Source organism: Lissotriton helveticus, chromosome 10 (assembly GCF_964261635.1).
Source record: "Lissotriton helveticus chromosome 10, aLisHel1.1, whole genome shotgun sequence".
Classification (NCBI taxonomy): domain Eukaryota; kingdom Metazoa; phylum Chordata; class Amphibia; order Caudata; family Salamandridae; genus Lissotriton; species Lissotriton helveticus.
This window is the reverse complement of record NC_136071.1, coordinates 1201884947-1202173304: the sequence shown is the minus strand read 5'-3', so window position 1 is coordinate 1202173304 and position 288358 is coordinate 1201884947. Positions and strand designations below refer to the sequence as shown.

The 288358-nt window shown below is 50.1% G+C and overlaps 1 protein-coding gene and 1 long non-coding RNA gene across 3 annotated transcripts; both read right to left on the bottom strand.

Moving 5' to 3' along the window:
• Positions 1 to 70701: 70701 nt before the first annotated feature.
• Positions 70702 to 77579, bottom strand: LOC144784945 (uncharacterized). The gene is made up of 2 exons (XR_013601722.1): positions 76194 to 77579; positions 70702 to 75878 (listed from the first exon to the last, which is right to left on the bottom strand). It is a non-coding gene; the product is annotated as an uncharacterized LOC144784945 (long non-coding RNA).
• A 693-nt stretch (positions 77580 to 78272) lies between these two features.
• On the bottom strand, positions 78273 to 201481 carry TMLHE (trimethyllysine hydroxylase, epsilon). Of its 2 annotated transcripts, XM_078664062.1 has the most exons (9): positions 201256 to 201392; positions 168307 to 168407; positions 136779 to 136965; positions 127946 to 128122; positions 117945 to 118224; positions 108511 to 108630; positions 101900 to 102136; positions 101297 to 101435; positions 78273 to 80154 (listed from the first exon to the last, which is right to left on the bottom strand). In XM_078664062.1, the coding sequence occupies exons 3-9, from the start codon at positions 136957 to 136959 to the stop codon at positions 80023 to 80025; spliced, it is 1266 nt and encodes a 421-aa protein (XP_078520188.1). In that variant the 5' UTR covers positions 136960 to 136965; positions 168307 to 168407; positions 201256 to 201392; the 3' UTR covers positions 78273 to 80022. The 2 variants fall into 2 exon arrangements, with proteins under 2 accessions (XP_078520188.1, XP_078520189.1); XM_078664063.1 differs by lacking the exon at positions 168307 to 168407 and having other exon boundaries at positions 201256 to 201481.
• Positions 201482 to 288358: the final 86877 nt, after the last annotated feature.

The following is a 288358-nucleotide window of genomic DNA, read 5'->3' as shown; positions in this document are numbered from 1 at the left end:
ACAAGGACATTGTGAAGTATGAGAACGACATCCCCGGCACCCCCCCAGTTCCGGCCCCTTCCAACACATGACAACAGTAGAGGCCCTTTCCCCTCCTATGATTGGGAGGGGGCTATCACGCAGCTGAGTGTTCTGCCGATTCCTTTGGAATGTGTGCGCCTGATCGAATCTCAGGGGTTGGGGAGGCCGTGATCAATGGTGGCTCCTTTCAGGAAAAGCGAGCACATACAGTAGTGGGCAATAAACTGTATCCTCGGGCTAAAGGATGACCAGCGGTTCGTACAGGCAGTCGGACTCAGAGGAAGGGGTCATCAAAGGAGGGGTATTCATGGACGGGAAGGAGGTGTTGGTCAGGCGCGGGGTGTGATTCCTTGAGACAGAGTCATGGGAGGGGAGGGTTCATGACTTGTGCATGTGAGTGCGGGGGCATCCAGGGTGCGCGGGGAAGGCTTGCAAGGTTCAGGGAAGTGTGCTGACGGGCGATCGTGAACAGGGAGACCGTGGTATCTAAAATGGCTGTCGTGCATGCTCATACGTGAGTCTGCAAGATGGCGTAGATGATGTTTAGTACATAAACTAAAATTCCACAGCCCTCCCTTTAACATGTCTCGCCAGCTTGTCAGTTCGGATCAATCCCCATGAGACCACGCACCTCTATCTCGTATAGGGGACTCATGTGCTCAGTTTTAAAGTTCAAAGTCTTTGGGCACATACAGTTGGAAATGAGTGTACATAAAGGTGGTAAACATTGAATACCTAAGCAGCACCCACACAGTATCATGATTGGTATTAATAAAAACGTGAACAATCTCCATCCCCAGTTCTTCAAAGTGTCCCAGAACCAGCCTCCAAGCGACCATCCTTCCTGCTCCTGGTGAACCTCCGAGGACAGTCTGTGGAGGTGTTCGATTGCTTTGTAGACTGAAGGTGAGTTATCTGGCACGTAGGTGCAACAGCTGGAGCCGATGATGCGGCATGCACCTCCACGGTCGGCCAGAACCACATCTAGAACAAGGCGGTTTTGAAGAGCCACCAGGCGGACTGCCTGAAGCTCAGCCGTGTTGTTAGCAAGGATGCCAGCGGTGATGTTAATGGTTGTTTCTACTGCCTGAGTCAGGTGTCGGATAGCGCGGCTATTTGCCATTGGTCCCCACAGAGGAACAAGTCCCTTTGCTGCATCCAGGAACTGTGCTCCGGTGGAGTCGGCTTGTTCAACATCTCCAGCGCGCTTTTGCCGGTGGTGGTAGGCTGAAGCCACATACGTGGGAGGAAGAATGAAGGCGATGTAGCACGTATCCCTCCAGCCTTTTGGGAGCCAAGTGTAAGCTTTGGTGCCACAAACAAAGTACATATTCGGGGAAGCAACAAATGAGGGGGGGTCAGCTGAGACCAATGTTTTGGTGATGCGACAAGAACTGTGACCCACCAGCTGTGTTCCTTGTCCTTTGAGGCATACGAGTCCTGTGACATTGATGACAGACAGGGCCACGGTCAGGGTGGCAGCCGTTTGTTTCCGCAGGTGGGAGAAGGTGGGTCTGGCTGGATTGTGGAGCACTTGCATTTCGACCCTTTCTTTGGCAGGGATGTTCGTAAGGAAGGTTGAACCTGAAATTGCAGGACAAAAGGGAGCAGACGTCTTTCTTGTTTTGTTCAGCCAGAACCCATAGTAGAAGTGTGACACGGTTTGACCAGAAGCGGCGTTGTCCTTGTGGCTTTCCTGCATGAGGATCAACCAGGCAAGGCAGGAGCCGTGAACTGAGAAAGGAGAAGGGATGAAGGGGATGGAGTGTCCGGTAGCATGTGGGAGCAACCCACAGATCCAGCAGTTCGTGGCATTTGCAGCAAGGTTGTGCTGGTGCAACAGTTGTACGAAGGAATTGTTCCAGAACTCCTTACGCCTTTCTCGGAGCTGAGGTGAAAGGGTGATCAGGTGGTGCTCTTTCACGGTGGTTGGCTGGACAGTGGTTGGCAACATCTGGTGAGCGGGTGTGCTTTCCTCCAAGATCCAGAAGGAAGTCATGAGGAGGAGGCAAAAGAGGAAGACAATGAAGAAAGCGATTGTCTTTGATTTGTGCAAATTATCAGTCTTTGGGTTCCTGTAGCGGGTATTTCCTGTTGCTTCCGACGTCTTCTTATCTGGCGCTTCCATCATCTTCTTATCTGGCGCTTCCATCATCTTCATCTTCAAGGTGCTCGGTAGTGGGCAGAACCAAAGACTTTGTTTAGCTTCTCTCCGGGTAACCCTTGGTTGCTTTGGGTCACCGTTCTGAGATTTTTAACTTAGTCAGTGGCCTACTTAGCCGAAGCTCCCTCCTTTCGACGCAGGAAATACCCTTCTCGAGATGGCACAGTGGGATCAGAGTGTTTTGCAAGTTCAAGTGCCTCGGTATCAGGATAGCAGTTCAGTGATGGTCGGTCTTTGTTCAGGAGCTCTTCTTGGGTGCTGACGTTGTCTGTCGTGGCCAGGGTCGAGGAAACCTTCTTGCAGTGGTGGGCGTGCAGCCAGTTCTTCTTCCCCTCCACTCGAAGAGCTGTCCGAGTGGTGATCAGTACTTGCCAGGGGCCCGCCCACCGGGGTTCCAAACTCTTCGCTCGTTGAAAGTTCCGGACTAGGACGTAGTCACCCGGTTGGATATCGTGACCGGGACCCCTGGAAGCATCGGGGATGGCCTGCTGCACCTGTTGATGAATGACAGACAACGTTTTAGTTAATTTGAATAAATAATCTGACAGCAGGACGTCGGGGACGTCGTGAATGGAGGTCGGTTTGGGGGCAGTCCAGAGGTACATAGGTCGCCCAAACACAACTTCGTAGGGGGTCAAGTGGTGCTTAGTGGGAGTGGAGCGCATCGATAGTAATGCCAGTGGAAGGGCATCTGGCCACTTAAGTCCTGTGGTGGCCACTATTTTTGACAGTTTCAGTTTCAGTGTAGCGTTGTGTCGTTCAACCAGGCCAGCAGATTGGGGGTGGAAGACTGCGTGGAACCTCTGTTTTACCCCCAACCCCTTCAGGATTAGTTGGATAACTTCAGCTATGAAGTGGGGGCCATTGTCGCTCCATAAAATTCGACAAAGGCCGTAGCGAGGGAAAAACTCTTTCAGTAGTACTTTGGCAGTAGTCATGGCAGTGTTATCACGGGTCGGATAGGCTTCCACCCATTTGCTGAAGGCACATACAATGACCAATACGTACTTCAAGCCTTGGCACCTCTCCAGTTGGATGTAATCCATCTGGAGGACCTCAAAGGGGTGGTCGGGGATCCCAAACCCTCCCCGGGGTACCACAGTTCCTTTCCCGGGGTTGTGTTGTAGGCAGATAAGGCACTGCTGGACTAGGCGTTTGGCTGAGTCGGGGATCTTGTTGTTGTGCCAGACTTTGGAAATGAGTTCAATCATAGGGGCAGAGCCTATGTGTGCAGGGGAGTGTGCCATTGTCAGTATGGGGATCAAATATGCATCAGGCAGCAACCATTTGTTCGTGTCTTTTGTCCGCCAGCAGCCTTCATCGTCCCTTAGACCCACCCGCGCCCACTCAGTCAATTCGTGTGGTGTGCTGGCCGATTGGATGTCCCTGATCGTTTCCCTAGCGTCGGTCCATTTTTCTGCTTGTGACCTGGTCACGTACATGCGTGTCGTTGTCCTATTCTCAGCTGTGGTTCGGGCAGTGATGTCGGCTAGTGCATTTCCCTGTCCAACTAAATCTGTCACCTTCTTGTGTGCCTGGCATTTGATCACTGCTAATTGTTTGGGGAGAAGAACTGCTTCAATCAGGGCGGAGACTAAATCTCCGTGAAGGATGGGCGTACCGTGGGACGTCAGGAATCCCCTTTCCCTCCACAGGAGCCCAAAATGATGAACCACCCCGAAGGCGTACTGGCTGTCCGTGTAAATGTTTGCCGTGGTTCCTGCTGCTATGATACATGCTCATGTGAGGGCAATTAGTTCTGCTGCCTGTGCAGATCGTTGTGCGATGCGAGCTGTTTCAACTACTGTTCGAGCTGTCATCACCGCATAGGCAGCAGAAGTGGTGCCGTCTGGGAGTTTGATACAAGAGCCATCTACCCATAGTTCTCCATCAGGATCTGTAAAAGCAATGTCTCGGAGGTCAATTCTACTCCTAGTCTGTTCGTCCGTGAGGGTCACACAGTCGTGTATAGGGGGCACATCGGGGTCATTTTCGGGCAAGGGTAACAGTGTAGCAGGATTCAATGTCGTGCATCTCTTCAGGGTGATGTGGGGTGCAAGTAGAGTCAATTCGTACCCTGTCAGTCGTGCACTAGTCAGGTGTTGAGTCTTGGTCTGGTTCAAAAGGGTGTCAACTGCATGGGGCACTAATACCGTGAGAGAGTTCGAAAGCACAATTCCCTCACTCTGGTGGATAGAGACAGCAGCAGCGGCTACTGCTCGAAGGCAGGCAGGTAGAGCTCTGGCGACTGGATCAAGAGTGGCAGAGAAGTAGGCACAAGGGCGTTGTTTGGAGCCGATGGGCTGAGTTAGAACAGACAATGCGCATCCCTCCCTTTCGTGAGTGAAGAGGGAGAAGGGCTTGGAGTAATCTGGTGTTCCTAGAACGGGTGCCGAGCAAAGGGCATCCCGCAACTCCTTAAAGGACGCTTGGCATTCGGGGGTCCAAGGGAGTGGGAAAGGGACATCTTTGGCCAACAGGGAAAGTAGGGGTTTTATGATGAGACTGAAATTTGGTAACCATTGTCGGCAGAAAGAAGTAAGGCCCACTAATGAACGGACTTGCTTCTTTGTTTTTGGAATGGGGGTGTCTAGGATGGTTTGGATTCGGTCGGGCGTAAGTTTCCTCCCTTCTTTGGACAGGAGATGGCCTAGGTATGTTACTTGGGGCTGGCAGAACTGCAGTTTCTTTTTGGAGACTGTGTGGCCATTCTCCGCAAGAAAGTGCAAGAGTTGGATAGTGGCTGTGATTGCAAGTGGAGTGGTGTCGGCCGCCAAAAGGATATCATCGACATATTGGATCAACGCCACTCCATCTGGTAGCTGGAAGGCGTCCAGCTGTCTTTTGAGGGCCTGGCTGTAAATGCTGGGACTTTCAGTGTAGCCCTGGGGAGCTCTACAAAATCGGTATGAACGGTTTTTTAAAGTGAAGCCGAAGAGATAACGGCTGTCTGGATGGATGGGGATAGAGAAAAATGCATTTTTAAGATCAATAACGGTGAAGGTGGTGGCAGTGGACGGGATGAGAGTCAGAATGGTGGCGATGTCTGAGACTACGGGGTACTGTGGCACCACCACTCTGTTGACTTCTCGCAGGTCGATGATGAAGCGGTACGCTTTTTCATCTCCCTCACCTTGCTTCTTAACAATGGGTAGGATAGGGCTATTGCAGACATTACTAACCACTTCCTCTACCACTCCTGCATCTACCAAGGACTGAATAATCGCTACCAATGCCTTCTCGCCTTCGGGCGATATCCGGTACTGTGGGAGTTTCGGGAGTATTGCATCAGGTCGAACAGTTATGTGTACAGGATCGATCATCATTCGTCCTACATCCGAGTCGTTTCTGGCCCATAGGTACAGGGGTAGGGTATCGAGCAAGGATAGGTCAGCATCTGCTATGGTGTACATATGTCGTGAGGGGTAGGGTCTGGACATGCTCGGGTTGTCGTACAGGATGACTCGGACTCCATCCGGGGAACACCTAATAGTAGCGCGGAAATGTTTCAGTAAATCAATACCCATAATGGCGTCAGGGGAGTTGGAGGAGAGCAGAAACGTGGTGTCAGTGGGATTGTTTCCTAGGTCAAAGGAGATAGGTACAGACAGGGGATTAGTGGAGGGCGTTCCATCGAAACCTATCGAGGTAATGTGTGAGCCAGACAAGGGTGCCCTTGGAATCAGTCGTTTTGATAATATACTACGTGTCGCTCCAGTGTCTACCAAAAATGGAGACTTTGTACCCAGGACCTTAGCAGTGACGTAAGGACCTTGCTGGTCAACACAGAGCTCGACTGGATCCCTACCTTGCCCCTGGCAGTCCTATGCAGAGTCGTGAGCATTGTTGCAGTCGGACTGTTGGCACTGATTCTGTCGGGGGCGGTCAAATGTGTTTGGTCTGCCAGGTCGGTCATTGGTGGTGTCGTGGGTCTGCCCTCGTCCCTGCCCTCCAGTTTTTGGGCCAGTTGTCATGTCCCTTGTCTCTTTATTTTTAATCATCTCCCGAAGGGCCAGGCATTGAGACTTCCAATGTCCAAATTCTTTGCAAAATGCACACTGGTTCTCATCGAGGTCGGTTCGTGGAGCGCCAGGTGTGGGGTTGCGGTCTCTAGGGGGCGAATTCCTAGGGGCATTCGACTGGTAGTTTCCCCTATACCGTTCCCTTCCTGTAGTCACTTCACGTAATTGAGCAATCATCACTCGTTCCTTTAAGTCCTTTTTCTTTTTCTCATTCGCCCTCTCGTTCTCGTTCTTTTGGTGTTCATAATACTGAGCCATCTGAAGGATAGCTGCAGGTTTGGAGGCTCCCCAACTACTCTCACTCGTCTGTAACTTTTGGGAGACCTCTTGCGATAGCCCCTTTACGTAGTTTTGCACGAATAGGTGTTGTCCGGTTGCGGTGGTCATGTCTTAGCCACTGTAGTCGGAAAAAACCGTCTCAAATCGGGAGAAGTATTCTGATACGTCCTCCTGAGGTTTCTGGCGGCAAGCCGTGACTACCGACCAGTCTACCTTCTTTTCTGGGATCAACGTCTTTAGCTTCTGCACTATTTTGTCGGGGAGTTCCAGTATGTCTTTTACAGGTTTCTTTCCGGGCTCTCGCTGCCCATCTAGTTCAGTGAGTTGTTTCCAGGTGTGTCCGAACAGATCTGTGTGGTCGGCTTTCCGGATTTGCTTCCACACATCAGCCGGCAGACACAACCCGAAAAACAAATCAATGTCCGATAGAGTCATTATGTTTGAGCCCAAGGCTGTGCCTAGTTCGGTATAAAATGCTGTAGGGTTCTTTCTTAAATCGGGCAGGGTTTGCCTAAAAGTTAAAATATCTTGTCGATCCCATGGTTGGTAAACCCAGTTGTACACAACCCTCCCCTTTGCATCTGCGTGGTTGATATCATCGTTTGCTCCCTGACCTCTTGGGGGAACCCAGTAGGGGGCGGCTTCTCTGATAGGCATCATAGTGTTGGCTGCTTCTAATGAGGGCTCAATCGTCTCAGGAACTGTGATCTTGACCTCTGGTTTCTGTTCCGCGAGGTGGCGGAAAACCTCAAGCGTTTGCATGAAGAGGTCCGTCACATCGCTCTCAGTCCCATCTCCAACATCGACCCTTCTATATAGAGTCGTCAGTTTTGCAGGACCCTTATTCTGGTACCTATCCTCATATGCGTTCAGGGTGTGGTAGCTGAACCGTAAAATGAAATGCCGTCTGTGACTACCGGCATGTGAATTATGCATATTCATCGTATATTCTTCGCTCTCCTTCCGTTCTACCAGGGTCTTTGCTATCTGGTCGATTCCATCCCGCTCATTTTTGCTCAACCTATTTGGTCTGGCTGTTAGCTGTTTGCCAGTCTCGAGTTCATCTGGTGTTGTTACCAATGCAGCTGGTGCGAAGGCCGTAAGAGCCGGGGCACTAGCGCTATGGTCACCCACGCCTGCACTTTGAACTGGTGAGTGCTGTGTTAGAGGTTGGCGGGGAGCATATGGAGGAGGCATGTAGATAATTGGAGGACCGAGCAGTAGCTCGTCATTTGCCCGCTGTTTGGAGGGCATCTCCGGGTAGAGGGTAGGGGTGGTCCTGACAGGGCATTGGCCTGCCAGTCCTGATTCTTGTGTTTGTTTAACTTCCTCTCTTCTTCTTATTTCTTCATCTAGTTCTTTTGCGGCCAGATGGGCTGCTTTTCGTAATTCTTTCACTATTTTTGCTTCTTCTCTTTTCCTTCGCTGTTCTGCTTCTTTGCGCCACATGCCAATACTATCGAGCATAGTGGGCGTTGCCTTATTTATTTTTACAGCTGCTTCTAGTGTTTTTATTTTATTTTCATCAAAAGAACCTATCAGTGGCCACTGACTTTCAGGATCCTTTTTTGTATATTTATGCCATAACTTACTATAAGCTATAGCCACTAGTCCTTGCTTAGTAAACATGTCCTTATTAGGGGTGCCCTCCAGTGGAGCTGGATGGTTCATCTCTAATAAGCGGTCCGGTTTGACCCAACTACTAACCAATGGGGAGAAGATAGGCATGACGGGTTACAATGGGGGGCAAAAGCCTGCACTACCTATCTTTTCACTACTTGCAAAAACTGGACAGAATATTCTATTCTACGCTGTTTGCAAACAGAGAATACCTCCAAAATGAACCAATTCCCAAACAGTCAATGTTCAGGCAAACAATCAATCAATGAGGAACGAAATAGGCACGACGTGTTAAAGGTTTGCGTTACCTACCCTTCACTATCTGCAAAGGGAGAGAGAATATTCCTATTCTTCCCCGTTTGCAGGCAGAGAAGATCCTTAAGAGAACCAACTTCGAACAATTCAATGCTCGATTCAAACAATCAATCAATGGGGAGAAAAATAGGTACGGCAGATTACAATGGGGGACAAAAGTCCGCGTTACCTATCCTTCACTATCTGCAAAGACTAAACAGAGTATGGCGACTCCGTGCTTGTTTGCAAATAGAGAATCTCTCAGAAACAGTCAATAAGTAATACTAGTATTTTCAAACAATCAATCAATCAATTTCGCAATTTGTCGTGTGTCACGACCTTACCCGGACCGCATGGACAGTTTCTCGTCTTCCGCTTCCAGCGCCCGATCGTCCTCTACTCTCTGTTGCTATCGCGGCACTCCTGGTGGTTCCCAGTCAGGACCGTAGATCACTCGGGAGAGGTCTGCTCGGAATCAGTGAAGTTCAGATGATCGGCTGTCAGACGAGGGTCTATCGGACAGGAGCTCTCCCGATCGTTGCAGTCGTTCACTCTGTCGTCGGGACCTCTCCCACTGGATCCACGTGTCGCTGATGGGCCCCGCGTTTGGGACGCCAATTGATAAAGATCAATTCAAAAGTGGTCAGGCGATTTCAGTAGATGTTTCCTAAGTTAAATTTGCCCGGCGTAAAACGCCTCTAATACCATTCGAAGTTATTCAATAAAGAGGCAGGCGCTGGAGACAGGAAGACAGGAAACAAGTTTTATTCCGACGGAGTAGAACACATCAGATCAGACAACAAGGTATCGTCTCGAGGTGCTCCCTCAGCCTCTTTGAGACCTGGCCTTTTATATCCTGGTTTAAGACATGTGAACGTTCTTTATTACAACAAGGACATTGTGAAGTATGAGAACGACATCCCCGGCACCCCCCCAGTTCCGGCCCCTTCCAACACATGACAACAGTAGAGGCCCTTTCCCCTCCTATGATTGGGAGGGGGCTATCACGCAGCTGAGTGTTCTGCCGATTCCTTTGGAATGTGTGCGCCTGATCGAATCTCAGGGGGTGGGGAGGTCGTGATCAATGGTGGCTCCTTTCAGGAAAAGCGAGCACATACAGTAGTGGGCAATAAACTGTATCCTCGGGCTAAAGGATGACCAGCGGTTCGTACAGGCAGTCGGACTCAGAGGAAGGGGTCATCAAAGGAGGGGTATTCATGGACGGGAAGGAGGTGTTGGTCAGGCGCAGGGTGTGATTCCTTGAGACAGAGTCATGGGAGGGGAGGGTTCATGACTTGTGCATGTGAGTGCGGGGGCAGCCAGGGTGCGCGGGGAAGGCTTGCAAGGTTCAGGGAAGTGTGCTGACGGGCGATCGTGAACAGGGAGACCGTGGTATCTAAAATGGCTGTCGTGCATGCTCATACGTGAGTCTGCAAGATGGCGTAGATGATGTTTAGTACACAAACTAAAATTCCACAATACCATTCGTCTCGAGAAAGTGGGACAGAGTGGCATGAACGTGCTTCTCAACCACCTTTGCGAGCGCTGGCAGGAGGGAAATAGGTCTATACTTGGCGTGAGAGTCCGGATTCAGGTTAGGTTTCTTAAGAAGTGGCAGAATAAGGGCCTGTTTCCAAGGTTGGGGAACCTCACCAGTACTGAGGGAGAGATTGAGTATTGGGTTGATGAGATGGTTGAGGCTAGGAGCTATTGGCACAAGGAATTTAGCCGGACAGGGGTCTAAAGGGGAACCCGATTTCAATTTGGAAAGGAGGCCCAAGGAAGCCTGTAAGGCCAACAATGGAAAGTTCAAGAGGGTGGGTCCAGCAAAGTTTGAGCAAGAAGGGGGAGGTTGCCAATTAGAGATAGTAGGCGAGCCCGCCTTTCCGAAGGAGGCCTGGATGGTCCGAATCTTGCTGGCAAAGAAGTCCGCAAGTTCGGTGATCCAGGACTCTGAGTGCATGGTACTGGGAGTACACCATGGGGGGGAGATGAAGTCCTTAACTATCCTGAAGATTTCTTTACAGGAACTGGAGGGCTCTTCAATCCTGCATGCCAGATAAGACTTTTTGCCAGCTGTGATGTCGCGATGGTAGTCTCTGACCATGGCCCTATAGGTTTCCTTCGAGTTGGCGTCGTAGTGCTTCCGCCACTCCCTTTCGGCTTTTTTACATTGCCGTCACTTCTCGGCTAAGGCCGGCGAGAACCAAGGGGCGGAACCCTTAACTGAGACTGTCCTGTGGGGTCGGGGGGGGGCTAAGACAGCTAACCGTTGAGTCAGCCAGAGCTGTAAGAGCTCGATGTCTGATTCCAGGGTGCCCGTTAGCGGGCATGGGTGGGTGTCAAGAGCCTGCATTAGCATGGCAGGGGAAACCCGGTGGAAGGCTCTGGAGGGGCGTGCTTCACGCCACTGTCCACTGTGGATGCCCTTCTCAGTACAGGGGATCTCAAAGTCCGCTAAGAAGTGGTCAGTCCACAGAACAGGAGCCAGAGAGTCCAGGACTACAGGGACAGTAGAAAATACCTGATCCAACGTGTGACCCTTGCAATGGGTGGAAGACCGAAGATAGGGGATAAGCCCCAAGGAAGAGGTAATATCTTTGAGCTTTATGATGTCAGGGTCAGTCGCACTGTCCATATGGATGTTAAAGTCGCCTAGGAGCAGACAGTGTTTAGACCTGAGGCATAGTGTGGAAATAGCCGAATAGAGCTCTTCAAAGAACGTACCCAAGGGGCCCGGAGGCCTATAAACCAAAAGACCCATACAAGATTGATGGGATGAAAAGGAAAGGGAAAAGGCAAGAACCTCACAGCCGTAAATGTTGTCCGAGGGAAGAATGGAACATGTGATGCGCCTATCAACGACCAAGGCGACACCACCCCCTTTCCCGCCGGCTCTGTCCTTTCGGAAGATAACATGGCTCTGGGGAATGGCAGTGGCAATATCTGGTCCTGCACCCTCCCCCAGCCATGTTTCAGTTAGGAACAGACAGTCAGCCTTGGAGTCCATCAGGAGGTTGTGAACATCAACCACATGTTTTCCCAGGGACCTGGTGTTGAGCAGCAAGCATCTTCTGCTGGTAAGGGGGGGACTAAGAGAAGAGACAAGTCCCTCCCCAGGTAGCCAGCCACAGGCCGGACATCTATTTAGGGAACACCCTGTGACAAATGTTATGGGTGCTCCTCAGGGAGAGCAAAGCATCCCTTGTATAGACTGTCATCCTAGCTCACCTGCCCAGCCCGGCCCGTGTCCGGCCGCCTCCAACACGCTGACGGGCGCAGACGGGCTTTCCTTTGGCGCTCCTTCGGCGCCTCCGCAGCGCGATTCCGCTGCGCGGAGAGAGGGCACCTAGTTTTAAGGCGTCGCGGGCGTCGCTAATCTGCACCACTAGACTGCCGCCTCGCGAGCCAACCTACCCCCAAGATGGCCGCCACAGAACAGCGCGCCCGCAGGTCCCCGAATACCCTTCAGCACCTCGATGTACCGGCTGAATGGGTAGGGAGACTGCGGGTCGAGCAGCGCGACACACACAGAGGTGAGTAGGAGTAAGGAGAGACTAAAGTGCAGAGAGGCCTAAGGTCACCCGGCTTTCCGCCTCAGGTGCCTGCAATGAAGATAAAGTGCAAAGTGCCGAGGATATAGCAGCAGAGGAAAGAGCTAGGAATCAGCTCCTAAAATAATTTATCAGCAGCAACAATTAAAAACAATGCATCAAGTTATTTTTAAAATCAATATTTCAGGATTTCGCTCGTAATCAGCGCAATGTTCAGCACTCTCCCCCACCCGGCATCCGCCACGAGTGATATTAGGGAAGTGAAGATCCATATCTTAGCTCTCTTCGGGGTTCTGCCTTTCTTCTTCACAGCCGTAAACATGCTATCTAGGAGGACCTTGGGCTCTTCACAAAAACTACTGGAACACAATCACTCCCTTAATTCTCTCAAACAAGTACAACCTGATCCACTGACCGGCTGAAGATGCTGATGCCAGTACATCCTACAAAACTAGAAAGCACCGTGAGGAGAGACAATAGAGCCAGAAGACCAGTGCGGCTGCAGTGTGGGACCTGCCGGGATATTACTGGGAGATCCAGCTGTGAGGAGGAACAGGCACTGCTTAGCGAAACCTCACCCGGCTCACCTACAAGGCTAACCATCCATTATTGAAACACCTAAGGCTGGTGTACAGATGCGACTCGCCATTTCATGTCCGGGCAACCACAACAGGAGAGAGGCAAATGGTGGACATCATTGGCTTTATGGTTTCAGGACCTAAAGATATGTGAATGTTAAAATGCCCTCTATCTTCACATGTTGCTGAGCATGTATGACAACTAACCCTAACAGGCATGTTTCTCAGGCAATATTTACAGGTATGTTTAAGAAAGTTACAATGTCCCTGAAGTCAAGAGATCAAAAAAACCGTGGTGATAGTCACCTGGGATTTAAAACTCACTGCGTTTCGTTAGAATATTAGACACAACCACCCAGTTTAAGGATAAATATGTAAATCACAATAATTCAGGAATATACATCCAAGACTGAAACACAGCATGCAGATGTGTCAATTTCTCAAATACAATTTTCGTAACAAGTTAAAGCAATACAACAAAATAAACTTAAGAATTTGAGCATAAATGTATTACACTATTATGAGATTAAAAGAAATTTTTGTACATTTGATAAATACATCATATTTACCAAAATATTACACAATACACAAAATTATTCCACAATACTTTAAAAATGTTTATGAGAACACAGGTATCACACACTCTTTTCCTTGTATGACATGAGAAACACCATCAGTATTCCAGCAGGTGTGATCCCCCTTTGTTCGCGATTCCTGAAATTCTAATTCTCTTTTCTTTCCCTCCCTATATATAGCTTTTTCCCTTCTCCTTTTTCCTCCTTTTATCCTCTTCTGTAATATATATTACAGATGTATATTATCTGTCACATACTGATTTATATTTACTATATTGTTTTGTATCCTATGAAATTGCCTATCTTTAATCTCCAATAAAAAAAAGAAAACATAAATAGAAAAGCCTTCAGACTGTGCTAAAGTAAGCGCAGCGCTCCTTTACACACTTTCCAAAGTTTGCTTCCTGTGTAACCAGGATACGCTGCCTCGTAAGCAGCTTCACCACCCCCTGCTGAATTAATTTGAGTGTTTCCACCGGACAGAATCCGCTGTGCCCTGTGCTTGTGTGCATGAAGCCTCTAGTAGTCCTTAGAAGACTCCTCACAAGTATGACGTAATCTGGTGGGTGTGACTGGGTGTGGTTAATAAAGTTTGTGACACAGTGCGTTCAGTTAATGGCTGCTTGCTGAAGAATAGAGACATGCAAATTAGAACTCCATGTGTGCTTTTCAATCAATCAATCAATTAATCAGGGGCTGATAAAGCGCACTACTCACCCATGAGGGTCTCAAGGCGCGTGGGGGGGGGATCTGTTACATGCTCGTTACCTGCACCCGGGGAGGACACTACAGCAGCCATCTTCTTCATGTGCACACACACCTTCACAACTTTGCACACAATACACGCCCACGAGAGACCCAACAGGACAATTCCTTCTTCGTCACTAGACCCAGTGGGCACTTACAGATTAAGGAATACTAGTTATGGTAGTCAAAGCGTTACAATCACTGTTGGATGCCTTCCTCTTCACTCACCGAGGCGCCCCTGACTATCTCATTTCTAGTGAGCTCCTGCACAACACCCCTCCTTGGCACACCCCTCTCACTCCCTTTAGGGTGGTTCCCACTTAGTTTTCCCCAGTTCATTTTCCAGTCCTTCAGTTTCCTCATTTCATTTTTAAAGAACAAAGTTTGTTAAAGCAAGGGATGTTTTTAAAGTAAACAAGTAGTCTCTGTGCTGCCACTCACCCATCAATGGCTTTGTTGATGTTCTGATCTATAGTATATCCTGGCCTCTAGTATATCATATCCTGGCCTCTATGGCCACTAGTATATCCAGGCCACTAATATAATATGGCGTCTATGGCCTCCAGTATAGCCTGGCCTTTTTTCCCTCTAGTATATCCTGACCTCTAGTATATCATATACTGGCCTCTATGGCCACTAGTATATCCTGGCCTCTAGTATATCCTGGCCTTTAGTATATCCTGGTCTCTAGTATATCCCAGCCTCTATGGCCTCTAGTATATCCTGGCCTCTATGGCCTTTAGTATATCCCGATCTCTAGTATATCCTGGCCTCTAGTATATCCTAACCTCTAGTATATCCCGACCTCTAGTATATCCTGGCCTCTAGTATATCCTAACCTCTAGTATATCCCGACCTCTAGTATATCCTGGCCTCTAGTATATCCTGGCCTCTATGACCTCTAGAATATCTTGGCCTCTAGTATATCCTAACCTCTAGTATATCCCGACCTCTAGTATATCCTGACCTCTAGTATATCCTGGCCTCTAGTATATCCTAACCTCTCGTATATCCCGACCTCTAGTATATCCTGGCCTCTAGTATATCCTGGCCTCTATGACCTCTAGAATATCCTGGTCTCTAGTATATCCTAGCCTCTAGTATATCCCGGCCTCTAGTATATCCCGGCCTCTAGTATATCCCGGCCTCTAGTATATCCTGGCCTCTAGTATATCCCAGCCTCTAGTATATCCCGGCCTCTAGTATATCCCGGCCTCTAGTATATCCCAGCCTCTAGTATATCCCGGCCTCTAGTATATCCCGGCCTCTAGTATATCCTGGCCTCTAGTATATCCTGGCCTCTAGTATATCCCGACCTCTAGCATATCCTGGTCTCTAGTATATCCTGGCCTCTAGTATATCCTAACCTCTAGTATATCCCGACCTCTAGCATATCCTGGTCTCTAGTATATCCTGGCCTCTAGTATATCCTGGCCTCTAGTATATCCTGGCCTCTAGTATATCCTGGCCTCTAGTATATCCTGGCCTCTAGTATATCCTGGCCTGTAGCATATCCTGGCCTCTAGCATATCCTGGCCTCTAGTATATCCTGGCCTCTTTGGCCTCTAGTATATCCTGGCCTCTAGCATATCCTGGCCTCTAGTATATCCTGGCCTCTAGCATATCCTGGCCTCGAGTATATCCTGGCCTCTAGTATATCCTGGCCTCTAGCATATCCTGGCCTCTAGCATATCCTGGCCTCTAGTATATCCTGGCCTCTAGCATATCCTGGCCTCTAGTATATCCTGGCCTCTAGCATATCCTGGCCTCTAGCATATCCTGGCCTCTAGCATATCCTGGCCTCTAGTATATCCCGGCCTCTAGCATATCATGGCCTCTAGTATATCCTGGCCTCTAGCATATCATGGCCTCTAGTATATCCTGGCCTCTAGCATGTCCTGGCCTCTAGTATATCCTGGCCTCTAGTATATCCTGGTCTCTAGCATATCCTGGCCTCTAGTATATCCTGGTCTCTAGTATATCCTGGCCTCTAGTATATCCCAGCCTCTAGTATATCCTGGTCTCTAGTATATCCCAGCCTCTAGTATATCCTGGCCTCTAGTATATCCTAGCCTCTAGTATATCCTGGCCTCTAGTATATCCTGGCCTCTAGTATATCCTGTCCTCTAGTATATCTCGACCTCTAGTATATCCTGGCCTCTAGTATATCCTGGTCTCTAGTATATCTCGACCTCTAGTATATCCTGGCCTCTTGTATATCCTGGTCTCTAGTATATCTCGACCTCTAGTATATCCTGGCCTCTAGTATATCCCGACCTCTAGTATATCCTGACCTCTAGTATATCCTAGCCTCTATGACCTCTAGCATATCCTGGCCTCTAGTATATCCTGGCCTCTAGTAAATCCTAGCCTCTATGGCCTCTAGTATATCCTGGCCTCTAGCATATCCTGGCCTCTAGTATATCCTGGTCTCTAGTATATCCCAGCATCTAGTATATCCTGACCTCTAGTATATCCTGACCTCTAGTATATCCTGGTCTCTAGTATATCTCGACCTCTAGTATATCCTGGCCTCTAGTATATCCTGGTCTCTAGTATATCCCGACCTCTAGTATATCCTGACCTCTAGTATATCCTAGCCTCTATGACCTCTAGCATATCCTGGCCTCTAGTATATCCTGGCCTCTAGTATATCCCGGCCTCTAGTATATCCTGGTCTCTAGTATATCCTGGCCTCTAGTATATCCCGGCCTCTAGTATATCCTGGTCTCTAGTATATCCCGACCTCTAGTATATCCTGACCTCTAGTATATCCTAGCCTCTATGACCTCTAGCATATCCTGGCCTCTAGTATATCCTGGCCTCTAGTATATCCTGGCCTCTTTGGCCTCTAGTATATCCTGGCCTCTAGCATATCCTGGCCTCTAGTATATCCTGGCCTCTTTGGCCTCTAGTATATCCTGGCCTCTAGCATATCCTGGCCTCTAGTATATCCTGGCCTCTTTGGCCTCTAGTATATCCTAGCCTCTAGCATATCCTGGCCTCTAGTATATCCTGACCTCTAGTATATCCTGGCCTCTTTGGCCTCTAGTATATCCTGGCCTCTAGCATATCCTGGCCTCTAGCATATCATGGCCTCTAGTATATCCTGGCCTCTAGTATATCCTGGCCTCTAGTATATCATGGCCTCTAGCATATCCTGGCCTCTAGTATATCCTGGTCTCTAGCATATCATGGCCTCTAGTATATCCTGGCCTCTAGCATATCATGGCCTCTAGTATATCCTGGCCTCTAGCATATCCTGGCCTCTAGTATATCCTGGTCTCGAGCATATCCTGGCCTCTAGTATATCCTGGCCTCTAGTATATCCCAGCCTCTATGGCCTCTAGTATATCCTGGCCTCTAGCACATCCTGACCACTAGTATATCCTAGCCTCTATGACCTTTAGTATATCCCGGTATCTAGTATATCCTGGCCTCTAGCATATCCTGGCCTCTAGTATATCGTGGCATCTAATATATCCCAGCCTCTAGTATATGCCGGCCTCTAGTATATCCTGGCCTCTAGTATATCCTGGCATCTAGTATATCCTGACCTCTAGTAAATCCTAGCCTCTATGACCTCTAGTATATCCCGGTATCTAGTATATCCTGTCCTCTAGTATATCCTGGTCTCTGGCATATCCTGGCCTCTAGTATATCCTGGCCTCTAGTATATCCCAGCCTCTATGGCCTCTAGTATATCCTGGCCTCTAGCACATCCTGACCTCTAGTATATCCTGGCCTCTATGGCCTCTAGTATATCCTGGCCTCAAGTATATCCCGGCCTCTAGTATATCGCGGCCTCTAGTATATCCCGGCCTCTAGTATATCCCGGCCTCTAGTATATTCCAGCCTCTAGTATATCTTGGCCTCTAGTATATCTTGGCCTCTAGTATATCCTGTCATCTAGTATATCCCACCCTCTATGGCCTCTAGTATATCATGGCCTCTATGACCTCTAGTATATCATGGCCTCTAGTATATCCTCTATCTCAGCCTCTATGGCCTCTAGTATAGGGAAGACATGGCTTGGCAGTTCGGGCTGGACTGTTCCCATGAGGCACAGGGTCAGACTGATTTGCATATGGCCATGTCTGAACAGGGGTGGCAGAGTGGGCTAAAGAACGGTGATGGATTAAACCCAGATCTTTTGACTGGGTGTGTTTGATTGATTCAGATGCTCCGTCCATCACCACCCCCTTTTGTACCGCTTTTGGCCGCTATAAGTGTGGCAGGGTATGCTCAGACGTGAGTCCCTTGCTCACTTTGCCACTGGATTCAAGCAAGCCGGGCAGAAGACGGCTGGAATGCCAGAAACCGGTCCTCGGAAGCTTGTTTCCAGTCCAGGGAAGACATGGCTTGGCAGTTCGGGCTGGACTGTTCCCATGAGGCACAGGGTCAGACTGATTTGCATATAGCCATGTCTGAACTGGGGTGGCAGAGTGGGCTAAAGAACGGTGATGGATCAAACCCAGATCTTTTGACTGGGTGTGAGTGTTTGATTGGTTTAGATGCTCCGTCCATCACCATCCCCATCACCACCCCCTTTTGTACCGCTTTGGCCGCCATAAGTGTGGCAGGATATGCTCAGACGTGAGTCCCTTGCTCACTTTGCCACTGGATTCAAGCAAGCCGGGCTGAAGACGGCTGGAATGCCAGAAACCGGTCCTCCCGGTCCAGGGAAGGCATGGCTTGGCAGTTCGGGCTGGACTGTTCCCATGAGGCACAGGGTCAGACTGATTTGCATATGGCCATGTCTGAACTGGGGTGGCAGAGTGAGCTAAAGAACGGTGATGGATTAAACCCAGATCTTTTGACTGGGTGTGAGTGTTTGATTGATTCAGAAGCTCTGTCCATCACCACCCCCTTTTGTACCGCTTTTGGCCGCTATAAGTGTGGCAGGGTATGCTCAGACGTGAGTCCCTTGCTCACTTAGCCACTGGATTCAAGCAAGCCGGGCAGAAGACGGCTGGAATGCCAGAAACCGGTCCTCGGAAGCTTGATTCCGGTCCAGGGAAGACATGGCTTGGCAGTTCGGGCTGGACTGTTCCCATGAGGCACAGGGTCAGACTGATTTGCATATAGCCAGGTCTGAACTGGGGTGGCAGAGTGGGCTAAAGAACGGTGATGGATTAAACCCAGATCTTTTGACTGGGTGTGAGTGTTTGATTGATTCAGATGCTCCGTCCATCACAACCCCCTTTTGTACCACTTTTGGCCGCTATACGTGTGGCAGGGTATGCTCAGACGTGAGTCCCTTGCTCACTTTGCCACTGGATTCAAGCAAGCTGGGCTGAAGACGGCTGGCATGCCAGAAACCGGTCCTCGGACGCTTGATTCCGGTCCAGGGAAAACATGGCTTGGCAGTTCGGGCTGGACTGTTCCCATGAGGCACAGGGTCAGACTGATTTGCATATAGCCATGTCTGAACTGGGGTGGCAGAGTGGGCTAAAGAACGGTGATGGATTAAACCCAGATCTTTGGGCTGGGTGTGAGTGTTTGATTGATTCAGATGCTCCGTCCATCACCACCCCCTTTTGTACCGCTTTTGGCCGCTATAAGTGTGGCAGGGTATGCTCAGAAGTGAGTCCCTTGCTCACTTTGCCACTGGATTCAAGCAAGCCGGGCAGAAGACAGCTGGAATGCCAATAATCGGTCCACGGAAGCTTGATTCCGGTCCAGGGAAGACATGGCTTGGCAGTTCGGGCTGGACTGTTCCCATGAGGCACAGGGTCAGACTGATTTGCATATAGCCAGGTCTGAACTGGGGTGGCAGAGTGGGCTAAAGAACGGTGATGGATTAAACCCAGATCTTTTGACTGGGTGTGAGTGTTTGATTGATTCAGATGCTCCGTCCATCACAAACCCCTTTTGTACCGCTTTTGGCCGCTATAAGTGTGGCAGGGTATGCTCAGACGTGAGTCCCTTGCTCACTTTGCCACTGGATTCAAGCAAGCTGGGCTGAAGACGGCTGGAATGCCAGAAACCGGTCCTCGGAAGCTTGATTCCGGTCCAGGGAAGACATGGCTTGGCAGTTCGGGCTGGACTGTTCCCATGAGGCACAGGGTCAAACTGATTTGCATATAGCCAGGTCTGAACTGGGGTGGCAGAGTGGGCTAAAGAACGGTGATGGATTAAACCCAGATCTTTTGACTGGGTGTGAGTTTTTGATTGATTCAGATGCTTCGTCCATCACCACCCCCTTTTGTACTGCTTTTGGCCGCTGTAAGTGTGGCAGGGTATGCTCAGACGTGAGACCCTTGCTCACTTTGCCACTGGATTCAAGCAAGCCGGGCTGAAGACGGCTGGAATGCCAGAAACCGGTCCTCGGAAGCTTGATTCCGGTCCAGGGAAGACATGGCTTGGCAGTTCGGGCTGGACTGTTCCCATGAGGCCCAGGGTCAGACTGATTTGCATATAGCCATGTTAGAATTGGGGTGGCAGAGTGGGCTAAAGAACGGTGATGGATTAAACTCAGATCTTCTGACTGGGTGTGAGTGTTTGATTGATTCAGATGCTCCGTCCATCACCACCCCCTTTTGTACCGCTTTTGACCGCTATAAGTGTGGCAGGGTATGTTCAGGCGTGAGTCCCTTGCTCACTTTGCCACTGGATTCAAGCAAGCCGGGCTGAAGGCGGCTGGAATGCCAGAAACCGGTCCTCGGAAGCTTGATTCCGGTCCAGGGAAGACATGGCTTGGCAGTTCGGGCTGGACTGTTCCCATGAGGCACAGGGTCAGACTGATTTGCATATAGCCATGTCTGATCTGGGGTGGCAGAGTGGGCTAAAGAACGGTGATGGATTAAACCCAGATCTTTTGACTGGGTGTGAGTGTTTGATTGATTCAGATGCTCCGTCCATCACCATCCCCTTTTGTACCGCTTTTGGCAGCTATAAGTGTGGCAGGGTATGCTCAGACGTGAGTCCCTTGCTCACTTTGCCACTGGATTCAAGCAAGCCGGGCTGAAGACGGCTGGAATGCCAGAAACCGGTCCTCGGAAGCTTGATTCCGGTCCAGGGAAGACATGGCTTGGCAGTTCGGGTTGGAGTTCAAGTTCAAGTTCGGGTATTTGTATAGCGCACTGCTCACCCAGAGGGTCTCAAGGCGCTTGGGTAAGGGGTTCATTATTTGTCGAATAGCCAGGTTTTCAGTTCTTTTCTGAAGGAGATGTGGTTCTGAGTAAGGCGGAGGTGAGTGGGGAGTGAGTTCCAGGTCTTGGCAGCAAGGAAGGAGAAGGATCTGCCACCCATGGTGGATTTTCGGATGCGCGGGACAGCGGCGAGGGGTTGATTGGACGATCTTAGTTGGCGGGTGGGATTGTGGAAGGACAGTCGAGTGTTGAGGCATTCGGGTTCTAGATTGTAGAGGGCCTTGTGTGCGTGGGTGAGAAGGCGGAATGTAATTCTTTTGTTGACGGGGAGCCAGTGGAGGTCTTTTAGGTGTCCGGTGATGTGATCTTGGCGGGGGATGTCTAATATGAGTCTCGCTGATGCGTTTTAGATGCGTTGTAGTTTTTTTCTGTAATTTTGCTGTGATTCCAGCATATAGTGTGTTACCATAGTCCAGTCGACTTGTGACCAGCGCGTGGGTGACAGTCTTTCTTGTCTCGAGGGGGATCCAATGGAAGATCTTTTTGAGAATGCGAAGTACGTTGAAGCAGGAGGATGAGACTGTGTTGACTTGTCTGGACATCGAGAGAGAGGAGTCTAGGATGAATCCAAGGTTACGTGCATGGTCTGTGGGTGTGGGTGCTGTGCCCAGAGCGGAAGGCCACCAAGAGTCGTCCCAGGCAGAGGGGGAGGATCCCAGGATGAGCACCTCCATTTTGTCTGAGTTGAGTTTTAGGCGGCTGTGTTCCATCCAATCGCTACTTCTTTCATGCCTTCGTGAAGATTGGTTTTGGAGATGTTAGGGTCCTTGGTGAGGGAAAGGATCAACTGGGTGTCGTCGGCGTAAGAGATGATGTTAAGGTTGTGTCGACGCGCGATGGAGGCGAGTGGACTCATGTAAACGTTGAAGAGGGTGGGACTGAGTGAAGAACCTTGTGGTACGCCACAGATGACTTCAGTGGCTTCAGAGTTGAATGGGGGAAGTCGGACTCTTTGAGTTCTCCCAGCAAGGAATGAGGTGATCCAGCCCAAGGCTTTTCCTTGTATTCCGATGTTGCTGAGGCGTTGTATAAGGGTGCTGTGGCAGACTGTGTCAAAAGCGGCGGAGAGGTCGAGTAAAATGAGGGCCACTGTTTCACCGTTGTCCAGTAGTGTTCGGATGTCGTCAGTCGCTGCAATGAGGGCGGTTTCAGTGCTGTGTTTGGCTCGAAACCCGGATTGAGATGGATCGAGGGAGTTGTTGGATTCAAGGAAGGCGGCGAGCTGGTTGTTGACAGCTTTCTCGATGACTGGAATGGGAGGAGGGATATGGGTCGGTAGTTTTTAAGTTCAGAGGGGTCTGCTGTGGGTTTCTTCAGAAGGGCGCTGAGTTCGGTGTATTTCCAGTTTTCTGGAAAGGTGGCAGAGTTGAACGAGCAGTTGATGACATCACGGAGATGGGGTGCGATGATGGAGTCCGCTTTGTTGAAGATGTGGTGGGGGCAGGGGTCAGTTGGCGAGCCAGAGTGGATGGAGTTCATTAGGCGGATGGTATCTTCAGTGGTGATTGGGTTCCAGGCGGTAAGGTTGTTGGTTGGCGGAGTAGGATCTGAGGTGGGTGGGGAGGGTTGAACGCTGGGGGTATTCTCGAAGCTGTTGTGGATGTCGGCAATTTTTTTGTAGAAGAAGGAGGATAACGCATTGCAGAGGTCTTGGGAGGGAGTGATGTCGTTAGATGCTACGGTGGGGTTGGTGAATTCTTTGACGATGTTGAAAAGTTCCTTGCTGTTGTGAGTGTTGTCGAGACGATCCTTGAATGCTGATTTCTTGGCGGATCGAATTAGTTGGTGGTGTTTGCGGGTGGCTGCCTTGAAGGTGGACATGTTGTCGGTGGTTGGGTTTTTTCTCCATGTTTTCTCCAGGGTGCAGCATAGCTTCTTGGATTTTTTAAGGTCATCATTGAACCAGGGGGCCTTTTTGCTGGCTGATTTGATGTGGTGTTTTTTCAGGGGTGCTAATTCGTCAGCACTGTGGGTGATCCATTGCTTGAGATTGGTGGCTGCTTGGTTTGGGTCCAATGAGAGGGTGGGAGGGTTTTGGTTGAGTGATGTGAGGAGTTGGTCGGAGGTGATTTTGTTCCAGTTTCTCCGAGGAATAGGTTGTGGGCGGTTGTGGGTCAGGGTGGTTTTGTAGCTGAAATGAACACAGCTGTGATCCGTCCAGTGGAGAGCTGTGGTGCGATCGAAGGAGATGTGATTGCTGGAGGTGAAGATAGGGTCGAGCGTGTGTCCGGCTACGTGAGTGGGAGTGTCAACAAGTTGTTTGAGTCCGAGATTGGCCAGGTTGTCCAGAAGGGTGGTGGTGTTGCTGTCGTATTTGTTTTCAAGGTGGTAGTTGAAGTCTCCTAAAAGAATGTAGTTCTCGGAGGCGAGGGCGTGTGGGCTGACGAAGTCGGTGATGTCATCACTGAATTGACTGCGGGTACCTGGAGGTCTGTAGATGAGGGTGCCTCTAAGTGTGGTCCTGGGGTCGGTGTGGATCTGAAAGTGGAGATGTTCAGCGGTTGCAAGATTATCATCAGAGCTGGTCGTGATTTTGATGGTGTTCTTATGGATGATGGCGATGCCTCCTCCTGTTTGATTGGTGCGGTCTTTACGGGTAATCTTGTAAGCGTCCGGTATGGCTATGGCGATGTCGGGTGCTGATGATGTGTTCATCCATGTTTCTGTAAGGAAGGCGATGTCCGGTGACGCAGAGTCGAGTAGGTCCCAGAGTTCCGTTGCGTGTCTGTGGACCGAGCGGGTGTTGAGTAGGATGCACTTCAGGCGGTTAGAGTCGGGGTTGTGTGTGGAGGGAGTGGATTTGGTGAGGGTCCTGAAGCAGTTGTACTTGCAGGAGAGGCAGGTGAATGGGCCATGGGTACGTCCTGGGGTGGCTTCGCAGCATTGTGGTGCGCGTCCGGGGTTGAGGGCGAGGAGAGTTGCGACATCATATGTGACTCTAGTGGGCTGGGTACGGCGGGGGCCAGGGGGTCTGGCGCTGGGCGCGGTCCAGGCGCGGACGGGCGTATACGGGCTTACCTTTGGCGCGCATGGGGCGCGACCGCTGCGCGTGACCGCTGCGCGTGACCGCTGCGCGGAAAGACATCAGTCATATATAGATGAGGGGGAGGGGGGAGGGCGGAGCAGCTGGGAGGCGGGAGGCAGGGTGGATATCCGGGGAGGGAAGGCTAAACAACAAGAAGATACTAAACAAGATGGCAGTCGGCCAAATTCTATGCAGTGTTGGGGCACAGAGAATCAATAACACGCTAAAATACTTGTATTGGGGCACACAGAATCAAAATAGTGAAATGCAAGGCACCACAGACAAAGCTCAGCGTTACAGCGCGCTATTGAGGGCTAGCGCTATGCTGGTATGCTAATTGGTACGATTGGGACTAGCGCTACGCTGCTAATACAAACTGCACAACTACTAAGGTGATGGAGCGCTATGTAAATAAATTATTCTGCAATTCGGGCGCAGCTCAAAGCAGGTCACGATACCGCAGTGAGGTCGGGGAGGCAGCTTGAAGAGGAGCGACCGCTTCTGACGAGTCAGGACGGTCACAGAGGTCTCGTGGAGAGACCGAGCCTGACGAACTGTGGGAGGGCGGAGCAGATGGGAGGCGGGAGGCGGGGTGGATATCCGGGGAGGGTGTGGAAAAGTAAATTTTGCCATGTTCTGTGTCCCTACGCCTCATCCATCATATGTTATGTGTGCATGACCAATATGCATATGTTATTCCCCATGTCTGTTTAATGACGCAATTCCAGTTGTGTCCACCTCTGGTATGCCAGTTTCCAGTCCTCGTGAATACTACGAATATCAGGCCTATGTAAAGTAATGTTGCCACGTTTCTTAGTGTGCACGTTATTTCATTATAAAGTCCCCGTTTCTAGGCCTCAAAAGGGCCCGGACCACAGATTCAGCTCCTGTCTCCTGAAAGCCTCGCTGAGGAGCGATACAGCCCCCACCTGTATCCTCGACCTTTCACTTACTTCCTGCCTCGCAGTGCCCGGTGCAGCTTGGCTCTGCCTCTGAGTCTGCCAAAAGTATGTTATAGTTCCAGTTATCAGTTCAGTCCTCCTCTTCTGCATTCCTAAGCTACTGAACTGCATCAATAGTTTCCGTCATTGTCTAGCCTATTCGGCTCCACGTTAGAGAAATACTGTATTAATGGTCATTTAATATTCTTCATCACGCACTACATGTAGAATAATGCATGGTCCAGTCTTAGAATCAAGTTAGCTTTTCCCCTCATGACTTCTAGTTTATATCAACATGTTCCCTAAACATCAGATACCAGATAGGGTTTAGGTACATGTCGCTCCGACCCTCCAGACTCTAGTCTCTGCTCCTAGCACAGAGTTCGTAGCCCCCAGCTTCTTCTAGTAACACGTCATTGCCAGTTTTTCGCGCACCATTAGGTTAGAGGTCCCGGCTCCTTAGGTAGCCCCCTCCTATGTTTCCGCCCATTCATGACATATTCTGTTACGTTTGCATCACATGTCTATGTATACTCCCAGTTACACCTCTTTTTACTGTTATCTTTCGCGACTGCTACGCGTCACGCCTTCTGCTCCACCCACTGTTACGCCTACTGCAATGTAATGCTATGTGTTTGCGCTATGTATATAAGTCAATGTATTGTTATTAAAAGTTAGCGCGCTCATCCCAGACCAAGCCCCAGCAGCTGCTGGGTCATCCTATGCAGGTTGTCCTGATCCTGTCCTTATGCTGTAATAAACCTGCAGAAACTCCTACTACCTCGAATCTTGACTCTTATTTTATTGAGCTATCTGTTATTCATTCATTCATCCAAAAATAGATCCGGTATTATTTATTTATATACCACATAATGGCGCCCGAACAGGGACTTGCCCTTTCCCCACGCGTCGGTGAAGCCACGCCGACCCCCTGACCCTCTGCAGCCGTGACGGAACCATACCGGCCACGTGCAGATATTTCTGCTTCAAGTATCCCTCAGGTCCACGGAGGAGACGGAGGAGGCGGTCCAGCATCCAAACGAGACGGTGGAGGAACGCGGCGAGTCCCGACCAGAGCCCAAGCCAAGAGTCCAAGGTCCGAGGTATCCGGAGGCCCACCCGTAACTGAAGTCCGAAGTCCGAAGTTCGTCGTCGTAGCAGTCCAGTCCCGTCCGAGGCTTTCCGTTCCGTGCTGCCCGGTGAGTACCATTGCTGGGGTAGTATCTAGACAGGACCAATCTAAATTGACTCCTGGTCCGTGGGTTGGTGGTGCCCAGACTCACAAACGAAGTGTTCACCTAGGTGGATACGGGTCTTGATGCGTCCCTTTGTGGGACCGGTATGTTCCGTACTGTTACAGCAGTGCATCCAGTAACTCTAGTCTGTTCCGTTCTCGAGAAAATCTGTTCTGTTTCTGTTTTCAGTATTTTCAGGTAATATTCTGTTCGAACTGTTATGTTATGATATTGTTTAATGTAATTCCAATGTCGTGGTATGCCTGAATTGTTTTCCCAATTGTTATTGTTCTTCGTGTATTGTATTGTGTTCCGATTCAAGTTTACAATGCCGCTCTTTTCAAGATTACGTCAGTTAAAAACTAGAAAGGGTCTGTTAGAGGAAGCAGTTCCTGTCCCGCCTAGGGACAGTCCAGGTCATTTTATGTATCAGAAACATGGCATAAGCGCCATAATGTATCTAGATTTATGGGTAGAGTATACCAAACAGTTAGAAGAAAAGTATAGATGGCCCGTATCGGGTACATGGGATGCCGAATGTATCATGCGAGTAGAAGAAGCATTATGGAAAAAGAAAGCCAGACAGTCACAGAAAGATGCCATCGAGTTATGGCGGAAAGAAGCGCATAGAAGAACGGAAAAGGAAGTCAGAAAGTCAGAGTTAAGTAGAGAATCCCAGGAACGAGCCCAAGAAAGAGAATTAATCGAGATAGGTGAACAAGTCAAAGCCGAACAGTCAGACAGACAGAGGCATGCCCTAATTAAGGGTATGTATCCTCTCCTTGCCGAAGGTTTGCCAAAAGCGACCCCAGAGGCATCCAGTAATTTCCCGCCACCATTAGTTCCGACCAAGCTACGTCACAAACAGACCGCAGCTGATATTTTTATTTCGTCCTATTTGGACGACACAGTCCCCGAATATGCAAATCCTGTTCGCGCTCCGCCAGTCCCTGTAAATCAGGCACTTCCTGCTCCTCCAGACACCGGGGTGCCCTTAACAGCTCCCCCGGCCCAGTCCGCCATACAAGTCCAGCCCACGTTACAATTACCGACCCTGCCAGGACGAAGAATGTCAGTCGACGATTCCAGTTTAGGGGCCGCGGGAGGAGGTCTTCCTCAAACCCCGCCGCCACACAAGCGTTTATCAGCACTCGAATTACATGCTCAAGCATCACAGCGTACTCCTAAAAGTAATAAGTCTGTCACAGAAATCAGACAAGCCCTTGGCGAATGTGTCTATGATCCAGTCCCAGGCGAGTATAATATGGTTTTATATTCCGTACGTGTAAGGAGAGTGACCGAGTATCTAGTCACCTTACCGAATATGAAAGAAGATCTAGACAGAATATATCGTTTCATCCGTACAGGGGATGATCCAGAAAGTATTGGCGAGATTATGTCTCAAAGGAAAGCCGAGATCCAGCTCATGATATTAAAGTTCCTGATCAATTGTCTAATAAGAGAACAAGATTATCCGTCTAAAGATCCCGCCGAAATGAGAATCCTGACAAGGTGGAGTGATAATATAGCCGAGGGTAAGCACAAGACCGTCGGTGCCATGGAGAGTATGTACAAGAAAATTCGTAAAGAAATAATAAGGTTACACGAACAGCGTAAAGCAGCACAAGTAAGCGAGAAAGAAAGTATCTCTGATCCTGAAGAAGAGGACGAGAATCCCGCCAGAATAGCGTATGTAGGAAAATCTAGATTTCCAGATCGCCATTTACGCCTAGAACACAAGTCTATTTTTCATCATCCAGCACCAGAACAAGGTTCCCTAGAACAAGTATTTCAAGTTACCGATCACATTCTGAAATCACGAGTCGGTTACAGTGAATTAAGTACTATGCATGAACAAGAACTAGCCCGATCAGCAGTCCGATGGATTACTGATTCTACCACTTTTCCAGACGAAATAGTGGCACAAATGTTTCTGAAATTGCCCCCAGCCGAGCAGCGACTGGTGGGTATGTATATGATTCAGCACCTCATTACTCTGTATGAGGGTCAACATTCTGACCCAGGCCCGTTACACGATGTCCTGAACGAGTTACTCCAGTATAGATGGAGAGGTCTAGGTACCGATTTAATTAGTGTAATTCTAGAACAGCGTCACAAATATAGAACGTTTCTGAACCCGCATTTTGTTCATGTCTCACCCCCAGAAAGTAAATCATTCTACATAGACAGACAGAATCCGTTACGAGAAGTCCACCCAGTCCAAGGGGCGGGTGGCGTAATGCAACGAGTGTTTGTATACACTCCGATTTCAAAGATGGAACTTCTTGAAATGAAGAAATTAATTCCCTGTCATGACAAAGATCCAGCAGGGTTTCATAGAGAATTAAAAGACATGCTCCGTATGGGAGAATACACTTACCCAGATATCATTAAAATGTTAAAGGTCCTGTTACCCGCAGGGGTGTATGAAAAGCTAAAGGAAAAAGAATGGGAGGTGGGAGAGAAAAAGATCGATTGGGCAGCTCTAGAAGCTGAAGACAAGGCACGAGTACCAGGTACCGGTCTTGGAGATAAATGTAAAGAATTACCAGAATTACTGATTCAAGTTTTACCCAGATTATTGACAACGAGAAAAGAAGACTGGGATGCAATCTCAGCCTGTAAACAGAAACAAGATGAAGATATTAGTGATTTTTATTCTAGATTTGAGAAATGTTTCAGTATTAACAGTGGTCTCAAGACAAGTAGTGAGTCATACCCTCACCTTTTCGTTACCAAATTAGTCGAGAATTCAAGTCCACAAATTAAAAATCGAGTTTTGAAAGTCGAAAGCACCTGGCAAGCTAATACCCCGTCCCAGATGCTCCAGATGCTCCAGTATCACCAGAATAGAATCAGAGAAGAGCAAGAACACGAGAGAAAACGTATGAAAGACACGAAAATGAAAGTGCTAGTTGCACAATCTGTTCCTCAAGACAGTCAGAAGAGGGGTCCGAATCAAGCCAGTCATCCTGCAGCTCCCGTTAAAGGGAACTGCAATTATTGTAAACAGCCAGGTCATTTTATAAACGAGTGTGCAGTTCTGAAACATAACATAGCTACTGGTAAGACTAAAGAAAGACCACGTCCGCCTAGACAAGAACAAGTTTCACAGACTCCTCAGTCACAGAATGCACCACAGACAGTTACAGCACCGCAGCCTATTGCTGCAACACAGCACGTTACATCGCAGATGTACCAGTATGCACAGTCTGAGTATCCAGAATATCAGCCATATTCATGAAACAGCCTAGAGAGGGAGGTAGGCTTGCCTCTCATCGAGATACCTGTAGATCAAGAAGGTCCCTATGTTCACAGTCAAGTATTAGGGAAAGATAGAAAGTTTTTGATCGATACAGGGGCAAGTAGGACCACAATTAGTCACGCCGAAGTTCCAGGGGCTCCGCTCTCAGGCTCAAGAAATGTTTCCCTTGGATTTTCAGGAAAGCCAATAGTTAACGAGATATCGAAGCCAGTTATTCTAGAAGTAGGTCCATTGTCCCGTACTACTGATCTGTTACTTACTAAGTCATGTCCAGAAAACCTATTCGATACAGAAAAGGGGGTGGTGATGAACAGAGTGTCTGAATTAAGCAGACCACTCTTACCCAGTCCAAAGATCAGGGCTTGATCCATCACCGTTATTTATCTCACTGCCCCATCCCAGCTCAGAACCCGGCTATATGCAAATTAGTCTGTCCCTGGCCCAGTGCATCATGGGAACAGGGCAGACCAAACTACCAAGCCAATTCTTCACCAGAAAGGAGACAAGCTACCGGGGACCGGTTTCTGGCATTTCAGCCTCTTCGGCCCGGCTTGCTTGAATCCTGATGGAGCAGTGAGAAAGGGACTCATGTCTGAGTATACCCTGCCACACCTATAGTGGCCAAAAACGATACAGAAAAGGGGGTGGTGATGAACAGAGTGTCTGAATTAAGCAGACCACTCTTACCCAGTCCAAAGATCAGGGCTTGATCCATCACCGTTATTTATCTCACTGCCCCATCCCAGCTCAGAACCCGGCTATATGCAAATTAGTCTGTCCCTGGCCCAGTGCATCATGGGAACAGGGCAGACCAAACTACCAAGCCAATTCTTCACCAGAAAGGAGACAAGCTACCGGGGACCGGTTTCTGGCATTTCAGCCTCTTCGGCCCGGCTTGCTTGAATCCTGATGGAGCAGTGAGAAAGGGACTCATGTCTGAGTATACCCTGCCACACCTATAGTGGCCAAAAACGATACAGAAAAGGGGGTGGTGATGAACAGAGTGTCTGAATTAAGCAGACCACTCTTACCCAGTCCAAAGATCAGGGCTTGATCCATCACCGTTATTTATCTCACTGCCCCATCCCAGCTCAGAACCCGGCTATATGCAAATTAGTCTGTCCCTGGCCCAGTGCATCATGGGAACAGGGCAGACCAAACTACCAAGCCAATTCTTCACCAGAAAGGAGACAAGCTACCGGGGACCGGTTTCTGGCATTTCAGCCTCTTCGGCCCGGCTTGCTTGAATCCTGATGGAGCAGTGAGAAAGGGACTCATGTCTGAGTATACCCTGCCACACCTATAGTGGCCAAAAACGATACAGAAAAGGGGGTGGTGATGAACAGAGTGTCTGAATTAAGCAGACCACTCTTACCCAGTCCAAAGATCAGGGCTTGATCCATCACCGTTATTTATCTCACTGCCCCATCCCAGCTCAGAACCCGGCTATATGCAAATTAGTCTGTCCCTGGCCCAGTGCATCATGGGAACAGGGCAGACCAAACTACCAAGCCAATTCTTCACCAGAAAGGAGACAAGCTACCGGGGACCGGTTTCTGGCATTTCAGCCTCTTCGGCCCGGCTTGCTTGAATCCTGATGGAGCAGTGAGAAAGGGACTCATGTCTGAGTATACCCTGCCACACCTATAGTGGCCAAAAACGATACAGAAAAGGGGGTGGTGATGAACAGAGTGTCTGAATTAAGCAGACCACTCTTACCCAGTCCAAAGATCAGGGCTTGATCCATCACCGTTATTTATCTCACTGCCCCATCCCAGCTCAGAACCCGGCTATATGCAAATTAGTCTGTCCCTGGCCCAGTGCATCATGGGAACAGGGCAGACCAAACTACCAAGCCAATTCTTCACCAGAAAGGAGACAAGCTACCGGGGACCGGTTTCTGGCATTTCAGCCTCTTCGGCCCGGCTTGCTTGAATCCTGATGGAGCAGTGAGAAAGGGACTCATGTCTGAGTATACCCTGCCACACCTATAGTGGCCAAAAACGATACAGAAAAGGGGGTGGTGATGAACAGAGTGTCTGAATTAAGCAGACCACTCTTACCCAGTCCAAAGATCAGGGCTTGATCCATCACCGTTATTTATCTCACTGCCCCATCCCAGCTCAGAACCCGGCTATATGCAAATTAGTCTGTCCCTGGCCCAGTGCATCATGGGAACAGGGCAGACCAAACTACCAAGCCAATTCTTCACCAGAAAGGAGACAAGCTACCGGGGACCGGTTTCTGGCATTTCAGCCTCTTCGGCCCGGCTTGCTTGAATCCTGATGGAGCAGTGAGAAAGGGACTCATGTCTGAGTATACCCTGCCACACCTATAGTGGCCAAAAACGATACAGAAAAGGGGGTGGTGATGAACAGAGTGTCTGAATTAAGCAGACCACTCTTACCCAGTCCAAAGATCAGGGCTTGATCCATCACCGTTATTTATCTCACTGCCCCATCCCAGCTCAGAACCCGGCTATATGCAAATTAGTCTGTCCCTGGCCCAGTGCATCATGGGAACAGGGCAGACCAAACTACCAAGCCAATTCTTCACCAGAAAGGAGACAAGCTACCGGGGACCGGTTTCTGGCATTTCAGCCTCTTCGGCCCGGCTTGCTTGAATCCTGATGGAGCAGTGAGAAAGGGACTCATGTCTGAGTATACCCTGCCACACCTATAGTGGCCAAAAACGATACAGAAAAGGGGGTGGTGATGAACAGAGTGTCTGAATTAAGCAGACCACTCTTACCCAGTCCAAAGATCAGGGCTTGATCCATCACCGTTATTTATCTCACTGCCCCATCCCAGCTCAGAACCCGGCTATATGCAAATTAGTCTGTCCCTGGCCCAGTGCATCATGGGAACAGGGCAGACCAAACTACCAAGCCAATTCTTCACCAGAAAGGAGACAAGCTACCGGGGACCGGTTTCTGGCATTTCAGCCTCTTCGGCCCGGCTTGCTTGAATCCTGATGGAGCAGTGAGAAAGGGACTCATGTCTGAGTATACCCTGCCACACCTATAGTGGCCAAAAACGATACAGAAAAGGGGGTGGTGATGAACAGAGTGTCTGAATTAAGCAGACCACTCTTACCCAGTCCAAAGATCAGGGCTTGATCCATCACCGTTATTTATCTCACTGCCCCATCCCAGCTCAGAACCCGGCTATATGCAAATTAGTCTGTCCCTGGCCCAGTGCATCATGGGAACAGGGCAGACCAAACTACCAAGCCAATTCTTCACCAGAAAGGAGACAAGCTACCGGGGACCGGTTTCTGGCATTTCAGCCTCTTCGGCCCGGCTTGCTTGAATCCTGATGGAGCAGTGAGAAAGGGACTCATGTCTGAGTATACCCTGCCACACCTATAGTGGCCAAAAACGATACAGAAAAGGGGGTGGTGATGAACAGAGTGTCTGAATTAAGCAGACCACTCTTACCCAGTCCAAAGATCAGGGCTTGATCCATCACCGTTATTTATCTCACTGCCCCATCCCAGCTCAGAACCCGGCTATATGCAAATTAGTCTGTCCCTGGCCCAGTGCATCATGGGAACAGGGCAGACCAAACTACCAAGCCAATTCTTCACCAGAAAGGAGACAAGCTACCGGGGACCGGTTTCTGGCATTTCAGCCTCTTCGGCCCGGCTTGCTTGAATCCTGATGGAGCAGTGAGAAAGGGACTCATGTCTGAGTATACCCTGCCACACCTATAGTGGCCAAAAACGATACAGAAAAGGGGGTGGTGATGAACAGAGTGTCTGAATTAAGCAGACCACTCTTACCCAGTCCAAAGATCAGGGCTTGATCCATCACCGTTATTTATCTCACTGCCCCATCCCAGCTCAGAACCCGGCTATATGCAAATTAGTCTGTCCCTGGCCCAGTGCATCATGGGAACAGGGCAGACCAAACTACCAAGCCAATTCTTCACCAGAAAGGAGACAAGCTACCGGGGACCGGTTTCTGGCATTTCAGCCTCTTCGGCCCGGCTTGCTTGAATCCTGATGGAGCAGTGAGAAAGGGACTCATGTCTGAGTATACCCTGCCACACCTATAGTGGCCAAAAACGATACAGAAAAGGGGGTGGTGATGAACAGAGTGTCTGAATTAAGCAGACCACTCTTACCCAGTCCAAAGATCAGGGCTTGATCCATCACCGTTATTTATCTCACTGCCCCATCCCAGCTCAGAACCCGGCTATATGCAAATTAGTCTGTCCCTGGCCCAGTGCATCATGGGAACAGGGCAGACCAAACTACCAAGCCAATTCTTCACCAGAAAGGAGACAAGCTACCGGGGACCGGTTTCTGGCATTTCAGCCTCTTCGGCCCGGCTTGCTTGAATCCTGATGGAGCAGTGAGAAAGGGACTCATGTCTGAGTATACCCTGCCACACCTATAGTGGCCAAAAACGATACAGAAAAGGGGGTGGTGATGAACAGAGTGTCTGAATTAAGCAGACCACTCTTACCCAGTCCAAAGATCAGGGCTTGATCCATCACCGTTATTTATCTCACTGCCCCATCCCAGCTCAGAACCCGGCTATATGCAAATTAGTCTGTCCCTGGCCCAGTGCATCATGGGAACAGGGCAGACCAAACTACCAAGCCAATTCTTCACCAGAAAGGAGACAAGCTACCGGGGACCGGTTTCTGGCATTTCAGCCTCTTCGGCCCGGCTTGCTTGAATCCTGATGGAGCAGTGAGAAAGGGACTCATGTCTGAGTATACCCTGCCACACCTATAGTGGCCAAAAACGATACAGAAAAGGGGGTGGTGATGAACAGAGTGTCTGAATTAAGCAGACCACTCTTACCCAGTCCAAAGATCAGGGCTTGATCCATCACCGTTATTTAACTCACTGCCCCATCCCAGCTCAGAACCCGGCTATATGCAAATTAGTCTGTCCCTGGCCCAGTGCATCATGGGAACAGGGCAGACCAAACTACCAAGCCAATTCTTCACCAGAAAGGAGACAAGCTACCGGGGACCGGTTTCTGGCATTTCAGCCTCTTCGGCCCGGCTTGCTTGAATCCTGATGGAGCAGTGAGAAAGGGACTCATGTCTGAGTATACCCTGCCACACCTATAGTGGCCAAAAACGATACAGAAAAGGGGGTGGTGATGAACAGAGTGTCTGAATTAAGCAGACCACTCTTACCCAGTCCAAAGATCAGGGCTTGATCCATCACCGTTATTTATCTCACTGCCCCATCCCAGCTCAGAACCCGGCTATATGCAAATTAGTCTGTCCCTGGCCCAGTGCATCATGGGAACAGGGCAGACCAAACTACCAAGCCAATTCTTCACCAGAAAGGAGACAAGCTACCGGGGACCGGTTTCTGGCATTTCAGCCTCTTCGGCCCGGCTTGCTTGAATCCTGATGGAGCAGTGAGAAAGGGACTCATGTCTGAGTATACCCTGCCACACCTATAGTGGCCAAAAACGATACAGAAAAGGGGGTGGTGATGAACAGAGTGTCTGAATTAAGCAGACCACTCTTACCCAGTCCAAAGATCAGGGCTTGATCCATCACCGTTATTTATCTCACTGCCCCATCCCAGCTCAGAACCCGGCTATATGCAAATTAGTCTGTCCCTGGCCCAGTGCATCATGGGAACAGGGCAGACCAAACTACCAAGCCAATTCTTCACCAGAAAGGAGACAAGCTACCGGGGACCGGTTTCTGGCATTTCAGCCTCTTCGGCCCGGCTTGCTTGAATCCTGATGGAGCAGTGAGAAAGGGACTCATGTCTGAGTATACCCTGCCACACCTATAGTGGCCAAAGACGATACAGAAAAGGGGGTGGTGATGAACAGAGTGTCTGAATTAAGCAGACCACTCTTACCCAGTCCAAAGATCAGGGCTTGATCCATCACCGTTATTTATCTCACTGCCCCATCCCAGCTCAGAACCCGGCTATATGCAAATTAGTCTGTCCCTGGCCCAGTGCATCATGGGAACAGGGCAGACCAAACTACCAAGCCAATTCTTCACCAGAAAGGAGACAAGCTACCGGGGACCGGTTTCTGGCATTTCAGCCTCTTCGGCCCGGCTTGCTTGAATCCTGATGGAGCAGTGAGAAAGGGACTCATGTCTGAGTATACCCTGCCACACCTATAGTGGCCAAAAACGATACAGAAAAGGGGGTGGTGATGAACAGAGTGTCTGAATTAAGCAGACCACTCTTACCCAGTCCAAAGATCAGGGCTTGATCCATCACCGTTATTTATCTCACTGCCCCATCCCAGCTCAGAACCCGGCTATATGCAAATTAGTCTGTCCCTGGCCCAGTGCATCATGGGAACAGGGCAGACCAAACTACCAAGCCAATTCTTCACCAGAAAGGAGACAAGCTACCGGGGACCGGTTTCTGGCATTTCAGCCTCTTCGGCCCGGCTTGCTTGAATCCTGATGGAGCAGTGAGAAAGGGACTCATGTCTGAGTATACCCTGCCACACCTATAGTGGCCAAAAACGATACAGAAAAGGGGGTGGTGATGAACAGAGTGTCTGAATTAAGCAGACCACTCTTACCCAGTCCAAAGATCAGGGCTTGATCCATCACCGTTATTTATCTCACTGCCCCATCCCAGCTCAGAACCCGGCTATATGCAAATTAGTCTGAAATGGCAGAAACCGGTCCCCGGAAGCTTGTTTCCTTCCCAGTGTAAGAATTGGCTTTTGTAGTCTGGTCTGCCCTGTTCCCATGATGCACTGGGCCAGGGACAGACTAATTTGCATACAGCCAGGTTCTGAAACTGGGATGGTGCAATGAGCTAAAAAACGGTGTTGGATCTAGCCCTGATCTCTTGACTGGGTGAGAGTACTCTGCTTAATTCAGAGACTCTGTCCAACACCACCCCCTGTTGTAAATAATTTTGTCCACCCTAAGCGTGGAAGGGTATACTCAGATGTGAGTCCCTTGCTCATTGCACCATCAGGATTCAAGCAAGCCGGGCCGAAGACGCCTGAAATGGCAGAAACCGGTCCCCGGAAGCTTGTTTCCTTCCCAGTGTAAGAATTGGCTTTTGTAGTCTGGTCTGCCCTGTTCCCATGATGCACTGGGCCAGGGACAGACTAATTTGCATACAGCCAGGTTCTGAAACTGGGATGGTGCAATGAGCTAAAAAACGGTGTTGGATCTAGCCCTGATCTCTTGACTGGGTGAGAGTACTCTGCTTAATTCAGAGACTCTGTCCAACACCACCCCCTGTTGTAAATAATTTTGTCCACCCTAAGCGTGGAAGGGTATACTCAGATGTGAGTCCCTTGCTCATTGCACCATCAGGATTCAAGCAAGCCGGGCCGAAGACGCCTGAAATGGCAGAAACCGGTCCCCGGAAGCTTGTTTCCTTCCCAGTGTAAGAATTGGCTTTTGTAGTCTGGTCTGCCCTGTTCCCATGATGCACTGGGCCAGGGACAGACTAATTTGCATACAGCCAGGTTCTGAAACTGGGATGGTGCAATGAGCTAAAAAACGGTGTTGGATCTAGCCCTGATCTCTTGACTGGGTGAGAGTACTCTGCTTAATTCAGAGACTCTGTCCAACACCACCCCCTGTTGTAAATAATTTTGTCCACCCTAAGCGTGGAAGGGTATACTCAGATGTGAGTCCCTTGCTCATTGCACCATCAGGATTCAAGCAAGCCGGGCCGAAGACGCCTGAAATGGCAGAAACCGGTCCCCGGAAGCTTGTTTCCTTCCCAGTGTAAGAATTGGCTTTTGTAGTCTGGTCTGCCCTGTTCCCATGATGCACTGGGCCAGGGACAGACTAATTTGCATACAGCCAGGTTCTGAAACTGGGATGGTGCAATGAGCTAAAAAACGGTGTTGGATCTAGCCCTGATCTCTTGACTGGGTGAGAGTACTCTGCTTAATTCAGAGACTCTGTCCAACACCACCCCCTGTTGTAAATAATTTTGTCCACCCTAAGCGTGGAAGGGTATACTCAGATGTGAGTCCCTTGCTCATTGCACCATCAGGATTCAAGCAAGCCGGGCCGAAGACGCCTGAAATGGCAGAAACCGGTCCCCGGAAGCTTGTTTCCTTCCCAGTGTAAGAATTGGCTTTTGTAGTCTGGTCTGCCCTGTTCCCATGATGCACTGGGCCAGGGACAGACTAATTTGCATACAGCCAGGTTCTGAAACTGGGATGGTGCAATGAGCTAAAAAACGGTGTTGGATCTAGCCCTGATCTCTTGACTGGGTGAGAGTACTCTGCTTAATTCAGAGACTCTGTCCAACACCACCCCCTGTTGTAAATAATTTTGTCCACCCTAAGCGTGGAAGGGTATACTCAGATGTGAGTCCCTTGCTCATTGCACCATCAGGATTCAAGCAAGCCGGGCCGAAGACGCCTGAAATGGCAGAAACCGGTCCCCGGAAGCTTGTTTCCTTCCCAGTGTAAGAATTGGCTTTTGTAGTCTGGTCTGCCCTGTTCCCATGATGCACTGGGCCAGGGACAGACTAATTTGCATACAGCCAGGTTCTGAAACTGGGATGGTGCAATGAGCTAAAAAACGGTGTTGGATCTAGCCCTGATCTCTTGACTGGGTGAGAGTACTCTGCTTAATTCAGAGACTCTGTCCAACACCACCCCCTGTTGTAAATAATTTTGTCCACCCTAAGCGTGGAAGGGTATACTCAGATGTGAGTCCCTTGCTCATTGCACCATCAGGATTCAAGCAAGCCGGGCCGAAGACGCCTGAAATGGCAGAAACCGGTCCCCGGAAGCTTGTTTCCTTCCCAGTGTAAGAATTGGCTTTTGTAGTCTGGTCTGCCCTGTTCCCATGATGCACTGGGCCAGGGACAGACTAATTTGCATACAGCCAGGTTCTGAAACTGGGATGGTGCAATGAGCTAAAAAACGGTGTTGGATCTAGCCCTGATCTCTTGACTGGGTGAGAGTACTCTGCTTAATTCAGAGACTCTGTCCAACACCACCCCCTGTTGTAAATAATTTTGTCCACCCTAAGCGTGGAAGGGTATACTCAGATGTGAGTCCCTTGCTCATTGCACCATCAGGATTCAAGCAAGCCGGGCCGAAGACGCCTGAAATGGCAGAAACCGGTCCCCGGAAGCTTGTTTCCTTCCCAGTGTAAGAATTGGCTTTTGTAGTCTGGTCTGCCCTGTTCCCATGATGCACTGGGCCAGGGACAGACTAATTTGCATACAGCCAGGTTCTGAAACTGGGATGGTGCAATGAGCTAAAAAACGGTGTTGGATCTAGCCCTGATCTCTTGACTGGGTGAGAGTACTCTGCTTAATTCAGAGACTCTGTCCAACACCACCCCCTGTTGTAAATAATTTTGTCCACCCTAAGCGTGGAAGGGTATACTCAGATGTGAGTCCCTTGCTCATTGCACCATCAGGATTCAAGCAAGCCGGGCCGAAGACGCCTGAAATGGCAGAAACCGGTCCCCGGAAGCTTGTTTCCTTCCCAGTGTAAGAATTGGCTTTTGTAGTCTGGTCTGCCCTGTTCCCATGATGCACTGGGCCAGGGACAGACTAATTTGCATACAGCCAGGTTCTGAAACTGGGATGGTGCAATGAGCTAAAAAACGGTGTTGGATCTAGCCCTGATCTCTTGACTGGGTGAGAGTACTCTGCTTAATTCAGAGACTCTGTCCAACACCACCCCCTGTTGTAAATAATTTTGTCCACCCTAAGCGTGGAAGGGTATACTCAGATGTGAGTCCCTTGCTCATTGCACCATCAGGATTCAAGCAAGCCGGGCCGAAGACGCCTGAAATGGCAGAAACCGGTCCCCGGAAGCTTGTTTCCTTCCCAGTGTAAGAATTGGCTTTTGTAGTCTGGTCTGCCCTGTTCCCATGATGCACTGGGCCAGGGACAGACTAATTTGCATACAGCCAGGTTCTGAAACTGGGATGGTGCAATGAGCTAAAAAACGGTGTTGGATCTAGCCCTGATCTCTTGACTGGGTGAGAGTACTCTGCTTAATTCAGAGACTCTGTCCAACACCACCCCCTGTTGTAAATAATACAGAAAACCTATTAGGCATTAAGACACTGAAAGAGTTAGGTGCAGTTATTTGCTGTTCCCCAGAGGGAATACGTCTGTTCCTACGTGACTTTAAGGGTCACTATGTATTACGAGATTTTGATTCAAGATTGTCTAATGTTCCGCAGCATCTATGGGCGCAAGGTCCAACTGATGTAGGTTACATGCAAATCACACCCCATCGTGTGACTCTCAAACCAGGTGTAGTGTTACCCCGAATCAGACAGTACAGATTGCCACCTGAGGCTGTAGCAGCCTTATCCAAAATTATTGACGAACTCATGGCTCAAGGAGTAGTTGTAGAAACTGACTCCAATGTATGCAATTCTCCGATTATTCCAGTCATGAAACGTACTGATCCGAATGCACCCCCAGTATATCGATTAGTGATTGATTTACGAGAGCTTAATAAATGTATTATTCCTCAGTACCCAGTTGTCCCAGACATCTCATCCCTGTTAACAGCCATTGATTCCGAAGCCATGTTTTTCACTGTCATAGACCTCAAGAATGCATTTTTTAGTGTTCCGATTCATCCAGACAGCCAGTTTCTTTTCGGATTTTGTTTAAATGGAAGGAGCTATATGTTTACACGCGCTCCTCAAGGTTTCACAGAAAGTCCTAGTATTTACAGTCAAGCACTCAAGAGACAACTAGACAACATTCACATGCCAACTGACACTGCCCTGCTCCAGTATGTCGATGATCTACTGATCACAGCCCGTTCTGAACGTGCCTGCGAGCGAGCATCCCTTACAGTCCTGTATTTTCTAGCCGAGATGGGGCACAAGGTGTCACCTTCGAAGCTTCAATTCTGTGTCCAGCAAGTGGTCTACTTAGGACACTTGCTGTCCAAGAGGGGTAGGCAGTTGACACCAGACCGTATCCAGTTAATAGCGAGTCTTCCCCAGCCCAGAACCCAGAAGGAGGTACGTGCCTTTATCGGCCTTACTTCTTATTGTAGGCAATGGATTCCTCAGTATGCATTTCTAGCCAAGCCACTGATACAGTTAACGACACAGGAGGCAGCCGTATCGACTGTCCTCCCTTGGATATCTGAACATACACTTAGTTTCAACGAGTTAAAGAAAGCCCTATGTCAAGCTCCAGTTCTAGCTACACCGAACTACAGTAAGCCTTTTACACTTTTCGTTACTGAACGCGAAGGTACAGCATTATCTGTTCTCACACAAGATCAAGCAGGACAATACAAGCCCTGTGCTTATTTTTCGAGCACATTAGATCCAGTCGCCCAGGCGTTGCCTGCGTGCCTCAAGTCAGTTGCAGCCACAGCACTAGCTATCAGACAAAGTGATTCCATAGTTTTAGGACATTCCCTGACAGTACAAGTCCCACATTCCGTGGAAGTTCTTTTAAACCGAACACAAACACAGCACTTGACAATTGCACGTTTAACAGGTTATGAATTGACACTGTTCCAGCCACACATAGAAATTAGACGCTGCAACGTCCTGAATCCTGCTACACTGTTACCATCAGTTAGTTCAAATCCTGACCCACATGATTGTGTGGAAGTAGTCAACATTACGACAAAGCCAAGACAAGACCTGACAGACATTCCGTTACCAGATCCCGACCTGACACTTTATGTGGATGGTTCATGTATGAGAACTAGTACAGGAGAACTAGTCGCCGCGTATGCAGTGACTACTGACACCGAAGTTATTGAAACACACCGTATTGATACCCTGTCCGCTCAAGCAGCAGAGCTGGTTGCTCTGACACAAGCCTGTATACACGCCAAGAACCTGAAAGTTAATGTTTACACAGATTCACGTTACGCATTCGGAGTTGTACACGACTTCGGAGTGCTCTGGCAGGAGAGAGGTTTCATGACTTCTCATGGAACCAAGATTCAGCATGGTCTCCTTATTCAAGCTCTGTTAGATGCCATACATTTACCGACATCTATTGCTATCATGAAATGTAAAGCACATACGAAAGTTACTGACATTATTTCCCAAGGTAATGATCTAGCAGATCGCACAGCCAAGCTTACAGCACAGACTCCAGACATTCCAGGTAACATGACACATACTCCAGATCCGATTACATGTATGACAGTTAAGGACCCTACACAAGATATCATAGATATCCAGTTACATGCTACTCCCGATGAAATCAAGAAATGGTCCGAACAAGGAGGGGTCCAGACAGATCAAGGATGGTTAACGAAGGGTAGAGCCACATGGTTTCTCCCCGATTCTATGGTTCAAGTCATTATCAATACCGCACATAGTCCAGCCCATTTAGGAGAAAAAGCTATGTTAGACAGTATCCAGAACATTTGGTTCAACAAGCATTTACGAGCTGCAGCCAAGCAGAAAGTCCGCACCTGTATGATATGTTGTCAGTTTAATCCAGGTAAAAGTGTCCCGGTGGAACAAGGTGGTTTCCAGCCCCCTGACCACCCTTTTGAGGTCCTCCAGATGGATTATATTCAGATGGAGCGATGTCGAGGTTTCAAGTATGTCCTTGTAGTTGTATGCGCTTTGTCCAGGTGGACAGAAGCATATCCAGTCCCAGATTACACAGCCGCGACCACTGCCAAGCAGTTGGTTCGTGAATTCTTCCCTAGATATGGACTCCCTAGAGTCGTATATTCTGATAACGGCCAGCCATTCTCATCTGAACTGATGAAGCACGTTTCCCTTTTGTTAGGGTACCAGTGGAAGTTCCATTGTGTACGCCATCCTGAAGCAGCCGGTCTGGTCGAGAGACATAATCAGACCCTGAAAATCCGTATTGCCAAAGTCTGTAAAGAAAAAGGTGTGGACTGGCTAGTAGCTCTGCCAGTCGCCCTGTTTTATATGCGCATGGTCGCACATTCCAGATCAGGTCTGTCCCCGTATGAGGTCGTATTCGGCCGCCCCCCTAACATGTGGGGTACTCCTAGACCCCGGAGTATTACCGATGTTTCATGTAATATGCTGACAGATTACCTAGCTTCCTTGATGTCTGCCCTCAACTCATGTCGTTCACAGGTTGCTGCCGCATTTCCAGACAATACCGAGGTGGCACCGCACGAGATCGTTCCAGGTTCCTTGGTGATGATCAGAAATTTTGACAGATCAAGTCCGCTGGAACCACGTTGGAAGGAGCCACGTCAGGTCCTCCTCACCACCCGTACAGCCGTCAAGTTGGAAGGCAGAAAAGGATGGATCCACCTGTCTCATGTTAAACTTTTTAAAGGACTGAAATCCGTTTCTAAAAACATTTCCCAGGATTTGAAACATTGCCCGAATATTGCTCTTAAGGACTGTCCCGCACAAGACATTATTACAACCCCTCCCTTGTTAGAGAAAACTCCGCAGCAGGAGTATAAGTTAAAGCTCAGGTCTAGTAAAATAAGTCAGTCAGTTTGATTGTATAAGTCCTCCTCTAGGTGAAACGGTTAGACTGTTTCTGACATGTATAAAATAGACCCTCATAGTGAGAGAGTCAGTCGAAGTTCAATCAGATGTATCATTTTTCTGAGTTTCATATTATTTATCAGCATAATGATTTCCTGCACCAGCTATGCATTCTATCTGTATTTTCCAGTTCCTCATGTAAATATGTCTGCTAATGCTACAGTAGAACACACGTTTAGTGATCTGCCTCCTCACGAATATTCTTACCGCCTCGCTATGCGCAACAACACATTTATCCGTATGTTACATTATTCACACCAGACCAGCAATGCCACTAATTGTTGGGTGTGTGGTCGACTCCCCCCTTTCCAGACACCGAAGGGAGTTCTGCCACTGTTTCCTTATCCATTCTCACATAATGGTTCGTGCGGAGCATGGTCCACGTTAACGTCATCCTCAACAGATATGTCTTTTCTCAACAGTACATGTTTTCCAGACAAGAAAGGTTTCCCCCACAGAACAGGTTTAGATCTAGAAAATGAAGTATATAATTTAGGTAATTATTCGTCGAATTTCATGGTCCTGAATGTTCAGTCTGATACTACTCCAGACTTACCTGCTATTTCAGTACTACCAGTCAAAGGCGAATTATGTGTCCGTAGTTATGGTTCCATACATGTAGGTCATAGTGAATGTACTACTGTTATCCAGTATAGTGACAGTGGGAAATTTGTTTTCAAAGCTTCACGTCATTCCTATTTTATTTGTGGTCAGACCGCATATGTCCGTCTGCCCCTCGATTGGGAGGGAACCTGTTACATTGCCTTCCTACTGCCACCTGTTTTCCTAGCCCCATCTGATTATCACAGAAACACACATCTAGTACACATTAGACATAGAAGGGAGTCCCCAATTGTCGATTATACTGAAACTACTCTAGAACAGTATACAGATTTCAATAAAGGTTTCTTCTTCTTTGTAGGACCTGTCCAGAATAGTAAACTGATCCGTAGGTTAACAAGAACCCTTGAAGCTGTAGTAAATGAGACTGCCTCTGCTCTAGGTAACCTAACCGAAGAACAATCTGCTATGAGATTTGTCGTTTTGCAAAATCGTCTCGTCCTTGACGTCATACTGGCCGATAGGGGCGGGGCCTGTAGAGTCATCGGATCTAGTTGCTGCATTTTCATTCCAAATAACGCGCCGTCTGTTTATTCAGCTATAACCAGACTCCATAAAATTGCCCATCTGTTACACCAAGATCCAGGCACCTGGACATGGTCCGGTTGGTTCTGGAATATAATTTCCGCATGGGGATGGAAAGTCCTGTCCTTTTTAGGTATTGCAGTAGCGATCATATTTAGCTGCTGCCTCTGTATACAATGTGGCCCTGCGATTTGCAGCATGTGCGCTACCTCTTGTATTCCTAGTCCCAAGCCCCGTTCTAAATCCCGTTCCAAGACAATTCGAGACGAGCAAATGGTACTGTATGAAATGATAGACGGTATCATGAAAATTGATGTTTCCTGATGGAAACGTAGTGACAAGGAGGGAATGTGGAAAAGTAAATTTTGCCATGTTCTGTGTCCCTACGCCTCATCCATCATATGTTATGTGTGCATGACCAATATGCATATGTTATTCCCCATGTCTGTTTAATGACGCAATTCCAGTTGTGTCCACCTCTGGTATGCCAGTTTCCAGTCCTCGTGAATACTACGAATATCAGGCCTATGTAAAGTAATGTTGCCACGTTTCTTAGTGTGCACGTTATTTCATTATAAAGTCCCCGTTTCTAGGCCTCAAAAGGGCCCGGACCACAGATTCAGCTCCTGTCTCCTGAAAGCCTCGCTGAGGAGCGATACAGCCCCCACCTGTATCCTCGACCTTTCACTTACTTCCTGCCTCGCAGTGCCCGGTGCAGCTTGGCTCTGCCTCTGAGTCTGCCAAAAGTATGTTATAGTTCCAGTTATCAGTTCAGTCCTCCTCTTCTGCATTCCTAAGCTACTGAACTGCATCAATAGTTTCCGTCATTGTCTAGCCTATTCGGCTCCACGTTAGAGAAATACTGTATTAATGGTCATTTAATATTCTTCATCACGCACTACATGTAGAATAATGCATGGTCCAGTCTTAGAATCAAGTTAGCTTTTCCCCTCATGACTTCTAGTTTATATCAACATGTTCCCTAAACATCAGATACCAGATAGGGTTTAGGTACATGTCGCTCCGACCCTCCAGACTCTGCTCCTAGCACAGAGTTCGTAGCCCCCAGCTTCTTCTAGTAACACGTCATTGCCAGTTTTTCGCGCACCATTAGGTTAGAGGTCCCGGCTCCTTAGGTAGCCCCCTCCTATGTTTCCGCCCATTCATGACATATTCTGTTACGTTTGCATCACATGTCTATGTATACTCCCAGTTACACCTCTTTTTACTGTTATCTTTCGCGACTGCTACGCGTCACGCCTTCTGCTCCACCCACTGTTACGCCTACTGCAATGTAATGCTATGTGTTTGCGCTATGTATATAAGTCAATGTATTGTTATTAAAAGTTAGCGCGCTCATCCCAGACCAAGCCCCAGCAGCTGCTGGGTCATCCTATGCAGGTTGTCCTGATCCTGTCCTTATGCTGTAATAAACCTGCAGAAACTCCTACTACCTCGAATCTTGACTCTTATTTTATTGAGCTATCTGTTATTCATTCATTCATCCAAAAATAGATCCGGTATTATTTATTTATATACCACAAGGGAAGGCTAAACAACAAGAAGATACTAAACAAGATGGCATTCGGCCAAATTCTATGCAGTGTTGGGGCACAGAGAATCAATAACACGCTAAAATACTTGTATTGGGGCACACAGAATCAAAATAGTGAAATGCAAGGCACCACAGACAAAGCTCAGCGTTACAGCGCGCTATTGAGGGCTAGCGCTATGCTGGTATGCTAATTGGTACGATTGGGACTAGCGCTACGCTGCTAATACAAACTGCACAACTACTAAGGTGATGGAGCGCTATGTAAATAAATTATTCTGCAATTCGGGCGCAGCTCAAAGCAGGTCACGATACTGCAGTGAGGTCGGGGAGGCAGCTTGAAGAGGAGCGACCCCTTCTGACGAGTTGGACTGTTCCCATGAGGCACAGGGTCAGACTGATTTGCATATAGCCATGTCTGAACTGGGGTGGCAGAGTGGGCTAAAGAACGGTGATGGATTAAACCCAGATCTTTTGACTGGGTGTGAGTGTTTGATTGATTCAGATGCTCCGTCCATCACCACCCCCTTTTGTACCACTTTTGGCCGCTATAAGTGTGGCAGGGTATGCTCAGACGTGAGTCCCTTGCTCACTTTGCCACTGGATTCAAGCAAGCCGGGCTGAAGACGGCTGGAATGCCAGAAGCCGGTCCTCGGAAGCTTGATTCCGGTCAAGGGAAGACATGGCTTGGCAGTTCGGGCTGGACTGTTCCCATGAGGTACAGGGTCAGACTGATTTGCATATAGCCATGTCTGAACTGGGGTGGCAGAGTGGGCTAAAGAACGGTGATGGATTAAACCCAGATCTTTTGACTGGGTGTGAGTGTTTGATTGATTCAGATGCTCCGTCCATCACCCCCCCCTTTTGTACCGCTTTTGGCCACTATAAGTGTGGCAGGGTATGCTCAGACGTGAGTACCTTGCTCACTTTCCCACTGGATTCAAGCAAGCCGGGCTGAAGATGGCTGGAATGCCAGAAACCGGTCCTCGGAAGCTTGATTCCGGTCCAGGGAAGACATGGCTTGGCAGTTCGGGCTGGACTGTTCCCATGAGGCACTGGGCCAGACTGATTTGCATATAGCCATGTCTGGACTGGGGTGGCAGAGTGGGCTAAAGAACGGTGATGGATTAAACCCAGATCTTTTGACTGGGTGTGAGTGTTTGATTGATTCAGATGCTCCGTCCATCACCACCCCCTTTTGTACCTCTAGTATATCCTGGCCTCTAGTATATCCTGGCCTCTAGTATATCCTGGCATCTAGTATATCTTCACCTCTATGACCTCTAGTATTTCATGATCTCAAGTATATCCTGCCCTCTAGGATATCCCAGCCTCTAGTATATCCTGACCTCTAGTATATCCTGGCCTCTAGGATATGCCGGCCTCTAGTATATCTCAGCCTCTAGTATATCCCTGTCTCTAGTATATCCTGGCCTCTATGACCTCTACTAGATCCTGGTCTCTAGTAAATCATGGCCTCTAGTATATCCTGGCCTCTAGTATATCCTGGCTTCTACGACCTCTAGTATGTCCTGGCCTCTAGTATATCCTGGCCTCTAGTATATCCTGACCTCTATGACCTCTAGTATATCATGGCCTCTAGTATATCCTGGTCTCTAGTATATCCTGGCCTCTAGAATATCCTGGCCTCTAGTATATCCTGACCTCTAGTATATCCTGACCTCGAGTATATCCAGACCGCTAGTATATCCTGGCCTCTATGCCCTCTAGTATATCCTAGCCTCTATGCCCTCTAGTATATCCTAGCCTCAAGTATATCCTGCCCTCTAGCATATCCTGGCCTCTAGCATATCCTGGCCTCTAGTACATACTGACTTCTAGTATATCCTGGCCTCTAGTATATCCTGGTCTAGAGTATATCCTGGCCTCTAGTATATCCCGGCCTCTAGTATATCCTGGTCTAGAGTATATCCTGGCCTCTAGTATATCCCGGCCTCTAGTATATCCTGGCCTCTGGTATATCCCTGTTTCTATGGCCTGTATGAGCTCTAGTATATCCTGGCCTCTAGTATATCCTAGCCTCTAGTATATTCTAGCCTCTATGACCTCTACTATATCCTGGCCTCTAGTATATCCTGACCTCGAGTATATCCTGACCGCTAGTATATCCCAGCCTCTAGTATATCCTGGTCTCTAGTATATCCTGACCTCTAGAATATCCTAGCCTCTATGCCCTCTAGTATATCCTAGCCTCAAGTATATCATTGCCTCTAGCATATCCTGGCCTCTAGTACATACTGACTTCTAGTATATCCTGGCCTCTAGTATATCCTGGTCTAGAGTATATCCTGGCCTCTAGTATATCCCGGCCTCTAGTATATCCTGGCCTCTAGTATATCATGGCCTCTAGTATATCCCGGCCTCTAGTATATCCTGGCCTCTAGTATATCCCGGCCTCTAGTATGTCATGGCCTCTAGTATATCCTGGCCTCTAGTATATCCTGGCCTCTAGTATATCCTGACCTCTAGTATATCCTGGCCTCTAGTATATCCTGGCCTCTAGGATATCCCAGCCTCTAGGATATCCCAGCCTCTAGTATATCCCAGCCTCTAGTATATGCCGGCGTCTAGTATATGCCGGCCTCTAGTATATCTCAGTCTCTAGTATATCTCGGTCTCTAGTATATCTCGGTCTCTAGTATATCCCTGTCTCTAGTATATCCTGGCCTCTATGACCTCTAGTATATCCTGACCTCTAGTATATCCTGGTCTTTAGTATATCCTAGTCTCTATGACCTCTACTATATCCTGGTTTCTAGTATATCCTGGCCTCTAGTATATCCTGGCTTCTAGTATATCCTGACTTCTATGACCTCTAATATATATTTTTACTTAGAGTTTTGGAAGCAGATAGTAAGGTTGGTTTGGTCGACTCCAGGTCCACATCAATCTTGGTGGCAATTTTCAAAAAAGGCGATCGCCATAGTCCCACCTGCTACCGACCCATATCGTTACTAGATTCTCTCGGTAAAATCGCTGGACGAATTCTTTTAGACCGCCTCCAGGATTGGGCAAGCGATAATAGTACAATATCTGACCTCCAATATGGGTTCCGAGAGGGTCTGGGTACAGTGGACAAGGCTCTAAACTTCTCACTCCTTATGGGGAAGTACGTTCTAGCAAAAAGAGCGTTCCTGTATATGGTTTATGTTGATCTGACAGCAGCCTTTGACTGAGTCAGTCACTCAAAATTTTGAGCAATTATACAGGCTATGGGAGTGGATCCTCCGTTGGTGAACTTCTTGAGGGATCTCTACTCGGAGGCAACTGCAAGAGTGAGGCATGGGGCAGGGGGGAACTCACTGAGCCCAACAGGATAGAGACGGCGGTCCGTGGCAGGAAGACCGAGAACGCTCTGCCTCCTTTGGTCTTGAGATTGTATCTAGAGGAGGCTAGCCTCTGTGGAGTGCGGAGCCCGTCCTGGCATGTACTTTTGTCTTTTATATATTTTGGCGCATCTCCATAAAGGGCTTTATGGGCTATGCACAAGCTCCTAAAGTGCACCCGCTGTTCGATAGGCAGCCAGTGCAATTTATGCAGTGAGGGTGTGACCCGGCGCTTTCCTGTGCATGGCCTTCAGTAGCATTCCAGTCCCTCAGTGACACAACGCTTCCTTCTGCATGTCCTTCTATAGCAGTCCAGCCCCTCAGTGACACAGCGCTTCCCTCCGCATGGTCTTCATAGCAGTGCAGACCTTCAGTAACACAGTGCTTCCCTCCAAATGGTCTTTGTAGCAGTCCAGACCTTCAGTGACACAGCGCTTCCCTCCACAGGGTCTTCGTAGCAGTCCAGACCCTCAGTGACACAGCGCTTCCCTCCACATGGTCTTCGTAGCAGTCCAGCCCCTCAGTGACACAGCGCTTCCCTCTACATGGTCTTCGTAGCAGTACAGACCCTAAGTGCACAGCGCTTCCCTCCACATGGTCTTCGTAGCAGTACAGACCCTAAGTGCAGAGCGCTTCCCTCAAAATGGTCTTCGTAGCAGCACAGACCCTCAGTGACACAGCGATTCCCTCCACATGGTCTTCGTAGCAGTACAGACCTTCAGTGACACAGCGATTTCCTCCACATGGTCTTCGTAGCAGTACATACCCTCAGTGACACAGCGCTTCCCTCCTCATGGCTTTCGTAGCAGTCCAGACATTCAGTGACACAGCGCTTCCCTCCACATGGTCTTCATAGCAGTCCAGACCCTCAGTGACACAGAGCTTCCCTCCACATGGTCTTCATAGCAGTCCAGACCCTCAGTGACACAGCGCTTCCCTCCACATGGTCTTCATAGCAGTCCAGATCCTCAGTGACACAGCGATTCCCTCCACATGGTCTTCATAGCAGCGCAGACCCTCAGTGACACGGCCTTTCCCTGTGCAAGGCCTTCAGTAGCAGTCCAGACCCTCAGTGACACAGGCGCTTCCTTCCACATGGTCTTCATAGCAGTCCAGACCCACAAAGGCACAGCGCTTCCCTCCACAGGGTCTTCGTAGCAGTACAGATCCTCAGCGACACAGCGCTTCCCTCCACATGGCTTTCGTAGCAGTCCAGACCTTCACTGACACAGCGCTTCCCTCCACAGGGTCTTCGTAGCAGTCCAGACCTTCAGTGACACAGCGCTTGCCTCCAAATGGTCTTCGTAGCAGTCCAGACCTTCAGTGACACAGCGCTTGCCTCCAAATGGTCTTCGTAGCAGTCCAGACCTTCAGGGACACAGCACTTCCCTCCACAGGGTCTTCGTAGCAGTCCAGACTCTCAGTGACACAGCACTTCCCTCCGCATGGTCTTCAGTAGCAGTCCAGACCCTCACTGACACAGCGCTTCCCTCTACATGGTCTTCAGTAGCAGTCCAGACCCTCCGTGACACAGCGCTTCCCTCTGCCTTGCCTTCTGTGCCAGTACAGACCCTCAGTATCTCGGAGCTTCCCTGGACACGGCCTTCGGTAGCAGTCCAGACCCTCAGTGACACAGCGCTTCCCTCCACATGGCTTTCGTAGCAGTCCAGACCCTCAGTGAGACAGCGCTTCCCTCCAAATGGCTTTTGTAGCAGTCCAGACCCTCAGTGACACAGCGCTTCCCTCCACATGGCTTTTGTAGCAGTCCAGACCCTCATTGACACAGCGCTTCCCTCCACAGGGTCTTCGTAGCAGTCCAGACCCTCACTGACACAGCGCTTCCCTCTACATGGTCTTCAGTAGCAGTCCAGACCCTCAGTGAGACAGCGCTTCCCTCTGCCTTGCCTTCTGTGCCAGTACAGACCCTCAGTATCTCGGAGCTTCCCTGGACACGGCCTTCGGTAGCAGTCCAGACCCTCAGTGACACAGCGCTTCCCTCCACATGGCTTTTGTAGCAGTCCAGACCCTCAGTGAGACAGCGCTTCCCTCCAAATGGCTTTTGTAGCAGTCCAGACCCTCAGTGACACAGCGCTTCCCTCCACATGGCTTTTGTAGCAGTCCAGACCCTCAGTGACACAGCGCTTCCCTCCACATGGTCTTCGTAGCAGTACAGACCCTCAGTGACACAGCGCTTCCCTCCACATGGTCTTCGTAGCAGTACAGACCCTCAGTGACACAGCGCTTCCCTCCACATGGCTTTCGTAGCAGTACAGACCCTCAGTGACACAGCGCTTCCCTCCACATGGCTTTCGTAGCAGTACAGACCCTCATTGACACAGCGCTTCCCTCCGCATGGTCTTCGTAGCAGTCCAGACCCTCCGTGACACAGCGCTTCCCTCTGCCTTGCCTTCTGTGCCAGTACAGACCCTCAGTAACTCGAAGCTTCCCTGGACACGGCCTTCAGTAGCAGTCCAGACCCTCACTGACACAGCGCTTCCCTCCACATGGTCTTCGTAGCAGTACAAACCCTGAGTGACACAGCGCTACCCTCCACATGGTCTTTGTAGCAGTACAGACCCTAAGTGCACAGCGCTACCCTCTACATGGTCTTTGTAGCAGTACAGACCCTAAGTGCACAGCGCTACCCTCCACATGGTCTTCGTAGCAGTACAGACCCTAAGTGACACAGCGCTTCCCTCCACATGGTCTTTGTAGCAGCATAGACCCTCAGTGACACAGCGCTTCCCTTCACATGGTTTTTGTAGCAGTACAGACCCTAAGTGACACAGCGCTTCCCTCCACAGGGTCTTCGTAGCAGTCCAGACCTTCAGTGACACAGCGCTTGCCTCCAAATGGTCTTCGTAGCAGTCCAGACCTTCAGTGACACAGCGCTTGCCTCCAAATGGTCTTCGTAGCAGTCCAGACCTTCAGGGACACAGCACTTCCCTCCACAGGGTCTTCGTAGCAGTCCAGACTCTCAGTGACACAGCACTTCCCTCCGCATGGTCTTCGGTAGCAGTCCAGACCCTCAGTGAGACAGCGCTTCCCTCTGCCTTGCCTTCTGTGCCAGTACAGACCCTCAGTATCTCGGAGCTTCCCTGGACACGGCCTTCGGTAGCAGTCCAGACCCTCATTGACACAGCGCTTCCCTCCACATGGCTTTTGTAGCAGTCCAGACCCTCAGTGAGACAGCGCTTCCCTCCAAATGGCTTTTGTAGCAGTCCAGACCCTCAGTGACACAGCGCTTCCCTCCACATGGCTTTTGTAGCAGTCCAGACCCTCAGTGACACAGCGCTTCCCTCCACATGGTCTTCGTAGCAGTCCAGACCCTCACTGACACAGCGCTTCCCTCCACATGGTCTTCAGTAGCAGTCCAGACCCTCACTGACACAGCGCTTCCCTCCAAATGGCTTTTGTAGCAGTCCAGACCCTCAGTGACACAGCGCTTCCCTCCACATGGCTTTTGTAGCAGTCCAGACCCTCAGTGACACAGCGCTTCCCTCCACATGGTCTTCGTAGCAGTACAGACCCTCAATGACACAGCGCTTCCCTCCACATGGTCTTCGTAGCAGTACAGACCCTCATTGACACAGCGCTTCCCTCCACAGGGTCTTCGTAGCAGTCCAGACTCTCAGTGACACAGCACTTCCCTCCGCATGGTCTTCGTAGCAGTCCAGACCCTCACTGACACAGCGCTTCCCTCCACAGGGTCTTCGTAGCAGTCCAGACCCTCAGTGAGACAGCGCTTCCCTCCACATGGCTTTCGTAGCAGTCCAGACCCTCAGTGACACAGCGCTTCCCTCCACATGGCTTTTGTAGCAGTCCAGACCCTCAGTGACACAGCGCTTCCCTCCACATGGTCTTCGTAGCAGTACAGACCCTCAGTGACACAGCGCTTCCCTCCACATGGCTTTCGTAGCAGTCCAGACCCTCAGTGACACAGCGCTTCCCTCCACATGGCTTTTGTAGCAGTCCAGACCCTCAGTGACACAGCGCTTCCCTCCACATGGTCTTCGTAGCAGTACAGACCCTCAGTGACACAGCGCTTCCCTCCACATGGTCTTCGTAGCAGTACAGACCCTCAGTTACACAGCGCTTCCCTCCACATGGTCTTCGTAGCAGTACAGACCCTAAGTGCAGAGCGCTTCCCTCCAAATGGTCTTCGTAGCAGCACAGACCCTCAGTGACACAGCGCTTCCCTCTACATGGTCTTCGTAGCAGTACAAACCCTGAGTGACACAGCGCTTCCCTTCACATGGTTTTTGTAGCAGTACAGACCCTAAGTGACACAGCGCTTCCCTCCACATGGTCTTTGTAGCAGCATAGACCCTCAGTGACACAACGCTTCCCTCCACATGGCCTTCTGTAGCAGTCCAGACCCTCAGTGACACAGCGCTTCCCTCCACATGGCTTTCGTAGCAGTCCAGACCCTCAGTGACACAGCGCTTCCCTCCACATGGCTTTTGTAGCAGTCCAGACCCTCAGTGACACAGCGCTTCCCTCCACATGGTCTTCGTAGCAGTACAGACCCTCAGTGACACAGCGCTTCCCTCCACATGGTCTTCGTAGCAGTACAGACCCTCAGTTACACAGCGCTTCCCTCCACATGGTCTTCGTAGCAGTACAGACCCTAAGTGCAGAGCGCTTCCCTCCAAATGGTCTTCGTAGCAGCACAGACCCTCAGTGACACAGCGCTTCCCTCCGCATGGCCTTCGGTAGCAGTCCAGACCCTCAGTGACAGAGCGCTTCCCTCCACATGGTCTTCGTAGCAGTACAGACCCTCATTGACACAGCGCTTCCCTCCACATGGTCTTCGTAGCAGTCCAGACATTCAGTGACACAGCGCTTCTCTCCACATGGCTTTCGTAGCAGTAGAGACCCTCAGTGACACAGCGCTTCCCTCTACATGGTCTTCGTAGCAGTACAAACCCTGAGTGACACAGCGCTTCCCTTCACATGGTTTTTGTAGCAGTACAGACCCTAAGTGACACAGCGCTTCCCTCCACATGGTCTTTGTAGCAGCATAGACCCTCATTGACACAGCGCTTCCCTCCACAGGGTCTTCATAGCAGTACAGACCCTCATTGACCACAGCACTTCCCTCCACATGGTCTTCATAGCAGTCCAGACCCTCATTGACACAGCACTTTCCTCCACATGGTCTTCATAGCAGTCCAGACCCTCATTGACACAGCACTTTCCTCCACATGGCTTTTGTAGCAGTACAGACCCTCAGTGACACAGCGCTTCCCTCCACATGGCTTTCGTAGCAGTACAGACCCTCAGTGACACAGCGCTTCCCTCTACATGGTCTTTGTAGCAGTACAGACCCTCAGTGACACAGCACTTCCCTCTAAATGGTCTTCGTAGCAGTACAGACCCTAAGTGCAGAGCGCTTTCCTCCAAATGGTCTTCGTAGCAGCATAGACCCTAAGTGCACAGCGCTACCCTCTACATGGTCTTTGTAGCAGTACAGACCCTAAGTGCACAGCGCTACCCTCCACATGGTCTTCGTAGCAGTACAGACCCTAAGTGCAGAGCGCTTTCCTCCAAATGGTCTTCGTAGCAGCATAGACCCTCAGTGACACAGCGCTTCCCTCCACATGGCTTTTGTAGCAGTACAGACCCTCAGTGACACAGCGCTTCCCTCCACATGGCTTTTGTAGCAGTACAGACCCTCAGTGACACAGCGCTTCCCTCCACATGGCTTTCGTAGCAGTACAGACCCTCAGTGACACAGCGCTTCCCTCTACATGGTCTTTGTAGCAGTACAGACCCTCAGTGAGACAGCGCTTCCCTCTGCCTTGCCTTATGTAGCAGTACAGACCCTCATTGACACAGCGCTTCCCTCCACATGGTCTTCGTAGCAGTACAGACCCTAAGTGCAGAGCGCTTCCCTCCAAATGGTCTTCGTAGCAGCACAGACCCTCAGTGACACAGCGCTTCCCTCCACGTGGTCTTCATAGCAGTACAGACCCTCATTGACACAGCGCTTCCCTCCACAGGGTCTTCATAGCAGTACAGACCCTCATTGACCACAGCACTTCCCTCCACATGGTCTTCATAGCAGTCCAGACCCTCATTGACACAGCACTTTCCTCCACATGGTCTTCATAGCAGTCCAGACCCTCATTGACACAGCACTTTCCTCCACATGGTCTTCATAGCAGTCCAGACCCTCATTGACACAGCACTTTCCTCCACATGGTCTTTATAGCAGTCCAGACCCTCAGTGACACAGCGCTTCCCTCCACATGGCTTTCGTAGCAGTACAGACCCTCAGTGACACAGCGCTTCCCTCTACATGGTCTTTGTAGCAGTACAGACCCTCAGTGACACAGCACTTCCCTCTAAATGGTCTTTGTAGCAGTACAGACCCTAAGTGCACAGCGCTACCCTCCACATGGTCTTCGTAGCAGTACAGACCCTCAGTGACACAGCGCTTACCTCCACTTGGTCTTTATAGCAGTACAGACCCTCATTGACACAGCGCTTCCCCTCATGGCTTTCGTAGCAGTCCAGACATTCAGTGACACAGCGCTTTCCTCCACATGGTCTTCATAGCAGTCCAGACCCTCAGTGACACAGCGATTCCCTCCACATGGTCTTCATAGCAGCGCAGACCCTCAGTGACACGGCGTTTCCCTGTGCAAGGCCTTCAGTAGCAGTCCAGATCCTCAGTGACACAGGCGCTTCCTTCCACATGGTCTTCATAGCAGTCCAGACCCACAAAGGCACAGCGCTTCCCTCCACATGGTCTTCGTAGCAGTACAGATCCTCAGTGACACAGCGCTTCCCTCTGCCTTGCCTTATGTAGCAGTCCAGACCCTCAGTGACAGCGCTTCCCTACACATGGTCTTCATAGCAGTACAGATCCTCAGTGACATAGTGCTTCCCTCTGCCTTGCCTTATGTAGCAGTCCAGCCCCTCAGTGACAGTGCTTCCCTCTACATGGTCTTCGTAGCAGTACAGATCCTCAGTGACACAGCGCTTCCCTCTGCCTTGCCTTATGTAGCAGTCCAGACCCTCAGTGACAGCGCTTCCCTACACATGGTCTTCATAGCAGTACAGATCCTCAGTGACATAGTGCTTCCCTCTGCCTTGCCTTATGTAGCAGTCCAGCCCCTCAGTGACAGTGCTTCCCTCTACATGGTCTTCGTAGCAGTACAGATCCTCAGTGACACAGCGCTTCCCTCTGCCTTGCCTTCTGTAGCAGTCCAGACCCTCAGTAACACAGCGCTTCCCTCCATATGGTCTTCATAGCAGTCCAGACCCATAAAGGCACAGCGCTTCCCTCCACATGGTCTTCGTAGCAGTCCAGACCCTCAGTGACACAGCGCTTCCCTCCACATGGTCTTCGTAGCAGTACAGATCCTCAGTGACACAGCGTTCCCTGTGAAAGGCCTTCAGTAGCAGTCCAGACCCTCGGTGACACAGCGCTTCCTTCCACATGGTCTTCATAGCAGTCCAGACCCATAAAGGCACAGCGCTTCCCTCCACATGGTCTTCGTAGCAGTCCAGACCCTCAGTGACACAGCGCTTCCCTCCACATGGTCTTCGTAGCAGTCCAGACCCTCAGTGACACAGCGCTTCCCTCCACATGGTCTTCGTAGCAGTCCAGACCCTCAGTGACACAGCGCTTCCCTCCACATGGTCTTCGTAGCAGTACAGACCCTCACTGACACAGCGCTTCCCTCCACATGGTCTTGCTAGCAGTACAGATCCTCAATGACACAGCGCTTCCCTCTGCCTCGCCTTCTGTAGCAGTCCAGACCCTCAGTAACACAGCGCTTCCTTCCACATGGTCTTCATAGCAGTCCAGACCAATAAAGGCACAGCGCTTCCCTCCACATGGTCTTCATAGCAGTGCAGACCCTCACTGACACAGCGCTTCCTTCCACATGGTCTGCATAGCAGAACAGACCCTCACTGACACAGCGCTTCCCTCCACAGGGTCTTCGTAGCAGTCCAGACCTTCAGTGACAGCGGTTCCCTCCAAATGGTCTTCGTAGCAGTCCAGACCTTCAGTGACACAGCGCTTCCCTCCACAGGGTCTTCGTAGCAGTCCAGACTCTCAGTGACACAGCACTTCCCTCCGCATGGCCTTCGGTAGCAGTCCAGACCCTCAGTGACACAGCACTTCCCTCCGCATGGCCTTCGGTAGCAGTCCAGACCCTCAATGACACAGCGCTTCCCTCCACATGGTCTTCGTAGCAGTCCAGACCCTCATTGACACAGCGCTTCCCTCCACATGGTCTTCGTAGCAGTCCAGACCCTCCGTGACACAGCGCTTCCCTCTGCCTTGCCTTCTGTGCCAGTACAGACCCTCAGTAACTCGGAGCTTCCCTGTGCACGGCCTTCAGTAGCAGTCCAGACCCTCAGTGAGACAGCGCTTCCCTCCGCATGGCCTTCGGTAGCAGTGCAGAACCTCACTGACACAGCGCTTCCCTCCACATGGTCTTCATAGCAGTCTAGAGACTACGCGACACAGCGCTTTCCTCCACATGGTCTTCGTAGCAGTACAGACCCTCACTGACACAGCGCTTCCCTCCACATGGTCTTCATAGCAGTCTAGAGACTACGTGACACAGCGCTTTCCTCCACATGGTCTTCGTAGCAGTACAGACCCTCACTGACACAGCGCTTTCCTTCACATGGTCTTCATAGCAGTCTAGAGACTACGTGACACAGCGCTTTCCTCCACATGGTCTTCGTAGCAGTACAGACCCTCAATGACACAGCGCTTCCCTCCACATGGCTTTTGTAGCAGTACAGACCCTCAGTGACACAGCGCTTCCCTCCACATGGCTTTTGTAGCAGTACAGACCCTCAGTGACACAGCGCTTCCCTCTACATGGTCTTCGTAGCAGTACAGACCCTAAGTGCACAGCGCTTCCCTCCACAGGGTCTTCGTAGCAGTACAGACCCTAAGTGCAGAGCGCTTCCCTCCACGTGGTCTTCATAGCAGTACAGACCCTCATTGACACAGCGCTTCCCTCCTCATGGCTTTCGTAGCAGTCCAGACATTCAGTGACACAGCGCTTCCCTCCACATGGCTTTCGTAGCAGTAGAGACCATCAGTGACACAGCGCTTACCTCTACATGGTCTTCGTAGCAGTACAAACCCTAAGTGACACAGCGCTTCCCTTCACATGGTTTTTGTAGCAGTACAGACCCTAAGTGACACAGCGCTTCCCTCCACATGGTCTTTGTAGCAGCATAGACCCTCAGTGACACAGCGCTTCCCTCCACATGGCCTTCTGTAGCAGTACAGACCCTCATTGACCACAGCACTTCCCTCCACATGGTCTTCATAGCAGTCCAGACCCTCATTGACACAGCACTTTCCTCCACATGGTTTTCATAGCAGTCCAGACCCTCATTGACACAGCACTTTCCTCCACATGGTCTTTATAGCAGTCCAGCCCCTCAGTGACACAGCGCTTCCCTCCGCATGGTCTTCATAGCAGTGCAGACCTTCAGTAACACAGTGCTTCCCTCCAAATGGTCTTTGTAGCAGTCCAGACCTTCAGTGACACAGCGCTTCCCTCCACAGGGTCTTCGTAGCAGTCCAGACTCTCAGTGACACAGCACTTCCCTCCGCATGGCCTTCGGTAGCAGTCCAGACCCTCAGTGACACAGCGCTTCCCTCCACATGGTCTTCGTAGCAGTCCAGCCCCTCAGTGACACAGCGCTTCCCTCTACATGGTCTTCGTAGCAGTACAGACCCTAAGTGCACAGCGCTTCCCTCCACATGGTCTTCGTAGCAGTACAGACCCTAAGTGCAGAGCGCTTCCCTCAAAATGGTCTTCGTAGCAGCACAGACCCTCAGTGACACAGCGATTCCCTCCACATGGTCTTCGTAGCAGTACAGACCTTCAGTGACACAGCGATTTCCTCCACATGGTCTTCGTAGCAGTACAGACCCTCAGTGACACAGCGCTTCCCTCCACGTGGTCTTCATAGCAGTACATACCCTCAGTGACACAGCGCTTCCCTCCTCATGGCTTTCGTAGCAGTCCAGACATTCAGTGACACAGCGCTTCCCTCCACATGGTCTTCATAGCAGTCCAGACCCTCAGTGACACAGCGCTTCCCTCCACATGGTCTTCATAGCAGTCCAGACCCTCAGTGACACAGCGATTCCCTCCACATGGTCTTCATAGCAGCGCAGACCCTCAGTGACACGGCCTTTCCCTGTGCAAGGCCTTCAGTAGCAGTCCAGACCCTCAGTGACACAGGCGCTTCCTTCCACATGGTCTTCATAGCAGTCCAGACCCACAAAGGCACAGCGCTTCCCTCCACATGGTCTTCGTAGCAGTACAGATCCTCAGTGACACAGGGCTTCCCTCTGCCTTGCCTTATGTAGCAGTCCAGCCCCTCAGTGACAGCGCTTCCCTACACATGGTCTTCATAGCAGTACAGACCCTCATTGACACAGCGCTTCCCTCTACATGGTCTTCCTAGCAGTACAGACCCTCATTGACACAGCGCTTCCCTCCACATGGCTTTCGTAGCAGTCCAGACCTTCACTGACACAGCGCTTCCCTCCACAGGGTCTTCGTAGCAGTCCAGACCTTCAGTGACACAGCGCTTGCCTCCAAATGGTCTTCGTAGCAGTCCAGACCTTCAGGGACACAGCGCTTCCCTCCACAGGGTCTTCGTAGCAGTCCAGACTCTCAGTGACACAGCACTTCCCTCCGCATGGCCTTCGGTAGCAGTCCAGACCCTCAGTGACACAGCGCTTCCCTCCACATGGTCTTCGTAGCAGTCCAGACCCTCACTGACACAGCGCTTCCCTCCACATGGTCTTCGTAGCAGTACAGACCCTCATTGACACAGCGCTTCCCTCCGCATGGTCTTCGTAGCAGTACAGACCCTCATTGACACAGCGCTTCCCTCCACAGGGTCTTCGTAGCAGTCCAGACTCTCAGTGACACAGCACTTCCCTCCGCATGGTCTTCGTAGCAGTCCAGACCCTCAGTGACACAGCGCTTCCCTCCGCATGGTCTTCGTAGCAGTCCAGACCCTCATTGACACAGCGCTTCCCTCCACAGGGTCTTCGTAGCAGTCCAGACTCTCAGTGACACAGCGCTTCCCTCCACAGGGTCTTCATAGCAGCGCAGACCCTCAGTGACACGGCCTTTCCCTGTGCAAGGCCTTCAGTAGCAGTCCAGACCCTCAGTGACACAGGCGCTTCCTTCCACATGGTCTTCATAGCAGTCCAGACCCACAAAGGCACAGCGCTTCCCTCCACAGGGTCTTCGTAGCAGTACAGATCCTCAGTGACACAGGGCTTCCCTCTGCCTTGCCTTATGTAGCAGTCCAGCCCCTCAGTGACAGCGCTTCCCTACACATGGTCTTCATAGCAGTACAGACCCTCATTGACACAGCGCTTCCCTCTACATGGTCTTCCTAGCAGTACAGACCCTCATTGACACAGCGCTTCCCTCCACATGGCTTTCGTAGCAGTCCAGACCTTCACTGACACAGCGCTTCCCTCCACAGGGTCTTCGTAGCAGTCCAGACCTTCAGTGACACAGCGCTTGCCTCCAAATGGTCTTCGTAGCAGTCCAGACCTTCAGGGACACAGCGCTTCCCTCCACAGGGTCTTCGTAGCAGTCCAGACTCTCAGTGACACAGCACTTCCCTCCGCATGGCCTTCGGTAGCAGTCCAGACCCTCAGTGACACAGCGCTTCCCTCCACATGGTCTTCGTAGCAGTCCAGACCCTCACTGACACAGCGCTTCCCTCCACATGGTCTTCGTAGCAGTACAGACCCTCATTGACACAGCGCTTCCCTCCGCATGGTCTTCGTAGCAGTACAGACCCTCATTGACACAGCGCTTCCCTCCACAGGGTCTTCGTAGCAGTCCAGACTCTCAGTGACACAGCACTTCCCTCCGCATGGTCTTCGTAGCAGTCCAGACCCTCAGTGACACAGCGCTTCCCTCCGCATGGTCTTCGTAGCAGTCCAGACTCTCAGTGACACAGCACTTCCCTCCGCATGGTCTTCGTAGCAGTCCAGACCCTCCGTGACACAGCGCTTCCCTCTGCCTTGCCTTCTGTGCCAGTACAGACCCTCAGTAACTCGGAGCTTCCCTGGACACGGCCTTCAGTAGCATTCCAGACCCTCAGTGAGACAGCGCTTCCCTCCACATGGCTTTCGTAGCAGTCCAGACCTTCAGTGACACAGCGCTTCCCTCCACATGGCTTTTGTAGCAGTCCAGACCCTCAGTGACACAGCGCTTCCCTCCACATGGCTTTTGTAGCAGTCCAGACCCTCAGTGAGACAGCGCTTCCCTCCACATGGTCTTCGTAGCAGTACAGACCCTCATTGACACAGCGCTTCCCTCCACAGGGTCTTCGTAGCAGTCCAGACTCTCAGTGACACAGCACTTCCCTCCGCATGGTCTTCGTAGCAGTCCAGACCCTCCGTGACACAGCGCTTCCCTCTGCCTTGCCTTCTGTGCCAGTACAGACCCTCAGTAACTCGGAGCTTCCCTGGACACGGCCTTCAGTAGCAGTCCAGACCCTCAGTGAGACAGCGCTTCCCTCCACATGGCTTTTGTAGCAGTCCAGACCCTCAGTGAGACAGCGCTTCCCTCCGCATGGTCTTCGTAGCAGTACAGACCCTCAGTGACACAGCGCTTCCCTCCACATGGTCTTCGTAGCAGTACAGACCCTAAGTGCAGAGCGCTTCCCTCCAAATGGTCTTCGTAGCAGCACAGACCCTCAGTGACACAGCGCTTCCCTCCACGTGGTCTTCATAGCAGTACAGACCCTCATTGACACAGCGCTTCCCACCTCATGGCTTTCGTAGCAGTCCAGACATTCAGTGACACAGCGCTTCCCTCCACATGGCTTTCGTAGCAGTAGAGACCCTCAGTGACACAGCGCTTCCCTCTACATGGTCTTCGTAGCAGTACAAACCCTGAGTGACACAGCGCTTCCCTTCACATGGTTTTTGTAGCAGTACAGACCCTAAGTGACACAGCGCTTCCCTCCACATGGTCTTTGTAGCAGCATAGACCCTCAGTGACACAGCGCTTCCCTCCACATGGCCTTCTGTAGCAGTACAGACCCTCATTGACACAGCGCTTCCCTCCACAGGGTCTTCATAGCAGTACAGACCCTCATTGACCACAGCACTTCCCTCCACATGGTCTTCATAGCAGTCCAGACCCTCATTGACACAGCACTTTCCTCCACATGGTCTTCATAGCAGTCCAGACCCTCATTGACACAGCACTTTCCTCCACATGGTCTTCATAGCAGTCCAGACCCTCATTGACACAGCACTTTCCTCCACATGGTCTTTATAGCAGTCCAGACCCTCATTGACACAGCGCTTCCCTCCACATGGCTTTTGTAGCAGTACAGACCCTCAGTGACACAGCGCTTCCCTCCACATGGCTTTCGTAGCAGTACAGACCCTCAGTGACACAGCGCTTCCCTCTACATGGTCTTTGTAGCAGTACAGACCCTCAGTGACACAGCACTTCCCTCTAAATGGTCTTTGTAGCAGTACAGACCCTAAGTGCACAGCGCTTCCCTCCACATGGTCTTCGTAGCAGTACAGACCCTCAGTGACACAGCGCTTACCTCCACTTGGTCTTTATAGCAGTACAGACCCTCATTGACACAGCGCTTCCCCTCATGGCTTTCGTAGCAGTCCAGACATTCAGTGACACAGCGCTTTCCTCCACATGGTCTTCATAGCAGTCCAGACCCTCAGTGACACAGCGATTCCCTCCACATGGTCTTCATAGCAGCGCAGACCCTCAGTGACACGGCGTTTCCCTGTGCAAGGCCTTCATTAGCAGTCCAGATCCTCAGTGACACAGGCGCTTCCTTCCACATGGTCTTCATAGCAGTCCAGACCCACAAAGGCATAGCGCTTCCCTCCACATGGTCTTCGTAGCAGTACAGATCCTCAGTGACACAGCGCTTCCCTCTGCCTTGCCTTATGTAGCAGTCCAGACCCTCAGTGACAGCGCTTCCCTACACATGGTCTTCATAGCAGTACAGATCCTCAGTGACATAGTGCTTCCCTCTGCCTTGCCTTATGTAGCAGTCCAGCCCCTCAGTGACAGTGCTTCCCTCTACATGGTCTTCGTAGCAGTACAGATCCTCAGTGACACAGCGCTTCCCTCTGCCTTGCCTTATGTAGCAGTCCAGACCCTCAGTGACAGCGCTTCCCTACACATGGTCTTCATAGCAGTACAGATCCTCAGTGACATAGTGCTTCCCTCTGCCTTGCCTTCTGTAGCAGTCCAGACCCTCAGTAACACAGCGCTTCCCTCCATATGGTCTTCATAGCAGTCCAGACCCATAAAGGCACAGCGCTTCCCTCCACATGGTCTTCGTAGCAGTCCAGACCCTCAGTGACACAGCGCTTCCCTCCACATGGTCTTCGTAGCAGTACAGATCCTCAGTGACACAGCGTTCCCTGTGCAAGGCCTTCAGTAGCAGTCCAGACCCTCGGTGACACAGCGCTTCCTTCCACATGGTCTTCATAGCAGTCCAGACCAATAAAGGCACAGCGCTTCCCTCCACATGGTCTTCATAGCAGTGCAGACCTTCACTGACACAGCGCTTCCCTCCACATGGTCTTCCTAGCAGTCCAGACCCTCACTGACACAGCGCTTCCCTCCACAGGGTCTTCGTAGCAGTCCAGACCTTCAGTGACAGCGGTTCCCTCCAAATGGTCTTCGTAGCAGTCCAGACCTTCAGTGACACAGCGCTTCCCTCCACAGGGTCTTCGTAGCAGTCCAGACTCTCAGTGACACAGCGCTTCCCTCCGCATGGCCTTCGGTAGCAGTCCAGACCCTCCGTGACACAGCGCTTCCCTCTGCCTTGCCTTCTGTGCCAGTACAGACCCTCAGTAACTCGGAGCTTCCCTGTGCACGGCCTTCAGTAGTAGTCCAGACCCTCAGTGAGACAGCGCTTCCTTCTGCATGTCCTACCACAGAAGTCCAGACCCTCAGTGACACAGCGTTTCCCTCCGCATGGCCTTCGGTAGCAGTCCAGACCCTCAGTGATACAGCGCTTCCCTCCACATGGTCTTCGTAGCAGTATAGAACCTCATTGACACAGCGCTTCCCTCCACATGGTCTTCGTAGCAGTGCAGAACCTCACTGACACAGCGCTTCCCTCCACATGGTCTTCATAGCAGTCTAGAGACTACGCGACACAGCGCTTTCCTCCACATGGTCTTCGTAGCAGTACAGACCCTCACTGACACAGCGCTTTCCTTCACATGGTCTTCATAGCAGTCTAGAGACTACGTGACACAGCGCTTTCCTCCACATGGTCTTCGTAGCAGTACAGACCCTCAATGACACAGCGCTTCCCTCCACATGGCTTTTGTAGCAGTACAGACCCTCAGTGACACAGCGCTTCCCTCCACATGGCTTTTGTAGCAGTACAGACCCTCAGTGACACAGCGCTTCCCTCTACATGGTCTTCGTAGCAGTACAGACCCTAAGTGCACAGCGCTTCCCTCCACAGGGTCTTCGTAGCAGTACAGACCCTCATTGACACAGCGCTTCCCTCCTCATGGCTTTCGTAGCAGTCCAGACATTCAGTGACACAGCGCTTACCTCCACATGGCTTTCGTAGCAGTAGAGACCATCAGTGACACAGCGCTTACCTCTACATGGTCTTCGTAGCAGTACAAACCCTAAGTGACACAGCGCTTCCCTTCACATGGTTTTTGTAGCAGTACAGACCCTAAGTGACACAGCGCTTCCCTCCACATGGTCTTTGTAGCAGCATAGACCCTCAGTGACACAGCGCTTCCCTCCACATGGCCTTCTGTAGCAGTACAGACCCTCATTGACCACAGCACTTCCCTCCACATGGTCTTCATAGCAGTCCAGACCCTCATTGACACAGCACTTTCCTCCACATGGTTTTCATAGCAGTCCAGACCCTCATTGACACAGCACTTTCCTCCACATGGTCTTCATAGCAGTTCAGACCCTCATTGACACAGCGCTTCCCTCCACAGGGTCTTCATAGCAGTGCCGACCCCCAATGACACATAGCAGTATAGACGCACAAAGACACAGCGCTTCCCTCCACATGGTCTTCATAGCAGTGCAGACCCTCATTGACACAGCGCTTCCCTCCACATGGTCTTCATAGCAGTGCAGACCCTCATTGACACAGCGCTTCCCTCCACATGGTCTTCATAGCAGTCCAGACCCTCAGTGACACAGCGCTTCCCTCCACATGGCTTTCGTAGCAGTACAGACCCTCAGTGACACAGCGCTTCCCTCCACATGGCTTTCGTAGCAGTACAGACCCTCAGTGACAACGCGCTTCCCTCTACATGGTCTTTGTAGCAGTACAGACCCTAAGTGCACAGCGCTTCCCTCCACATGGTCTTCGTAGCAGTACAGACCCTAAGTGCAGAGCACTTCCCTCCAAATGGTCTTCGTAGCAGCACAGACCCTCAGTGACACAGCGCTTCCCTCCACGTGGTCTTCATAGCAGTACAGACCCTCATTGACACAGCGCTTCCCTCCTCATGGCTTTCGTAGCAGTCCAAACATTCAGTGACACAGCGCTTCCCTCCACATGGTCTTCATAGCAGTCCAGACCCTCAGTGACACAGCAATTCCCTCCACATGGTCTTCATAGCAGCGCAGACCCTCAGTGACACGGCGTTTCCCTGTGCAAGGCCTTCAGTAGCAGTCCAGATCCTCAGTGACACAGGCGCTTCCTTCCACATGGTCTTCATAGCAGTCCAGACCCACAAAGGCACAGCGCTTCCCTCCACATGGTCTTCGTAGCAGTACAGATCCTCAGCGACACAGCGCTTCCCTCTGCCTTGCCTTATGTAGCAGTCCAGACCCTCAGTGACAGCGCTTCCCTACACATGGTCTTCATAGCAGTACAGAGCCTCAGTGACACAGTGCTTCCCTCTGCCTTGCCTTATGTAGCAGTCCAGCCCCTCAGTGACAGTGCTTCCCTCTACATGGTCTTCGTAGCAGTCCAGACCTTCAGTGACACAGCACTTCCCTCTGCCTCGCCTTCTGTAGCAGTCCAGACCCTCAGTAACACAGCGCTTCCCTCCACATAGTCTTCGTAGCAGCACAGACCCTCAGTGACACGGCGTTTCCCTGTGCAAGGCCTTCAGTAGCAGTCCAGACCCTCAGTGACACAGCGCTTCCTTCCACATGGTCTTCATAGCAGTCCAGACCCATAAAGGCACAGCGCTGCCCTCCACATGGTCTTCGTAGCAGTCCAGATCCTCAGTGACACAGCGCTTCCCTCCACATGGTCTTCGTAGCAGTCCAGATCCTCAGTGACACAGTGCTGCCCTCCACATGATCTTCCTAGCAGTCCAGACCCTCATTGACACAGCAATTCCATCCACATGGTCTTCGTAGCAGTCCAGACCCTCAGTGACCGCGCTTTCATCTGGCTTGCCTTCAGTAGCAGTCCAGACCCTCAGTGACACAGCGCTTCCCTCTACATGGTCTTCGTAGCAGTACAGACCCTCACTGACACAGCGCTTCCCACCACATGGTCTTGCTAGCAGTACAGATTCTCAGTGACAGCGCTTCCCTCTGCCTTGCCTTATGTAGCAGTCCAGACCCTCATTGACACAGCGCTTCCCTGCACATGGTCTTCGTAGCAGTCCAGACCCTCACTGACGCAGCGCTTCCCTCCACAGGGTCTTCGTAGCAGTCCAGACCTTCAGTGACACAGCGCTTCCCTCCAAATGGTCTTCGTAGCAGTCCAGACCTTCAGTGACACAGCGCTTCCCTCCTCATGGCTTTCGTAGCAGTCCAGACCTTCAATGACGCAGCGCTTCCCTCCACAGGCTCTTCGTAGCAGTCCAGACCTTCAGTGACACAGCGCTTCCCTCCAAATGGTCTTCGCAGCAGTCCAGACCTTCAGTGACACAGTGCTTCCCTCCACAGGGTCTTCGTAGCAGTCCAGACTCTCAGTGACACAGCACTTCCCTTCGAATGGCCTTCGGTAGCAGTCCAGACCCTCAGTGACAGAGCGCTTCCCTCCACATGGTCTTCGTAGCAGTACAGACCCTCATTGACACAGCGCTTCCCTCCACATGGTCTTCGTAGCAGTCCAGACATTCAGTGACACAGCGCTTCCCTCCACATGGCTTTCGTAGCAGTAGAGACCCTCAGTGACACAGCGCTTCCCTCTACATGGTCTTCGTAGCAGTACAAACCCTGAGTGACACAGCGCTTCCCTTCACATGGTTTTTGTAGCAGTACAGACCCTAAGTGACACAGCGCTTCCCTCCACATGGTCTTTGTAGCAGCATAGACCCTCAGTGACACAGCGCTTCCCTCCACATGGCCTTCTGTAGCAGTACAGACCCTCATTGACCACAGCACTTCCCTCCACATGGTCTTCATAGCAGTCCAGACCCTCATTGACACAGCACTTTCCTCCACATGGTCTTCATAGCAGTCCAGACCCTCATTGACACAGCACTTTCCTCCACATGGTCTTCATAGCAGTTCAGACCCTCATTGACACAGCGCTTCCCTCCACAGGGTCTTCATAGCAGTGCCGACCCCCAATGACACATAGCAGTATAGATCCACAAAGACACAGCGCTTCCCTCCACATGGTCTTCATAGCAGTGCAGACCCTCATTGACACAGTGCTTCCCTCCACATGGTCTTCTTAGCAGTGCAGACCCTCATTGACACAGCGCTTCCCTCCACATGGTCTTCATAGCAGTACAGACCCTCAGTGACACAGCGCTTCCCTCTACCTGGTCTTTGTAGCAGTACAGACACTAAGTGCACAGCGCTTCCCTCCACATGGTCTTCGTAGCAGTACAGACCCTAAGTGCAGAGCACTTCCCTCCAAATGGTCTTCGTAGCAGCACAGACCCTCAGTGACACAGCACTTCCCTCCACGTGGTCTTCATAGCAGTACAGACCCTCATTGACACAGCGCTTCCCTCCTCATGGCTTTCGTAGCAGTCCAGACTTTCAGTGACACAGCGCTTCCCTCCACATGGTCTTCATAGCAGTCCAGACCCTCAGTGACACAGCGATTCCCTCCACATGGTCTTCATAGCAGCGCAGACCCTCAGTGACACGGCGTTTCCCTGTGCAAGGCCTTCAGTAGCAGTCCAGATCCTCAGTGACACAGGCGCTTCCTTCCACATGGTCTTCATAGCAGTCCAGACCCACAAAGGCACAGCGCTTCCCTCCACATGGTCTTCGTAGCAGTACAGATCCTCAGTGACACAGCGCTTCCCTCTGCCTTGCCTTATGTAGCAGTCCAGACCCTCAGTGACAGCGCTTCCCTACACATGGTCTTCATAGCAGTACAGATCCTCAGTGACACAGTGCTTCCCTCTGCCTTGCCTTATGTAGCAGTCCAGCCCCTCAGTGACAGTGCTTCCCTCTACATGGTCTTCGTAGCAGTCCAGACCTTCAGTGACACAGCGCTTCCCTCCACATGATCTTCCTAGCAGTCCAGACCCTCAGTGACCGCGCTTTCATCTGGCTTGCCTTCAGTAGCAGTCCAGACCCTCAGTGACACAGCGCTTCCCTCCACATGGTCTTCATAGCAGTCCAGACCCACAAAGGCACAGCGCTTCCCTCTACATGGTCTTCGTAGCAGTACAGACCCTCACTGACACAGCGCTTCCCACCACATGGTCTTGCTAGCAGTACAGATTCTCAGTGACAGCGCTTCCCTCTGCCTTGCCTTATGTAGCAGTCCAGACCCTCATTGACACAGCGCTTCCCTCCACATGGTCTTCGTAGCAGTCCAGACCCTCACTGACGCAGCGCTTCCCTCCACAGGGTCTTCGTAGCAGTCCAGACCTTCAGTGACACAGCGCTTCCCTCCAAATGGTCTTCGTAGCAGTCCAGACCTTCAGTGACACAGCGCTTCCCTCCTCATGGCTTTCGTAGCAGTCCAGACCTTCAATGACGCAGCGCTTCCCTCCACAGGCTCTTCGTAGCAGTCCAGACCTTCAGTGACACAGCGCTTCCCTCCAAATGGTCTTCGCAGCAGTCCAGACCTTCAGTGACACAGTGCTTCCCTCCACAGGGTCTTCGTAGCAGTCCAGACCCTCACTGACACAGCGCTTCCCTCCACATGGTCTTCGTAGAAGTACAGACCCTCATTGACACAGCTCTTCCCTCCACAGGGTCTTCGTAGCAGTCCAGACTCTCAGTGACACAGCACTTCCCTCCGCATGGCCTTCGGTAGCAGTCCAGACCCTCAGTGACAGAGCGCTTCCCTCCACATGGTCTTCGTAGCAGTACAGACCCTCATTGACACAGCGCTTCCCTCCACATGGTCTTCGTAGCAGTCCAGACCCTCACTGACACAGCGCTTCCCACCACAGGGTCTTCGTAGCAGTCCAGACCTTCAGAGACACAGCGCTTCCCTCCAAATGGTCTTCGTAGCAGTCCAGACCTTCAGTGACCCAGCGCTTCCCTCCACATGGTCTTCGTAGCAGTACAGACCCTCAGTTACACAGCGCTTCCCTCTACATGGTCTTCCTAGCAGTCCAGACCCTCAGTGACACAGCGCTTCCCTCCACATGGTCTTCGTAGCAGTACAGACCCTCACTGACACAGCGCTTCCCTCCACATGGTCTTCGTAGCAGTACAGACCCTCACTGACACAGCGCTTCCCTCCACATGGTCTTCATAGCAGTACAGACCCTCAGTGACACAGCGATTCCCTCCACATGGTCTTCGTAGCAGTACAGACCTTCAGTGACACAGCGATTTCCTCCACATGGTCTTCGTAGCAGTACAGACCCTCACTGACACAGCGCTTCCCTCCACATCGTCTTCGTAGCAGTACAGACCCTCACTGACACAGCGCTTCCCTCCACATGGTCTTCATAGCAGTACAGACCCTCAGTGACACAGCGATTCCCTCTACATGGCCTTCGGTAGCAGTACAGACCCTCAGTGACACAGCGATTTCCTCCACATGGTCTTCGTAGCAGTCCAGCCCCTCAGTGACACAGCGCTTCCCTCCACATGGTCTTCGTAACAGTACAGACCCTCAGTTACACAGCGCTTCCCTCTACATGGTCTTCCTAGCAGTACAGACCCTCAGTGACACAGCGATTCCCTCCACATGGTCTTTGTAGCAGTACAGACCCTCAGTGACACAGCGATTTCCTCCACATGGTCTTCGTAGCAGTACAGACCCTCACTGACACAGCGCTTCCCTCCACATCGTCTTCGTAGCAGTACAGACCCTCACTGACACAGCGTTTCCCTCCACATGGTCTTCATAGCAGTACAGACCCTCAGTGACACAGCGATTCCCTCTACATGGCCTTCGGTAGCAGTACAGACCCTCAGTGACACAGCGATTTCCTCCACATGGTCTTCGTAGCAGTCCAGCCCCTCAGTGACACAGCGCTTCCCTCCGTAAGTCCAGCCAGTATTCCAAAGTATTGATGGCCAAATCGTGCCAGTACATGCGGCCAGCACCTCAAAGCATGGATAGCCAGCCACACCACTGTATGCAGCCCACCACCGCTGCCTTGAATCTTTCTGACTGGATTTTAAAAGAACAAGCTGAGGAACATGGAGGCCATGATGATGTTACCACCATCTTTATTAATTCTGGCAAACGGGGCAGAGTAAACTACTTCATAGCATCTTTTTATGTGATGAAGAAACCCCAAGACACACTGAATAAAATGCAAGCCAAAGAAGTAAATAAAAACAGTATTGCACTACTAGAAAGTAGAAGTTTTATTTCTGATATTTTAAAGAAAAAACATTGATTTTAAAATATGCTGGTGTTTTGTGGCCCGAATCCAGTGTTGTAGCACTAGAAGCACCCACGCTGAAGGTACCAAAGGAGAGCTGCTGTCATTACTAATAGCGGGGGTCTCTGGGCACAGCGGTCACACTCTCAGGGTGCTCGTCACAGACGGATAATGACGTTGAGGCTGAAACATTACAACAAGTACAGGCTTCTCCCCAGAGCAACACTTGTGGTCTTACTTCAACATCACTTCCTTCCTCTGAGCTCATGGGAGTCCCCTCAGCGACAGGAAGCAGAGCGAACACGCCTGTGCCCAGCGTCGAAAGGAGTTAAAACGGCGCCAATCACACCTACGCCAAGGACTCCTCACATAGCACACAGGCCAGGCGCCATACTGCAGCTCCTTCTCCTCTACACCAAGACATGGACCAGTGGGCGAGGATGTAAATGTAAATGTCAAGGTATTTGTAGAGCGCACTGTCACCAAGCGGTTTCCTGGCGTTATTACTCATACCGCTGTGGAACCCTTCCTGGCTTTCCCTGTGAAGTATCCACTCCTGGGCACCCCCAGGGTGAAGCCAGGCATCCAAGCGCTGTTGGGGCCGGTGTGGAGGTTAAGCAAGCTATTGCCCAGAGTTGCAGCGTGGGGCCCATGATTAGAATAGGCACCGAGGCGAGAATTATCAGGACCGGGGAAATTGATCCCAAGACCCGCCGAGGCGGGAATGGAACCCTGGTCCCGGGCCAGACCTCTGCATCAGGGTCTGCCGCTCTAACCATTGAGCCACACTCCTCCACCAGGATGGTGGCACGCCATCAAAAGGAAGGACTAAGAGGCAGCTGCCACTAGGTTAACAATCTCTTACTCCCACATTTCAGTCTCTTCAATGTCCCCCAGTCACATGGGAGATTCTAAACCAGCCAGAAAACCACATGTGGGGAAAACAGTCCCAGGAATAGGAGGCCTGGCAAAATGTGTCCTTCAACATGATTTGGGCAAAGTCAGCGTTTAGTAGGAAGCGAAGGCATTATTGTTGCTGCCTTGGCCCAGCGACTCGAGTCGAAATACCTTACACTAGAGTGATCCGACCAATGGTGTACAGTTATAGAATTCGACAGACGACTCACTGGGCAAAGGAGCCTTTCGACCCGCAAAGGTCTGCGCGAGAATCGGCGCCAGGGAGAAAGAACCTACGAGCCAACCTGAAGAATTCTGCGCAGTCCAAATAAAACCTGCATCCCCTTCCATGGGACTTCAACACACTTCAACTGTGGGCAGCCTCTTTACCTTCAAAGACGATTATGGAAAGAAGGTATGAGGAAAAATGGACTGCTCCATATGAAAATCTGACAGAAGTCTAGGTCAAAAGATTGGCAGTCTCAGGACTTTTTGTACTAGCAGAGCTCATTATCAGATAGAAGATGAGTCAGGGGATACAAATACAGATCAGCTACCCTTCTGGGAGAGGCGGCCACACTGAGACAGATGGCAGGCCAGGTAATTTGTTTAATGTCTCAAGAAGCTGCAGATTCAAAGGGCCTATGAGCCAGCACAAATAATACAACAATTAAATGCTCAAGGGGTCAGGATCGACCGCGTAAATAAGAAAGCAACCCTTTAATATGCTGTTTGAAGGCAGAATATTTAAAGACGTGTTGTAAAGGAAACCACTGGTACCATTCTGAGGGCGTGGGTTCCACCCAGGGACCAGCCTCCTTGAATACCCATTCACTCCTTGTTTTATTTCTTTGGCAGTGGACTGAAGTCATGTCTCTTGGTTCGGGAAACATCCTTTACAACGCAACTTTTACAACGCACTACCATTACGATGCAACTTTTACAACGCAAGTCATTACAACGAATTGCGCTGGAGGGCGCTCTAGGATAGGGAATAGTTTAATTACTATCCAACACCTTCCCTACTATCCACGGGTACTGGAGTTGGAATAGTAAATTAAACTATTCACTATCCAGCGCCCCCCAACGCAAGTCGTTGTAATGACTTGCGTTGTAAAACCTGCGTCGTAATGGCATGCGTTGTAAAAGCATGCGTTGTAATGTCATACATCTCTTGGTTCCTAAATTGGGCAACTAGAATCTCATATCCTGTGCCAAGCATGATAGCCCACCACCAGACCACAGGAGGGTTAACGGATCTCTGGCACGTAAAGAAGAGGTGGAATGCTTCTGTAGAGATAGGGGGGTACTATGGAGGATAAACTGGAACCACAGCTCAGCGGAATAATGCTCCGATTAAGGTTTGGTGTTGTGATGTCTAAAAGATTATTTGACTTTCATTCCCTGAAAGACCAAGATCCGAGAGAGGCAATATCACGTCTTGCAGAGAGACCGCTGCTGAAAGGAAGACATCACCAGCAATTCATCATGGTGGCAGCCCAGGTGAACATCTGGATGACTCAAGCGTGTCACCATTGAATTCATAATGATAGTGTGAACCCTGGGTTCAGACGTAGAGCACTCAAGTAGAGGCAAGACATCCACGGAGTAACAAATCTCAGACCCTTCTGGTGGAGTTCCGGACATGGCATGTGGAAACACACTTCCGTGATACCTACGTAAGAAAGCTAGTTCCCTTTCTGAAGGCAACGATGATATGTTAGGCCCCAGGAGCATCTTTAGCATGGTACAAAAAGAATGGTACAAAAGGTCAGCTCTTGAATGCTTCAGGAAGGAAAGGAAGAGCGACTCTAGTGGAACAATTTCTCTTACATCTACGTATAGAATTTACAGGCTTGCAACAAGCGCTCTAAACACAGTGCATGAGCATGAGAAGGTCATTCCACAGAAAGGTGTGAATCTCACCAATGACAGAACCAAAGGGTTTTGCAAGAGTTGTTTTCAGTATTCAAGGTTAATCAATCAATCAATTAATCAGTACACTTGTAGAGCGCGCTACTCACCCGTGAGGGTCTCAAGGCCATGGCGGTGGGGGGGTGGGCAGGAAGTGCTGCTATTGCTCGAACAGCCAGGTCTTGAGTTGTTTCATGAAGTAGAGATGGTCCTGGTTCAGCCGTAGGTGTGCGGGGAGGGAGTTCTACGTCTTGGCCGCCAGGTAGGAGAATGATCTTCCTCCGGCGGTGATTCTGTGGATCCGTGAGACGGTGGCGAGGGCGAGGCTGGGAGAGCGGAGCTGGCGGGTTGGCATGTAGAACGTGAGGCGGTTGTTGAGGTATTCGGGTCCTATGTCGTGGAGCGCTTTGTGTGCGTGGGTGAGGAGCCTGAACATGATCCTTTTGCTGACGGGGAGCCAGTGCAGGTCTCTCAGGTGGGCTGATATGTGACTGCAGCAGGGGATGTCGAGGATGAGTCGTGCGGATGCGTTCTGTATGCGTTGGAGTCTTTTCTGAAGTTTGATTGTGGTTCCTGTGTATAGAGCATTCCCGTAGTCTAGTCGGCTGGTGACGAGGGCCTGGGTGACCATCTTTCTAGTTCTGGTAGGGATCCACCAGAAGATCTTTCGGAGCATGCGCCGGGTGTTGAAGCATGAAGATGAGATGACGTTCACTTGCTTGGTCATCGTGAGAGAGGAGTCCAGGATGAATCCCAGGTTGCGTGCATGGTCAGTGGGTGTCGGTGTGGTGCCCAGTTCTGTTGGCCACCAGGAGTCGTCCCAGGCGGATGGGGATGGTCCGAGGATGAGAACCTCCGTCTTGTCCGAGTTCAGTTTCAGACGGCTGAGTTTCATTCATTCAGCGACGTTTTTCATTCCTTCCTGGAGGTTGAGTTTGGCGCTGGCTGGGTCTTTGGTGGGGGAGAGTATCAGCTGGGTGTCGTCGGCGTATGAGATGATGTTGATGTTGTGTTGCGTGCGATGGTGGCGAGGGGGCTCATGTAGATATTGAAGAGGCTTGGGCTGAGTGATGAGCCTTGGGGTACGCTGCAGATGATCTCGGTGGCTGCGGAGCGGAAGGGAGGGAGGTGGACTCGTTGGGTTCTGTCGGAGAGGAACGAGGTGATCCAGTCCAGGGCTTTGCTTTGGATCCCGGCGTTGTGGAGGCGGGTTATTAGGGTGTGATGGCAGACTGTATCAAAGGCGGCTGAGAGGTCTAGGAGGATGAGGGTGGTGTTTTCCCCGTTGTCGAGTAGGGTCCTGATGTCGTCGGTGGCTGCGATGAGGGCGGTCTCGGTGCTGTGGTTGGCTCGGAATCCGGACTGGGATGGGTCGAGGGATCCATTGGCCTCGAGGAATGCGGTCAGCTGTTTATTGACAATCTTCTCGATCACTTTCGCCGGGAAGGGAAGAAGAGAGATGGGGAGGAAGTTTTTGAGGTCTTGAGGGTCCGCTGTGGGTTTCTTCAGTAGGGCGTTGATCTCTGCGTGCTTCCAGCTCTCTAGTAAGGTGGCGGACGCGAGGGAGTGGTTTATGATGTTCTGTAGGTGGGGAGCGATGATGGTGTCGGCTTTGTTGAAATGTGGTGAGGGCATGGGTCGGAAGGAGAGCCGGAGTGGATGGTGTTCATAGCTTGGGCGGTGTCTTCGGTGCTGATGGGGGTCCAAGCGCTGAGGGTGGTTGTAGGGGGCGTTGGTTCGGTGGCTGGGGGCGGATTCTGGGCGCCAAAGCTGTTGTGGATAACGGCGATCTTGCGGTGGAAGAACGTGGCGAGGGAGTTGCAGAGGTCTTGCGACGGTGTGATGCCGTTGCTGTTGGCGTTGGGATTGGCGAGCTCTTTTATGATGTTGAAGAGTTCCTTGCTGTTGTGTGTGTTGTTGTCCAGCCGTTCTTTGAACAATGAGTTTTTGGTGGTGCGGATCAGATGGTGGTGTTTGCGGGTGGCGTTCTTGAGGGCTGTCATGTTTTCTGCCGTCTGTTCGTGGCGCCAGGTTTTCTCAAGGGATCTGCAGGATTTTTTTGATTCTTTGAGGTCGTCGGTGAACCATGTTGTTTTCCTGAGACAAGAAGTGGGTCATATCAGTGGGAAGTAAGATCTGTTTCTTTTGCTTAGCTGAACAAATAAAACCTTAAATGATCCTTAGGCCTTTCCCCTCTGGAACTCGAAGATATGCTGGCCTAGTGCTGGAGCTGGGGACTCTCCACCACAGGAGATCACAGAGAGATTCTGAGCGCATCGGACCTCCGCTGAAGAAACCACAGGACAGCACAGAGAGATTCTGAGCGCATCGGACCTCAGCTGAAGAAACCACAGGAGAGCACAGAGAGATTCTGAGTGCACAGGACTTCAGCTGAAGAAGCCACAAGATAAAACAGAGAGAAATCATAAGTGCATGGGACCTCACCTGAAGAAACCACAAGCGGCACAGAGAGATTCTAAGTGCACAATACCTCAGCTGAAGAAACCACAGGACAGCATAGAGAGATTTTGAGCACACAGGATCTCAGCTGAAGAAACCACAGAAGAGCACAGAGAGACCTTGAGCGCACAGGACTTCAGCTGAAGAAAGCACAAGATTAAATAGAGAAAGATCATAAGGTCATGGGACCTCAGCTGAACAAAACCACAAGCGGGTACAGAGATATTCTGAGTGCACAAGACCTCCGCTGAAGAAACCACAGGACAGCACAGAGAGATCTTGAGTGGACAGGACTTCAGCTGAAGAAACCACAAGATAAAATAGAGAAAGATCATAAGTGCATGGGACCTCAGCTGAAGAAACCACGCATGAGCACAGAGAGATCCAAAGTGCATGGGAGCTTAGCAGAAGGACAGCACAGAGAGATTCTGAGTGCAGGGGACCTCCGCTGAAGAAACCACAGGACAGCACAGAGAGATCGTGAGCGCACAGGACTTCAGCTGAAGAAACCACAAGCGGCACAGAGAGATTCTAAGTGCACGAGAGCTCATCTGAAGAATTCACAGGAAAGCAAAGAGAGATTCTGAGTACACTGGACTTCAGCTGAAGAATCCACATGAAAGCACAGAAAGACCTTGAGCGCACAGGACTTCAGCTGAAGAAACCACAAGATAAAACAGAGAAAGATCATAAGTGCATGGGACCTCAGCTGAAGAAACCACTCATGAGCACAGAGAGATTGTGAGTGCAGGAGACTTGGGCTTAAGAAACCACAAGAGAGCACAGAAAGCTCAAGAGTACACAGGGCCTCAGATGAAGAAATCACCGAAGAGCATACAGAGATCCCAAGTGCATACGACCTCAGATGAAGGAACCGCAAGAGAGCACAGAGATCCAGGGGGCATGGTACCTCATCTGGAGAAACTACAAGAGAGCACAGAGAGATGCTGAGTGCAGGGGTCCTGGGCTTAAGAAACCACAAGAGAGCACAGAGAGATTGAGTGCACAAGACCTCGGCTTAAGAAACCACAAGAGAGCACAGAAAGCTCAAGAGTACACGGGACCTCAGATGAAGAAATCACCGAAGAGCATACAGAGATCCCAAGTGCATACGACCTCAGATGAAGGAACCGCAAGAGAGCACAGAGATCCAGGGGGCATGGGACCTCATCTGGAGAAACCACAAGAAAGCACAGAGAGATCCCAAGTGCACACCATCTCAGTTGAAGAAACCACAGGAGAGCACAGAGAGATTCTGAGCGCATAGGACCTCAGCTGAAGAAACCACAAGATGGAACATCGAAATCCTGAGTTCATTGGACCTCAGATGAAACAATCTTCGAAGCTGCAACCTTACCAATGCTTGAAGCAGGAGACCTGCAGCAAATGTATCAAACAACAAGACCATTGTGATGTCCCACGGAAACACAAAACCAAAAATGGGGACAGAAGAGGTACTGTCCAAAGAGGAGCGCTGGGGGTGATACGTCCTCCTCTTGAAACGTTTTAGAAACCCAAAGATCCACCATCAGATAGATCCAGAATCATGTACTCACAGGTCACGTGTGTTTCCTACAGTGGTTGGAAGCACACAGTGTTTGTGTAAATACCCCTCACACACCAAAAGGACCTGTGGTGTCATGCTTCATCATGGGTGTCTTCCCGCCCCGCTGCGGGACGGAGCGTGCTACGACCTACGACTACGTGGGAGCACTGATTTACAGAAAACTATGTGCTGTGTAGGAAGGTGAGTGGAAGGGTCAGGAGAGAGTGAAGTAGTGAATTAAAAAAGTACCTGGCTCTTATGGACTAAAAAACTTTAATATTCCTTTGAGCTGGTACTGTTAAAAAGGTGGGTTGGACGTGTATTGCTTTAGTGGGTAATCCGTCCTGTGTACGTCAACATGTTTCGAAGCACTCAGGCTTCTTCTTCAGGACCAAGCAAGATCCCTTCTGTACTCACTATAAATCGAGCAGATGTCGAAAGAATAGTTCAAAGTAAATAAATGTTTAAAAGTGATATATGTACAAGTAGAGCTACTGCGTGATAGGCATGCCAAATTGTCATGCGCAAGATACAATACCCACTAGGTATTCTACTTAGTAATCTGAAAGAGAAACACAACATTAAAAATGCAAGACATATACTTCATCCAACCCCTCATACAACCCGGTTTTCCATTCACAGAGTGTGACTATAGGCACCCTTCCCACCCATTCTAAGGCTCATGGGGCATTGTCGCCACTGAGAACAAGTAGGTACAAATGTTTCTTTCTTTCTTTCTCAAGGCACAACTAACCATCTATGACTACGATTGATACTTTTAGTGTTCAACGGCCGTCCTCTTTATTCCCTGGTTTACAACTGCTGGATTTCATAACATAGAGTGTGTGTTTTATGTTCAGTGTTGGCGTGTCTTGTATTGTCATTTTTACTTGCAGGACACAGCAACAGTGTTTGCTCAACAGTTATGGCGAAGGAGAATATTTATCACTATATATCACCTTCCTACAGGTCACCGATACAAACGCTGGATGAAGTATATGTCTTGCATTTTTAATGTTGTGTTTCTCTTTCAGATTACTAAGTAGAATACCTCCTGGGTATTGTATTTTGTGCGTTACAATTTGGCATGCCTATCACGTAGAAGCTCTACTTGTACATATATCACTTTTAAACATTTATTTACTTTGAACTATTCTTTCGACATCTGCTCGATTTATAGTGAGCACAGAAGGGATCTTGCTTGGTCCAGCAGAAGAAGCCTGAGCGCTTCGAAACATGTTGACGTACACAGGAGGGTTTATCCATTAAAGCAATACACCTCCAACCCACCTTTTTAACAGTACCAGCTCCAAGGAATATTAAAGTTTTTTAGTCAACAAGAGCCAGGTACTTTTTAATTCACTACTTCACTCACTCCTGACCCTTCCACTCACCTTCCTACACAGCACTTAGTTTTCTGTAAATCAGTGCTCCCACGTAGTCGTAGGTCGTAGCACGCCCGTCCCGCAGCGGGGCAGGAAGACCCCCACGATAAAGCATGACACCACGGGCCCTTTTGGTGTGTGAGGGGTATTAACACAAACACTGTGTGCTTCCAACCACTGTAGGAAACACACGCAACCTGTGAGTACATGATTCTGAATCTATCTGAGGGTGGATCTTTTGGGTTTCTGAAACGTCCCAAGGAAACAACCTGCACGTGCACATACTGAGCTAAAATGACCTCCAACCTGTGCAAAAATTATGTCCAGCTTCCAACAGCAGACAGAAGGTATGTGCGCATGAAAGCCAGAGAACGAATAGGGAGGGGGGTCAGAACAGGCACCAACAGGCCTGAAAGAAGAAGTGCTGAGACACAAGAGTGAGGGGCTCCCAAAATGTGCTTGGGCAAAGCTTTAACATAATCCAAACACCCAGGGCCCCCATTCCCATTAAGAGACAGAAGTAACTAAATGACAGTGAGGTGCCCAGTGGCACGGAGGAGTGCCCCATGACCAGCACCACTCTCAGTATCTGTGATTGGAGCTGATGGAATGGGTCTGCCATTACTTCTTGGAGCCAAGAGTGAACATAAATGCAAGTGGTCACCAGCCAGACCTGGATCGTTGAACTAAAAATCAGGCAAGTGACAAGGAAGTGACGAGGCAATATCAACGTAGGCCACTAAGGCGTTGACTCTGTCCTCTCGGTCATCCTACAGGCAGTGGCTGGGAGTACAGGAAGCTTGCAATGCACTCAGAAGGCACTATAAAAAGCACACAAGTATATAACTAGCAACAACTAATACTGCATTGCATGGCTTGAGTGAGATGACGCACCAGCACAGTACAGGCTGCAGCCACCACAAGCCGCATAATTGGTGCTTTCCGTGTTGGAGCGACCCTACTGCATGAGGCGAGGTTCTCGACACCCACAAGGTGCATCATTCTTGGTCCAAGGAGTGCAAAGGTTTCTCTTTCTTGAAAGACCTTGAAAGCTTCTGAAAATCAAGTTCCATGTGTACTTTTTCCACTAGGCTTTCAGTCCAAGCAGGCGAGCAGCATTCAGTACATCATCCCTGGTGAGATAGCAGCCGCAAAGCTGCCGATAACCGTTGAAAGCCTCTCGGCCATGCAAAACACGCCAGTTGTCCACAAACAATGCCTGGAAGAAAAGGAAATGTATCAGGACCACATCTTCTCATCTTGAAGCCACAGACAATTTATGCTGAGTTACTATTATATTTTTTTAACTATTATTATAGTTTCAATACAACTTTTGATGTCACTTGTTGTGGGGCTGAGACTGTTCTGAACAGCAGTTTTTCCCCACTGACCCAGATCCGTGGAAGGAAGACTGGCAGACTCCTCTGATGTGCACTGCATTTGAATCAGCTCTAAAATGATGCCCGGCTAAGAATGTGTTCATACTTCTAGAGAAGACGCAGACCCAGCCCATCCATGCTACTTATTGCACTGCTTCTGTGCGAGTCCTGAAAGTATTATTAAACAACATGCAGACCCATCCCATCGCTGCCGTTCATTGCACTGCTCTACAAGTCCGAACTGTTGGAACCAGCGCTGTCTGGGTGGCCAAAGGGATGCCTCAGCCAGGCAGCAGCACCTTATGTGGTGCGACATGTTGTCAGCCCCAACCCCAACCTCTCAATCCTAATAACGCAATTTCACATGGCCATAGGGTGTACTCTGAGATGCGACGACATCAGTAATATGTACATACACAGAATTATGACACTTTTAGCAGCACTGCAGGATGAGGCCACGTGGGTAAACCCACTGTTGAGAGGTAAAGTGCTTTTCGCCGAAGAACAACTTATAAACAAGCATTTGCAATGCAATAGGTCTCGCATTATGAAAGTTTGAGCTATTGGTCTTGTAAATGACAATTTTTTTATTTATGTGTTGATTTTGAAAATAGCGAAATTAATAGCTTTGTCATTTTCAATGCCAATAGTTATAACTTTCGCACATGTGACGACTATAGCATTTGTAATGCAACATGTTTTGTATTTACGTGACTTAGATGTATTGATATTACAAATAGCAACGGCTTTTAATTTTTTTAAATAATTAATACTTAAATAAAAGTGATTGTAATTTATATTGGCAATAGCTTAAACTTTTGTAAATAACGTTTGTGAAGATTATGTTCAGTGTATTTTATTGTGATGAAAATCCAAGAACATAAGTGAAATAACATCTTTTTGTGACATTTGTAATAAAGCTTGAAACATTGAGAGAACATAATTGAACCAGTTGTTGTTGAATGGTTGCACAGATTGATGCTGTGGTGGTGGTGCTGCTGAGTTTTCTCTGAATCTGCACCCTGAATCTGCACCCACAATCTGCACCCTGAATCTGCACCCTGAATCTGCACCCTGAATCTGCACTCTGAATCTGCACTCTGAATCTGCACTCTGAATCTGCACTCTGAATCTGCACTCTGAATCTGCACCCACAATCTGCACCCACAATCTGCACTCTGAATCTGCACCCACAATCTGCACCCACAATCTGCACCCACAATCTGCACTCTGAATCTGCACCCACAATCTGCACCCAGAATCTGCACCCAGAATCTGCACCCACAATCTGCACCCACAATCTGCACTCTGAATCTGCACCCACAATCTGCACCCACAATCTGCACCCACAATCTGCACCCACAATCTGCACCCACAATCTGCACCCACAATCTGCACTCTGAATCTGCACCCACAATCTGCACTCTGAATCTGCACCCACAATCTGCACCCACAATCTGCACCCACAATCTGCACCCACAATCTGCACCCACAATCTGCACCCACAATCTGCACTCTGAATCTGCACTCTGAATCTGCACCCACAATCTGCGCTCTGAATCTGCACCCACAATCTGCACCCACAATCTGCACCCACAATCTGCACTCTGAATCTGCACCCACAATCTGCACCCACAATCTGCACCCACAATCTGCACCCACAATCTGCACACACAATCTGCACACACAATCTGCACTCTGAATCTGCACTCTGAATCTGCACCCACAATCTGCGCTCTGAATCTGCACCCACAATCTGCACCCACAATCTGCACCCACAATCTGCACTCTGAATCTGCACCCACAATCTGCACCCACAATCTGCACCCACACTCTGCACCCACACTCTGCACCCACACTCTGCACCCACACTCTGCACCCACACTCTGCACCCACACTCTGCACCCACAATCTGCACTCTGAATCTGCACTCTGAATCTGGACTCTGAATCTGCACTCTGAATCTGCACTCTGAATCTGCACCCACAATCTGCACCCACAATCTGCACCCACAATCTGCACCCACAATCTGCACTCACAATCCTCACTCTGCACACTGCACTCTGAATCTGCACTCTGCACACTGCTCTCTGAATCTGCACTCTGCACTCTACATATGGTATGTTATGCTTACATACGTTCCATATATTATCCATGTATATGCCACATTTAGTTAAGAATATATGTTCTGTTTAGTTACATTACTTTGTTTGTATACCCTTTTATGCTGCTCTAAAGTTATTTCAGTGGGTGAAATGCGGAGCCTGGGTAGCAGGAAGGAGAAGAAAACAGTACAACTTAACAATACTAAATATATTGTAAAAAACACAAAACGCTCGATTTCAAAGTGCTGTTGTTTCAGCTGCTGTATTGTAATTGTTGTTGATAGTTTAAGAATATTCTAATAAACGACTAACGACCAAGTAAAACGGTTAAAAGGAAATGTAAAGAAAAAGAAAAGAAAGGGAAAACAAGGCAGTGCTGGGAGGGGGGCTGCGCAACAACTGAAGTGCTCTGGTTGCACGGCCTGCGGCCGTGTGAAGTGATAAACCTTTGAAGTATGTCACGGCGCCTGAGGGGAGAGCAGAGTTCTGACGGCAAAGTTAGGGGAGGAGAAGTAAAGGCTGTGTTTGCGAGGGGAGGTGCTGGTGTGGGAGGAGCGCTGCTAGGGGAGGAGAAGCCCTGGCCGTGAATGCTCGTGCATGTTCACGTGAACTGCAAGAAAACGCCGGGCTGAAACCCCTTAGCTTGAAGAGGATTTTGCCGACATGAATTCGATCCTATCCATTCCTGCGGAATGGGACAGGCTCGACCTAACCAACACCGCCAACCAGTCTCATGGGGCACGGGTGGTCCACAGACAGTCACCCATGCTTACTTTGCGCCGGTACCACCCTGGTCCATATGGGCACTTTCACACACATACGCACCGACACCCTAATGCGGTTCCGTTAATACCAAATGGGTCAATAGATAATACTCCGCAGTCTCCATGGCTACAAGCCTCCACCACTCTCCAGTTCAGCCCCCGTCCCAGACACCTCCGATGGAAGCTCATCAGCCCCTCCTCCGAACACAAAGCCACTCTTAGCTGAGGTCACACCTCGTCTGGGTCCCTTGAAAGCAGGTGGGGAAAGGCAGTAAGCATAAACAAGAGGCATACGTAAACAAAGGGCGGCTTGGCACTACTCAGGAAGTTTGTCAACAAGTTGCGAAGCAGAAACAGGCTAAGAGCAATCATTTGTTACAAACAGGGGTTCAGCAGGGCCGTCTGGCACCAGCTCAGTTCTGAAAAGCACAGGGGGTCACGCAGTCTCTTGATCGGCTCCCGAAGTTCCTCTGAAGTGTCCCTCCAGCCTAGTCCTCACACTTCTACCTGGCGCCACAAAGTCTTTAATAGGGCTAGATGGGGATAGGGCAGTTGGGCCAGTGAGGGGACAAGCAGTGAATGGGGAACAACACACAGAGGAGCCTCTGGGCATGAGGAGGCCCCCGACGGTCACATGTTCATCCAGGCTGTGCTCCGGCAATCTGGGCACACGGTCTGGAGCACAACGAGATGAGTCGCATCAGACACTTCAGGTTACATGAAGAAGAGTTGCGATTCTGTACCTTTCTGGAATTGAGGCACTATGTCTAGCACACCTTGATGCCGGTTGCACCAGATAATTCCAGACACACACACAGGTGCAGGTTCCACTAAGCCTCACATGGTGGAATACGACTCTGCAATGGATGCATGTCCCACCTCCAAGTGTCACAACCTGTGACTCGGACACTGCGCCCAATCATCAGGAAGTTGGCATGGTACACAAGAGTAATGCAGAACAGTCGACGAAGAGGGCCACCTAGGATCCCACAACCGGTGAATCTGCTCACCACCATCCAGATGTTTAGGCATGATGAGGTCCCTGCAGTACAGGAATCACTTCACCGCAGAAGCGGGAAAAGTCTTGAGTTCTGCACTAGCCACACCGGGCTCCGGGCAGGATTCCGTAGTTCTAAGCTCACACCACGCTGACCAGGTTTCAGCAGGCCATGGGGAAACTTAGAGGGCAACGCTCGCCAGATGTCACTGGTAGAGGGTGTGGGCCACTCATAGGAGATATTTGATATCCCTGAGACCTCCAAGAGAATGGGAGATGCGCCATTCGGTCCTTGAGAGCCCACTTCAGGGCACTATACGTCAGCAGGTTGTCAGCCCAGGTCAGCCACTGTTCAGGGAGGCACGCTGTCCTTTCCATGGGCAGGTACACTCCGTGTGCATGATAGAGTTCGCTGGAAATGTGCACCGTGCAGACCAGGTTCTCCGGTCCTGTGTCCTCACAAGTGGATCTCTCCTCCTGGTGGAGTGGCGCTGGGTATTTATACCCCATTGGGCTGTGGAGTTGGAAGAAGGTTCAAATGGTATTGCTTTGAAACACAGACAAGTCCCCTAAATTTCCGCCCTGTCTGCCATGAGGCGGCAGAATGCAGGCCTCCGTCTTCATGGGGGCTGTGATCTGGCCTCAGGGGCCAGGTGTCACAATCTCTGCCCCTCATGTATTCTGGCAGACCCACAAATGGCAGAGGTCGGCTATCTCAATTGAATGCCCAATGGTTTATGGCTGTCTCTGGGGGAATGCCCAGATGTGCTCCCCCAGCCTTCGGTGTTGAGAGGAGCCAAACACCATGGCACACAGAGAGCTTGATGCCCAGAAATGTCCTCTTTCCCTAAGTGGCATTTTCACACAATCTAATGCCAAGCCCACTGTTACTATTGGAAGGGGTTGGCCTAGAGAATCCATTGAAGGAAAAAAGATCATGAGACTGCACCACTGCAACCCCTTATTGCAGCTTGAGATACTGGCGACCCTTTCCCCAGGCTAACTTACGGGAAGAGCAAGCTGTAGGAATGAATATGCTACTTACCAGTATGCATCTGTTCTTGGCATGTAGGGCTGCTAACATTCATATCTTTTGCATAGATCGCCGCCTAGTGTTGGGTCCGGATGATTGCACATTGTTGTCCTGGAAGAGTCTTCGAAGTATCACGAGATAGGTGGCTCCTCCCCTGGACTACAGTGCGCATGGGCATCGACTCCATCCTCAGATTGTTTTTAGCCATTGTGGCGAAGATGGAGTGTAATAGTGTAAGCGATGGCCATGCCTAAGAGAAAATGCAAGAAAAGTCTACAGCCGCTACAGGCGCCGGGGAGGAGGGCGGGCGATATGAATGTCAGCAGCCCTACATGCCAAGAACAGATGCATACTGGTAAGTAGCATATTCAGTTCGAGGCATGTGGGCTGCTAAATTCATATCTTTTGCATAGAATATATAGCAGTCCCTCCATTAGCGGCGGTTGCCCGTGCCAGCTGCAGAAACCTGAAAAAGTGTCTTGAGAACAGCCTGTCCTACAGCTGCTTGCTGCTTGGAATGCACATCAACACAGTAGTGTTTTGTAAAGGTATGTGGTGTAACCCATGTGGCTGCTCTGCAAATGTCTTCTAAAGGAATGTTCCCCAGGAAAGCCATGGATGCCCCCAATTTGCGTGTGGAGTGCGCCCTTGGGGGTATTGTTAAGGTACGTTTAGCTTTTTGATAACAGATTTGGATGCACTTAACAATCCACCTGACTATTCCTGCTTTTGAAATAGGGTTGCCTTTGTGCTGTGGCGAGAAGGCAACAAAAAGTTGTTGTGTTTTCCTAAAGTGTTGTGTCCTGTCAATATAGTACATCAGTGCCCTCCTAACGTCCAATGTATGGAGCATTCTTTCTGCCACCGTTTGTGGGTTTTGGAAGAATGCGGGCAGGTCAATAGTTTGGTTGAGATGAAACTGTGACACCACCTTCGGAAGGAATTTGGGGTTAGTGCGTAGTACCACCCTATTTGTATGAATTTGTATGAATGGCTCCTGGATTGTGAGCGCTTGCAGCTCACTGACACGTCTCAGTGAAGTGATAACAATAAGGAAAGCCACTTTCCATGTTAGGAACTGGAGTTCACACGAGTGCAGTGGCTCAAAAGGTGGGCCCATCAGCCTGGTGAGGACCACATTGAGGTTCCACACCAGAGCTGGCGGTGTTCTTGGGGGAATGACTCGTTTCAGACCCTTTAGGAAGGCTTTAATGGCAGGCACTCTGAAGACAGAGAGATGTTGCCTGTTCTGAAGATAAGCTGCTATGGCGGATAGATGGATCCGAATGGAAGTGTACGCTAGATTGCACTTGTAAAGATGTAACAGATAGCAAATGATGTTAGGGATAGATGCATCTAGCGGGTTTATGTTATTGGCTGTACAGTGAATGACGAAACGCTTCCATTTTGCTGCATAGCAAGCTCTGGTAGTTGGCTTCCTTGCCTCTTTGATGATGTCCATGCATTCTGGAGGTAAGTGAAGGTAGCCAAACTCTAGGACTTCAGGAGCCAGATCGCCAGGTTGAGCTGTTGCGGATCTGGATGCTGAATGTCTCCATGGTTCTGCGTCAAGAGCCTGGGTGTTAGGCGCAGCCTTTGATGCGGCACCACTGAGAGTTCCAGAAACGTGGTGTACCATGGTTGGCGTGCCCACGTTGGAGCAACCAGGATGAGTGTCATCGAGTGCTGCCGTAGTTTTCTTGCCACCAGCGGTATCAGAGGTGCTGGTGGAAAAGCGTACGCAAATTTGCCTGACCAGTTCATCCATATCGCATTCCCCTGCGACTGTGGGTGAGGGAACCTGGCGGCAAAGTGTTGGCATTTTGCGTTTTCGCTTGTGGCAAACAGGTCTATCGCCGGATGACCCCACTGCTGGAAGTACGGGCGGAGTACTGATGGATGTAACTCCCACTCGTGCATTTGATGGCTGTATCTGCTGAGCAGATCCGCCATTTGATTGTCCTTGCCCGGGAGGTGTTCTGCCATGAGGAAAATGTTCCTCTGAATGGCCCACTTCCACATGCTCTGAGCCAGATGAGACAGCTGTGGCGAGTGGGTGCCTCCCTGCTTCTGGATGTAGTACATCGCTGTCATGTTGTCCGTCCGGACTAACACTACCTTGTTGCATAGATGTACATTGAAGGACTTGAGCGCCATGAAGATTGCCATCAGTTCTAAATAGTTGATGTGCATCTTCTGTTGCTGCGTCGTCCATAGTCCCTGCACTGTGTAATTGAGCACATGAGCTCCCCATCCCTGGAGAGATGCGTCCGTTGTCAGGATAATCTGTGGCACTGGCTCCTGGAACGGTCGGCCCTTGCAAAGGTTGTGTGGATTCCACCAATGCAGAGAGTTGTATGCCCGACCGGTAACCAACACTAGGTCTGTTAATTGTCCCCGAGCCTGTGTCCACTGATTTGCTAAGCACTCCTGGAGCGGGCGCATATGCAACCTCGCGTGAGGGACTATGAAGATGCAGGAGGCCATCATGCCTATCAACTGCATGAACACTCGCGCTGGAAGCGAGTGTTGCGGTCTGAACCTTTGGATTAGAGACTGTATGCTGTCTATTCTGACCTTGTTTGGCTGAGCCATCGCAGTCAGGGTATTTATTGTCGCACCCAGAAACTGCCGCACATGTGCCGGTTGAAGGTGCGACTTTGGGTAGTTCAACGAGAAGCCCAGATTGTGGTGGTCGACATGTCCGCGGCACACTGTTGTTCTGACTTTGCTTGAATGAGCCAGTCGTCTAGGTAGGGGTAGACATGTATGTTCTGCCTCCTGAGGTGCGCCGCTACCGTCGCCAGACACTTGGTAAACACTCTGGGGGCGGTGGTCACTCCGAAGGGTAAGACTTTGAACTGATAATGCCTGCCTTGGATAGTGAACCTGAGGTACTTCCTGTGGGACGGGTGTAGTGGTATGTGGAAATAAGCATCCTTGAGGTCTAAGGTTGCTTGGAAGTCCCCTTGGTTCAGCAAGGGAAGAATCTGTTGCAGTGTAAGCATATGGAAATGTTCTGACAGTATATACAGGTTGAGGGGGCGTAGATCCAGAATGGGTCTGAGGGATCCGTCTTTCTTTGGAATGAGGAAGTACAGGGAATAGACCCCCGTGCCTTCCTCCTCCACTGGCACGAGCTCGATTGCGCCTTTTTGCAGCATCACCACTACTTCTTGCTGCAATAAGTGCAAGTGCTCTGCGGACATAGGTCGTTGCCTTACTGGAATGTTGGGTGGAGTGGACGTTAACTCTAGACAATAACCGTACTGGACAAGTTGTCTTACCCACCTGTCTGTGGTGATGTTTGTCCAGACTGGCAGGAACAGCTGGAGTCTCCCCCCGACACGTGTTAAATGGTCGGGGGGCAGTGACAGAGAGTCACTGTTTGTTAGTGGCAGAGGAACGGGAGTTGTTGTTTCCTCTGCCACGTCCTCTGGTGCTGTTTCCTCGATAACCCCCTTTATTCTGCTTGGGGTACGAGGACTGTGCTCCACCTCTAGTGAACTGAGATTGTTGACCCATCTGTCCTCGGGTAACCCCACGTGCACCTGAGCGACGAAAAGTGTTGCCCCGGAATTGTTGTGACTGAAGGGCCCCCATAGATTTAGCTGTTTCGTTGTCTTTCTTAATCTTTTCGAGGGTGGTGTCAACATCAGGACCAAACAGTCTATCAGGATTGACGGGCTGGTTCAGTATGGTTGTTTGAATCTCTGGTTTAAACCCTGATATGCGTAGCCACGCTTGTCGTCTTAGCATGACGCTAGTGTTAATAGCCCTAGCTGCTGTGTCTGCAGCATCAAGTCCACATTTTATTGCTGCGTTGGAGATGAGTTTTCCCTCCTCTATGAGCAGTTTGGTACCCTCTTGAAACTGCGTAGGCAGGTGTTGTGAAAGTTGCTCTAGGGTGTCGTAATGCGCCCTATCATAACGTGCCAATAGCGCCTGCGTGTTCGCTATACGCCAGAAATTGGCAGCCTGCGCAGCTATTCTTTTGCCGCCTGCCTCAAGCACTTTAGACTCCTTGTCTGGGGGAGGAGCTTCACCAGTCGTTTGGGAGTTCGCCCGTTTGCGGGCATTTGCGACCACAAGAGAGTCAAGAGGCAACTGCCCCCGAATATATGCTGGGTCTGCAGGTGCCGGCCTGTATTTCTTCTCGATGCGTGGGTTGACCACTCTCGCTCTGGTAGGCTCCTTAAAGATTTCTGCAGCATGTTTAAGGACCCCTTTTAGCATTGGAAGTGTCTTGACTGTTCTTTCAGAGACAGAAAAAGTGTCAAATAGAAAATCTTCCTCCACTGGGTCAGCATGCATGTCCACGTCATGATTAGCAGCTGCCCGTTCAATTAGTGCATGAAATCCTGCAGAATCCTCTGTTGGGGATGCCCGTGCACTGAAAAGCTGTGGGTCTTGTCCCACAGGTTGGTGTCCCTGGTCACCGGTGTCATCATAGGAATCCTGTTGTGAATCAGGGTCATTGATGGGGAAACTGTACTGGTCATCCAGTCCTTCTTCCTCTCCCCCAGAATGTTCAGGGGAAGGTGTTGGACTTCTCCTGGGCGGAGGCTGGATAGGTTCAACCAGTTCAGGAATGTCCTGTGTAGGCCTTTTCTTCTTTAGTGGAATAACATAGGATTCCACTGGCTGGGAAGTGATTTTCCGCTTATAAAGTGTCAACTTGCCAGTGTTCGCGTCGATAAAACGCTCAGATTCGTCTCCTGAGTCGTGTTGTCGACCTGATAGTCCGCCCGACGTGGAAGAGCTTGTTGACTTTGGCGCCGTCTTTGGTGCAAAGGCCTTTGGTGCTTCCTTTGGCGGCAGAATGTATAAAAGCTTGGCAGTAGGCTTTGCAGGCACGTCTTGCGACTTCAGGTGCGACAGCGCGGAGGCCGACGTCGCAGCAGCCTTCTCACGAATCCGTTGCAATGAACTAGTGATTTGGGATGCGCTACTCGCCGAGGCACCTGGCGCCGATGAGGATGCTGCCAACGGGCCGCCGCCCCCGACTTTCTGGGGCTCTTTTGGAGGCTTAGACGTTGATGCCGCAGCTTTAGACACAGAGTCCTTGGACTTATGAGTCGAGGCTCCGCTCTTGGATCCGAAGGATTTTGTAGACTCCGCTTCGACTATGCGTCCGTCTAACGGTGCCCCCGTCGGCACTGAGTGTTTGTCGACGACTTTTGCAGACTTCGCCTGCGCCGCTCCGGTCGACCCTTGACGGACGGCCTTCTTTGAGGACGCATCCCCCGCCGATAACTTCGGCACTGTCGAGTCGACAGTCTTCTTCGACTTCGGTGGCCCGGAGGTCGACGGAGCCGATGAGGTAGCAGGCTTTGGTGGTTTAGATGGAACGTCCGCCATCTTAGTTGCACTCGAATCCGGTAGTTTCGGTTTCGATTTGGCGTCGGCCATTTTAGGTGCAGTCGATACCGTTGGTTTCAGTTTCGGTTTCGATATGGGCTGCGTAGCCCCCGCATGAATGTCCGTGGCCGGGCCTGAAGGCGGGGCCGTGGCTTGCGGTTCCGGGGCCGTGGCTTGCGGTTCCGGGTCTTGGGTAAGGCCGAGTGGCGATCCCGTGACCTGAGCCTGATCCGTATAACTGTCGGGGCATAGCTCATCCCCTGAGCTATCTTCCGCGGCCCCATAAACTTCTTCGTCGTCCCCTACCTCGTCGACGTATTCAAGGTCTTGCTCCAAGACCCCGTCGTCTTCTTCGGGATCGGCCTCGACCTCCGTCGCCGGTGGTGAGATTTGAAGATGATGGCGTAGGCTCTCTTCTTCTGGGCCGTCGAAGATGTTATCGGGTGCCGGTGCCGCCCGCTGGGCCTCGAGGCGCACCGCGCGCCGAAGCTTGAGTGTTTTCTTTGACCTGAACTTGGAGCAGGCCATGCAGTTCTCCTCGTTATGCTCCGGCGAGAGGCATTTATTGCAGACCGGGTGCACGTCGATATGTGGATATTTGGACCCACAGACGGGACAGTATTTAAACGGGCTCCGGTCCATGTTGAAAAAGTCGTGGTCTTGCTGCGATGAGAAGGCCTCGATGTCCGAAGAGTAACTCGACTCCGCAGATTCCGCCTCAAAGAGACGGGATAAACTCGAGACCGTACGCAAACAATACCGACGTAGGTAACGAAGGCCTTTTGGCCTTAAAGAAGTAAGTTTTCTCGGTTTCGACAGAGAGACGTCGATACCGCATCCGAACCCAATGGCGGAAAAAAAAAATCTGGGGATGGAGCCGATGCCCATGCGCACTGTAGTCCAGGGGAGGAGCCACCTATCTCAGGATACTTCGAAGACTCTTCCAGGACAACAATGTGCGATCATCCGGACCCAACACTAGGCGGCGATCTATGCAAAAGATATGAATTTAGCAGCCCACATGCCTCGAACAGTGGGTTTCCGTTGCTGTAACCCCCCTACTTTTTGCCAGATTTCTGAAGCACTTTTCCTTGGTGTGCCCTGGGTCCCTGCCAATCAGGTTCCCAGGACCTGTGTTCTTTCCCCAAAAACTAAACCAATTTGCATCTCTGGCCACAAGGGTCTGCCCCTGGTAAATGGTACCATAGGTACCCAGGGCACTGGGACCAGACAAGGCCTCTACGGGCTGCAGCACTTATTGTGCCACTCTTACAGGCCCTGTGCCCTGACACACACACACACACACACTGCCTTTGCCGGCTGAGTGTCTTGGTTCAGAACAAAACAAAGAGTCGACATGGCACACAAACCTGTGTGCCATGCCCACAAAACACTGCCCTGGCATACCTCAGTCACCACTCTAGATGGGTGCCCTATGCCAGTGGTGTGGGTACAGGTGCATGAGCCCTGTACCCCTACAGTACCCAGGTCCATTCCTGGGCACTGTAAGTTCAGTGCTGCCATGAAGACTATATGGTGCTGGGAGGTCGTCATCACAAACTCCACAGCAGCATGATGGCTACACTGAAGACTGAGAAGTTTGGTATCAAACTTCTCAGCACATTAAATCCACACTGATGGCAGTGTGAGATTTATTGTAAAAATGCACGACAGAGGGCAACTTAGAGTTGCCCCCTGAAACTAACCCACAACCCCCATCCTGCCTGAGAGGCTGCTTAGGCTGCCACCCAGCAGACATGTTGCTGGACCCCTGGGTGGAGAGCCCCCCCGCTCTCCTGGGCCTGCAACAATGCACATCCTGGGGCGAGGTGCTAGGCCTCCTCCCCCAGGATGGACAGGGGAAGCTTCAAAGGCATGCCGCCTTTGTGAGCTTCTCCAGGCCACTTGCTGTACTCAGCAACTGGCCTCCACCGGTTCTGACCCCCACTCTGGCGGGAAAACCAAAGTGAGGAAAGGGGGTGTGCCAGCCTCTGCCAACTCCACCCCTCAGATGGGGGAGGCGAGGTGAAGCACGACCCCGGGCTCTCGCCATCTTGAGGATGGGAAGCCCTACCCAATCAGACAGGCTCCTGCCCCCTCCGACTGGAGAGTGGCAGGATAGGGGGTGTACTCACCCCAGGGATGGGACCTATTGGTCCCTGAACTTCCCCTACTTGTAAAGCCCCTAAATTTAGTATTTAGGGGCACACTGAACCTTCCTTATTCAGATCCAGATTCCGAAACTACAAAGAAGAACAAGAAGAAAGAAGACCTGCCGTGCAGCTGCTAACAAGAGGACTACACCAACTGACTTGACCCCAGCCCTACCGGCCTGTCGACCCTCGAACCTGCTCCTGCTAAACCCTGGCGTCTCCTGTGGGCAGCAACCTCAAAAACCCCGGAGGACCTGACTGCCTTGCTCATCCAAAGACTGGGACTCCCATGAGCAGTGGTTCTGCTCAAAGATCTACAACCCCTGGTGCCAGCCAGGAACTGCGAATCCAGCACACTCTGCACCCGCCGAGCCTGGCCTGTGCCTGTGCCTGACGGAACAAAGACCATGAGGATGTCCCCCCGGTGACTGTGACCCAAGGACCCTCCTCGACGCTCCTGACTATACCTGCAGCCTCAAAACAAGGGACCCGTCCAACTGCGACCAGCTATGGGTAAGATTTCCCGACACCAAAAGACACCCCTGCACCCGGCACTAACGGCCCCCTGTGCCCAACTCCTTGGTGTCTACCTAACCTACAGTTTCTCAACTTACCTCTTGAATTGGTGATCACACCTGAAAATCGCTGTCCCCGAGCTAGTAGCCTTTGTTCGTCTTGCAGCTTTCCCATTGAAATCCAATGGGCGCCCGACGGCCCAATAGCACCCTGCACCGAGTCACCCGAGTGCCACTGGAAGTGCAGCATCTGTTCTATTCTACTTCTCCACTTGTCCTGTGTCAGTGACCCAGAACTCAGTTCCCACAGCTGCGTGGTCTGCCTGCTAGCAGCCTTCAACCAAAGGCCCCCCACCCGCCATGGGCTAACATTGAGCCTACTCTCTCTGCACCCGGCTGCCCCTGTGCCGCTGAGGGTATAACTACTGTACCTACCTGAACCTGGGAGACCCCTGAGTCTGACCCCAGAACCTTAACTCTGCCAGTCGAGTACTTACCTGAAAATCGATAACCTACATTTTCTCCATAGCGTAACATTGACTGGTTTTCACTTGGAAATTCTTCTAAGTGTCAAGTTTTGAAACTTTGAAATATTCACAAAAAATTATCCGATCTACGAAAACAAAATTACTCACCTGTTACCAGGAGAGATCGGAGTGCTGGATCTTTGTGCCCAGCACTGACCTTAAAAAGTAATTACAACTGTGATTTTCCGATAACCTGATTTTCCTCCATAGGACAACATTGGCTGGTTTTTGCCAGAAATTCTTGTGTCGATTTTTGAAACATACAAATATTCCTTAAAAATCGCCTGTGAAACAAAAACGATTTCTTTCAACTGTTTACAGGAGATGCACCAGGGCTGAATCCAGGATCCATCCGTAAGAAAAGCATAGGTAAAGTAAATGATATTGCATTTTACTTAAAATCCCCTTGAGCTCAATGTTATAATTGTGTTTAACTTGTGTTGCATATTGCAACCTCTGTACCTATTGCATTTAAAAGTCTATTGCTCATTGAAAGTATTCAACTGTAGCATCTTATTCTGAGAAAGTATTTTTATACCTACTTGTGGTTCTAAAATAAAACAACAATATATTTTTATATACAAAACAATTGGCCTAGAGTTCAGTTCTTGAGTGTGTGAGACCACTTGCTGGCTGAGTGTGAACAACAAATGCTTTACACTGTCCTCTGATACTGCCTTGCTGCTCGACCCAGCTACCACTTTAGAGAGTAAGGTTATATCTAACTTCTGCCAAACCTCTGGGGACTGTGGACTCTGTGCACACTGTACCTTACTTTGGTGCAGAATATACAGAGCCACTTTCTTACACAAGCCTCCTTCGTAGGGGAACCCTCATGGGTCTTCCATTCTACCAGGGCAGGTGACACCCATGAGTGCCTGCCCAGCCCTTCACCTTCCATCCTAGTGGAGGCTAAAGGCCTCCTCCCTATGGACCATGTCTGCTATGGGCCAACAGGAGTAAACATGCAAGAGCATTCTCACAGACCTGCTGTGGCAGTTAGGACACATGTTTAAAAGCACAGTCTATGCGAGTGCGCACACTGGTCCGCAATAGCAGGTCGGACATGCTGGTAAACCACACCAGAGGTGTTAAGTGCGCACTCAGGCCGCAATTGCAGGCCTGAACAGCATTTACAAGCATTATGTCTGCACCATGTCCTATGTGCACTTTCCCACTGCAGTACAGTGGAAAAGGGCCCAGAGCCTTAGGACTCCACCCGAGAACCAGCACGTACACCGGCATGCCATCGCAAGCCAGAGGCCTGAATCTCAAGGACACCCGTGGTGTCCATATGCTACCCGGATGACAAAGGTGGTCACGTTAAGAACTTCTGTGGTGTCAACGAGCACACCAGCCCTTCTTGGCAGGCTGGAGGTGGAGGCCTAAAAATATCACTGGCGCAAGGGCTCAGGTCAACCAGCACTAGCAAGCCGGACACAAGCCCAGCACAACCTCGGTGCTAGCGTACCCACCGCTTGTCATGACAGGTGGACGATCTTCATCATGCTCTCTGCTAAGAGCTACTGCCTATGAGACGTAGGAAGGGTGCGCACACTTCCACACTGCACCAACAGTGGGGAAGGGCTCTGGCCCTAGGGTCGCAAAGGGCCCACAGCAACCTCAGAAGGTGTCCCATGGAGGTCAACTGACCTCCGACGTAGGTGCTCTACCCTGTTCAGGCAGTGGTCATGCTCTGGCCCCACCGAGCTCCTTGCCTACCCCAAGCTGCACCCGTCAGGAAGTACCGTAGAGCCGCTCCAGCAGTAGGGAAGGCCCCGTCCGGGATGGCTCACCCGTGGAGATGACAACCTGAGTTGGAGACATAATGGACCAACGAGTCCCGCGGGCCATAATCAGTGCCACGTCTTCCTACTCGCCAATGCCGTACTCGTCTTGGGCATTGGGTGTACCTTTTCATAGGGCACTCCCTGGGACGACACTTAGCCCAATCGTACAAGCACCCTGCTCCTAACCAGTGTGGGTAGGGTTCTCGTATAATACCATTGCAGTGCAGTAGGAATATGCTCCAAGTTCTAGGGTCATGAATAGAGAGTAGGTGAAGACTAGGAGGACAAAAAATAAAGTTTCAGGGATATTCTCCTAAGACCGCTATATCCAACATGAAAGTACTCTCCAAACAAAATGCAGACCCATCCCATCTCCGCTACTCATTGTACTGCTGTATGAGTCCCGAACGTACTTCCTAACAAAATGCAGACCCAGTCCATCTCTGCTACTTATTGCACTGCTTTATCAATCCGAACTTTCTTCCAAACAAGCCCTCTCTGCTACATATGGCAATTCTCTATCTGCCAAACAAGATGCAGACCAGGCCCATCTGTGCTACTTTTTTTCGAAAAAGTATGTATAGTACGTATGGATTATATGTGGTTTTTACTTTTGTATATTGATATGCATTTTATATTTGTTTAAATTAACAGCCCTGAAGAAGTCCTTTAACGGAACGAAACGCGTCAGCTGTATCTTTGTGAACACTGATGAAATTGGATTAAAAAGAAAACTTTGAATAAGATTGGTGCTGGATCTAAAATAACATAGTCTTTTGTCCAGTCTCAATGTGTGGTGCACCTGTGCTTAGGTTGTATATTGTTATGATCCCTTAGGGATTTGCTCAGTGACGGGGGGTGCGTTTCAGTGTGCACACAGGCCCCAATAAGAAGAGAGGGTCCAGAATATCAGAGGGATAGCAGGCCAGGTGCTGAGATCTGAGGGTTCCACTGTCAAACTTGTTTTTATAATCCCAAGGGGTGCATGACATGCATGAGGGGGAGAGTCTGAACATTTATATAGTGCACCCCAGACATTGCCATCCACCCAAGTCAGAAGATCAACAAAGAAGGGTATTGGGGCAGTGAATGGTCTCTCTCATTGTGAAGATTACCCTGGCAGAAAAATAATGATTCCTATCCACCCCCCTTGGGCACAAGACTGTGAAATGACAACCAATGAATGCAGCAACACTAAGAACCTTCATTCAACAGCCAATGACGGCAGCAACACTGACACACCATTCATTCAACAGCCAATGACGGCAGCAACACTGACACACCCTTCATTTAATAACCAATGACTCCAGCAACACTGACACAGACACCCTTCATTTAACAACCAATGACGGCAGCAACACTAAAAACCTTCATTCAACAGCCAATGACGGCAGCAACACTGACACACCCTTCATTTAACAACCAATTACTCCAGTAACACTGAACCGCTTCATTTAACAACCAATGGCGCCAGCAACACTGAACCCCTGCATTCAACAGCCAATGACAGCAGCAACACTGACACCCTTCATTTAACAACCAATGACGGCAGCAACACTAAACCCCTTATTTCAACAACCAATGACGGCAGCAACACTGACACCCTTCATTTAACAACCAATGACTGCAGGAACACTGACACCCTTCATTTAACAACCAATGACTGCAGCAACACTGAACCCCTTGATTCAACAACCAATGACTCCAGCAACAGTGACACCCTTCATTTAACAACCAATGACTCCAGTAACACTGAAAACCTTCATTGAACAACCAATGACTCCAGCAACACTGAACCCCTGCAGTCAACAACCAATGACAGCCGCAACACTGAAAACCTTCATTCAAAAGCCAATGATGGCAGCAACACTAAGACGACCTTCATTTAACAACCAATGACTCCAGCAACACTGAACCCCTTCATTCAACAACCAATGACTGCAGCAACACTGAACCCCTTCATTCAACAACCAATGACAGCAGCAACACTAAACCCCTTCATTCAACAACCAATGACTGCAGCAACACTGACACCCTTCATTTAACAACCAATGACTGCAGCAACACTGAATCGCTTCATTTAACAACCAATGACGGCAGCAACACTGAACCCCTTCATTCAACAACCAATGATGGCAGCAACACTGACACCCTTCATTTAACAACCAATGACGGCAGCAACACTGAACCCCTTCATTCAACAACCAATGACGGCAGCAACACTGACACCCTTCATTTAACAACCAATGACGGCAGCAACACTGACACCCTTCATTTAACAACCAATGACGGCAGCGACACTGAACCCCTTCATTTAACAACCAATGACGGCAGCAACACTGACACCCTTCATTTAACAACCAATGAGGGCAGCAACACTGACACCCTTCATTCAACAACCAATGACGGCAGCAACACTGAACCCCTTCATTCAACAACCAATGACTCCAGCAACACTGACACAGACACCCTTCATTTAACAACCAATGACGGCAGCAACACTAAAAACCTTCATTCAACAGCCAATGACGGCAGCAACACTGACACACCCTTCATTTAACAACCAATTACTCCAGTAACACTGAACCGCTTCATTTAACAACCAATGACGCCAGCAACACTGAACCCCTGCATTCAACAGCCAATGACAGCAGCAACACTGACACCCTTCATTTAACAACCAATGACGGCAGCAACACTAAACCCCTTATTTCAACAACCAATGACGGCAGCAACACTGACACCCTTCATTTAACAACCAATGACTGCAGGAACACTGACACCCTTCATTTAACAACCAATGACTGCAGCAACACTGAACCCCTTCATTCAACAACCAATGACTCCAGCAACAGTGACACCCTTCATTTAACAACTAATGACTCCAGTAACACTGAAAACCTTCATTGAACAACCAATGACTCCAGCAACACGGACACGCTTCATTTAACAAACAATGACTGCAGCAAAACGGACACCCTTCATTTACCAACCAATGACTGCGGGAACACTGACACCCTTTATTCAACAACCAATGACTGCAGCAACACAAGCCCTTCATCCAACAACCAATGACTGCAGCAACACTGAACCCCTTCATTTAACAACCAATGACGGCAGCAACACTGACACCCTTCATTTAACAACCAATGACTCCAGCAACACTGACACCCTTCATTTAACAACCAATGACTGCAGCAACACTGACACCCTTCATTTAACAACCAATGACTGCAGCAACACTGAACCCCTTCATTCAACAACCAATGACTGCAGCAACACTGACACCCTTCATTTAACAACCAATGACGGCAGCAACACTGACACCCTTCATTTAACAACCAATGACTGCAGCAACACTGAACCCCTTCATTCAACAACCAATGACTGCAGCAACACTGACACCCTTCATTTAACAACCAATGACGGCAGCAACACTGACACCCTTCATTTAACAACCAATGACTCCAGCAACACTGACACCCTTCATTTAGCAACCAATGACTGCAGCAACACTGAACCCCTTCATTCAACAACCAATGACTGCAGCAACACTGACACCCTTCATTTAACAACCAATGACGGCAGCAACACTGACACCCTTCATTTAACAACCAATGACTCCAGCAACACTGACACCCTTCATTTAACAACCAATGACTGCAGAAACACTGACACCCTTCATTTAACAACCAATGGCTGCAGCAACACTGAACCCCTTCATTCAACAACCAATGACTGCAGCAACACTGACACCCTTCATTTAACAACCAATGACTGCAGCAACACTGACACCCTTCATTTAACAACCAATGACTGCAGCAACACTGACACACTTCATTTAACAACCAATGACGGCAGCAACATTGAACCCCTTCATTCAACAACCAATGACGGCAGCAACACAACCCCTTCATTCAACAACCAATGACGGCAGCAACACTGAACCCCTTCATTCAACAACCAATGAGGCAGCAACACTGAACCCCTTCATTCAACAACCAATGACGGCAGCAACACTGACACCCTTCATTCAACAACCACTGACTGCTGCAGTACTGGTACCCTTCATTTCACAACCAATGATTGCAGCAACACTGAACCCCTTCATTCAACAACCAATGACGGAAGCAACACGGACACCCTTCATTTAACAACCAATGGCTGCAGCACCACTGAAAACCTACAAAACCCGGCAGGGAATCTTCAGGAATTGACAGTAAGAAGGTGAATTTCTACCTCACCAAGCAACAACTGCAGACAAATAGAATCCTTTGAGAAACAAATGCCAAAAAGCTAGAATATAAGTGCATGTCAAGGAGTTAGGATGACAAGTCTGTTTTAGAGGATCACGCCTTATTCCCCAGTTCTTAGCAAAAGAAGTTAATTTTTAGAAAACATGCTTGAAGTAGGGGTGTCAGATGGGAGTTTGGAGGAACTGTCAGGTTGTGGGGTTGGCCTTTCTGAACAGAGACATGCATATTAAAATGCTGTGGGTGTCTAGTGTGTGACGGTTCCGTGGGCATCAATTCATTGATCAGACCATGTAAGTCTTAACTGTTCCGGTCAATGTTTCCAGATGTGAGTAAACAAAGTAAAGTTCAATTTGAAGGTATCCAGTTGTGAGTGGACTTCATAAGTAAACCAAAGGAGCCCTGCGAGTTGAAAAGAAGTCAGATGCCTTTCTCCACCAGGCAGTCTCACCAGAGACTGCAGGATCTAATAAGAAAAGATCACTTTGTGTGACACCTTGCACACAGACTGCGGTCCAGCATAGAGCAGCCACTGATGGACCACTGATGGAGATGCTGCTGTAGGGGCTTCCATCACCTCTCTTCTGCCAGGTGTTGGCAGATCGACCCTTGCGGGTTGGGGTGACCTGCCTGGCAGATGTAGTTGCCTCACTCAGCATCTTCTGCCTTCCCTGGTGGAGACATTGGGACAAACATGGCAGATGACAGGACTCCTGACATATCTCTTCTCACTTCTTTTCAATTGCACTGCCAGCGCTGTTGGTCGCAGGGAGATGGAGGCATCTTGGGAAGTGGCAGCTGGAACCTGCAGCCCCCTTGGAACTTGAGCTCTGGTTCCATCTGCTGAATGATGGACCACTAGTTGTCTTGTGTCTCCGTCTCCATTTCTCATCTGGAGCCTCCATTTCATGTTGTTCGTCCTCTATCATTTCTTGAGAAGGGCTGCAGCCTCTGCGCCGTTCTTCGGGGAGGTGTGAACCCTGTGTGTATGTGACATGGATTTCATGCTGTGTTGGAATGTCCTTAGTTGTGGGCACGGGGCCACTGACACAAGAACTCTGAAGTCAGGACTCTACTACCATCCTTGCATTTCTCTTTGAGAGGCAGCAGAGAGACTGCAATTCATTATTTTTAAGTCTCTCATCCTTATGACCGACATTGACACAAGTCTTTTCTTTCTTACCATTTTGTTTTCACCTTTTATTCGATTTCACTTGTTTGACAGATGGTAAAACCCCTGGAAGATCCCCGCTGGAACCAATGGCTCTGGTGCCCTACTAACCTCAGCCAAGGCTCACAGCCTATCCATGCACTTCCAGGACAGGGCTGCTGGAGGCATCTATAACAACACCCTACGTTGCCAAGACCTTTCTCAGCGAGCACATACCAAATCAACAAACACAGTGGGAAAGGCTTGGGACGCGCACCTGGCACCAACATGCGACAGTGCCCAGGGGCAGCAGGGCACGCACTCTAGAACCTACCAGTCCTGGCTTCAGCTTCACCCACAGCTCGTTCTCCGGCTTCCTCAGCTCTGTGGTCAGAGTCCGGTGTGCCACGTACCAGCGGTGCACAACGTCATGAGGAACAGTGGTGATGACAGCGCGGTCATAGTTGTTATATCTAGAGAGAAGGAGAGCATGTCTTTAAATAATTCAGACATTGGGGTCATTCACACCATGAATATAAGGCTTGCCACAGCCCCTCCATCCAACACTCAGAGACCAAGAGAGGTTCTGCCACCGCCCAGCATGCAGTCCTGCATTGCCCAAGCACACCACAGTGAATGCCACTAGCCCTTGAAACTAACAACTCAGCCTCCCAATGAAGAGGCTTCTCGCAGGACCCCCGTAAGGAGCAGTGATCACTGACAAAGCACACAAAAACGAGCCGCAGGGCGTTGGGCAAATCCCAGGGGTTTCTCACCATCCATAGACCTCTGTTCTGCATGAGCCTCTTGTGTTTGAACTTTAAGAGGAAGCCTAGTTACACGTAAACAATGAGTAGATAACTTTACTTGGAGAACAGTATGCCAAACTCCACTGTAAAGAAGCAGTGATTTCATCCTCCCATTCCAGAGCGAGCACCTGATCATGTAGAGCTCCTTGTTCCAGGAGTAGGCGCTGAGCACCGGTCCCACGCCAATCATGTGGTTGTCGCAGATGTGCGTGTGCTCGATGTACTCGTGCTTCAGAGGCACCGTGCTGAGAAGGTGGAAGTCGTCCGGGTGGTGCTGACGTAGCTGGTCCGCTGCGTAGAACCCGTCCACCAGCAGCGTGCGACCCCCCGTGCCACTGTGCGCCAGGCAGTGGAAGAGCTGCATTCTGGGAAGGAAGAAGAATGAAGACAACCATCAGGCACATCAACGTGTATTTATTTATTTATTTGTTGAGCTTGTAGAGCGCGACAGCTACCCGGCGCTAAAAGAGGCAGTGAACCAGAGAGGCTAGAAGAAAAACTAACAAGCTGAGGGATTATTGGTTGAACAGCCAGGTCTTTATAGCTCTACGGAAACGAACATAGCTGGCCTCTGAACGAATGGTGAAAGGGAGAGAATTCCAAAGTCTGGGACCTAAAAAGGAAAAAGATCTGCCGCCCATTCTTCCAAGTCTATATTTGGGCAATCAGAAAAAGCCTTGTGATGAGGAACGGAGACAGCGTGCAGGTGTATAGGTTTTAACAAGAGATTGTACATAACTGGGTGCGTTACCTGTTTTTATTTTATGCATGTAGCTCAATGTTTTTAATTTGACTCGGCTCTCTACTTTAAGCCAGTGAAGGTCGCGTAGGCGTCCCGTGATGTGATCAGTTCTGTGACTGCCGCAAAGTAAACGCGCAGCAGCATTTTGAACTAGTTGGAGACGTCTCGTGACTGCCTTGTTTGCCCCTAAGTAAAGTACATTTCCGTAATCCAACCGAGAGGTTATCAGGGCATTTATTACGGACTTCTGGGTGTCAGGTGGCAACATCACCCAGGGTCCTGGAGAGTGCGGTCAGCGGTGATGAGGGACAGTAAACAACAACTATTTGAACTTCTATCAATGCTAGTAGATTGCATGCTTTACCCACCACTCCCTCTTAATAGGAAGACCCGCTGGGGTTAGTGGAGCTTCGACAAGACTGCCAAGTACTGGAGCTCTGAGGTGACCGCCATCCTCTTCCGCTGATGGTGTAAGAGGGGTGTGCTGGACAGTGCAGGGTAAGGGGTGAAGCTTACCTTCAGCACCAAGGGGTCTCTTGGTTCCAAGCGCAGCTCACTGACATCTACTTGCTGCAGAAGGTTTGAAGCACCAGCAATGGCAGTGTCTAATTCTAAGGCCTGCATGCAAGCACTAGCTGAATGGATGGACACACGTTGTCTAAAACTAAATGGATCTAAAACAGAGGTAATGGTGGTGGGAGGAAACAACTTGAGTTGGTCTCCAGACTGGTGGCCGACGTGTCTAGGTCCCACACCTGTTCCCTGTATAGAAGCCAAAAACCTGGGTATATGGATGGACCCCTCTCTGTCCTATGGAGGCCACATTCGTCGCCTCGTAGGAAAATGCTTTGGAGTCCTGAAAACACTAAATCGCACCCTGCATCTACTCCCGTTGGAGGCCAGACGCACTATGACCCAGGCGTTGGTTACCTCTCGTATGGACTACGGGAATGTTCTGTTCCTGGGTGCTACAGAATACAGTTTAAAGCGCCTACAGGTCCTCCAAAATACAGCAGCTTGTCTTGTATTACGACTCCCCAGAAGAGCAGCATCAAAACCAGCATTAGCGGCTCTACACTGGCTATCGATCAAGAAAAGAGTGATGTTCAAAGCCCTCTTAATGTGCCACAGGATACTTCAACGCAAGGCCCCTCCCTATTTGCTTGATCTAGTACTTAGGTATGAGCCAACCAGAGCCCTACGATCAGAGGGGATGGGTTTACTGACGATTCCCCGTATAAAAAGAGCAAAACTAGGTGGGCGCTCTTTTAGATATGTAGTGGCAAAAAACTGGAATGCTCTTCCCTCACCCCTAAGGCTGGAAGAATCTGAAACAAAATTTAGAACAATGCTGAAAACACACTTATATAAACTATAAGCAATGGGACTGGCGGTGGGTGTTGGGAGGTCTATATGTCTCTGACTACTTGCTCTCCACAGAGCGGGGACACGCCGGGATGGCGTCACCAGGCGCTTAATAAGCTACCTTATTATTATTATTATTATTATTAAGATGGCGCCATTTTTGACTGCTCTGGGAGGAAGAAAGCAGCAGAGGCCCCCAAAGCAGGAGCAGAGAGAAGTGCCATGGGTTTTACCCTGAGGAATGCAAGTCACTTGTGTGTCTACTCACATTCCCTGAGGAGTAAGCATACTGCATGCATAATGTACTAGAAGCATTTTTAAAATTTTATAAAGCGGTGTAAGGTGTGGCACTAGAGCACTGCCCGCTCTGTCCCTCAGTGCTGGTACTCTGGCACGGCGAAGGATGGACGCAATGCCAAACTATGGCCTTCTGAGACCCCCGAGCGCTCTGTGACTCCCCCCTCCCCCTCCACTCACAGTACACGCTGCAGCAATGTGTCCTGGCCCTGGGGCTCTGTATCTCCCTCCACTCACAGCACATGCTGCCCTCCTCTCCGTGACCTTTTGTGGGCACAGAAAGCAGCGCCCATATTCTGGGAATCCTTTGCTTCCTGGTCACAGTGTTCAGAAAGTGACACGTCACTGTGGGCGCCCATGATTTTGATTCAGACCTAAACATTGGCATTTCATATCTGTATCACACATCAGGGTTCTGTGTTTTATTCCCCCTTCCAGCACTGTCTCCTCCACTAAAGAATAGTGTGTGTGTGTGTATCTCATGCAAATCCGTCTTGACCCTGCTTCAATCAGAACAGTCCAGCCAAAACAGTTAAGCTAGTGTCATGTAGATAGGGTTTGCCTTCACACTGTGTTATGTTAGCATAGTCATAGTCATAGAAGTTTAAACACCATTTTCCTTTTCTGCAGCCTCTGCACACGACACATTTTGTTATTAAAGCTTTTCGCCTAGTAGAATATTTTGCTTTACACGAGAATAATATGTTTGCTTATAATATCAGCCTTGCTTGGTAAGCTATGTCTGAACAGTGAGTGCCGAGGCCTTCAAGGTTATTTCAACACAGCGCTGTCCACCAGGCACTTACTACAAGTGATCAATAACACAGAATTCAACACAGAGACACAACTCCTGGTAGGACTGGACATTGAGAGCCTCTATACCAGCCTGCCCCAGGACGCCACCATAAAAGTACTCAGGGACATCCTCATGGAGTCACCATGGCCTTACCACACCCCCAGGGAATTCATCCTGCAATGTGCCACACTGGCACTGAAGGAGAACTACTTTAAATACGACGGATCCTTCTACCTCCAGACCAATGGCACATCCATGGGCAGCGTCTTCGCCACAAGCGTGGCGGGCCTTTACGTCCACCACTTCGAACGTTTGCACATTGCTGACAGCACAAACCCCGATGCCAACCACATCCTCGCATGGCGCCGATATATTGACGACATCCTTGTGATATGGCAGGGTTCACAAACAACCCTAGATCAGTTCCTTATTTGGCTCAATGGCAGAGATCCATACTTGAGGTTCACCAGCACCATAAGTGCAAACCAACTTGCCTTCCTAGACCTAAACATAACAGTCAAAGATGGCAGACTCACCACAACAACCTTCTATAAACCCACGGCCAGAAACTCTTTACTCCACTTCACAAGCTTCCACCCTCGCCCGCTAAGGGAGAACCTTCCCTTCGGACAGTTTTTGCGTATACGCAGAAATTGTAGTGACATAGCAGACTATAAAAAACTATCCTCTGAACTATCCAAGAAACTGGAGGCACGTGGCTACCCACAAGCCATCATCTCCAAAACCAAGAAAAGGGCCAGGAATCAAAATAGAGAGGCCCTCCTTGAAACCATTCCCAAATAAGAGCAGGAGCAACTTATCACCTGCGTCACGACGTACAACACAGCCTCCAATGAGGTAGCCAAACTCATTAAGAAAAACTGGAAGATTCTAAATTCCGGCCAGAGACAGTGGATACACCGCGATTTGCTTACAAAAGATGCAACAACCTGAAGGACCAACTAGTGAGCACCCGTCCCAAAACGCAGAACACACAAGAACCTAACACTATTCTACACGCATGGGGCCTCCCTAAAGTAACTGGACATTACCCCTGTAATGATTGCAGTGTGTGTCATCTAACCACCCACTCCAAAACTCTGGCACTTGAATCCAACAAAGTGTGGACACAACGCAACCACACTAACTGCAATTCACGGAATGTGATTTACCTCATCACCTGCTCCTGCGGTCTCCGCTACATCGGCATGACCACCCGCAAAATACGGACTAGGGTCACTGAGCACAGAAGTACCATTAGGTGCAAGAAAAACATTAGTAAACTAACCAACCACTTCATCACCCATGGCCATACTCCTAATGACCTCACATGGACCGTCATCGAACAAATCCCTGAGCTGGTAGTAGACAATGAGAAAAGACTGCTGAGCAAAGAACAGCGTTGGATCTACCGCCTCTCCACACAAATCAATGGCCTAAACGATGCGATCTCTTGGAACTCGGTCGCATGCTGACTTTTTCGCATAACCAGCATACACTGGCTATCACCAGTGCCTAAGTACTCCTGATTCATTCATTTAAGTCATTTTACTTACATGACACGAGGCCCTTTACCTAACTGAGGCCTCCAGCCCCCACTTATGCCCCAATTCAAAGCGGGTTGTGATACACTGTCATTCACAGCCATACCTGCCAGGTTTATTCAACTCCGGTCCCCGCACTACCTCCCTCCCACGCCACATCTTGATGAGCATATGCACCAACATACTGAAGCCCAGGAATGTGCATTAGTTATTACTACTTTAGACCACGGACTACCACGCCCATGCGTGAAATATCTGGTCGTTCATCCGGATGCAACTGTCAAAACGCATGGCAACCTTTGCGCACGTGTTGGTAAACACGCTCTCTCACTCTTGCTATTTTTAAACCGCATGTATTGGTAACACGTTCGGTGACTCACAAAGTCACCCTATTGACGCTGAGCTACCCATTGAGTACCGCGCATGTCCTGAACACACAGTTCATAGCCTTCTCAGCTCCGCACACGCGCAGTAGGAATAGACAGACCCACGCATGCGCCAACAGTCAGCGCCTGACCACCGCACATGAGCATACAGCCACCGGCACACACGGGGAAGTCTTTCTACCCTTACTCCCCTCTACAGGTGCCGATCGTTAACTCAATTAACAGGCATATATAAACGAGCAAGAAATCCCAGCTCATTCTACCGGAGTACGAGGACGGCGCAACAGGTACAAGGCAGGCTCTGACCAGAAAGGCTGTGAGTATAACAATCTCCAAGCAACCAGTTTGGGTAAGCGCTTTTCCTCCTTACAGGTCTCCAATCCCAGTGGTCAACATTATTTTCCCAACAGGGTCACTGCCTTACCGCTTCACTTCAGGAAGCTTTGGCTGCTAAATCTCAGCGTAAGAACCATTACTTACGCCTCATCACACTTTGTAACTTATTCATATGTGTGATACCCGTGTTTTAGCTACACCACGCCAAACTAGATGCGATTTTCACCATAATGGTACCACCAGCATCATTACACCTAAGCCGACTATAGTCTACCCACCATGCACTTTAGTTTCGGCTTCTTTTGTGTATATGACTATGTGGCGATTCGCCAATTGACTCTCCTCTCCTTACATGTTATGTCTATGTCTTAAATGTTGTACGTACAGGTATACATGAGAAGGGAATCCCCCTCTCACACTTAGAGAAACACCTTAGTGAGTGTAACACATAGTCTGGATTACACTCCCAAATCCTTTTATAACGTGCACTAACACTATTTTAATAGGTCCTGAGGAAAGCCAGATTAATCTAAGGCACTGGCTGAAACATGTCGACCAACTGATGGATGTAGGGGGTAGTAACTCGCCACCCTAACATCCCCAAGCCTTATTTTAACCGCTGACGGCGGCCCAGTTATTAAAATTTAATTTACCCTCGGGTACTGGGACACTCGCCAAGCCGTTTTAACTGACATTTCACTAAACACCCCACACTGCACTCTCAGTAACATACCAGCTCCACTGTAATCAGGCGTCCTGGCACACCTGGGACACATTAGGTGTTACTGGGTGGGCCCGATGATGAAGCATGCCACCAACTAGGTTGGTGGGTGAAGGCTTCATGAACTCACCAACAAGGTGCCCATGACAATACTAATCAGAGTCCTGACACTACTGGTCATATTTAGCTAGTCTTCTTTGATAATACATATAATCCCGCGGGGACTCGGACTAGCTTTCTAGTCCCCTCTCTCTCTCTTGATACGCGCATACCTGTTTCCTCATCCCATAACCATCGCTCTTCTTAGAGTGGCCTACCTGCTACTCAATGAAGACCTGTAGCTTACCACCGCGGGGGTACACATGCTTGGCCAGCTTCAACGCATGACCCAACAGGGGTCTCCACATATGCTCAGATTTACTGTGAGTATCCTCTATATTAGCACGTAGATGCTCCATAGCCAAAGTGTTCCATGGCCTTTGAAACCACTGAAACCGGTGGTGTTTCGGCCAGGGTACGCTGATATGAAAGAAGGTCTGTGGTGCTACTTACCCGCAGGGCTCCTGGAAGTAGGTGGTGTCGGTGTGGCGGTCCAGGGCAATCTTCGTGTACGCTGTGTCGCCGCGGGAGTAGTCTGAGGTGAATGTCCACATCTGGCCGAAGATGGTCTGTCTGAGAACCAACAACACAGGAGCAGAAATGAGGCAATGCAGAGGACATGAAATGAGAGAAGCAAAAGGTCAGGAGAATAAATGCAGGAACTAACAGAACATCACAACACATGAAAGAACTAACAGGACATCACAACACACATGGGAACCAACAGAACATCACATCACATGAGCGAACTAACAGCACATCACAACACATGAGGGAACTAACAGCACATCACAACACATGAAAGGAAAAGCAGGACACCACAACACTTTAGAGGAACAGCAGGACACCACAACACTTTAGAGGAACAGCAGGACACCACAACACCTGAGGTGCTCAACTTGATGTTACAACAAATGACAGAAACAAGACATATCAAATGAAGAAACTTACAGGATATTGCAACAGCAGACACGATCAAGAGGATATAACAAGTAAAGGAATCAACAGGACTGATTAATACATGAGAGAAATAACAGTGACATCACAACAAATAGGGTCAACCAGTAGGACCAAACAAGACATTGAGGGAAAGAGCAGGACATCACCTCAAATGAAGTCACAAACAGGGAATGACAATAAAAGAGGAAACAAGAACAGGGCAACCAAAGAGCGGGCCAACAAGAGATGACAATCAATGAGGGATACTCAGAAGACTGTAAAAAATGAGGGAGCCAAGAGGACATCATGATGGTTGAGGAATCTAAACTGACATGACAGCATATTAGGGTCCAACACTGCTTCAAGAGTGAAGTATCATCTAGGATTGGGTCTAAAGCACTGCTTCAACAGTGAAGTATCATCTAGGAAAGGGTCTAAAGTACTGCTTCAACAGTGAAGTATCCTCTAGGAACGGGTCTAAAGCACTGCTTCAACAGTGAAGTATCATCTAGGAAAGGGTCTAAAGTACTGCTTCAACAGTGAAGTATCCTCTAGGAACGGGTCTAAAGCACTGCTTCAACAGTGAAGTATCATCTAGGATTGGGTCTAAAGCACTGCTTCAACAGTGAAGTATCATCTAGGAAAGGGTCTAAAGTACTGCTTCAACAGTGAAGTATCCTCTAGGAACGGGTCTAAAGCACTGCTTCAACAGTGAAGTATCATCTAGGATTGGGTCTAAAGCACTGCTTCAACAGTGAAGTATCATCTAGGATTGGGTCTAAAGCACTGCTTCAACAGTGAAGTATCATCTAGGAAAGGGTCTAAAGTACTGCTTCAACAGTGAAGTATCCTCTAGGAACGGGTCTAAAGTACTGCTTCAACAGTGAAGTATCCTCTAGGAACGGGTCTAAAGCACTGCTTCAACAGTGAAGTATCCTCTAGGAACGGGTCTAAAGCACTGCTTCAAGAGTGAAGTATCATCTACAAATGGGTTCAAACCACCGTTGCAACAGTGAAGTATCATCTAGGAAGGGGTCTAAAGCACTGCTTCAACAGAGTAGTATCATCTAGAAATGTGTCGAAAACATTGCTTCAACAGCGTACTATAGTCTAGAAATGGGTTTAAAGAAACTACTTCAACAGTGAAGTATCCTCAAGAAATGTGATTAAAGCACTGCTTTGACAGTCAAGTATTATCTAGAAATGGGTTTAAAGCACTGCTTCGACAGTCAAATATTATCTAGAAATGGGTTTAAAGCACTGCTTCGACAGTCAAATATTATCTAGAAATGGGTTTAAAGCACTGCTTCGACAGTCAAATATTATCTAGGAATGGGTTCAGAGCACTGCTTCAATAGTGAAGTAACATCTAGGAATGGGTCTAAAGCACTGCATCAACAGTGAAGTGCCATCTAGGAACAGGTTTAAAGCACTACTTCAACAGTGATTATCACCTAGAAAAGGGTCTAAAGCACTGCTTCAACAGTGAAGTACTGTTGGAAATGGCCCTTTTCGCAGGATTATCCCCAAACTTTTTGCTTTTTCTTCCTATTTTTCCCTGACCGGTTTGTGTTGGATTTAGGACTCTGACCACTTTACCACTGGTAACCAGTGCTAAAGGGCATATGCTCTCTGTGTAAACTGTGTTATGTATTGTATTTCCATGATTGGCTTATTTGATTTATGTGTCAATCCCTAGTAACGTGCACTGCAAGTGCCAGGGCCTATAAATCAAATTCTGTTGGTGGGCTGCAGCACTGGATTGTGCCACCCACGCAAACGGCCCGGAAAGTGTAACTCTCGCCTGCCATTGCAGAGCCTGTGTGCAGCCTGGGGCTGCCATGTCGACTTGGCAAGTGCACACACCTACAAGTCCCTAAACCTTCCTTTTCTGCATGTGAGTCGCCCCTAAGGTAGGCCCAAGGTACCCCCTTGGGCAGGGTGCATTGTTTGTGAAAGGTAAGACATGCCCTGGTGTGTGTGGCATGTCCTGATAGTGAATTACAGCCTTCTTCGTTTTTCACTTTTGCAAGGCTACCTGTTACCCATAGGCCAGAGTGGGCAGTTTGATTAGAACATCCTATAATCCTAACTGACCCAGGGAACGTGGTAGAAATTCAAGTTTAGTATGCCTGGATTCAGAATGATAAAATACATCTTTTAGTGAAGATGGTTTTAACATTCTGTGTTTGAAAATACCTCTTTTAGAAAGTAGGTATTTTCTCACCTAACCATCCAGCCTGCCTCTGCTAGCTTGTGTATGGTCTGTCTGGTTTGTGAGAGACAGGGGATGGGGGAGACTCCAGGAGACCAGGTGAGACAGCACAGGGCTGAATAGGCCTATCTGCACATAGATGGGTGGGAGGAGTCGCACCTTGGTCTGAATAGGGCTGTGCCTGCCTTCCACAATGCTGGCTCCACCTCCTGTGGTGCGTCTGATGACCCTGGCCTACACTGACAAAGGAAGAAGGTGCACACTGGCAGAATGCACCCAGAACTGGTTTGAACTAGGTACAGGGCGCTCTGCCTTCAGAGGAGAAAGGATTTGGTGGTATAAATATTGGGGCCCAGACCCCAGAGTTTTAGATTACTTCTGAACTAAGGAACCTGCCAGGAAGAAGAACCGGGGAACCGGGAAAGCTGGAGGAGGAGTACTGCCCCTATGCTGCGTGTTAAGGGGTTGGCCTACAGTGGTTGCTTCTGTCTTGAGCAGGGAAAGGACTGGACTGTGCTTTCATCATCCTGCTGTTAGAATTTTCTCCAAGGGCTTGAAGTAGAGCTTGCCTCCTGTTGGAAGTCTCAGGGATAGAAAAGACTTCAGAGAACTCGCTGGAATCAAGGAACCTGCCAAGAAGAAGACTTAGAAGAGCTGCCAGGAGGAGTACTGCCCCTTTGCTGTGTTGTTGCGTTGTTGGGCTGGCCAGCAGCTGCTGCTTCTGCCTTGGGCAGTGAAAGGACTGGACTGAACTTTCTCTACTTGTGCTGAGTATCTCCAAGGGCCTGAAACCAAGCTGGCCTCCTGTTAAGCAGTTTGACGGATGGCAAAGGCTTCACCAACCTCTGGGTACCGCTCCTGGAACTGCTGCTTCAGTTGCCACAGAGAAGAGGGAACCGCAACCGACTCTGCCACTGACTCCGTTGCTGGCCTTGTGTCCTGAAGGCACCGCAGGCCGCGCCGTCTCGCCCTGCACCGTAAGCCTTGGTCTCACCAAAGTAGTCTGCATGGTTGTCATCGAGCCGCTGCCTGCACCGCATCAAGAGGCACCGCAGCCCGCACCGCCTCGCTTTACTTCGTTAGTCTGGTCCCACCGACACGATCGCCGCTGGCTCGACACCCGTGACCGGCTCATCACGCACAGATGTCTGGCTCCGCCAGCTCCAATTCCAGCCAACCGGCTCTGTCGCCTGCATCGCAACCTGCCAGCACCACATCGAGCACCGTCTCACCCTGCACCACACGCCTTGTCTCACCGACGCCGTCTGCATGATCGTCACCGAGCCGCTGCCTGCACCGCAACGAGAGGACACCACACCCTGCACCGCTTCCACTTTGCACCGTAACCGTGACGGATGCCACAACCAGCTCTGTCACCTGCACCGCCACCTGCCATCACCGCATCGAGCAGCGTCTCGCCCAGCACCACAAGCCTTGGTCTCCCCGACGCTGTCTGGATGATCGTCACAGAGTCGCTACTTGCACCGCATCGAGAGGACACCGCACCTTGCACCGCTCCCACTTTGCATCGCAAACGCAACGGATGCTAAGACCGAATTGCATCTCCGTGGGAGCCGCACTAAGAAAGGTACTGTTCACGAGGCTGTTCACGCTGTTGCTGGCCCATACCAACGCGGTCAGCTGAAACTGCGAGACTCTGTTGTTTTTAGCATCGCGGTAGGCTCGGACGCAGCTACCGACTCGTACGAACTGTGTTTTCAACGTGTTTTTGCAATTTAATGTCATCTTGTGAATTAACTATTTTTAGGTCTCGCCTGCATGGGCTGCGCACATGCGAAGTCTCGCTGGCAAGATTTTATGTTTTTGAGGGCTTTCATGTATCGGGCTTTAAGCCCAGCCCCTCTTTCCCATTGGGCGGCGTCGACGTTTATGCTAAACAGTGGCCAGCCATTGGGAAAGAGCTTTTCCGTGACGTAGACTTATCTCTTTTTCTGCTGTCCCACTTGGGATAGCAGAAGTAAAAGGTTTCCAAACACATGGCCCCATAAAGATAATAAACCTTTTACTTCAGAAGGAAAGCAGGCGAGGCTGTTCAAGTGGGACCGCAGAAAAAGAGAAAAGTATACGTCATGGCGAGCTCTTGTTTAGCTTTGTTCAGAGTTTGCTAAGTGAAATATACTTTAAAAATAAAATCATGGCATCTATAACAATTGAAAACACTGAATTCCATGTACAGTTCTGAGACACCATAGGATGTGCGTTTGCGTATCCTCCATTATTTGAAAATTTTCTTCTTCTTTGACTATTTTTAAACCCTACTTTAAAAACTCTGGGAAAGCCACCAGCTCGGCACTCGCGTTATAGAGGTGAGACACATTGCTTTTGACAACGCTGGTTTCCCAATTGTTCTGTGACTTATCAAAGTGACGATTTGATGCGTGTCAAGAGGTAGCAGTAGGTGCTGAAGAAAATATATTTGGAAGCTGTGACTTGAAATTGGCTTGGAAGGAGTAGTATAAACATTTTTAGCTGCTACCAGTGAAATGGAACAGGAAAAAACTTGAGCCAGCAACACTCAACCACTTGGTGATCTGAAATGTCCCTTCCGTAGGATCCAGTTCAGCAGCCTCAACCCGGCAGCCACCCAAGTGTTTATTTAAATGGGTTTCATGGACTAGAGCTTGGCTTGCTCCCACATTTAGCCGGCCCTTCAGCCCTTGAGCACATATTTAATTTTAAGCATGTACACCCACGCTTTGTACTGTACCAACAAAGATCGAGCTGGCGTCTTGCTCACAGCGCCTCCATCTTCTTGGGTTGCCCGGGAAAGCAATAACACTTCACCGGCTATAATTAAAATGATGGAGCCCCGTGCAGGGCCGCAGTTAGTTTATTTGCTTGAATGGGAGGCCTTGGCGCTTCTCTGAGGGCATTTGTTTGCATAATGGTTTCAGCAGAGCCGTGCATGTCGCTTCTACAGGTAATCACCACCAAAATCATTCTTTCCAAGAACAGCAGCAGACTGGTACTTACGGAGCCGATAACATTTCTGCCTGGACATCTTCACACAATTAGTTGGCTAATTAAGTTTAAATTCTCACTAAAATATACCAGGGCTGTGCTCATCTGTAAGGGGTTTTCATTGCTGACTCGACCGCTTGGCTGTCGTAAAAAGCACCCATTATCGGGGGAATTTACAACACACACAATTTCTCTGGTTTCACTGCACTCCATCCAAACGCCTCACATGGTAAAGGAAGGCATTTTCTATGCTAATAGTTTCAAACCAACAATAACAACCCGGCCCTCTGGCCAAACTGATCAGGGGCGTAACTTGGTCATTAAGACCGAGAGGGGGGTGCGTGTGTGGGTGGGGAGGGCTTCAGAAATCCCGACAAGCACGCTGGCATGTAATGTTAAAACAGATTATACGACCAGCAGGGTGCTTGATAGAGGCCTAAGGCGCATTTGAAAGGGAGAGGAATGCCGATTGGTAGGGGCACCAAGTAAGTGAAAGGAAGAAAAAAAGTGTATGTACCAGTATGCATCTGTCCTTGGCATGGAGACCTGCAGATTCTCACACTTCGCACTAGACCGCCATCTGGTGTTGGGCTCGGATGCTTGCAGGTTGTTGTTGTCTTGGAAGAAGTCTTTGTAGTCACGAGATAGGTGACTCCTCCCTTGGACAATAGTGCGCATGGGCATCGACTCCATCCTTAGATTGTTTATCGCCATGATGGGAAATGATGGAGTTAGTAGAAAGAAAAAAGATGTCCATGTGTGTATATCCAAGTAAGATAGAACTGGAACAGATACAGATCCCGGGGAGGCGGGTGGTTGTGTGAGAATCTGCAGCTCTACATGCCAAGAACAGATGCATACTGGTAAGTAGCATTTTCCGTTTGAAGCATGTGGGCTGCTGATCTCACACTTAGCATAGACTATACAGCAGTATCTCCCCTAGCGGTGGTCACCTGTATCTTTTGCAATAGTTTGAAAGAGAGTTTTGAGGACAGCTAGGCCTACAGCAGCTTGCTGCTTGGCTTGTACATCAACACAATAGTGTTTAGTGAAGGTGTGTGTTGTAGACCATGTCGCTGCCTTACAGATGTCTTCTAGGGGAATGTTCCCTAAGAAAGCCATAGAGGCTCCTAGCTTGCGTATGGAGTGCGGTCTAGGAGGCATTGTTAATGTGCGTTTTGCTTTTTGATAGCATATTTGGATACATTTTACAATCCACCTTGCAATACCAGCTTTAGAGATGGGATTGCCTTTATGTGGTGGAGAGAAAGCTACAAACAATTGTTTTGTTTTTGCGAAAGGATTTAGTTCTGTCAATGTAATAAAGAAGGGCTCTTTTTACATCTAGGGTGTATAGAGCTCTTTCTGCTACAGAGTCTGGGTTTTGAAAAAACACTGGCAACTCCGCTGATTGATTAAGATGAAATGGAGTGATTACTGTAGGAAGGAATTTTGGATTTGTTCTGAGGACCACTTTGTTACGTTGTAATTGTAAAAATGGTTCCTGTATACTGAAAGCTTGAATCTCACTTACTCTTCTAAGAGAGGCAATGGCAACTAGGAGAGCTGTTTTCCATGTGAGGAACTTTTTTTTTTTTTTTTGCTTGCTTGGGCAGCTATTCTTATACCAGAAGCGTCTAGCAGCTTGGACTCTTTATCAGGAGGTGGTAGCGCTTCTCCTGATGTTTGGGAGTTAGCGCGCTTTCTAGCATTGGAAACAAGTAGAGAATCTAAGGGCAGCTGTCACTTAATGTAGGCAGGATCTGCAGGGGCAGGCCGGTACTTCTTTTCTATTCTGGGGTTTAGAATCCTGGCACGTACTGGATCTTTAAACACTTCGGGGGCATGCTTACTGATTCCTTTAATCATGGGTAATATTTGTACTGACTTTTGGGACTGTTCGAAAGTATCTAATAAAAGGTCCTCTTCTGCCTCGTCGGAGTGCATTGTGACACCATGATAGATGGCAGCCCTATTAATTAAGTGTCCAAAACCAATATTATCTTCTGGAGGAGATGGTTTTGAGGGATATGTATGTGGACTTGGGATGTTCGGTATGTCTTGTGGGACAGGCTACTCCCAATCCGGTTGGGTCAGTTGGGTACATGAAAGGGTCATCTGAGTCACCCCTTGCTCCCATATCATCATCATCGTTATATGGAGGTGTATGAGGTGGAGAAAAATGAGGTGGAGAAGTTTGAGGTGTAATCGGTTTAGGTAGAGGAAGTGGGTTAGAAGGAAGTATAGGAGAAGAAGGGTGCATAGGCGATGTGGCAGAGTCTTCTTCTTCTTCACAGGCATTGGAGGAACAGGTGCTGTGTCTAACTCCTCTTTCTATATGGTCCACTGGTGACATGTCCTGTCTTTGGATCATTATAGATCTTTGTCTGCTAAGGATCAATGGGATCTGGATGAAAAAGCTTCTCTTCCTCAGGAAACGCTTTCGGCGCCGATTTTTTTGGTTCCGAGCGGGGTTGGTGTTTGTCTTTATCCTTATCCTTAGGAGGTGTGAAGAGCCCTTTGGCATAGCTTTTGGCTCCAAAGGTTTTGGTTTTGGAGCCGAAGCGGAATGTTTCGGTATGGAAGCGTCCAAAGCCGGTTAGTGTACGGGCTTAGGAGTTTTCGGGCCCGGTTTGTCTTTCGAAGTCGATGGCATCGGAATTGGTTTTGGAGCCGGTTTCGGAGCCGGGACTTCTTTTGGTTACGGTGCCGAAGGCGCTGATGGGATTGAGCTACCGGAAGGCCTTTCAATTTTCTTCGGAGCCGGGCTCGAAGGTGGGGCTCCCGAAGTATGTTTTCGGTCGCGACTGGGCCCAGCAGGCGGAGTGTTGACCATTGCCTCCGATTTTGGTGGGAGGTGGGGGTAGAGGCAGTAGTACTCAGTCTTTGACCCGGAGTGCTGGAGTCATCGGAGTCACCTGACTCGGACACGATTTTGAGATCTTCGGAATCTTCTTCTGGGACATCTGGGCCTTCATCGAAGATGTCCACAGGTTCCAGAGCTGATTTTTGCATGATGTCTCGACGAGCTCTTCGATCTCGAATGGTCTTCTTCGATAGAAAGGGTGCGCAGGCTGGGCAGCAGGACTCATCGTGTTCCAGTGATAAGCAGGTTGCAGACCTTGCGATGGTCACTGTGCGGGAATTTTGCTCCACACTGGGGGCATTTCTTGAATGGCGTCCTTTCCATGAGCTGTAAGCCTCACGGCGTGGATAGGCCCAACGGCCCGTGTCGACAACCGGAATCGAGTTGATGAAGTTGAGTCGAAGGTCGAGATGTTTAGAAGTTAATTTGAAGAGTTTAAGGAAGTTTTTTTGCGTCAACCTACTTAGGAAAGAAGATTTCGAACCGGAGCGGAAAAGTTACATCCAAACCCAATGGCTGAAAAAACAATCTAAGGATGGAGTCGATGCCCATGCGCATTATCATCCAAGGGAGGAGTCACCTATCTTGTGACTACAAACACTTCTTCCAAGACAACAACAACATGCAATCATCCGAGCCCAACACCAGTTGGTGATCTAATGCTAAGTGTTAGATCTGCAGCTCATATGCCTCGAACACTGAGTTATAATTCACCATGTCATCAGGAGGGACACTAGTCTTCTTTCACATAGTTTAAAAGTAACACAACCATGACATGCTCAAAGGAGGACTGGTTCATGAGCCTGATAGAGATCTTACCTGACTCCTCTGCCCCCCCCCCCCCCCCCACACACGGGATGAAGCGAGACCCCTTCACCCGATTACCTGATGAAGCTGACCCTCTTTGCCACCTCTGCTGTAGCCTCCATGGTCGCAGGTACATCTTCCACAAAAGCGATGCCGTAGAGCAGGAAGTCCGTCAGGAATTTCCTAAGTCCTTCTTCGGTCTCCATGAAGTCCTTCATGGGCACGGGGGGCACCTTGGCCTGGTTGTAAGTCTCCACGTTCCACAGAACCCGTGGTTGGATGACGTGCTGCTTCTGGGCTTCATAGCTGTGCTGCTGCAGCCACTCCAGGGCGTACTTCGTCCTGTGACCATCCGGCCCTGGGGAGGACGAGGAGAAGAAGGCATGGTAAGGATGTGGGAGCGGGTACAGTTTAGGACACCTATGCACCTGCCGCGCCTATGCTGGCGCCAGATGGGCACTGAGAGGAGACACTAGTCCTGAGTGAATAAAGTATTCAGAAAAAGAGCAGTCTGCAGGTGAGGAGAACATACAGGAAGAGGAGGGGGGGGTACAAGACAGGGGGCAGTATTCAGGCCCTGGCTTAGGGAAGAGAGCTATTCTGGTAATAATCAGATAGGTGAGTTTGTGAATCCAAGGTTTGATGGATTCAGGTGATGCAATTGTGGAGGATACACCTCAGTGGCCTGAGAGATAGGTTTAAAACTTTTTATTTGATAAAAGCAAGATCAGGTCCTCCCAAACACAAAGATATTACAATAGAACTCATACATAGAAGGCGCACCGAGCCTCCAGCCATTGTCACTCACTGTTTATCACAGCAGCACTGAATACAGCCTGGACGACCCTGTGTACAAGAGAACCAGTGGCTCATAGTAGACCACACAGAGGAGGAGGAAAGACAGTCAAGCCAGAGCAACAGAGGGAGACAAGTGCTACAAAGTTATAAAACATTACGTAACATCCCCCAGAGGCCCTACCCAAAGGGGGCACTTCCCCAGCCTAAAGCAGCCTCAAATATCAGCCCAGCCTACCCCAAGTCTCAAGGAGTCACAGCGAGCTGAGGAGAGACACCCCACGCAGGAAACACAGACACCCCAATCTGTGAAACCATATCTCTTCCCTTGAAAGTATACTTCCGGTTCCAGTGAGTACTTGAGTGAGGGCCAGGCCCCCACATACACTTCCCTCCGGACTCCCATCACCTCTCGGTTCCAGGCTAGAGTGTCAGGACCCTGGCACACACTGCCCCCTGACTCCCATCACCTCTCTGTTCCTGGTTAGAGTGTCAGGGACTGGCACACACTGCCCCCTGGCACCCATCACCTCTCTGTTCCTGGTTAGAGTGTCAGGGACTGGCACACACTGCCCCCTGGCACCCATCACCTCCCTGTTCCTGGTTAGAGTGTCAGGGACTGGCACACACTGCCCCCTGGCACCCATCACCTCCCTGTTCCTGGTTAGAGTGTCAGGGACTGGCACACACTGCCCCCTGGCACCCATCACCTCTCTGTTCCAGGCTAGAGTGTCAGGGCCCTGGCACACACTGCCCCCCGACTCCCATCACCTCCCTGTTCCTGGTTAGAGTGTCAGGGACTGGCACACACTGCCCCCTGACTCCCATCACCTCCCTGTTCCTGGTTAGAGTGTCAGGGACTGGCACACACTGCCCCCTGACTCCCATCACCTCTCTGGTCCTGGTTAGAGTGTCAGGGCCCTGGCACACACTGCCCCCTGACTCCCATCACCTCTCTGGTCCTGGTTAGAGTGTCAGGGCCCTGGCACATATGCTACCTGGCCCCCATCACCTCTCTGTTACAGGCTAGAGTGTCCGGGCCCTGGCACACACTGCCCCCCTGACTCCCATCACCTCTCTGTTCCAGGCTAGAGTGTCAGGGCACAAACCAGGGCAGTGGAGTAGGCGCCTTCCTGTTGGCTGTGCCGCCTGTGACAGCCTCTCGTAGATGTCACACCACCATCACCGTCCCTTGAGAGTTGGAATGGTGCCTTCTAATTCTCCCTAGTAGCATGCCTTGTCTGCCACCAGAGGGACGTCTTTTCCCTGAAACTTGAATCATTCTTGAATCTCCTCCTCCATCCCCTCAGCACTGGCCTCGACGGCAAGTGCTGGGGCAGACCCAAAACCCCGGGCTGGACTCCTAGCCTCAGCCCCTCCAGCAGGTCAAACCTTTGGTCCATTCTAACGCTGCCCTCAATGGTGCAGGATCACAAACTCCCATATCCTCCAGCCGCCCTGGTCCACCAGTGCCTCTAAATGGGGACTAAGGGTAAGTGAATGACTGCTCCACCTGGCAGACGTCCCTTACACAGACTTCAGAGTGGACTCCGTACTTCTGAGGGTTCTTGTGAAGGTTATTGACTCAGCTCTGAATTATTTCCTTGTCTTTTGGCAACACACTCATGTGAGGATGCAACCTCGTACTCTTTCCACCCCGTGTATGCACACCGGCAAGAGATGTAAAGAATCAGTCCTTCATTTTATTCAGTCATGATACTGTACTCTGTCACAGATAACGGAGTCACTTTGGCTACAAAGGTCAACAGACTGAACTTGCTTTCATAAGAGGCCATGACAAAGAGCACATTGGCCTCCACTCACAGTGGGGTTCCATGAACATACCAGTTGGTGCAGGCCTCAACAAGGAAGGTACAGGCCTCCCTCTGTGGTGAGACAGCAGGTGCCACCCTGGACACCTGCCCGCGGGCCCGGCTTAGCTACAGGTGGTACAGATGCCACAGATGGTGCCGGAAGAATAACCCGCCAAATATAAATGTAAATGTACAGGAATTTATATAGCGCAAATCACCAAGCGGTTTCTAAGCGCTTGCTTAGGGAACCCGTCCTGGTATTCCCCTGTGAGATAACCCCGGCAGGGTATCCGCAAGGGGCCGTTGTGGAGATTAAGCAAGCTATTGCCCAGAGTCGCAGAGTGTGAACCCGTGAATCGAGTAGGCACCGGAGCGAGAATTGTCGAGTCCATGGACATTTTAGGGCTCAAGACCCCGCCGAGCCGGGAATTGAACCCTGGTCCCGGGCTGACCTCTGCTTCCAGGTCTGCCTCCTCTAACCAGTGAGCCACACTTCTCCACAGACCACGGTCCAGAGACTTAGACTCGCGACGGCTTCATCGATATCGATTCAATCAACAAACATTTCGGAATAAATAACACGCCACCATCACTCCGTGATTCTAGATTCACAATAAACTCGTGGTACTTGCTTTATTGAACATTGTCTGATCACGTGCCGAGTGTTTTTATCCACGGGAGTTCAATTGCCATGACCAGGAATCCATCTTGAATTACCAGTAGGATGATATATTCTTCTTATTCCGGCACTTTCACTGTGCTCTTGGTTCCCGGGATCCCCGTCCTGAAGAGACCCCCGCACCACGAGAGGGTCGAAACGTCGTCGACAACTATAAAGGGAGAGCCCCAGCAAACTAGAAAAGTTTTCTAGGAACGAATAATTGTATCAGATATCTGAAGGGCCCCCTTAAATTCCAATAACCAATCGCTTCCTTCTTTATGAGCACTACGATGATTGCACTGTCTTGATTATAGTCATTTCACTGGGGACACAAAGTCACGTCCAAATATGAAAATGCATATATTGTAAATACACATCAGAATTTCTTCATATGCCTTTTTTTACTCCTATAATACTGTCTATGCAAAATAAATAACACTTACTTCGACTGAAGTCAGTGGCGTAATGAAACTTGAGGGGGCCCCCTTCATTTACTGAAGAGAGTGGGGCCCCCCTGCACCGCGGGGGCTGCGGGGGCATTTGTTACGCCCCTGGCTGAAGTGGGTACAGCAAAAATAGTGATTTCTGTGGGTTGCCTTTAAAAGTGATACTACCTAAGTGATATATGGTTTGACCTTGCATTATTTGCTGTTGCTGCTTACATCACGCAAGAAATCTAACCCCTTGCATAAAATGTATTATTTAGATTAAATGAGTTCCTTGTGAACATTGTTTCTGCTTGAATAGCAATACCCATTTCGCAAGGACATTTGGGTTGCTTTGGTTTTTTGTTAGAATAGTTGGTTCACACACATAGTGTGGCACACTGACCAGAAGCACTTCTGAGGTACGCCGCAGCAAGAGACGTCTTGGCTTCAGTTGAAGGGGCGAAGGAGTCGGTGATCATTAGAATCTTTGAGACTTCTTCATCTTTGAGCCAGGCTGGGCTCGCATCTTGACCTGGGGTAGATGAGGCCTGTAGCGCTAGCAGAGTTCATCGTGAGCTATAGAGTCACTGCTGACATCTGCTGTGATCGGAGGCCACACCTCCTCACACGGATGACTCCTCCTTCTGAGGACAGTGCATTCAGTGCCTCTGGTAAGAGTGATGTCGGTTGCAGTCCATTGAAATGTCAGTGCTGTATAAACACAGGTTATTACTGCAGTTGCTCACAGGGCTGACGCCTTTGACAGCAATACTAGAACTCTGGCAGGCATGAGCAGGAGAGACCTCAAGAGAGAATTGAAGATACATGAGTGTTCTCACAAACTATACAGGTTGAATTCATGCCTCAACAACCGCCTCTCGTTCTACAATCCCACCCGCCAGCTCCGCTCCACCAGCCTCGCCCTCGCCACCGTCCCTCGGATTCGCAGAATTACCACCGGAGGAAGATCCTTCTCCTACCTGGCGGCCAAGACATGGAACTCCCTCCCCGCACACCTACGACTGATCCAGGACCATCTCACCTTCAGGAAACATCTCAAGACCTGGCTGTTCGAGCAGTAGCGACCCCCCCCCCCACCCCCTTCAGCGCCTTGAGACCCTTACGGGTGAGTAGCGCGCTTTACAAATTGAATGATTGATTGATGGTTTCGGTGAATGGGACAGTAACCTTTCAGAAAGGTCTGCTCTGTGATAAAGGGGTGTACATAAGGCATGCCTCTATCGGATATGAACCCCGCGTCCAAGCCTGGACTTTGGGGCTCGCGCCAGTGAAAAGGAGGTAATGGATCTTAGACGGTTTGCCTTCTCTATCCGCTTGCAGGAGAGATCCCTCCTGGGGACGAGGCTTCAACAAAGACCACTGATGGATCTGGGAGCCCAGCAGATGGAGGAGAGTGCTTTTCATCTCGGGATAGGGCTTGTCCTGCAGTTCATGCACTTTACTATGAGTCAGTTGCACAGTCCAGGCACCGGTGGCCATCTTTGGAGGTTAGAGAAGGGAGATGTGGTCTGCATTACACATGGGATGTCCATGGTGGGAGCTTTCGGACCGGTCACCCGAGCACGCTTTCAGCACCACCTCCTCCTCAAAGATGAGGGACTCATTCCAGGTAGTACACACAGAAAGCTCTACCTGTTGTACTGTGTGTGACTTTCATGAAATGGAAGATTTAGACCCATACATAGGAATAAGCGCACAGGTGTAAATGTACATAATTGTTTTCAGAATCAGACCCATATTACAAGCAGAGACACATCATGTAATAGATGATTTATAACTATTTGTGTGTATCTGGGGCAGTGGCTCATGAGAGGTAAAGCCTCGGGTGGTTACACGGCCCCCCCACAACAAAAGTCATACATGATTATTTAATGTGAATATTCGTGCACGGTTTACGCCAGGTGCAGCCTTATAAACAAATGTATTTAAGCAGGATGCAAGGGGTTGGGTAACACTGCACTCAATGGGCTTCGCGCCTGTTCGTAGAGGTGGGCGATCAGAGTCGCGTGCCATCTGTAAGAGACTCCGCGGCCTGGTTATGCCACACTGTGGTAATAACACAAAGCTCGACCTTTGCACGGTGATGAATGTATGAATCTGTTTATTATTAAACTTGCTTTACTGGCGCACGTGCATCGCCACTGCCATGCCACACATGCGTGACCCCTCCAGCAGGACGCCAGCGCCACTCAGATTCCATGCACACATGACCCCTCCAGCAGATGCCGGTACCACTCACAGGCCACACATGCGTGACCCCTCCAGCAGGATGTCGGCACCACTCACAGGCCACACATGCGTGACCCCTCCAGCAGATGCCGGTACCACTCACAGGCCACACATGCGTGACCCCTCCAGCAGGACGCCGGCACCACTCACATGCCACACATGCATGACCTCTCACAAAAGGACGCCGGCACCACTCCCATGCCACACATGCGTGACCCCTCACAGCAGAACGCCGGCATCATTCATGCCACACATGCGTGACCCCTCCAGCAGGATGCCGGCACCACTCACAGGCCACACATGCGTGACCCCTCCAGCAGGATGCCGGCACCACTCACAGGCCACACATTCGTGACCCCTCCAGCAGGACGCCGGCGCCACTCAGATTCCACACATGCGTGACCCCTCCAGCAGGACGCCGGCACCACTCACAGGCCACATATACATGACCTCTCACAACAGGACGCCGCCACCACTCCCATGCCACACATGCGTGACCCCTCACAGCAGAACGCCGGCATCATTCATGCCACACATGCGTGACCCCTCCAGCAGGATGCCGGCACCACTCACAGGCCACACATGCGTGACCCCTCCAGCAGGATGTCGGCACCACTCACAGGCCACACATGCGTGACCCCTCCAGCAGGACGCCGGCACCACTCACAGGCCACATATGCGTGACCCCTCCAGCAGGACGCCGGCACCACTCCCATGCCACACATGCGTGACCCCTCCAGCAGGACGCCGGCACCACTCACAGGCCACATATGCGTGACCCCTCACAGCAGGACGCCAGCGCCACTGCCATGCCACACATGCGTGCCCACTCCAGCAGGACGCCGGCACCACTCACAGGCCACATATACATGACCTCTCACAGCAGGACGCCGGCACCACTCCCATGCCACACATGCATGACCCCTCACAGCAGGACGCCGGCACCACTCCCATGCCACACATGCGTGACCCCTCACAGCAGGACGCCGGCACCACTCCCATGCCACACATGCGTGACCCCTCACAGCAGGACGCCGGCACCACTCCCATGCCACACATGCGTGAGCCCTCACAGCAGGACGCCGGCACCACTCCCATGCCACACATGCGTGACCCCTCACAGCAGGACGCCGGCTCCACTCCCATGCCACACATACGAGACCCCTCACAGCAGGACGCCGGCTCCACTCCCATGCCACACATGCGTGACCCCTCCAGCAGGACGCCGGCGCCACTCAGATTCCACACATGCGTGATCCCTCACAGCAGGACCCCGGCACCACTCACAGGCCACACATACGTGACCCCTTACAGCAGGACGCTGGCACACAGCAGGACGCCGGCACCACTCCCATGCCACACATGCATGACCCCTCACAGCAGGACGCCAGCACCACTCCCATGCCACACATGCGTGACCCCTCACAGCAGGACGCCGGCACCACTCACATGCCACACATGCGTAACCCCCTCACAGCAGGACGCCGGCACCACTCCCATGCCACACATGCGTGGCCCCTCACAGCAGGACGCCGGCACCACTCTCATGCCACACATGCGTGACCCCTCCAGCAGGACGCCGGCACCACTCACAGGCCACATATGCGTGACCCCTCACAGCAGGACGCCAGCACCACTCCCATGCCACACATGCGTGACCCCCTCACAGCAGGACGCCGGCACCACTCACATGCCACACATGCATGACCCCTCACAGCAGGACGCCGGCACCACTCCCATGCCACACATGCGTGACTCCTCACAGCAGGACGCCGGCACCACTCATGCCACACATGCGTGACCCCTCACAGCAGGACGCCGGCACCACTCACAGGCCACACATGCGTGACCCCTCACAGCAGGACGCCGGCACCACTCACAGGCCACACATGCGTGACCCCTCACAGCAGGACGCCGGCACCACTCCCATGCCACACATACGTGACCCCTTACAGCAGGACACCGGCACCACTCCCATGCCACACATGCGTGACCCCTCACAGCAGGACGCCGGCACCACTCCCATGCCACACATACGTGACCCCTCACAGCAGGACGCCGGCACCACTCCCATGCCACACATGCATGACCCCTCACAGCAGGACGCCAGCGCCACTGCCATGCCACACATGCGTGACCCCTCACAGCAGGACGCCGGCACCACTCACAGGCCACACATGTGTGACCCCCTCCAGCAGGACGCCGGCACCACTCCCATGCCACACATGCGTGACCCCTCCAGCAGGACGCCGGCACCACTCACAGGCCACATATGCGTGACCCCTCACAGCAGGACGCCGGCACCACTCATGCCACACATGCGTGACCCCCTCACAGCAGGACGCCGGCACCACTCACATGCCACACATGCATGACCCCTCACAGCAGGACGCCGGCACCACTCTCATGCCACACATGCATGACCCCTCACAGCAGGACGCCGGCACCACTCCCATGCCACACATGCGTGACCCCTCACAGCAGGACGCCGGCACCACTCCCATGCCACACATGCGTGACCCCTCACAGCAGGACGCCGGCACCACTCACAGGCCACACATGCGTGACCCCTCGCAGCAGGACGCCGGCACCACTCCCATGCCACACATGCGTGACCCCTCACAGCAGGACGCCGGCACCACTCACAGGCCACACATGCGTGACCCCTCACAGCAGGACGCTGGCACCACTCACAGGCCACACATGCGTGACCCCTCACAGCAGGACGCCGGCACCACTCACAGGCCACACATGCGTGACCCCTCACAGCAGGACGCCAGCGCCACTGCCATGCCACACATGCGTGACCCCTCACAGCAGGACGCCGGCACCACTCACAGGCCACACATGTGTGACCCCCTCCAGCAGGACGCCGGCACCACTCCCATGCCACACATGCGTGACCCCTCCAGCAGGACGCCGGCACCACTCACAGGCCACATATGCGTGACCCCTCACAGCAGGACGCCGGCACCACTCATGCCACACATGCGTGACCGCCTCACAGCAGGACGCCGGCACCACTCACATGCCACACATGCATGACCTCTCACAGCAGGAAGCCGGCACCACTCCGATGCCACACATGCATGACCCCTCACAGCAGGACGCCGGCACCACTCCCATGCCACACATGCGTGACCCCTCACAGCAGGACGCCGGCACCACTCACAGGCCACACATGCGTGACCCCTCGCAGCAGGACGCCGGCACCACTCCCATGCCACACATGCGTGACCCCTCACAGCAGGACGCCGGCACCACTCACAGGCCACACATGCGTGACCCCTCACAGCAGGACGCTGGCACCACTCACAGGCCACACATGCGTGACCCCTCACAGCAGGACGCCGGCACCACTCACAGGCCACACATGCGTGACCCCTCACAGCAGGACGCCGGCACCACTCTCATGCCACACATGCGTGACCCCTCACAGCAGGACGCCGGCACCACTCACAGGCCACACATGCGTGACCCCTCACAGCAGGACGCCGGCACCACTCACAGGCCACACATGCGTGACCCCTCACAGCAGGACGCCGGCACCACTCCCATGCCACACATGTGTGACCCCTCACAACAGGACGCCGGCACCACTCCCATGCCACACATGCGTGACCCCTCACAGCAGGACGCCGGCACCACTCACAGGCCACACATGCATGACCCCTCACAGCAGGACGCCGGCACCACTCCCATGCCACACATGCGTGACCCCTCACAGCAGGACGCCGGCACCACTCTCATGCCACACATGCGTGACCCCTCACAGCAGGACGCCGGCACCACTCACAGGCCATACATGCGTGACCCCTCACAGCAGGACGCCGGCACCACTCACAGGCCACACATGCGTGACCCCTCACAGCAGGACGCTGGCACCACTCACAGGCCACACATGCGTGACCCCTCACAGCAGGACGCGGCACCACTCACAGGCCACACATGCGTGACCCCTCACAGCAGGACGCCGGCACCACTCTCATGCCACACATGCGTGACCCCTCACAGCAGGACGCCGGCACCACTCACAGGCCACACATGCATGACCCCTCACAGCAGGACGCCGGCACCACTCACAGGCCACACATGTGTGACCCCCTCCAGCAGGACGCCGTCACCACTCACAGGTGAAGTAGATGGAGTCCTCGTCTGTCCGCACATTTGTCGGCTTGATGTCCAGGTCCACGGAGCACGTGTCCAGCAAGCGCTGATGCGTCTTCGTGTCGTAACATGTGGTCGAGCGGCAGTGGTCCCGGAGCCAGACGAAATCAAACCGCATGCAGGTGTCGGCGTGTCTGAACTCTGTAACAACAAAACACCCAGTTACACCCAAGTGGAAACAGTGGAAGCCAGTTAGATATCAACTCAGAGTGCCCAATCACAGAGGACGGTGCTCAACATACACAGAGGCTGGGCACTGGAGCCAGGCATGGCACGAAGGCTGCGCACTGGAGTCAGGCCTGGTATGGAGGCTGGGCACTGGAGTCAGACCTGGTATGGAGGCTGGGCACTGGAGTCAGACCTGGCACAGAGGCTGCGCACTGGAGTCATGCCTGGTACGGAGGCTGGGCACTGGAGTCAGGCCTGGTACGGAGGCTGGGCACTGGAGTCAGACCTGGTACGGAGGCTGCGCACTGGAGTCATGCCTGGTACGGAGGCTGGGCACTGGAGTCAGGCCTGGTACGGAGGCTGGGCACTGGAGTCAGACCTGGTACGGAGGCTGCGCACTGGAGTCAGGCCTGGTACGGAGGCTGGGCACTGGAGTCAGGCCTGGTATGGAGGCTGGGCACTGGAGTCAGGCCTGGTACGGAGGCTGGGCACTGGAGTCAGACCTGCCATGGAGGCTGGGCACTGGAGTCATGCCTGGTATGGAGGCTGGGCACTGGAGTCAGGACTGGTACGGAGGCTGGGCACTGGAGTCAGGCCTGGTATGGAGGCTGGGCACTGGAGTCAGACCTGCCATGGAGGCTGGGCACTGGAGTCAGACCTGCCATGGAGGCTGGGCACTGAAGTCATGCCTGGTACGGAGGCTGGGCACTGGAGTCATGCCTGGTACGGAGGCTGGGTACTGGAGTCAGGCCTGGTTCGGATGCTGCGCACTGGAGTCAGACCAGGCACAGAGGTTGGGTAATGGAGTCAGACATGGTTCGGAGGCTGGGCACTGGAGTCAGACGTGGCATAGGGACTGGGCACTGGAGTCAGACCTGGTTCGGAGGCTGGGCACTGGAGTCAGACCAGGCACAGAGGTTGGGTAATGGAGTCAGACCTGCCATGGAGGCTGGGCACTGGAGTCAGACGTGGCATAGGGACTGGGCACTGGAGTCAGACCTGGTTCGGAGGCTGGGCACTGGAGTCAGACCAGGCACAGAGGTTGGGTAATGGAGTCAGACATGGTTCGGAGGATGGGCACTGGAGTCAGACGTGGCATAGGGACTGGGCACTGGAGTCAGACCTGGCATAGGGACTGGGCACTGGAGTCAGACCAGGCACAGAGGTTGGGCACTGGAGTCGGACATGGTTCAGCGGCTGGGCACTGGAGTCAGACCAGGCACAGAGGTTGGGCACTGGAGTCAGACCAGGCACGAGGGCTGGGCACTGGAGTCAGGCCGGGCATAGGGATTGGGCACTGGAGTCGGACCTGGTTCGGAGGCTGGGCACTGGAGTCAGAGCACCAATCACATACAATGGATCAATCTTCCCTGTCTGCTCTTCATAAACTGGCGCTGTTGGTAGGTGGTTGATTAGTAGGTGCAGGTAGCTACATATAACTAGTAATAACACCACTGTAGGAGAGTGGGATCTGCTTCTTATAGTTACCCTCTTCTTCTGCTGATGGTTCACTGTTTTAGACTTAGTCTGGCTGGGATCCTGCTATTCAGGACCCCAGGCTAGCTGCTTTCTCCTCTAAATTGATTGCATGTACTTTAGGTACACTCCAGATTGGATTCTGGGGGACCCTTATACGTACCTAGGATGTGGTATACTATGTACCCAGGGCATAGGTACCCCAGAGACCTCTCAGGGGCTGCAGCATGTATTGTGCCACCCCTGAGAGGCCACTCAAAATAACACCTCGGGTCTGCTACTGCAACCTGCGTAAGGTGGTGCATGCACCCTTTACTTAGATATAGGTTCACTATATCTACCTTATATCACTACACATATAAACCTATCAGTCACCCCTATGGCAGGCCTTATTCAATCCTGACGGCAGGGTGCTGGGTTTTGTGTGAGAGGATGCCCCTGCATGAGCAGAGCCCTTCTGCTGCCTTCGGAATCTATTCTCCGGTGTTATTCTGTGATGCAGCCAAACCATATACTCTTAAGTGCATTATAACCTCGCAGTAAATGCTAACTTTAAAATAGCAGCACAGAAACCTGTTGTGTTTGGTGTCAAACACCTTGGAATCAAACGTCCACACCAGTAACTGGTGGGGGAGGTATGATTCCACCCTCCCAGAGGGAGAAATATGACTTCACTGGTACACCTGGTGCCAGTTTAACAGAACCTGGCATCACAAAATGGATGCTGCCAGCCACAGACACGAGGCTGCCCACCTGCTGCTGAGCCAAGCTCGAGCAGGGGAAGGCCTGACAATAGGCTTCCTGTCACAGAGAGGTGTAACCACCTCCCAGGCAGGCTTTAGTGTATTCGGGCTGGGTGGGTGCACTCTGAGAGTGCTTTGATATCTGCACTGGGGGCACATTTTGGTGTCCAAGTGCATAGTCCAGTTCAAACCGGTTGCAGGAGCCATTAGCTCCTGTTCTGGCGCGAAACTGGACAAAGGACATGGGTGTAGCCACTTCTCAGTCCTGACCCTCCCATAGGTGAGTCCCCTGAGTTTGTCCCACCCCTTCCTTGGGTATAAAGTAGGAAACCTGTGACTACAGGACTTTAGATTTACCTGGAAGAAACTCTACTACAGAAACCAAGTACATCGACAAACCACACTGCGCTAGATGACGGAAGAATCTCCCTTGGAGTAAAGGAGTTACTCCCCTGCAGCAGCATGCACCTTAAACGCATCTCCGAAGCTTCTGAGGACTTCGAAGACTTCTGCAACACAGGAGGTGAGTTTCCAAGTGTCCCCAAGGTCAACTAGTGTTCTCAGCAAACCTGAGACCTGTATCCCTAGTGGGGACCATGCAACCCGTACCCCTGGGCACCGTGTACATTTACAGAAGCATATGCTTTCCGGCGACCCGTGAAGCTGTGCTTTGGGCTGCTTGTAGTCCAGACCCCGAGCAGTAATTCCACTGATGATTACCGGCCTACACTCCACGAGTGTTTCGTGGGCTAGTATTTTGTGATTCCTCTCGAGGTCCCTTTGCGATCCCTGGTTCTTGGCCTGTGGGTCCCTGTGAAGGCAACTTTAACTTTCAGTGGGCTTTCCTGGTTGCTCCAGATGTGCCCTGACTCTCCATCGCTTGGGGAGTCACCAGGACCTTGCTGGTTGTCACAGAAGCATCTTTCCTCTGACCGCGTGGGTTGCAGTTGCCAAGGCTTGTTGGTGTTCAATCTGGACACTGACCACCCAGCACTCGACATCCTTCGTGTGACAGCTCGCCTGCCGACTTTGGTGACCCTCGATGTCTCCTGGCCCCCGTGGCTGCAGAGTCAAGCTTCACCTCTTCTCACCTGAAGCACCCGACATCGATGGGCATTCGTCTACCGACCCAGAATCTGCCCCCTCTGCTTTCAAGTTCTTCTCATCTCCAATCCAGGCTTGGATCCAACCGGACACTTCATCTTCACAGCAGCAGCACTTTTCAGCATCGCGCCATTGAAAACGGTGAAGATTCCTGACACCACTTGACACCTATGCACCCGGCTTCCCTGGGTGAGGTAACACGGGTACTCCAGTACTCACAAAGGTGCTGGCCTTTGAACCTTCTAAGTTTGAAAGGGTTTGCTCAAAGTCCACTCCTAAGTGTCCTTAATCTTTAAAATTCCAACCGCGACTTTCCCATAGAGTTGTACGGAGCTCGCGGCTGTGTTCTCACACTGCACGCGTCCCCCGTGGGACCCCTGTGCCACTACCTTGGGTGGTTTCTTGGGGTCCCCGCGATTCTACGTGCACTTGGCACTGTGTCTAGTCAAGTCTGGGTTGTTATACCACTTTCTTAGTATATGGTTTGGTCTCCCCCTGGAACCCGCTGTGTATTGTGCTATTTACTGGTGTTCTGGTGATTTAATATTGTGTAACGTATGCTCTAGTCTCATAAAGAGATTAGTAGAGAGTGTTTAGCAATAAATAGATATTTTTATAATAACACTTGTGAGGTTCTCCTTTCATTTGTTTATTCAGGAAGTTATGATCTGGTAAAACAAGCTGCTTTACATTCCTTCAAGACTTAGCCTGAAGGCTGCTCTCCACAGCTACCACTAGGATAGCTTTCTATAAAGGTTGCCTTTAACCTACTCATCAATAAAAGTCGTTTGGACTGGTGCAAGGTGCCCACTTTAACTAGTGGACAGCATATACCAGGCCAACTTCTCACAACCACAATTAGATATAAAATCCTGTCAAGTCTCAATACATTAATCCTTGCTCAATCCTTGGTACCAAAGAGCGTCTCTCACATGGATCACCACTAAGGACATGTTGGACTTGGCTCTTTTCCCCGAAATTTTTCACTTTTCGCTCCCCTAATTTAGGATGTCTCCCCCATGGTAAATAAAGTTGTATAGGCCATGTGAGGTATGAGCTGCCCTGGTTACTGTGGAAATGTAACGCCATAGTGTGTGCACTTATTTAACCCCCATTGTAAACATGCACCCTGATGAAATGCTGTATTTGAAATGGCTGCCAAGGCTATGTGTTGTGCCACCTGACTGCAGTAGGTTAGCGGTCTAGTTGTTAGGTGCGCAGCCACCCCAGCATTTGGAGGAAAAGCCTGGCACCCAAGGTGCTCTACTCCTCCCCCTGAGCCAGTTTAAACCAGTTCCCAAGAGAATTCCAGAAGCTGCTGGCACTGTCTGGGAGGTGGGGGGAGGAGGGTATAAATAAGGGGGATGTGCCACCATGTGCAGAGAGACAGAGCTGGGACAGGAACGTGAGGGGGCCTACTGCCAGGGGATACCGCCACTTGGGCCTGTGTGCTGGACCCTGCACCCACCTAGAACCCCCCTACTGTCCCCAGGGCTTGTGAAGCCCCACTGACGCCCCCACTAACTGCTGACCTGGCCCAGTAGTGCCGGATGCTCTGTCCCCCGGGCCCCTGAAGAAGGAGGGTCCCCCTAGGTCCCTGAAGCAGCCGGGACCTTGCGCCACACAAGCGCTGCGCCCAGAAGCGCCTAGAAAGGATAGCGCCTTGGACTGGACCCCCCCACCACCCAGGAGGTGAGAAGAGGTCCCCTGGGGCTTGCTGCTGGGACTATCCGCCCTCTTGCGCTGTGCTGCACAAGCGCTGCCTGGCCTGAAGGAACTGTTGTACTGCGAAGCGCTGCTTGGCCCAAGAGAATGGCTGCCTGCTGAGCGCTATACTGCCCTGCTGTGTGTGCCTGCAAAGCACTGCTTCAATCAAGCGCTGGACTGTTAGAAGTGCTGTGGCCCATTCTAGCGCTGTGACCTTCGAGGCGCTATAATTGCCAAGCGCCACTCGGCCTTCAATCGCACTGTGTGCCCCCGTGAAGTGCTGAGCCCCGTGAGCGCTGTGTCTGGAAGCGCTGTTATCCCCGAGGGCCCCCCTACCGAGGCGCTGCTTGGCTTGAAGGAATTGACGGAGTGAAGCGCTGCGGGAGCCTACCCCGCGTTTTGGCGCGCTTATGCCGAATTCAACACCAAGCGGGTGCCTACCCCGTGTTTTGAATAATTAATCAGTGGGTGCCTACCCCGCACTGTCGCCGTGTCGTTGGAGGGAGCCTACCCCTCATTGAGGTTCCAAGATCACCGACGCGGCCGAGAGTCAGTGAGGGAGCAGTGTGGGGCTGGCATTGCCCAGCAACCGAGGTGTCTGGAGCGGTGCTGGGATTGGGCGTCATCCGGGAGTCACTCCCGGAAGTCCCGCCCCGCAGACGCAGAAGAGGGAAGTGTCCTACTGAAGCCCCGGGTCCCCTGAGGGAACCCGGGTAAAGCCCGGACTGCGGGTGGGTGGAGGCATGACGAGGGGTGCCTAGCCCGCTCCGCCCGTGTTAGAAACGCCGCAGGTGATTTGTGGGGCTCCCAGGTGGTAGGGAGAGCCCTGTGTGCTGCCTGAGAAGTCCCAGGCCGCAGGGGCGGACCCGGGCAAAGAGGAGTTGCTGCCTGCGGCCGAAGGGCCTTCCAGGAGGTGCTACTGGCAGGGCTCCGGTGTTGGAGGAGGGAGCCTGCCCAAAACCTCGAAGTGACTACCCGGAGGCGGAAGGAGAGCCAAGTGCACCCGGTGAGTGGGGCTGCTTGCAGTTGGTTGGGGGTGTGTCGGGGCACAGGGTCGGTGCCCGCCCCCAGGACTGGTGTTTTGTTGCCACGGAGGCCGCCATGCCCGGCTGGAAACTGTTGTCGGGCCCCGTTGGCCCCCTATTAAACTGAAGAGGCCCGGAGGGGACTGAGGCTCCATAACTGGGCATCAGCAGAACATCTGCCTAGGGTTGATTTATTGTATGATGCCATGTTAGAAAGGCGACCCCCGGGGAGGCAGAAGATGTCTGACTGACCACCCCGAGATCCACCTCTCCCTCTGGAGTTGGCCGAGCGCCGTCGAGAGGCCCCCTTGGCGAGGCTCCTCTCCTAGATTCGTAACAGTCGAGCAATACCACCACTACAAAGGGACACCACACAAGAGGTTAGATTCTTAGAGTCTTTATCAGCAATAAAGGTAGGTTCTCTCAGCAATATATACAAACGGATCGAGGGACCCTTAATGTCTCAGTACTGCGGGAAGGGGGTAGCGGGACAGTCTTAGTACCAGCCTGGCACTGGGATACCCGGCGCACAGCTCTCAATCCTCGAGCTGGGGGGTTCCGCAAGGTCGAGCCGTGACAGCGTTAGCAGGGCTCCGAGGATGGTTCAGCGAGGTCGGGCCGCGACAGCGCCAGCAGGGCTCCGAGGATGGTTCAGCGAGGTCGGGCCACGACAGCGTCGTGCAGGGCTCCAAGGATGGTTCAGCGAGGTCGGGCCGCGACAGCGTCAGCAGGGCTCCGAGGATGGTTCAGCGAGGTCGGGCCGTAACAGCGTCAGCAGGGCTCCGAGGATGGTTCAGCGAGGTCGGGCCGTGACAGCGTCAGCAGGGCTCCGAGGATGGTTCAGCGAGGTCGGGCCGCGACAGGGTCAGCAGGGCTCCGAGGATGGTTCAGCGAGGTCGGGCCGCGACAGCGTCAGCAGGGCTCCGAGGATGGTTCAGCGAGGTCGGGCCGCGCCAGCGTCAGCAGGGCTCCGAGGATGGTTCAAAGTAGCGAGTTCTTCTCAGGATCAGCCGCGATTCAATCAGCAGGGCTCTCGACTCCAAGATACAACTGCCGACCCATTCCAGAGCTGCCCCAGATATAGGCCTGGAGTCCTTTGATGTCCGGACCCTCGCGCCTGGGGGTCAGAGGGGCCGGGATGAGAGTGTCCAGACACCCAGCAGGGGGGTGGAGCCAGCGCCCAGGGAGGCCGGAGGGCGATCGATACCAGGCGTCCGGGGACGGCTGGAGGGCCATCGAAACTTCCCTCCTCCTTGATCCGTCAAGTGGCCGCTTTACCACCTGGTCGGATTATGGTGCCTCGATGTTGGGGCTTCGCTGGGGCTGCGGCCGAGGTCGGGCCGAGGCCACGTGGCCCGGACGTGGAGGGGCCAAGATGGAGTTGGGGCCAGAGATGGCGGCCCGGGGTAGGGGTCGGACCCGCAGAGTGGGGCGAGTAGGGGTCGCCGTGTTCCTGAGGGGGAGAGCCGGGGGTCGCCCGGAGTGGCGGCTCTCGTTGAAGTCTGGAGAGGGTAGCTTCAGGGAGGAGATCAGGGGTCGATGCTGTCCAGGGCCCGCCATGCGTGAGGAGTGGGACCACGCCACGAGGCTGGGTCCAACATGCCCCCACGTTGAGGAGGATGCCCAGATGTCCCTCTGCTGATGTTTTCCTTGCATTCATGGGCAATGGTGCTATTGCTAAAGTTGTGCCTCTCTGTTCCTATGCTCTGGGCTGTTGAGGTAGAGTGAGTTATATGCTTCCGCAGAAGTTTCACCTAATGTGTTCATGCCACGGGAGATTTGTAGGTCCTGCGCTCTGCCTATATGATGGTGCCCATGTTAAATGTGATTATGCCTGCCTAGGCCTGGTATTAAAATTGCTTGCCTGTTATTCAATTTTGCAGGAGGTGCTAGTGAGTTCCTGCCTGATGTATTCTCGCATCCTAATGTTCTATGCCATCTTTATGTGCAGTGTTCCCTACCTCATGATTTAGGCCTATGCCAGATGTTGATGCTAGGTGCGTAAGGTTCTTTCCGCAGGAGGTGCTGATGCAAGTTATGCGGTGTCTTCATACCTAATGTGTGATTTTATGCTAATGCCCCCTGCCAAGGATTAGTGCCTACGTTTACCCTGCAGTATTGACCCTGATGTTTCATGCCATTGATAACGCTTTGCTTTTATTTTCAGCCCTGGACACTAATGGACTTACTTACCTTTTATTCTTTTTCTGATTACCACCGGTAAATAATCCCCCCTGGTATCCATTGCCCTGGCGCCCTTTGGCGTCCTATTGTGAATACTGTGCTTTACTGTGTTTTACCTTTGCAGGTTGGACCTAATACAAAAGTTATTCTTTTTCCAACCATAAGCGGTGTCGTGTCTCTTTTGTGGTGTGCCTGGTGTGTCGTCTGTGGGTACTGCGTGGATGCTTCACACATGTCCTCAGGAGTTTGGCCTGCCCGCTCTGCTCCATGCTACCCTCCGTAGAATTGGCAACCCCATTTCTAACAGGACACATGCAGGCTACGTTACTGCAGAAACACGCGAGAACCATGGCACTCCCATGCCCACCAGGTGACCAGCACCCCACTTACCAAAGTGATCGTCATGCACAGTCCAAGAGTAAGGCATGGGCTCTGGGACGGTGCTGTGCCAGCGACTCGCAGCGGGCACCACCCCTCGTACGTGACAATACCATGGCCCTGGTCGTGCAGCGCTTCGCCTCAATGCATGCCGCGTGCCAGAGAGTAACCGTACCAATCCGCCACACCACATACTGCCCTAGGGGGAAAAAGTGGGGTACAATGAGATCAAAGAACCTCCTCCAAAACAGCAGACATTGACAGTACCTGGTAGGAAAAGGGACCCTTTAATGGGTTACGAATACCGAAAAGGGCCCTTTGTCGAAGTGAGAGGTATGCAAATGACTCAATGGGTAAGGAATCCAAAGTGAGGGACCAAGCGTCCGACTGGCAAGGTGACCAAAGCGAAGGACCCCGTATCTGAACGGTAAGGCGCCAGTCAGTCAGATTTAGTCTATTAAAACAGGTAATATATGGATATACAGAGACTTCTTGCCAGGGCTCTACCCTCTCTGCAGAGACTCACGATCATGCATTGGGTGAATTGACTTGGAAGCACAAAGTATAAACTCATGCTAAAAAAGAGCAGCCTATTAAGTTTGTGTGAATTCTTATGGCCTGGACTATTGGAGCTTTTGAAAAGCTCAGCAAATATTTTAAACATTCTCCTTCAAAAGGGTCTCCCAGACATCTACCAGCAGGCAAAGAATTTCTGTCCCTTCCACGATCTGAGGGTGGATCATAGCAGAAAAGGCAGATGAGACTGCATGAGCGAGGGTCCTCAAAACCCCTACTAAATGTCTTAATAACCACTACCTAGTACAGGGCTCTAGTGTTTTTGTGTTCAAAAGACTTTATTTAGTACTATAATCAAGGCACCCTGTTTTCCATTTTTCTGATTTTTACAGATACATACAGACAGAAAAACATTTATTTTCTTGTCTGTATTTATTTTTAAATGTGGATAAAAACGGAAATTGGGTGCTTTTTGAGTATATATAACTACTGTCTGCCATGACTTCCAGGCCAAAAAACTGTGTGCATTGAGAAGTAAGGGGGTTAAAAAAAGAATTTTAGTAAAGAGGCTTAAACAACGTTTGATATGCACAATGCTGATACTGAAATATGCATATTTTTATATAAGTGCATTGATTTATCTCCTGTGGGTGTCATGTCACTGAAACCTGTCAGGCACTGAAGCAAGACTTCATATTTATTGGTTAAATAAATGTGGAAATATACCAGTTTCAGCTTTATTTCTTCATAAAACTCATGATAAAAATGGATAAATACAGATAAAGCGGACAAAAAATAATATGGATAAATACAGACAGAAATGGGTGGCCGCCTCAATCAAGTACGGTTTACGGATACTCGCCGAGCAGTTACTATAGGGCGAACAAAGTGATTTACTCACCTAATAATTGAACTATTTGGAATAATTTTTCCCGTTTGAACTAAATCCGGACCACCACCCCTTCTGTTTGCGGTGCCTTTCCTCCCTGCTCCCCACCGCAAGTGTGATGCGGATCTTGCACTCGTAAGAGCTGACAACAGGGCCTATAAATGCCACGCACCTGATTTAGTCTGCCCCACCCCCTCCCTGTCCTGAGGAAGACCCGCATGCGGAGGCTCTGAAGTACCCTCACGCTCTGAGACGGGTTGAAACGTTGACTTCTAACCCATAGAAAGGCCTACCATTGGTTACCACCACCCTGGCCTTTGAACAGATTAATAAAATAATGGAAAGGTGTTTCTACATGGAGAGGCCATAAATAACCAATGCTGATGTTATAACCAGCTTTTTTGTGTTAAATCAAGAAATCCTACATCTGAATTACTTTCATTCCTTGTCCTTTCCTATTCCTATCACGCACAAGAGCACACTTTTCACTTCCCTCCTCCGTTCTGGAGTACCTCCCTACAAAACAATTGTATAACTATGTCTTAACTTATGTCTTCTGTAGGAGAGTAGGGTCTGCTTCCTATGGTTATCCCCACTTTTTGCTGTGATTCATTTCTGGTTTTTCGACTTTAGTGTGGCTGTGGGCCTGTTAATCACAACGTAATTGTATCTGGAGAGGTTAAATGTAGGTTAGAGCAAATTGTCAGTTTAGAGGTGCTCCTAAAGGTGACGCAACTGTTCGAGTGCGTCCTAAAGAATTGAAAGGTTGAGTGTGCTACTAGGGTGTAGGCACATCCCTGTGGTGGGCACACTTGTATGGGAAACAACACAGTGAATTCCAAATAAAGTTCAATGGAGGTTCCAAAAGGCGTTAAAGTTTTGTGGTTTATTTGATGTATTTCATCAGGTTGTATGTCATATTTCAATCATATGAGTAATCAGACGATCAGTTTTAGCGACATCATAACGCTAAAAAAGGGGGCTCCAATGCATTTCGAACAATAAGTCCTTTCTCAAGGAGCACTGCAACAAAGAATACACAATTGGTCTAAATCAATAAAGAAGCTGAAACAACAGCGTTGTAAATATGACGGTGGTGTGTGGGTGAGTCAACCTCATGCGCCCTCAAAAAAACGGGTGAATGAAAGGTTCCATTGGTGTTCAAGAAAAGTGATCACAAGTGGATGGGTCGGGGATTAGTGGAGCGTGCAGAGGGAGTGGGAGCCAGTGGTCGGAAAACGACCCACCGCCCAGCTGTTCTGTCTCTAAATTGATACCATGTACTTTAGGTACATACCTGATTGGGTATTGGGTCACCTCTGTGAGCCCCTGTATAGTGTACCATAGGTACCCATGGCATAGGTGCATCCAGGGCCTACCAGGGGCTGCAGCATGTATTATGCCACCCCTGGCTGGCCACTCAAACTGACACCACAGGCTGATCACTCAGCTTGGGTAAGGTGGTGTAATCACCTCTTGCTTAGATATAGTATACCTATATCTACCCTTATATATAGACACATATATACCTATAAGTCACTCCTATGGCAGGCCTTAACAATCCTGGAGGCAGAGTGCTTGGTTTTGTGTGTGAGGGTGCCCTAGCATGAGCTGAGCCCCTCTGCAGCTATCGGAACCATGTGCTTATAGCTGTTCTATGATATAGCCATACCATATACTCTTAAGTGCATTATAATCCTCGCGGTTAATGCTAACTTTGGTTTGGCTTTATCAAAACATGTCGTGTAAGGAGTCAAACACTTAACTTATCTCGAACTCTGACCTCATAAAGAGTGCAGAGGGGTTGTGTTAGTAATAAATACATATATATTTGATGTATACCTTGTGTGGTGTCCTTTCATTTGGTATTCAAGGGATTGCATATGGTAAAACAGCTGGCTTCACATGCTCTCTGAAGTCTTAGCCTGATGACTGCTGGTCCATGCTACCACTAGGATAGCTGGACTATAAGGTTGACTTTACAACCACCATCAATAAGGGTCGTTTAGACTGGTGCAAGGTGCCCACTAGAACTAGTGGACAACATATGCCAGGCTAACTTCTCACATATTCTATACTATGAATAAAATAGACAGTTTAGTTTTAATTCAGTGGGTACCAACATTTCCGTTTCATTTTGCGTAAGGTGCACTATTTTGTATATTTATTATTATATTGCTTAATATGCTTTTGCATACAAACTAAAATTGAAAAAACGGGTCTTGATCTACTCTTAAAACAAAGGAATCCAAGGGCCAATTGTTGTTCTTTTTTACAAGTCGAACGGCGGCAGCCACTGAAGCCCACCTTTTTACGCAGGGGGATAAGAGCCCGCAGACAAGCAGTGAAGGCATGCCTCGGAGGCGGCGACGTGCAGTTACTGTGTCGCTTTGTACGGTTCATGGAAGAAGCAGGTGAAGAAGCTCTCGCATCAAGTGACCAGCAATCCTTCCCATCGCCACCGAAGATTCTTTCTGCCCCACCTTCCAGTGAATATCAACCGCCACTCAGAAGATAGACTTAGCACCACGCCACTGCTGCTGTTTTTAAACCAATCGAACATTGTACAGCTGTCCCCTAGCAGAGTCCCAATACTGATTTCTTTTTAACTTTTAATTTTCCGTGACCCCTAGCCCCTTTTATTCTTTTTTAGGCCCCTTGAGCGAAAGTGTCTGCAAACCTTTTGGAAAGTCGTCTGTGCAAAGAACGGTCAAAAGACTTTGCCAACTTACGGTATCTGATAATTACAAATCACCGCTTCAAATATTTCTACACAATGAAGGAATGTTTTATGAAATGCTCTTCCGATTTTTAAGCATGAATCATGCTGCTACTTACCTTTTAAATGGAAACTGTAAACGGTTATTATTAACTAAACAATTAATTATTTACTTATTTACTTGCCTCGCAGTTCTGGGATCACACCTTCAGATATTAGAGGATTATTTCATCTGGTGCCAGATGGATCGTGCACTCACATATGCCTGCTCCTGGCTCTAGATGAATTCTGCACTCATCTGTGCCTGCTCCTGGCCCAAGGTCAAAGGCCGACAGTCCTACAAGGCATTCTTCTCACCTGTGTGTGCCCCTGGTGTGGCACGGATTATCCAGTAACATGCGCCTGCTGCTGGTCCCTCGCCCTAGGCAGTCAGACCTTTGCCTGCTACTTGTGCTAAACATGCTGAATTATCACCCCTGCCTACTCCGCCCTGGGCCTACACAGAGGGATATCTCTGCCTGCTCCTGGTCACACACATACAGGCACTCACCTCCACCTGCTCCTGGTCACACACATACAGGCACTCACCTCTGCCTGCTCCTGGTGACACACATACAGGGGCTCACCTCTGCCTGCTCCTGGTCCCACACATACAGGCACTCACCTCTGCCTGCTCCTGGTGACACACATACAGGCACTCACCTCCGCCTGCTCCTGGTCACACACATACAGGGGCTCACCTCTGCCTGCTCCTGGTCAAACACATACAGGCACTCGCCTCTGCCTGCTCCTGGTGACACACATACAGGCACTCACCTCTGCCTGCTCCTGGTCACACACATACAGGCACTCGCCTCTGCCTGCTCCTGGTGACACACATACAGGCACTCACCTCCGCCTGCTCCTGGTCACACACATACAGGCACTCACCTCCGCCTGCTCCTGGTCACACACATACAGGCACTCGCCTCTGCCTGCTCCTGGTGACACACATACAGGCACTCGCCTCTGCCTGCTCCTGGTGACACACATACAGGGGCTCACCTCTGCCTACTCCTGGTCCCACACATACATGCACTCACCTCTGCCTGCTCCTGGTCAAACACATACAGGCACTCGCCTCTGCCTGCTCCTGGTCACACACATACAGGCACTCACCTCCGCCTGCTCCTGGTCACACACATACAGGCACTCACCTCCGCCTGCTCCTGGTCACACACATACAGGCACTCGCCTCTGCCTGCTCCTGGTCACACACATACAGGCACTCGCCTCTGCCTGCTCCTGGTGACACACATACAGGGGCTCACCTCTGCCTGCTCCTGGTCAAACACATACAGGCACTCGCCTCTGCCTGCTCCTGGTCACACACATACAGGCACTCACCTCCGCCTGCTCCTGGTCACACACATACAGGCACTCACCTCTGCCTGCTCCTGGTGACACACATACAGGGGCTCACCTCTGCCTGCTCCTGGTCCCACACATACAGGCACTCACCTCTGCCTGCTCCTGGTGACACACATACAGGCACTCACCTCCGCCTGCTCCTGGTCACACACATACAGGCACTCACCTCCGCCTGCTCCTGGTCACACACATACAGGCACTCACCTCTGTCTGCTCCTGGTCACACACATACAGGCACTCACCTCTGTCTGCTCCTGGTCACACACATACAGGCACTCGCCTCTGCCTGCTCCTGGTCACACACATACAGGGGCTCACCTCTGCCTGCTCCTGGTCAAACACATACAGGCACTCGCCTCTGCCTGCTCCTGGTCACACACATACAGGCACTCACCTCCGCCTGCTCCTGGTCACACACATACAGGCACTCACCTCTGCCTGCTCCTGGTGACACACATACAGGCACTCACCTCCGCCTGCTCCTGGTCACACACATACAGGCACTCACCTCCGCCTGCTCCTGGTCACACACATACAGGCACTCACCTCTGCCTGCTCCTGGTGACACACATACAGGGGCTCACCTCTGCCTGCTCCTGGTCACACACATACAGGCACTCACCTCTGCCTGCTCCTGGTGACACACATACAGGGGCTCACCTCTGCCTGCTCCTGGTCACACACATACAGGCACTCGCCTCTGCCTGCTCCTGGTCACACACATACGGGGCTCACCTCTGCCTGCTCCTGGTCACACAGATACAGGCACTCACCTCTGCCTGCGACTGGTCACACACATACAGGCACTCACCTCTGCCTGCTCCTGGTCACACACATACAGGCACTCACCTCTGTCTGCTCCTGGTCCCACACATACAGGCACTCACCTCTGCCTGCTCCTGGTCACACACATACAGGCCTCTCACCTCTGCCTGCTCCTACACATACAGGCACTAGCCTCTGCCTGCTCCTGGTCACACACATGCAGGCACTCACCTCTGTCTGCTCCTGGTCCCACACATACAGGCACTCACCTCTGCCTGCTCCTGGTCCTCCACAGACAGACCTCTCACCTCTGCCTGCTCCTGTTCACACACATACAGGCACTCACCTCTGCCTGCTCCTGGCCACACACATACATGCACTCACCTCTGCCTGCTCCTGATCCCACACATACCGGCACTCAGCTCTGCCTGCTCCTGGTCACATACATACAGGCACTCACCTCTGCCTGCTCCTGGTCACACACATACAGGCACTCACCTCCGCCTGCTCCTGGTCACACACATACAGGCACTCACCTCCGCCTGCTCCTGGTCACACACATACAGGCACTCGCCTCTGCCTGCTCCTGGTAACACTCATACAGGCACTCGCCTCTGCCTGCTCCTGGTGACACACATACAGGGGCTCACCTCTGCCTGCTCCTGGTCAAACACATACAGGCACTCGCCTCTGCCTGCTCCTGGTCACACACATACAGGCACTCACCTCTGCCTGCTCCTGGTCCCATACAGGCACTCACCTTTGCCTGCTCCTGGTCACACACATACAGACCTCTCACCTCTGCCTGCTCCTGGTCCCACACATACAGGCACTCACCTCTGCCTGCTCCTTGTCACACACATACAGACCTCTCACCTCTGCCTGCTCCTGGTCCCACACATACAGGCACGCACCTCTGCCTGCTCCTGGTCACACACATACATGCACTCACCTCTGCCTGCTCCTGGTCCCACACACAGGCACTCACCTACGCCTGCTCCTGGTCCCACACATACAGGCACTCACCTCTGCCTGCTGCAGTCCTGCTCAGGGTGGACAGACGCCTTTCCTCTCCCTGCTCCTGGTGCCAGGGGACAGACGGACAGCCCCGTGCCCTTCACGTCCCTCGGCACCGGTGTGCTGAGTGACTGCTCTCTGCTCCTGGTCACACACACACAGGCACTCACCTCTACCTGCTCCTGGTCACACATATACAGGCACTCACCTGTGCCTGCTTCTGGTCCCACACATACAGACACTCACCTCTGCCTGCTCCTGGTCACACACATACAGGCACTCACCTCCACCTGCTCCTGGTGACACACATACAGGGGCTCACCTCTGCCTGCTCCTGGTCCCACACATACAGGCACTCACCTTTGCCTGCTCCTGGTCACACACATACAGACCTCTCACCTCTGCCTGCTCCTGGTCCCACACATACAGGCACTCACCTCTGCCTGCTCCTGGTCACACACATACAGGCACTCACCTCTGCCTGCTCCTGGTCACACACATACAGGCACTCACCTCTGCCTGCTCCTGGTCCCACACATACATACAGGCACTCGCCTCTGCCTGCTCCTGGTCCCACACATACAGGCACTCACCTCTGCCGGCTCCTGGTCACACACATACAGGCACTCGCCTCTGCCTGCTCCTGGTCACACATATACAGGTCTCACCTCTGCCTGCTCCTGGTCACACACATACAGGCACTCACCTCTGCCTGCTCCTGGTCCCACACATACAGGCACTCGCCTCTGCCTGCTCCTGGTCCCACACATACAGGCACTCGCCTCTGCCTGCTCCTGGTCCCACACATACAGGCACTCACCTCTGCCGGCTCCTGGTCCCACACATACAGGGGCTCACCTCTGCCTGCTCCTGGTCACACAGATACAGGCACTCACCTCTGCCTGCTCCTGGTCCCACACATATAGGCACTCACCTCTGCCTGCTCCTGGTCCCACACATACAGGCACTCGCCTCTGCCTGCTCCTGGTCCCACACATACAGGCACTCGCCTCTGCCTGCTCCTGGTCCCACACATACAGGCACTCACCTCTGCCTGCTCCTGGTCCCACACATACAGGCACTCGCCTCTGCCTGCTCCTGGTCACACACATACAGGCACTCACCTCCGCCTGCTCCTGGTCACACACATACAGGCACTCGCCTCTGCCTGCTCCTGGTCCCACACATACAGGCACTCGCCTCTGCCTGCTCCTGGTCCTCCACAGACAGACCTCTCACCTCTGCCTGCTTCTGGTCCCAGACATACAGGCACTCACCTCCGCCTGCTCCTGGTCACACATATACAGGTCTCACCTCTGCCTGCTCCTGGTCACACACATACAGGCACTCAGCTCTGCCTGCGACTGGTCACACACATACAGGCACTCAGCTCTGCCTGCTCCTGGTCCTCCACAGACAGACCTCTCACCTCTGCCTGCTCCTGGTCTGGTTCAGGGTGGACAGACGCCTCTCCTCTCCCTGCTCCTTGTGCCAGGGGACAGACAGACAGACAGACAGCCCCGTGCCCTCCACGTCCCTCGGCCCCGGTCTGCTGAGTGCCTGCTCTCTGCTGCAGTCACACACTGGCAGCTGCTCAGAGAGTTTCTCTTTTAGACAGCAGCGGGTGTGCGCTCGAGTGCCTTCATCCCCAGGGACCCAGGAATCTGCTGAAAGGCCCCGGTGCTGTTTGCAGAGCCTCGGGCTCGCCACGGGTCACAGCGCCGGTTTCCTTTATTTGAACCGGTGCCAGGACGCAGGGCTGTTGATTGAGTTACTTCTGCTCCGCCGCAGGACGACGGAAAAATGTCTTTCATGTGCAGTGTGCGGACGCACTCACGTCCGCCCAGGCCCTGGCACTGCCACTCTCTGCCCAGCCCCCGAGGAATGCCCCTTTGCACCGGCCTCCCAGGCCCTGCCACTCTCTGCCCCGCCACCGAGGAATGTCCCTTTGCACCGGCCTCCCAGGCCCGGGCACTGCCACTCTCTGCCCAGCCACGAGGAATGCCCCTTTGCACCGGCCTCCCAGGCCCGGGCACTGCCACTCTCTGCCCAGCCACCGAGGAATGCCCCTGTGCACCGGCCTCCCAGGCCCTGCCTCTGCCACTCTCTGCCCAGCCGCCGAGGAATGCCCCTTTGCACCAGCCGCCCAGGCCCGGGCACTGCCACTCTCTGCCCAGCCGCCGAGGAATGCCCCTTTGCACCGGCCTCCCAGGCCCTGGCACTGCCACTCTCTGCTCAGCAGCCGAGGAATGCCCCTTTGCACCGGCCTCCCAGGCCCTGCCTCTGCCACTCTCTGCCCAGCCATGAGGAATGCCCCTTTGCACCGGCCTCCCAGGAGATGCCACTGCCACTCTCTGCTCAGCCACGAGGAATGCCCCTTTGCACCGGCCTCCCAGGCCCTGGCACTGCCACTCTCTGCCCAGCCACGGAGGAATGCCCCTTTGCACCCGCCTCCCAGGCCCTGCCTCTGCCACTCTCTGCCCAGCCACGAGGAATGCCCCTTTGCACCGGCCTCCCAGGCCCTGGCACTGCCACTCTCTGCCCCGCCACCGAGGAATGCCCCTTTACACAGGCCTCCAAGGCCCGGACACTGCCACTCTCTGCCCAGCCACGAGGAATGCCCCTTTGCACCGGCCTCCCAGGCCCTGCCTCTGCCACTCTCTGCCCAGCCACGAGGAATGCCCCTTTGCACCGGCCTCCCAGGCCCTGGCACTGCCACTCTCTGCCCCGCCACCGAGGAATGCCCCTTTGCACCGGCCTCCCAGGCCCTGGCACTGCCACTCTCTGCCCCGCCACCGAGGAATGCCCCTTTGCACCGGCCTCCCAGGCCCTGGCACTGCCACTCTCTGCTCAGCAGCCGAGGAATGCCCCTTTGCACCGGCCTCCCAGGCCCTGCCACTCTCTGCCCTGCCACCGAGGGATGCCCCTTTGCACCGGCCTCCCAGGCCCTGCCTCTGCCACTCTCTGCCCAGCCATGAGGAATGCCCCTTTGCACCGGCCTCCCAGGCCCTGGCACTGCCACTCTCTGCCCAGCCGCCGAGGAATGCCCCTTTGCACCGGCCTCCCAGGCCCTGGCACTGCCGCTCTCTGCTCAGCAGCCGAGGAATGCCCCTTTGCACCGGCCTCCCAGGCCCTGGCACTGCCACTCTCTGCCCAGCCGCCGAGGAATGCCCCTTTGCACCAGCCTCCCAGGCCCTGGCACTGCCACTCTCTGCCCAGCCGCCGAGGGATGCCCCTTTGCACCGGCCTCCCAAGCCCTGGCACTGCCACTCTCTGCCCAGCCACCGAGGAATGCCCCTTTGCACCGGCCTCCCAGGCCCTGGCACTGCCACTCTCTGCTCAGCAGCCGAGGAATGCCCCTTTGCACCGGCCTCCCAGGCCCTGCCTCTGCCGCTCTCTGCTCAGCCACGAGGAATGCCCCTTTGCACCGGCCTCCCAGGCCCTGCCTCTGCCGCTCTCTGCTCAGCCACGAGGAATGCCCCTTTGCACCGGCCTCCGAGGAGCTGCCACTGCCACTCTCTGCCCCGCCACCGAGGAATGCCCCTTTACACCGGCCTCCCAGGCCCTGGCACTGCCACTCTCTGCCCAGTCACCGAGGAATGCCCCTTTCCACCGGCCTCCCAGGCCATGGCACTGCCACTCTCTGCCCAGCCACCGAGGAATGCCCCTTTCCACCGGCCTCCCAGGCCCTGGCACTGCCACTCTCTGCCCAGCCACCGAGGAATGACCCTTTGCACCGGCCTCCCAGGAGCTGCCACTGCCACTCTCTGCCCAGCCACGAGGAATGCCCCTTTGCACCGGCCTCCCAGGCCCTGGCACTGCCACTCTCTGCTCAGCAGCCGAGGAATGCCCCTTTGCACCGGCCTCCCAGGAGCTGCCACTGCCACTCTCTGCCCAGCCACGAGGAATGCCCCTTTGCACCGGCCTCCCAGGCCCGGGCACTGCCACTCTCTGCCCAGCCACCGAGGAATGCCCCTGTGCACCAGCCTCCCAGGCCCTGCCTCTGCCGCTCTCTGCCCAGCCACAAGGAATGCCCCTTTGCACCGGCCTCCCAGGCCCGGGCACTGCCACTCTCTGCCCAGCCACCGAGGAATGCCCCTGTGCACCAGCCTCCCAGGCCCTGCCTCTGCCGCTCTCTGCCCAGCCACGAGGAATGCCCCTTTGCACCGGCCTCCCAGGCCCTGCGACTCTCTGCCACTCTCTGCTCAGCCACGAGGAATGCCCCTTTGCACCGGCCTCCCAGGCCCGGGCACTGCCACTCTCTGCTCAGCCACGAGGAATGCCCCTTTGCACCGGCCTCCCAGGAGCTGCCACTGCCACTCTCTGCTCAGCAGCCGAGGAATGCCCCTTTGCACCGGCCTCCCAGGCCCTGGCACTGCCACTCTCTGCCCAGCCACCGAGGAATGCCCATTTGCACCGGCCTCCCAGGAGCTGCCACTGCCACTCTCTGCCCAGCCACGAGGAATGCCCCTTTCCACCGGCCTCCCAGGCCCTGGCACTGCCGCTCTCTGCTCAGCAGCCGAGGAATGCCCCTTTGCACCGGCCTCCCAGGCCCTGGCACTGCTGCTCTCTGCTCAGCAGCCGAGGAATGCCCCTTTGCACCGGCCTCCCAGGCCCTGGCACTGCCACTCTCTGTCCAGCCGCCGAGGAATGCCCCTTTGCACCAGCCTCCCAGGCCCGGGCACTGCCACTCTCTGCTCAGCCACGAGGAATGCCCCTTTGCACCGGCCTCCCAGGCCCTGCGACTCTCTGCCACTCTCTGCTCAGCCACGAGGAATGCCCCTTTGCACCGGCCTCCCAGGCCCTGCGACTCTCTGCCACTCTCTGCTCAGCCACGAGGAATGCCCCTTTGCACCGGCCTCCCAGGCCCTGGCACTGCCACTCTCTCCTCAGCAGCCGAGGAATGCCCCTTTGCACCGGCCTCCCAGGCCCTGCCTCTGCCACTCTCTGCCCAGCCGCCGAGGAATGCCCCTTTGCACCAGCCTACCAGGCCCGGGCACTGCCACTCTCTGCCCAGCCACCGAGGAATGCCCCTTTCCACCGGCCTCCCAGGCCCTGGCACTGCCACTCTCTGCCCAGCCACCGGGGAATGCCCCTTTCCACCGGCCTCCCAGGCCCTGGCACTGCCACTCTCTGCCCAGCCACCGAGGAATGCCCCTTTGCACCGGCCTCCCAGGAGCTGCCACTGCCACTCTCTGCCCAGCCACGAGGAATGCCCCTTTGCACCGGCCTCCCAGGACCGGGCACTGCCACTCTCTGCCCAGCCACCGAGGAATGCCCCTGTGCACCAGCCTCCCAGGCCCTGCCTCTGCCGCTCTCTGCCCAGCCACGAGGAATGCCCCTTTGCACCGGCCTCCCAGGCCCGGGCACTGCCACTCTCTGCCCAGCCACCGAGGAATGCCCCTGTGCACCAGCCTCCCAGGCCCTGCCTCTGCCGCTCTCTGCCCAGCCACGAGGAATGCCCCTTTGCACCGGCCTCCCAGGCCCTGCGACTCTCTGCCACTCTCTGCTCAGCCACGAGGAATGCCCCTTTGCACGGGCCTCCCAGGCCCGGGCACTGCCACTCTCTGCTCAGCCACGAGGAATGCCCCTTTGCACCGGCCTCCCAGGAGCTGCCACTGCCACTCTCTGCTCAGCAGCCGAGGAATGCCCCTTTGCACCGGCCTCCCAGGCCCTGGCACTGCCGCTCTCTGCTCAGCAGCCGAGGAATGCCCCTTGGCACCGGCCTCCCAGATTCTGGCACTGCCACTCTCTGCCCAGCCACCGAGTTATGCCCCTTGGCACCGGCCTCCCAGGCCCTGGCACTGCCACTCTTTGCCCAGCCACCGAGGAATGCCCCTTTGCACCTGCCTCCCAGGAGCTGCCACTGCCACTCTCTGCTCAGCCACGAGGAATGCCCCTTTGCACCAGCCTCCCAGGCCCTGGCACTGCCACTCTCTGCCCAGCCACAGAGGAATGCCCCTTTGCACTGGCCTCCCAGGCCCTGCCTCTGCCACTCTCTGCCCAGCCACCGAGGAATGCCCCTGTGCACTGGCCTCCCAGGCCCTGGCACTGCCACTCTCTGCCCAGCCACCGAGGAATGCCCCTTTGCACCGGCCTCCCAGGCCCTGCGACTCTCTGCCACTCTCTGCTCAGCCACGAGGAATGCCCCTTTGCACCGGCCTCCCAGGCCCTGCGACTCTCTGCCACTCTCTGCTCAGCCACGAGGAATGCCCCTTTGCACCGGCCTCCCAGGCCCTGGCACTGCCACTCTCTGCTCAGCAGCCGAGGAATGCCCCTTTGCACCGGCCTCCCAGGCCCTGCCTCTGCCACTCTCTGCCCAGCCGCCGAGGAATGCCCCTTTGCACCAGCCTACCAGGCCCGGGCACTGCCACTCTCTGCCCAGCCACCGAGGAATGCCCCTTTCCACCGGCCTCCCAGGCCCTGGCACTGCCACTCTCTGCCCAGCCACCGGGGAATGCCCCTTTCCACCGGCCTCCCAGGCCCTGGCACTGCCACTCTCTGCCCAGCCACCGAGGAATGCCCCTTTGCACCGGCCTCCCAGGAGCTGCCACTGCCACTCTCTGCCCACCCATGAGGAATGCCCCTTTGCACCGGCCTCCCAGGACCGGGCACTGCCACTCTCTGCCCAGCCACCGAGGAATGCCCCTGTGCACCAGCCTCCCAGGCCCTGCCTCTGCCGCTCTCTGCCCAGCCACGAGGAATGCCCCTTTGCACCGGCCTCCCAGGCCCGGGCACTGCCACTCTCTGCCCAGCCACCGAGGAATGCCCCTGTGCACCAGCCTCCCAGGCCCTGCCTCTGCCGCTCTCTGCCCAGCCACGAGGAATGCCCCTTTGCACCGGCCTCCCAGGCCCTGCGACTCTCTGCCACTCTCTGCTCAGCCACGAGGAATGCCCCTTTGCACGGGCCTCCCAGGCCCGGGCACTGCCACTCTCTGCTCAGCCACGAGGAATGCCCCTTTGCACCGGCCTCCCAGGAGCTGCCACTGCCACTCTCTGCTCAGCAGCCGAGGAATGCCCCTTTGCACCGGCCTCCCAGGCCCTGGCACTGCCACTCTCTGCCCAGCCACCGAGGAATGCCCCTTTCCACCGGCCTCCCAGGCCCTGGCACTGCCACTCTCTGCCCAGCCACCGAGGAATTCCCCTTTGCACCGGCCTCCCAGGAGCTGCCACTGCCACTCTCTGCTCAGCCACGAGGAATGCCCCTTTGCACCGGCCTCCCAGGCCCTGGCACTGCCGCTCTCTGCTCAGCAGCCGAGGAATGCCCCTTTGCACCGGCCTCCCAGGCCCTGGCACTGCCGCTCTCTGCTCAGCAGCCGAGGAATGCCCCTTGGCACCGGCCTCCCAGGCCCTGGCACTGCCACTCTCTGCCCAGCCACCGAGTTATGCCCCTTGGCACCGGCCTCCCAGGCCCTGGCACTGCCACTCTTTGCCCAGCCACGAGGAATGCCCCTTTGCACCTGCCTCCCAGGAGCTGCCACTGCCACTCTCTGCTCAGCCACGAGGAATGCCCCTTTGCACCAGCCTCCCAGGCCCTGGCACTGCCACTCTCTGCCCAGCCACAGAGGAATGCCCCTTTGCACTGGCCTCCCAGGCCCTGCCTCTGCCACTCTCTGCCCAGCCACCGAGGAATGCCCCTGTGCACTGGCCTCCCAGGCCCTGGCACTGCCACTCTCTGCCCAGCCACCGAGGAATGCCCCTTTGCACCGGCCGCCCAGGCCCTGGCACTGCCACTTTCTGCTCAGCAGCCGAGGAATGCCCCTTTGCACCGGCCTCCCAGGAGCTGCCACTGCCACTCTCTGCTCAGCCACCGAGGAATGCCCCTTTGCACCGGCCTCCCAGGCCCTGCCTCTGCCACTCTCTGCCCAGCCATGAGGAATGCCCCTTTGCACCGGCCTCCCAGGAGATGCCACTGCCACTCTCTGCTCAGCCACGAGGAATGCCCCTTTGCACCGGCCTCCCAGGCCCTGGCACTGCCACTCTCTGCCCAGCCGCCGAGGAATGCCCCTTTGCACCGGCCTCCCAGGCCCGGGCACTGCCACTCTCTGCTCAGCCACGAGGAATGCCCCTTTGCACTGGCCTCCCAGGCCCTAGCGCTGCCACTCTCTGCCCAGCCACCGAGGAATGCCCCTTTGCACCGGCCTCCCAGGAGCTGCCACTGCCACTCTCTGCTCAGCCACGATGAATGCCCCTTTGCACCAGCCTCCCAGGCCCTGGCACTGCCACTCTCTGCCCAGCCACAGAGGAATGCCCCTTTGCACTGGCCTCCCAGGCCCTGCCTCTGCCACTCTCTGCCCAGCCACCGAGGAATGCCCCTTTGCACCCGCCTCCCAGGCCCTGCCACTGCCACTCTCTGCCCAGCCACTGAGGAATGCCCCTTTGCACCGGCCTCCCAGGCCCTGCCTCTGCCACTCTCTGCCCCGCCACCGAGGAATGCCTCTTTGCACCGGCCTCCCAGGCCCTGCCTCTGTCACTCTCTGCCCCGCCGCCGAGGAATGCCCCTTTGCACCGGCCTCCCAGGCCCGGGCACTGCCACTCTCTGCCAGCCACCGAGGAATGCCCCTTTGCACCGGCCTCCCAGGCCCTGCCTCTGCCACTCTCTACCCCGCCGCCGAGGAATGCCCCTTTGCACCAGCCTCCCAGGCCCTGCCTCTGCCACTCTCTGCCCAGCCACGAGGAATGCCCCTTTGCACCGGCCTCCCAGGCCCTGGCACTGCCACTCTCTGCCCAGCCACCGAGGAATGCCCCTTTGCACCAGCCTCCCAGGCCCGGGCACTGCCACTCTCTGCCCAGCCACGAGGAATGCCCCTTTGCACCAGCCTCCCAGGCCCGGGCACTGCCACTTTCTGCCCAGCCGCCGAGGAATGCCCCTTTGCACCGGCCTCCCAGGCCCGGGCACTGCCACTCTCTGTCCAGCCACAAGGAATGCCCCTTTTCACCAGCCTCCCAGGCCCGGGCACTGCCACTTTCTGCCCAGCTGCTGAGGAATGCCCCTTTGCACCGGCCTCCCAGGCCCTGCCTCTGCCACTCTCTGCCCAGCCACCGAGGAATGCCCCTTTGCACCGGCCTCCCAGGCCCTGCCTCTGCCGCTATCTGCCCAGCCACCGAGGAATGCCCCTTTGCACCAGCCGCCCAGGCCCGGGCACTGCCACTCTCTGCCCAGCCACCGAGGAATGCTCCTTTGCACCAGCCTCCCAGGCCCGGGCACTGCCACTCTCTGCCCAGCCGCCGAGGAATGCCCCTTTGCACCGGCCTCCCAGGCCCTGGCACTGCCACTCTCTGCCCAGGCACCGAGGAATGCCCCTTTGCACCGGCCTCCCATGCCATGGCACTGCCACTCTCTGCCCCGCCACAGAGGAATGCCCCTTTGCACCGGCCTCCCAGGAGCTGCCACTGCCACTCTCTGCTCAGCCACCGAGGAATGCCCCTTTGCACCGGCCTCCCAGGCCCTGCCTCTGCCACTCTCTGCCCAGCCATGAGGAATGCCCCTTTGCACCGGCCTCCCAGGAGATGCCACTGCCACTCTCTGCTCAGCCACGAGGAATGCCCCTTTGCACCGGTGGCCCTGGCATTGCCACTCTCTGCCCAGCCGCCGAGGAATGCCCCTTTGCACCGGCCTCCCAGGCCCTGCCTCTGCCACTCTCTGCCCAGCCACCGAGGAATGCCCCTTTGCACCGGTGGCCCTGGCACTGCCACTCTCTGCCCAGCCACCGAGGAATGCCCCTTTGCACCGGTGGCCCTGGCATTGCCACTCTCTGCCCAGCCGCCGAGGAATGCCCCTTTGCACCGGCCTCCCAGGCCCTGGCACTGCCACTCTCTGCCCAGCCACGAGGAATGCCCCTTTACACCGGCCTCCCAGGCCCTGCCTCTGCCACTCTCTGCCCAGCCGCCGAGGAATGCCTCTGTGCACCGGCCTCGCAGGCCCTGCCTCTGCCACTCTCTGCCCAGCCACGAGGAATGCCCCTTTGCACCGGCCTCCCAGGCCCTGCCTCTGCCACTCTCTGCCCAGCCACCGAGGAATGCCCCTTTGCACCGGTGGCCCTGGCACTGCCACTCTCTGCCCAGCCACCGAGGAATGCCCCTTTGCACCGGTGGCCCTGGCATTGCCACTCTCTGCCCAGCCACCGAGGAATGCCCCTTTGCACCGGTGGCCCTGGCATTGCCACTCTCTGCCCAGCCACGAGGAATGCCTCTGTGCACCGGCCTGGACCTTTCAGGGAAGTCTCATCACGTGGCAGGGCTCAGCTGAGGAGGTCAAGAACCAACCTGCTGCCACGAGCATCTGTTAAAGGCTCAGGGAGCTACAGGAGCGCATAGAAGCTGGACGCTTGCTCATGGATCCAAGATGGCGGCTAAAGTCTCATCACCAGCTGTGCGTATCTCATCTTGTAGAGGTGCTTTAACCCAAACGATGGATTTAACTCATGTCTCTTGACTGGGGGTGAATGTATGATTTACTCGCACACTATCTATCGTCTTGTTGTTTTTCCTTTGTTTGCCCTAAGTGGGGCAGGGTGTGCCCAGACATGGGTCCCGGGCACACTACGCCACTGGAGTCAAGCTATCCTGGCTGATGACGGCTGATAGCCAGAAACCGGTCCTCGGAAGCTTGTTTCCCGTCCAGGGAAGACATGGCTTGGCAGTTCGGTCTGGACTGTTCCTATGAGGCACAGGGTCAAGGCTGATTTGCATATGGCCATGTCTGAACTGGGGTGGCGTGGTGAGCAAAAGAACGATGGATTTAACTCAGATCTCTTGACTGGGGGTGAAAGTATGATTTACTTAGCATTCCGTCCATCATTTGTTTGCTATAGTACTTTAACCCAAAGCGCACAGAAGCTTAACTCTGGCACATGGAACCAGCGGAGAGATCCAAGGTGGTGATGTAAACCCTCCCCCCCAGCTGTGCGCCTCACATGCTCTAAAGGGGCTCGGATTATCAAAAGGGGTCTGGACCCAAAACATCACAGATGTTCCTGACCATTGAAAAGGAAATGTCCAAGAGAGAAAGCTTTACAGAGCTGGGGGAGGGGAAGCAAAAGTGCATGAAAGCAACGAGGGGATAAACACATGGGAGAGAAAACGCAACACGGAGCCGAAGCGCACTAGAGAGACAGCTGGAAAACACATGCACTCTCGTGAGGCACTTAAGACAAAAGAACAAAGAACTTCACTTAGAGTGAGCAGTGGAAGGATACAAGTAAACGTTCAATGGTGCAGGGCAGAGACAGACTCGGGATGAACAAGACAGGCATTGATTCTGAAGCTGTCAAATGAGAGTGACAGTAAAACCAGCCAATGGAAAGCAAAGGGCGGGCTTGAAGGCCCTCTCTTTTCCACAAGATGTTTTTCTCACAACCAGACAGGTTTGACCTAAAAAGTAGATCCCAAGATATAAGCAAAGACAGCACACAAGTCATCCAATCAAAGGGAAGGTAAACAAGCCATACTCCAGGGTGAAGCACCCACAAGAGGAGGCAGGAAAGCCGTCCAATAAGAAGCAAACACATGAGATTGACAAGAAAGCCAACCAATGGTAAGCAGTGGGCGGAGCCAAAGCTCTCTTTAGCTATTGGTAACTTACACAATAGGTCTTTCGATAAGTGACAGCTAAAGGAGCCTGCAGGCAAGGGCCGAAGGCTAAGGATTTCTAAAGGAGGAGCCCAGACAGGTGTGTGGCTGTACCAGAAGAGCAGGAAGACACAACAGCCGCAGTGTGTGTTGCATCCTGCGCTCGATAAAGACTAGGAACATCACAAAACCACTGAACACAAAGGCATCTGACATGACGTATCATAGTTATGCAAGTGTTTGTGTATAATTATATGCCGCAGGGCTAGAAAAATCCCCAAAATGGTACTAGTCCTGCAGGACTAGTACCTTAAATATGTCCTCGACCTAACTGCAACCTACTTGACCTCCAGCTCTGAAAGCGGAGCAAATGTGACAAGATAAGATTTAAAGGCATCTTTATTGCTCATTCACTTTGTGAGCAATAAAAATGCCTTTAAATCTTGTTATCTTGTCACGTTTGCTCCGTTTTCACAGACAGAGGACAAAAGTTGGTTTGCTTTCCTACTCGCCAGAAAGGGCGAGTAGGACCTAAAAACAGCTCGACCTTGTTAAATTTAGCTCGACTATGCGAGTGGTCGAGTGGAATTTTCGAGCCTTGTTATGGACTATTCCCAAAGCACATAATACAACCTGCACTATGAGGCCAATAGTTATTACTCATCGCATTACTTTACGCACTTGTGTATCAACCTGGGAGTGAACGTTGAGTAAGCCCTGAAAGGCTTGCATCTGGTTCTGGGTTGGCACGTGCAGATGTTTTGACACTGAACTATGTGCAGCACAGAAGCCTGTGACTTTGAAATTAGGCTCTTAGGTGAATAAAACTGTATCCTGTAAAACTGGGTAAAGACAACTCCTCTCAGACATTGAACTTTACTTTAAGCAAAGGTGGAAACCCAGGACCTGGCATTTCAGGGTTTATTGATCATTGATCATTTATGGGCCCACTTCCCAAAGGTAAACTTACACTTTCATGTAAGTCTAAGACTTTTCGGTATTCTCAAAAGGAAAACTTAAGACCAAAAGTACAACTTAACTACTTTTCGGTATTCACAAAATTAAACTTAGACCAAAAGTCTAACTTAACTACTTTTCGGTATTCACAAAATTAAACTTAGACCAAAAGTCCAACTTAACTACTTTTCGGTATTCACAAAATTAAACTTAGACCAAAAGTCCAACTTAACTACTTTTCGGTATTCACAAAATTAAACTTAGACCAAAAGTCTAACTTAACTATTTTTCGGTATTCACAAAATTAAACTTAGACCAAAAGTCCAACTTAACTACTTTTCGGTATTCACAAAATTAAACTTAGACCAAAAGTCTAACTTAACTACTTTTCGGTATTCACAAAATTAAACTTAGACCAAAAGTCTAACGTAACTACTTTTCGGTATTCACAAAATTAAACTTAGACCAAAAGTTTAACTTAACTACTTTTCGGTATTCACAAAATTAAACTTAGACCAAAAGTCTAACTTAACTACTTTTCGGTATTCACAAAATTAAACTTAGACCAAAAGTCTAACTTAACTACTTTTCGGTGTTCACAAAATTAAACTTAGACCAAAAGTTTAACTTAACTACTTTTTGGTATTCACAAAATTAAACTTAGACCAAAAGTCTAACTTAACTACTTTTTGTTATTTAGAAAGGAAAGTTACTACTAGTAAAGTTAGACTTTTGGTCTAAGTTTACTTTTGTGAATACCGAAAAGTAGCAACCTCACACTTTTGTGTAAGTTTACCTTTGTGTTTGTGTGTATGCTGGAGAAGAAGCCACATTGTGTCGTGCGACTGTAAAGTTCATATATGTCACAGTTCAACAATCACAAGCAAGACTTTGGAGACAACTCCAATGAGGGGCATGCGTACAGAAGGAGAATCAGGACAGATCTTCTGCGGTGAACGTTCAGTGGGATGTACGAGCTCTGTATGTGTATGTCCCTTAGTGGCCTCACAACCTGCCGGTGAGACCCTCTTACCGTTCACGCTTGTGTGGCTGGCTGTGTGGGTGAAGCTGCATACCCTGGAGGGCTACCACTGGGTGACTTTGGAAAACTAGCAAGAACACACGAGCAGGTAGAAAAAGACCTGAGGGTTGAACATGAGTCTGAGAACCACTGCGCAGTCCTTCCCAGGCAATGCACATGAGTCCAGAGCACCAGGCTGCATGACTCTCGTTGGGACTTTATTACACCTGTTCAAGCAAACAGTGAGGATGACACTCCCGCTCTCCCCGGAAGCATGCTCGGGACAGGTCCAGCAACTGCAGATCGTATTTGGGTCTTTTTCTCGCATGAAAACAGGACTGATGGAGAAGGGTATACAGCCTTTACAACGAAACTTTTACAACAAACTACCATTACAACGCAACTTTTACAACGCAAACCATTACAACGCATAGCGCTGGGGGGCGCTCTAGGATAGGGAATAGGTTTAATGTGCTATCCAACACCTTCCCTACTATCCACGGGGACTGGAGTTGGAATAGTAAATTAAACTATTCACTATCCAGCGCCCAAAAGCATTATGCGTTGTAATGGTATGCGTTGTAAAACTTACGATGTAAAGGTAGGCGTTGTAAAAGTATACGTTGTAACGTCATACATCCATGGAGAAAGTGCCTCTTTTGCATGGTCACCCCCAATTTTATGGACATGTGCTGCTGGTTTTTTTACTTTGTGCACTGGGACAATGCTAACCAGGCACCAGTGAAGGTGCTCTGAGCATCAACACGTCTACATTGGCATATTTAACTTTCTTAAAAGTGCTTAGCAAATGTTGCCTAAAGTGCACCAAGGCATGGAAAGTTAAATGTCACCTCTGGACTAAAACACGTTTGTACTATCTACTAGTGACACAAAACAAGCATGACTCCAGGCCTACCACTGCAGCACGGCTGCTGAAGTTTTGAAACTGCAACCTGACATGTCAAAATAAACCCATTTGACAGGGTGAAACCTCCCTTTTAAATATTAATAAGTCACCCAAGGAAGGCCTTGTAGGCCACACGCCAGGATCCAAGATATGTAAGAGTACGACATGCAGAAATGTAAAGTTAAAATGTCCTTAGAGTAACTAGCACTCAAAACCTATTTTCACTGTAGGAAGGCTGGAGTTAGAGAAGCAAAATTAAATATTAATTCTGCCCTCTCAGACTAGAGACCTGCTAGGAAAATGATTAAACAAGTATTTTTCATATTTATTTAAAGACCAACTTAATGGTGTACTGGGATTTTAAATAACTATTAAATAAACCAGACTTTTAGAAAGTTACCTTTTCCCTACGTGTTGCTCCTGGAGACTAATTAGTATGCATGGGCGGAGCTTGTGTTGTTTTAGTTCGCGGAATTCCGTGGAGCGAAGTAAAAACTCTGCAAGATTCCACGGAGTTCCACAAGCAGCAGAATTCCAGGAACGCCACGTGTGTTCTGTGCTTTAAAGAAATTGGTGGTGCGATGCAGACTTCTTTTGGTATGTCCTGGTCACCCATGGGCAGATTTCTTTTTACCTGCCCTTCTCCCACTCCTCCAACCCCTCACCTGTTTCGAATCTTAGGATGCTTGTATCATCAGAGCCGAACTCTTCGGGCAGGGAGATGAACAGCACCCCACGGGCATTCTGGAATCTGGATGCAGAAGACCGAGCCATTGCACCACATAGGGGCCAGCGATACCACTCAGGACAGTCCCTTCTGGGGTCACTTCCACCGGAAGTGCAGCGTCCAGCCTTCTTGCTCCTTGGTCTGGGCGTGCCATGTGTTTCCGCCTCCCCCACCGGACGCTCGAAGTCCGTTACATATATAGATAAAATTAAATCCCAACATCCAAAGCCTGTAGGAACAAGCATTGGCATAGCCAATAGGTCTCGCCTTTGGGACCTTATAAGTGTTTAGCCATGCAACAGTTTATGTTGTTGCACCAAGGATATTGTGCTGCATAACTAAACACTTATAAGGTCCCAAAGGCGAGACCTATTGGCTATGCCAATGCTTGTTTAATATAGGGATTCAACAGGGCATCAATGTGGTAATCTACCTTTAGTACGCAGGTTTTTGTCCGCATGCCGTTACTTTGAAAGCGTTACTACGCTTGCGATGTAACATTGCGTACCATTACTACGCATGCATTGTTAGAACGCATGCGTTGTAATGGTATGCTATCCACATCGTTGTTTGGAAAAGGAGGCGCTTGCATTTCCAAACAACGAGGTGCAGCACTGGCGATGCAGGAAGACGGAGATTACAGGAATCAGGCATGAGGGAGAAGAGAGGGACCACGAGGAGGGAGAGGTAAGTGGGGCTGTGTAGTTTTTAGGGTCGGGCAGGGTTGTGTTTGTATAGCGTAGAGTGGGGGAGGGTCGTAAGTGGGGCTGTGTAGTTTTTAGGGTCGAGCAGGGTTGTGTTTGTGTAGCGTAGAGTCGGGGGGGGACGTGCAGAGGGTAGTGATTTAGGGTTTAGGGTAGTGTTGTGGTGTTAGTATAGGGTAGTGTTTCAGGATTTAGGGTAGTGTGGGGGGGATCGTGCAGGGAAGTGTTTCAGTGTAGGGACAGGACTGAATTTAGTATTTTAGGGTTTAGGGTAGTGGTGGTGTTAGTGTAGGGTAGTGTTTCAGGGTTTAGGGTATAGTGTTTTAGGGTTTAGGGTAGTGATGTGGTGTTAGTGTAGGGTAGTGTTTCGGGGTTTAGGGTATAGTGTTTTAGGGTTTAGGGTAGTGTTGTGGTGTTAGTATAGGGTAGTGTTTCAGGATTTAGGGTAGTGTGGGGGGGATCGTGCAGGGAAGTGTTTCAGTGTAGGGACAGGACTGAATTTAGTATTTTAGGGTTTAGGGTAGTGGTGGTGTTAGTGTAGGGTAGTGTTTCAGGGTTTAGGGTATAGTGTTTTAGGGTTTAGGGTAGTGATGTGGTGTTAGTGTAGGGTAGTGTTTCGGGGTTTAGGGTATAGTGTTTTAGGGTTTAGGGTAGTGTTGTGGTGTTAGTATAGGGTAGTGTTTTAGGGTTTAGGGTAGTGTGGGGGGGTCGTGAAGTGTAGTGTTGGAGTGTAGGGTCAAGGCGGGGGAAAGGGGAAGGTCGTGTGGGGGTAGTGTATAAGAGTTTAGGGTAGAGTAGTGGGGGCGAGTAGTGTAGGGTACAGAAGTGTGTGAGTGTTTGTGTGACTTTAGTGCGATGTTTTTAATTAGCATAAACCATTTGCGCTAGAAATGCATGCGCAGGTAAAACCTGCGAAGTAATGGTTTATGCTAAGTAAAAACATCGCACTAAAATCGTGCGAAGTAATGTTAGGTGAAGTATCGACATACATTCCATAAATGTATCTAATGGGCCTATAGATTTTGAGATTCTATTACATTTGGGAAACGGAAAATGTTGATGCACTCGATACATTACTTCTCTTCAGAATTATCTTTAAAACTTGCAATATTTTAAACATGTTTGGAAGTATGTTGTATGATCTGAACCTTAGACTCAAATGTTCAAATGAAAAATTCCTATCGAAAACCCATCTGGGTTCCAATGGAAAGGTTTAGCTACCTTGCTATGCTCGCTTGCTGTGCGACACAGGCCGTGTTAACTAATATGCCATATCTTTGATGAAATAGCTGGCCACCACCCCCGCTCCTAAGACTGTCCCAGCACGACTGGGTAAGCAAACCCAAGCACTGTGTTCACAGAATATTCATACCTTTCCATAAGAGCTCAGCATGTGTGGAAAACCGAAAATGGACCTGGGCGCTCGCAATGAACAGACAGCGGGTTTGCCTGTTGGCTGTATGTGTGCAGTGAGTGCAGTGATAATGACAAACAGGGGAGGACCCACTGTGCGGGGCACGCGAGCACTTAGGGCCATATGTATCAACAAACAATTTTGCAATTCCTAAATAGCGATTTTTAAGGAATCGCTATTTAGGAATTGCAAAATGGAATGTATGAAAAAAATCGCTATTTTTTAGAGATTCCTTAATCTTCCTTATTTGCGAATTCACATTTTGCGAATTCGCAATTAAGGAATAATTTCCAATGCATTCCTATGGGCCAGGAGGCCCATAGGAATTATTGCGAAATAATTCTCAAATTGCGAATTCGCAATTTGCGAATTCGCAATTAAGGAATAATTTCCAATGCATTACTATGGGCCAGGAGGCCCATAGGAATTATTGCAAAATAATTCTCAAATTGCGAATTCGCAATTTGCTAATCGCAATTTGAGAATTATTTCAAGGGTGCAGGGGTGTCTCAAAGACACCCTGCTGCACCCCTGAAATGTACATGTGTGTGCATATGGCGCACATACATGCCCTATGGACATGTGTGTGCATCACATGCCACCATAAAAAATGCAAAAATATGCATTTTTTAAAGAATTCGCAAGTTACCATCAACTAAAAGTTGGTGGTAATTTGCGAATTCTTAACCATAATTCGCTAGCCAAAAATGCTACGTACATAGCATTTAAGGAGTCGCAAAATTGCGATTCCCTAAATGCTATGGCAAAATAAGGAATCGCACAACTTTGCAATTCCTTATTTTGGGAATGTTTCATACATCCCAAAACATGCAAAACGGCCGATTGCGAGTCGCAAAGGCCGAAATTCTGCGAATTTCGGCCTTTGCGATTCGAAAACGGCTTGATACATATGGACCTTAGAGCTGAGGTTTATACCAGGGCAGCAAGGTGCAGTTTACGTCAGAGGCAAGTTTGCGTCACTTAAGAAGCAGGCAGCCAGGTTTTAAGCTGGTGTAGTAAATACACGAGACAGTGTCGTATCTATGTCTATGTGCATGGAGGCCATGGGGAGGGAGGGGGTAGACGGCCTTGTGCCCGTGTGCAAGATGTGAGAATGACGCGAGGAACCATTCCAGATACTCCATTCCTAGGGCGCTAGGTGTTTTCCTACACCTGCCACGTGTGCAGCTAAAAAACATGGCTGTTGGAAGTAATTACAGATATGCACACGGCTCATCTGTGGGCGGAATCCGCATCCCCCTAATGCACCTGTAGCGGCTGGGTGAACAGATGGAGCAGCCCTAATGCATTCGTTTCCAGTTCCATGTGGATTAACCTGGAGTCTTCCTTCCCAGTGAGCTCCATTGACGGTGCCGGAAGGTAAGCGTTCAAGTCCCAAAGCATGGCCGCGGCAAGAAGAGAGGTGCCAGGGGGGCACGGCCAGGCACTCCAACTACAAGCGTCTCAGCAGGCGGCAACCCAAACAGGAACTGAGCACCTCATTCAGACGCCATTAGGGAACTGCACACAGTGTCCGATTAAAAGAGGGCTCGTACACACCACCTCAAAGAGCAGTCCAAAGCTCAGAAACACTAAATTATGCAACAAAAAAAGGCAAATTATACGGCACATTTTGATAGTATTTTCATACTTTTTACATAAGGTAATACTGTATGGGCAAAGACGTCACTTTATTGGTACAATTAAACAGCCAAATAGAGAAAAACAAGTTAAACACAAGTGCGCGCGCCTCGCGCTTAAAGTTAAACAAGAAGCGCTAGCAAAAAGTGGACGCGCGCAATGAGAAAAGTGAAAGTAGGCTGCAAAAAGTGGACGCGAGTGGTGCGTGCCTGCGAGATGGGAAAAGTCAAAGTAGGCTGGCAAGTGGTGTGCGATGTATGCGCACCATGACGAGAGAGGAAAGCCTCTACTCGTCATTGTGCGCGTAACCGCACACTCTAGGCCAGCCAGCTTTTCGTAGGACTTTTAAAAGCCTGTTTACTAACTGCTCACAGAGTAGCGCATGCACTGGCTCAGGTGAGACCCAAAAAGCACTGTGAGTGAAAGAAATGGGTCCAACACAAGCCATACCCACTAACGAAGAAGAACGCGAAAGCATTGAACTAAATCGTGGGCACGAAGATATTAGTAGTACTATAACTGCGGTACTGAGTCGTTGCTGGAACGTAATTCCAAAATTAGTTACAACAAGGGGTGGTGATGGACAGAGTCTCTGAATTAAGCAGAGTACTCTCACCCAGTCAACAGATCAGGGCTAGATCCAACACCGTTTTTTAGCTCATTGCACCATCCCAGTTTCAGAACCTGGCTGTATGCAAATTAGTCTGTCCCTGGCCCAGTGCATCATGGGAACAGGGCAGGCCAGACTACAAAAGCCAATTCTTACACTGGGAAGGAAACAAGCTTCCGGGGACCGGTTTCTGCCATTTCAGGCGTCTTCGGCCCGGCTTGCTTGAATCCTGATGGTGCAATGAGCAAGGGACTCACATCTGAGTATACCCTACCACGCTTAGGGTGGACAAAATTAGTTACAACAAGGGGTGGTGATGGACAGAGTCTCTGAATTAAGCAGAGTACTCTCACCCAGTCAACAGATCAGGGCTAGATCCAACACCGTTTTTTAGCTCATTGCACCATCCCAGTTTCAGAACCTGGCTGTATGCAAATTAGTCTGTCCCTGGCCCAGTGCATCATGGGAACAGAGCAGGCCAGACTACAAAAGCCAATTCTTACACTGGGAAGGAAACAAGCTTCCGGGGACCGGTTTCTGCCATTTCAGGCGTCTTCGGCCCGGCTTGCTTGAATCCTGATGGTGCAATGAGCAAGGGACTCACATCTGAGTATACCCTACCACGCTTAGGGTGGACAAAATTAGTTACAACAAGGGGTGGTGATGGACAGAGTCTCTGAATTAAGCAGAGTACTCTCACCCAGTCAAGAGATCAGGGCTAGATCCAACACCGTTTTTTAGCTCATTGCACCATCCCAGTTTCAGAACCTGGCTGTATGCCTCTCTCCACCCACAGAGCCCAGTGTTACACTGTGTACAGCAGTGAGAGAGGAGAGGCCTCTCGCCCCCACAGAGCCCAGTGTTACACTGTGTACAGCAGTGAGAGAGGAGGGGTCTCTCACCACCCACAGAGCCCAGTGTTACACCGTGTACAGCAGTGAGAGAGGAGAGGCCTCTCACCACGGTGTTGGATCTAGCCCTGATCTCTTGACTGGGTGAGAGTATTCTGCTTAATTCAGAGACTCTGTCCCTCACCACCCCTTGTTGTAAATAATTTTGTCCACCCTAAGCGTGGAAGGGTATACTCAGACATGAGTCCCTTGCTCATTGCACCATCAGGATTCAAGCAAGCCGGGCCGAAGACGGCTGTAATGCCAGAAACCGGTCCCCGGAAGCTTGTTTCCTTCCCAGTGTAAGAATTGGCTTTTGTAGTTTGGTTTGCCCTGTTCCCATCATGCACTGGGACAGGAACAGACTAATTTGCATACAGCCAGGTTCTGAAACTGGGATGGTGCAATGAGCTAAAAAACGGTGTTGGATCTAGCCCTGATCTCTTGACTGGGTGAGAGTATTCTGCTTAATTCAGAGACTCTGTCCCTCACCACCCCTTGTTGTAAATAATTTTGTCCACCCTAAGCGTGGAAGGGTATACTCAGACATGAGTCCCTTGCTCATTGCACCATCAGGATTCAAGCAAGCCGGGCCGAAGACGGCTGTAATGCCAGAAACCGGTCCCCGGAAGCTTGTTTCCTTCCCAGTGTAAGAATTGGCTTTTGTAGTTTGGTTTGCCCTGTTCCCATCATGCACTGGGACAGGAACAGACTAATTTGCATACAGCCAGGTTCTGAAACTGGGATGGTGCAATGAGCTAAAAAACGGTGTTGGATCTAGCCCTGATCTCTTGACTGGGTGAGAGTATTCTGCTTAATTCAGAGACTCTGTCCCTCACCACCCCTTGTTGTAAATAATTTTGTCCACCCTAAGCGTGGAAGGGTATACTCAGACATGAGTCCCTTGCTCATTGCACCATCAGGATTCAAGCAAGCCGGGCCGAAGACGGCTGTAATGCCAGAAACCGGTCCCCGGAAGCTTGTTTCCTTCCCAGTGTAAGAATTGGCTTTTGTAGTTTGGTTTGCCCTGTTCCCATCATGCACTGGGACAGGAACAGACTAATTTGCATACAGCCAGGTTCTGAAACTGGGATGGTGCAATGAGCTAAAAAACGGTGTTGGATCTAGCCCTGATCTCTTGACTGGGTGAGAGTATTCTGCTTAATTCAGAGACTCTGTCCCTCACCACCCCTTGTTGTAAATAATTTTGTCCACCCTAAGCGTGGAAGGGTATACTCAGACATGAGTCCCTTGCTCATTGCACCATCAGGATTCAAGCAAGCCGGGCCGAAGACAGCTGTAATGCCAGAAACCGGTCCCCGGAAGCTTGTTTCCTTCCCAGTGTAAGAATTGGCTTTTGTAGTTTGGTTTGCCCTGTTCCCATCATGCACTGGGACAGGAACAGACTAATTTGCATACAGCCAGGTTCTGAAACTGGGATGGTGCAATGAGCTAAAAAACGGTGTTGGATCTAGCCCTGATCTCTTGACTGGGTGAGAGTATTCTGCTTAATTCAGAGACTCTGTCCCTCACCACCCCTTGTTGTAAATAATTTTGTCCACCCTAAGCGTGGAAGGGTATACTCAGACATGAGTCCCTTGCTCATTGCACCATCAGGATTCAAGCAAGCCGGGCCGAAAACGGCTGTAATGCCAGAAACCGGTCCCCGGAAGCTTGTTTCCTTCCCAGTGTAAGAATTGGCTTTTGTAGTTTGGTTTGCCCTGTTCCCATCATGCACTGGGACAGGAACAGACTAATTTGCATACAGCCAGGTTCTGAAACTGGGATGGTGCAATGAGCTAAAAAACGGTGTTGGATCTAGCCCTGATCTCTTGACTGGGTGAGAGTATTCTGCTTAATTCAGAGACTCTGTCCCTCACCACCCCTTGTTGTAAATAATATATGGAACGTAATTCCATGCACCACGTTAAAGTGGTTCATTGTTGGCTATGCGCTGATACTGAGGCAATGCCCAGGCGCCTTCCTTCAGAAACCGACATACAACATGAGTGGTGGGCTGCTTTCCTGTCTTTAACACCTTCGCAGCAATCAGGGAATGCTTGCTTAAACATTTAAAAAATCAAGCTTGGGGTAGAAGGTTGAATGAGGTTTGCCAATCTCTCACTCTCTCTCCTTCCTACCCTCTGTCTTTCACGCATACATACACACGCTTTTTCTCTGTCACTATCTCACACACATGCAAGCACACACACAAACACTCTTTCACACACTCTTGCAAACACGTGCGATCTCACAAACACGCACACTCATACGCTCTCTCACACACCAGCATACACACGTGCTCCCTCTCACACACACACAGTGATTGAATGGGGTTTACATTAAAAAGGATTCTTTGCTTCAACAGCAGACAGTTGGAACAGAAACCGTGGGGTTATTCAAGGGCAGAGGCATGATTCACCAAAAATAAAAAACATGTATTGAATAGGTGCATTCGCTTCAGCCATGGGCTCATTTTCTGGGAAAACAAATTGCTGAAAGAAACCTTACCCACGACTGCCTGGAAAATGTCATAATGGGCCAGGTGACGTTACCAGGAGCCGTGCGGCTCAGAGGAGTAACCGTACCTAAATAATACATATCTGGTAATCCTCCCAGTCTGTTCACTGTTAGTAATGTTAGCAATGGGTGCACCAGTTAAAAAATTCAGCTTGTTGCAGAGTGATTGGTAACTCTGCGTTCTCCATGGAATGCGGAGTTGCCGAATTGCGCAAACAGAGCGGAATTTTATGCCCAGACCTACTAAACCGCACTAGCCTTCAACTGTCACCCAGTTGGTGAACAACCTTGACTCGGTGTAAAAACTGCTCCCAGAGCACACAATGGCATGGGTGAGGGAGGTGGTTTTGTTCCTTTGGCATAAAGACCAGTTGGGCTGTGACCAGGAGCTTTATTTATTTCAAAGGGCCCTCCTCTGTCACAAGTCGATCTCAGATGGCATCTGCACAGGCCCCTTCTTTTGTCCTGCCAGTCAGGCAGGCACCAACCCAGTGGGAGGCAAGCTGCCAACAGAACTAGTTTGGAGTGACCACCGGGGAGGGACTGCTCATTACCTGGGTCACACTTCTGTGTGGGCACACACCTGTACAATGGGAGAAGGTTTTATGCATCTTGGACTTAGTGGGTGAGAGGCACCACGGGATTGTTTGTGCTTGGGCACACAGGAACCGCGTTAAAATTGGGTTGGGTTACACCTGGGAACTTTTACCCAATTGATTAGGGAAGGGCCAGAGTCACCCTCACCCACAAGCTAGTGTACGGCATGAAAGTGACAACTCCAGGCATTTTGTCAAAACACTACTGGACGTGTGGAAGAATGGCACAAGGACTCCGCCTTCTGTTTCAGACCTGCGAGGAGACGTAAAGGGCCAGACCTGTTCCCGTTAGTATCAAGGGCAAAGAAGTGGACTCCAAGGGTCAGTTGGCTGACCTCTGGTGTAAACTACAGAGCTACAGTAAGCTGCAAGAGACCTTTCCCTGAAGTGCTCAGCTGACCAGTTCCACCTGGGCCTGCCTGGACTCTGTTGGTGACTCTTTCTGTTGACCTCTGCTGGAGTGAGGGCTCCAGCAGAGGCCAACAGTGCTGTTCCTGAGGCCCTGGGATCTTTGGCTGTGTCTAACCGGACTTCTCTTAACATCCCTGAAAATCTGGGACATAAAACCTTTTGGACTTGAAGACACCGGAGGACAGGGACAAACATGAAAAAGCCAATCTGGATACAGTGTGCTGCTGCTAGGCTGAAGAAACAGGATTCTCTTACTTGGGGCTTCCCCACAGCATCAAATCCGATTCAGTAGAACTCAAAGGTATTCAGCCGCTTGAGGGCCCAGGCCGCCTTACCCCGCTCGAGGATTGCAAGCTCTGAAAAAGAGCAAAGTCCAAACTTAAAAATCTTGACTGAACAAAGGCTCCAAAAGTATCTAAGTGACGAGAGCACTTGCATGGACATGGAAATCGAATGTTCCTGCTCTGCGTTTCATCTGCCAAAAGCAATGGCTAAACCAGGGCCTTGCCCAAAGAGTATCGGCCATCTTGGAACCCTCCTCGGATACAGCATGCTGCCGTGTCCCTCTGAAGGATTCTGCCTTTCATTGTTGTGACTAAGGGGCATATGTAGGTAATTTTCATTTTGCGATTCTCAAATTGCGATTTTTAGGGAATCACAATTAGAGAATCGCAAAATGAAATGTATGTAGGATTAGCAAATTTTATTGTGAATCCCACTTATTCCTTATTTGCGAATCGCAAATTGTGATTCGCAAATAAGGAATACCTTTTCATTCATTCCTATGGGCTAGAAGGCCCATAGGAATGAGTGGGAAGACATGCTCAATTTGCGATTCTCAATTAGAGAATCGCAAATTGAGAATGCAATTTCAGGGTTGTAAGGGTGTCAATAGGACACCCTTTTGCACCCCCCCTGAAATTGACATGTGTGCACATGTGGCCCCCATATATGCCCTAAGGGCATGTATGTGACCCACATGACAAAAAGTGCCAAAAAGTGCACTTTTCAAAGAAATCGCAAAATACCACCAACCTGAAGTTGGTGGTATTTTGCGATTCCTTAAGTCAAAAGTTGCACAACTTAAGTGCTTCCTACATTACATTTGAGGAATCGCAATTTGCGATTCCTTAACTGCAATAGCAAAAAAAGGAATCGCTAATTTTGCGATTCCTTATTTTGCATGGTGGTTTTTGTGTGCTACATAGCACACTGCCCTAATTGCGACCGCAAATGCTGAAATTCTGCGAATTTCAGCATTTGCTAGCGCAATTAGGCTTCCTACATATGGCCCTAAGTCTCAAGGAAAAGCATCCAACCGGGTGAAACCTGGCTGGTATATCCAACCTGCTTTGCATCGGGGTCAGACAGAAATCACATTTAGGACTCGGTCTACAGTGACCAGTTGAACAACATCGGTGCCATTTTTCACTAAAATCTTCTAAAATTCATATCTCCAGTTCTCCTTATCAGGCTTTTGTTGTTTTGGTGTCATTCTGTTAATATCTGTTCATTAATGTATTATCTATGTATATAGCCGGAGTGAGGTTTTTACTGTGTTGTGTTTTTGATGCATTACCTGTTTTGGTGCTTCTAAATGCTTCAGCATTTCATTGAGTTAAGTCCGTCTGCTCTGTGCCATAGACACTGTTGGAATTACTGAAACATTAAACTGGGCCTAACAAGAGAGTGACCTTGTTACCTGTGCTGGACTACCACTCACCCCAATTAATAATTCACTTTTGTTTTCCAATCCACTTAAACTACTGCTGGAGCTACCAATAGCCGGCACTGTGTTGTCCTCAGCGTCGACCATTTTACAGTCGGGCAAAGCGTCCTGTTTAACAGGAGTTACCGATCCCATGTAAATGATACCCCTACAAATGTGCTACCTCACAATAGCATGGCCTCTGCTTGCGGTGTAGCCAAGTGTTTAGATATGAGGTCCATTAAAGAGCTCCTTCAAAACATAGCGGGAAAGTGCTTTTGTTTAAGCAACACTAGGGGGAGAACACGGGTGAAAGAGTAAAATGGAAAGCATGGGCAGGGTAGAATCACACAGGCGAGAGAGAGCAACAAGAGTAAAGGTGGGGGGAGAAGAACACGGGTGAAACACAGCAATGCAGACAGGAGGAGAAAAGCAATGGAGGTGAAAGTCAAGCCAAACATGTTCATTCACCGACACATGAATATCATATCAGCATGTTTATTCACCGACACATGACTATCATATCAGCATGTTTATTCACTGACATATGACTATCATATCAGCATGTTCATTCACTGACATATGACTATCGTATCAGCATGTTCATTCACCGACACATGCCTATCGTATCACCAGGTTCATTCACCGACACATGACTATCATATCAGCATGTTTATTCACTGACATATGACTATCATATCAGCGTGTTCATTCACCAACACACGACTATCGTATCAGCAGGTTCATTCACCAACACGACTATTGTGTCATCATGTTCATTCACCGACACATGAGACTATCATATCAGCATTTTCATTCGACACATGACTATTATGTCAGCATGTTCATTCACCGACACATGACTATCATATCAGCATGTTCATTCACCAACACGACTATTGTGTCATCATGTTCATTCACCGACACATGACTATCATATCAGCAGGTTCATTCACCAACACATGACTATTGTGTCAGCATGTTCATTCACCGACATATGACTATTGTGTCAGCATGTTCATTCACCGACACATGAGTATCATATCAGCATGTTCATTCACCGACACATGACTATCATGTTAGCATGTTCATTCACCGACAAATGAATATCATATGAGCAGGTTCATTCACCGACACACCACTATCGTATCAGCAGGTTCATTCACCGACACACGACTATCGTATCAGCAGGTTCATTCACCAACACGACTATTGTGTGATCATGTTCATTCACCGACACGAGACTATCATATCAGCATTTTCATTCGACACACGACTATTGTGTCAGCATGTTCTTTCACCGACACATGACTATCGTGTCAGCATGTTCATTCACCGACACATGACTATCGTGTCAGCATGTTCATTCACCGACACATGACTATCGTGTCACCAGGTTCATTCACCGACACATGACTATCATATCAGCAGGTTCATTCACCAACACATGACTACGTATCAGCATGTTCATTCATCAACACATGACTACGTATCAGCATGTTCATTCACCGACACATGACTACGTATCAGCATGTTCATTCACCGACACATGACTATTGTGTCAGCATGTTCATTCACCGACACATGACTATCGTGTCAGCATGTTCATTCACCAACACATGACTACGTATCAGCATGTTCATTCACCGACACATGACTATTGTGTCAGCATGTTCATTCACCGACACATGACTATCGTGTCAGCATGTTCATTCACCAACACATGACTACGTATCAGCATGTTCATTCATCAACACATGACTATCGTGTCAGCATGTTCATTCACCGACACATGACTATCATATCAGCAGGTTCATTCACCAACACATGACTATCGTGCCAGCATGTTCATTCACCAACACATGACTATTCCATGAGCATGTTCATTCATCGACACATGACTATCGTGTCAGCATGTTCATTCACCGACACATGACTATCATATCAGCAGGTTCATTCACCAACACATGACTATCGTGCCAGCATGTTCATTCACCAACACATGACTATTCCATCAGCATGTTCATTCACTGACACATGACTATCATATAAATTGATACTCGTATAGCGCATTACTCACCCGCAAGGGTCTCAAGGCGCTTGTACGAATACCGCTGTGGAACCCATCCTGGCTTTCCCTGTGAGGTGTCCACTCCTGGGCACCCCCAAGGTGGAGGTCAGGCATCCTTAGCATTGTGGGGGCCGTTGTGGAGATTAAGCAAGCTATTGCCCAGAGTTGCAGAGTGGGACTCCATGATTGGAATAGGCACCGAGGCGAGAATTATCAGGTCCGTGGAATTTTGAGCCCAAGACCCGCCGAGGCGGGGAATTGAACCCTAGTCCCGGGATAGACCTCTGCATCAGGGTCTGCCGCTCTAACCATTGAGCCACACTTCTCCATCATATCAGCATGTTTATTCACCGACACATGACTATCATATCAGTATGTTCATTCACCGAACACATGAATATCGTATCAGCATGTTCATTCACCGACACATGACTATATTATCTTCATGTTCATTCCCCAACATATGACTATCATATCACCATGTTTATTCACTGACACATGACTATCATATCAGCGTGTTCATTCACCGACACATGACTATCATATCAGTGTGTTCATTCATCAACACATGACTATCATAGCAGCGTGTTCATTCATCAACACATGACTATCATAGCAGCGTGTTCATTCACCGACACATGACTATCATATCAGTATGTTCATTCACCGAACACATGAATATCGTATCAGCATGTTCATTCACCGACACATGACTATATTATCTTCATGTTCATTCCCCAACATATGACTATCATATCAGCATGTTTATTCACTGACATATGACTATCATATCAGCGTGTTCATTCACCGACACATGACTATCATATCAGCATGATCATTCACTGACATATGACTATCACATCAGCATGTTTATTCACCGACACATGACTATCACATCAGCATGTTTATTCATCGACACATGACTATCGTATCACCAGGTTCATTCACCGACACATGACTATCATATCAGCATGTTTATTCACCGACACATGACTATCACATCAGCATGTTTATTCATCGACAGATAACTATCACATCAGCATGTTTATTCATCGACACATGACTATCGTATCACCAGGTTCATTCACCGACACATGACTATCGTATCAGCATGTTCATTCACCGACACATGACTATCTTATCAGCATGATCATTAACCGACAAATGACTATCGTATCGGCATGTTTATTCACCGACACATGACTATCATATCAGCCGGTTCATTCACCAACAAATGACTATCGTATCAGCATGTTCATTCCCCAACACATGACAATTCCATCTGCATGTTCACTCACCGACACATGACTATCATATCAGCATGTTCATTCACCAACACATGACTTTCATATCAGCATGTTTATTCACCGTCACATGACTATCGTATCAGCATGTTCATTCACGACATATGACTATCGTGTCAGCATGTTCATTCACCGACACATGACTATCATATCAGCCGGTTCATTCACCAACAAATGACTATCGTATCAGCATGTTCATTCACCAACACATGACAATTCCATCTGCATGTTCACTCACCGACACATGACTATCATATCAGCATGTTCATTCACCGACACATGACTTTCATATCAGCATGTTTATTCACCAACACATGACTATCGTATCAGCATGTTCATTCACAACATATGACTATCGTATCAGCATGTTCATTCGCCGACACATGACTATCTTATCTTCATGTTCATTCACCAACATATGACTATCATATCAGCAGGTTAATTCACTGACACATGAGACTATCATATCAGCAGCTTCATTCACCGACACATGACTATTGTGTCAGCATGTTAATTCACCGACACATGGCTATCGTATCAGCATGTTCATTCACCGACAAATGACTTTCAGATTAGCATGTTTATTCACCGACACATGACTATCGTATCAGCATGTTCATTCACCGACACATGAGACTATCATATCAGCAGCTTCATTCACCAACACATGACTATTGTGTCAGCATGTTCATTCACCGACATATGACTATTGTGTCAGCATGTTCATTCACCGACACATGAGTATCATATCAGCATGTTCATTCACCGACACATGACTATCATGTTAGCATGTTCATTCACCGACAAATGAATATCATATGAGCAGGTTCATTCACCGACACACCACTATCGTATCAGCAGATTCATTCACCGACACACGACTATCGTATCAGCAGGTTCATTCACCAACACGACTATTGTGTCATCATGTTCATTCACCGACACATGAGACTATCATATCAGCATTTTCATTCGACACATGACTATTGTGTCAGCATGTTCATTCACCGACACATGACTATCGTGTCAGCATGTTCATTCACCGACACATGACTATCGTGTCAGCATGTTCATTCACCAACACATGACTATAGTGTCACCAGGTTCATTCACCGACACATGACTATCATATCAGCAGGTTCATTCACCAACACATGACTACGTATCAGCATGTTCATTCATCAACACATGACTACGTATCAGCATGTTCATTCACCGACACATGACTACGTATCAGCATGTTCATTCACCGACACATGACTATTGTGTCAGCATGTTCATTCACCGACACATGACTATCGTGTCAGCATGTTCATTCACCAACACATGACTACGTATCAGCATGTTCATTCACCGACACATGACTATTGTGTCAGCATGTTCATTCACCGACACATGACTATCGTGTCAGCATGTTCATTCACCAACACATGACTACGTATCAGCATGTTCATTCATCAACACATGACTATCGTGTCAGCATGTTCATTCACCGACACATGACTATCATATCAGCAGGTTCATTCACCAACACATGACTATCGTGCCAGCATGTTCATTCACCAACACATGACTATTCCATGAGCATGTTCATTCATCGACACATGACTATTCCATCAGCATGTTCATTCACTGACACATGACTATCATATAAATTGATACTTGTATAGCGCACTACTCACCCGCAAGGGTCTCAAGGCGCTTGTACGAATACCGCTGTGGAACCCATCCTGGCTTTCCCTGTGAGGTGTCCACTCCTGGGCACCCCCAAGGTGGAGGTCAGGCATCCTTAGCATTGTGGGGGCCGTTGTGGAGATTAAGCAAGCTATTGCCCAGAGTTGCAGAGTGGGACTCCATGATTGGAATAGGCACCGAGGCGAGAATTATCAGGTCCGTGGAATTTTGAGCCCAAGACCCACCGAGGCGGGGAATTGAACCCTAGTCCCGGGATAGACCTCTGCATCAGGGTCTGCCGCTCTAACCATTGAGCCACACTTCTCCATCATATCAGCATGTTTATTCACCGACACATGACTATCATATCAGTATGTTCATTCACCGAACACATGAATATCGTATCAGCATGTTCATTCACCGACACATGACTATATTATCTTCATGTTCATTCCCCAACATATGACTATCATATCACCATGTTTATTCACTGACACATGACTATCATAACAGCATGTTCATTCACCAACACATGACTATCGTATCAGCATGTTTATTCACCAACACATGACTATCGTATAAGATGTTCATTCACCGACACATGACTTTCATATCAGCATGTTTATTCACCAACACATGACTATCGTATCAGCATGTTCATTCACAACATATGACTATCGTATCAGCATCTTCATTCGCCGACACATGACTATCTTATCTTCATGTTCATTCACCAACATATGACTATCATATCAGCAGGTTAATTCACTGACACATGAGACTATCATATCAGCAGCTTCATTCACCGACACATGACTATTGTGTCAGCATGTTAATTCACCGACACATGGCTATCGTATCAGCATGTTCATTCACCGACAAATGACTTTCAGATTAGCATGTTTATTCACCGACACATGACTATCGTATCAGCATGTTCATTCACCGACACATGAGACTATCATATCAGCAGCTTCATTCACCAACACATGACTATTGTGTCAGCATGTTCATTCACCGACATATGACTATTGTGTCAGCATGTTCATTCACCGACACATGAGTATCATATCAGCATGTTCATTCACCGACACATGACTATCATGTTAGCATGTTCATTCACCGACAAATGAATATCATATGAGCAGGTTCATTCACCGACACACCACTATCGTATCAGCAGATTCATTCACCGACACACGACTATCGTATCAGCAGGTTCATTCACCAACACGACTATTGTGTCATCATGTTCATTCACCGACACATGAGACTATCATATCAGCATTTTCATTCGACACATGACTATTGTGTCAGCATGTTCATTCACCGACACATGACTATCGTGTCAGCATGTTCATTCACCGACACATGACTATCGTGTCAGCATGTTCATTCACCAACACATGACTATAGTGTCACCAGGTTCATTCACCGACACATGACTATCATATCAGCAGGTTCATTCACCAACACATGACTACGTATCAGCATGTTCATTCATCAACACATGACTACGTATCAGCATGTTCATTCACCGACACATGACTACGTATCAGCATGTTCATTCACCGACACATGACTATTGTGTCAGCATGTTCATTCACCGACACATGACTATCGTGTCAGCATGTTCATTCACCAACACATGACTACGTATCAGCATGTTCATTCACCGACACATGACTATTGTGTCAGCATGTTCATTCACCGACACATGACTATCGTGTCAGCATGTTCATTCACCAACACATGACTACGTATCAGCATGTTCATTCATCAACACATGACTATCGTGTCAGCATGTTCATTCACCGACACATGACTATCATATCAGCAGGTTCATTCACCAACACATGACTATCGTGCCAGCATGTTCATTCACCAACACATGACTATTCCATGAGCATGTTCATTCATCGACACATGACTATTCCATCAGCATGTTCATTCACTGACACATGACTATCATATAAATTGATACTTGTATAGCGCACTACTCACCCGCAAGGGTCTCAAGGCGCTTGTACGAATACCGCTGTGGAACCCATCCTGGCTTTCCCTGTGAGGTGTCCACTCCTGGGCACCCCCAAGGTGGAGGTCAGGCATCCTTAGCATTGTGGGGGCCGTTGTGGAGATTAAGCAAGCTATTGCCCAGAGTTGCAGAGTGGGACTCCATGATTGGAATAGGCACCGAGGCGAGAATTATCAGGTCCGTGGAATTTTGAGCCCAAGACCCACCGAGGCGGGGAATTGAACCCTAGTCCCGGGATAGACCTCTGCATCAGGGTCTGCCGCTCTAACCATTGAGCCACACTTCTCCATCATATCAGCATGTTTATTCACCGACACATGACTATCATATCAGTATGTTCATTCACCGAACACATGAATATCGTATCAGCATGTTCATTCACCGACACATGACTATATTATCTTCATGTTCATTCCCCAACATATGACTATCATATCACCATGTTTATTCACTGACACATGACTATCATAACAGCATGTTCATTCACCAACACATGACTATCGTATCAGCATGTTTATTCACCAACACATGACTATCGTATAAGATGTTCATTCACCGACACATGCCTATCATATCAGTAGGTTAATTCACCGAGAAATGACTATCATATCATCGTGTTCATTTACTGACACGACTATCAATCATTCACCGACACATAACTCCTGGAAACGCCACACTGGATCGCAGTAGGGCTACACCAAAGGACTATTCTGAAGAGATTAATTCCACAACACGGTGCATCTGGATTCCGGACCCGAAGAGGATGATTCGATTTAAGCTGAGAGTTGCTCGTCATCACTGAAAAGGGACACACTCCCAGGTAAGTACTAACTTAAGCTTTAATGAACCGCAGCATCAATCGCCCGGAAGCAACTGATCACACAGAATTGCTCCTTCTCAAACATTCCACGCAGTAAACTGATCCCAACATTCCATCTAATCATTAACCCTTCAAGGGTTTGCCTTGCTTCCTGAATCAGGAGTAGGGCTGCTCTACTGCACCCTATGATGGTGGTACAGCTGGAGAAGTCGGACGCTTCCTTTTGGACCTCTAATGCTTTCATGGTTGCCATGAGGTCTCTGGCAGCAGTGCCAGAGACCCTTTGATGGAAGATCGAGCAGACGCAGAGTTGAACATCGGCTCCACTGGAGGTAGAGAGATAATGGGCCGCTGTTGAGGCACCCACTGGAGCAACAAACCATGCGCTGGACCAGTAGGCTCTTCTGCGCAATGGAGGTCCAAGAACAGCCGGTGGAATCGGTGTGAGGATTTCTACAGCTGCAGGAACTGATCCAGAGCACACGATGAGAGGAGTACCGAAGGCAGGGAGAGAAGACAGAAACACTGTGTCTGTTGATCTGAGACTCCGGAGTAAAAATTCAGAGAAGGGCAAAGTGGAGCAAAAGGTGAACAGAGAAGCAGTAGAAGCCAATGGTCTGAAAGGCAAAACTACAGGCGATGTGCCTACAACTGGTGACTAAGGTTGAAGAACTGGAAGGCTGTTTCCATATGAACAATACACACTTAAACAGAGTTCTAGAACAAACCAAGGACCAAGAGTGGCAGCCAATCCAGAAGGTACTCTGTCCTCAAGGTTTATCCTCCTGATGTCCTTCGTGAGGGGCGATCCGGAACTTTAATTGCACAGAGAGAGATGCTGTTCTGCAGGCTGCTCATGGTCCATTACTTGTAGACCAGTTGGAAATCCTGCTTAATCCTGATTTTACAAAGACCGTCCGTATTTCGGAGGCAGTTACATGGGAACTCGGACGCTTAAAAATAAATATATGACTTTCTTCCAAGCCAGACTTTGTGTGATTGCTGAATGGAAAACATGACCTGGAGACATCTGGGACTGGCTTGAGGGGGGCGACCAGAAAAGAGCTCAGATCTTTCCAACCGGCGTCATGCATGGGAACACCAAGAGAACAAAGTGGCGCAGAGCTCACAGATCCTGCTTGGGCGATGATCGACCCTGCAAGAAGTTCAGACTCTGCCGGCACTCAGATGCAAGTAAGAGTGGGATCAGCAACTTGCAACCAGATTTGTCAAACTGCTGATGCAAAGGGACAAACCTGGAAGAGTTGTCGGCATGTGAAGGGGCGCAGGATCAGCAAATGTCTTACTTCTGCAGATGGAGCATGATCTGAAAACTGGAGCAGGGCGATTGCCCACAACGTTTGGTTTCACGCGGACTGTGAGGGATGGGAGCCGGTGGGTGTACCCCAATCCCTTTTGGCGGGTATCCCCCATTGGGAAGTCCTTGCTGTAAATGCGTCCATTTTTAGCAGGCTGTTTTGAGCTAATTCTTCATTGTTAGAAGCGGCTGTCTCTAGTTGGCAGAGGTATACACTTCTGACAAATAGGGACACACCTTTTCTAGTCAGGGCAAGGAGATCACACACTTAGATAACCCCTGCTCACCCCCTTGGTAGCTTGGCAAAGCAGACAGGCTTATCTCAGAGGCAGTGCGTTAAGCATTTATGACCACATACAGTAATAAAGTGAATACACTACAAATGGACACGACACAGTAGTATTATAAAAATATGGATTTTTATATAAGGTTTAGCACAAGACCAAATAACGACAAAAATATACCACAATCTTAATAAATACTCTTGGAAGGAAAAATAATAGTTCAAGCACGGTTTCTTCTTAGCACAAAGTCTTTAGTATCAAAAGCAACTCTTCTTCTCTAAAACACAGTTCTTGGCAACAATGTGACCCACACGGGAGTCACACGACGTCGAGGCAAAGTTAATCCAAAGGTTCGGCGTCGACCGCGAGGAGCGCTACGTCGAGCCCGGAGTCGCACAGACCCCAACAACACAGTACCTTGGAAAAGTGAAGCACTCGATGATCAGCGGCGTCGAGATGTCCGGCGTCGCGTCTTCGGCGTCGATCGGGCCTCGGAGTCGGGGCGATCTGCAGCGGCGTCGACCGAAGTCAGGCGGGAGCAGCGCTCACGGGATGAAGCAGGATACGACGTCGTCGATGTCGATGTTGCAAGAGTGAGCAGCGCTCACGGCGTCGAGAGGGCTCGAAGTCGATGCGATCAGCGGCGGTGCAGACACGAGGTCACTTGGAGCTGGAGCCGAACTCACTACTCACTGGCGTTGCTACTGGCGTCGATCGGGCCCGGCGGCCGGCGTCGAGGAAGCGGGACACTGGAGCCGTTACTCACGATGTCGAGCTGGATTCGGCGGCGTCCGTCGGCGTCGAGATTGCTGGATTCTTTCAGAGGTGCTGGATTCACAAATTCCAGCAAATAGCACTTTAAGCAGATGAAGTCCTTTAGCCCTGTGACTTCAACAGGAGACTGGCACTTCTTCCAGCCCTTGGAGATTTTCTCAGCAAAGAGTGAGAGTACACACACAGTTCCTCTCTCCTGGTTCCTTGGCAAAAATAAAGAAGCAATGCAGGATTCCCCCAACAAACAGCACTCTGGCAGAAGGGGTAGGCAGTCCTTAGATCAGCAGGCTTCTTGTCCTTGGTTCAGGTTTCCTTGTCAGAAGTGATCTGAATTCTTGGTTCAGGGGTCCTTCTCTTATACCCCTTTTTGGCTTTGATCCCTTTGTCCATGCAGGGGAATTTCCCCCCATCTCGGGTTTGTTGTGGGTGTTGCCAGGCCGAAGCACCTGGCCTATTCACTGGGCAGGGCAGAGTCCTCAGCCGCTCAGCAGGAGCGGAGCCAGCATTGTCACTGGCAGGGGCAGGGCCATCAGTTGCCCGGCAGGAGGTGGGCCAGGAAAGTCCCAGGCAGGCACAGAGTCATCAGTCGCCTGGCAGGATGTGGAGCAAGCATTGTGTCAGGCAGGGCAGGCTATCAGGAGCTACTCTTCCCCTACTCTCAATGCAAATGCCCCACTCATCCCACACTGACTCATTCAGACTCTCTGGAGCCACCCAGCTCCTGTCACATGCACACCAGAACCAGCAGAGACCGGTAGACAGTTAGACAAGAAAATAGCTACTTTCTAAAAGTGCTATTTTCAAACACAGAGTCCAAAAACCATCCACACAAACGGATGCGTTATTAAACCCTGAGTTCAGGGATACCAAACTCGACATTGCACCATGCTCCCCGAGCCCGCTAGGATTATAGCATTAATAATCCTGGCAGCCCATTCTAACTGATGGAGAGCAGGTTACCTTACAATAGTGAAAAACGACTATGGCTGTAATTCACTATTAGGACATGCCAACCTTGTCAGGCTTGTCCTACCTTATGCTTACAATGCACCCTGCCCGTGGGCCTACCATAGGGGTGACTAACATGAAGTTAAGGGAAGGTTTAGGGACTGGCAAGTAGGTGTACTTGCGCAGTCCTCGTGACAGTCAGACTGCACGTGGTCTAGCAATGGTAGACCTCCAGACATACTTTTACTAGGCCGCTTTTGTGGGTGGCACAACATGTGCTGCAGGCCCACTAGCAGCATTTGTATTTACAAGCCCTGGCACTCCTGGTGCACTCTACTAGGGACTGACAGTAAACCAAATAAGCCAAACATGGAAGTCAATCAATACAGCAATTTCACATAGGGAGCACTTGCACTGTGGCACTGATCAGCAGTGGCACAGTGCCCAAAGCATATACCAGCAAAAACATCGTAAACAGAGGAGGCAAACAGAAAAAATGGAGGAGAGACTCATGCCAATGATGCCAGGTCTAACACGTGTCCCCTCCAGCTGAAATGTGGGGAGAACTACCCTTACCCTAGGGAGTCCTCATCACTAAGGCGGAAAAATCTGGACAGACCATCAGCATTGGCGTGATCTGTGCCAGGGCGGTGTTCCACCGTGAAGTCCATCCCCTGTAGGGAAATGGACCACCTCAACAGCTTTGGATTCTCACCCCTCATCTGCATCAACCATCTGAGGGGCCTGTGGTCTGTCTGAACCCGGAAGTGAGTCCCAAACAGGTAGGGCCTTAGCTTCTTCAGCGCCCAGACCACAGCAAATGCTTCTCTTTCTATCGCACTCCACCTCTGTTCCCTGGGAAGTAACCTCCTACTTATGAAGGCTACAGGTAAGTCTCGGCCCTCTTCATTCACCTGAGCTAGAACAGCCCCCACGCCATGCTCTGAAGCGTCCGTCTGGACAACAAATTCTTTAGAAAAGTCGGGTGTCTGGAGTATGGGTGCTGTGCACATTGCAGTTTTCAGGGTGTCAAAGGCCGTCTGACAGGCGTCAGTCCAGTTCACAAGTCTTGGCTGCTTCCTGGAAGTCAGCGAAGTCAAGGGGTGCACAATGTTACCATAATCCTTGACAAACCTCCTGTAATAACCCGTGAGACCCAAGAAGGCTCTCACCTGAGTCTGGGTTTTGGGCGGTGCCCATGCCAGGATGGTATCAATCTTGGGTTGCAGGGGGGCCACCTTGCCGCTCCCTACTTGGTGCCCCAAGTACACCACTGAACCCTGCCCAATCTGGCACTTACTGGCTTTGATTGTGAGGCCTGCTCTGCGCAGGGCCAACAACACTTCCTGGAGGTGGCGCAAGTGTTCCTCCCAGCTGGCGCTGAACACTGCGATGTCGTCCAGGTAGGCGGCACTGAAATCCTCCAGTCCAGCCAAGACCTGGTTGACCAACCTCTGGAAGGTGGCAGGGGCATTCTTCATCCCAAAGGGCATAACCCGGAACTGGTAGGGCCCATCTGGTGTGGAGAATGCTGACCTCTCTTTTGCCCCATCAGTCAAGGCGATCTGCCAGTACCCAGACGTTAGATCAAACGTACTGAGGTACCGGGCAGCCCCCAACCGATCTATGAGCTCATCAGCTCTGGGGATGGGGTGCGCGTCAGTCTTGGTGACGGAATTGAGTCCTCGGTAATCCACACAGAACCGAAGTTCCGGTGAAGCACCAGGCGCTGCAGCTTTTGGGACCAAGACCACTGGGCTGGCCCAAGGACTGCTAGAGGACTCAACCACCCCTAGGGCAAACATCTTGGAGACCTCCTCCTTGATGTATGCTCTGACCTTGTCAGTCACTCTGTAAGCCTTGTGCTTGACAGGAGTGCTGTCCCCGGTGTCCACATCATGGACACACCACTGAGTGACACCAGGAATCAAGGAGAACAGATCAGGGAATTGTCCCAACAATTGGCGACAATCCTGCTGCTGTTCAGGGGTCAGTGTGTCAGAGAGGACAACACCATCCACTGACCCATCTTGCTCTTTTGCATACAGGAGGTCAGGAAGAGGCTCACTCTCCTCCTCCATTCCAGCATCTGTAGCTAGGAGCATGCCCACTTCGGACCTTTCTAAGTGGGGCTTCAAACGGTTGACATGCAGGACCCGCAAGGGGTTCCTGGGAGACTTCAAGTCCACCATGTAGGTGACATCGCTCTTTTTCTCCACAACCTCAAATGGTCCAGTCCACCTGTCCTTGAGCGCACAAGGTTCCACAGGGGACATGACCCAAACTTTCTGTCCAGGCTGAAGCTCTACCAGAGTGGCCTTCTGGTCGTACCACCGCTTCATCTCTTCCTGGCTGACCTCCAGATTTGCCTGAGCAAGATCTCTGAAGCGCCTAGTCTGGTTCCTAAAGGCCAGCATGTAACTGTATACATCCTGGGGAGGTTTCCTGGGAGATTGCTCCCAGCCTTCTTTGACCAGACTCAAAGGTCCTCTTACCGGGTGACCATACAAAAGCTCAAAGGGGCTGAACCCTAGAGACTTCTGTGGCACCTCACGGTAAGCAAACAACAGGCATGGCAAGAGGACGTCCCATTTACGCCTCATTGGTTCTTCAAGACCCATAATCATGCCTTTAAGGGTACGGTTGAATCTTTCAACCAACCCATTACCTTGAGGGTGGTAAGGAGTGGTGAACTTATAAGTTACCCCACACTCCTTCCACAGAGACTTCATATAGTTGGAAATGAAGTTGGTGCCCCGGTCTGACACCACCTCTCTGGGGAACCCCATTCGGGAGAAAACACCCATCAGTGCCCGTCCCACCACGGGGGCAGTCACTGTTCTGAGAGGGATGGCTTCCGGGTACCGTGTGGCATGGTCCACCAAGACCAGGATGAACCTGTTGCCCAGGGCTGTCTTGGGGTCCAGTGGCCCAACAATGTCAATCCCCACCCGGTCAAAGGGGGTACTGACCACGGGAAAAGGTTGGAGGGGAGCCTTCTGCTTCCGCCCGCTTTTCCCACTTGCCTGGCAAGTTTGACAGGTCTTGCACTGGATGTCTACATCCCTTCTCATCTGAGGCCAATAAAAATGGGTGACAAGCCTGTCATAGGTCTTGTCCTGCCTCAGATGTCCAGCTAACGGAACGTCATGAGCCAAACCCAGTAGGAAGGCTCTGAAGCGCTGGGGTACCACCAGCACACGGGCCGACCCAGGCTCAGCAGCCTTAGGCTCGCTATACAGGAGGTCGTTCTCCCAATAAACAAAATGTGACCCTGACTGATCACCTGAGGTTTGGGCTGAGGCCTGCTTCCTCATACCCACAAGAGAAGGGCACGCTTTCTGTTCTGCACAGAATTCTTCCCTGGAGGGACCACCATCCTGCTGCCAGTGGGTCAGCTCGGGCAGGTCTCCCAGTTCAGCAACTTGTTCACCTGTGGGTTCCAGGGCATACCCCTCAAGGTCTGCCTCCTCCTGGACCACGGGAACTACGGGGGACGGTTTCCCGCGCCCCCTGCCTCTTCTCTTCACAGCTGGGTCCTGGGCCATACTTTCAGGCTCCAGAACCCCATCAACACCCTTACTTGCTGTCATGGATCGAGTGGTTGCACACACCCACTCTGGCACACCCAACATTTTCAAATGTGTCTCCCTCTCCACCTTAGCCCAAGGGGAGTCTTCTAAATCATTGCCCAGGAGAAAATCAACAGGCATGGCGGGCCTTACAGCAACTTGAAGAGTACCTGAAACTCCCCCTCCATTCAAAGGAAACTTGAGCTACCTCACACTCTCTCTGGGAGTTGTCAGCAGCTATCACAGGGTAGAATGCGTGGGGAACAACCTGCTCTCTGGACACCAAGTGACACTTGACAGCTGTCACACTCGCTCCGGTGTCTCTGAGAGCTTCCACTCTATGGCCATTAATGGTCACCCACTGCCTATATTTCTTAGTGTTACTAGGCAGAGGGGGTGGAGGGACCAATTCCATGTCTCCTAGAGAGACCAGGGACATCTCTGCGGGACCCTCCCCACCATGGGCAACCATCTCCTCCCCTCCCAGGGCTACACTCGCCAACTGACGGGGTGCTGCACGTGGTGGTGCAGTAGAGTTCTTCAAGGGACACTGAGGATCATAAAAACGGTGTCCCACCTGCTTACAAGCGAAGCAAGTCATGGGGCCCCTACGAACAGGTTTACCTGTCGGGGCCTCTGATTTCTTATCTGGGGGAGGCTGGGAACCCTTCCCTTGGTTCCCTTGGGGATTACTTTGGGGCCCTTTCTGGAACTCCTTCTGTTTACCCTTGTCCCCCCCACTCTTCCGCTGGGGACCCTGCCCACCTTTGGCTGAGTCTCCCACTGGACCCTTGTGGACCCTGGTACTGACCCAGCGGTCCGCCTCTTCAGCAAGTTTTCTAGGGTTAGATATCTTGCTATCAATAAGGTGCTGGCGCAGCTCTGGAAAACAGTTATTAGACAAGTGCTCCCAAGCAAACAAATCATAAAGAGCATCATAACTTTCCACTTTGCTGCCCTTTACCCAACCATCCATGGCTCTGCAAAAATATGACACATACTCCACCCACGTGGTACCAGGCAACTTCTTACATTCTCTAAAGGCCTGTCTGTACTTTTCTGGGGTGAGGCCATACCTTAACATTAAAGCATCTTTCATATGAGCATAAGACGTCCTATCCTCAACAGGCATGTCTAACAGGGTATCTCTTCCCTCATTCACAAAGCGACCCCACAACCCCGCTCCCCAATCCTTCTCAGGGACCCGGTGGGCCAACAATGCTAACTCATATGCTTTAAACCATTGACCAATATCCTCATTCTTCTGAAAATCTTTGATCACATCTTTGGGAAAGTAAAACCTACTTTCTGCAGGCACAGATGGGATGCTGCCACCAGAGGGATTCAATTCTAACTTTTTAGCTTGGAGCTCCAACTCCCTCAACTTGGTATCACGCTCAACAGCTAACTTCTCTCTTTCAAACTCTAATCTTTTGATCTCCAAATCAGCTTCTCTCCTGCCTCTTGCATTCTCTAATTCCAACTGCCCATTTATCTTAAGTTTTTCCATTTCCATGTTGTATGCTCGCTCCTTCGCCCTTTCTTCTCTTTCTTCAGGGGAAAGACCTTTGGAGGAAACACTGCTGCCAGGAGGGGATACAGGCCCAGTCACGGGCACTTCCTCCTCCTCTTCCTCTGTCGGTACCACCACCGGATCAGAGGGACCTCTGGCCTCTAACCAGGCCTCCAATGCTTTGAGATAATCTGCTCTCCTTGAAATGCCTGTGGTAGGAACCTTCAACTGCTTGCAAAAGGATTTCAGCTTCCTTACTGGATAGTCGTTTATCTTACTCCTATCAAACTCCTCCTCAGCAACAGGTGTAGTGCCTCCAGCATTACTCATGGTCAAAACTGGCAGTTTCAAAAATCAAGCTTCAGGAAATTGGAGAACAAAAATAGAATCCTACCAAAACAGATTGTGGCTGCGCTATGGTCTGCTTTCACTATGTAGCGCACACTAATCACTGCACATGGGTCATAAATGCAAAGTTCAAAATCCCACCACTGCCACCAATGTTAGAAGCGGCTGTCTCTAGTTGGCAGAGGTATACACTTCTGACAAATAGGGACACACCTTTTCTAGTCAGGGCAAGGAGATCACACACTTAGATAACCCCTGCTCACCCCCTTGGTAGCTTGGCAAAGCAGACAGGCTTATCTCAGAGGCAGTGCGTTAAGCATTTATGACCACATACAGTAATAAAGTGAATACACTACAAATGGACACGACACAGTAGTATTATAAAAATATGGATTTTTATATAAGGTTTAGCACAAGACCAAATAACGACAAAAATATACCACAATCTTAATAAATACTCTTGGAAGGAAAAATAATAGTTCAAGCACGGTTTCTTCTTAGCACAAAGTCTTTAGTATCAAAAGCAACTCTTCTTCTCTAAAACACAGTTCTTGGCAACAATGTGACCCACACGGGAGTCACACGACGTCGAGGCAAAGTTAATCCAAAGGTTCGGCGTCGACCGCGAGGAGCGCTACGTCGAGCCCGGAGTCGCACAGACCCCAACAACACAGTACCTTGGAAAAGTGAAGCACTCGATGATCAGCGGCGTCGAGATGTCCGGCGTCGCGTCTTCGGCGTCGATCGGGCCTCGGAGTCGGGGCGATCTGCAGCGGCGTCGACCGAAGTCAGGCGGGAGCAGCGCTCACGGGATGAAGCAGGATACGACGTCGTCGATGTCGATGTTGCAAGAGTGAGCAGCGCTCACGGCGTCGAGAGGGCTCGAAGTCGATGCGATCAGCGGCGGTGCAGACACGAGGTCACTTGGAGCTGGAGCCGAACTCACTACTCACTGGCGTTGCTGCTGGCGTCGATCGGGCCCGGCGTCGAGGAAGCGGGACACTGGAGCCGTTACTCACGATGTCGAGCTGGATTCGGCGGCGTCCGTCGGCGTCAAGATTGCTGGATTCTTTCAGAGGTGCTGGATTCACAAATTCCAGCAAATAGCACTTTAAGCAGATGAAGTCCTTTAGCCCTGTGACTTCAACAGGAGACTGGCACTTCTTCCAGCCCTTGGAGATTTTCTCAGCAAAGAGTGAGAGTACACACACAGTTCCTCTCTCCTGGTTCCTTGGCAAAAATAAAGAAGCAATGCAGGATTCCCCCAACAAACAGCACTCTGGCAGAAGGGGTAGGCAGTCCTTAGATCAGCAGGCTTCTTGTCCTTGGTTCAGGTTTCCTTGTCAGAAGTGATCTGAATTCTTGGTTCAGGGGTCCTTCTCTTATACCCCTTTTTGGCTTTGATCCCTTTGTCCATGCAGGGGAATTTCCCCCCATCTCGGGTTTGTTGTGGGTGTTGCCAGGCCGAAGCACCTGGCCTATTCACTGGGCAGGGCAGAGTCCTCAGCCGCTCAGCAGGAGCGGAGCCAGCATTGTCACTGGCAGGGGCAGGGCCATCAGCTGCCCGGCAGGAGGTGGGCCAGGAAAGTCCCAGGCAAGCACAGAGTCATCAGTCGCCTGGCAGGGGGGCGGAGCCAACATTGTATCAGGCAGGGCAGGCTATCAGGAGCTACTCTTCCCCTACTCTCAATGCAAATGCCCCACTCATCCCACACTGACTCATTCAGACTCTCTGGAGCCACCCAGCTCCTGTCACACGCACACCAGAACCAGCAGAGACCGGTAGACAGTTAGACAAGAAAATAGCTACTTTCTAAAAGTGCTATTTTCAAACACAGAGTCCAAAAACCATCCACACAAACGGATGCGTTATTAAACCCTGAGTTCAGGGATACCAAACTCGACATTGCACCATGCTCCCCGAGCCCGCTAGGATTATAGCATTAATAATCCTGGCAGCCCATTCTAACTGATGGAGAGCAGGTTACCTTACAATAGTGAAAAACGACTATGGCTGTAATTCACTATTAGGACATGCCAACCTTGTCAGGCTTGTCCTACCTTATGCTTACAATGCACCCTGCCCGTGGGCCTACCATAGGGGTGACTAACATGAAGTTAAGGGAAGGTTTAGGGACTGGCAAGTAGGTGTACTTGCGCAGTCCTCGTGACAGTACCAGACTGCACGTGGTCTAGCAATGGTAGACCTCCAGACATACTTTTACTAGGCCGCTTTTGTGGGTGGCACAACATGTGCTGCAGGCCCACTAGCAGCATTTGTATTTACAAGCCCTGGCACTCCTGGTGCACTCTACTAGGGACTGACAGTAAACCAAATAAGCCAAACATGGAAGTCAATCAATACAGCAATTTCACATAGGGAGCACTTGCACTGTGGCACTGATCAGCAGTGGCACAGTGCCCAAAGCATATACCAGCAAAAACATAGTAAACAGAGGAGGCAAACAGAAAAAATGGAGGAGAGACTCGTGCCAATGATGCCAGGTCTAACACTCATGTTAGTGGGACAGTCATCTCAAGCATTGGGAGCAGTGCTCACCACTTGAGAAGGCAGGGTGGGTTTGTTTTGGTGCAGCTTGGGGGCACTAATTGCAAGTCTGCATGGACATGCTCTGGTTGGGCTACACTACATTCTACATTGGACTGCAAGATTTATTTACTATATTTTTGAAATACAGCGTTCTTTAAGGTTGTCGCAGAGGTTAAAGTGTGCTTAGGTCTGAGGTCTTCAAACTGTGGGGGTGCCCCCGTGGTGGGCCGCTGCTGTATTTCTCAGGTGGGGGGGGGGGGTGAGAGGTAGTGCAAATGCCTCATCAAGCACTTGCAAATGAAGACTGCCTGGAAGTGTGACTTAACGAATTTGGTGTGTTTCCAGGCTGTCTTGTTTACATGCAGCAGTGCATAAAAGTGTGGGAACTGTGATAAAAAAGAAATACTCGTTAAACTAATAGGTGGAAATGCACTGTTTTACATTATGAAACCTCAATTGGTTAATGCAGTCACTAGAAGAGTGTGTGAATGTATGATCGTGTGTGTGTGACCGTTTGTGTGTGTGACCGTGTGACTGTGTGTGTGAGTGTGTGTGACCGTGCGTGAGTGTGTGTGAGTGTGACTGTGTGTGTGTGACCGTGTGTGTGTGTGTGACCGTGTGTGTGTGACCGTGTGTGTGTGACCGTGAGTGTGTGAACGTGTGTGTGTGACCGTGTGTGTGTGTGTGACCGTGAGTGTGTGACCGTGTGTGTGTGTGAGAGTGTGTGACCGTGTGTGTGTGTGTGTGTGTGTGTGCGTGACTGGGTGTGTGTGTGTGTGTGTGTGTGTGTGTGTGCGTGACCATGTGTGCGTGTGTGTGTGTGTGTGTGAGATCATAAAGTAACAGAATTGAATCCGGATTGTCCCAGTGGAGGATAACAAAGTGTACTTATAGTGTTATAAGATCTCAGTCTGTAACAGAAAGCACTGTGAAAATGCAAGTAATTTAAAAAGAATTGTATTACGCACAAGCTGCCGCAAAATGATTTCGTGTTTAAGATAAAGCAAATACTTTCAAAGTATATATTTTCCTAACATGTAACCAAACTGTACCTAGTGCAGACGTTTGTCGAAGTGCCCGCCCATTGAGAGCGGGCACTCCAGAACTCTGTAGATAACCCCTCTACATTACCTGCCAAAAAGAATCAATATTTGTCCTAATGAAGCTTTAAGTGACTCCATCACTTCAAGCCTATCCTGGCTCCCGTGAAAGCCTTTGTATTCGGTGATTGACTGATTACAGAAATGTACACTTCATTCTCCCTCCTTCGGCTTCACAGCGCTAGAACAGAGAGCAGGGTGCAAGGACCTCTGGTGCCTCAGAGGAATGGCCTTGGAGAAAGAGGAAAGCAGAGAGATCCATGGGTTTGCATGGACGAGATGGACCAGGAGAGGGGGTGCTGTTTGGGGCACAGGCAGAGCTTGCTTCGAGAGATGCCCTGAGGAAAGTGGGCCGATACTGGGTCTTGTTTTAATTGGCCGTCACTGTCATTTGTGCAGCAGGTGCAGTGAGCCTGGGGCAAGGGGTGGGGTGAGCCACTGCAACCGCATGATGGCCGTCTTACTTGAAAAACAGACGTGGGGGGTCATTTTCGTTGCCCATATTAAGCTCCAGGTCACCACTGCTGCATAAGGCACAGCCCCCGTCCCCCCGGCAGCAGGCGGTGAGAAGTGGGGCTGGCGTACCCCTCCTTTTTCAAACTATGGGGCACACAGACCCCTCTGATCCTCAGTCCTTTAAGTCAAGGCACAGTAGAGTCGGCAGCGGACACAGCCTGCTTTGGAGGGCTGCAGGTAACAGTGTTGTAGCAGGTGCAGTAGCACCGGGGCCCAAAGGTGTGAGGAGCCGACGAAGCCCCCATTATTGCTGTTTGACTTCCCTTCCTTGCTTGCATTAGTGCCTAGTGCACTCTTGCTGTGCCAGTGTTACTGAGCAAACAGTAAATTGTGCCCTGCCATGCACTGCTTATGACCTCATACATTACATCACTCAAGACATATAAAATGACACTATTGATGACATCACTGATGATATCTCACATGTTTGTGGGGACCAAGCATATGCCCTTACAATAAAGTTGAACAGAAAACAACACCAAAACAAGCATTAGCAAAGCCAAAAGAAAGACGTATTAGCTTTGCCAATGCTTGTTCATGCATGGTAAATGATTCTGCCATTCATCAATATGACATTTCCCCACTCACTGAAGTGTCTTAAACAAGTGGCACAAAGGCTCAGTCCTTTAAAAGGGTTAAATTTTTAGGTCTCGTCTATTCCATCCTACAGTAAGGCTTTCGAAAAGTCTATCCAACTGCGGATCGAGTACGGTCATGTGAGACAGGCGCGTGCACAGGAATCTGCTCCCCCTATCCCTCCCACAAAGCAAGACAAGACAAGAACATCAAAGCGACCGCAGCCGCTCTGATTCCATTTGCCACCAGCCACTTCACGCGGCCTGCAGTTCATAAACAGGACCATCTGCTTGTGAATCGGAATGCTGGCATGATTGCCCAGCCCCCCTCCCAACGCCCCTTTCCTCTGCCCGTCTATGTTTTCCAATACGTCTTACTAAAACCTAGAGTGGCACATGCATTCTTTTGTCGTCTCTTTTGCTGCTCAGCTTCAACCGGTGCCCGACATCGCACCACAGTTCTACGCTCCTCACATGTATCGCCCTGCCCCACCGGAGCTCTGTTTACCACCACTGCATGGCCCCAGCCCCTCTGAAACTTTGCAAAAGTGTCACTGCTGTTAAATCTACCACTCTACCGCCCTCTCTCTACCGCCCTCACTCTACCGCCCTCTCTCTACCGTCCTCACTCTACCGTCCTCACTCTACCGCCCTCACACTACCACTCTCACTCTACCACCCTCACTCTACCACTCTACCCTCCTCACTCTACCGCCCTCACTCTACCGCCCTACCGCCCGCCCTCACTCTACCGCTCTACCGCCCTCACTCTACTTCCCTCACTCTACCACTCTACTGCCTCACTCTACTGCCCTCACTCTACCACTCTACCGCCCTCACTCTACTGCCCTCACTCTACCACTCTACCGCCCTCACTCTACCTGCCTCACTCTACCACTCTACCGCCCTCACTCTACCACCCTCAATCTACCACGCAACCGCCCTCACTCTATCACTCTACCCTCCTCACTTTACCCTCCTCACTCTACCCTCCTCACTCTACCACTCTACCCTCCTCACTCTACCACTCTATTGCCCTCACTCTACCGCCCTCACTCTACCGCCCTCACTCTACCGCCCTCACTCTACCGCCCTCACTCTACCACTCTACCGCCCTCACTCTACCGCCCTCACTCTACCACTCTACCGCCCTCACTCTACCGCCCTCACTCTACCACTCTACCGCCCTCACTCTACCACTCTACCGCCCTCACTCTACCACTCTACCGCCCTCACTCTACCGCCCTCACTCTACCGCCCTCACTCTACCACTCTACCGCCCTCACTCTACCGCCCTCACTCTACCACTCTACCGCCCTCACTCTACCACTCTACCGCCCTCACTCTACCACCCTCACTCTACCGCCCTCACTCTACTACTCTACCGCCCTCACTCTACTACTCTACCACCCTCACTCTACCACTCTACCGACCTCACTCTACCGCCCTCACTCTACCGCCCTCACTCTACCACTCTACCGCCCTCACTCTACCGCCCTCACTCTACCACTCTACCGCCCTCACTCTACCACTCTACCGCCCTCACTCTACCACTCTACCGCCCTCACTCTACCGCCCTCACTCTATCACTCTATTGCCCTCACTCTACCGCCCTCACTCTACCGCCCTCACTCTATCACTCTACCCTCCTCACTCTACCCTCCTCACTCTACCACTCTACCCTCCTCACTCAACCACTCTATTGCCCTCACTCTACCGCCCTCACTCTACCACTCTACCGCCCTCACTCTACCGCCCTCACTCTACCGCCCTCACTCTACCACTCTTCCGCCCTCACTCTACCGCCCTCACTCTACCACTCTACCGCCCTCACTCTACCACTCTACCGCCCTCACTCTACCACTCTACCGCCCTCACTCTACCGCCCTCACTCTACCACTCTACCGCCCTCACTCTACCACTCTACCGCCCTCACTCTACCGCCCTCACTCTACCGCCCTCACTCTACTACTCTACCGCCCTCACTCTACTACTCTACCACCCTCACTCTACCACTCTACCGACCTCACTCTACCGCCCTCACTCTACCGCCCTCACTCTACCACTCTACCGCCCTCACTCTACCGCCCTCACTCTACCACTCTACCGCCCTCACTCTACCACTCTACCGCCCTCACTCTACCACTCTACCGCCCTCACTCTACCGCCCTCACTCTATCACTCTATTGCCCTCACTCTACCGCCCTCACTCTACCGCCCTCACTCTATCACTCTACCCTCCTCACTCTACCCTCCTCACTCTACCACTCTACCCTCCTCACTCAACCACTCTATTGCCCTCACTCTACCGCCCTCACTCTACCACTCTACCGCCCTCACTCTACCGCCCTCACTCTACCGCCCTCACTCTACCGCCCTCACTCTACCACTCTTCCGCCCTCACTCTACCGCCCTCACTCTACCACTCTACCGCCCTCACTCTACCACTCTACCGCCCTCACTCTACCACTCTACCGCCCTCACTCTACCACTCTACCGCCCTCACTCTATCACTCTACCCTCCTCACTCTACCCTCCTCACTCTACCCTCCTCACTCTACCACTCTACCCTCCTCACTCAACCACTCTATCGCCCTCACTCTACCGCCTTCACTCTACTGCCCTCACTCTACCTCCCTCATGCCCTCACTCTACCGCGCTCACGCCCTCACTCTACCGCCCTCACTCTACTGCCCTCACTCTACCACTCTACCGCCCTCACTCTACCATTCTACCACCCGCAGGCCCTCACTCTACTGCCCTCACTCTACAACTCTACCCTTCTCACTCTACCACTCTATTGCCCTCACTCTACCGCCCTCACTCTACCACTCCACTGCCCTCACTCTACCGCCCTCACTCTACCACTCTACCGCCCTCACTCTACCATTCTACCACCCGCAGGCCCTCACTCTACTGCCCTCACTCTACAACTCTACCCTTCTCACTCTACCACTCTACCACCCTCACTCTACCACTCTAACGCCCTCACTCTACCGCCCTCGCTCTACCACTCTACCGCCCTCACTCTACCATTCTACCGCCCTCACTCTATCACTCTACCCTCCTCACTCTACCACTCTACCCTCCTCACTCAACCACTCTACCCTCCTCACTCTACCACTCTACCCTCCTCACTCTACCACTCTACCATTCTACCGCCCTCACTCTCTACCGCCCTTCCTCACTCTACCGTCTACCGCCCTCCCTCACTCTATCGCCCTCCATCACTCTATCTATTGCCCTCCCTCTATCGCCCTCTGTTGGACCCGGCCTCATGGCGTGGTCCTACCCCTCCCGCATGGCGGGCCCAGGACGATATCCGCCCTCCACCAGACCTCGGGCGGCCCCTTCGGCCCGATCCTGCACGCCCCAACCCCACAGGGCCGGCTACCATCCCGGTCCACCAGCGCAGGCCTGACCCCAGCGTAGGCCCATCCCGACCTCAGCACGAGGCCGTGCCCGACTCCATCTTGGACCCGCCACGTCACAACCACGTGGCCTCGGCCCCAGCCCAGGCCCCAGAGAAGCCCCGACATCGAGGCACCAAGATCCACCCAGGTGGTCGAGTAGCCACTCGACAGATCCCGGAGGAAGGGGAGTTTCGATGGGCCTCCAGCCGTCCCCGGACGCCTGGTATTGATCGCCCTCCGGCCTCCCTGGGCGCTGGCTCCACCCCCCTGCTGGGTGTCTGGACACCATCATCCCGGCCCCTCTGACCCCCAGGCGCGAGGGTCCGGACTTCAAAGACCTCCAGACCTATATCTGGGCCAGCCCTGGATTAAGACTTCAGTTGTATCCTGGACTGGAAGCCCTGCTGACGCTGTCACGGCCGACACCAGACAAACTCATCCGTAACCCGACGACCTTCTGAGAGCCTGCTGGCGCTGCCGCGGCCTAACTTGCTGAACCTTCCGAGAGCCTGCTGGCGCTGCCGCGGCCTATCTTGCTGAACCATCTGAGAGCCTGCTGGCGCTGCCGCGGCCTACCTTGCTGAACCTTCCGAGAGCCTGCTGGCGCTGCCGCGGCCTACCTTGCTGAACCTTCCGAGAGCCTGCTGGCGCTGCCGCGGCATACCTTGCTGAACCTTCCGAGAGCCTGCTTGCGCTGCCGCGGCCTATCCTGTCGAACCATCTGAGAGCCTGCTGGCGCTGCCACGGCCTACCTTGCTGAACCTTACGAGAGCCTGCTGGCGCTGCCGCAGCATACCTTGCTGAACCAACTGAGAGTCTGCTGGCGCTGCCGCGGCCTACTTCGCTGAACCACCTTGCAAGCCTGCTGGTGCTGCCGCGGCTCGAACATCTCGAAACCCCCCAGCTCGAGGATTGAGAGCTGTGCGTAGGATATCCCTTCCTCCGCCCAGAGTAAGACTGTCCCGCTACCTTACCCCCCTTTACGAGACTTTCCAGATCCCTCGATCTGCTTGTGCATACTGCCAAGAACCAGCAACCGTTTATTCCCTATAAAAGCTTGAGAACTTAACTTCTTGTGTGGTGTCCATCTGTAGTGTTGTGATTACTCTGCTGTACGATCCTAGGAGAGGACCCTCATTCAGGAGGCCTCTCAGCAACCGCTCGGCTACTCCTCGACGGAGAGGTGGACCTAGGGGTGGTCAGTCAGACATCTTCTGCCTCCCCCGGGGACGCCTTTCTAACACCCTCCCTCTATCTATCTACCGCCCTCCCTCACTCTACCGTCTACCGCCCTCGCTCACTCTATCGCCCTCCCTCACTCTATCTATTGCCCTCCCTCTATCGCCCTCCCTCTATCTATCTATCGCCCTCCCTCTATCGCCCTCCCTCTATCTAGCGCCCTCCCTCTATCTATCGCCCTCCCTCTATCTAGCGCCCTCCCTCACTCTATCGCCCTCACTCACTCACTCTATCGCCCTCACTCCATCTATCGCCCTCCCTCACTCTATCGCCCTCACTCTATCTATCGCCCTCCCTCACTCTATCGCCCTCCCTCACTCTATCGCCCTCCCTCACTCTATCGCCCTCACTCTATCTATCGTCCTCCCTCACTCTATCTATCGTCCTCCCTCACTCTATCTATCGTCCTCACTCTATCTATCGTCCTCCCTCACTCTATCTATCGCCCTCACTCTATCTATTGTCCTCCCTCCCTCTATCTATCGTCCTCCCTCACTCTATCGCCTCCCTCACCCTATCGCCCTCCCTCACTCTATCGCCCTCACTCTATCTATCACCCTCCCTCCCTCTATCTATCGTCCTCCCTCACTCTGTCGCCCTCCCTCACTCTATCTATCGTCCTCCCTCACTCTACCGCCCTCACTCTATCTATCGCCCTCCCTCACAATATCTATCGCCCTCCCTCACTCTATCTATCGTCCTCACTCTATCGCCCTCACTCTATCTATTGTCCTCCCTCCCTCTATCTATCGTCCTCCCTCACTCTATCGCCTCCCTCACCCTATCGCCCTCCCTCACTCTATCGCCCTCACTCTATCTATCGCCCTCCCTCCCTCTATCTATCGTCCTCCCTCACTCTGTCGCCCTCCCTCACTCTATCTATCGTCCTCCCTCACTCTATCGCCCTCCCTCACTCTATCGCCCTCACTCTATCTATCGCCCTCCGTCTATCTCCCTCCCTCCCTCTGTCTATCGCCCTCCCTCTATCTATCGCCCTCCCTCTATCTATCGCCCTCCCTCACTCTATCTATCGTCCTCCCTCACTCTATCGTCCTCCCTCACTCTATCTATCGCCCTCCCTCACAATATCTATCGTCCTCCCTCACTCAATCGCCCTCCTTCACTCTATCGCCCTCCCTCACTCTATCGCCCTCACTCTATCGCCCTCCGTCTATCTCCCTCCCTCCCTCTGTCTATCGCCCTCCCTCTATCTATCGCCCTCCCTCTATCTATCGCCCTCCTTCACTCTATCTATCGTCCTCCCTCACTCTATCGTCCTCCCTCACTCTATCGCCCTCCCTCACAATATCTATCGTCCTCCCTCACGCAATCGCCCTCCCTCACTCTATCGCCCTCACTCTATCTCCCTCCCTCCCTCTGTCTATCGCCCTTCCTTTATCGCCCTCCCTCCCTCAATCTGTTGCCCTCCCTCTATCGCCCACCCTCTATCTATCGCCCTCCCTCTATATATCTATCGCCCTCTATCTATCTATCGCCCTCCCTCTATCGCCCTCCTTCTATCTATCGCCCTCCCTCTATCTATCGCCCTCCCTCTATCTATCGCCCTCCCTCTATCTATCGCCCTCCCTCTATCTATCGCCCTCCCTCTATCTATCTGTCGCACTCACTCTATTTATCTATCGCACTCACTCTATCTATCGCACTCTATCGCATCACCACCGCATCACTCAGCACCACCACAGCTTCACTAAAGGGCACAACAACATCACTATGCACTACCACAGCATCACTGAACGCCACAGCATCACTCGTCGCCACCACAACATCACTCAGCGCCACCACAGTATCAATCTGTGCAACCATTCTACAACAACTGGTTCAAATATGTTCTCTCAATGTTTCAAGCTTTATTACAAATGTCACAAAAATATGTTAATATTTCACTTCTGTTCTTGGATTTTCGTCACAATAAAATACACTGAACATAATCTTCACAAAAGTTATTTACAAAAGTTTAAGCTATTGCCATTATAAATTACAATAACTTTTATTTAAGTATTCATTATTTAAAAACATTAAAAGCTATTGTTACTTGTAATATCAATACATCTAAGTCACGTAAATACAGCACATATTGCAATAACAAATGCGATAGGTGTCACATTTGCGAAAGTTAAAACTATTGGAATTGTAAATGAAAAATCTATTAATTTAGCTATTATCAAAACCAACACATAAATACAAAATGTGTCATTTACAGTAACAGTAGCTCAAACTTTCCTAATGCAAGACCTATTGCATTGCAAATGCTTGTTAATATTGGACTCAAGGTTCCGTACAGCTCTTGGGTGGAAAGCCCTGGATGGCCGCTGATTGTCTGGATCATTTCAGTGTATTTAATTTATTCCTTCATTAAGTGCCGAAGTGGATAGGGCACCGTTAAAATCAAATGCAAAAACAACAGTTGGTGGACAGAATGCAGAACAATGTCATGCATTCACCCCAGTACAGAGATCTGGGCCTAAATCCATTGTTTTTTTGCTCACCGTGCCATTCCAGTTTGAACCTAGCCATATGCAAATCAGTCTTGACCCTGTGCCCCTTGGGAACAGTCCAGCCGAACTGCCAAGCCAGGTCCTCCCTGGACTGGAAGCAAGCTTCCGAGGACCGGTTTCTGGCTTTCAGCCCTCATCAGCCTGGATAGCTTGATTCCAGTGGCATGGAGAGCACGGGACTCACGTCTGAGCATACCCGTCCCACTCGGGGTGACAAATGTAAAAACAACAGTTGATGGTCAGAATGCAGAACAATGTCATGCATTCACCCCAGTACAGAGATCTGGGCCTAAATCCATCGTTTTTGCTCACCATGCTGTTCCAGTTTGAACCCAGCCATATGCAAATCTGTCTTGACCCTGTGCCCCATGGGAACTGTCCAGCCCGAACTGCCAAGCCAGGTCCTCCCTGGACTGGAAGCAAGCTTCCGAGGACCGGTTTCTGGCTTTCAGCCCTCATCAGCCTGGATAGCTTGATTCCAGTGGCATGGAGAGCACGGGCAGGGCTAAAGAACGGTGATGGATTAAACCCAGATCTGTTGACTGAGTGTGAGTGTTTGATTGGTTCAGATTCTCCGTCCATCACCACCCCCTTTTGTACCGCTTTGTTCGCCATAAGTGTGGCAGGGTATGCTCAAACGTGAGTCCCTTGCTCACTTTGCCACTGGATTCAAGCAAGCCTGGCTGAAGACGGCTGTAATGCCAGAAACCGGTCCTAGGAAGTTTGAATCCGGTCCAGGGAAGGCATGGCTTGGCAGCTCGGGCTGGACTGTTCCCATGAGGCACAGGGTCAGACTGATTTGCATATAGCCATGTCTGAACTGGGGTGGCAGAGTGGGCTAAAGAACGGTGATGGGTTAAACCCAGATCTGTTGACTGGGTGTGAGTGTTTGATTGGTTCAGATGCTCCGTCCATCACCACCCCCTTTTGTACCGCACCATTAAAAACAAAGCAGCCGACAGACATATTTCAATAAATAGCAGTAATAGCTAATACACAATCTGAAGTAAAGGAAAGGAAAGAAAACATGGAAAAAATAACAATTCATCAATAATTCAATCTGAGAAAGCCAGGTTAGAAAAGTAAAGGTGTTACTTAGAGTTTGTCGCAGCGGGCATTGCTCGAAGCATGGTGAATGTCTGGTCGGTCATACTTAAAGTGCTGGTGACTATAATGCACTTATAATACAGCAAACTGGACACCTGTCACTTCTTCAAGAGTCACCCAGTCCAACAAAATTCGAGCAAGGCCCAAAGTCCTCAACAGCTGGAGGTGAAAGGCGGGAAAGACTAGAACACGGTGAATATTTACAGGAGGTGAAGCCAAAGACAGGGGAGCAGCTGTGGAGAGGGCCTATTGGAGGAAGCAGCACACCTAGAAGCGTCTAGAGCATGCCCTAGGGCCTCCAAGGCTGGGAGAAGTTAGGTACACGTCTACAACTGGTTAAAAAATGAGGCTTTTATAGGAGATCATATTGCAGATGAAACAAAAGAGTACAATATTCCTGGAAATGGAGTAACAGCACATGTGAGAGAAGTGAAAGAGATTCTGCAAAAAACAAGTTAGTGGTGAAGTTACTGTACAACCTCTTCGACCTTTAGAGCTAAGATTTGCTGTCCAACATCCAGTTCGGGCTGAACTGTTCCCATGAGGCACAGGGTCAGACTGATTTGCATATAGCCATGTCTGAAATGGGGTGGCAGAGTGGGCTAAAGAACGGTGATGGATTAAACCCAGATCTTTTGACTGGGTGTGAGTGTTTGATTGGTTCAGATGCTCCGTCCATCACCACCCCCTTTTGTACCACTCTGTCCACCATCCATGGCCTCGTGAGCTCTTATCAAGCCTATGAATGAAACGACCCGCAGGAAACAGGAGGTCTGGGGAGGAGCAGGCCTTCCTGCAGCCAACTCTCAGCCAGAAAGATGCCACCCAAAGCACGTCAGACAATAGCATCATCAACAGACTCAACATCTGCAAAATGGGAAGGACCACTGAGTGACCAGCATTTCAACGCAGGCTCAGACACAGCTTGAGGCAGTCGCTTTTAACAGGGAGGCCTTCTAAAGGGAGAGAGTGTAACGGAGGTATGTACACATAGTGTACACCCCCATCAGTTATCCTAACAGGAGTAGGTGCACTTGAACAGTGAAACAGACCCTGCATGGAGACGCAGACCTCCACGAGTGTCTCACCAGACTCTTGACTGGTCTTTGTGCTGCACTCGACGCCATCGCCCTTGAACAAGATGTCGCGGCCGACGCACTGGACGTACGGAGTAAGAAGAGGGATGTAAAGACCTCATCATGTCATGTTATGTTATGGGTGGTTTTGTAGCGCGCTCAATTACTCTGGAGTATCGTGGCGCGAAAAAAGACGCGGAGAGGCAGAAACTACAGATAGCAGAGGGAAATTGAAAGTGTCATTTTAAAGAGATGGGTCATGTGAGGAGGATCTGACCCAATCAGGAAGCTGCCTGGGGTCCAGAGGCCCCCCACTGAGACAGGGCCAAGGAGCCCAATCTGAGAAGACAAACAGTGGTCTCCAAACCCCTCCGTCAATTGAAATCAACTTTCCGCGCTGAAAGAGCGAGGCCTGGTTTACTTATAAACTTGTCAGTAACATCCATCTGCTAAGTTAACCAAGGTGAGAAGGAGTCTTCACTAGCACCTGTGACTCCCACGAGGGATACCCCACCTCTCCCCCAGCAGGTCACACTAATGTTTGCTGAAGAATACTCTAATGACTCACTGTAAAGTCCACAACTGATCTTAACTGCCCGCCAAGCAGCTCGCCTTGTCGTCAGCGCCTTAACCCACCGCGACGAAGTGGCGTGTTGCGTCTCGCGTGGACCCCAGAGTCTAGGGTCTGGCGTGGACCGCATAAACGACGTGGCCGAAGCTGCCCTGCTGGACACTGACTTACCGTCACAGATGTGAGGGAGGATCCAGCTGTCTGTCCGTCTGTCTGCGGGCCTGAGAGCAGAGGGAATGGGACTTTGACACAAGACGCGTGGAGCAGAGCTTAGGTTAAGCAGTAAAAGGGTTGGGTCTCCATGCAGGTCACCTGCACGCCATCAGCCAGCCATATCAGGCAGGGGGGGTCACTTCACACCCTCACTTCAATGTTCACACGGCTGGAGTACAACTCTGAAAAGAAGGAGTGGAAACATGCTAGTAAAAAGTACAGAAGGCCTGTAACCCTTTCACTCCACACCGGGTTAAAATCAAACTTCTCACAGATTATTAACAGCACTGAAAACAAATAGCCAAGTTCACTTTTGGAAAAGAGACTGATCATTCAAAATATATTTTTTAATTCAAGAATATTTGAATTAATGAGACTCAATCAGCAAGTAAACAGTAGTAGTCACCCCTCAAGAGTGTTGTAACACAAGCCTAGTCTGTTGTCAATAGTGTTTAGATTTCCACTCTGCTAGGACTGGGACCTTTAGTCCTATGCCCCTTGGTTCAGCCCCCCCACTCCCCATGGGGAGGGGGACAGTGGCTGGACCGGAAGTGAAAGGTCACCTGACCGGATGGGAACCCGATGGTTACCCGGGAGTGAGTGGACACTGGAAGCAAAAGGGCCGTCCGGTTGGGTTAAAGCAGACGCTTACCCAAGGAGTGCGTGGCAACCGAGGTAAAAGGTTACCCGGTCGGGCTGGAAGCAGAAGCTTGCCCGGAGTGAAAGGAAAGGGGCGTCCACAGGGGTGATGGGTTACCTGGGCAAGGATAGCTGCACTGAATGTAGGACACAGTACAGAGCAAATGGGGTTAAGGACGGTGATAGGTCACCTTGGCGAAGGTAGCTGCACTGAATGTAGGACACAGTACAGAGCAAATGGGGTTAAGGACGGTGATAGGTCACCTTGGCGAAGGTAGCTGCACTGGATGTAGGGCACAGTGCAGAGTGGATGGTGTAAGGACACATGGCCCGCCAGACAAATAATGGTGTGTAAAGGATCGCTTGTAAGTTGGAAATGCCTAATAAACTGCGGCCTCAATTCTTCCATAAAAGAAAAACTTATGTGGTCTGAAGTTATTGGGATTCGGCTGGTGCGACCATGTGGGGGGTGCCTCTGCTGTGGCTTTTGTAACTTCTCCACTTCAATTTCCTCTCTGTCCTTTCGCTCCCACCCTCTGAAGCTCTTCCTCCAGCTCTCGCCAGGCCTCACACCTCCCCCTCCGCGCCCTTTAGCTGCCTCACTGTGCATCACAGCTCCACGGACGTTACAAGTAGAAAAGGTGAAGAAGGAAGGAACTATGGCCAGGGTCTGGTAGAAGACAAACTACATGGGAGAAAAGAGGCGCAGGAGAGTGAAGTTGGAAGGCAACAGAGGGGAGGGACGGGTGGAGGGGGGTGGAGACAGGTTTAGAGCGAAAAAAGCCCTGGCGAGCGGAGGAGCAAGAAACGGGAAGGGGTCAGTGATGGAGAGGGGTGAGGGGAGGAGAGGGGCAGAGACCAGAGGGGGAGGTGATACAGAGGGCCCGAGGAGCAGAGCTGGAGACAACAGCTAAAGGGCAAAACACAATGTGGAAAGGGCACGAGGGGACAGGAGGTGACCCAGGGCCTGTAAAAAGAATCAGTGGACACCGGAAGTCTCAGAGGAGTGATCCTCCAAGAAGGAGGATGACGTCAGGCGCACGTGGCTGCAGCCCCTGCCCAAGTCAAGGAGGAGGCACAAGGTTTGAAAGTTGGGGCCCATTGATGGGATGGAGGGAACACGGGGTGCAAATCATCTGCTCCAGCTGTGGACTCCAGGAAGGGGGGAGTCAGAGGGGTGAGCCCCCCCCCCCCCCCCCCCCCGGCCTCCTCTCTCCCTCTCCATCAGGACCGCCTTCCCGTTCAGAGAGGGGTTCAAGATCAGAAGAGCGGGGGGTGCTACAGATGGACAAGTCTCGGGCAGCCCTGGAGCATGTGTGATCTGACGCACCCTGCTGAGGCCTGCTTTGGACGCAGCGGGGCTCACCGTGGGGCTTTCAGAGACGAGGACGCCTCATTGGTAGAACTATGACCCCCCCTGCTTACACTGTGTCCCCCCTGCTTTCACTGTGTCCCCCCCGCTTTCACTGTGTCCCCCCTGCATTCACTGTGTCCCCCCTGCATTCACTGTGTCCCCCCTGCTTGCACTGTGTCCCCCTGCATTCACTGTGTCCCCCACTGCATTCACTGTGTCCCCCCTGCTTTCACTGTGTCCCTCCCTGCTTTCACTGTGTCCCCCCTGCTTTCACTGTGTCCCCCCTGCTTACACTGTGTCCCCTCTGCTTTCACTGTGTCCCCCCTGCTTACACTGTGTCCCCCCCTGCTTTCACTGTGTCCCCCCCTGCTTTCACTGTGTCCCCCCCTGCTTTCACTGTGACCCCCCTGCTTTCACTGTGACCCCTCCCTGCTTTCACTGTGTCCCTCCCTGCTTTCACTGTGTCCCTCCCTGCTTTCACTGTGTCCCTCCCTGCTTTCACTGTGTCCCCCCTGCTTACACTGTGTCCCCCCTGCTTTCACTGTGTCCCCCTGCATTCACTGTGTCCCCCACTGCATTCACTGTGTCCCCCCTGCTTTCACTGTGTCCCCCCTGCTTTCACTGTGTCCCCCCTGCATTCACTGTGTCCCCCCTGCATTCACTGTGTCCCCCCTGCTTGCACTGTGTCCCCCTGCATTCACTGTGTCCCCCACTGCATTCACTGTGTCCCCCCTGCTTTCACTGTGTCCCCCCTGCTTTCACTGTGTCCCCCCCTGCATTCACTGTGTCCCCCACTGCATTCACTGTGTCCCCCCTGCATTCACTGTGTCCCCCCTGCATTCACTGTGTCCCCCCTGCTTGCACTGTGTCCCCCTGCATTCACTGTGTCCCCCCCTGCATTCACTGTGTCCCCCCCTGCATTCACTGTGTCCCCCCTGCTTTCACTGTGTCCCCCCTGCATTCACTGTGTCCCCCCTGCATTCACTGTGTCCCCTCCTGCTTTCACTGTGTCCCCTCCTGCATTCACTGTATCCCCCCCTGCATTCACTGTATCCCCCCCTGCATTCACTGTATCCCCCACTGCATTCCCTGTGTCCCCCCTGCTTTCACTGTGTCCCCTCCCTGCTTTCACTGTGTCCCCCCTGCATTCACTGTGTCCCCCCTGCATTCACTGTGTCCCCTCCTGCTTTCACTGTGTCCCCCCCTGCTTTCACTGTGTCCCCCCCTGCTTTCACTGTGTCCCCCCCTGCATTCACTGTGTCCCCCCCTGCATTCACTGTGTCCCCCCTGCTTTCACTGTGTCCCCCCTGCTTACACTGTGTACCCTCCCTGCTTTCACTGTGTCCCTCACTGCATTCACTGTGTCCCTCACTGCTTTCACTGTGTCCCCCCTGCTTTCACTGTGTCCCCCCTGCATTCAATGTGTCCCCCCTGCATTCACTGTGCCCCCCCTGCTTTCACTGTGTCCCCCCTTCTTTCACTGTGTCCCCCCTGCTTTCACTGTGTCCCCCCTGCTTACACTGTGTACCCTCCCTGCTTTCACTGTGTCCCCCCCTGCATTCACTGTGTCCCTCACTGCATTCACTGTGTCCCCCCTGCTTTCACTGTGTCCCCCCTGCATTCAATGTGTCCCCCCTGCATTCACTGTGCCCCCCCTGCTTTCACTGTGTCCCCCCTTCTTTCACTGTGTCCCCCCTTCTTTCACTGTGTCCCCCCTGCTTTCACTGTGCGCCCCCTGCTTTCACTGTGTGTCCCCCCTGCTTTCACTGTGTCCCCCCTGCTTTCACTGTGTCCTCCCCTGCTTTCACTGTGTCCCCCCTGCTTTCACTGTGTCCCCCCTGCTTTCACTGTGTCCTCCCCTGCTTTCACTGTGTCCCCCCTGCTTTCACTGTGTCCCCCCTGCTTTCACTGTGTCCTCCCCTGCTTTCACTGTGTCCTCCCCTGCTTCCACTGTGTCCTCCCCTGCTTCCACTGTGCCCCCCCTGCTTCCACTGTGTGTCCCCCCTGCATTCACTGTGTCCCCCCCTGCATTCACTGTGTCCCCCCTGCTTTCACTGTAACCCCCCCCCGCTTTCACTCTAACCCCCCCCCCCGCTTTCACTCTAACCCCCCCCCCCCCCGCTTTCACTCTAACCCCCCCTTCTTTCACTGCCCACGCCTCTCCTGCTGCTTCAGCCCGAGGGGTTTATTTGAATTCTGGGACTTGTAGTTTTGCGGATTCCGTTATATAACGGGACTCCGAGCCCTGGGATTGAGAGGGAGGAGGCCGGAGCGGAGCCCCCTCCCCACCCCAGGGACCCGGGACATCGATTTGTATTTATTTAATGTATTCGTTAAAGCGCCGCGGACATTCCTCGCAGGCGTCAGAGCGCTGTACATAGAGCCAGTGACGTCACAAGAGCACAGCGTCACACCATAGCACGTCCACCATAGCACGTCACACAGAGGGCAGCGTCACACCGTAGCACGTCACACAATCGAACGTCACAGAGATGTTGTTTCACTCCAGACCTCTGTCTGCTGAGAGTGGACACAAACGAACCCTGTGACGTGTGAGGGCTCCGGGTGCAACCAACACGGAGTGCAGGGGGGGGGAATACAAAGTAACCTGGGAGAGGCACAAGTTATCCCTGGGACAAGAAACGCGCAGTGCCCCCCAGTGAAGGAGGGGGGGGGGGCTGTCCTGCCTCCATCCCCTCCACCTCCCAGTACAAGCCCCGCTCACCTCGCGCTGCTGCCTCCGGAAGTCCCGCGCCCGCGGCTACACTGACCCCCCCCCCCTGTCCAGAGTTGGCAGCAGCACCCCCTCCGGGCGGCCATCTTGGATCGGGGAGCCGCGAGGCCACCGACGCACACGACGAGCTTCAGCCTCACGGCGCTGCCAGATACTCAGGACCCCGGGGGCACCACTTTGAAGACAGTACTTTATTTATTTATTTATTTATTTTATTCGTTTTTATATAGCGCGGACTTTACCCGAAGGCGTCAGAGCGCTTCACAATAGGAACAGAAAATTACAAGTGAACAAATTACAAAAGCAGACGATAAATTACATGAGGTAAAAGTGACAATTGTGAGCAACAAAATACATGAGGAGCAAACGGTGCAATACAGGAGGAGAGAGTGACACGTGTGCAGGTTACAAGAGAAAAAGTACATTTAGAGCAGTGGTCGAAGTGGGAAATAAAAAGTAGGGGAACTGTGGGAATCAGGGGGCGGGAATAACCGAAGATTGGATCAGTGGGCGGAGTCAGGGGTGTGGCTAGAAATAGCAAAACATACCAATTTTTTGTACGTTTAGCATTTCACTGACTAGTTACAGTTTATAACGTTATTTAATTAAAACAATGGATAAACATGTTTATTTGAGCTTTAATTCAGGAAAAAGCAAACACTCATAGGGAATACAGCTTTATGTAAAGCGTGTGAAATATAAGCAGGAACAACATGTCCCCTTAACCCTTTCGTTGCTGCTGTCGGCCAACGGACGTCGCAAGCACTACCTTTGTATTGCTGCGCACGTCTGTTGGCCGACGCAGCCCTTCCCACTCATCAGAACACCCGCACCGCGGCGGAATTGCTGCCGCGGTTAAGGTGTTAATGCTTTTACTCTCATTGTTCATTAATCCATGATTATTTTTTGTCTCAAACGTTGAGGTCATGAATGCAGGGCTCCTCATGTAAACATGTGTTAAGCAGGGCTCAGAAGAGAAAGGGACTCTTCAGGAGAATCTAGACTCATGGAAACCCACCAAGGCTCCTTCATATTCACGTCAGCCAGCTAGCTGCTCAATCATAATATAGCAAACAGAACAACTGGTGGACAGAATGCAGAACAATGTCATACATTCACCCCAGTAAAGAGATCTGGGCTTAAATCCATCGTTTTTTGCTCACCATGCCATTCCAATTTGGATCCAGCCATGTGCAAATCAGTCTAGATTCTGCGCCCAATGTGAACAGTCATACCTGAACTGCCAGGCCATATGTATTCAAGTGTCCTTTCATTCGGGAAGTGAACACAAAGCAGTACCCACTGAACTATGCACATAACATATTGCTCTTTGATATGCATGGTACACGTTCTTTCCAGCAGGCCTATTACCCCTCTGCGCTACCTTAGATGAGTAAAACAGCCACTAGACAAAACATGCCCCATCTCTCTCCAGCAGGTACACTGATCACCAAAGTTATCTTGGCACTTGTATTGTTGACCGAAACCTGCTGAATATACAAAGAACTTTGCAGTGTTATTAAAACTCCTGCACTTGTACAAAAACGGTCCCCCCCACTAACTAAACTGGCCATCTACCCTTCCAGTCACCCGGGGAAACACCTGCTCCTGCCCTTTCACTGCTCCTGTCCAGTCAGTACTCCTGCTCATGCTCGATCAACACTCCTGCTTCGTCAATTCCCCTGCCCCCTCCCTTCTCCAGCCCCGTCACTTCTCCTGCCCTGTTTACGGCTCCTGCCCCGTTCAATGCTCCTGCGCCGTTCACTGCTCCTGCCCCGTTCACTGCTCCTGCCCTGTTCACTGCTCCTGTCCTTTCGCCGCTCCTGCCCCGTCACCTCTCCTGCCCCGTCACCTCTCCTGCCCCGTCACCTCTCCTGCCCCGTCAACTCTTCTGCCCCGTCACCTCTCCTGCCCCGTAACCTCTCCTGCCCCGTCACTTCTCCTGACCCGTCACTGCTCCTGCCCCGTTCACTGCTCCTGCCCCGTTCACTGCTCCTGCCCCGTTCACTGCTCCTGCCCCGTTCACTGCTCCTGCCCCGTTCACTGCTCCTGCCCCGTTCACTGCTCCTGCCCCGTTCACTACTCCTGCCCCGTTCACTACTCCTGCCCCGTTCACCGCTCCTGCCCAGTTACCTCTCCTGCCCAGTCACCTCTCCTTTCCTGTTGCCTCTTGTGACCCGTCACTGCTCCTGGCCCGTCACTTTTCCTGCCCCGTCACCGCTCCTGCCCGTTCACTGCTCCTGCCCGTTCACTGCTCCTGTTCGGTCAGCACTCCTGCCCGATCACCGCTCCCGCCCCATCGCTTCTCTTGTCCCATCACTTCTCCTGCCCCGTTCACTGCTCTTATCCGTTCACTGCCCCTATCCGTTCACTGCTCCTGCCAGTTACCGCTCCTGCCCTTTCCTAATCACCGCTCCTGCCCCTTCACTTCTCCTGCCCCATCACTTGTGCTGCCCCGTCACCTCTCCTTTCCTGTCACCTCTCCTGTCCCATCACTGCTCCTGACACGTAACCTCTCCTGCCCGCCACTTCTCCTATCCGTTACTTCTCCTGCCCGTCACTTCTCCTGCCCTGTCACTTCTCCTGCCCGTCACTTCTCCTGCCCTGTCACTTCTCCTGCTTTGTCACTTCTCCTGCCCGTTACTTCTCCTGCCCAGTCACCTCTCCTGCCCTATTACCTCTCCTTTCCTGTCGCCTCTTCTGTCCCGTCACTGCTCCTGGCCAGTTCACTCTGTGTACAACATGGACAAATTACACAAGGTGGCAAATTCCCCACAGTACTCTGTTTGGGGAAAGCTCCTCTGTAATCACTACCTCCAATCTCACTTGCACATGACATGCTAAAGGCAGACGGCGCATTTTCATTCGAAAGGGGGTAATCAGCCTCAATCGGAAACTAAAGCATTTTCAATATTACATACAACAAAGCCATCGTTGTATGAATGTAGTATATTTATCTTTTCCAACCAACAACCTTTGACAAAGCCAATAGTCCTGGCTTGTTGTAGGTGTAATGTTACTTGTTGTATTATATATGTGGAGGCAATAACAGAAGCAGCAAAATACAAGTCGGGTAGCACATTACGCTGGGCACATATTTTTAGCATAAATGTTTTAAGCCACATCCTTAATTATATCGGCCACGTCCCTTTGAAAGCCCCCCAGTTTTTTCCTCCCACTTAAAGCCCTGCCCCAATTGTGCTGTGAGTAATGGAAGGTCATGAAAAGTTGGTCGTATGGGTGTCAAGGGGGATCATATTGTCAGAGCCACTGTAGCGTCACAACGAGAGATTCCCCAGCACACAGGCCCTTTACGAGGAGATACAAAGCTATACTGATTTGCGCTAATTAACAATTTCAATCAGATCTGCAGCCATTGCAGTCTCAGACAACCAAAGTCAGCATAGAGGGAATTGAGACAAATAGTTTTTCTCAGTCTCTTTTGATTGTACCGGGTTGCCTTCCTGAGGAACAGTGCAGTGAAAAAAAAAATGTCTCCTTGAGTAACCCTATAGATTGAAAAGGCATTTTCTTCAGGCTTCCTCACGTAACATGACACAATCATTGTATTGTATTGTAATTGCATTTATATAGTGCTTACTACCCCCAACGAGGTGTTGAAGCGCTCTTTCAGGGAAAGCTCTTCTGTAATCACTAACTCCAATCTCACTGGCACATGAAATGCTAAAGGCAGAGGGGGGCGCATTGTCATTCTAAAGGGGGTAATCAGCCTCAATCGGAATGACAATGGGCCTGCCCTCAGTCTGTGCGAGCTCAGGGAGGGGCTGCTGCAGCCTCTGGAGTTCACTGAGAAGTGCGAGCAGCCCTGAAAGCTGAAATAAACAAGTTATCATTTGTTTTATTAAGTAGGACTATTCTTGCCATCCCGGGATGCTTTTTGGAAAGTAAGAAGTAGGGGAACGGACTGAAATTATTTTTAGGTCTCGCGTCAGCGAAAGACCTTATGTCGCCCGTTTTCAGGAATGTGGACACCAATCTGACACGAGCGTTTCCTTCGCAGTTTTCCCCGCGGGAGCGCGCGTCTGACCCGCGCATGCGCAGAGTAACACAGCCCTTGTTTACCGCGCATGCGCAGAGTAACACAGCCCTTGTTTATATAGCGCGCACTTTCCCCGACTGCGTGAAAGCAGCGTGGACTTTACTTAAAGGTGTAGCGCGGACTTTACCCAAGTGCGTGAAAGTTGTTTTGATGTACTGCTATACTATCTACAGTGCGCCATTGAATGTATCATTCTTTCAAAAGGCTTTTGTATTTAATAAAGCGCGGACATGCTAAACAAAAGTATTTTTTTAGCGGGATGGCAACAGCATTTTTATAATTTTGCAGTGCGTGATTGAAGGTGTCATTCTCTCAAAAGGCGTTTTTACTTAATAAAGCGCCTACTTGCCAAACACGCACGCAGGCAGGCACACACACGCGCGCATGCACACACATACAGGCACCCCCCCTTACGTAGCCGGGCTCGCACCATCTGCCACAGACACACACACAAGCTCAGACACGCACGCACACATACAGCGACACCCGTCGCACACACAAGCGCTCCTCCCCCTCCAACTAAGCTCCATTTAGGGACGGCTTCTATATATTACACAAATCCCCCACTTACCGGGTCTGAGGCAGGATTCCAGCTGAATGGCGACTGGCTGCTGTTTCCGTGCAGTTTCAGTCCGGCAGCACGACCCGGGACTCTCTCCTCCGTCACGGGGGCCCCGCACTGCCATCTGCTGCTCTTCACCCGGGCCCCCTCCTGGGACCCGGGACTTCAGCTCCCACATTTCTTTTGTAGCGCCGGGGCCCCCTCTTCACCACGCGAGCCCCGGGAGGAGACAGGCGCTGCCTGCAGCGTCCACATGGGCTTCCACTGGCCATGAGCCGCAGAGCATGCGCAAGCTGCATGTACGGCGCATGCGCGGCCAGCTCTAGGGTTCCATGTGGGGGAGAAGAGTCAGCATTGCGTGCCGGGTGTTTGGCTTTTTTTCTGTGGCTTTTTTTTTTATGGAAGATCATCCGTCGCGAGACGGTAGGTAAGTCTTGCTGTATTGATGCTTTGAGTTGGTGAATTTTCGGCAATTGACTCTGGCATGGCGCGGCCCGTAAATTGCAAGGTGACTTTATTTGCTAAATGTATCGCTGACTGAAAGAGTGAGCATAAGTGGCTGAGGGCTGGAAGAGCTAAAGAGTTGGGTCGCATGTCAAGACGGTAGTGTTCATCATTTTCATTCTGAGTTTAAACTTAAGCACTAAAAAGTTAGACTACCTCGCCCTGCCAAGTTACGGACTCTAATATGTTCTCAGTCAATACGGAAAATAGGTCTATGTTGTGGATGGGCAGGATATCCTTCAAAGATTAAGATAACGATATTTACAGAATTTTTTAATTAGTGTAAATATTCATAAAATACTGTGATTAAACAACACTAACACGTCTCTTGTCATGATGTTAGGATGATGTGACCCATCCAGGAGACGAAGAGTGGGGCATATTATTATTTCTTTCGTTTCTCTTTAAACTCCTCGCAGGCATTCACATCTGCTGTTACCCATTTCAATGAATGATATTAAATTTATAAACTTTAGAAGAAATGTAAGCGGAGTTACTTTTGTTGGGATAACACACAGGACCCCCAGTACTTACACACAGACGTCAGCAGTGAGGCATTAACTAATTAATGTCCCTATCTGACTGAATCAGTGCCAGCCATGATTTCCTCACGTCACTGGGCAAAGAGGTGACTACAGTTAACATTTTTTTATTTTACCTAGCAGAGTCTATATTACCTCTGCGTCTCTTGTCCTTGTTTCAGTCAGTACTTCATGTGGGGAATCCTCCATGAGGTGCGGCTCCCGTCTGTCCGCCCTTAGCTTTATTCGGCCCTATGTTCTCGCAGCCCCCCTCCTGCCCTCGGTCACTAGCCTGTTCACAGCCCTTCCTCCACTCTCACCTCTCCTCGAACTCTCCCCCCTTTGCAGACCTTCGCATCCACTGATGCGCCCTCTCCTACGTGCAGCGCCCCGGCTGCCTCCTCAGGCCTCAGTGTCCCTTCCCCACCTCCACGCCTCTCCCTCTCTTCAGAGGAGGTGCTGCACACCCCAGATCCACGTTCAAACTTATTTTTACCAACGCCCATATTCAAGTTATGTTATTGTCATTTTTACTTTTTGTTACTCCTTATTCACCGCCTTCCCACCCCTTATCCACTCACCCGCCATTCACCCCTTTCCTGCCCATTCACCACCCTCCTGCCAAGTCACCCCTCTCCCCCATTCACCACCGTCCTGCCAAGTCACCCCTCTCCCCCATTCACCCCTCTCATCCCCATTCACCCCTCTCCTGCCCATTTCAGTGCTCATGTCCATTAACCGCTCTCCTGCCCATTCACCGCTCTCCTGCCCATTCACCGCTCTCCTGCCCATTCACCGCTCTCCTGCCCATTCACCGCTCTCCTGCCCATTCACCGCTCTCCTGCACAACCACCCCTCTCCTGCCCAACACCTCTCTCCTGCCCAACACCCCTCTCCTGCCCAACACCCCTCTCCTGCCCAACACCCCTCTCCTGCCCAGTCACCCCTCTCCTGCCCAGTCACCCCTCTCCTGCCCAGTCACCCCTCTCCTGCCCAGTCACCCCTCTCCTGCCCAACAACAACTGGTTCAAATATGTTCTCTCAATGTTTCAAGGTTTATTACAAATGTCACAAAAAAATGTTATTTTACTTCTGTTCTTGGATTTTCGTCACAATAAAATACAATGAACTTAATCTTCAAAAAAGTTATTTACAAAAGCTATTGCCATTATAAATTAAAATAACTTTTATTTAAGTATTAATGATTAAAAAAATGAAAAGCCATTGTTATTTGTAATAACAATACATCAAAGTCACGTAAATGCAACACATATTGCATTACAAATGCTATAGGTGTCACAATTGCAAAGTTAAAACTATTGGCATTATAAATGTCAAAGCTATTAATTTGGCTATTTTCAAAACCAACACATAAATAAAAAAATTGTCATTTACAATACCAATAGCTCAAACTTTCCTAATGCGAGACCTATTGCATTGCAAATGCTTGTTAGAAGTAGGGGCACGCCATGCCCTTCCGTCTCCGCCCACTTCTACCACTGATTTAGAGGTAATATACTACAATATATGCTAGACACAGAGGCACAAGAACAAACGTTACGTAGGCAATGGTGGCACTTGCGCAAGTATCAAAAGCAAACAAAATGTGAGAGGAGCGAACAGTGTGTTACAAGAGAAAAGTGACGTGTGCAAGTTACAAAAGGGTACCATACACAGGTATAAGGATAATACTGCAATAAATGGCAAACACTCCAACCGCACTGGGAAGGCACTTCCATAGTCACGGAGAATAGAGTTTTCAGTGATGGGAGGTCTTCCTTCAGATAATAGAGAGGGCGTGAATTACTTTAGGAGGTGTCTTTGGAGGAGGAGAACTTTGAGGTCCGTTTTGAAGGCCGGGGAGGTGATGAGCCGGAGCTGAGGCGGAAGTGAGTTCCAGATTCTCACCACGCTGCCTGAAAAGGATTGGGGCATCCCTGGGGCACGTGCATGGCGCCTTTGGTACCATCAGAAAGATAGGGTGAAGGGGACGCTGTTCTTATTGAGACTCACTTAAAGCCCACCCAGAGCTCGTGGTACCCTGGGAGCTGGAGAGGCACGCCTCTTGTGTGGGTAACGCTTATTGTGTGTGACGCGCTTCTTGTGCGTGACGCGCCTCGTGTGCGTGTCACGCCTCTTGTGCGTGACACGCTTCTTGTGCGTGACACATTTACCCTGAACGCTCTGCATTATTTTTCAAAACGGAGATGCCGTCACAGCTCTGCCAATGCACCTCAAGTCTGACTTTTAGTGCAAGAGTAATGCATGTTATGTCAGGGTAATGAATCAGTGTAACACGCAGTACAGAGTACACCGTTACCGTGCTGTGAGTGACAACTTCCAACTTGTCTCTCGGTTGACAAACTTTGTACGTGAACCCTCGAATGCGTTGGCGATGTGTTGTGAATTTACCAAAAAGGGGCCCTGCCCAGCCGCCTCCTGCCACCAAGCATCTTCGATCCCGCAGCTCTACTCATTTAAATTGATGAAAAGCAGCGGCGACCTGTGATTCTTTCCAAATTATGTAATTGCGCAGCTCTTCTAATTTATATTAAAGAAAAGCAGAGATCCCGCAGCTCTGCTCATTTAAGTTAAAAAAAGCAGCAATCTAATTTTGGGCGCGTTGTGGCGGCCCGTCCTGTGGGTACAAAAAATCCCCAGCTGCCATTGCTAAATCTGGCCTCCCACTAGTGGTCTTTAGACTGATTACCAAAGAGCTCTCCTGAAGGGCTTATGTGAGCAATACAGTAAGGACACGGATAAATGGTGCAGTCCTTATGGGCGGTAACCAATGGAGACAAGGTGGTACCAAGGAGGGACTAGCAAGCCTCATAATAAATCAGAAGCTAGCTTTTACGGATGACAGTGACAAAAGGCAATTACAAATATGGGCGGATAGTGGGAGTGGCTTCAAAGCCATTCTCCACTACTGCATGCCTCGCAGAGCGAGCAGCGCATGCACGCTGCCGCTAGGCACGACCTAAAGAGTACCATTTTATGACGTTGAACGAATGTACTAATCCAGAGTGCGTTTACATGACAGACTTCTAGATTCCAGCATCACACATGTCCCATTGAAGCCACAAACATTTGTTATCTTTTTCATTATAGTAGAGGAAATGGCGATGGGAGAAGAACAAATTTATTTAGGAAAATCATTTTCAAGAACAACTCATCCCAAACTGCTTTTGTGAAAACCTCCCTCCTCTAATTCTCTTGCTGTCCCCTTTTTGCACCCTCCCCGCCTTCCTTTTCAGATTCGTCCACTCCTTCCACATTCATCTTAGAACCTTCCCCTTCATCATGAAACAACCCCTCTAAACTTCCCGTGCCCCTTCTAGTCGTCCTACCTTTGTCACATATTACTGGAAATTACCTTTACTGACTGCTAGCCTACTCCAATGTCATGCTCTTCCATCACTTAGACAAACTAATATAAATCTTTATAACTTCTAAAGGCTCAGAAAATACACAAAGGGAAAAAAAACACAGCTTTTCAAAAAATGCGAAAACTGAATAAAATAAAAAATTGGCAAATGGAAATATATTATTTAGGATGTTGGTGCTGTTATTATTATGAGGTTGCTGTTATATTTAGGATGTCCTTTCACTATACATGGCAGTAACTGGTGTCAAAATTTGCACTTGGAATGTTTCTGGTCTAAATAGCTGGAGGAAAAGGAATCGCGTGACAGCTGAGCTTCGTAACATCCAGCCCGATGTTGTCTGTCTCCAGGAGACACATGTACCTTGGTCACAAAGGGCGCTATTGGAGAATCTTGGTTATTCTCTAATAGTTGCCTCTCACCAATCTTCTAAGATTAGAGGAGTAGCAATTTTAGTTAAAGACAATGGGTTACAATGAACCAATGCCTAGCCGACAAGTCTGGGAGGTGGGCTATTGCACAATGTCTTTCAGGGCAAGTTAGATTTACAATTTGTGTAGTATATGGGTCTAACCTAGATGAATTTTCGGTCTTTGTGGAATTAAATGTGGAGTTAGCATCATGGGATTTACCACTTATACTGTGTGGCGATATGAATATTAATTTAACTAATTCAGAACTACATGATGGTCCAGGAAAGTATAAAGGACGGAAACCCCGTGTCTTTAAAGCTTTGTATAATTTTGTTAATGATCATGCACTAATAGATTTGTGGTTATTTGAATCCCGCAACCCCTGGGTTCACCTATTACTCATATCCCCACAAGAAATTTGCGCGTCTAGATTTTTTTTTTCCCTCCTCTTTGAAAGACGAGGCTTTAATCCAAGTTTTTCCAAGGATCACGTCCGATCATTCACCGATCTTAATGACACTTAGAGTCAAAAGTCAAGGTCCACCTTTGAGGATGTTCTCATTTGACCGTAAACTCTGTGTGAATGAGAGATTTAAAGAACAGTTGGCCTAATGGATTAGGGAATTCTTTATCAACAATAGGAATTCAACCCCTGTTCTATAGTTTGGGATTCATATAAGGCGAGTTTTAGGGGGGAAGTTTTAAGTTTTGTCTTCGGGCAAAATCGATTAAAAAAGTTGGAGTTGCGTGCGTTATATGAACAGTTAAAGGAGGCTGAGGAAAAGTTAGTGGAAGGTGTTAGGCTAGGGGCAAATAATATTGTGGAGTCTGAAGAAGCCACTGAACAAGTTAGAGCGAGAATTCAAGGGATTTGGAACATAGAAAACGCACGAAAATATTTAGCTAATAAAAAACAAATGCACAAGTATGGAGAATCGGTGGGACGATGTCTGGCGTGGAAGCTGCGCAGGAAAGAAGCTATGGGTAGGATTAAAGCCTTGAAAGATAGAGATGGGATAACATGCTTAGAACCTGAAGGTATTTTATCAATATTACATAGATTTTACTCCAATTTGTATACTTCACAATCGCAAGATCATAGAGAGTTTTTTAAGTTAACTGAAGGGACCCTGAAACATTTAGACCCTATTGATATATTAGCTTTAGAAGAACCAATCTCTATGGAAGAGTTGGAGACAGCAGTCAAGGGGTTAGCTTTAGGGAAAGCTGCTGGGCCAGATAGACTACCCGGGGAAATGTATAAGATTTGATTTGGCGTAATTAAATTTGATATGCTTGAAACTTTTAGGGCTGCACAAGTAGGACGGGCACCGAAGTCATAGGCAGAAGCTACTATAGTAGTATTCAATAAAAAAGGCAAAAGATCCAGAATTGGTAGGCTCATACAAGCCAATACCACTTTTAAATTGTGATAGTAAGATCTATTCGAAACTACTGGCCACTCGTCTATCAAGGGTTATTCCCTCATTGGTATCACGAATGCAACATGGTTTTATATCGGGTCGTAGTACTACCTCACATATTAACAAGGTAGTGACATTATTTGATATTGCTCTAGTGGAGAGACGTGATCTTGGCTTGATTTTACTCAACGCGGAGAAAGCGTTCGACCGCGTTGAATGGTCATATTTATGGGAATTAATGCGACTCTCAGGTTTTGGCCAACGCTTTATGACGGCCATTAAGGTGTTATACACTGCACCAGTAGCTAAAATCTCTACAATGGGTCTAATGTCTAAAACAGTTAACATTACTAGGGGCACCAGACAAGGGTGCCCCAGTTCACCATTATTATTTGCCCTTTATATTAACCCGTTTATTGAGTTGTTGGCTAATAATGTGCGGAATATACCATTTGTAGTGCATAATATCTCATACATCATATTCGCTTATGCGGACGATGTTGCGATAGCCTCTTCAGACCCCGCTCTAGCATTACAAGAGATAGAAAGACTGGCGATAATCTTCGGTCAAGCATCTGGGTATATATTGAACGCAACAAAAACACAAATATTAACTTCGGATTCCATTACAATGAATGACCCACGAGTGGAAAAAGAAGTGTTATATTTGGGTATAAAAATTCGTTCGTCTATGCAGGAAATATTGGATGTAAATTGGGGGGAATTGGTGGCTAATATTAGGAATTCACTTGACAAATGGTCACGTTTACATCTTACACTCATTGGTAGGGTGAATGTGGTTAAAATGAATGTACTAGCAAAGGTGTTGTATTTATTTAGAGCAGTCCCCTTAGAATTTACAGTTCCCCAACTGCAGCAATTACAAGCCATCTGCTCGAAATTTATTTGGGCCCCCGGGGAAGCCAAGAAGGGCTATGCGATTCCTTACTCTTCCGGTTGATCAGGGGGGCTAGCTATGCCAGATTTTATGTTGTATTTTTATACATGTTTCTTGTTAAGGATAAGGTTTATGTTAACTAGAGAAGGCTTACATAATGAGGCAGAGCTCCCTCAATCTTTCAAATGCTGCTAGGATCAGAAGCCAGGCAATCTTTATTTAAAGAAATAGATGGGAGCTACTTCAAACGCACCAGGTTTAAGATTTTATCGTCAGCCTTCAATGTTTGGAAAAAGGTTGGGAAATTATCCCAAGTAGGGAAGATTGTGAGAAGTTGGCCTGATATGCAGTGCTCACTATTCTAGTGATCACTATGTATCAGTCCAAACAACCCTTATTGATGATTGGTTGTAAGTCAACCTGATAGACCAGCTATCCTAGTAGCATGGACACGTGCAGTCTTTAGGCTAAACTCTAGAGGGCGTGTTAAGCCAGCTGTTTTACCATCACATTTACCCCTTGAACACCAAGTGAAAGGACACCACACAAGTTGTTATCAAAAATAAAGCATATTTATTTATAACAAGACTACCCTGGCTCTTTATGAGGCAGGGAGCTAAGCACACAACAAAACTCTTAAAGAAATACTTAAAGTCGCACAATTCACACAAATGCCCGAGGGGCACGAAAAAACCATATACTACACAAGTGGAATGTGAATTACTAGCAGGTAAGTAACTATTCTCATAGGCTTTAGGATCGCTAGGACTAATCTACTGAATCTTCAGATTGCAAGCAGGAGGCCTAGGGACGTCGTGTGCAGAGTGGGAACTCTCACGCGTAAGGCGGGAAAAAGTCTATGGAGGCTAGTAAAAGCAAAGTTAGTGTTCTCGGGCGAACCCGACTAAGTAGAGCTGAAACGACAAAGGATCCTGACACTTAGATAGTTAGACTATGCTGGAGCACCGAAATGCTCAGGTTACCTAGCCCAGGGGCTGCGGCTGCATAGGGCTGAAAAGACGTCGGAGATCCTCGTTGCAGTCTATGGAGCCTGAAGAAAGAAGTTGCTGGCAGGCGACCAGTGAAGAAGTTCGTGGTGATCCAAGGCTGGATCGATGAAGATGGGTACCTGTAAGCAGAGGGGACCAAGTTCTGAATCACTAGCCAGTGATTAGGTGGGCACCAGGATGGCACCGGACGAAGTCACCTCGACCAGGTGAGTGGGCGGCGCTGGGCTCTGCAGTCTCTCGGACCAGGAGGCGTTGTCGGCGACCAGGATGGAGGTGCGAGCTGTCCCACGGTGGTATCTGCTGTCGACGTCGCTGGACCCAGGATTGGGGCAACAACTCTTGGCAAATGCAAGCCCACGCGGTGGACTCAAAATGGCGTCTGGAGTGGACCAGGAGGGTCCGGGGTGCTCCTCTGTTGGAGGGGAGCAAGGGCCAGTCTGGAGCAACCAGACCAGCGGTGTTGTCGTCATGGTTCGTCGTCAGAAGGGCCACTAGCCAACGGGCAAGTGACCTGGACAACGCGGTGAGCAGCAAAGAGCAGAGGGGCCCCACGCAGATCTCGTGAATGCAAGGGGGCTGGACTTCGGTGCTGGAGCTGCTCAGGGTTGGGGCTTCTCGGACCCCAAAGCACTCACGTGAGGATCCCTCAGTAGTCGTGCTGGGCAAGCGTCGTGCAGTCTTGAAGATGGCCGGTCCCTCGAGGTCTCGTCACACCCACGGATCTCAGCTGGGCTGATGATGTAGGTAGAGGTCAGAGGTGCCAGGGAAGCCGGTTCTCGTCGAGCTGGGCAGTCTTGATCCGGAGGAGAGACTTACAGCAAACCGCGATGCTTGGATGGTGCCTGCTGCTGCAGGGTGACTACTCCTTAGTCACAAGGGAGAAATCTTGAGAAGAGTCTTGAGTTCCTTTCGTGGAAAGTAGTTTCAGTATTCAAAGATGATCTAATTTGGAAGGGGGCCTGCTCCTACCTTTATCCTGCAAAAGGGGGCTGGCACGCGACTAAGTCCTGCCCTATGGGTGGGACTAGGAGGGGGGTGGTTACACCCCTCTCCTTTGTCCGGTCTCTCCCCAGCTCAGGGGCTGGTGTGCCCCCAGAACTGGTTTGAGCCGGCCTATGCACAGTGAGCACCGGGGTGCCACTTGCAGTCACCTTCCTCTAAAGCCCTGCCTACCTGGGATACACAAAATCCTGTCTGGGATGGTGCCGGCACCGCCCCTGACAGGAAACCCTTTGTCCTTGCCTCCGTTGCTGGAAGGACTCCCAGCAGCAGGAGGGCAGACTTGTGTCTCGGTGGCAGCATCCATCTTGTGGAGCTGAGGCTATGTCCGACTTTAACCGGGGTTACAGGTTACCAACATGTCGTGTCCCTCTAGAAGGGTGGAATGCTAACCCCGTCGCCAGAATTGGCGAGGGGTTAGTATTCCACTTCGTATGACACCTTACTCGACATGTTTTGATAATGCTATACCAAAGTTAGCATATGACCGCGAGGTACATAATGCACTTAAGAGTATATGGTATAGCGTTATCATGGAACAGCTATTTGGACTTGGTTCCGCAAGCTGCAAACGGGCTCAGCTCATGCCAGAGCACCATTTCACATTATTCCAAGCACTCTGCCTTCAGGATTGTTAAGGCCTGCCATAGGAGTGACTGATAGGAATATATGTGTCCATTTTAGGGTTAGATATAGGAATACTATATCTAAAGCAAAGGGTGTGTACACCACCTTGCCACAGATGTCTTAGCAGCCAGTTGTGTCAGTAGTTTGGATGGCCATCCAGGGGTGGCATAATACATGCTTCAGCCCCTGGTAGGCACTGGGTACACCTATGCCCTGGATACCTAAGGTATACTGTACAGGGACTGATAAGGTGACTCAGTATCCAATCAGATATGTACCTAGGGTACATGGAATCCATTTTAACAGAGAGAGCAGTGGGCCTGGGGTCCTGAATAGCAGGGCCCCAGGTCAACTAAGTCAGAAAACCAGCAAAACACCAGGCAAAAAGTTGGGGGCAACCATAGTCAGGGATCTACCTTCCTACAAAGATGTCTTGTTATACTCCAACCAATGCTACTAAATTATTACTCCCTATCTTTTGGGATGCCTTGGCGACAGGTTGGCGGGAACAGGGGGTTGTTCAATTGGGAGATTTCATAGGACCGGATGGGGTAGTAATGTCTTTTAGTGAGTTATCTCGTTTGTTTAATTTACCGAAACAACAATTTTTTAAATATCTGCAAATCGGTGATTTTATAATGCGGCGAAGGATTCCATGTATTCCCAATTTAGTTATAAATGCTATACAACGCCAGGCAAAAATTGGGGAGGTCTACCAGTTATTATTAGCATATAGGAAAGATGATTTACAGAAAAAAAGGGATAAATGGTCTGAAACTTTAAGGATTGCTGCCACATCGTTAGACTATGTTATTACATTATAAAAAGAGTCTCTAATGTCTGCCAATTTGCATGTGCAATGCTATAAAACCATTTTCAATTTATATTACACTCTGGCATATATGGCTAAGTGGAAAACTGGACATGATGGGAAATGCTTCCGAGTAACCTGGATGATGCGGATATGCTACATCTTTTTTTTAGTTGCGGGAAGCTGATGAATTTTTGTATTGATATTGAAAAATTCTTAAGTGACCTGATTGGCAACACAATTGTTATAACTCCTGCAATTATGCTGCTGGGGACTGATGTTCAATTTAGCAGGGGTGGGGAATTTTACAAACATCGTCACCTTATATTTATTGCTATGACGGTAGCAAGATTGTATATTGCTGCTGCTTCGCTTCAAGTGGACCCTCCATCTTTTTAGGTCTCGCTAGACGTAAGGAAAAGCGAAGCTTTTGCTGTCTATGCGAGACAACTTATGTAGTTACTTTGCGGGGAATGTGGACAGCAAAGTGCCACGCGCATTTTGAGGCCGAGATTTGACCTCGTGAGCGCGCACGCCCAGCCCGGCGCCGTGCACGTCCCCTGCCACAGACACACACACGCACACGGGAAGGCCCACACACACACAGACACGCGCGCGCAACCCCCCCGCACCCACACACACACGCACGCGCACACACACACACACACAGAGACCCCCCCCCGCCGCATACATAGAAGGGCCCACGGCCGCCGCATACATGAGGCCTCACGCCCCTCCTCTCTATTCGGGACTCACCGGGTCGGCTGGCGCTCGGCGGCGGGCCGGTCTCTCCTTCTCCAGCGGGGGCTCCATCTTCTGCACGGGGCCCCCCCGCAATGGCTGACACGGCATCTCCGGTCACAACAGGCAAAGCTTCCGCAAGGCAGTGGGAGTGGACACACCTCTTCCCGGCCCCGCCCACAACCAGGCGGCGGGCCGGACATCTGCTTCCGGTGTTTTCCTCCGGGCTGCGGCGGTGATTGTTCTCTCGTCTCCTCCTGTGCACCGTTCGCTCCTCTTGTCTCTTAGCAGCTGCAGTCGTTCTCCTTTGCAGTCTGAAAACTCAATAGGCACAATAGCCCCAACCATAAAAGCAACTGGTTTTTACCGAGCTGCGAAGCCCAGCGCTGCTGGCAAAGCTCAATGCCGGAGATGCAAATTAGAATCGATTACACATTCAAACTTGTCTTCCTCTAAATGCTCCCACCTCCACATCTGCAAGAGAGGTTCTGTTAAGGCAAACCCTCCTGCAGGGAATTCTGATACGGTTTTCATAAGGCTGAAATCTATCCCAAGAAGCAGCAGGCCACTGATGACGGCATGATTTAAATTCATTTTGGTAGAACTACGTGACTTCCTTGTAGCATGGGTAATTAGGGATTCACTTCAAATGCATTCAATTATGTTTAACGTTCCACATTTATTTCCTGAATGAATTTGCACGGAAAGGTAGAGTTTGTACCTTATTTGTTACTTAAAGCATTACTCTTCAGACTTGGAAATGTAAAAAGAGGTATACAACTACATGGTCGCAAACGCATAAATACACTGAATGTCATGCAATGCTGAGACCAGGCATGCAAAACGTGTCTGCAGAAGCGTCATAGTTCGCACACTTGCCTCTCAATCCCGCTCATGGGCAACTGAACTAGAGTGATATTACACGCATTTTGAAGGGACTTGCTTGTTAGAGTTTCTAGTATGGAATAAGGGCTACGCACAACAGCAAAAAAACAAGCATTTGCAATGCATTAGGTCTCGCATTTACGCGAGTTTAAGCTATTGGTATTGTAAATGACAATGCGTTTTTATTTATGTTGTATAAACCAAAACCTAAATAAAAGGTATTGTAATTTATAATGCCAAGAGCTCAAGCTCGTTATTTTGAGCAAGTGCTAAATATGTGTGAAGCTGTAATTGAATGCAGAACTTATTCCAATCATGCACATAAATTGTAAGTAGGGTGAACTTTTTGATGCAAACCACCAACCATGAACTCTTTTCCAGTCTGCTTAAGAAAATGCCACTTTGTTGTTCCTCCTTCTGTTAAACTTATCTCAGACAACAAGATTATCATTACAAAAGAAGGCTAAGAATATGCTAAGACTATCTAATTTGGATAATGGGTTTACGCAATAGAAAGCCCAAACCTTTGAGCTCAAACTAGATATGTACTAACATAGTGCTGACATATCAACTTTAGTTTTATTACTGACTAATCTGCATCCAACTTCATGTCTGCAACGACCAGATTGGGGAACCACTCTTGCCCATGTGTGCAACCACCGTTTTCCACAGATGACACTATAAACGTACACCACTTATTCAACAATCATTTCCAATACAATAGGTCTCGCATTACTAAAAGTTTGAGCTATTGGCGTAGCATTATTATTTGCAATGTCAATAGCTCAAACTTTTAGTAATGCGAGACCTGTTGCATTGCAAATGCTTGTTTTCAATGGAGGCGCAGAATGTTTAGCTTATTTAATTTGGAATTTAGCCTGTATGCTGTTAAAAGGGCGCATACACGGAAAATTGGTTGGGATATATGGGGGCCCTTTTCGAAATATATGAATGTACCCATATGAAGTAATTATTCATTTGAGTCATGGATTGTATTTTTTTTTATTTTAATGTGGAATAAAAAAAAAAAAAGAAAATACACTCCCTGTTTACGACCTCTCCTTTGTTTCTTGACACGTACCAGGTCCTCCTTCTCCAGCTTCTCATTTACACCATGTTTTCATCATAAAATGTTCCTTAAAGCTCCTGAGCTCTCTTGATATGCCTCTTCGCCGCTTAAGTAGACCTCTCCACCTGTCCAGGTTCTGGCATCCAACTCAGATTATCCTTTGTGTATGACACTCTTCCCCACAGTTATCTGCTAAGTGCCCCTGTTACCTCTATTAAAACTCTCCTATGTCCCCATTCAGGATGGTCAACTGAAGCAAACTTATGTTCAACTCCATTTCGTTTTAAGAATTCTTCAAATTCTTCTGCCTTGCACTGGGTACCAGTATCCACAATTAACCTCCTGGGTAACCCCTCCCTCTGGAAAGAAAACTGGCAATTCTTTCAGCATCTGCACATTCTACAGATCCAACCAATGGCTGCTTGGAAAAATATTCTAGGTCCATAAGAATTAATAGGCAATCTTTCTCATTTTGGTCCCATAATGTCGACCCCCCATAGTTTCCCGCGTCATCGCTGGGCCCTGCAGTGGAGCACAGGATGGCCTCAGGATTGCCTGATCCTTGTCAGCGACTGCATGTTCTATACAATTTCTGATGCGATGTTCATGTCTCCATCAACGCCTCGTCACCAGTACAACTTCTTCACTCTTTTCTTCCCTTTACCAATTCCCAGGGACCCTCGTGACACAAACTCATAATACTCTCTCTTAATGCTAAGGGGGAACATTTTGTCCTTTCTCAGTATGTTTCCATCATCCACATACAGTGCGCCTCCCAAAGTCCACGCAGATCCATACTCAATCTCTCTTTTTCTGGTCACCTTTCATTGCATAGTCTCTCACTTGTTACAACTCTTAATCATCACCATAGACATTACTCCATTCCTCTCTAGTAATAGCTGCACTTCCTTCTCCCTCATTGTCTAACCGGGCTATACTCTAATTATCCCAGCTATCACAGGGAACCTCATCTAAAGGAAGTGGCAGCCTGCTTAAGTAGTGGACTACAGGGGTAGCTCCTCCGCTAAGGTGAAGGAGCGTCGCCCCACTCGGAGCAGTGGAAAATGGAAAAAGAAAAAGATAATAACATAGTTGTTATTTTATTTTTCGTTGCTGCAGAGCTGGGTTAGGGCGGGGCTGGGCTGGTGGCACAGGGATGAGCAGTGGTTCATGAACTTAAGTGCACATAACAGTTTGGCCGGCCGTCTTGGCACACTTTGCATGTTCTCCACCAGGCTGCCTTACAGCCTGGGTGGGGAACATGCCCAGGCTCTGTGTCCACATCTGAGCGCCGAACCATGGCAGCATTATGATTGGCTTAGGGGAGCGTGGGTACTTCCTGGTTCCGGGACTCGTCTGGAAGAGATGTAAATAGCGAGAGACAGTAGCTGTGAAAAGGTAAGTGTTTTTTAAATATATTTTTTTCATCCTTCAGCCCCACCATCCCCCCACCCTGCCACCCCCGTTCCCTGCCAGCCACCATTGGTAGACTACTCTATTGACCTCACACAAGTACCAAATCCTGAAAGAATGATTTAATATGGTAACTCACACAGATCACGGTATCTCGTCGCACCGTCAGTGCAGAGAAGCCAAATCAGATCTAAAACAATGCAGTTTTTAGTGCTTTCCTAAATGTGTTATATCCCTGACAGAAAATGGCAATTTGATCCTTAGGATGGGGGCTAGATAAGAAATGAATTGTAATTAAAGTCCATAATTCTAATTGAGAACCATGTTAAACTGGGAGTAGTTGAAGCCAACCCATGAGTGGTCAAGAGTTTAGTAAGTTGTTTGTGATCAATTCTAACTAGTACCTCTAATCCCTAAATAAATTCCCCATCATTTTCTGAGACCCCAGACGACTGGTAGAGACGCTTTTCTGCAGTGGAGCAATGTTCCTCTGTTGGGATCTGTGTTCGTGAAGGAAAAACCACAGTCACTTCCTTCCGATTACAGTCTTTTTGCAACAAGACAACATCCAACCTTTGCAAGCCTCATTTGCTGGCAGTATACATCACTGAATGATCAACTATTTGCAGCACTTTAAAGATGCAAATGTCTGACGTTTTCCAACAATTGCCACAAGGAATATGTTTGCTACGAGAATTGGTAAACAAATGTTGCATGACATTAGGGTTTTTATTGAAGAAAAACAAGAGAATATACATAAATCGGGTGTCAAACACATAACACGATACATCAAAAGGTGAGCAAGTACACAATGCGCAGAAAGCAATTTTACCGACGGATGCAATTGTGGCAACGATACACATTTAAAGGCGAAATAGAAAACAGCAAACCGACAAACCAATAGTACACAAAGGTAGCCCACCTACAATATAGGATATTAAAGACCACATTAAACACCCGACAAGTAAGAAAATCGGTATAGGATAATCGATCCATCTCTTGTGAAAGAACAAAAGAAGAAGAAAAAAGGCCATAGAACTAAACTAATAGAAAATAATAAACCCCTCCCCGTTCCCCCCACCCTACACCTCTGCAATGGCTACGGCCCATCCTACTAGCAGCGTGCCTGTCGCCCAGAACTGTTCCTAAAAGAAGGAAAGATGAAAGTGGAGGAGGGAATATCAAACAGGCCCCCGGTTCCCCTTGCCCCCCGCCAGCAGCAACCCACCCCGTAAATCTCCAGGATGAGAAAATGCAACAAGTAAAATCCAACAGGGGGGAAGAGTATAAAAACCACGCCCCTCCCGCGCAATCATGAGGTACAATCCCGTGTCGATGAAGTCATTTTCCAAACCCATATAGTAAAAGTCAACCCTGGCCGCTACGATTCTTCATGCAAGCCCTGTCCATTCGAACCGCCATCACAACAGGAATATCACGAAATAGAAAAGTTTCCAAGTCGACACGGAAGGAGTGATACCAGGATAGACGTTTACAAAGTCCAAAAGTCAAACAAGGTTCACTGCCCACCAGCAATAAATCAGCAGAGCGTTTTTGATCCATCTGAAGGAAAAGGGGCAAGGTATTAATCCGACTGTTATTGGAAAACTCGCGCTGTAACACAGGAATAGTCACATCCGTCTCGGGTGATATCCACATAGTGCAAAACACACATCCGATAGTTTCGGGCTCGCTCGCTGCCATCTGGGGGTCGCAAAGAATTACAAAGTCTGACTTCCGTACAGGATCCTCTGTAGCTATCGGAGCTTTCTCCGCGGGTAAAGCATCTTGGTTAACAACCAACGAAGGGTCGGAGTCTGGTCTCCGGCAGATGATATCAGCCGTTACAATCATCCTCTGGACGATGACGGTGACTCGTATGTGGAGCTCCCCAATGGCAGCCATGATAGTATGCAGCGACGGTGTACATTCAGCCTGCTCCATCTCCCCTCACTGGGCGACCGGGCAGGTCTCTGAACCCCGGAGGTCGACTACTCCGGGGCACCAGGCAAAGGCTATGTAGATGACAACTGTGAGCACCTCCAAAAGCACGATCTCAACACCGTCGCCGCCAGCGGGGAACCAAGACCTTCGACCCCGGGAACTCAGTGGGGCCACCGGGTAGCGGATCCCCGACCAAAGCAGTCGATATTTCAAGCCGCCGCAGTTGCGGGATAAACCTGCCACCGAACCACCATCCAAAACGGACAAGAAAAGACGCCACTTCGGGAGACCGGAAGCCACCCACGTCCCGCAGCCGATGTTGTTCAACTCCAACCCGGCTGGGTTGGAACTCGAGGCCCCGGCTTCAACTCCGGGTCAGGCCGAGAATGGCGCACGGCCTATCTTCATAATTTGAACAGCTTGAAATTCCGGGATCGCACCTTAAGAGTCAGGCGCACTTCAGCTGCACAGGAGTCCGGTGGGAAATCAGGATGATAGTCAGGATTTATGAGCAACCGGCAGAGGTCGGCGGAGCCGGGAGCTTATGCGGCCATCTTGGTTGCTAGCGTAGCTCCTCCTTCAAGCTGATGAATTTTTGTATTAATATTGAAAAATTATTAAGTGACCTGATTGGCAACACAATTGTTATAACTCCTGCAAATATGCTGCTGGGGACTGATGTTCAATTTAGCAACGGTGGGGAATTTTACAAACATCGTCACCTTATATTTATAGCTATGACGGTAGCAAGATTGTATATTGCTGCTGCTTGGCTTCAAGTGGACCCTCCATCTTTTTTTCAATGGAGGCGTAGAATGTTTAGCTTATTTAATTTGGAATTTAGCCTGTATGCTGTTAAAAGGGCGCATAAACGGAAAATTGGTCGGGATATATGGGGGCCCTTTTCGAATTATATGAATGTACCCGTATGAATTAATTATTCATTTGAGTCATAAATTGTATTTTTTTTGATTTTGCGGTGGAATAAAAAAAAAAAATACACTCCCTGTTTACGACCTCTCCTTTGTTTCTTCACACGTACCAGGTCCTCCTTCTCCAGCTTCTCCTCATTTACACTGTTTTCATCATAAACTGTTCCTTAAAGCTCCTGAGCTCTCTTGATATGCCTCGTCGCCGCTTCAGTAGACCTCTCCACCTGTCCAGGTTCTGGCATCCAACTCAGATTATCCTTTGTGTATGACAGTCTTCCCCACAGTTATCTGCTAAGTGCCCTACCTCTATTAAAATTCTCCTATGTCCCCTTCAGGATGGTCAACTGAAGCAAACTTATGTTCAACTCCATTTCGTTTTAAGAATTCTTCAAATTCTTCTGCCTTGCACTGGGTACCATTATACATGATTAACCTCCTGGGTAACCCCTCCCTCTGAAAAGAAAACTCGCAATACTTTCAGCATCTGCACATTCTACAGATCCAACCAATGGCTGCTTGGAAAAATAATCTATGTCCATAAGAATTAATAGGCAATCTTTCTCATTTTGGTCCCATAATGTCGACCCCCCCCATAGTTTCCCGCGTCATCGCTGGGCCCTGCAGTGGAGCACAGGCTGGCCTCAGGATTGCCTGGTCCTTGTCAACCCCTGAACGTTCTATACAATTTCTGATGCGATGTTCATGTCTCCATCAACGCCTGGTCACCAGTACAACTTCTTCACTCTTTTCTTCCCTTTACCAATTCCCAGGGACCCTTGTGACACAAACTCATAATACTCTCTCTTAATGCGAAGGGGGAACATTTTGTCCTTTCTCATTATGTTTCCATCATCCACATACAGTGCGCCTCCCAAAGTCCACGCAGATCCATACTCAATCTCTCTTTTTCTGGTCACCTTTCATTGCATAGTCTCTCACTTGTTACAACTCTTCATCATCACCATAGACATTACTCCATTCCTCTCTAGTAATAGCTGCACTTCCTTCTCCCTCATTGTCTAACCGGGCTATACTCTAATTATCCCAGCTATCACAGGGAACCTCATCTAAAGGAAGTGGCAGCCTGCTTAAGTAGTGGACTACAGGGGTAGCTCCTCCGCTAAGGTGGAGGAGCGTCGCCCCACTCGGAGCAGTGGAAAATGGAAAAAGAAAAAGATAATAACATAGTTGTTATTTTATTTTTCGTTGCTGCAGAGCTGGGTTAGGGCGGGGCTGGGCTGGTGGCACAGGGATGAGGAGTGGTTCATGAAATTAAGTGCACATAACAGTTTGGCCGGCCGTCTTGGCACACTTTGCATGTTCTCCACCAGGCTGCATTACAGCCTGGGTGGGGAACATGCCCAGGCTCTGTGTCCACATCTGAGCGCCGAACCATGGCAGCATTATGATTGGCTTAGGGGAGCGTGGGTACTTCCTGGTTCCGGGACTCGTCTGGAAGAGATGCAAATAGCGAGAGACAGTAGCTGTGAAAAGGTAAGTGTTTTTAAAATATATTTTTTTCATCCTTCAGCCCCACCATCCCCCCACCCTGCCACCCCCGTTCCCTGCCAGCCACCATTGGTAGACTACTCTATTGACCTCACACAAGTACCAAATCCTGAAAGAATGATTTAATATGGTAACTCACACGGATCATGGTATCTCGTCGCACCGTCAGTGCAGAGAGGTCAAATCAGATCTAAAACAATGCAGTTTTTAGTGCTTTCCTAAATGTGTTATAGCCCTGACAGAAAATGGCAATTTGATCCTTAGGATGGGGGCTAGATAAGAAATGAATTGTAATTAAAGTCCATAATTCTAATTGAGAACCATGTTAAACTGGGAGTAGTTGAAGCCAACCCATCGGTGGTCAAGAGTTTAGTAAGTTGTTTGTGATCAATTCTAACTAGTACCTCTAATCCCTAAATACATTCCCCATCATTTTTTGAGAACCCAGACGACTGGTAGAGACGCTTTTCTGCAATGGAGCAATGTTCCTCTGTTGGGATCTGTGTTCGAGAAGGAAAAACCACAGTCACTTCCTTCCGATTACAGTCTTTTTGCAACAAGACAACATCTACACCTTTGCAAGCCTCATTTGCTGGCAGTATACATCACTGAATGATCAACTATTTGCAGCACTTTAAAGATGCAAATGTCTGACGTTTTCCAACAATTGCCACAAGGAATATGTTTGCCACGAGAATTGGCAAACAAATTTTGCATAAAATTCAACTAAACATAAAAAAGATCCTAATTCATCTTCACTAGATGAAGCTGTTCATTCCTTGACACCTTTTAATAAATCCTGTATGTGCCCTTCATGTCTTAGGTAATTCAACCTTTGAATAACAAATCTGCATTTAGTATACTCTGTGTTAAACTGCAACTTTTGAAAATATTGAAAACTTCTCTGAAACACATATCTTGTTGTTCCTTGCGCTCACCCATTACATTCTGGAAAACATTGTAGACTAAATAGGTTGTGTATCAGGTCCTGGAAGACTGCAGCAGCTGAGACTAACCCTAATAGCATACAAACATAATAGAAGCATCCTTGGCAATCAAACGCGCAGTCAGCATTTTGTTGTCTGGATGTAAACACACCAGAGGGTATGCAGATGATTGATCGATGTAAGAGAACCATCGCATCCCTTTAGTCTTGCCCAGCATTTCTTTAGTTTTGGGTAGGGAATCTTTACACAATGGTTTTATTTTTTAAATCTCTCAGATCAATGCATATGCAGATGCTTCCATTTGCGTGTCTGGTCACGAGTAATGGTGCTAACCAATCCACTGGTTCAGTAGGCTCAATAATGCCAGCATTCAACAGTTTCTCAGTTTCATTATTATCTTCTTTCATCGTAATCGACGGTCAAATCCTCATTTTATATACCGTCAGTGTGGTCCCATTATTCAGAACAATCTAATGTGAAAATCCTGTTAGCGTTCCAATTCTCCCCAGAAAACACTTGGAAAATCCATTAGAACCTTGGCACCTGTGTCTCCCCTAACACTAACACTTGCTTGGGGCTATTAGGGTTCAGAATTATATCTAAAACTCTTTAGGCAATCCACCCTAGGACTGATGGCCCATTTCAGCTTCATATAGGTTGTCTAAGGCCTTTCGGTTTTTAAGCACAAGAGTTACCGTCCTGTAGCTCAACATTGGACTGGGCTCACCATTCTAAAGGCTCAGAAAACACACAGCCTGTACTGATGTCAGATGGGTGTAGACTGTGACCTAACACTCCAGAGAATGTATCTGCCCAAATGTTCTTATCCACTGTAGTGAAGGGAAGTCTGCATCTGCCACTATCAGTACATATATCCCAACCTTATTGTGCGCATAGATTTAGTCTGAGAACTTTTGTTGAGGATGCAAACCTGCCCACTTTCCTTCTTTACCTCAGGACACAATTGTTTGATTCTTTAAGACTTTCAAGTTCTGTAATCACTGACTCTAAGTATGAACTTGTGTATTGCTCATTCACATATTTTACTCTACATGTAACGGTGTCTCTACACATTGTTTGCTTGTTGCATTTCTTTATACAAGTTACAAACATTTTATGTGCTGCCTGAGCCTTTTTCTGAATGTGTGAATTTCTGTTCATTTGTGTCTTTGTTATATATGTTTTATTGGACGCAGGATTGTGTCCCACTTTATTCTTGTATTTTATGTTATTTGATACATTAGTAATTTTTCTGTCCGGCTGGAACGCTTTAATACAGCACTGATATCAGACCTATTTTCATTGTTTTATGTGTGAATCTCCCCTGTCGGGGACTATTTTGTAATTACAATTGGGTTCCCTTGTTAATGAAACCTGTTCTAAAGGCGACAGCTCTTGGAATAAAGCCACATCTCTCAGAGAAATGAATAGGAACAGGGGGACGTCCAGACTTTGGGGCTATCATATTTCTATCCACATAGACAAAGTTCTACCTTGACAGGCCCTAACTTTGGACGACCCCCTGCCAGGAGGCACCGCATGGAAAAGACACCGCAACCCCAGCAATTTCCATTCCTATTCAACCATTTTGGCCCCTTATCTGATCTCGAGGCGATAGACTGACATCAAACACCATCTAAGTTGTCTAACCCTGTTGAAAGGTTGGGTATCAGGCTGCAAGGCGGAGCCAGGAGGCCTCACAGTTTACAACCAATGTAGAGGAGTGTATGGGGGATTCAGTTACAATAGAGATTGCCATATTAGCACCGAGGGATGTAAGAGAGACCCTGAAGACTGGGAACATCACGGATCATCATTTTGGGAGTATTGAGAATAGCTGGGGTAGTGGGGGTGGACAGGGCACCTCTGTTGTCCTAGGTTTGATGGTCCCCCCTATGGTCCCCTCTACAGAAAAACTCAACATAGTGTCCTGGAATGTTGCCGGGGTTAAGGGCCGAATGCTCTCCGAAGATTGGTTAGAGTTTGTGGATAAATTTGACATTATCCTACTCCAGGAAACCTGGGCACCCGATCCAACTTTTAGGCTGGGATATGTTAACTTCTTTAAACCTGCGATCAGAGGTGGTAAAGGGCGAGCATCAGGGGGTTTACTGATCTGGGTAAAGCAGTCTTTGGGATACTACCCCACAGAGCTAATTGTACACAACCCGGACTTTTTAATAATTAAGCTGAGTAAGACTGGTCATCGGGATTTGATTATGTTCAATATATATGCTCGAGGTCTGCCTGGTGGCCGTTCTCCTGCCCTGTTGGATGCACTTGACCATATTCTGGCTGGCCTGGGTAGCGAAAATGTTATCCTCCTTGCGGGTGATTTTAACTGCACTTTTGAGCCGCTCTTCGACTTAGGGGACAGCTGGGGTTCCGGAGAGGATGCTGTATGGGACATTCCTGATCTAATGTCTGTTAAAACTGTCACTGCGACCGAGGCAGCTGTGAATTGGATGACTCTCTGTTTAACGCGGGGATTTCGGGCCTGCAATGGCCGTACAAGATCGGACCAAGAGGCCAACTACACTTTTGACAATGGGCTAAGGAGAAGCCGTATTGATTACATTTTGCTAAAGCTGGAAGACTGGCCCCTGTTGGTGGACATGGAAGTATTATCCCGCCCAGAAAGCGACCATAATCCCTTGTCGCTCCAACTAAGGTTACCAGGAATCAAGAGACTAGAGGAGCCTAGCACCTCACGGACAGGGGATGTCTTCCTATCTAATGACAGGAAGAGGTTAAAATGGTCTAGGATTGTGGAGGACGAAACACTAAGGGACAAGGTTAATACTGTGGTTACAAACATGTTTAATGAAATGTTGGTACATGATCTGTTGGGAATTGGCAAATAACATCATTAACCTCCATGATCGTTGTTTTGATGAGTTAAAATCTTTACTTTCTCTCCCGTGTCGGAAGGGAGCCACCAAAGCAACTGTCCCTCACCAGAAATGGTATAACAAAAAATGTAGGGAGGCCCATACCCGTCTCATTAAAGCAGTCAAATCCCGGAACATGGGTGCAGTTAAAGCAGCTAGACTGCTCTATAGGAAAACACAGTGGAAAGCCAAACGGGAGTGGGAGGATAAGCACTGGTCGGACCTCTTGGAGGCTTCTATCTCGAATAATCCTATTAAATTTTGGGATATAGTTAAGTGGGGGAAGGATCCTGATTCACGCACCCCCGCAAATCATGTGCCTCCCGATGAGTGGGTGATTTTCTATTCGACCCAATTCTGTGCCGAGAATCCCAAACCCCCATGTTCTTTGGGAATGGCACTTTTGTCACCCATCCATGGCGAGAAACTCACCTTCTCAGAAACAGAGGACGAGCTAGCACTAAGCCTGACCATGCGAGGGAAAGCGCCGGGGATGGACCTCATCCCCGCCGATCTGTTTAAGGCTAACCTCGCTCAGTGGATTCCCTACATTACCAAGGTTGCCAACTCAATAGCTAAGGGTGGGAGAATCCCCAAGTCGTGGAAGGGGGCGGAGATACTACCAATACATAAAAAAGGCGATAGGTCTAACCCAGGTAACTACCGCCCGATTAGCCTTATCGACTCTATACAAAAAATCATCGCGCGCATGGTTCTAGGCAGGGTCCAAGGCTGGATCGAATTAGAGGACATACTATCTCCAATGCAGGCGGGCTTCAGATCGGGAACGAGTACCATCGACCAGGTGTTCAGATTTTGTCTGATCTACTGGAAGGTGGTCCAGCTTGGTGGTGGTACCATCTTTGCAGCGTTCATTGATCTGAAGTCCGCCTTCGATCTAGTCCCGAGGGACAAACTGTGGGGAGTTTTGAGGAAATTAGGAATACCAGAGGAGCTACTTGATATTATAATTAAACTGCACGAGGACAACTTTGCGAGGGTGAGGTGGGGAGGCCAGGGACAAGTGACGGAATCCTTTCCCGTAACTCGAGGCGTCCGTCAGGGGTGTGTCCTGGCGCCAACACTTTTCCTACTGTTTATTGATCAAGTGGTTAAATTCTTTGTAGATACTCCGACGGACGCCCCAATGTTGGCCGGGCAACGGTTTCCTATGCTCATCTTTGCCGATGACACCCTACTCCTCTCTAGAACACGCGGTGGATTACAGCGGGCGTTGGACCGCTTTGAGGAGTTCTGTGCCATTAATGATCTCAAAGTAAATGTGGGCAAAACTAAGTTTATGGTCCTAACGAGGAACCACCCTGTCCGGAGTTCTGTTAGTATGGGTGGAGTCAATTTGGATCAAGTGGAGACTATGACATACTTGGGGGTCACCCTAGATAGTCGTTTGAGATGGAAAGCCCAAGTCGGTGCACAACATCTCAAGCTTGCCCGACTTACAGGCTGCCCACTAAGTGAGCAAAAGAGATCCATTACTAAGCGGGTTATCCCAGCTCTTAAGATCTACGACGCCAAGATTAATCCAGCAATCTTATATGGTGCAGATCTTTGGGGCTACATGGACCTTTCAGGTCTGTTTAAAATTCAGTGCAAATTTTTGCGGAATCTAGTAGGACTGCCACAGTCCTCCCCATCTATTCCTCTTTGTTTAGATCTGGGATGTCCCCCGATTAATGAGATGGCCAGATTCAGACTGGTGGCCTTTTGGAGGCGCTTATGGACCTCTCCGGACCTCACTCTATTTGCAAAAGAGGTAGCTGAAGTCAGGTCAATCAGGGGCTCAGGGAAAATCCCCTGGCGCCAAATGGTAAAAACCATTTTGGGAGACATGGGGTTAGAACAGTTATGGACATCCCCCTCATCCAGTACCTTTCCTCCCAAACAAGAATTTAAAGAATTGTATTGGGCCACGCTCCGCCAAAAACGAGTTTCTGTCTCCAGCTCTACCAGCCTCACGGGTAGGTTCCTGACTTTCAAGTTGGATCCTTCCCGTGAATATTACTGGGATATCATTACTAAACCGCTGGACAAGAAACTCTACCATCAGTTTTGGGTAGGAGCATTGCCGCTGAACCCCTTTACAAAAAACGGGTCCATTGGTGCAACGGATTTCTGTAGATGGTGCCCAAGTCAGAAGGAAACAGTAGGCCACCTCTTGTTCGCCTGCCCTAGCTATTCAGTGCCGCGAACCAAATGGATAAAACCATTGTTCCAGCGCCTGCCTTTTAGAAAATCCGCAGAGGCCATTTGGGCATTAAAAACTAACACATCTGAGGTATTTGTAGTGAGCCTTGCCAAATACCTGGGGTGGGCTTGGATAATCAGGTCAAAACACTAGATCAATCCCTGATATTGTTCTTTGATGCACCCTGTAAAAGGCTGTTTGCTTCTTGTTCCTGTAAATGATAGCATCCTATGTATTTTATATATGGAATGGTCTTTCCTTTATTGATACTTGGAATTTAATTGCCAATTTTTAGTATCTTTTGTGTCAGGTTTGTCTTTCAAGCTGTTTAATACTATCTTAAAATCAATCTAGTTTAGTATTGTTTAGTTTTATTTTTTTATTTTTCTTTAGATTATTTTCATCTTCTATAGTTTTTTTTCTCCTGTTTTTTGCTTTGCTTACATAAATGAACTCAGCTGTTGCCGTAGTGGTATTTTAAATAAAAACATTCATAATTGTATAGGTTTAGTTAAAATTATGAAATTTACTTATCACTTATTACTAATTAATGTGTGTTACTATGTGTCTTTTATGATTTTTAAAATCGAAATAAAGACCTTAAAACCTGAAACCTGAATAGGAATTACTGAATCGGTAAATACCGATTCTTAATTACCGAATCTTACCGATTCGGTAATTTTTACCAAAAATGTATCTACATCCCATTTACCTATTCTTAAATACCGAATCGGTAAAATTCGGTATTTAAGAATAGGTAAATTGGAATTACCTACATCTATTGCAAGGCTTGCAATAGATTGTAGATCTGGAAACCTTCATGATGAATTTATTAGGGACCAAATCATAATACATATGAGCTTTGTAGGGGTCCAGAAAAGCTTTTGGGTCCACGGGGATTCTCTGTTATAAGATGTCCTAGCTGTGGTAAAAAGTAAGGGAAAATTAGAGAGGAGGTGGAAGAGAAAAGACATTTTGAAACAGAAGTAGTGGGCAAAAGAGAAGCCCCAATGAGTCCACACAACGGACTCAAACAAAGATTACCAGAACCAAAGCACTCAGCAGGACACATCCTCGACCCCATCTTCACAGCAGGAATCTCCATCACCTTCAGCCACACCTCCGAACGCCAATGGACGGACCACAGCTGCGTCCACTTCATCTTCAACCCCACCAGATAGGAATTGGAGCAAGATCAGCGCGACCAGCTAGCCGCCTACCTAAGCAGCTCTGCTCCGACCGCCACAGACAATGACCCTACCACCGCTGCCCGTACCCTACACAACTGGATCACCGACTGCGCTAACACCAGCGCCCCCTCAAGGAAACTCCATTCGACACTCCAAGAAAGCCAGCTGGTTGTCCAGCAAACTAAGAGAAGCTAGACAAACCTGCAGATGCCTCGAAAAGCTATGGAGGAACTCCAAAACCCCAGCAGACCTCAACAACTTCAAAGCATCCACCACCACCCACCACAAACTCATCAGATACTCAAGGAAGGAAGCACTCCAGAACAGAATCTCCACCCATGCACACAACAGCAAGGAACTCTTCGGCATCATCAAAGAGTTCACCCATCCCAACAGTGAGACTACCGACATCCTACCCTTCCACGACCTCTGCGACAGACTCAGTGCCTTCTTCCATCACAACATCAAGACCATCTATGATAACTTCGACAACAACCTTCATGAGGAACCCACACCCACCGTTCCCTACACCACATAGCCAACACTGGACAGCTGAACTGCCCTCAGCACAAAGGCACCCTAAAGACTATGAACACAACCCACTCTGGGGCCCCCACGGATCCCTGCCCCCACACATCTACCATAGAGCCACGGACATCAACACCAGAGCTTCAACGAATCATCAACCGCTCCTTCGAGAACGCCTCCTTCCTCGATGACTGGAAACATGCCGAGATCAACCTCTCCTGAAAAAATCCTCGGCGGACCCCACCGACCTCAAGAACTTTAGACCGATCCCCTTACTCTTGTATCCGGCAAAAGTCATGGAAAAAGCCGTTACCAGTCTACTTGCCTCCTTTATAGAAGAAAACAACATCCACGACTCCTGCCAATCAGGCTTCAGGAAGAATCACAGCACCAAACCCCCCATTCTCCCTGCAACAGACGACATCCGCTTCCTCCTTGACAGAGGAGAGACTGTGACCCTCATCCTCCTGGACCTCTCCGATGCTTCGACACAGTCTCACACCAAACCCTGGCCCGCAGACTCCACGATTAAGGATCCTGGAACAAGGCCATCGACTGGAACCGCTCATTCCTCTCTGGCAGAACGCAGCGGGTCAAACTCCCTCCTTTCATATCTTGGAACCCACACAGACCACCTGTGGAGTCCCCAAGGATTCTCAGTCAGCCCCACCCTGTTTAGCGTCCACATGGCCGGCTCGCATCCATCGTCAGATCACACAGACTCAACATCGTATCTACGCAGAACAAACCCAATTCATCCCTATTCAATGAACCCAACATCTCCAAACACAACTTTCAAGAAGGAATGGAAGCAGTCGCCAGGTTGATGAAGAACAGCTGCTGCCTACAACTCAACACGGACAAAATTGAAGTACTCATAATGAGCCCACATCCGATGCCTGGAACGACACCTGGTGGGGCTCCCTCCCCCACAGGTCTTGCAACCTCGGAATCATCTTGGACTCCAAACTCAAAATGGACCGCCAGATCAACGCTGTCACCTCTTCCTGCTACCACACCCTCCGCCAACTTCAAACGACCTTTAACTGCATTCCCCTCGAACACAGGAGAAACGCAGGACTGAGTCACCCTGCTGTGCTGCCCCAGGGAGACCAGTGGGAGTCTGCCCAGAGTCGGGGTGGAGAAGAGAGTGAGTGCTTGCTAAGGGCAACACGCCCTGTCCTGGGCCTGGCTGGTACTTCCTTCGCAGTGACGTACACATTCATAACAATTAAGGGAACATCAGAGAGGAGGTGGAAGAGAAAAGACATTTGGAGACCGAAGGAGTGGGCAAAAGAGAAGTCCCAATAAGTCCACAACATCGGACTCAAACCGATAGTACTAGAACCAAAGCTCTCAGCAGGACACATCCTCGACCCCATCTTCACAGCAGGAAGCTCCATCACCTTCAGCCACACCTCCGAACTCCAATTGACGGACCACAGCTGTGCCCACTTCATCTTCAAAACTAACATCCCCTGCAGACATCCACAGCAGCTCCAGCACAGCAATTGGAACAAGATCTCCGATGACCAGCTCGCCGCCAACCTCAACAGCTCTGCTCCCACCTCCACAGACGATGCCCTACCATCAACACTGCACCCTACACAACTGGATCACCGACTATTCAATGAACCCAACATCTCCAAACGCACCAAACTAATTCACCACAAATCCTTTTTGGCAGGGCCGGACTGGGAACCAAAACTGGCCCTTGCCAGGGCCGGTTTTTGGCCGATTTTGTTACCGGGCCGTTTTTGCAGAAACGCTGCAAAAATGGCCCTATAACAAAAACGGCCCCTAGAGGCCCAAAACCGGGCCCCACCCTTGCGGCGCACCGGGGGATTGCCCGGTGCTTGCAACGGCCAGTCTGGGCCTGCTTTTTGGGTTCCGGAGTAGTGTGCTACTCACTGAAAAGCGCTTTAAGACCGCATCAGGGGTAGCAAGAACTATATAAATGATAACCCTTCCCTCTTCCATCCCTCCACTATCCTTTCCAATCCATATAACACACTCACATGTCCACCGCTCAAATTCATTTCATATTCCCCCACACTAATTCACCACTCATCCTTGTTGTAGTGTGCTACTCGCCAAATAAGTGTTTTGACGTCTCGTCTGGGGTAGTAAGCGTTATATAAATGCAATTACAATTACAGGGCAGTTGGGGGTCACCCCCACCCCTGGATTCCAGAATCGGAGGACAGCTGTGCCCATAGGCTGTCCCACTACACCCATGCCTTCCAGTTTGCATGCAGCTCCTTGAGGCCGGTTCAGAACTCTGTTCTGCACAGGCTGTGCTAGGGGTGTGAAGGGGCGTGTCTTTGATCCCCCCTCTGGTACTCTCTCTCCCGTGATGGATGTACCCCGGAGGCCTCTGTGCTGCCCCCAGGTGCCCATTACTCCCCTCCTCTGGGGGGTCTCTGCCCTGCGGGTTGTAACTCAGGAGGGTTTGGGATGTGACTCCCTTCTGGGCCAGTGCACCCGTACAGAACCGGACACCCTCCCCTTCTCTACGCCCAGTTCAGGTCCACTCTCCTGGTTACGACCCCCACTACACCCCCCCCATCCGAGTCAGCCATGTTCCCTCAGTGTTGCTCGTCCCCCTGTGAACGTAATTGACTCACTTCTCCCCTCGTCTGAACAATGCTATCCTTGAGGCCTTCAGTGGAGCCATGTCCATGTCCGACTTGTTCCAAACGAGGGGAGGAGAGGCCAGTGGACATTACCTGGGATGAGCAACAGATGTTTAATCGCTCCCCCCCCCCACGCATATTCCAGATGTTACACCGCAGACTAGGCTGCTTTCTTGGAATGTGACAGGGCTAAAATCCAAACTGAATGATCCAGAAATGGGTGGAGTTCTTTGACAAATGTCATATTTGTGCATCCCAGGAAACATGGGCATTGTATCCAATCCACAGCTCGGGATACTTAAATGACAGCACAGAAGCCACACCCTGGTCAGCCAGCTGTCCATCGTAGGGGGGGGGATGGGGAGAGGGGGAGTGATTCAAGCAATTTGGATAAAGACATCACTAGTTTACAAAATCAAACTGCTGAATCTCAAGACCACTCATATATTGGGGCTATAGATAATGGGCCCGATGTAGGTAATCCCAGATTACCGATTCTGGCAATCGGGATTTAGGTACTTTTTCCCATTTCATTTCCGAATCGGTAAGATTCGGTAATTACCGAATTGGTATTTGCCATTGATTCCTATGGGCCTTGAAGCCCATAGGATTCAATGGCAGATACCGAATCGGTAAAATTACCGAATTTGCAAGGGGGACAGGGTGTCACTTTGACACCCTGTTGCACCCCTGTTTCTGGCTTGTGTGCCATCTGACACACATACATGCCCTTAGGGCATGTCTGTATGCCACATGGCACAGGTGTACATGCACAAATGTGCATGTACACTGGAATCCGTTATTTACCATGGCATAGTAAACCATGCTAAATAACGATTCGGTAATGGCCTGTGGCACTGTTTTCAGTGCCACCTACATCTGTATTTACTGATTCAGTAAATTTACCGATTCGGTATTTTACAGAATTGGTAAATTTACCGAATCGGTAAATATACCAAATCTGTAACTTAAATGCCACCTACATGTCAATTCCCAAATACCGGTCGGTACAACCGAAATCGGCCGTTACCGACCGGTAATTGGCGACCTACATCGGGCCCTAAGTCATGAATTGGGCCATCCGAGGTAAGATTCTTCAATACACATCATCGTTTTCTTAGACAGGATTGTGAGTCGCCGACACTAACTGTTCTTGACAAATAGGTGAAACAGTCTAATGGATGTTTATTCTCATCTTATCCTGGCAGGGACCTTTGAACCCTAGATATCACTCAAACTCCCAGGAAGGAGGAAGATGAGGAAAGGTGCATTCCTTGGTTAACCATTCCTGCTCTTGAGAAAGGGTCAAAGGTCGCATTAAAAGCTGCAGCTCCAGGATCATCCCATGGCTTGCGCGGGTGCAGTGACCGTAAACCATCAGGTAAAGAGGCCAGCTTTACCCTCCAGAGGGCGCGGTCTGGAGGCAGAATTGACCATGCCCTCCTTGATATGCATTTATGGCCCAATCTATAGGATATTGAGGTTGTCAACCGAAATGATAGTGACCATAGCACCAGTGGCGGCTCCTCCCATAGGGCGCAGGAGCGTCACCCACTACTTCACAGCAGTGCCAACTTTAGAAACATAAAATGATAACTTAATTATCATTTCATGGTTTGTGTCCATCTGCGCTGCAGGTGGGTGGGCGGGGCTACTCTGCTCTGGGAACAGAAGAGGAGTGGTTTGCCCACTCCTGAGTGCGCAGTGACTGTTTAGTCGTTCTTCTTGGGCTGCTCAAAATAGTCATGCACACTTCCCTGTTCTCTATGCAGGCTGCATTACAGACTGCGTGGGGAGCATGCCAAGCCCCCATTCCCTGGCTGAGCACCGTGTCACGGCACTCAGGCCAATCACAATGCTGCATTGCAGCATTGTGGTTGGCTTATGGGAGAGAGTCTGGCTGCCTGCTTCCTGTTCCTGTCGGAGGCAGGAGAGCAGGAGCAGAAAATAGGCGGGACCCGGCCTCATGGTATGTTTATGCTTTTTTTGTTATTCCCCCCCCTACGCAACACCCTCCGCGACGCAGCCCCAACCCCCTGCACTCCTCCCTTGTGACATCCGCGCCCGCCCACCCACCAGCGAGCCATGCCGGCCGCCCCTGCATAACACCCTATGGTTTGTGTTGAGGAACATTCCCCTGTTAAAATGTCAACAAACCAGTCTACCTGTTGAAGCATCAGTTTTTTACTCTAAAAGCAAAAGACGGATTAACTGTCCAGCTACTGTCTAATGTGGACACACGGGCACGTAGTTACACATTACTTATTGATGGTTTATGTGTGTTAATGACCCAGCTCAGGAAGTGGTTTCTATTATGCATACTTTCAGGGAAATACTTGAATCAATCAATCAATCAATCATGCCATTTGTATAGTGCACTACTCACCCGGGAGGGTCTCAAGGCGCTTGGGGGGAGGGGTATGCTACTGCTCGAACAGCCAGGTCTTGAGTTGTTTCCTGAAGGCGAGATGATCCTGGGTCAGCCGAAGGTGGATGGGGAGGGACTTCCAAGTCTTGGCAGCCAGGTAAGAGAAGGATCTTCCTCCGGCGGTGGCTCTTCGGATGCGTGGTACGGCGGCGAGGGCGAGGCTGGTGGACCGTAGCTGGCGGGTGGGCGTGTAGAAGGTCAGGCGGTCGTTGAGGTACTTGGGGCCCAGGTCATGGAGAGACTTGTGTGCGTGGGTGAGGAGCCGGAACGTGATCCTCTTGTCGACGGGGAGCCAGTGCAGGTTCTTCAGGTGGCTGGAGATGTGGCTGCGTCGGGGGACATCCAGGATGAGTCGGGCGGAGGCTTGGCTGTGGTTCCGGCGTAGAGGGCGCTTCCGTAGTCCAGTCGGCTGGTGACGAGTGCCTGGGTGACAGTCTCCCTGGTCTCGGTCGGGATCCAGCAGAAGATCTTGCGAAGCATACGCAGGGTGTTGAAGCACGATGAGGAGACGGCGTTGACTTGTCTGGTCATCGAGAGGGAGGGGTCCAGGATGAAGCCCAGGTTGCGTGCGTGGTCGGTTGGCTTGGGTGTGGTGCCCAGGGCTGGGGGCCACCAGGAGTCGTCCCAGGCGGAGGGCGAAGATCCCAGGATGAGGACTTCCGTCTTGTCCGAGTTCAGTTTCAGGCGGCTGTCCTTCATCCACTCGGCGACGTCTTTCATCCCTTCGTGTAGGCAGGTTCTGGCGGTGTCGGGGTCTCTGGTGAGGGAGAGGATCAGCTTGGTGTCGTCGGCGTAAGAGATGATGTTGAGGTTGTGCTGGCGTGCGATGGCTGCGAGAGGTTTCATGTAGATGTTGAAGAGGGTGGGGCTGAGTGAAGATCCTTGCGGGATGCCGCAGATGACTTCGGTGGCCTCGGAGCGAAACGGGGGGAGGCGGACTCTTTGTGTTCTTCCGGCGAGGAACGAGATGATCCACTCCAGTGCCTTCTCTTGGATACCGATGTTGCTGAGGCGCTGGACTAGGGTGCGGTGGCAGACCGTGTCGAACGCAGCGGAGAGGTCCAGGAGGATGAGGGCCACTGTTTCCCCCTTGTCGAGCAGGGTCCGGATGTCGTCGGTGGCTGCGATGAGGGCGGTCTCGGTGCTGTGGTTGGCTCTGAAGCCGGACTGCGAGGGGTCGAGGGATCCGTTCGTCTCGAGGAAGGCGGTCAGCTGTCTGTTGACGATCTTCTCGATGACTTTAGCAGGAAAAGGGAGGAGCGAGATGGGGCGGAAGTTTTTGAGATTGGTGGGGTCCGCTGTAGGTTTCTTCAGGAGGGCACTGATCTCGCCGTGCTTCCGGCTCTCCGGGAAGGTGGCGGTGTTGAAGGAGGCGTTGATGATGTTCCGGAGTTGGGGTGCGATGGTGGAGTCGGCCTTGTTGAAGACGTGGTGTGGGCAGGGGTCGGTCGGTGATCCGGAGTGGATGGTGTTCATCGTGCGGGCTGTGTCTTCGGTGGTCACTGTGGTCCAGGTGCGAAGGGTGGCGGTGGGGGGCGTTGGTTCGACGGTTGGGTGCGTGGGTGGGGCGCCGAAGCTGTTGTGGATGTCGGCGATCTTGCGGTTGAAGAACGAGGCGAGGGAGTCGCAGAGGTCTTGTGACGGAGTGATGTCGTTGGTGCCGGTGCTGGGGTTGGAGAACTCCTTGACGATAGTGAAGAGCTCTTTGCTGTCGTGGGTGTTGTTGTCCAGTCGTTCCTTCAGGGATTTCTTCTTGGTGGTGCGGATGAGCTGGTGGTGCTTGCGGGTAGCGTGTTTGAGGGCGGTCATGTTGTCGGTGGTCCGGTCGAGGAGCCAGGCTTTCTCGAGGGTGCGGCAGGTCTTCTTGGAGTCCTTGAGGTCATCGGTGAACCAGGATGCCTTCTTGCTTCTGGGTCTGCTGGGAGGGTTCTTTAGTGGCGCGAGGTCGTCGGCGCAGGCGGTCAGCCACTGTGTGAAGTTGCGGGCTGCTTCGTTGGGGTCCGTTGTGTTGGCGGGTGGGCTCTGGCTGAGGGAGGTGGTGAGCTGGTCTGCGGTGATCTTGCTCCAATTCCTGTGAGGTATCTGTTGCGGGTGGTGGTGAGTCGGGGATCTTTTGAAGCTAAAGTGGACGCAGCTGTGGTCGGTCCAGTGGAGTCCGGTGGCGTGGCTGAAGGTGATGTACTTGCTGGAAGAGAAGACGGGATCAAGCGTGTGGCCGGCGTAGTGGGTGGGGGTGTTGACCAGTTGCTTGAATCCGAGGTTGGCGAGGTTTTCCAGCAGGGCGGTGGTGTTGCGGTCCTTGTTGTTCTCCAGGTGGAAGTTGAGGTCCCCGAGGAGGATGTAGTCAGTGGAGGGGAGGGCGTGCGGGCTGATGAAGTCTGTGATGTCTTCGCTGAATTGTGTGCGTGGTCCCGGGGGTCTGTAGATGAGGGTGCCTCTGAGGGTCGTCTTAGGGTCGGTGTGAATCTGGAAGTAGAGATGTTCGGCTGCGGCGAAGGAGTCGTTGGCGTTGGTCGTGATGCGGATGGTGTTCCTGTGGACGATGGCGATGCCACCTCCGGTCTGGTTGATGCGGTCCCTCCTGATGATCTTGTACCCGTCCGGGATGGCGATGGCGATGTCGGGTGCAGATGAGGCGTTCATCCAGGTTTCCGTGAGGAAGGCGACATCCGGTGATGTAGCGTCGAGGAGGTTCCAGAGTTCCACGGCGTGTCTGTGGACGGAGCGGGTGTTGATCAGGATGCACTTGAGGTGGTTGCTGCTGGTGTTTGTCTTGGCGGGTGCGGGGCAGGTTCGTAGGCAGGTGAACTTGCAGGTGCAGCAGGTGAAGGGTCCGTGGGTGCGTCTCGGGGTGACTCGGCAGCAGGCGTGGGTCCGGCCGGCATTGAGTGCGTTGAGAGTGGCGGCGTCGTAGGTCAGTCGGGTCGTCTTGCCTCGGCGGGGAGGGCCAGGGGTCCTGGCGCTGGGCGCGGGCCAGGCGCGGACGGGCGCAGACGGGCTTACCTTTGGCGCACCTTTGGCGCTCCCGCTGCGCGGTCGCTCTGGGGGCGTCATAAGTAAGGAGCCGGGAGGGAGGAGCAGCTGGGTGGCAGGAGCGGGGCGGCGAATGGAATCACAGGGGGGCGGGGCCGCAGGGAGGCAGTGGCGGGAAATTCCAAGAAGCAGCGGGCAGAGGGAAATTCCCAGGAGCAGCGGGAAATTCCCAGGAGCAGCGGGCAGCGAGCGAAGGAATCTGCAGGCAGGAGGCGGCAAAGGCAGGCAGGAGCGGCAGCAGTGAGTGGGGCGACCAAGCCCTGTGGAGGGCTGAGCTGTCACCGATTCACGTTTATTTCTATAGAGGTTTGAAGGTAAAATCATAGCAACAGAAAGACACCCTATGGTTTGATAAACAATGCAGACAGGCCAAAGGAAAACTAACGCCCGCTATAAAAAGTGGGCACAGACATTCTAAAGCTGAGGAGAGAGTGGCCAAGAAGAAGTGGGAGGAAGGGAATTGATGAGAGATGCTTAGAGCCGCGATCATGAAAGATAGTAGAGCTTCTTGGCACATCCTCGCGCACGGATCCTCCTGTGCTGTAAGCGATGAAGGGTTCTGCACCCAGCCACATCTTTGGGCTCAATGTTCCACTGGCCTTTCCTCTGATCAGAGCAGGAGTGAGGGCGCAGATGCTGGGGGACCTCTGACTATAGTGTGTGACCGCGAGCGCTTGTTCCATGGAAGAGATGGTGTCAGCCATGGATGGCATGAACATGGGCAAGGCCCGAGGTGTGGACAAGATACCCGGGGACCTCTGCCACTCCCAGCCGGCTGTATGGAGCTTTATATTGAATGCAATATTTAATGCCAAAGCCAGGGGCAGAAATACCGGACACATGGAGAGGGGCAGAGATCATTCCAATCTATATAAAAAGGAGGCAAAGATTTTACAATGCATGCCATTACAACGCATTTTTAAAAACTACCATTACAATAACATTCAATTATAATTCTTTAGGGCAACAGTAGGGTAAGTGTTTGATAGTGTAGGGGTAAAAATTACTATTCCCACTCCAGTGAGTGCAACAGTAGGGAAAGCGTTGGATAGCGTAGGGGTAAAAATTACTATTCCCACTCCAGTGAGTGCAACAGTAGGGAAAGTGTTGGATAGCGTAGGGGTAACAATTACTATTCCCACTCCAGAGAGTGCAAAAGTAGGGAAAGTGTTGGATAGCGTAGGGGTAACAATTACTATTCCCACTCCAGAGAGTGCAAAAGTAGGGAAAGTGTTGGATAGCGTAGGAGTGAAAATTACTATTCCCATCTATCCCAAAACCCATAGCCACCCTAAAAGTAAAAAATCTCTATTACTTCCCTTATAATGCGTTGTAATGGCATGCGTTGTAATGGGATGCATTGAAATGGCATGCGTTGAAGTGGGATGCATTGCAATGGCATGCGTTGTAGTGACATGCGTTGTTGTGACATGCGTTGTATTGGCATGCATCTTAATGACATGCAATGGAAAGGCAGTTGTGTTGTAACTGCTGCGTTGTAAACGCAGTGTTATGTAATGATGCGTTGTAATGGATGTTTCCCATATTAGTGCCAAACCGTTTACACTCTACATCAATGGGATAATTGAATCACTTGATGGCTGCAAGGGCGACCCTTCAAAATTGGCAAACCAAAGATCCCTGCCCTACTGTTTCCAGATGATACACTATGAATGTAAAACATCCGATGAATTTGCAGAACCTACTTGATCAGTTATCAATTTCCTGCAAACAGTATGGCTTGGAAATCAATGTCAGGAAAACCAAATTCATGGTCTTTCATCCACATAGGTCTTTTAGAGCGAACATGAAGTTGGAAGCCACCAGTTGGGAGCAGGTCAAGGATTTTGATTATCTGGGAGTGAGGATGGTGAACACGTTGGCATGGGCTCACCAAATACTGAACAGCCAGATGACTTTACAATACGCACAGTCGGCTGTCGTGGGGAAATTAAATAGATCTAAACTCTGACGGGTAACACCTGAACTTCAGATCTACAGCCGAGAAGGCTTAGGATGGCACCTATGGTGTGGAGATCTGGGGCTTGGACCAAACCAAGGGGTTCGCGAAAATGGAAAATAGATTTATAGAATCGATTCTCATGCTTCCCGAAAGTGCTCCACCTATACCGATGCGTCTAGATCAAGGTCTAAAGAACATAGCACATGTCGCGACCATCAAACCACTGACTTATGGGAAAAGACTTTGGACTAGCAAAAGCCACATCTCTCTTAAACAAGCAATCACAGATTTAGAAACCGTAGATAATTATGGTTTAATAACTCGGTTCAAACATATTAAGACCTGGATGTTGAAACTGGGTTTAGACACACCCTGGGATAATCCACAGCAGATTACCATGGAGATGTTGGGCTATTTAAAAACAAAAAAATGATACCGGATGCATTTAAAACAAATGATTGTTATATGAGTCAGTGTCTGGCGCCCTGACGGAAAAGGTCTTGATTTTAATAGTGACATGGAATTTGAACTGTTTCTAGATTGCATTGAACCACCCCAAACAAGATAATTAAAAAAAATTCAGATATCCCAGAATACAGACAGATGCTGCCGGCTCATACTCCAGCGGCCTTCAATACGGCTGTCCACGAGCTGGATTCCTTCCAAAAAAGGATCAGCTGGGATCGGGTGGTCCTACGCTGGTGATTCACATCCTTTCTACAAAACCGCTCTCAGGAAATACAAATAAGCAATCAAACTTCTGATCAAAGCTCTGTCACTCACCTACAGTATTCAATATATCCATGGAACCCCTCACCATCATCCTCAACCAAGCAAACATACGCTTCCATCTATACACAGATGACACCCAGCCCTACATGGAAATCTCCTCACTAGACAGCATCCACTGGCTAAATACCACCTTCACAAAGTCCAACTTTGGCTATGTTGCAACCACCTAAAACTCAACCAAGGCAAGACGGACATTCTCCTCATATCAAAGACAGAAACATCTACCCCAGATGTAAGAATGAATAAACTGCATAGACGCTCTCACCTGCAATCTAACCCTAGCAGACTCTGTCAAATCTCTAGAAATCACACTGGACCCTGAACTGATCTTGAAAGATCATATAGAGAATAGTGTGGAAAAAACCTTCTACAACCTGAAACTTCTGAGCAAAATCAAACCCTACCTACCGCTGAACAATCTCAAAACTGCTGCACAAGCGACGGTAATAGGACTACGGGAACGCCACCCTCACAGGCATGGCTAAAGCCACTCTTACTGCAGCAGCCAGAATGGACACAGGAATAAGAACATATGACCAATTGAAGCCCGCTGCTGCTTCAGAACTGCTTATCTTACTTACAAAGCCCTTTGCACGGGGAAACCATCTTACCATCTTACCATCTTACCTCACCTTAAAACTGAAAAAGGCAAGTCAGACAAGAAACCCAAGAAGCTCAAACACCCTACTCCTCATTCTGCCCAAACATAAAAAAACACTTGCTCTCTCTTTCTTGAGCAATGCCCCTAAAATCTGGAACTCTATCCCAATACATAGCAGAAGAAACACTTCCTTCCTGGGCTTCGATAACCCAAAGGACTTCCTGTTACACCGGCATCTCAGGTAGCGGGTCTTCTGTCTTCCAACTTGACAGGCTGTCAAGTGGACCTCCCTAAAAGGATATGGGATTTTACCTGTGAGCACTTTCAGTACCAGATGGGGAGGGTGTGTTATTTCACACACTTGCCTTGTATGTCAATTACGTCCTGAGTCTGAAGATCATTTTTTGTTCTTTTACCCTTTTATCTAAACTTGAGGAAGATCTGGATAATTCCTGTAGGACGTTGGCTCTCTGTATAGTGCACTAAAACGAAATACAGTGTGTAGAGAGTCCAGTGAGTCCCCAACTGGTTTACAGAGGCAAAAGTAAATAATACTAAGGTTCTATTTGTTGTAGTGTGGGTGAGCAGTTAGTCTTATCAGACATTAGTGCCAGTGCTTAATTTGAGCCTGTGGTTTCCGGTGCTCAGCACCAGCACTTAATCATCAACACCAGCGCTTTTCATGAGCACCAGTTAAGGACACATTAAAAAATGGTAGGCTCAGGGAGAATCAGTAATTTGTCCAGAATCACAGGATGTTGAACCTGATGCCGAGACTCGAACTTGGTTCCCTCAGCTCCGAAGTCGGGAGTTCTAAATTATGGGGCACGAACAGGAGAAAATGGCTGGTGGAAGCTTCCTCCTGATGAGAGCCATGGCACCTATTCTTTTACAAATTAACCTCTGGGTAGTGCTACGCATTTGTTTTACTCATATTGGAAACACATGAGTCACACATACTCAAAGAATAAATTGAGGGCAATTTGCAAAAATAAAACTTATTTTAATGTATAGTTTCAGACCAAGAACTTCGTTCAAAGATAAGTACTCAATTTCTTAAAAATTATTAAAGTTCGGAAAATATTTCACAGTTGTGCGCAAATACGCACAATGATTCCCTATGGAGGCAAAAAGCAGAAATGCATAGAAAGAAGCACAGACAGTTCTCGGGGTACACCTTCTGGATTCTGAGTGGTAACTCACCAAAGTTCCAGAGGCCACCAGCAGTTTGTTGGGTGAGCCCCAGATATGGCCGGGAGAAGGGTGCAGCAGGCATTGGTAGCCGGTGCGCTATAAAGAAGGGGAGCACCTAGAAACAGGCTGCAAAGGGGGCCTTGTAGGAATGTACGAGAGCTCAAAAATGGGCGCTCAGGTCACAAGGTCCACTGAAGCTTGGGAGCACAGCCGGTTCATCGGTACCCAGGCCTGGCGGGCTAAGTGCAGAGCAGGTTGATATGCCACACTCTGGGCGTAAAGGCGTTCTTCGCGGTCAGGGGCAAGCAGATTGCAGGGATGATTTTACGGCTGCTTGGTCACTCCCAGAGTAGGTCTCAGGGGTCTTGACATCCCTTGATAGGTGCTTGCTTCCTGGGCAGTTGGAGTCCGAATTGAACTCTGTTGATCGGTGTTGGATGAAAGCCGTCCGGTACCCCAGGGATTGGTCCGGCACAACTCTGGTCACTCCTGGTGTCTTCACACTTGGTGGGGAGACAGGGTTGGCTGTTGAAGCACAAATACCTCTTCCTGTGTGTTTGCAGCGTTGGTCGGGCCAGGGAGCTGCAAGTCGGTGAACTGGACTCTGTGGGTTTGGTGCCTGCGGTCTGCATGGGATCAGCTTCTCTGCTCCAAGGGAGTTCTTGGGCAATTTGCAAAGTTGTGGAGTTCCTCTGGGGTTCTTAGAGGGCTCATAGCGGCAGGAGGAGAGAGTTCACCACAATGGTCAAGTCTTGGAGCGTCAGGCAAGGTTTTGTGACAAAAGCCAACAGCAGGCGCTCAGTTCTCGGGTTCAGCAGCTCTTCTTTGTCCATTTCTTCTTAAGGTCCATCGAATCTGAAGTTCTGGGTCGAAGGGTGCCACCTAACTTCTCAATGTAGGGGCCTTACGGAGAGTACCAGGAAGTAGCCAATAGGCTACTTACCTTAGAATGACCACATCCTCTACTTGACCACTTCTTGTGGGCATCGGATACGTCTCTGTAATACAAGATGGAGGCTTTGGAAAAGTTGGGCCCGCATCTGCCGACCCACCTTAGGGGTGGTGCTCGCTAGGTGTTGGCCCACCTCCCAAACTAACTAAGTTTACTGCCTGTCCTCCTGCCGAAAAGTGGGGTCAGGACAAGGGGGTTGGCATCTTCCCCTATCTGGAGAGGCCTGCGTCACATTTCAAAGGCGGCATGGCCTTTGAAGCTTCCCGCCATGGAAGGAAGTTCCTGCTTGGACGAGGTGTGGACACCTCCGCCCAGAGCAGGCTTTGTTCCCGGCCTCTGAGAGCGGAGGCTCTCACCCCAGGAGGCCAGAAACATGTCTAGTGATGGCAGACTGGCTGAGACCAGTCGGTAACCCCACTAGTAGTCAGTAGGTTTTCAGGGGGCACCTCTTAGTTGCCCTCTGTGTGCATTTGTTAATAAATAAGACTCTGGCATCAGTGCAGGTTTATTAAGACAGGATGTTCGGTACCAAACATCTTGCGGTTCAGTGACGCCGTCACGGAGCTGGGAACTTCGTAATGACGAGTGTCCATCCCTTGTAATTGGGATGGAGTTCCTGCTCGCTTACAATGTCTGAGAATAGAGTTAAATATGATCCATATGAGTACATGTTCCTGTGGGAAAAAAAGAAGAAGAAAGGGGGGAAAGAATGGTTCGAGTCTATGATTCTGGGGGGATCTTCCTGATTTGGAAGTGTCGCCCTCACACACCCATGTAGGGTTCAAGCTTCATCATCAGGCTTTTTGATCCTCATGGGGCCGTCACTGCAATGCCCCACGGGCCCCGCGAGGGCTCTTTGACGGAGATCTTGTTTCACGCCCCATTGGTCCATAATGGATCTTCTGCGTTTCTTTAACCCCTTGGCCGTGGCGATAATTCCGCCGCGGCGCTAGAGGGGTGGGGGCCGCGCGGCGCCGCCATGCTCGTGACGGAACCACTCCGCCACGAGCCGCGGTGGCGCTGTGCTTGTGACGGAATGGTTCCATCACGGCCCAACCTGCTCAATAGAACTCTCCGCACAGGCGCGGCAGCTGGGCCGTGACGGAACCATTCCGTCACCAGCACAGCCCCACCGTGGCTCGTGACGGAATGGTTCCGTCACGAGCATGCAAGGGGTTAAAAAATGGGTATCCTCCCACATCCACAGGGGTAAGCAAGGTGGACCTGGGAACTGGTGTCAGAAAAAAGTAAGAAGGACGAACAGAGACTGCAGCTGGCACCAGGATAGAGGGGTGGACAAAAGCTGAGCGGAAAAAGAATATCTCTATGGAAAAAACATAAATTCACAAGTCATAATTTCAAGTCATAACTTCAACAGCAACATGAGTGGAAAAAACTAGGAAAAGATCTGTAAGCGGATTTCGCACGCAACCAGTCCTGCCACGTGCCACGCATGCCGCGTTAGAGTAACGCAATTCAAGTTAAGTTCCTGCATTACCCCATGATTGGTAATTCTGTCACACAAAGAAGATGAAGAGAAAGCCAAGTATGATATCTCTGTTTTTTCTCTGCCTTGATGAGGATGGCTATGCTCTTTTAATTAGTTGTCAGACAGTGACACCTAGTGGCAGCCAGCTCCAATCAAAACAGCCATAAGAGCGCTGCTGACACATGGGTAAGCTAAAGAATAAGCACCTGACAAGAGGCGCTCCTACCAACCGGGTCTGAGAGTGTTCCAGAACTATGTTGGGGCTCTGGTAAGAGTATTGGGGCCAAGTAAATGGGGTGGTTTAACTCATGCTGATTGTAGTGCGTGGGTGGCAAAATAAATCCAATTTATTGATGTTTGCAGGTCCAATTTTATTAAATGAAAAAAATGTGCATATCTGAAAATCCTGCAGGTGGGAAATGCCATTGAATGAGAAACACTATTAATATTTTGCAGGGTTTGTGTTTGTAGGCGAGGCGGTGGTTGCGAAGTGGCCTTCTCCTATGTGATTTACTCAAGAACTCATCCAAGCCTACCATCCCACTCGTTCCCTCAGATCTTCAGGCAAAGGTGATTTTTGACCCCGAGGTTTAGGTTGGCGAAGATGGGCGGCCGCTCATTTTCCCACCTTGGTCCTAAGCTGTGGAATGCCCTGCCCGCTGCTTTAAAAACTGAAACTAACCTTCCCCGTTTCCGCAAAGGACTTAAGACCTGGCTCTTTTGGCAATGATATATGGTTGCTCTCTCTTCCCTCTTTTAATCTATCCCTTGGTGCCGGGAAACCCACTGCCGGTAGCTGTGCGCCTTATAAGTTAAATAAATATTTTGTACAAGTTCGGACTTAGCAGTTTGATTGATTACCTATTAACCGTATCAGGCTAAAGCCCTTTCAATGCTGGGTTAGAATGTCCTCGCTACATTAGATCACATGCCTTATTAGTGTCAATGGATATAAACGTGGTTTAAAGCAGCCGTGTAAGTTGCATTTATGTGCAGGTGCTGGTACATCCCACACTGCAGTCGATACATTTTGGCTCATCTGAGGCAGGGCCGGCTCTAGGGTGGTGTGACCGGTGCCATTGCACAGTTGCTGACTTCTGGGGGCATCGTGTTTGCAATTATGTTATGGTTATAAAAGCACCTGCTGATGCTTTCGGTGTGTTTAGCAATTTTCATAAATAAAAATGTCTAGATAACTCCGGTGTTTAAGAATATGTGACATTACAACGCATTCATTTAGATCGCGGTACGTTACATTGCGGTTATTACAACGCAAGTTGTTACAACGACTTGCACTAGAGGCGCTGGACTTCGGAATAGTATGATTTACTATTCCAACTCCAGTGTTTGTAACAGTAGGGAAGGTGTTAGAAGAGTAACTCATACTATTCCTTAGTGTAGAGCGCCATCCAGCGCAAGTCGATATAACTACTTGCGTTGTAATGACCGCAATGTACATGTATTGCGGTGTAACTAACGCATTGTAAAGGTCGTTTGCCTGGGTTAATATGCCTGATGCAAAGTACGTGTAACATGCAGATCACAAAGTGCATATATTCTAAAGAGGTCAGTGCTTTTGTCAGAGAGATCCTTTTTAACCCTGGGCAAAGCACTACGCTACGCCCGCGAAGTTTGCGAAGTTTACGCTACTTCGCACTACGCGAACTGTACGCAGCACAGTGCAAACACGCGTAGCGTAGTCCAGTGGTCATTTTTTGCTTGCTCGCGGTCCTCAACGTCAAGTTGGCGACCGCGATTAAGCAAAATGACATCCCGGCAAGACTTTTTCCTCGTTTGCAATCAGCAACATCAAGTTGCCTCCCAGCGAGATTCTTATCACCCATAAGGAATCTGAAACCTTGGCAGTTACGCACAACAAAAAAAGAATATCCTAAGTTTTGCGACATAGACCTTACATGTCTACTTCCTTTAATTAGGACATCCAAATAGAACCTCCTGTTGTGACTCTGAATCAGCCATCTTGGGACAAGTGGCCTAAAAAACACAATAAGCACAAACTGTGCTGCAGTACCGCCATTTGGCCAGCAGGTGTTAGCAGAGTTCTCTACTAGAAGCAAGAAGACGATGTTCTTGCCACATTAACCAAAAACATAAGAATGAAAGAAAGAATAAAGGCCACTTGGGTATGTTGGAGGGAATGCCTGTGTGTAGGGACTTCAGCGTCTCATGTCAGAAATGGATGTTTCTGTCCTGGTTTGCCCAGCAAAGATGTGGTACTTATATATCCAAAAGGTACCCTCAGGGTTTCCACCTAGATGTGTTATGGTACTGTGGGTCTGTACAGAATTATTATGCAGAAGATGGTAATCCTGCTGTGATACTAAGAATCCGTATGCATAATAAATGAGGCTAGTTTTCGAAGAAAACCACACAACATTATTTCGGCACATAACAAGGCAGGAGGTCAGCGCCAGAGACGTTATGTAGAGCAAGGTAGGACAAATGTAGGCAAAAGGTAGTGCAACTACCTAGGCCTCTATTGGGGTACATTGGGGCTCATAACAAAATACTCACCATATATGTTGCATGGAGCCACGTCCGGTGTCTCTCTCCTCAGTGGTGACTCCAGCGGACAGCAGGAAAGGGAAGGACATCCTCCCTTGTGCAACTTGATTCCAACCAATCCTCCAGGATTGGTTGGCGCAGACTAACCCAGTGCTCATTTTGCAGCTGGGGGCCTGTGGCTGCAATCCCTTTGCTGCTTCTCATCCATTGGAGTGGGATGTATGACATTACAACGCATGCTTTTACACCGCATGCTTTTACATCGCAGTTATTACAACGTATGCTGTTACAACGCATAGCGCTTTGGGGTGCTGGATAGTGAATAGTTTAATTTACTATTCCAACTCCAGTCCCCGTGGATAGTAGGGATAGTAGGGAAGGTGTTGGATAGTAAATTAAAGCAATGCGTTGTAATGGTTTGCGTTGTAAAAGTTGCGATGTAAAAGCACTGCGTGGTAAAAGTTGCGTTGTAAAGGATGTTTCCCATTGGAGTGTGCACGCTGAAGGGCACTTGTCGGATTGGCCGGCTGGAAGCAGTGGACAATCTGACATGTGCACTGGAGGCAGCTGCAGCAATAGTGCAATTGTATGAATCAGCCCCGCCTCCTGCCCTCGCACTGTAACAGCGCAAGCCTGGGACCGAAATAAAATGGTATTTATTACAATTTTATTAATGTGGGGCCCGCGGCGCTCGCAGTAGGAGGGGTGACGCTCGTGCGCCATAACGGAGGAGCCGTCTCTGCTGAAACCGATGCTCAATACTTGAACTTTGAAATGCTTCTAGCCATTCGAAGAGGCCTCATATCAGAAACATCGCCCCCTGTGCATTGGTCTCTGCTGGACTCCCCTCCACTTCCTCAAATAGTGGTCTGGGCTTCCTGGTGGGTATTTAAAGGGTAAGTATGTGTCGAGCTCTGCCAACAATGAAACACAACAACAAAGCCCTCGTTTGCACTGCAGGGGTCACACTGTGATTGGGCACACACATTCTTTGTACATGATCCAAGTGTTTCAGATTCTGCAAGAGGTGTGGCACCGCGGCTAGGGCGACTGACGCTGGAATCTGGGGACCACGGTTCGATCCCCGGCTCCGGCGGCAGACCAGCCCAGCACCATGTGACTCTGGGCAATAGCTTGCTTAATCTTCCCAACGGCCCCCAGCGCCTAGAGACCCTTACGGGTGATTGTTTGCGCTTTACAAATGTAGATTATTATTATTATTATTATTATTATTATTATTTCGCAATCTAGTGAGTTTTCCCCATGCAGTTCTCACCGGGTAATACCTGAGGGGATTTACACAGTGAAAACAGGTGGAAAGAGGGACCATAAGAGGAAACCCGGTGCAAGAGCTATGAATCCGTACATTATCCCTGAGAGTCAAACTGCAGGCATGCGTTGTCTCCTGTGCTCACCGTGTTCTGCCCCCATCCTTGTTTACACTCATTTTAACTTTCTTTTAAGAGATTGTCGTGAAGTCGTGCTCTGTTTAGTATATTTTAATATTTGTTAATCATTGTAGGATGTCCCTTACTCATTCTGATCAAAGTTGAATGAGATACTTCTTGATTCAATCTAAGCCCCCCGTTATGAGTGCATTACACATTCTGACATGCGCAGTAACTCCTGTTACCACACACGATGGAATTATGTGTGCTGACGTCATACCGTTGCCCTCCATTTCCCCCCAGGTAAATTCTGGCATTCTGATTGTATCCCTCATTCTATTTTTTGAGATAGTTTTATTGACTTTTTCACATGTAGTACCACACAATAAGAGACCGCATTTTGTACTCAAAGCCGCCGGAGGCTGCAACATGAACATTTTCATTGTGATAACGATGGCCTCGCCCTGTCCTCTGCTTGGACAAGGGGAGCTACCATCGCCCTCTGTACCAGTGCTATGTCCCTCCTAATGATTAGTGTGAGAAGTTGGCCTGGCATATGCTGTCCACTATTCTAGTGGGCACCTTGCACCAGTCCAAACAACCCTTATTGATGGTAGGTTTAAGACACCCTTTATAGAAAGCAACAAGCACATTTTCATTGTGATAATGATGGCCTTGCCCTGTCCTCCACTTGGACAAGGGGAGCTACCATCGCCCTCTGTACCAACGCTTTGTCCCTCCTAATGACGAGCACAAATAGCTCTTCGGCCGATTGGTGCCTTGGCATGCAGTTTGTTGTGTTCATGGATGACTTTCTAGAATGCCACTACTTGAAGAAAGAAGAGATTGCCAGGCAGGATACTTTTTAAATTAACGATGGATTTGTTGTTTTAAAAAAATTGCATTTCTAATACAGATGTCAGATTAATACTGGAAGGGGGTGCTACAGTTTTAAAATCTTATTTTGGCTATTTACATTTTTTCCAAGACAAGGCAGAGCAAGGAAAAACAGTAAGGTAGTACACAAGGTAGTAATGCGGTTTTGGTGTTAGTACTGCAGCATACAGGCAATGTTTCCCATGTAGTCATTGTCCTCAAACCTGCCACATTGTTGAACTTTGAAAGGAGTTTTTCATTAATTTCTTTGTTATTTTTTAACTGGTTCTGAGCTTCGGACTCCCTGTAAAAGATTGTACCTGACACATTTCCTTGAAACCTTGTTCTTTTTTCAAATGTTCAAGGAAATTATAGAAAATAGGGTGTGCTTTTCCAGTAGAAGAAGAGAAAGAGGTTAAGCCATCCTTACCTGGTATGGTTAGTAAACAGGTTGTGTAGAGGTTGCACCAGTCAACGTGAAACGTTGAACTCTCCTTTGACCATCCAGGGCCGGACTGGCTGCAGTGGGCCACGTGAGTTTCCCTGATGGGCCGACCACGGTAGGGACTAGTTTTGGACCCCTGTAGGCCATTTTTGTTACCGGGGCAGGTTTTACAGTTGCAATATCGGTCCCCTGTAACAAAAACAGCAGTGGTGAGACGAAAGTGGTGCTTAAAACTTGCATCCCAGGGCGGTGGGTTCAGGAGGGTAACGTTGCGGTGCAAGCCGGGTCTTTCCTGTGAGGTGCTCCGGTCCTGGAAAGAGGGGGCGAGGCCCCGGGAAGCAGTGTGAGGCGCGAACAAAGGCCTCTGCGAGTACAGCGCATACTCCTTCTCTCCCCGCGCCGCTGCTGCTCACGAACGGTGGCGGCTGGGACTTCAGGGCAGTTTTACCTCGGAGCAGGCGGGCACAAGGTGAGGTCCTTCCTTGCGGTGCAGGCCACAGTTAGGCAGGCCGCAGTCACGGTGCTTGGGCCAGCGAGGATGGTATTTGCGATGTCAGCTGGGGCCTGCCAGGTAGCAGTTGCGTTGCTCGGCGAGACAGGGGTGCCCTGGGCCTTTCAGAGGGCACAGTGATTTCCTCACGGCGCACTCAGCTTCTCCTTGGTAGTGCTGCAGGGCAGATGCAAGACTCACAGCAGCTTCTCTTTCCAGGGGGGGTAGTGCCCACTGTTCCTGGGGTGCAGTTCAGGGGGCAAGTTCACCAGCAAGCCCTTGGAGACTGTCAAATGCACAAGTAGATTCAAAAAGTCTCTCAGTCTTTTTCTTCTTCTCTCTTTCTTGCAGCAAGGCACCCACCACAGGCCAGTCTCTCAGGGTTAGGGACAGTGGTCCTCCATGCAGCTTTCCCAGATCCTTCTCTTCAGGCACAGTTTCTTCTTGGCGTCAACAGGATCTGCTTTGTTAGGAGCAGGGCTCCTACTTTTATACCAAGTTTATTTTGTTCTTTCAGGCCAGGGAGGCCTTTGCATAGTTCACTTCAGCTTTGGAGCACTTTGTTTTGCCAAAACAGGTTTCTGCTTTCAGTGTGTGGGGCAGGGCAGCAGACGCTCCACAGGAGGTGGAGCCAGCATTGTGGTGACAAGTACAGTCCAGGAGTACTCTGTCGACAGTCTTCCCTTCTCTCTTCACAAGGTGCAGGGCAGAGTCATCAGCTCGCTCCCCGGGGTCCGGAGCCAGCATTGTGGTGGCAGAGCACAGCCCTATTCAGAGCCAAGGGGCACTCAGTTCCCAAAGCAAAGTCCAGCATAGTCCAGGGTGTCCAGACGGTTGAAGTGAAGTGGTATCTTGATCTGAATCTTGTCCCTCGACAAATCTAGGGACCACCCACAGGTAAGACCTTAAGTACCAATGGGAAAAGGTTGGGACGATTCAGAGTTCCCTCCCTGGGGAGGGGCTGGACAGTGGGGAGGATATCCCATGTCCTTTGTCCAGTTTTGCGCCAGAGAGGGACCCAACGGCTCCCTGAACTGGAGTATGCAAGGAGGGCACCGAATGCACCCTTCAAAGCAGTCTCAGTAGTGCTGAAAGCCCCAATGCACTAAACCCAGTCTGGGAGGGGATTACACCCCCTGTGACAGGATATTGTTTGTTCTGCCTTCCCCTGCTGGAGCTTGGCTCAGCAGCAGGAGGGCAGAATTGTGTCTCTGGTCGGCAGCGGCCCTAGCTTGCTGTCCAGTTCAAGAGGACTGGTACCGGGAGCAATGAGGGCCTCCAGGAGGTACTTTACAGCGCTTGGAATTTACGTTGTGGGGTATGATTCCAACATGTTTGCTACCAAACATGGCAGGGTTCGTTACAGCCAGTTTAGAGAAGGTCATCGCGTAATGACGCACAGCTATATATCATAATGACTTATGCACTTACAACACAAGAGAAGGGACTGTGAAGGTTGCAGGGGTGTCTTGCTCATGCAGGGGCACCCTCACACTTAGAACCAAGCCCCCTGCCCACAGGAGGTGACTTATAGGTTTTAAGTGTAGTGACCTCAGATACAGTGAAACCTATATCTGTCGTAAATGGTGCATGCACCAGCTTACACAGGCTGCAATGGCCGACCTGTAGTCACAATTTAAGTGGTCTCTCATGGGTGGCACAATGCATGCTTCAGCCCAACGGAACACTGTGCACACTGAACCAGCGGCTCCTGGTGGCTGTGCCGCCCAAGGTCACCCTAGTTGCTCTTGCCCCCATACACCCGTGCCTGTGTGTGCACAGTGAAGTGGGGTCTCCTCCACCCCTTACCCTCAGGGCTGTGGCTCCACCCCCTGAGGTCACCCTAACTGCTCCTGTTGCCCCTCATTCGCACGTGCCTGTGTGTTGTGGGCACACTAACCTGTTTCCTTCCCCTCCAAGAATCACCAGGGCTTCAGGTGTCAGACACGTGTGTGCTGGGGACTGAGGCCTCCTCGGAGTCGGCCCCTGGTAAATATTTAAAGACAGCCTCGAGTGTCAGCTGCTGAACGCGAGCCAGAGCTTGTGAGGAAGTATTCATTTACCACTGCCCCCCCCCCCCCTTTCCGGGAGGGAGAGCTGCGCCCTGGTACTGGGAGGAGGGCAGCGCCCTGGCACCATGAGGGAGAGCAGTGCCCTGGCACCGAGGGAGAGCAGTGCCCTGGCACCAGGAGGAGGGCCGCACCCTGGCTCCAGGAGGGAGGGCAATGCCCTGGCACCATCACCGGGAGGGAGAGCAGCACCCTGGCACCGGGAAGGAGAGCATCGCCCTGGCACCGGGAGGAAGGGCAGCGCCCTGGCACCGGGAGGAGGGTAGCACCCTAGCACCGGGAGGGAGAGTAGAGCCCTTGCACTGGGAGGGAGAGCAGCACCCTGGCACCGGGAGGAGGGCAGCGCCCTGGCACCGGGAGTGCAAGTAGCGCCCTGGCACCGGCACTGGGAGGAAGGGCAGCGCCCTGGCACCGGGAGGAGTATAGCACCCTGGGACCGGGAGGGAGAGCAGAGCCCTGGCACTGGGAGGAGGGCAACACCCTGGCACTGGGAGTGCGAGCAGCACCCTGGCACCAGGAGGAGGGTCCCGGAAGGGAGGTACCGGTGCCCACCGGCTGAGAGCAAAGAAAGCAACTCCAAACTCTGCTGCCAGCCTCACTCCAAGTTCAGCTCATGCACACACACACAGACACACACAATGCACACATGGACACTGAAACACATGGACACACACAGACACACAACACTCACACATTAATGTACACTGACACAAACTCGCACAGAAACACACACGTAACACACACACATGGATGCACACAGACCCACACACAACACACACGTGCATATGCACACACATGGACGCACACAGACACACAACACTCACACATAAACGCACAGAGACACACACATGCACAGAAACACAAAACACACTTAACACACACACATGGATGCAAATAGACGAACACACAACACAACGTGCATATGCACACACATATGGATGCACACAGACACAAACACACATGGATACACACAGACACACACAAACACATGGGCGCACACAGACACACAACACATGCACACACGTGACGCACACACATGGATGCACGCTCACACAACACACACATGTGCCCACACACATACACATAAATGCACACAGACACACACAACACATGCACACATGCATGGATGCACACAGACACAAGTACATGCATACACAAACTCACACAGACACACACACATAGATGTACACAGACATAACACACCCGCGCGCACACACACACACACATGGACATCCACACACACACATACAACATACATGCGCACAAACACACATGAAAGCACACACACAACACACACACACACAAATGTACACAGAGGCACACAGAAACACAACACATGCACACACATACACGGATGCACACAGACACAGACACACACAAATGTGCACAATCATGCACGCACACACTCCGGAACCAGTGTCATCTTAAGGATTTTTGGAGCCCCGGGATAGAGTAGACATGTTTTGGGGGGCAAGTTCTGACATCATTTCCTTTATTCCACTTCTTCTAGTATAGAAGCCCACCTAATGCATAACTAGCTTTCGGAAATGGGGGTCGCAAAAAACAATTGAAATGCTTTTCCAGGTCTCCCAGAAATCTTAAGATGACCCTGGCCCGAAAGACGCAGAGTAAGAGTGAGAGGCGGACAGAGAGAAGGACAGCTTGAGGTGCATAGAGGTGAGAAAGAGAAAGTTATCTTTCCCAGGGGCCACCTTGAAAGGTGGGGGCCCTGGGCAATTGCACAGTTTGCCTATGCCTTAAAATGCCTCTGGTCAGAACACAGATGCGTAGACACACTCACTCTCTGTCTCTTTCTCTCTCTCCCTCTCCCTCCCCCTCTGCCCCTCTCTTCCCGTCTCCCTCTCCCTCTGCATCTCTCTCCCCCTCTCCCCCAATCTTCCTCTCTCCCTCTGCCCCACTCTTACTTTCTCCCTCTCTATCTCTCTCCTCTCCTCTCATTTCCTCTCCTCTCCTCTTCTATCTCTCTCTCTCTCTCTCTCTCTCTGCCTTTGCCCCCTCTCTTTCTCATTCTCTCACTCACACTCTCTCTGCTCTCTTGCTCATTATCATCCTCTCTCTCTACCACATTGCCCCCTCTCTTTCATTCTGTGAGAAGTTGACCTGGTATATAATGTCCACAGTTCTGAGGGCACCTTGTATCAGTCCAAACAATCCCTTATGGTGATGGTTGTAAGTCAACCTTATAGACAAGCTATCCTAGGGGTAGCATGGACTAAGCAGCCTTAAAGGCTTAACTCAAAAGGGCATGTGAAGCCAGCTGTTTTACCATATGCAATCTTGTAATACCAAATGAAAAGACACCACACAAGTTATATATTATACAAATATATGTATTTATTCTTAGAATAATCCCCACTACTCTTTATGAGCAATGAAGCACAAGCGTTTAAACAAAAGCACAATATCACATATGAAAGTTGCACAATTATGGATGAGGCCGGTGGCCACTCAAACCATATATCAAAAAAGTGGTATAACAATCACTATTCGATCAGTGGTAAGGCCTAGGGCCTTGGGAATCGCTTGGACTACGAGGGTCTAACAATAGTTAGGACGGGAGTAGCCCGCGGGATTCGGGTGCAGTGCCTAAAGCACAAGCCTGCACCAATGCAAAGTCAATGGTGCGTAAAAGTTATCGAGTTACAGTTTTAAGAGTCTTCCGACTGGACTAGAAAGACAAAACTTTAGACTTAGACACTAGAGGTGTAAACCACTACAGGAGCACCGGCGTTCAAGAGTTACCTCACCCACAGGAAGCGGGTGCACAGGTGCAAAGATGTGTCGGGTTTTGTCACGAAGATCTAGGGTGCCTGGAGATGAAGATGCTGCAGGCGTCCAGAAGAGAAGTGTCCGGTGCGATCCAAGGGTGGATCAAAGTTGTAGAGTACCTGAAAGCAGAGGGGACAGAGTCTGGGTCACTAGCCAGTGACCAGGAAGGAACCAGGCAATGTCGGGCGCAATCAGGTCGATGTCGTGAAGCTTGTCTCTGCTGCCACGTGGACTCTGGGGCACCGAGGATGTCCAGGAGTGGATCACGAGCTGTCCCACAAAGGCCCTCGCTGTCGGCGGTGTCGGCTTCTGGATCGGAGTCAACAAGCCTTGGCAGGATTTGAAGATCGCTTCTTGACCGGACCAGGAAGGTCAGATCGGGTGCTCCTTTTCAGGGGAGCGAGGGCCAGTCTGGAGCAACCAGACTAGCAAAGCAAATTCAAAGGTTCGTTGGTACTGGGGCCGCTAGCCAACTGGCAAGCGACCGGACCAACGCGTCGAGCAGGAAAATGCAAAAGGGCCCCACGCAGCACTCGAGGAGTGTGGAGGGGTGAGCTTCGGTGCAAAAGCTGCTTGGGGCTGGAGCTTCTCAAGCTCTGATGCACAGCTTCGAGGGAGCCTCGGATGCTGCACGGTCAGCGCTTCTTAGTTTTTCCAAGATGGCCGGCCCCACGCTTCAGGTCGCCTACACGGGTCTCAGCTCTGCATAGACTGTGGATCAAGCTGTTGGAAGGCAGGAACGCTGGCTCTTGTCGATTTCTGTCACTCGAGTTCCGGCGGGAACTGCAACAAAGCAAACGTCGAGGTGCTGGATGGTGCCTGTTTGCACAGGGTGGTCACTCCTTGACCACAAGGGAGATTCTTCAGTCTTCCACGTCGAGTGGGATGTCGAAGGGTCCAGAGTTTTGTTTCATAAGTTTCAGTCTGGATAACCTGATGTGCATCTGCACAGCTCCTACCTTTATTCCAAACTAGAAGCCCGTCCCAACGTTGTCCGGGGGGGTCCCCCTTTGTGCACCCGCCACCTTCAGGGTCCGAGACTTCCTGCAGGCGTGTGTGAGCGCTAACGGGCTGCTTCTACCCTTGCTTCACCCACCTCAGCCCGAGTCCTTTCCTCCGCTCCTCCCCGCGTTCCTGTCAGCCGCACATTGGAGACTTCCCGCAGGCGTGTACCTCAACCTGAGTCCTTTCCTCCGCTCCTCCCCGCATTCTTGTCAGCCGCATATTGGAGACTTCCTGCAGGCGTGTGTGAGCGCTAACGGGCCGCTCCTACCCTTGCTTCACCCACCTCAGCCCGAGTCCTTTCCTCCGCTCCTCCCCACGCTTCACTCAGCCGCACACGTTCCGATCCTCCCCGCGCTTCACCTACCTCAGCCTGAGTTCCTCGCTCCTCCCCGCGCTCCTGTCCGCCGCTCCTTGACCTCCTTGTGCTCCTGTCCGCCGCTCCTCCCGAGCTAGAGAATGTCAGCACGCACGTTCACGTCGTTAGCGCACACGCCCGGCCCTACTTCCAAGGGACTACTTTTTTATGAATGTATATTTTTTATAGAACGTATATTTTTTGGGTATATATAGCCTATGCCACTCTGCAGACCCTGACAATTTTAATGATGTATCGTGCGTTTGGATTGGCGCTGTGGTTCCTGAGTTTATCCGTTTCAAAGGTTCAAAGTTCTTACTTTATAATAGTAGTATAGATCAAGGGGCTGGATTACCTGCTAGGTCCTCCTATGGGTGGGACCCAGGAAGGGGGTGGTTACACCCCTTTTCCTTTGTCCAGTTTCGCGCCAGGATTGGGGCAGGATGGCCCCAGAACCGGTTTGACTGGAATCTGCCCAGGGACACCTTGTGCGCCCCAGGCAGTGTCTAGTTTCTTTCAACCCTCCCTGCTACAATCCACTATCTCCTGTCTGGGGTGGTGTGACACCTCCCTGTGACAGGAAACCCTTTGTCCAAGCGTCCTCTGCCAAGTTTCGGTCAGCAGCAGGAGGCCAGACTCGTGTCTGTGGCAGCAGCATCCATTTTGTGATGCTGGGGCTCTGGTTAGAATTAACCGCGTTTTCAGTAAAGTAACGTTTCTTCTCCCTCTAGAAGGGTGGGATGCTGCCCCCATCGTCATAACTGGCGAGGGGGTAGAATTCCAAGTTGTATGACACCAAACACGACATGTTTTGATAAAGCCAAACCAGAGTTTCAATAACCGCTAGGATTATAATGCACTTAAGAGTATATGGTATGGCAGTATCACTAGAACAGCTATAAGGAAATGGTTCCGAAAGCTGCAGACAGGCTCAGCTCATGCTAGAGCACCATCTCACATAAAACCAAGCACTGTGCCTCCAGGATTGTTAAGGCCTGCTATAGGAGTGACTGATAGGTATATATGTGTCCAGATATAGGTTTAGATATAGGTATACTATATATAAGCAAGGGGTGATTACACCACCTTGTCCCAGCTGAGTGATCAGCCAGTTGTGTCGATTTAAGTACCAGCCAGGGGTGGCAAAAGATATGCTGCAGCCCCTGGTAGGCCTTGGATGCACCTATGCCCTGGGCACCTATAGTGCACTGTACAGGGGCTGGCATGGTGTCCAATACCAATTTGGTTATGCACCTAGGGTGCGTGGAGTCCATTTTAAGAGAGAGCAGATAGCCTGGGGCCCTGATTAGCAGGATCCCAGGCCAACTAAGTCAAAAACCAGCTAAACACTAGGCAAAAAAATCTGGGGTAACCATAGTCAGGCATCTACCCTCCTACATAACCCCCCCCCTCCCCCCTAAACGAAAGGAGATAAGGCTATCCTTGACCAGGTAAGCCTATATTACCTGAGTGGCCTTATAAGGAGGAACCTGCACTGGCATGGTTACCCCCTGTGTCATGGTCCACCAAGTAATCCCTCACCCTAGGGGTATCTGAGGGTCTCCACCATGGGGAATCTCTACCTGTGGTGTGTTTAGGCAAAGTAAAAGGCTGGTGTTGAGATGGAGTACTGAAGTGAGGCTCCACTAATGTAGGGCTCAGCTTCCTCCAATCATCTTCCACCATGTGTGCCTTTCTTTCCTTGACTGAGTTGCACTGTGCTCTCAGGGTCAACCTCTGGCTGCCTACAGCTGGAGGCGGGGTCCCTTTGGTTGGCTTACTGGAGGGATAGGTCAGGCTTGGGGCCTTGGGGTCCCAGGTTTGGCTGTGCCCAACAGTGTCCATTTGGGGGAGGTCCCTAACTAGTGGTAAGGGGGAACCCTCAGAAGTTTTTAAAGTTTTCACCTTGCTAGGGCTGCTAGCTTTGGTGCCCCTAATCTGCTGATGGGGGTGCTTTATTTGACAGGGGGCCCTTTGGGGCTCACTGACCTCTTTAGCCCTGGGCTGACTGAGGCAGGGTAGAGAGGGGCAGGTTACCTGCTCCAGACTGGGTCCCACCTTGGAAGGGTCCACTGACATCAGGGGCTCTGCCAGGCTAGGCCTGACTACCTCTGGGGCAGTTTCTTCACAAGGGGTAAGATCAGTTCCCTGAGGAGGCTGATCCTTTCCTAGTGTCTGGTGGGAGGGAGATTTCTCTTCCTCCTCAATGCTCTCTGTTTGTGTGGAGTGATCCATAGTTTCAGGCTTCAAAACACAGGAATCCGTTTGAGTTTGGGCTGTGGCCATCACAGCCCCACCAACCTTTTCAGGAAGGGACTCAGTTTGGGTATGGGCTGTTACCATAAGAGCTCTGCTAATCTTTTCAGGAAGGGGTTCTGCTGAAGATGGGGCGGAGTCTTGCACAGCCCTACCAACCTTTTCAGGAAGGACATCTTGAATTGGGGCTATGGCCATCACAGCCCCACTAACCTTTCCATGGAGATTTACCATTTTAGAATGGGTTTCTTGTTCCACCTCAGCCCAGGCTGAGATTTCTAAATCATTCCCAAGTAGACAATCTACAGGCAAGTTTGTTGACACTGCCACTCTCTTGGGGCCAGTGACACCTCCCCAGCTGAGATTTACCACTGCCATGGGATGATTTTTCTGCACTCCATCAATGTTTGTCACCTGGTATGTGGCACCAGGTAAAAGTTGCCTTGAGGGGACTAGATTCTCAGTCACCATAGTGATACTAGCCCCTGTGTCTCTATAGATATATCAGAGCTTGAAAAAGCCATTCTGAACTTTCAATAGGTTCAATTATGCCCTGTTTACAAAGAGAATCTAGTTCTTGAGCTAACTCTTTTCTCATGGCCAAAGGAACCCTTCTGGACTTGTGAACTACCAGCTGAGCATCACGTTTAAGAATATTTGGTGAGAAAAACCCTTTATTTCACAAAATACCGTAGGAAAAGCTGAAATCCAATCGTGAGAATTTATGGTGCACACTGGTATAAAGTTATCTTTAAGAAGAACCTGCTCCTCACTCTTAGGATCTAAAATTATTCCTAAATTTTTTTGTTCTAACCAACCTAAAAGTGAAGATTTATCATCAGCAACATACACAGTAGCTGGGGTTGAACGCTCTTTGAACGTTAAAGTACAATCAAATTCACCCAAAACCTGAACAGGTTTGCCACCATATGCTACAGGTTTGATAAATGACTTCCTCAGGGAAATACCCAATGGTTTTAATTTGTACCACTCTTCAGGACCAATGAGTGTGAAGAAGGAACCTGAATCAGCCATCATAGAAATTTGATTACCATGTATCACAACCTGACAATGAGGACGCTTAATGTTTGAAAATTGTGTTACATTTTGTGAAATGTTTTCCTTTAAAGGTATAGACAACATGTTTTGAGCATCAGTGAGACATAATTCATGAGCATAAGACAACATCATAATTTCATTACCATCCTCGCTGTCTGAACCGGGATTGAGCTCAGATTTGGTTTCCATAGCTAAAACATTTTTAGTAGAAGACTTGACATTTGCATTGAAATTTGAATACATTGGTTTTGATTTACAAACTTTAGAAAAATGGCCTTTCTTTTTGCATTTAGCACAAAATGTATCCATAGCAGGACAAAAAGGCGCATTTCCCAAATGATTTCTGCTGCCACGTCTATAACATTCAACAACCCTACGTTGTTTGATGTATTTAACTTCTTTCCTGACTACAGCCTTGTCAATGGCTAGCGTATGTGTTTTAGTATCTAAAGCCATTTGATCCATATACATGGCAGTAGATTCAATATTTTTCGCTATTTCTAAAGCTTTATCTAGAGTCAGATCCTGTGTAATTAATAATTTTTCTTGTACCTTTTTACTATTGGTTTTCTCAACAATTTGGTCTCTTAACATTTCATCATGAAAAGTTTTATAATCACATGTGGCAGCTAAAATTCTAAGATCACTTACAAAAGTTTCAATAGATTCACTAGGTAATTGTTTTCTCATATAAAACTTATGCCTTTCCATAATAACATTACGCTTCTTTTTGAATCTAATTTCTAATACGTTTATAGCAGATGCATATTCATCAATGGCATCGCCCTCACCCATGACGACAGCAGGAGGCAAATGTTTTAAAACTTTCCTTCCTTCTGTACCTAAGGAATGACGTAATAATGCCATTCTTTTTTTTTTTGTAAAAACATCTGCTTCAATGGCTTCTAAATAAGCCTCAAAACCCTCGAACCACAATTCCCATTCTAGAGAAGGATTTCCAGGGGTAGCGAGGAAAGGAGGAGGTGGTAAAATAGATTGTTGCATTGTAACAAGAAAAAATAAAAAATATACAAAATAATTCATGCAATTTACCAAGATATTACAATAATGTACAGTGCAGTTATAAACATGAATAATGCAACAAATACAATTGTTTAAATTCAGGTGAAGCAATAATGGATAACTTTAAAGAAAAATCAGAGAAATATGGTGTGTGCATCACCGAGATGCACAAGTAACTCCTTTTTTTTTAGGTCTCGCCTGGCGTTGCAGCGCGAAGTGCTGCGGCCATCGAGACTTATTGTCAGCATGATGCCTCTCAAGGGAGACAGACCAGGGCACACGCAGGTTCTGGTCTGTGAACGCGCAGATTCTGGTCTGTGAACGCGCAGATTCTGGTCTGTGAACGCGCTTCTAAGACGCGCTTCCCAGAAACCGTGAACAGCTTTTTTTTACCCAGTCTCTCCCGGGACTGGCCCAGTCAGCGTGCGCGTGCTCCCTTCCTGCCTCTGAACGCGTGCTGCTGCTGGCGCAGGGGCGCGTGCGAGAGATTCAGGTGGAGGGCGCGCGTGACCCCGTCCTGTTCCCCTTTGAGCGCAGGAGTTCCTGCTGCTGTCAGTCCTGTACTGGGGAGGGGCAGGAGTGGACCCGCAGCTCCCGGCAGCCCATCATCTCTACAGATGCCCAGCCAGTGCCACTGCCACCGCCGGGACTAGAGGAGAGGTGAGAAAATGGAAGTATCACAGCGGAGAGCTGACTGCTTTATTAACCACCCTAGTGTGTGCGGGAGATGTGGGAGGTGGTAGCTAGTGGCTTTTAAAGCTAGCATAGAGCGACAGCATGTATCCTGGGAGTGAGTGTACCGGCTCGCCTGCGTGTACTCCGTGCACCGAGTTGGTCCCGGCTTGGCCAGAAGCGCCGCCGCCCTTTCCTCGTCGCTGGTCCATGCTGTCTGCAGGTATCCGGTGTCCGCCGCTGCCCCTCGTGCAACCCTAGAACTGTGCGAGCGTGCGGACCCCGGGCGCACGTGGGCTGAGCTGACCGCTGCACTGCTCGGGCGGGGTCTGTTACTTTCAGTGTAATCCGAGCTCTTGGTATCTGCCCGTGGACTGGTTCTTTTTATTTCCCTAGCCTAGTTTGGTAAAGATAAAAAAAAAGGCATGGAAGTGTGTTCTTTTTTTTGTTTGTTTTGTTTTTGAAAGCTGGTGTGGGAACAATAATGGAGAAGAAACCGCACCGGGGTGGAGCAGACGCAGGACGGTTGAGAGGGAGTGCAAGACTGGGCAGAGATGGGGAGTCGGAAAAAAGCAAATGGGCGAAAAAGAGCAATGTGGACTGTGGGAGTAGAAAAGCAAACAAGCGACATGGAGCGGGGGTGAGAATCACGTGGGAGTGAGAAAGAGCAACACAGACCATGGAGAGGGAAGAGAAGCACTAGGAAGACAGCTGGAAAATATGCCCTCTTGTGGAGTGCTTAAGACAAACGAAAAAAGTAGTTTCCTAAAAGGGAGCAGTGAAAGGTCATAAGTTGATTGTCAGTGCTTCAGGGAAGATACAGACACAAGCTGGACAAGACAATCCAGCAAAAAAGAGGCAAGTACATGAGTGACTGTACAGCCATCCACTGGCAAGCAATGGCGTGTTGTAGGCCCCTCTATGTTCTTGGTAAGCCCACATTATGTCTTTCACCACCAAATAGCTATGCTGTCTGGTAGGCGCAACCTAAAAAGGAATCTGGGCTCTCCTTTGGGTGACGTTACAATCCCTCAGCTACCCCACCACTCCAAATCCTCCTTCAACATAATCTGCACCTGGCACTTCCAAACTCACCCCCTCTCCATTTCACATATTATGATGCTTCCTCTCCCTACACTGCTGTTGAGTAAGTCAGAGTCATAACCTTGAAAAGAGTGGGAGGTGGAGAGCGCCAGACATCCGTCAGCTTAGGAGGTGTTTTTACTAAATTAAAATATATATACTGGAGTAGTACGATGAATGTTTTGAAGCCAACTGACAATACCAAAAGGCACAACATAAAAAACGCAGATGACTAGTATTGGAAAATATCTGCAGTTTATTAGGTCTGTCCAGGGTCAGCTTCAGCTCTTTTACCGGCCTCATGTTTTCCAAAATCTCATGTGAGACAATGTGTCAGCCAACTTTACCAAAGTTCCTCTCTTCACTGTGAGTGACGGGATTTTGCTCTTGCGTATGTTCACCTCTGTCTAGAGGATAGTCCAGGGATGGTGTGCCGTTCTCTGCTTTAATTCCTGCTATCATGTCATAATTTTTATTTAGTTATTTAACTGTGTCACCTTTCACTTGCTTTTTTGGTAAACCTCTGCAAACCAACTTTAGATTGTAGCAGTTTTACTTTTTATTACGTTTACACTTTTAATGTCTTTCAAATGTCTATTACATTTGTTTGTAAAAAAAAGAAGTACATACAGATCGCAGGCTGTTTGTTTCGTCTTTTTAGTGCTTTTAAAACTGGGCTAAAAGACTGCCTTAACCACTTAGACCTTCACTTGGACGCCTAGAACGACTATCCTGGGAGGCTGGTCAGATAGGTGGATAGGAAGGGTAGTCCGTGTCACGAATTGGGCAAGTTAGAGTCCTGGCTCTCTCAAACTACAATCCATGCCAAGAAAGGAGTGGTGCATCACAGTAGAACCTAATAAAAGATTCTGCCGGAAAGGGAAAACGGTTATGTAAAGGCAGCCTTGGACTTAATATCGTCAATTTCAAGATGGATGCCTGGGCTCACTCAACTTTCCAATTCCCCCACCGAAAAACGCTCAGTCCTGTTGGAGGGAAAACACCCAGTGGCGACAGATACAGTGTAGTCGCAATGTGAGCAGCACCAAACAGGGCAACAGTACTTGGTCCATGCTCCGTGCAGTAGAACGGAGGAGAAAAACAGGACTTAAGCCTACCAGTGTTTGATGGTCTCCATGGGAATCCCTGGGTGACTGGTTAGGGTTACTGCATTGCAGTGAAGCTTGCTCTCCTGTACAACAGCGTAGACCACGCTTTAGGCCCAAACCTGTCCCTGCTCCATCTAAAACGAAAACACAGACAGTAAAACACACGAGTTACACATTCCAAATCAATGCCACCTCATAGTCACTGATGCTTCACAGTGAGGTAGAAGTAAGTTATGTGTAACATTTTGGCAATTGCGAGTGGGCCAATAAATTTCCATAGTTGCGGTAACACCGATTTAACATACAAACCGGAATTATGAGTTTCCTGATAAATATTGGCAGGTAAACCCTGTCCATATTATTGGTCCGAAGATGCTGGTACTTAACAGAACTTGTGGATTTTGGTGTGAGGTGTACTAAAATCTGCATCTAATTCCCCCAAAACTTTCATAGGTAATTACTATCACACTTGATAAATACCGATAACCTCAGTGGCCAACTCGTAATGATGGCCTCAACCGTCTAACTGACATCCTTCCCTATTTCTTGTTCACAATGAGTGTAGAAGATGTGGGACTGGACAGGCCGGGTGAAAGAGAAGAGGAGAGAGGATGATGATGACTTCTGACCAAGCTTCTTCCCTTCAACAGCAGCTCGAATGAGCATAGACGCTGCTCATCATTTTCGGTCTCAGTAAGACACGCGCATGGGCATCAGCATCGCAAGCGTCCCACGTACAACCTGGAGCAGGTCTCTGAGAAGGCTCTCCTGTCCCAGTTAGGTCACCAGTGGCATCACAGTTCCCATTTACCACACGCATAGTGGCCCACTGGTTGACTTGAGCCAGAAAGGGCTGTATAGCCGTAGCAAAGTAATGGGCCCATGTGAGGAACCACAGTGCTCTGGAGCATTGGGAGGGCGGCACGGAAGACTGGCACAGAAGGTGATATGCTTGTGAGGCCAGTGCAGGCAACGGAACTCCGTATCTGGTCACGTCAAAAAAGTTGTAACAAGGTAATGTCCAGTTATATGTAGCCAACCTTGGGGCTAGATCTGCTCAGGAATACTATTACCTGTCATAAGAGACACCTGGGTTTGTGGCTGTCTCTAATCCAGACACCAGCTCAGTGAAACGTGCAGGCAGTAACTTAATAAAGACAAAAACTCAGTTTTCTGACGACAGAGCCAGTCAGTACTGGCATTTCCTCAGGAAGTCTCATTATGTTGATAGAGCAAGCTTCGCATCGCGACTTGCTCGAGTCATGAACCTCGCCCGTGTGTAATCAATTAATAAATTTTGTACGTCTTACTAAACTTTTATTTTTATATTTGAACGAAGTAGAGGAAGCTTGCGTATGTGTTTTCTAATACGATTAATCCATGTCTCTAAAACATGGCCGCCGCTTGGAAAATTTCTTCTGCGCATGCGTCAGTCACACGCACGTGACCTGACGTAGTTATAAGTTTGGTGGGAAAGGGTGCACATGCGTAATACACAGCTTTCGTGAAGAACGTGGTGATGCTCTTGTGACAGTGTATATGTTGCTAACATTTAAACTGCATAGTATATTTTTATAATGATAAGTTGAAAGTACAAAAACCAATGATGTGTTTTTCATACCGCCGCTTCAATGTTTTAATTTGTTTTCGCTTTCTTTTCATGTATCCTCGACTTGGAGGGGTGCTGGGCTGGGGAGTCCATCTTGGAGGGTATTTCTGCGCAGACTCGCCAGAAGCTGCTATGGCATTGAACTCAGGCCAAGGAAGGTTGATGCCAGAGCCACCCTGGGAAAGAGCACCTTCGCCCAGCCGAGGCATCATGATTATGTTCTATTGTAACGAAATGTATTCTCTTCATTGTATTCTGCGCGGCTTTCTCATGGGAACCCCAATCTTGCTAGGCGGTGCCCAGAGATGTAAATTAGGCCTCCAAATAGTCTATTCTGATTGGTGTGTTACCCAGACCCTACCTTAGGACCAATCCAAATTGAGGGATTCTGACACTTTGCAACATTGGGGGGGTGGTACACCGTCCCAAAACAGTATATCTACCCTGGGTTCACCTAGGGAGATTGTCCGACTTGTCTGGTTTAGCTGACCTGTCACTGACCCAACGCACTCAATAGGTGACTGAAGATACAGAGTACTGCGGAGCACTCTGTCCGAAATTGACCATAGACTAAGGTTTTACTAAACCTTAAAGTGCTGGCGGAGCACTTTGCTGGGAGTTCGCTGACCCAATCGGGGTCCTGATCGATAGCTGCAGAGAGGGTGGAGCGCAGGCGTTTCTTCCGAACTGTGGGTGCCGGTCCTGTCCTGAGGGTCCTGTCCTAGAGGGCCTGTCCTGATTCCTAATCTGAGGGTTTCCTGTCCTGTCCTGGGTGTCCATTCTGCACCTGCTGTCCATTGAGGGGTATCCTTCCTTGAGGGTTTCCTGTCCTTAACTGACCTGTGGCCAGGGTTTGGTTTCCACACCAGTCTAGGTAAATATCACTCTGAATCTTGCACCTTTCTGAATTTCTGTCTTTTGCTTCAATAAAGACACACCTTTGCATATGTTAATTTTCCATGCTTTTCCCGCAACCATTTGAAATCATAAAGTCATTTGCATTTGTTTTCGTAACGCATTTCCTATGTTACCCTACCTGCCAGAAATTATATTTTGCATTGCGGTTTGTCATTTCCTGATATGGTCTAGAACCTCCTTGCTTAAACTGTCTAAAGAACTTTTGCCCTAAATGCATATCATATTCCCGTTGCATCTCATATCAGAATTTCAATGATTACCCTGACATTATTTCTCTATAGTTATGTACTTTTCATCATTTTGATTATGTATTGTCTTATTCTTGTAAATCTAATGATTTCTGAGAACGAACTTTAGATAAAGACTTTAAAACTTCCAGTTGTCCGTGGTCATTTTACAGAGATTATTAAATTTTATTTGTTGGGTTTGTACTTTGCTGCCTTTCCTTTTACAGCTAGCTCCCTGATCCATTGTGGACATAGGTACCCGTGTCGGTGGATGGTAAGTCGGGTACGCTGAGGAATAACGAAAGGAACTCACAAAATTTGATAGCAGACCGTGAGGTCATCCGATCATTGTATATGGTGATTTGAAATATATGGGCCCGAAGCGGCGAAATTATTGGTCGGGTGACCCGCGCGCTCTATCAGTTTTTCTGGTAGCAGAGCTATGGTTAGGGACTAGTTAAAGGTTAGGTAGGACTAGTTAGGCTAGTCAAGTCGGTAGCTGCTAGTATATTGATGCTGCTACAAGAGCGGCCGTTTCGAGGAATTGATCACTCTCTTGAAATGTGTTGCTTTTAAATTTATGAATTGTTTTAAAATTGTTATTCTTGTTCTTATATTGTTATATGTATTAATCCATGCGTATGTAAAAAGGTTTGTTACGTGTTGTCGGAACTCCCCGGGGAATTGAATGGCAAAGTGGTGAATAGAATCCATTTGCCTTGAGGTCACAGGCTCGAGGAAAGTTAGGTGCAGGTTAGGTAAAACCAGAAGCACTAACTACGGCTTTTCCTGAATACATGTGTGAATAAATGTTAGTAACGAGGTTCATTGGCAAAATTCTCATAGTGGCGTAACCTAATAAGGGTCACATCGGAAGAGTAGCAGGTTCATCGGAGCTTGGGTGAAAGCAAAGGGGTCCGCTGGGAAACCTTAGACTCGGATATATCCCGGAAAGAGTGGATGGGTCTAGGGAAGTAACAGGTTCACTGATGCTAGAGTGAAGGGTAGGCGGAAAAGATCTACCCGTAGTGTGTGATAAGTGAATGGAAGTTGTTTACTTGCAGTAAAACAACTCTTTCCTGTCTAGACACTTGAGCACTGTGGCGAATGTGTATTCGTTGTAAAATAACCAAGCACTAGCACTTTAGAAAGAAAGAAAGTTTCCGTTACCTTGTGAAGGGAGGGAGTCAGTCGCGAAGCGTCTCTGACGTCACTCTGTGCCGCGCTGGGATTGGTAGAAACAGCGGGCGGGTAGCGGGGCTGGAATTGTGTAAGAACCCGAATGAATGAATTGCATCCCAGACCAAGATTAACGCAGTATGAAGCATTAGAGGAATGGGAGATTGAGGCTTTCCAAAGAGAAAAGCCCCGAATGGACAAAGGACTGACAAAGTTTTACCCAAAACTGAAACAAGAAACCCGAGATAAAAAGATGAAACAATGGAGACAGAGCATGATTGTTGAGGGACTGTTTCCCATGATGTCAGCAGAAGGTCCTCCTGGAGGGGGAAAAAGGGCAGAGAAATCCAAACACTGGGGGCCCGTCGGAGAATCAGATGACGAATTGTTAGATGACCTATGCATGAGAAGTCCGCCTCCTTATAATGAAGGACACCGACCTGCAAGTGCAGGAGACATTCCCCGGAGACCTCTACAAAGGGAAGAGGTCAGGTCCGTAAGTGTAGGAGGGAATTATCTAATTCCTCCTTATACTGAGGATATAGGGCCTGTGGAAACGAGAAGTATTTACCCCAGGAGACCCGTGGGCGGGGAGACGGGATATTCACAGGAAGGAGATTGCTGCTCTCGCCCTCCCTACGGAGGTGAGATGAGGTCCTTAGGTTCAGTAATGCCGTTATTACAGCCCCAAAACGAGGAAGACCCGAGAATTCTAGGCACAGGAAGTTTGTTTCCGAAGCCTAACTATGGCGGAGGGCCGAGTGAGACTCATCCCACTGCCCCGAGTTATGCTCCCATTCTGACCCCGCAGGTGTTACATGGAAACTCCTTGGACAGGTTATTAGAAGAGAAAGAGCGAGAAGCGCTGGGAAATCAGAGAGCTGAAATAATACGGAAAATGTCACAGCTAAATGCAAGTCCTGAAGCCTTGACGATCCCAGTAACAATCGGACCGGTTGTTCCGTTGTATGGGGACCGTCAAGGAAGTCCGAAACCTCCCTTAATCACTCCTGTCATTGCACCGACCAGACCAGAACCATTAATTATAGATGATCAGACAAGTGAGTGCGAGTCGGAGGTCTCGCTGCTAGATCTGCCCATTAGAAAGACGGGGAAAAAGATACCGAAGCCGCACACGTTTAGTACGAGGGCAATTCAGATGGAATCGACCTGGGGTACTAGGAGTGTCACATTGGTGACTCCTGAAGAAATCGAAAGATGGAGTCAGGAATTGGAAAAGCAAACGTCCCCAACGAAACCTTTAGATCTCTACAAGCTGAGAAAAGAAATAGAGGAATTGATGGCAGGAAATGTAGGATTAGACAGATTAAATACCTACTCCGAAGACGAAATGCTGTTTATCTGCAAAAGTCTCACCCGAAATACCCGAGTACTTCATGAAAAACTGACAGACACTGCTGCTAGCATGGGTATAGATATTTCAAGATCGAAACCGCTGCAAAAACCATATAGGGCAGATTTCTCAGACAAAGATTTGGAAAACTTGAATGCTTCAGGAAAGAAAGCACAGGTCAAGGAACTATTGTCAGTATTGCAAAAATGGGGAGATGTGGAAAGATGGAAAGCCAGGTGGGTCAAGAAAAAGGATGAGGCCAGGTCTAGGCAGGCAACTCCCGAATTTGTTCTGAGGGAAACTGAGAAACCAGAACAGTTATGTCCCATGCGCGAAGTACCAGGTGGAAAGTATGTGCACGTTCCATGGTCCAGACAGGATATTGTGTCCTTTACTAATGATTTCCCGAAATTGCGCGAAAAGCCAGTTGACTGGTACAGACAGGTGGAAAGGTTCGTAAAGGTGCAAAAATGCCTGTGGAAAGACCTGGATGGGTTTTTCGACATTGTGGTCCCGGTAGATCTATGGACCGAGTGTAAAATAGCCATAGCTTGGCCTAGTGAGGAATACCCGAGAGATGACAAAACAGGGGAACCATCGAAAGAAGTGATGAGAAAATATGAACAAGTAATTCAGCATCTGAAACTAAAAGTGCCAGCAAAGGAAACTGATTGGACCAAGATAGATAGAACCACGCAGGAAAGAGACGAGACAGTGCACTCCTTTTATGAAAGGTTGTTGCAGGTGTTCAAAACATACAGTGGAATAGATAACATCGAGATGAAGGATATGACACATTTTATTTACAGGTTTGTAAATGGTTTAAGACCCGAAATTTGTCAGTGGATAAAAGATAACAAAATCTGTTGGCATACTAAAAAGATGGATGAGGTCCTACGGTACGCAAAGTACTGTGAGGACGAGATGGCAGAAAAGAAAAAGGCTCTCAAGGAGAAGGTTATGTGGGCTCAAGTGAAGCTCGCAGAACAGCAGGAAAAACAATTGAGTAAAATGGCCAAAACTACTCAGAACCAAGGTCCTGGGGGTGGGGGTGGAGGTAAGCCCCGGCCCAAATTGAGCAGGGAAGAGGCTAAGAAGAAATTTCCCTGCCACCAGTGCGGAGAAATTGGACACGGCGAGACGAGTGTCCCTATTTGCCGGATGATAACCCCAAAACACCTGATTTAACTCCACAGACGCAGAAAGAAAGACCAAGAAAGACCCAACCACAGGTAAAAACGATTCAGTTACCTCGAGCACCAAAGCAAGTATTTAAGGGAAAATCCACGGAGGGGGATGATGTAGAGGTCTGGGAAAGCAATGAGAACAGAAATACAGCAACTTCACAGTATTTACTAAATGATACCTTCTTTTGTGATGACCAGTACTGACGGGGCCTGAGAGGGGAGGACGAGGAGTGCGTACTTGGCGCCTCCTTGCCGGTAGACCAGTCCGGACCATACATTGAAGGAAAGGTTGACGGAAATGATGTCACTTTTCTGTTGGACACTGGCGCTACCCGTTCTACTGTGAGAACAGTGGACGTTCCAAACCTACCCCTCTCGGGAGAAGCCATCCAAGTAGTGGGTGTATCTAATCAATTGATTAGTACTCCCGTTACCGAGCCCATGGAGATCTCAATTGGAAACTTTAAAGAAATGCATAGATTTGTCGTTTGTGACACCAGTCCAGTGAACTTACTGGGACGTGATTTGCTGTGCAAAATGAACTGTACCATCTTTTGCACACCAAAGGGTGTTGAAATCCAGACCCCAGATGAAGATGGTATTTATAAATTAATGTTGATCAGACCTGACTCAGAAATTAAACGAATGACTATGCAGGATTTGCCCAAAGAACTCCAAGAAACAGTGAAGCCAGAGGTATGGGACTTTACCGGGAAAGATGTAGGATTAATGAAAAACGTAGACCCCATACAGATAGCAATAAAGGACAATGCAGTATACCCCAATACTAAACCTTACAGAATGAATGCAGAAGTGAGAGCAGGTGTTGCCCTGGAAATACAGAAACTACTAGAAGGAAACATCATACAGGAAGTAATGAGTAGCCCATGCAACTCACCGATTATGGGCATAAAAAAGCCTAGTGGCAAGTACAGAGTAGTGCAGGACCTAAGAAAGGTAAACAAAATAGTGGTTCCTTGTTGTCCTATTGTGCCGAACCCAGCAGTGATTCTGTATCAGATTCCCTGGGATGCTGAGTGGTTCACTGTGATAGACCTATGTCATGCATTCTTTTCCATTCCCTTTAAAAGTCCACATCCAGACAGCAAATTTCTTTTCTCATTTGCTTTCAACAGTCACGTGTACGTCTGGAATAGGGTCCCCCAGGGGTACACAGAGAGCCCCTCTATCTTTAATCAGATCTTGAAAAAATGTTTGGAAACTTTGGTCTTACCTGGAAGTTCTGTTTTGGTGCAATACATTGACGACCTCTTGGTGGCGTCCAAAAGTCATAGAGATTGTGTGATTGACACCATTGCCCTACTAAATCACCTGAGTGAGAAGGGACATAAAGTGGCCCCTGAAAAATTACAGTTCTGTGCAAAATCAGTGAAATATCTGGGGCACCAGATACAGAAAGGCATCAGGAAAGTAACGTCAGAAAGAGTGAGAATAATTCAAAAGATGCAGTTACCCCGTACTCAGAAAGAAATCAGAATGTTCCTGGGAGTGATAGGATACTGCAGGCAATGGATTGTGGGATTTGCAGTCCTAGCTAGGCCCTTGATAAAAATGACCAAGAGAGGAACACCGGATATTGTAGAATGGGATGATGAAAGCTTAACAGCCTTCACAAAATTGCGAGATTGTCTGTGTACAGCCCCTGCGTTGGGAATGCCAGACTATTCCAAGGAATTTGCCCTGTTCTGTGACACTCGCGATAACTGTGCATTATCAGTCCTAACCCAAGAACATGGCACAACCAGAAGGCCAGTGGCATATTTCTCTGCCACCCTGGATCCAGTGGCTGCTGGATTACCAGGATGTCTGAAAGCAGTAGCTGCTACTTGCACAAGCTTAGAGCAGAGTGAATCCATTGTCATGGGACATCCTGTAACTGTGTATGTTCCACATGGAGTGGTAATTTTGCTGACAAGAACGAAAACTCAGTATCTCACCCCTAGTCGGCTGACTAAATACGAGAGGATTCTCGTGGGTGCTGCAAATATAACAATTGTCAGGTGCAACATTCTGAACCCCGCCACTCTGCTTCCCGATTCAATGGATATGGAAGATGGGGAAGAAGATGAGCATAACTGCATTGATTTAACAGAATTGTGCACAAAACCACGCCCAGACATTAAAGAAACACCTTTGCCTAAACATGACATGGAATTGTTTGTGGATGGTTCATGCCTAAGACATGAACAAGGAGGTCTGAGTGCTGCCTATGCGGTAGTCTCCTTAACAAAAATTGTAGAAGCAGGTTATTTATTTGAAGTCAAGTCTGCACAAGTAGCCGAATTGATCGCTATGATAAAAGCTTGCAAAATTGGGAAAAACATACGCCTAACAGTGTATACTGACAGTCAGTACTGTTATGGAGTTGTGCATGACTTTGGCCAATTATGGCTACAGAGGGAGTTCCTGACTTCATCAGGTACCCCTATTCGAAATGGAAAAGTTGTTCAAGACCTTTTAGAGGCAATCCAATTACCAAAGGAACTGGCAGTGGTCAAGTGTGTTGCTCATAAGAAGGGCTTTGACACTGTATCTTTGGGAAATGATTTCGCTGATCGAGTGGCCCAATTGTGCGCCAGAGATCGATACATTATAAATCCAAAACGGGGGGGGCCTGGAAACAGCTGCCAACTTCGAGTGTTTGAAGAAGTGCCTACATGGGATGAAGTGAGAGAATGGCAGCAGGCGGCACCCTGGCAAGAGAGAGAGAAGTGGAAGGAAGAAGGGTGTAGACCCAGACGTGAGGATGGTGTCATCTTGGGCCCAAATGGTATGCCTGTGTTACCCAGACACTTGCTTGGCACAATGGCGAGATTGATACATGAGGGATCACACATTGGTAGGGACGCCATGATTCTGGTATTCCAACAGGCTTGGTACAGTAAAAAGTTCAGGAAAGTAGCAGAGTCCCTCTGCCAGAGGTGCCTGTCATGTCAAAAGATGAACCCAGGCAAGAGAACAATGGTGGAACTGGGGAAAATTGGGAGGTCAGGGGGTCCCTTTGTGAGAATACAGGTTGATTTTATCACCATGCCACGTTGTGAGGGGAAGCGTTATGTCCTTGTCATGGTCTGCCTATTTTCAAAGTGGGTGGAAGCTTACCCTACTCCCCAAAGTGACGCACTGACAGTAGCCAAGTGTTTACTGAAAGAACTGATACCTAGATTCGGGGTTCCAGTCACTATTGAATCAGATAAAGGCCGACATTTTCAGAATGATGTGATCGACCAACTCTGTAAGGCATTTGGGATCTCGCAAAAACTCCACTGTGCATATCGTCCAGAGGCATCTGGAGTAGTGGAACAAATAAACGGGACTATCAAAACAAGACTAGCAAAATTGTGTGATGCATCTGGCATGACCTGGGTGAAGGCCCTGCCTCTGGTTCTGATGGGACTCCGAAGTATTCCAGACCGGAAGACAGGCCTGAGCCCTCATGAAATCCTGATGGGAAGAGTGATGAGACAAGAGTGGGTACCAGGAAGCAAACTGTTGAGTATTACTGATGATTTGGTGCTTGAATACTGCAAGAGATTAGGTGACCAAGTGCGTTATATCTCTCGCCAGATCGGAGAAGACGCCGTCGCCAATCCAACGACTCCTCTCCACAAACTGGTTCCCGGGGACTGGGTCAAGATAAAGAAGCATACTCGGTCGAGCTGCCTGGAACCAAGGTGGGGAGAGAAGCGCCAAGTGATCCTGGTAACGCCGACAGCAGTGAAGTGTGCAGGTGTTCCCCATTGGATCCACGCCAGCCACACCCAGAAGGTATTACCAGACAAGGAGCCTGAAGAAGAAGGCCGTCCAGCAGAGGGGCCTGCAGGAGCAAGACCAGAAGTAGCTGACGACGAACAGCCCAGTACCAGTCAAGCTGAGGGATCGGCAGACGTTGGTCCAGGAGTAGTTGATGACGAGCTACCAAGAGTCCAGCCTGCTGAAGGGTTCCCAGAAGTTGGTCCAGAAATAGCTGATGACGAGCTGCCAAGCATATGGCCAGATGAGTGGATACCCTTGATTGACCTCACCGAAGACCCAATCAGAACAAGAGAACAAATTTGGAAAGGTAGAGAGTGGAATAGAGAGGAAAAGCAAGGCACAGGCGAAGAACCTCAGACTATTGAGATTCACGTCAAACCTGAGGAAGGAGAAGGTCAGACAGGGACAGAACAAGTGATCGATACTCCTCCACTGACTCCTGATGTCGAAAAGGGACAGACTAGACATAGAGTAATAGTTCGAGCGGAAGAAAATCAAGAGATCGAAGAGCTCGAACAGGATCAGATAGAATTAGAAAAACGGGTTCAGGAGACAGAAACAGAGACATTTGAAAAGCAAACACAAAATTCTCCTGAACAAGGCCAGATTAGTAACCAGGCAGAAGAAATAGATGTAAGCCCTGGAACTAGTAAGGTAGGAAGGGAAGAAGAAGAAGCAGAATTGCCACAAACTAAAGAAAATAAAAGAGCAAGAGAAGAAAACGAAATCCAAGTGCCAACTAAAAGACTTAAGAAAAGAAAGCACATTGAGCCTGGCTTCGTAAAGAAATTGAGGCTGAGGATAAAAACGGTGGAAGAAAAACGGGCTGAAGAAAGGAGAAGTGCTCGCATAGCTGAGCAACAAGAAGACACTTCCAAAAGAAGGAGCGATCGAATAAAAAGACAAAACTAAAAGTACAAGTCTCCTGAATGGACGCTCGTTTTGGAAGAATTTGAAGATCTTGATATAACTGACGAAAGCGACGGAGAACCAGTCGCTGAGTACTCTGCCGAAGAAGAAGACGAGCCACCGTGAATTTGCACAAAGTAAGCTACTCGTGCAGAGACACAAAGAGGGGTCGAGAAACTTCTTCTGAGCCAAAATGTCTGATTCAAACGTGAATGGTAGACCTAGTCGCAGTTGTTGCAAAACATGCTGCAAGGTATGTGTATGTAGTATAATTATAGTGATATTAGTTTGGATAGGACTAACAGTGTTCATTCCTTTTGCAGTGAGCAAAAATACTAATGTTGACCCTACTGGGATTGTAAATACTGACAATGAGGAGCTGACAACACAGACTGTAGCAAGACATGAGAGAGCACTGAAACAAACAAAACGAGACCTAGAAGCATCAGATGAGGGAGGCCTACATTATCATGGAGTTAAGAATAAGACACATTTAAATGTTTTCGCAAACTTGTTAATACACTATGTAGAGACTATGGAAATTGAAGATTGTTATGTCTGCATGAAGCTACCTACCTCTGTAGCTGAAGGCGTGACATACCATCACCTGCCCCTGACATATGGAATATCATGTAGCATTTTAGCAAGCTTATTTTACAAAAGAGGAACGTTACAGTACTACTACTCTAACAATGACGTGATCTTTTCTGAACTTCCTATACGTGGGAACCTGAATCCTGTACATACCAAAAGTGACGTTACTCGCTACATGGGCGAATACTTTCTGACTATAGGTAATATCGACATAGGTGACGCACACAGAGATAACTTGACCTGTTCTTTGCGTGAGCAGGAAAAGATGTTCCTGAACATGGCAGAGAAGAGGAGAATAAAAATACAAAGAAAGGCAGATGACGAAAGACAGAAAACGCCAAAATGGGCTGAGAACATGGAAGGCACCTCAAATGGTGGGGCGGGACCTGCTCTGTTGCTGGATTTTGAAAGGAAGGGAAAGCTATGTCTTCACCGCGAGAAGACTAGCTACTATAATAACATTTTCATTGGTTCCAGTGAATGTGAACATAATTACAAGGTAATTGGAGGATGGGGTTTCAAAAATGGGTCAGAGCCCGTGTTTCCCGGAATTTATTATATATGTGGAGACAAGGCTTATTTCAAATTGCCGGATCACTGGTATGGAAGCTGCTATTTTGGCATTGTCTTTCCGAAAATATACCATGTGAATGAAGTTGCTGGAAGCAGTGAAAATACTAATGGCTTAGTGCGTAGTAAAAGAGAAAGCGTAGGTGAAATAATGGGTAGTATTTTCAGTGCACTGATACCTGGAGTGGGAGTGGTTCTGAACACTCACAGAATTTGCAAATTGTCTACAATAGTAGATGTGTTATCTACTGACACAGCTCATGGATTTCTGCTGGTCAATACCGAAATAGTTGCGATCAGATCAATGGTTTTACAGAACAGACTTGCTCTTGACACCTTATTAGCAAAAGAGGGCGGAGTCTGCCGGATGTTGAAGGAGCAACATTGTTGCACTTATATTCCGGATAAAAGTGTGCAGCTTAAAAGATATGTGAAAAACATTACTAATTTGGAAAAGGAACTCAAACCACTCGAGGTTGATAGTGCCTGGAAGAGACTGGTAGATGGTCTCTCAAATGTAGGTCATTGGCTTGCTAGCTTAGGCAAAAGCTTATTGTTCAAGATACTGATGCCAATTGGAATTATAGGTCTTATCCTATTTTTCATATTTGTCTGTTGCAAATGTCGTAAGCACACCAGAAAGCATCAAGTGAATGCCAGAGGAGTGAAACGAAGTGTGGATGAGCTTGAATTAGAGGAAATGAATAATCAGATATACAAAAGGGTGAAAAATTCTCACCCTACCAAAAATGAGAAAGAAAAATTGAATCGCTTGTTGGAAGAGATAGAGCTGTATAAGGTGTGAGAAGTTGGCATCTGGTTCCATTATTTTTGTGATGATAGTAAATATCATCAAAGAGGGGATTGATAGAGCAAGCTTCGCATCGCGACTTGCTCGAGTCATGAACCTCGCCCGTGTGTAATCAATTAATACATTTTGTACGTCTTACTAAACTTTTATTTTTATATTTGAACGAAGTAGAGGAAGCTTGCGTATGTGTTTTCTAATACGATTAATCCATGTCTCTAAAACATGGCCGCCGCTTGGAAAATTTCTTCTGCGCATGCGTCAGTCACACGCACGTGACCTGACGTAGTTATAAGTTTGGTGGGAAAGGGTGCGCATGCGTAATACACAGCTTTCGTGAAGAACGTGGTGATGCTCTTGTGACAGTGTATATGTTGCTAACATTTAAACTGCATAGTATATTTTTATAATGATAAGTTGAAAGTACAAAAACCAATGATGTGTTTTTCATACCGCCGCTTCAATGTTTTAATTTGTTTTCGCTTTCTTTTCATGTATCCTCGACTCGGAGGGGTGCTGGGCTGGGGAGTCCATCTTGGAGGGTATTTCTGCGCAGACTCGCCAGAAGCTGCTATGGCATTGAACTCAGGCCAAGGAAGGTTGATGCCAGAGCCACCCTGGGAAAGAGCACCTTCGCCCAGCCGAGGCATCATGATTATGTTCTATTGTAACAAAATGTATTCTCTTCATTGTATTCTGCGCGGCTTTCTCATGGGAACCCCAATCTTGCTAGGCGGTGCCCAGAGATGTAAATTAGGCCTCCAAATAGTCTATTCTGATTGGTGTGTTACCCAGACCCTACCTTAGGACCGATCCAAATTGAGGGATTCTGACACTTTGCAACATTGGGGGGGTGGTACACCGTCCCAAAACAGTATATCTACCCTGGGTTCACCTAGGGAGATTGTCTGACTTGTCTGGTTTAGCTGACCTGTCACTGACCCAACGCACTCAATAGGTGACTGAAGATACAGAGAGCTGCGGAGCACTCTGTCCGAAATTTGACCATAGACTAAGGTTTTACTAAACCTTAAAGTGCTGGCGGAGCACTTTGCTGGGAGTTCGCTGACCCAATCGGGGTCTTGATCGATAGCTGCAGAGAGGGTGGAGCGCAGGCGTTGCTTCCGAACTGCGGGTGCTGGTCCTGTCCTGAGGGTCCTGTCCGAGAGGTCCTGTCCTGATTCCTAATCTGAGGGTTTCCTGTCCATGTCCTGGGTGTCCATTCTGCACCTGCTGTCCATTGAGGGGTATCCTTCCTTGAGGGTTTCCTGTCCTTAAACTAACCCGTGGCCAGGGTTTGGTTTCCACACTAATCTAGGTAAATATTGCTCTGAAAACTCTGAATCTTGCACCTTTCTAAAATTCCTGTCTTTGCTTCAATAAAGACATACCTTTTGCATATGTTACTTTTCCATGCTTTTTCCGCAACCATTGAATCATAAAGTCATTTGCATTCGTTTCATAACGTGTTCCTATGTCACCCTACCTGTTAGAAATTATATTTTGCATTGCAGTTTGTCATTTCCTGATATGGTCTAGAACATCTTTACTTAAACTGTCTAAAGAACTGTTGCCTTAATACATAGCGTGTTTGTTTCTCCTATAGTTATATAGGATCATAGAATTTAACGTAGTATAAACTTATTCCAATAAGGAATCTCTAGTACGTGCATAAGATTGTTTCCTTAATGAATGTCCATTTTTAAACTTTCTTCTAAATCTGCATATCATATTCCCGTTGCATCTCATATCAGAATTTCAATGATTACCCTGACATTATTTCTCTATAGTTATGTACTTTTCATCATTTTGATTATTGATTGTCTTATTCTTGTAAATCTAATGATTTCTGAGAACGAACTTTAGATAAAGACTTTAAAACTTCCAGTTGTCCGTGGTCATTTTACAGAGATTATTAAATTTTATTTGTTGGGTTTGTACTTTGCTGCCTTTCCTTTTACAGCTAGCTCCCTGATCCATTGTGGACATAGGTACCCGTGTCGGTGGATGGTAAGTCGGGTACGCTGAGGAATAACGAAAGTAACTCACAAAATTTGATAGCAGACCGTGAGGTCATCCGATCAATGTATATGGTGATTTGAAATATATGGGCCCGAAGCCGGAAGCGGCGAAATTATTGGTCGGGTGACCCGCGCGCTCTATCAATGTATTTCCTCAACCAGTCCTGGGCCTCAACTCACACCTACCTGGACTGATCCTCCAATCAGTCCAAGGCCATTTCGGACCTGGCCATCTGCCTCGAGGTCCCACCTCGTTGTGCTTCTCCTCTCTCTCATTGCTGTCCTTGTGGTCTCGCTCAGAGGTTTCCACTATGCTATTAACATGGATTAAGGCGAGTTATTGACCTTTTTTCTTGCTTTTGAGATGGGTGTGCAGAGGTAGCATCAGGAGTGAACCTATAGTGTTCTTAATGTTTGAGCGCAGCTTTCCTCAGACGGAGATTCACGCTGTCGCCTGAGGGAGCTGCAAAGAAGGGGAGACGTCTGAAGCCCAACCCCCCCCACCTTCTATACACCGCGTGGGGAAGGCGCTGTCCGGCCATTGCTTAGGGTGATGCCTACGAGGGGGGTTTAGGGTTCCCCCCGATCTTGTGCAGGCTCGCAAGGTTTCGTGAGTCTGAGAGAACTACTGGAGGGAGCGGGCAGCCATAGTCCCATCAGGTAAACAGAACCCCCCGCCCCCAACATACCCAACATCCCGTAAATAACACACAGACACCAGTGTTAGATTGGGAAAAAGTTGCTGCAGGTTTATTACATACAACGTTATGTAATCACTGTGGGTTATCTTACGGACGATCCAAGGGCAGGCTGCATTCTCGCCACCTGCCCGCCTGATGAGCCAAGCAGCACACTGGCGAACCACCCATCTGCTGCGCCATTATGGTAATCACTCTACTCACGCCCCTTGCGGGGGCGTATCTAGGCAAACCCCCGGTTGCACAGGCCCACATCCGCCCGAAGGACTACTGGGGCGCCGACGCGGGTTCCTGGACCTCCCATGAAGTTCGAGGTTAGGCTCTGGCACCCCTATGTGCCCGCTGAAGTACAATGTTGCACCTCTTTGCTTCCGGATCGCCCTGTAACTCCGCCTGCAACGAAAATGAACACATTAAAGCTCCCCCAGGTGCCCACCCCCCCATGCAGACACTCAGGGTAAGAGGTAGGGAGGGAAAAGAGTGTCCCGATGCACGACGTCCGGAGCGGCAAAGAGGCAACTAAAATGGCGAGGGGGAGATATATACCCCCTCGCCTTGCCTGCCGCCCCGGACGCGCGTCACAGCCCACTAGGCTCCCCCTGCCCGGGGTAGGAGTGGAGGACCACAGGTAAGGGGGCGGGGGAAGCCCTCTGGGACTAAGGGTCCCGCCCTCCTGATGGCCACCGGGTGGCCTCGGGCAGCCGCATAGTCCCATCAGGTCAACAGAACCCCCCGCCCCCAACATACCCAACATCCCGTAAATAACACACAGACACCAG

What these genes read in the sequence shown, in the direction of transcription:
- TMLHE (XM_078664063.1), bottom strand. Translation starts at nt 136,959, where the DNA reads ATGTGGTGTGGCGGATTGGTACGGTTACTCTCTGGCACGCGGCATGCA. An exon ending in TGTGCATGACGATCACTTTG is followed by an intron (nt 128,123 to 136,778) that starts GTAAGTGGGGTG and finishes TTGTTGTTACAG; the next exon opens with AGTTCAGACACGCCGACACC. An exon ending in TGAAGCTGAAGCCAGGACTG is followed by an intron (nt 80,155 to 101,296) that starts GTAGGTTCTAGA and finishes CTTTTCTTCCAG; the next exon opens with GCATTGTTTGTGGACAACTG.